At 40.7% G+C, this 208,693-nt stretch overlaps 10 protein-coding genes and 2 long non-coding RNA genes across 18 annotated transcripts in view; 9 read left to right on the top strand and 3 right to left on the bottom strand.

The window, feature by feature from the left end:
* Positions 1 to 2,461, top strand: part of LOC124113914 — a 6,460-nt gene extending 3,999 nt beyond the window's left edge. Inside the window, exon 2 of the long non-coding RNA XR_006857821.2 lies at positions 1 to 2,461. This exon is cut by the window's left edge and continues 1,433 nt beyond it. This is a non-coding gene — a long non-coding RNA (uncharacterized LOC124113914).
* A 7,097-nt stretch (positions 2,462 to 9,558) lies between these two features.
* On the bottom strand, positions 9,559 to 32,052 carry LOC124113913. The gene is made up of 8 exons (XM_048393697.1): positions 31,955 to 32,052; positions 19,467 to 19,727; positions 18,714 to 18,728; positions 17,536 to 17,771; positions 15,290 to 15,473; positions 14,345 to 14,452; positions 12,646 to 12,781; positions 9,559 to 9,685 (listed from the first exon to the last, which is right to left on the bottom strand). Exons 1-6 carry the CDS (start codon positions 32,001 to 32,003, stop codon positions 14,367 to 14,369), a joined length of 831 nt encoding a protein of 276 aa, XP_048249654.1. The 5' UTR covers positions 32,004 to 32,052; the 3' UTR covers positions 9,559 to 9,685; positions 12,646 to 12,781; positions 14,345 to 14,366.
* Positions 32,053 to 37,030: 4,978 nt separating this feature from the next.
* LOC124113915 (nuclear receptor-binding factor 2-like) lies at positions 37,031 to 40,376 on the top strand. Its single transcript, XM_046474403.2, has 3 exons — positions 37,031 to 37,125; positions 37,771 to 37,855; positions 39,645 to 40,376. Exons 1-3 carry the CDS (start codon positions 37,105 to 37,107, stop codon positions 40,271 to 40,273), a joined length of 735 nt encoding a protein of 244 aa, XP_046330359.1. The 5' UTR covers positions 37,031 to 37,104; the 3' UTR covers positions 40,274 to 40,376.
* Positions 40,377 to 45,409: 5,033 nt separating this feature from the next.
* On the bottom strand, positions 45,410 to 48,820 carry LOC125378261. The gene is made up of 2 exons (XR_007220173.1): positions 48,277 to 48,820; positions 45,410 to 48,227 (listed from the first exon to the last, which is right to left on the bottom strand). It is a non-coding gene; the product is annotated as an uncharacterized LOC125378261 (long non-coding RNA).
* A 604-nt stretch (positions 48,821 to 49,424) lies between these two features.
* Positions 49,425 to 56,896, bottom strand: LOC124113917 (E3 ubiquitin-protein ligase RNF103-like). Its single transcript, XM_046474405.2, has 3 exons — positions 56,363 to 56,896; positions 54,961 to 55,210; positions 49,425 to 52,766 (listed from the first exon to the last, which is right to left on the bottom strand). Exons 1-3 carry the CDS (start codon positions 56,589 to 56,591, stop codon positions 51,215 to 51,217), a joined length of 2,031 nt encoding a protein of 676 aa, XP_046330361.1. The 5' UTR covers positions 56,592 to 56,896; the 3' UTR covers positions 49,425 to 51,214.
* Positions 56,897 to 58,593: 1,697 nt separating this feature from the next.
* Positions 58,594 to 81,688, top strand: LOC124113918. 2 transcript variants are annotated; one of them, XM_046474410.2, is made up of 14 exons: positions 58,594 to 58,844; positions 64,091 to 64,274; positions 64,571 to 64,602; positions 65,015 to 66,076; positions 66,624 to 66,676; positions 67,298 to 67,552; positions 69,928 to 70,152; positions 70,763 to 70,823; positions 71,690 to 71,773; positions 73,533 to 73,670; positions 75,526 to 75,597; positions 77,660 to 77,839; positions 78,795 to 78,983; positions 79,668 to 81,688. In XM_046474410.2, exons 2-14 carry the CDS (start codon positions 64,108 to 64,110, stop codon positions 79,847 to 79,849), a joined length of 2,700 nt encoding a protein of 899 aa, XP_046330366.2. In that variant the 5' UTR covers positions 58,594 to 58,844; positions 64,091 to 64,107; the 3' UTR covers positions 79,850 to 81,688. The 2 variants fall into 2 exon arrangements, with proteins under 2 accessions (XP_046330366.2, XP_046330365.2); XM_046474409.2 differs by having other exon boundaries at positions 64,094 to 64,274.
* Positions 81,689 to 84,820: 3,132 nt separating this feature from the next.
* Positions 84,821 to 97,024, top strand: LOC124113922. Its single transcript, XM_048393769.1, has 13 exons — positions 84,821 to 85,009; positions 86,209 to 86,421; positions 87,108 to 87,275; positions 87,835 to 88,539; positions 89,835 to 89,911; positions 90,228 to 90,482; positions 91,065 to 91,289; positions 91,451 to 91,514; positions 93,317 to 93,388; positions 94,014 to 94,157; positions 95,384 to 95,575; positions 95,703 to 95,885; positions 95,992 to 97,024. The coding sequence occupies exons 2-13, from the start codon at positions 86,223 to 86,225 to the stop codon at positions 96,147 to 96,149; spliced, it is 2,442 nt and encodes an 813-aa protein (XP_048249726.1). The 5' UTR covers positions 84,821 to 85,009; positions 86,209 to 86,222; the 3' UTR covers positions 96,150 to 97,024.
* Positions 97,025 to 99,032: 2,008 nt separating this feature from the next.
* Positions 99,033 to 117,208, top strand: LOC124113921. 3 transcript variants are annotated; one of them, XM_048393693.1, is made up of 14 exons: positions 99,033 to 99,171; positions 101,105 to 101,305; positions 101,596 to 101,763; positions 102,047 to 102,793; positions 104,226 to 104,278; positions 104,490 to 104,744; positions 105,863 to 106,087; positions 106,711 to 106,771; positions 107,664 to 107,747; positions 109,508 to 109,645; positions 111,173 to 111,244; positions 113,264 to 113,443; positions 114,535 to 114,723; positions 115,395 to 117,208. In XM_048393693.1, the coding sequence occupies exons 2-14, from the start codon at positions 101,137 to 101,139 to the stop codon at positions 115,574 to 115,576; spliced, it is 2,523 nt and encodes an 840-aa protein (XP_048249650.1). In that variant the 5' UTR covers positions 99,033 to 99,171; positions 101,105 to 101,136; the 3' UTR covers positions 115,577 to 117,208. The 3 variants fall into 3 exon arrangements, with proteins under 3 accessions (XP_048249650.1, XP_048249652.1, XP_048249651.1); XM_048393695.1 differs by having other exon boundaries at positions 102,128 to 102,793; XM_048393694.1 differs by having other exon boundaries at positions 101,105 to 101,290.
* Positions 117,209 to 120,365: 3,157 nt separating this feature from the next.
* Positions 120,366 to 132,396, top strand: LOC124113892. The gene is made up of 13 exons (XM_048393696.1): positions 120,366 to 120,554; positions 121,754 to 121,966; positions 122,659 to 122,826; positions 123,386 to 124,090; positions 125,386 to 125,462; positions 125,791 to 126,045; positions 126,665 to 126,889; positions 127,051 to 127,114; positions 128,918 to 128,989; positions 129,441 to 129,584; positions 130,810 to 131,001; positions 131,128 to 131,310; positions 131,417 to 132,396. The coding sequence occupies exons 2-13, from the start codon at positions 121,768 to 121,770 to the stop codon at positions 131,572 to 131,574; spliced, it is 2,442 nt and encodes an 813-aa protein (XP_048249653.1). The 5' UTR covers positions 120,366 to 120,554; positions 121,754 to 121,767; the 3' UTR covers positions 131,575 to 132,396.
* A 1,789-nt stretch (positions 132,397 to 134,185) lies between these two features.
* LOC124113920 lies at positions 134,186 to 164,791 on the top strand. The gene is made up of 25 exons (XM_046474414.2): positions 134,186 to 134,328; positions 135,981 to 136,166; positions 136,472 to 136,639; positions 136,923 to 138,086; positions 139,431 to 139,483; positions 139,708 to 139,962; positions 141,197 to 141,421; positions 141,565 to 141,628; positions 142,671 to 142,742; positions 143,359 to 143,496; positions 145,158 to 145,304; positions 145,445 to 145,642; positions 145,737 to 145,887; positions 149,655 to 149,677; positions 157,076 to 157,189; positions 157,374 to 158,192; positions 158,636 to 158,688; positions 158,928 to 159,191; positions 159,966 to 160,190; positions 160,866 to 160,938; positions 161,515 to 161,658; positions 162,015 to 162,083; positions 162,569 to 162,748; positions 163,293 to 163,487; positions 164,319 to 164,791. The coding sequence occupies exons 2-25, from the start codon at positions 136,013 to 136,015 to the stop codon at positions 164,525 to 164,527; spliced, it is 5,157 nt and encodes a 1,718-aa protein (XP_046330370.2). The 5' UTR covers positions 134,186 to 134,328; positions 135,981 to 136,012; the 3' UTR covers positions 164,528 to 164,791.
* Positions 164,792 to 170,519: 5,728 nt separating this feature from the next.
* On the top strand, positions 170,520 to 188,710 carry LOC125378263. Of its 3 annotated transcripts, XR_007220175.1 has the most exons (13): positions 170,683 to 171,133; positions 172,754 to 173,551; positions 174,351 to 174,403; positions 175,094 to 175,357; positions 175,854 to 176,078; positions 176,185 to 176,257; positions 179,131 to 179,274; positions 179,442 to 179,510; positions 179,975 to 180,154; positions 180,381 to 180,575; positions 181,192 to 181,431; positions 184,453 to 184,575; positions 188,650 to 188,710. XR_007220175.1 is itself a non-coding variant. In XM_048393699.1 (12 exons), exons 2-12 carry the CDS (start codon positions 170,989 to 170,991, stop codon positions 181,404 to 181,406), a joined length of 2,361 nt encoding a protein of 786 aa, XP_048249656.1. In that variant the 5' UTR covers positions 170,520 to 170,622; positions 170,984 to 170,988; the 3' UTR covers positions 181,407 to 181,913. The 3 variants fall into 3 exon arrangements, 2 of the variants coding, with proteins under 2 accessions (XP_048249656.1, XP_048249655.1); XM_048393699.1 differs by lacking the exons at positions 184,453 to 184,575; positions 188,650 to 188,710 and adding an exon at positions 170,520 to 170,622 and having other exon boundaries at positions 170,984 to 171,133; positions 181,192 to 181,913; XM_048393698.1 differs by lacking the exons at positions 184,453 to 184,575; positions 188,650 to 188,710 and having other exon boundaries at positions 170,687 to 171,133; positions 181,192 to 181,913.
* Positions 188,650 to 203,054, top strand: LOC124113894. Of its 2 annotated transcripts, none has more exons than XM_048393701.1 (12): positions 188,650 to 188,728; positions 190,081 to 190,221; positions 190,617 to 191,423; positions 191,595 to 191,647; positions 191,863 to 192,126; positions 193,082 to 193,306; positions 193,732 to 193,804; positions 194,275 to 194,418; positions 195,053 to 195,121; positions 195,912 to 196,094; positions 196,981 to 197,175; positions 201,869 to 203,054. In XM_048393701.1, the coding sequence occupies exons 2-12, from the start codon at positions 190,089 to 190,091 to the stop codon at positions 202,066 to 202,068; spliced, it is 2,346 nt and encodes a 781-aa protein (XP_048249658.1). In that variant the 5' UTR covers positions 188,650 to 188,728; positions 190,081 to 190,088; the 3' UTR covers positions 202,069 to 203,054. The 2 variants fall into 2 exon arrangements, with proteins under 2 accessions (XP_048249658.1, XP_048249657.1); XM_048393700.1 differs by lacking the exon at positions 188,650 to 188,728 and adding an exon at positions 189,159 to 189,183.
* The last annotated feature ends 5,639 nt before the right edge of the window (positions 203,055 to 208,693 follow it).

A 208,693-nucleotide genomic window follows, 5' to 3' on the forward strand; every position in this document is an offset into this window, starting at 1 on the left:
CAAGTTTGATATATTATATGAATCAAATAGTCTTGCATCCCACAGGATGTAAAATAATTTTGTTTCCATCCAATCACAATTTGTATGTGTGTAAATTGTGTCTGGTAAAACACTAATATGCTGTGACAAACGTAACTCCTTTACTTAAACATAGGCTTATGATGTTCATAGTACTAAGACATTCTAACTCCTATACTTGAACATAGGCTTACGATATTCGTAGTACTAAGACATCCTAACTCCTTTACTTAAACATAGGCTTACGATATTCGTAGTACTAAGACATCCTAACTCCTATACTTGAACATAGGCTTACGATATTCGTATTACTAAGACATCCTAACTCCTTTACTTAAACATAGGCTTATGATTTTCATAGTACTAAGACATTCTAACTCCTATACTTGAACATAAGCTTACGATATTCGTAGTACTAAGACATTCTAACTCCTTTACTTGAACATAGGCTTATGATGTTCGTAGTACTAAGACATTCTAACTCCTATACTTAAACATAGGCTTACGATATTCGTAGTACTAAGACATTCTAACTCCTTTACTTAAACATAGGCTTATGATGTTCGTTGCACTAAGACATTCTAACTCCTTTACTTAAACATAGGCTTATGATGTTCGTTGCACTAAGACATTCTAACTCCTTTACTTAAACATAAGCTTACGATATTCGTAGTACTAAGACATTCTAACTCCTATACTATAACATAGACTTACAATATTCGTAGTGCTAAGACATTGTAACTCCTATACTATAACATAGACTTACAATATTCGTAGCACTAAGATCACTTTGAGGAATATACTGAATTCCTGAATTTGCATTTCTGTTTTATTTGCTGTTTATAGTGTAGTTCCGTCCAACTGAGTATATTCTGCTAAGTCAAACCTGAAGCTACCAATTGCCATTTTTACTTTTTGGATAGGAAAGATGTTAACATTCTTTCCTTGTTGTCTCAAAACCGATATCTTTAACAGTTTGCATTTAATGGCAACATAAAACATGCATATAATACAGTTTTTTATTGCTTATACATTCAAACACTACTACATCATCTTAAGATATGTTCTCCGTTGTGTCAAACCTCGAAGTATTTACGTAGGTCCCTTCAACTTCGACACAACGCGTATAACTGTATGTATATATTGTGACAAGACATAAAGAAACAATAGATGTTTTTGTTTCTAAGGCATAACAAAATGTAAGAGGCCTCTTTCCTTCTCTATTGATATCCTTTTTTTCATTGGGTCCTCATGAAATACAATCTCACTGAAATCAGATCTTAGTTCTTGCTGCCGCTAAACAAAGATCTGAGGACATCCCATTACGGGTCACGTCACGGGACAAAAAAATAACATGTGGAATCTAATATCACTATAATTCAAACTTTGGAAGAAATAATGACTGATTTCCTAAGTTCATAATATTTAAATATTTGAATCAGTAACAAACAAAAAACTGAAACAGAATCTGTTTGTTAAAACTATATTTGTAAATTCACCTTTGTATTTTGTTGCAGTGTTTGCTTTTAGTATTTACATATTTTTATATATCTAAAACTGTTAGAGCTTTTATTGTTAATGTATAGTTTTACACTGTTTCTTATAATCAGTTTTCATCTATGTATACTATATATCTGAATTATTATTACAATCCTAAAATAATAATAACACATCATGAAGTAATCTTAACTAGTGATGATTGTAAATAATTATTAAGAATATTTCTTGTGGAGGTCGATGCTGATGAAGTAGAATGAAAAGGGAACCATTTTGAATGTGTACAAGCTGCACGGGAACATAGACTTGTATAGACGTTTTTGTAAAATAATTTTCTATGAACATGAAAATAATATTTTTGTATAAAGCAAGCATGACATGAAATGTTTCTGTTTGATTTCTTCATTTATAGATCGTTTTTAGAAAGGATAAAACATCTATACCTGTCCCTATGCCAGAAACCTATGATTGTCGGTTCGAATCCCGGTTCGCCTCGATTATGTTTCTAGGTTTGTCAGCACCATACCTGTGCTCGTGGGTTTCACCAAAGTGGTAAACGTCTGAGACCTGCTTTCCTCCTAAATTAAGCTGACACGCCATGATATGACTGGAATACTGTTAAAAGGGGCGTTAAACCCAACTCACTCACTCTATACCTGTGCAGTATTTAAATTGATCTAGAATCCATTGGTTCCCGCAGCAGGTTAGCGGCCAGGGTTCTGTTCCACTAAGCTATCCCTGTGATGTGATAACAATACCTCCAATACTGTAACACAGGCTTACGATAGTCATAGCTCTAAGATCGCTCTGTGGAACGGGGCCCAGGCGGCGGGCCGAAAATGTACAAACTTGGGTGCGCATTCTTAACATCTTTTACGAATGTAAATAAACATGGAGAAATGTCCACATACTGGAAGTTTTTTGGTCAATAAACATTATTACAAACTGCTCTACCTATGTTATTTTTTCGATGAGCAGTTTTGCCTCATTTCAACTGTTTGTTTTCATTGTATACCAATAACCAATTAATGTTATGAATAGTGCCATAGCGTCATCCAATCACAGCCTACGACATATCAGCCACGGAAGGTGTACTCGTTCAGGTAATCAGGATCCCAGTCAACAAGGTTTGTTGTAAATAAATAATTCAACCAGAAATTGAGTCCTGTAACTGTTTCTGGATAAAAAAAACCAGGTTTCACAGTAGTGCATGGCAGTGTGATGATGTGCTTTGATAGTGATTCATGAACACATTTGGTACTTATGGAGACGTTTTCAGGAAAACAATAAAGTTATTTATAGACCGTCCCCATTGTGGCCCATACCAGTAGCCACCCCACGTCAAGACCGATGGATTCGAACCACGTACCTCGACACAGGTTCCAGCCTGCATCCCTTACAGCCCGTACCATACCTGGCAACAGAGGTGTATCTGCGAGAACAGTTTGACGACATCTTCGCGTCTACGGCATCCGTGCAAGACGCCCAGCCCGATGGACAAACCTGACGCCAGACCATCTATGTCGACGTCTCCATTTGAACAGTCAACACTTGCGATGGGGAGCACGTGAGTGGAAAAGAGTTATATTCGCAGAGCTGATGTCAGGACACGTGTGTATAGGCACACAGGTGAACGTTGCATCAAGCCATGTGTTCTGGAAGGGGATCGTTTTGGAGGTGGGGGATTGTTGTTGAGTGGAATTTGAATGCTTGTGAGGTACCGAGACGACATTTTTGCAAATGGCCGGTTTAACGTTTTTGTAACAGAAGTTACGTTTCCACACGATCACGCCAGACCACCCGTTGCTCGAGTTGTACAGCAGTATCTTAATCAGAACATTGTTAATGTGTTACCCTGGTCCGTAAGTTCCCCTGATTTGTCTCCCACTGAACACGTCTGGGGTGGAATAAAGCGACGTTTGCGACGTCATCCGAAGCATCCATAACGCTGCTGGACTCCGCCAGATCCCTTCTCGGATTTGTGGGGGCACGGGTGGCCCTGTCGTCTAAGGCGCCGCGATTCGCTATGCAGAGTTGTGTCCCTTGGCAACGCCAGAAACTTATAATTGTTGGTTCGAATCCTGGTTCGCCCCGATTATGTTTCTAGGTTTGTCAGCACCATACCTGTGCTCGTGGGTTTCACCGAAGTGGTTAACCTTTTAGGCCTGCATCACTTCGGGCTTTCCTCCCACATTAAGCTGACACGCCATGATATAACTTGAATACTGTTAAAAGCGGCGTTAAACACAACTCACTCACTCCTCGGATTTGTAATGATCTTCCCCAGAACTTTCATCGACGTTTAGCGGCCTCAATGCGGCGAAGGTGCCAAGCCTGTATCAATGCACAAGTTGGACACACTCGTTGCAGACCGTGTGAACGTTTTGTGAACCCCCTCTTGTGTTGTTCGTTTGCATATGCCATGTGCGCTGTTCTTGTGGACTGTTGATACTTGAAACATTTGTCTTTCCATGTAATAGCCTTTCATTTGCGGCAATAAATGTTTAACACTGAATCTGTGATTTGTGTACCGCAGTAACTTTTGCCTTTGAGTGTTTAAATTTATTTCGTTATTCGTGTATCACTGTTTATCAGCATTTGGTAAAATCAACATGGTACATAAGCAGATTATTTCAGGAGACTAATGCAGGTACAGCACTTTCAATCATTTTGCATCGTTGGTTTGCAGCAAAAGCAATGAGTGTATCTGCCAGAAAGTTGTAATGAAGAAATGCCACAAATTCATTCTTGCAAATATGTCAATACTAAAATCTGACTACCAATACTCCTTACTGAAATAGACCGCCTCCGTGGTCTAGTGGTAGAGCGTCCGCCCGGAGAGCGGAAGGTCCAGGGTTCGATCCCGGGCCGCGTCATACAAAAAGACGTTAAAAGATTGTACTTGTTGTTACCCTGTCTGGCGCTCGGCATTAAGGGGCTAAAACAAGGACTGGTCGGCTGGTGGGGTATTCATGTTAAACTGCGGCATGGTATCTCAGTGAGCTAGCACTATAAATCGGCATTAGTCCGGACTAGTACAAGCAGCCACACACACACATACACGTGCATGCAACCCAATTTCACCTCACCTCACCTTACTGAAATATCGGTTTAACATGTTTACATCGAGAGACCTACATCTATAGTCCATCCCCAAAACACTGTCATGATCAGTGAGCCATGAGCACGGCCAAGAGAGCAGCCAAGCCGATTAGTAACAGTGGTCATCAATTAAACAATTACCAGGTCATTAGTTTGTTATTCTTGTTTACAGTTAGCTATATATCAAAGGAAGATCAGAGTTTCAAAATTATCCTACATTGGCATGTGTTTTCTAAACCGGAAGTTGGTGTTTTATTTTGTTAAGGTAACTATACGCATTGGAATTTCTGTGTCAAAGTTGCACTGCATTTGTGCATGTGCTTTCTCAAACCGGAAGTGTTTTCCTTAACCCGGAAGTGCTCAAAGGGACCGGTCATGGTTGGGTCAGAGGTAATCAGGGTAGGGTCACAGGAAAAGGATGCTCTTGGGATATGCCATTAAAATAATACACATATTTGGGGAGGGTCATGAATATACAAAAAATAAAAATTGCTGGGTAGGTTCGTCAAAAATATGACAAGTATTAGGGGAGGGTAATTATTATAATTGACCGGTCTCTTACAGCCGCTTGCAATTGGTTTTTATATCTGTTTTTATTTACAGAACGATTACAGGACTCACTTTCTGGTTGAATTATCTATTTACAACAAACATTTTTTTCAAACCAATCTTATAATTCTCTAACTGAATAGTCAGAGGTAGACGAAGTGCAGTGCGCTCGTAATTCTCGCACCTGTTCACGTTTCATACAACCGGGGTAGATTTAACAACACATTTGTATGTAGCCAGGAGGACTTGCTCCTTCTGAAAGATGCTGGCCCTTCTCCAAACTAACTGGCCTACAACTAAATGGTGGAAGCGGCGTATCAACCTTGCAGGGCTCTAAACCCTTTAGAACTCCTCACCTCGAAAACGTTTTTTCCTGCACTTTGAGATGAAAGCTTGGCTTCCATTTGCCTTATTTCATAGAGATTTATGAACAAAAAAAGTTGTTGTTCACATTACAAAATGCGACCAGTTGTATTTCTAACGAGATGATCCAATAATAAAAAGTACACGGAGAAGGAGTGAAAATGTGACCAGCCAGATGGGCGATACTACGTTTTTGCAAGCCCTTTTTAAATTTAACTGGCCGCGGGCCAACGTGTCAGCACTTAAACCGCGCCTGCACAAATGTGCGTCAGACTGAGTTAGAGTTTGGGAGAACGTTAACATTAACGAAGCGCCAAGTTCGTTTTCAATGTAAAGAACGTGGTCTCATGTTCAGTCGATATTTGTCTGGAACTGCCGATGCGACGTTAAATTGTTACTTGCTCATGCCTCCTGTCCACAGTCATACATGAGAAATGACTTCTTGAAAATGATTTATTGAGGAAATGAAAGTACAGGTGCATTGTCTGATTATCAAGAGCAACATGTCAATTTCCGAATTTCCGTGAGTGAGTGAGTGAGTGAGTGAGTTGGGTTCAACGTCGCTTATTCGATCCTAGAAGGCGAAGGGGAAAATAACTTGGATAATGTACATTTAGATGAGGGGTCACAAAAAGCTGGGTTGTGGAAGTGTGTCTTTACACCGTTAATGAAGAAAGCAATTCAATTAAATTGATTAAAACTGTATTCAAGTATCCAATACCATACACTATTATCAAGTAACAGTTTTGGTTACTTGCAGCCTCATTCGTGACCAACTCGTGTTATTCCGGGACAAGCCGAAAAGCGACTCGTGCCCCTCTCGTGGCCATTTTTGCGACCGGGTTTCGTCTTAGCGCAAACGGGCATACCTAAAACAATTGTCAACTCGTTGCGCAATAGTTCACATATATTTCCCCATATATTATATATATTTCAGATGCAATTTAAAGCACATCGGGGCATGCGGAATTATGAAGTATGATTGAACACATTTAACTGTGTCTTGGGTATATTTTTAGATGCAAGACATATGTAAAATCAAAAATTATTTCTGAGGGATTCTTTGAGGAAGAACTTGATTTTAATCATATGCGCATTCTGATTGGTTTGTCGTATGTTCGCACATAACATTCATCGATTGGGGGACGAGTCTTCTTGCAGTGTAGCGCCAGTGCAGCATACCAGGGGAACCAGTGTAGAGTCAGCGCAGCATACCCAGGGAACCAGGCTGGGTTTACGTGTTCCTTATGATCACCAATCTCATTAAAATCAGATCTTAGTTTTCGCTACCGCTAAACAAAGATCTGAGGACATTCCATTACGGGTCACGTCAGACCGACCTTGCGCGAACTCTGACCGACCAATGGAATGACCAATCAGAAGGCAGCTTTCTCGTGCTTTACGGCACTAATTTCAAATTGGCGACTACGCTTCGAAGCATATTTTGACAAATTCTCGATTATAAATTTGAAACCTGAACAAAAGAACATTCTGGAATGGCTAACAGATGGTCTAGATTGTATGGATTCAGTCGTTGAACCCGTAACTATCTTTCGGAGTTAAAGTTTTCGAGTTTGCGTGATTAGAAATCACATTCTAACTATCACTTTCATAGTCTGGTAAGCGATGCTCTGATTTGTCGGATGAGAGGTCGTTCAGACGTGACCCCAAATGGGATGTCCTCAGATCTTTGTTCAGCGGTAGCGAGAACTAAGGTCTGATTTTAATTAGATTGTTATGATCACCAGCTAGTTTGTCAAGGTGAAGTAAGTTGCCAATACTGTCAGGACTGACATTATGACGCCGATTGGTAGTGTCTGCTTGTTTCCGGAACTGACTGGACATTGTGGGCGGTCGCTGTCCTGTCCCCAACAGACTTGGTCCATGGTTTGAAACTTGGCCACGGCGTACGCCACGTATTGGCGGTAGGTGTCGGGGATCACCCTGAGGTGTCTCATGCCGACGAGGGAGAGATTGTTGTAGCGGATGAAGTCTCCAGCCCTGAACTTGCATCTGCAGTAAACACAAATCGTTAAATGTTTGTATTATGTACAATTTTAGTAAATGTATGTACGTATATACACCGTCTTTTGAAGGCCCCACAACACGTTTGTTTTCAGGATACGTGAACTATCATTTGGGGGTAAAACCCGAGACAAAAGTAATTTCCAGTTGTGTCTTGAACACATCGTTTTCAATGTCCCTCCGAAGTATACAAACCCAGAGAAACTGTTTAAAAATTCATTCTGTAATTAAGGCAATTCAACTGCCAGGCAAAAGAGGCTATACTCATGATAAAAATTACAAACGTTATCAAAACGTTACTAGGCTGAAAACACATCTATACCCATATGAGTGAGTGAGTGAATTGGGTTCAACGCCGCTTTTAACAATATTCCAGTTATATCACGGCGTGTCAGCTTAATGTTGGAGGAAAGCCCGAAGTGATGCAGGCTTCAGACGTTTTCCACTCCGGTGAAACCCACGAGCACGAGTATGGTGCTGACAATATGGCCTGTATTAGTCTGGCACAAAGCCAGTGTTCCGTGCTGCCACTGAGATACAATGCGGAAGTTTAACAGTATGGCGACATCTTTCAACGTCTTTTGGTATGACGCGGCCAGTCCGTTCCCCGGGCAGAGGTTCTATCTACTAGCATGAGGAAGTGAGTTTAGCTTTACGCCGCTTTTAGCAATATTCCAGCAATATCACGACGGGGTAAACCAGAAATGGGTTTCATACATTTACTCATGTGGGGAATCGAACCCGCGTCTTCGGTGTGACGAGCGAACGCTTTATCCACAAGGCTACTCCACCGCTCTCCACCGACATGTACATGTAGGAAATTGGGAAGGTTTCTACCTTCTGTCTATGTATGGATGACAGTCTGTTTCCCCGAAGGATCTGTCTGCTCGAACAGGGCAAACAGGTAGAGCTGATTCAACCTAGAACTCATGGGCAGCAGCCAGCTGTACATCACGTCACCGGAAGTGATGTCAATACCCTGGATGTTTACGATCATCCAGTAGACGTAGGAGTTCTGGTCACGTGTTCCCAGCTCCAGCGTGGGGTCGTACATCAACAGTGTATACTGCTTGTCTGAAAACAGAACCATACTGAAGTAACAAAATGACACGCACCATCCTGCGTTTACTGTTACTTTTCGCTGAAAGATTGACATATAGCAATATATAGCAAAAATAAAGCAAAAAAAACCCACCAGATTCTGTGATATATTCATAATTATCAGAGAGGGTGCATCAAAGCAATATTACGTAAGTTGTTACATTTTTTAGCGCCGCCCGCCTCACATAATTTATTGTTTCCAAGTACAGTAAACTACGGTTATAACGAACACGCTTATAACGAACTGACGGATATAACGAACTTACTTTTTGGTCCCAACTACTTGCTGTAGTTATGCTGAATATGTACTTATAACGAACTACGGTTATAACGAACTAAAATTAGTAGTCCCTTTAAGTTCGTTATAACCGTAGTTTACAGTACCTGCAGACTAAGAAAATCGCTCGTGTTTTCGCTCTTGATGACATATACCTATATTTGATTAAATATACCTAGTCCAACAGAACGTTCTTGCGTCCAGTGAATCAAATCTATCTATAGCACATGGCGGTGTATGGCTTGATCAGTTTGATAAGAATACTGCCTGGACGTAATAAAATATACACCCATGTTTGTTGGTGGCAAAGAATGAAACAAACAAAAAATGGTTATTCGATGGTGATGTATTTGTACGCGCATAGTTGCGTTTTGGGCCTTGCAGTGTTTCGGCGACTGTTTTCAGCGTAGTAACGTTTTGATAACGTTTATGATTTTGAGGTTAAATCCAAAATCCAATTTTCAAGTGTATGGTTTTTGGGGGCCGGCAGGTTGTGTCAACCGAATGTTCGTTAACTTTCTTCGGTTTCATTCTTGGCTTTGCAAAACCAGACAATTATTTATTTTTAGAAAAATCCGAGACCACCTCGCCACCCTTGAATGGGTGGTGGTGTATGTTCACTTGCCTCTCAGTGTCACTGCTGGGGGTTGATCTCTGATCTCCTCTGGGACCAGGCTGACTTGGGGGGAGATCCGAGTCTCCACGGAACCTACTAGATCCCTGTTGCGATAATCTACAGTGACGTTTACTGGGCTGGAACAGAGAAATTCGTTTTCCTCACCTCAAGGCCGAAAACCTGCATGTTACTGGTATTAGAATTGCCAAAACGATAGGAATGTATACTTGTACTCATTTCAGCACTGGAAGTGTCATAGTTTAGCGTTACACATCATTCTGGTACATCATCAAACGATAGGAATGTATACTTGTACTCATTTCAGCACTGGAAGTGTCATAGTTTAGCATTACACATCATTCTGGTACATCATCAAACGATAGGAATGTATACTTGTACTCATTTCAGCACTGGAAGTGTCATAGTTTAGCGTTACACATCATTCTGGTACATCATCAAACGATAGGAATGTATACTTGTACTCATTTCAGCACTGGAAGTGTCATAGTTTAGCGTTACACATCATTCTGGTACATCATCAAACGCTAGGAATGTATACTTGTACTCATTTCAGCACTGGAAGTGTCATAGTTTAGCGTTACACATCATTCTGGTACATCATCAAACGATAGGAATGTATACTTGTACTCATTTCAGCACTGGAAGTGTCATAGTTTAGCGTTACACATCATTCTGGTACATCATCAAACGATAGGAATGTATACTTGTACTCATTTCAGCACTGGAAGTGTCATAGTTTAGCGTTACACATCATTCTGGTACATCATCAAACGATAGGAATGTATACTTGTACTCATTTCAGCACTGGAAGTGTCATAGTTTAGCGTTACACATCATTCTGGTACATCATCAAACGATAGGAATGTATACTTGTACTCATTTCAGCACTGGAAGTGTCATAGTTTAGCGTTACACATCATTCTGGTACATCATCAAACGATAGGAATGTATACTTGTACTCATTTCAGCACTGGAAGTGTCATAGTTTAGCATTACACATCATTCTGGTACATCATCAAACGATAGGAATGTATACTTGTACTCATTTCAGCACTGGAAGTGACATAGTTTAGCGTTACACATCATTCTGGTACATCATCAAACGATAGGAATGTATACTTGTACTCATTTCAGCACTGGAAGTGTCATAGTTTAGCGTTACACATCATTCTGGTACATCATCAAACGATAGGAATGTATACTTGTACTCAGTTCAGCACTGGAAGTGTCATAGTTTAGCGTTACACATCATTCTGGTACATCATCAAACGATAGGAATGTATACTTGTACTCATTTCAGCACTGGAAGTGTCATAGTTTAGCGTTACACATCATTCTGGTACATCATCAAACGATAGGAATGTATACTTGTACTCATTTCAGCACTGGAAGTGTCATAGTTTAGCGTTACACATCATTCTGGTACATCATCAAACGATAGGAATGTATACTTGTACTCATTTCAGCACTGGAAGTGTCATAGTTTAGCGTTACACATCATTCTGGTACATCATCAAACGATAGGAATGTATACTTGTACTCATTTCAGCACTGGAAGTGTCATAGTTTAGCGTTACACATCATTCTGGTACATCATCAAACGATAGGAATGTATACTTGTACTCATTTCAGCACTGGAAGTGTCATAGTTTAGCATTACACATCATTCTGGTACATCATCAAACGATAGGAATGTATACTTGTACACATTTCAGCACTGGAAGTGTCATAGTTTAGCGTTACACATCATTCTGGTACATCATCAAACGATAGGAATGTATACTTGTACACATTTCAGCACTGGAAGTGTCATAGTTTAGCGTTACACATCATTCTGGTACATCATCAAACGATAGGAATGTATACTTGTACACATTTCAGCACTGGAAGTGTCATAGTTTAGCGTTACACATCATTCTGGTACATCATCAAACGGTAGGAGCAGTAGCTATATCCTGTACATTAATGACTACAACAAAATATCATTAAAAATGATGCGTCTAACATACACCGATTTTGACATTGCGTACGTTATAGAGGGGTACCCACCTTCTGTGATACACTATTCCGCATGATGTGTTATAGAAGGGACATGACAGTGAGAGACACTATTGTTGATATCCAACTAGTTTGTTGTTTGTTTGTCTGTGTCACCCGTAAGTCGCCTCTTACGACAAGCATAGTCGCCTTTTACGGCAAGCATGGGTTGCTGAAGACCTATTCTACCCCGTATCTTCACGGGTCGATATCCAACTAGTCCACAGCTCATTTCGGACCAGTGAGTTATGTGATGTAATTATATTTTAGGATAAAACAACATGTCCCTCCAGATTATCACTAGTCTCGGAGCACTACTCTTTGAGAGTACCCACTTTCAATGATACAATTTTACGGACGATGTGTTATAGCGGGGACATGAAAGTACCAAATTTCAGTGATGCTTTATATACAACAATGTGTTATAGAGGGGAATAAGGCTGTGAGGTATTACCGGTATATCGGTAAATTAAGGTTCATTCGTTCCACGATACATATCACAATATCATTTTTTCATGCTCGGGTGATATCAAACTGGGATGTCCATCATGTATTTAATGTTATACACTTGCCAAATGCCTTCGCTGCCCCTTAGCAAGCATCCGCGGCCCCAAGATGACTGCGTATTTATTGAAGGAGTAAACATTGTTGTACCAGCACCTTGTTTTGTTCCATTTATGAACTTCAGTTCATATCCTAATGTATTAGATTGCTTCTGAATTAAAAATTTAGAATTATACAATATATCGTGATATTGCAAAATATTGTGATACACTTTAAACCTCCAATACCAATCCCTAGAGAGTACCCACTTCAGTGATAAACTATTCCGCACAATGTGTTATAGAGGGGTCACCAGACCACCCACTTTCAGTGATGCATTATATAACACAATGTGTTATAGAGGGGACACCAGACCACCCACTTTCAGTGATGCATTATACAATACAATGTGTTATAGAGCGGACATGAGAGTACCCACTTTCAGTGACGCATTATACAATACAATGTGTTATAGAGGGGACATGAGAGTACCCACCTTGTTTGATACACAATGCCGCACGATGTGTACGTTATAGCGGGGAGCGTGAAGCTAACGTCAACGGAAACACTGAGATCAAGACGAGCCGGAAGTGACGTAAGACCACCTCTCTGCTGAATGTAGTTGCTCAACCTTAATGATAAACATATTGTTATAATTCGGTAATGACATTTTTCAGTGAATTGTTTCTAAGATATGTGTGCCCATCTTTGATACAATGACTCGACTGCATACCACGTATGATTAAACGCAAAAATAGTATAAACAATTATTGTAATATTTCATCAGGAATCTTTCAAAAAGGGACTTTGCGAATTCCTAGTCTGGACATATGCTTGTCGTAAAAGGTGACTAACGGGATCGGGTGGTCAGGCTCGCTGACTTGGTTGATGCATGTCATCGGTCCCAATTGCGTGGATCGATGCTCATGATGTCAATCACTGGATTGTCTGGTCCAGACTCAATTATTTACAAACCGCCGTCATACAGCTTGAATATTGCTCAGTGCGGCGTTAAACAACAAACAAACATTTGTTGCTAGATCGATATGGGTATCGTAGTGAATGGGTACCCGGTTGGATACTATGCACATTGATCCAATGACCAAGGCACAAATAATGAAGCGCCATGAGAATTCACTTGCTGAATAGAAGCTTGAGCATTATAAATAGACAATGTGGAATTTGCTGACTTCGGACTAGGTTGGAATTTCGTGGAACCACCAGTGGCTATAACGAGTTGTGCCGCCATTTTGTTTGAAGAAAATGCAAGTGATATGAAAGATGATATGAGCTGGTATTCCGGAGTTACATTTTGGCTGAGCTTACGAGTCTATGCATAGTCCAATCAAAATCGCATAACGAACTAGACATCCGGTTCGTAAGCAACATGGATTTCAACGTGTAGATTTCGGTCGACTGCAGGATTTGCCAAGCATATGTACCGCCAACTGGGTGTCATCAGATGTTTTGCTAATTTGCGCATGTTTTAATCAAGGTGCTCAAGTGAGGTTGATGCACCTGGCGGGGTAAAACCAATTTTATTACAAAATAGATCTTGATTATCGATGAGATCGTCTTGACTGGGCACCGCCATCGTTTGAAGCAAATGCAAGTGATATGAGAGGTGGAATTTGATTGGTCAATAGGAGGGGCATAGAAGGGACATAACCCGTAATATCCACTGGTGGCGCTACGACCCAGCCACGAAATTCCAGCCTAGTTCGGCAAGGATGGAAACTGGACTTTTGTAGTTAGTTAAGGGTTAACACCCTTGTCTCTAAAGACAAAGGGCACTCCTTGTGGGTTGCAGGTTTTAGATATTTCATTCACACTGTATGTATCAATCTAATGAACCCGTGAAGATCCGTGTTAGAATTTGCCTTCATCAACGTTTGCCGTCAGGAGCGAATAACGTTAGACACGGTTGATGCATGTCATCGTATCCCAACTGTGTAGATCAATGCTCAAGATTGTAATCACTCGATTGTCTGGTCCAGACTCGATTACTTACAGACCGCCGTGATGTAGCTGGAATATTGCAGAGTTCAGCGTTGAACAATAATAAAACAAAAACTTCAACAAAAAACATTCTATAATGATTCGAAACAAGTTAACAGACTAGAATATTTACCTTTTACCACTTGTAAAGTGGCCAAACAGTTCGATATTTCATGACGGATTTTTTAACAACTTACACTGCCCATAAAAGTGTGGACATCATATAAAAATGTCAAAATCCCGGAAGACGATGGTGGTGTACTCATCCGCAACGATCTTGATCACGTTGATGCCATACGACTGCGCTGCAACCAGGGACGGAGAGCATATGTAGCCTTTAAAAAGTCAGAGTTGGTGCACATTTGCGCATTACTCCAGGGCTCCAGATATAAACACCCATGTTGTTATTCACTTTGGGTATTGCTAGTCCTCTTTTAGGCATTCAATATATTTTAACTCCGCTGGGTCCAGTCTATTAGAATATTTAAACAAATGAGATATCCCTATAACATAACCCTGCTTTAAAAACCGTTTCAGGTGACTCCTAAGTTGCACCTGTCCATCTGATGCCTCAGGTGTGTCACATATAGCACAAGCTCACAACAGTGATACATGTCAAAGTGTCTATACAGTGAGACCTAGCACTGCATTAGCAGTATCGGTCACATATTTGTGATACCTGCATTCGATCAGTAAGTAAAGTTCGGTAAAGATATACAGAAACGCATGGTGAAAAGGTTACATTGTTGTTATACTTTGTGTTTCTTATATTAAACAGTCCTGTCTACAGTACGCAAACACTGAAAGTTAATTGGGTTATGGTAATTAATTGTGCCTATTTTACGTAAATACAGATCTGAGTATCTGAACGAAAAAATAGATTTACGGACAAAAAAAATAAATATATAACTGTATCCAAACCAATTAAGTTAATTACATCTTGGTATCTTAAATTGTTTCGTTATAACCTATTTTTCGCAATATTACATTTAAATAAGTGTAAAATCCTCCATCATTGTGTACCAACGAAAGTAAAGGAGCTGTGGCACCCGTTGACATATATAGCATGGTTCGTGTTGTTAAAATGATGTTATATAATCGAAAAATAAAGAGTAGATAATCGTCTTAAATGTACTCCTTACTTGAGAGTCCTAGCGCCGACACAATGTCCTCAGGGTAGATCCTATATCGGTCGCGGGAGGTCAATGTCTTGAAAATGCTGTCGACATTGGACGCGTTTAGTGATGTCTGTTGCTTAAACACTATCCAGACGAAAGCGGTGATCCGGTACGCAGGAATTTCAGGCTCGAGGTGGGAAGCTATAGTCTGGAACGAAGGCTATATAGGTTAAAGGACGCCATCAATCGATATCCAAGACCTGACGTAACACGTGACCTGAATACGTCAGTTTAAAATTCCTTTTCAGCACACGACAAAATGGGAATTCCCCGGTGACGTGGTTAGGTCTTTCTACACATAACTTCTTATTATTAGGAAACCCCAGTGACGCTCAAAATAGCACGATGATGTCATCTTCTTTTGATGATTCAGCAGCACTAAGAATGAACGATCGATGACTACCTTTAATACCAATTACGTGTTTGTTATTGATCATAGCTAAAACGCTTTAATGTTTGGAGTTGTTACAGAAGGTGAGTATTGTATTATGCCGCATGATATCAGTTATATGGAGTGGTTGGTGGCATGAACAAGAATGAACGCTATGGGGCACGGAGAGACATTTAAATGTGTGATATTGTGACTATGATAAAATAAACAGATTATTATTGAATAGTAAATTAAATCTTTTCTGATTTTTAAATGCTCAATAAAAAACAGGCGTCAATCAACTGTCATTATGGTCAGCAGCAATGTGATGACATACAGACATATAGTACCAATGTCTTAAACGTACCTGACAAAAGTACCAGTATGAAATCAATTGAACAAATACTGCAATACTACTTGTAAGAAACAAATTCGGACTTGACAGATAATATCTATAAATGATGGTTAACGAGGTAAACAATGCTGGTCCATTTGAAGTGTAACAGATAGATATAACATGCTTTATACAATAATTGCATCGCAGTGACATATGGAATTAGAACCGGTAAAAGATATATACTGCTTGTTGAAAACATGCACAGCAGTACTGAACACACGGAAGGAAATATTACTCTATGGTTATATATCTCTAAATAATATCTAACAGAACACTGTTTTCTCTAATGTGGCATTGTGTCAACCACTGATTTGTCTGGTCCAGACCCGATTACTTACAGGATGTTTGGTATAGCTAAAGTATTGCTGTGTAAAACCAGGAACTAATATGTGGACACATGTCTACCGCCCTCAGACGGGCCTCGACTACAAAGTTTGTTTGTTTGTTGTTTAACGCCGCAATATTCTAGCTATATGACAATCCAGTGATCTCCAACCCATGACCCCACAGACTGCATTATTTCGGGTATATTTTCTCACTTCTTGGATGAATCTCATGGCTCTGTTCCGTATCTCCCCCATACGCGTTATTTTGTACGTTCCCCGTTTACCAGCACCGTATTCTATCACCGACCACACCATAGAGTCATATGACTTTGTGAACGTATTGTTTTGCACATCCTCAAAGAAGCTTGTATTTCGATATGAGGAAGCCAACCACTATACTATAATCTAGCCATCCGATTAAAGGTGAGGTGAGGTGAGGTGAGGGTTTAACGTCGCGTCCAAGATTATTGCACTTATATAGCGACGTGCATTCACGTGTGTGTGTGTGTGTGTGTTTGGCTGCTTGTACTAGTCCGGACTGATGCCGATTTATAGTGCTAGCCCACTGAGATACCATGCCGCAGTTTAACATGAATACCCCACTCAGACACAGTATACTGACTCCGAGCCGACCTTGTTTTAGCCCCTTAATGCCCAGCGCCAGACAGGGTAACAACAAGTACCATCTTTTAACGTCCTTTCGGATCGAACCCCGGACTTTCCGCTCTCGAGGCGGACGCTCTACCTCTAGACCACGGAGGCGGTCCCATCCGATTATAATCCAAGTTATCTGTTAAACGTATGCCAAGATAGTCATAACAATCCACGACCTCCAGGTTTTGGTCACCACATTTAATGATATCGTCTGTTCTTAGTTTTTGTTTCTTAGTTGCTTAACACCACACTCAGCAATATTCCAGCTATATGACGGCGGTCTGTAAATAATCGATTCTGGACCAGACATTACCGTGAATGACATCATGAACATCGATCTACACAATTGGGATACGAGTGCATCAACCAAGTCAGCGAGCAAGCGAGTGTTAAGATCAAAGTACATCTTGATGTGTTCGGGAGTTTCAGTTGAGTATATATATATATATATAAGGTCACTCACGTCTCCACCCTCCAGCCTGCCGCCGGCGACGTTGACATACAATCCATGCATGTAGCTCGAGCCGGCGGCATAATACATAACAGTGTAGAGGGCGTTCTCCTCCGCTGGCCACGTCACTTCCGGCTGGTCGCGCAAGTCGAAAGGGGTGTAAAGGGAGTTGGCGAGGGGGTCGATGGAGAAAGTTTGTGGTCCTGTCAAAGGTACCTCCACTATTCTCCCACAGCCAGGGTATGTACCTGATGTTTAACAAAAATACGGATCTACAAAATGTAATTAGGACCGAGGGCGGTGGGTAAGCGTCGTGTTCACACGGCAAGATTGACAACAGCCTTTTTTCAGGAATCCCAACATCCAGGTCATGCCATGGCCCTCCGGATCTCAAGAATAAAACCCAATCCAACATTTATGGGGTGCGCTGGATCAACGACTGCGAGCACGTCAGCAACAACCGCATGACCCCCGACAGTTGGCACAAGCACTGCAAGCAGAGTGGGTGAACATTCCCCAGGCCATAATTCGGGATCTTATTGCTTCATTGGCACAACGATGCAAATCACTTTTGGACTCTAAAGGTGGTCATACAAGGTATTGAGAACAGATGACCTACACCTTGAAAATCTACTGTTCCATGTGTGCAATATGGAACCTGGGTCAGTGACAATGACGTAAGCCAATAGTGAACAATTGACTACCATCTGTTGATTATTTATATGATATATAACAAACACATCTAAAATAACTTTTGCGCTTCTTTTTTTACAGAGTATATTATGAAATAGCTAATAAGTGAGGTGAAATGGGGTTTAACGTCGCGTCCAAGATTAATGCACTTATATAGCGACGTGCATGCATGTGTGTGTGTGTGTGGCTGCTTGTACCAGATACCATGTCGTAGTTTAACATGAATACTCCACTCAGATACAGTATACTGACTCCGAGCCGACCAGTTCTTGTTTTAGCCCCTTAATGTCCAGCGCCAGACAGGGTAACAACAAGTACAATCTTTTAACGTCTTTTTGTATGACGCGGCCTGGGATCGAACCCCGGACCTTCCGCTCTCCGGGCGGACGCCCTACCACTGGACCATGGAGGGGGCGAAATAACTAATAGATAGTATAATAGCGTCTTGTATGTTCATGAATGTGGATATAGGAGTAGGGTAGGAAGGATGTACTCACGGTCAGATCCATCAGCTGGAAATAGAATAAATCTCATGTGGGAAGAATAGATTGTTAATTTAACACTATGTTTCGTGCAGGGTATTAACGTTAACTCTAAAAAGACGTATTTTCCGTATCAGCATACATACCAGAACACAGACTGTCTTACTCGGGGCATACGGGTTGTCCCTTGGGCACGCCAGAAACCTATGATTGTGGGTTCGAATCCCAGTTCGCCCCGATTATGTTTCTAGGTTTGTCAGCACCATACCCGTGCTCGTGGGTTTCACCGAAGTGGTAAACGTCTGAGACCTGCATCACTTCGGGCTTTCCTCCCACATCAAGCTGACGCGCCGTGATATAACTGGAATACTGTTAAAAGCGGCGTTAAACCCAACTCACTCACTCACTCACTGTCTTACTCTGCCTCACACGCGTCAGCTTTTATATGCTTAAAACCATCATGTTAGAGTTACCTCCCTTTATCTAAGGCCAAGAGTAGGATTCGTTGAGGCGTAAAGTTAACTGCTGTCCTACACCACGTGTATAAACAAATCATAATTCAACTTTACTGTTCTGCAAATATGTGATGAAATCTATAAAATTAAGCTGTTTTTTTGTTTTTGAATTGGTGAAATTAGTGGGAGTGGGTGAGTATGGTTTTACGCCGCTTTTAGCAATATTCCAGCAAAATGACGGCGGGGGACACCAGAAATGGAAATTAGAGTTAAAAACGTCGTCATAGTCAATAAAAGTGACGGTTTTGCTTACCTGGGAGAGTAATAGTGTACGTGACGTTGACGACGAAGGCGAGGCCGCTGGGGTCTGTTGTGTCGTTCCCAAATATTCGAGTGAGGAGGGAGGTTCTGGATGGTCTAGGATTTGTACACTGAACACCCCCTCTGTCCGGCGGGCAGACCGTCGTGAAGCCTGTCCCAAACCAGTAGGCCGAGGTGTTGGTGTAGAGGGACCTCAACGCCGCCACACAGGCTGCGTCATGTCGGACGCTGCATGCGGTCTGGGCGTTAACATCTGCATAGGTTTTGATTAAAACGAAGAATATTAGAGGTGAGGTGAGGTGAAATTGGGTTTAACGTCGCGTCCAAGATTATTGCACTTATATAGCGACGTGCTGATGCCGATTTATAGTGCTAGCACACTGAGATACCATGCCGCAGTTTAACTTGAATACCCCACTCAGACACAGTATACTGACTCCGAGCCGACCAGTCCTTGTTTTAGCCCCTTAATGCCGAGCGCCAGACAGGGTAACAACAAGTACCATCTTTTAACGTCTTTTGGTATGACGCGGCCGGGGATCGAACCGCTCTCCGGGCGGACGCTCTACCACTAGACCACGGAGGCGGTTTGAAGAATATCATAAGTGATATTATTACTACCGTTATCATTTAATGAATACTGCTTTGGATGCACCCGTTAGCCAAAATTATATATACAGGGTAATTATGCATGCATGTCTTGATTTAATTACATACGTAAGGGTTTTGTCTTTTGAATTGTCTCTCGTGAAGATTCTGAATCGGTGTCATTAATGACATGGCTTAATGTAATTTTTTAGTCCTTTTATTTTCTATCCTTATCAGCATTCTAAATTAAGGATGAAAACACTGGTCCATCATAACTCTGATGTTAATGACGTTCTTATTGGCCTGAACCTGTTCAAGGACTTGGTATTTGCAGTTTGTTATACCTGAATATTGGTAGGATCGCCATGCGTCGGGTTAGACTTTCCAAGATATATATGTCGTGCGTAATATAAGGAACCGATCCGCGGAATAAGTAATAATATTCACTGTGTTGATATAACTTATTTGTGTGGAGACCTCAGTAGTCGATGTGGCAATTTGTGGATAATCTGCCCCAAAGACACACTACACACACAAATTCGCATGGTCGATTATTTATTGATTTTTTTATTAATACAAATTGCTGCATTTTGAACGGGCGAAGAAATGTGTGTGATGATTTTACTTTCATATCAAGCAGATGGACGTCAGTTGTTTGTTGTTTATATGTTTTGAGTCTTTAGACTATTTCAGTGATTTTTAGGTGATTAGGAAGACGACCGAAGAGACCCACTCTCATACAGAGAACTTACTCTCACCTGTGCATCTTTCAAGAATATATTGTTGTATTTTTAATAACAGGTTATCCAGGTTAGAAGACGATGTTATTTTAGAAGATACAGTAATAAAATGGCTACAGGTATGGTCGGTAAACAATCGAGCATATCGCAACTATTAATACTATAGTAGAAACACGTAAATCTATCTAGAAATCCGAATCCACAGCATCCATAGACTTCAGGAATGCGTACGACTGTATTAACCGCCGTGAGATGCCGTGAGATGCGAGCCCCAACGGGAAATCTACTTCAAGGTTTGATGTGAAATACAGACAACAGGATGTTTGCTGTCACCGATTCTTTCCAACCTGTTCATAAATGATAATTTTCTGCCATAAACCATATGCCATTCAGAGTAGTCAACGAGGCAACAATTGGTATTAAACTACCCCGATGGTATAGGGTTACTTGCAGAATCGGAAACTGACCTGAACGTTTTATTAGATTTTCTTCAAACATGGCTGGGGCGGCCGGGTAGCCTAGTGGTTAAAGTGTTCGCTCGTCACGCCGAAGACCCGGGTTCGATTCCCGACATGGGTACAGTGTGTGAAGCCCATTTCTGGTGTCCCCCGTCGTGATATTGCTGGAATATTGCTAAAAGCGGCGTAAAACCATACTCACTCACTCACTCACCCGGCCACCCGCTCACTCACTCACTCACTCACTCACTCACTCACTCACTCCACTCACCCGGCCACCCGCTCACTCACTCACTCACTCACTCACTCACTCACTCACTCACTCCACTCACTCAATCACTCACTCACTCGCTCACTCGCTCACTCGCCCACCCGCTCACTCACTCACTCACTCACTCACTCATTCACTCACTCACTCACCCAAACTCACTCACTCACTCACTCACTCACCCGGCCACCCGCTCACTCACTCACTCACTCACTCACTCACTCACTCACTCACTCACTCACTCACTCACTCACTCACTCACTCACTCACTCACTCACTCACCCGGCCACCCGCTCACTCACTCACTCACTCACTCACCCGCTCACTCACTCACTCACTCACTCACTCACTCACCCGCTCACTCACTCACTCACTCACTCACTCACTCACTCATTCACTCACTCACTCACTCACCCAAACTCACTCACTCACTCACTCACTCACTCACTCACACATGGCGTCAATCCAACTCTATGTCTGTTAATGAATCCAAGTCAAAGGTGATCCATTTCAAGAGCGTCGATACCCAAGAAGATCCAGGTTAGAATGTGTCTTGAGGAACCCATGCTTTAACGACTCTGCTTGCACTAAGAGGCGACTAACGGGATCGGGTGGTTAGGCTTGGTTGATGCATGTTATGGTTTAAAAATATTTATTTTCACAAACGTGTGAAAATGGATTGGTAAACAAGCGAAGCGCTTGTGTTAATACCGCTCGATTACACATAGGACATATTACAATGAATACATAAAAAAGGTCAGATGTAAAAATGAATTTTACATGCCAAGCTAGATGTGTATATATAATAAGTTTATTTGCAGTTTTTATTAAACAATTAATGTCATTGAAAATCTGCCATTTTTTAATATAAAGTTTTGAATAGAATCTAATATTTGTATTGGCTCTTCCTTACTTAACTGTTTGTAAAGAATAACCATGTTGGTAAAAAAACATTTTATTTCGAAGAACATAGTAATTTGTACACTCAAAAAAGAAGTGTAAAACATATCCACAGGAACAAGTTTTTGTATCCAAAATATATCTATCATATTGATCTGCGTTAAGACCGCTGCAGCCAAGCCTGTGGCGACTGTGAATAATTTGACATATTCTGTTTCCATAATTTAAATCCCACTGTATACCATTATATCTCCCTTACGTGGTGCAAGTTCTTAAATTATGCAACGGTCTCTGTCCCCGTTAGGTTTTCTGGTAACATATTCCAAAATTGTATTGTAGCTAGTATAAATGAATCTGCATAAGCTTTTGTTTTACGCTTCACTTCAACACCACTGGTGCCAGAACCACCAACCATGCAGAAAGTTGCCAGCAGCGAGAACAAACCCACACTGAAATCCCCATCACACAGATGATAAGGGGGACGAATGCCTCCTCGAAGGAGGAAATACCGACAACCAGATGTCAACATCAAGACTCCAGTGGAGTATGCAGACTCGTTATGCAGCTGAACCCGTGAAGATTCCGGGGTAGAATAGGTCTTCAGCAACCCATGCTTGCCGTAAAAAGGCGACTATGCTTGGTTTATACATGTCATCGGTCCCAATTGCGTGGATCGATGCTCATGGTATTAATCACTGGATTGTCTGGTCCAGACTCGATTATTTACAGACCGCCGTCATATAGCTAGAATATTGCTGAGTGCGGCGTTAAACAACAAACCAACCAACCAACGTTATCCCACCTCATCGGACCTTATTAAACATTGTGTAAAGTGTATTATGTGCATAACTTCTCTGAGAGGCATTTAGAAGGTGGAGTATTAAGTAAGGATAAGGCTTATGGATGAACAACTTCTTTATTACAGTTAGGAGCTCCTAATAAAGAGGTTGTTCATCCATAAATCTGATCCTTACTTTTATTATATGCAGCCTAAAGTGTTTTAAATACTTTATCCAATAATACTTGTGTAAATTGTGCAATATGTAATCATTGTAACAAATATTGTGTCAGATTTATACTGCGACAAACCGAACATTTGTCATTTTGCAGTGACTGTCATTCATGTGTTCATCTTTCGGGCATCTACATGATCAGACACTACCAAAGCAGGGTTCACTCAAACGAAAAGTTTACCTAGACATGCCCGCTTTAAATAGACAGACTATTACCACCAGAAATGCAGTGAGCGGTAGCTCTAATCCCTTCTGCCAACACACAGGGCGGTAGTGAGAATATACGTTCGAAATATGTTGATGCATTGAGAGAGCAACGATTGAGCAACACTCATGGTGTAAAGGCCGAGCTTGGGCAGGTTGCTGCCCACTCTCGGGGATTACGTAATATGTTTACTTAAGATCTGAGTGCTTTGGCACAGTGTCAGTAAACTGCTTGTTCAAACTCGCGTCGTTCATTTATGCCAGGAAATATACAGAACCCTCCCTTCACTAGCTATAGAAGCACTACAAGTAGAAACGGGAGAACTCCCAATGAAACTAAGAAGAGAGCAGGCAATAGTATCGTTCTGGGAACGAACATCACACCCTTTGGTTAAAAAGATATGGCAAGACAAAAACACTCGAGGTGAAGCCCTAGCTCGAAGAAATCCCTCACTAAAGCCATCTGGGATATTAGTACGTGAACTCATTCTAAGTCACATTTGTGATGACATTCAGCCTCCAGAAAGTTACTACAAAGGGTTACACCCTCCCTGGACTTTAAAAACTCCCAAAGTTGACACTGCTTTAACATCAGAAGTAACTAAAAAAGAAAACCCAAACCTACTACGATCAGTAGCTATCACTAAAATTCGAACTACCTGGGACAGCTGGGCCCAATATACACTAATGGATCCAAGAATCCTATCAACAACAGTGCTGGTTACGGGATCCATATCCACAGCTCCAAACCCCAAGCACATTCAGTTCGCTTGCCTGATGGTCAGTCAGTATTCACGGCTGAATTGGAGGCAATTCATCATGCACTCAAACTCATACCGGAACTTCCGGAAGCAAAGGCAGTCGTCCTATCAGACTCGCTAAGCACTTTAAGCCTTCAGTTGCAGAAACTCAAACTCCAGGCCAGTCACAGTCAACAATATTCTATACGAATATACAAAACTATCGGACCAAGGGTAACAGGTGGAGCTGTGTTGGATCCCCTCTCACATAGATATTCATGGAAATGAAAAAGCAGACTCACTAGAGATAAAAAGAAAAATCAAAGCCTCCATAGCAGAAAGATTGCAAGCCCAATGGGACGCAAGTAAGATCGGCAGATGGCTATACAAAATTCAACCCAAGGTCCAACAAAAGCCAAACTCATACCCAAATGCAAGGAAAATTGAAATTGCTGTCTCACGCCTCAGTCTCGGTCACAAAAAGCACTATGACAAGGTTTGTTCATCTTGCAATCAGGCTGAAACCATTGATCACGTGTTACTAGAATGTCAAGACCATGCCCCAGCCCGGGCTAAGTTAAAACAAGAATTGCAGTTAGATCCGCTATCTGTCATAGATCTCCTAAAGCCAAGAGATGCAATAGCGAAGGCCAAACTAACTCTATTTCTGAGAGATGGACAGCTACTCGAACGTATATAAACGGAGTAGCCAAGGATGAAAATGAAATCGTATCAATATAAGAAAATAGAAATCATATCAATACAAAAACAGAAATTATGTGAACACCAAACTCGCAATAGATATGTGTACCCTACTCACACACAGGAGTCCCAAAGAGGGACAGGTCAGCCGAAATTGCTTAGACAGAAGGCGACCTCTTTAACACTTATGCAACAACAACAGAACCCTCCCTCAACGCACAGCCCACTAGGATCGGATTGCATGAGGAAATCTCATTGGTTCAGTTTCCTGAGGTGAGGTTTTAGTTTCCTTTGACCATCACTCCGGTAATAACCATGAAGGGGTTTACGGGAAAATAACAGTTTAAAATCTATGTTAACTTTTTTTTATATAAAAGGGCATAGAAACGCCTGCTTGTGTAGTTTACACGTATAAGGCGTTTCTAGTACGTACACATATAAGATATAACTAGTATATTCACGTACAAGGTCTTACAAGTATATGCACGTGAAAGGTCTTTCTAGTATCTACATGTATATGAAATAACAAGTATATTCACGTATAAGGTCTTACTGATATATGCACGTGAAAGGCCTTACCAGTGTATATACACTGTATGTATAAGGCATAACTAGTATATTCATGTATAAGGTCTCACCAGTGTATACATGTAAAAAGGCATAATTAGTATATTCACGTATAAGGTCTTACTAGTATATACATGTATAAGGCATAACTAGTATATTCACGTATAAGGTCTTACTAGTATATGCACGTGAAAGGTATTACTAGTACATACACTTATAAGGCATAACTAGGGTACTAGTATTACTAATATATTCATGTTTAAGGTGTTACTGGAATGTACACGTTTTAAAGTACTACTGGTATATATACGTATACGATATATACTAGTATATAGAGTGAGTGAGTTAAAGCTTTACGTCACATCGGCAATATTTCAGCCATATTGTGACGAACTAGTATATAGACATATTATTAGTGTGTATACGTATACGATTTTACCAGCATAGACACGCATAAGGTATTACTAGTATGTACACGTATAATATATAACTAACATATATACGTAAAAAGTGTTACAAGCATAGAGACGCATAAGGTATTACTAGTATGTACACGTATAATGCATGAATAACATATATACGTAAAAAGCGTTACAAGCATAGACACGTATAAGGTATTACTAGTATGTACACGTATAATGCATGAATAACATATATACGTAAAAAGCGTTACAAGCATAGACACGCATAAGGTATTACTAGTATGTACACGTATAATGCATAACTAACATATATACGTAAAAAGCGTTACAAGCATAGACACACATAAGGTATTACTAGTATGTACACGTATAATACATGAATAACATATATACGTAAAAAGCGTTACAAGCATAGACACGTATAAGGTGTTCATTGTATGGACCTGTTCAAAGACATTGTAATTACAATCTATTATAACTGAAAATGAGGTCACCTTGAAGGATCTCCGTGCAGGGATTAGGCTTTTCGTGACATAAATATTTACTCACGATTTGAATGAATAGATAACTTAAACATGCGTCGTTCATTTATGCCAGTCATCATTGACACCCCCCCCCCCCCCCACCCCACCCACACACCCCCACCCACACCCCCACACCCCACCCCCACCCCCAACGCACAGCACATTGGGATCGGATTGCATGATGTCATTGGCTCAGTTTCCTGTGGTGGGGCTTTGGTCCTCAGCCATCACTCTGATTTTTATTCCAGCAAATGAATCAAATGAAAAAATAACACCATCAACAGCCCCAACAGAACCGGTCCTTTCTCGTGGTAATAACAATATGAAGGCAGTGCGGAAACAAACAACAGTTACCTTTATATAAAGTGACATTGAAAAGCCTGCTTCTGTAGTATATAATCACGTGTGGGGTATCACTAGAACATACACATATAGGGTATTACAAGGACATACACAGATAAGGTCTATCTGGTATATACACGTATAAGCTATTTCTAGCACATACATATTTTAGGTATTACTTGAATACACATGTATAAGGAATTACTACCTCATATACGTATAAGGATTTTCTATTACTACCTACACGTATAAAGTGTTACTAGTATGTAAACGTACACGGTATCAAAGCTAATAATCTTGTCTTAGAATTGTTTCATATGATTTTTGCGATACTGAAGAGACAGACAGAGTCACGTAATGCATGGTTGTTGTGTTCAGTAATCATGGTACGGTTTCTAAAATAGGTCAGTCAGTATTTGCCAGGCTTTTTATAGAACAAATGCAAAACATCCGAGTCACGATGTCTGTCGGAGGTATTGGACCCATGACCATGCGTGGTGATCGTGAGTTGTTGTTATATGAGAAATTATACTGTAAGGTATTAAGTTGATCTAAACTCTGTAACCTGTGTGCACGAAGACGCCCTCACAGATGCCTTTAATCGACCGTATCTGCGCAAAGAGAACTTTAATAAAGACATGCACCGATACTTCAAGAGTCACTTTAGCGTGACAAATCAACAACGTATACAGGAGAATATACAATAATAGCTTACTTGAGATTTAGGTATATGAAGGGCACATGTATTTTATATCTGTTGAAGTGTTCGAAAAATGTATCTTAAAACTTACTGGTATAGCTGCGATATATATATGTTTGTTTGTTTGATGCTTGTCTGTTACTAACGCCACACTCGTTATATTATATTTCAGCTACATAAGTCGGTCTGTAATAAACCGAGTTTGGACCAGATAATTTAATGAGTGATGTTGTGAGCATTGATCACCGCAGTTGGGATATGATGACAGGCATCAACCAAGTCAGCAAGCCTGACCACCTGACAGCATCAGTTATGCATTCATTAAGACGTTGCTGATGTTCTTTGAAAATAGGATACTTATTTGGTCATAAAGTGTATTATACATAACGTATATCCAATACCATGTATTCAGGATAACAGAAAACGCTAAACGACGTTAAAGATGGTAATTGTTGTTACCCTGCCTGTAATAATAATCAAGGGTGACATATCCGGATGATTTCCAGTGAAATCGCCCAACTCAACGAACCAATATTAGTGTTATCGGTGCGATAAACCAGTTCGATGATCTTCGAACATATGTGTGTGACCTTCAGAGCTGGTTGTTTTTTGTCTGGTGTTTAATGCGGATGCTGATGTCTACAGCAGTAGACCGATTGTTTAATTATTTTATCCCTCGTGTCGGATTCCTAGCCAAAGTACACCATGACCAGGGGCGCATTCATCTTCCCGAGACAAGGGAGTTAACTGACTATGAAAGTCCAGTTTCCACCCTTGGCGAACTAGGCTGGAATTATGGAGTTCTTTTTTGGCTGGACCAGCGAGTTTATACATCAAAATCGCGTGACGAAATCGACATGCGGTTCGTAAACTGCCGTGCAGATTTCGGTTGAATGCAGGATTTGCAAAGCATGTGTACTGCCAACTCGGTGTCAGTAGATATTTTTAATCAAGGTGCTCACGTGATTTGATGCACTCTACGACGTAAGACCCGTTTTATTACTAAATAGATTTTGATTATCGATCAGATAGACTTCACTGGGCGCCGCCATTTTGTTTGAAGCAAATGCAAGTGATGTGAGAGGTGGAATCTGATTGGTCAATAGGAGGGACATAGAAGGGACATAACTCGTAATAGCCTCTGGTGGCGCAACGACCGAGCCCAGAAACTCCAGCTTAGTTCGGCAAGGGTGGAAACTGGACTTTTAAAGTCAGTTATCTCCCTTGCCACGGGATGATGGGGGCACTGGAAGGACAGATTCATGTTTGAATCATAGGAAAATGACAAAAGCCCAGTTTATGTGGTAAAGCCTGAAGCCAGAGCAACCCCCTTGAGAACCCTTGGTAGTCTTCCACTTCAGTCCAAAGCTCAACAAGGAAATCGTCGTCAAAGCGCGTCGAAGGATCAGGAAAGGATAAAGCCTGACATTGGCGATGGTACATCGGACAACTTGGACGATGAATATGGATTCCTTGACGAACCTCCAGTGGAATGAATGTGGAAAATGATGAGGAATTAACCGATGCAGTGGATCATTTGGAAACAGAGACTGAACAATCCAAATGAACATGTAGAGACATCCTCTTCAGCCGAGAGATGACTCGGAAACCAGGAGCACCATGCTGATCAGGACCTGGACCCCACACAGATTGAACGAGAACTGACCTGGACCCCACACAGATTGAACGAGAACTGACCTGGACCCCACTCAAGTTGAACGAGAACTGACCTGGACCCCACACATATTGAACGAGAACTGACCTGGACCCCACACAGATTGAACGAGAACTGACCTGGACCCCATACAAATTGAACGAGAACTGACCTGGACCCCACTCAAGTTGAACGAGAACTGACCTGGACCCCACATAGATTGAACGAGAACTGACCTGGACCCCATACAGATTGAACGAGAACTGACCTGCACATTGTACCGATGTATTGAAGACTGTATGCAAGTGTGGTCATGGTAGTTTGACATTGGATGTTCTCATTGTAATGCCAAGATTCAATGGTTGTTATGATGTAAGGAAGTGGTTCTAATGTTTCAAGGCATGTGGAAGAAATGAAAAAGTGACGTCTACTGTTATTTATCATAGAATGTTTGTCAAGAACTGTGTAAATAGTGCTGCCATTATTGTGATGAAAATGTTTGTTTGTTGTTTAACGCCGCACTTAACAATATTGTATATTCCAGCTACATGACGGCGGTCTGAGAAAATAAACGAGTCTGGACCAGACAATCTAGTAATTGACATCATCGGCATCTATCCATGCGATTAAAATACGATTACTTGCATCAACCAAGTCAGCGAGCCTGACCACCCGATCCCGTTAGTTGCCTCTTACAACAAGCATAGTCGCTTCTCGCCACAAGCATGGTTGCTCAAGACCTATTCTAACCGGGTAGTAATGACAATGAATTGACCATCCTTATTATTGCAGTACAGTTAGATACTTCACAGTTGTGTTTGCTCATAATCATAATGTAGCCAGAGAGATTTGGGAAAGGGGATACCAGTGTTTCGGATGAACAAAGTCCTTATTTGCAGTGTCCAAGATTAGTGTTGGATGTTACCTGTTATACGTGACTAATTTTTATATTCTAGTTCAGTGGAGACGACATTGGTGCAATAAAAGTGTGACAGCCCTTCAGAACAGGTTGTATTTTGTCTGGTATTTAATGCTAGAATTGAAAAAGAAATTAGGTCCTCCTATTTTTAAATATTTCCCCACTGTAAGTATGTTTATCAACAGACGGTTGACAATGCAATTATAAAGTCACAACTAGCTATGACGCAAGGTTTAGCGTACATAGTCACTATGATTTCTGATGTCACAAATTTGGGGAAAACGGAATAAAACAATGACGCAGATTTGATCGTCATAACTTATACAGACACCTCTGTTGCAGGGGTGTAATATAAGTGCAAATAAGTAATTTTTCAGGAACAACTTTCAGTAAGCTTTACACATAGATCCGATGCCCATTTACTCCCAAGGCGTTGATTATAGGTGTGAGTGCTTCTGTAAACAAACATGGCTGCAAAAACATTTGGTACTTTATATATTAATAATTCTCTCGTAATACAATAGTTTTAGTCTAATGTATGGTACATGTACTTATAAATACGATACCATAACACATCCAGCTCATAATCTCTATGGCCCACAATGGGTTGTTGATGCATTTATCAGCACTGGATGTTACTTGGACTTGATGCAAGAACAGTTGGGGGCACGGATGGCCCAGTTGTCTAAGGCGCTGCCATTTGCTGTGCAGAGTTGCGCCCCTTGGGAACGCCATAAACCTATGTTTGTTGGTTTCTAGGTTTGACAGCACTATGCACGTTCCCGTGAGTCTCGCCAGTGGTAAATGTCTGAGACCTGCATTACTTAAATTGGGACTTTCTGACTCGATAGAACAATATACTTTTAAAAATCGTGTAAAATCCAACTCATTCACTCCAGGCGGTTCAGTGAGTGATTGAGTGAGTTGGGTTTAACGCCGCTTTTAACAGTATTCCAGTTATATCACGGCGTGTCAGCTTGATGTGGGAGGCAACCCGAAGTGATGCAGGTCTCAGACGTTTACCAATTTCGGTGAAACCCACGAGCACGGGTATGGTGCTGACAAACCTTGAAACATAATCGGGGCGAACCGGGATTCGGTTTCTGGTGTGCCCAAGGGACGCAACTCTGCACAGCGAATCGCGGCACCTTAGACGACTGGGCCACCCGCGCCCCCTCCAGGCGCTTCAAGATAGATATGTGTATGTGGATATGTATACACGAGGCCGTAGTTTACTTTTTTTGATCAATATTTGTACAAGTATCACTTGTCCCCAACTTGTATTTTTACGATAAAACTGTTTTCTGTGAGTTTGTCCCATAGCTGGAAAAATAGGTTGTATTGTGCGTTGTTTCGATTCCCAGATCCTTCCAGAGAATTAATCAGTAGTTACTTCTTCTCCAAGTGGAAAATCTGCGATCTGTCCTAAATAGCAGCGCCGAGTTATTGATGTAAAACAATTACGATCCAACTAAAACATTGTTGCTTTTTATACATAACATATAGATCTACAAGTGTAAGGTATTAATAGTACATGTACGTATAAGGTCTTACTGGTTTGTACATGCATAAGATATTACTATTATATACACGGATAAAGTATTACTTGTATATACACGTTTTGTTTGTTGTTAAACACAGCACTCAGCAACTAATCACTCGTCCAATTACGAAACAACTGTCATTATATTATTAATAATTAAATAGATAACACTTGTAGAACAACTGACAACACTCACAGCATGTGGCCGTCAGCAGCAAAGCCAGTAGGGTGGGTACATGCGCCATGGTCGTCTCCGTGTGTGTGAGTCAACAGACTACAGGGCGTGTAACCTACGTATACCCCACCTGACGGGTGGCATCCAGTCAGCCTGCATTGACGAGTACTGCGACCAAGAAAACCACGCCAATCAAAGAATGTCGCGTTAAAGCAGAGCGCTGTTTTTGTTTAATATAGTGTCATGCTCTGTATGTGTGCGCACGTGTGTGTGTGTTCGTGTGCCGTGTGTGCGTTCGCGCGTGCGTGTGTGACATATTGATATGTCGTTAAGAATTGTTGGTCCCCGGAAAAAGTCTGTGTAATCTTTCCGATATACAGGCAATCATATGCTTGAGTGAGTGAGTGTTTTGGGGTGTTTAACCTCTTTTGGTGTGATGTGGCTGGGGTTCGAACAACCAACCTTCTATTCTCCAGGCAGACGCTCTATCCACTAGACCACGGAGACGGTCAAATTTACAGAGGCATAATAATGTCGAACCCTGATTACGCTTTTCATCATTAAATCAATAAACGCAAACTTCTACTCCAAGGAGAGCAGACCGCCTCCGTGGTCTAGTGGTAGAGCGTCAGCCCGGAGAGCGGAAGGTCCGGGGTTCGATACCCGGCCGCGTCATACCAAAGACGTTAAAAGATGGTACTTGTTGTTACCCTGTCTGGTGCTCGGCATCCGGGGGCTAAAACAAGGACTGGTCGGCGCGGAGTCAGAATACTGTGTCTGAGTGGGGTATTCATGTTAAACTGCGGCATGGTACCTCAGCTAGCACTATAAATCGGCATCAGTCCGGACAAGTACAAGCAGCCACACGCACACACGCGACGTTAAAACCCAATTTCACCCCACTTCACCAAGGAGAGCAAGCACCTGTGCGTGATGAACATCCCTTACACCTACACGCCATTCACCAGCATCTTCCCAGGACATAAACATCTTCATCATGAGGCTGACAACACCTCTGACCTTTGTGGAATACTTATTATTACATTAATCCCCCAAACTGGCCCATTTCACCTCTCCTCAGATCTCTTCATCTCTGACCTTTCCATGTTCTGTCTATCTCTTTGTTACATGTCTCAAATATCAAGACTGACATTTCTAGACAGACACCTATGATGTCCTGTGATTTCCAAGGGTAAACTGAGTGAGTGAGTGAATGAGTGTTTTAGGGGTATCAAATATCAACTTTAAAAGTGACATGTTTATGGAAAGAAGAAAGTGTCCGACAATCAATTCAAGTGACTTCTGGCCAATGCTCTACTCATGACCACTGACCCTCGGGATCCATGGTACATCTTACAGCACAGGGGGCGGTCGGGTAACCTAGTGGTTTAAGCGTTCGCTCGTCACGCCGAAGACCCGGGTTCGATTCCCGACATGGGTACAATGTGTGAAGCCCATTTCCGGTGTCCCCCGCCGTGACATTGCTGGAATACTGCTAAAAGCGACGTAGAACCATACTCACTCACTCACTCTTACAGCATAGGCTATGTCCATGTATTACTAGTGCACACACATTAGAGCAGTAACAAGTATATACACGTACAAGGTATTTCTAGAGTACACACGTATAATATAATTTTCAGTAATACTAAAACAGATTAGAAGGAAGATAGGTAATCAGTCAAATAGAAGCTTGTTCCGCCTGTCCACTGGTCAGTGTTACATCATGGCCGGTAGGAAATTCTTCAGTGTGGTGATATTGAAAAGTTGACTCGTAACGCAATGACAGTGCTCAAGAGTCAGTATGGTTTTATGCCGCTTTTATCAATATTCCAGCAATATCACGGCAGGGGACATCAGAAATAGGCTTCACACATTGCACCCATGTCAGGAATGGAACACAGGTCTTCGGCGTGGCGAGCGAACGCTTTACCACCTAGGCTACGCGACGCCCCCAGTGCTCAAGAACCCATATACTTTACACATACCGACCATGTTTGACATCATTGAGAGGGGTCGCGTTTTAACTCATCATGCTGGTCGTGACAACATGTTGAAAGCATTGACACAATATGCTAATATCACCCGTGAGGTAGAGGAACTGTACACATATCTCTGCATTGGATGTCAGGAGAAGCGTAAACGAATCGGGGCAGAGTTACAGTATAACTAAAATGACTGAAATTGTCACTTAGGCAACATTCAAAACGACAAAATATTTCAGTCATTTCACAATAATTATTATGATTTCATTTTTTATATAATGATATCGAATTCCAAACATTTTATGCTTTATTTCATTACCAAGTGACTGATTAAAGGAAAACGAAAGTCAATGTATATTTTAAAAGGTTTTGGCTTCTATTTCCAGCAGTATTTGTCTATTGCGATGTGTTTAAGCACTTTTGAGCTTCTTAACCTTTAGGGGGCACGGGTGGCCCAGTCGTCTAAGGCGCCGCGATTCGCTGTGCAGATTTGCGTCCCTTGGGCACGCCAGAAACCTATGATTGTGGGTTCGAATTATGTTTCTAGGTTTGTCAGCACCATACCCGTGCTCGTGGGTTTCACCGAAGTGGATAACGTCTGAGACCTGCATCACTTACTGTAAAAAGCGGCGTTAAACCCAACTCTTAACCTTTAGTTAATCTGGCGGAAAAATAATTGTAAAATGACTAAAATATTGTTGCTTTTTATACATTGACTGTAACATATACACGTGTAAGGTTATACTAGTACATGCACGTATAAGGTCTCACTGGTTTATACATGCATAAGATATTTCTATTATATACACGGATAAAGTATTACTTGTATATACACGTTTTGTTTGTTGTTAAACAAAGCACTCAGCAATATTCCAGCTATATGACGGTGGTCTGTAAATAATCAAGTCTGGCCCTGACAATCAAGTGATTGACATCATGAGCATGGATCCACGCCATTGGGATGGATGACATGTATCAACCAAGTCAGCGAGTCTGACCACCCGATCCCGTTAGTCGCCTCTTACGACAAGCAAAGGTGCTTTTTAGGGGCAAGCATGGGTTGCTGAAGACCTATTCTACCCCCGATCTTCACGGGTCAGTATATACACGTGTAAGGTCTTACTAGTATATATACGTTTAAAGTATAAATGGTATATATACGTATAAAGTATAACTAATACAAACGCGTATAAGGTGTTACTGGTATGTACACGTCTTAGATAATGCAAGTATATAAACTAATAAGGTATCAAAGCGAATAATAATTTCTCTTATTTATTTCAAACTGTTGGATACTGGTGATATTTAGACATATAGAGCACGTGATGTTGTGTTCAGTAATCATGGTACGATCTCGAAAATAGGTCAACATTAGCCTAACTTTTTTTAGAACAAATGTAAAGCATCCGAGTCACGATGTCTGCCGGAGCTATTGGACCAATGCACATGTGTGTTGATCTTGAGTTGTTATTTTAAAAAAATATACTGAAAGGAATTAGGTTGATCTAAACTCTGTAACCTGAGTGCAAAAAGACACCCTCACAGGGGCCTTTCGTTCGAGTGAGTGAGTGAGTATGGTTTTACGCCGCTTTTAGCAATATTCCAGCAATATCACGGCGGAGGACACCAGAAATGGGCTTCACACATTGTACCCATGTCGGGAATCGAACCCGGGTCTTCGGCGTGACGAGCGAACGCTTTAACCACTAGGCTACCCGACCGCCCCCTTTCATTCGATAGACAAGCACTGATACTTTAAGAGTTCAGTGTCACGCGTCATTTCAACTATGTATACAGAAGAATATATGTTAACAGTTTACCTGGGATTTAGTTTTATATACAGTAAACTACGGTTATAACGAACTCAAAGGGACTACTATTTTTAGTTCGTTATAACCGTAGTTCGTTATAAGCATATATACAGCATAGCTACAGCAAATAGTCGGGACTAAAAAGTAAGTTCGTTATATCCGTCAGTTCGTTAAAAGCGTGTTCGTTATAATCGTAGTTTACTGTATGGCACATTATATATTAAGCCAATATTATGCTGGTTAACCCTGTTGAAGTACATGTATTTGAAAATATATTTTAAAACTTACTGGTATAACTGGAATGTTTGTTGTTTAACGCCCCACTCATCAATATTCCAGCTATACTACGTTATCTATAAATAATAGTTTGGGCCAGACAATCCAGTGATAGACATCATGAGCCTCGATCTACGCGATAAGGTACGATGACAAGCATCAAGTCCACCCGATCTCGTGAGTCACCTCTTACGACAAGAATGAGTTGCTGGGGATCTATTCTAACACGGATCTTAGGAGTGATACATCTATATCATCAGTCATTCATGCCTCTTGCTGATGTTCTTTGAAAATAGGATACTTATTTGCCAATAAAATATACTATACATCACGTAAATATATAATCCACACATTCTTACTCGCCTCCGTGGCCTAGTGGAAAGAGTCTCTGTCCGGCGAGCGGGAACGTCGGTAGTTAGATCTCTGGCCGCGTCACACAGTGCTGCGTTAAATATGGTGTCATACTGTGCGTTCGTGCGTGCGTGCGTGCGTGCGTGTGTGCGTGCGTGTGTGGCTGATTCTGTATGACGTTATTGATATGTTCTGCTATACATTCATGATTTTATTATATCAGTAATTCGTTATTGATGTGACAAAATGATTTTTAAAATCACAAACTCAATTTTAGATAATTATCATAAATTGAATTTGTGATATCAAAAGACCCATATTATATATTATAATACATCTAAAATTCTAAAGTATTTTTGATAATACTAATTCAATTTTGTGATATCAAGAATTCATTTTGGATATCTAATAATCGAATTTGTGATATCAACTATTTAATTTGTGTTATCATAAAATATGGTGATTTTAGATATCAATAAATTGAATTTGATATTCCTCACATTTAGAAATATAAATACATGTATTCGATTCATCACGCAAAATAAACAGAGAAATAAACATTACCAAAGATCAGGTAAAGTTTTAAACAGATAGATTTAAAACCCGTAGGTCTACAAATGACGAATCCTTGTCCATATGTTTTCCGATTCACAAATTGTAAAATTCGTCTCGCCAATGAAACTACTTCCGAGGCAGGGAACCACTTCCGGGTTGGGAATGGTTCTGATCAGTTTGTAAACATCTTGTGATGGACTCGCCACTTAATTTGGTAAGGGTTAGACGGCTACACGATAGTAAACAGTTGAATACAGGGGGCCAAATACAGATTTCGACGAAATAATATATCTTGCTCTTCATTTTGAACTGTTTATCAGCTGTTTGTTAAATCAACATGTAAAAAATCGAATTAATTCAGGGCAATGTCACTGATCAATGCAAGTTGGCACTTTCGATACCGCATTTTCAATAAATAATTCCTACTGAAATGTCGGTTTGCAACACCAAGTGAACAGTGTCGTTGTTGTCATAAGTCCCGTGTAATTATTCAAAATAGCACACACATATGGGGCTTTTAGCATAAGCCACTTCTAGTAGTCATGCAGTTAAACAGCTTGTGATTCCCTTTATCATGTTTATTCATAAGCAATAATACCAGCTTCAGCATGTTCAGCGTTGATTAGAAAATAGCCGAAAGCTGCGATGGGTCCTACACTCAAGACATGACCCTACATGATGTAGGGTCATGTCTTGACTAGGATCCCATCGCGGCTCTCGGCTATTTAGGAATATTCTGTATAAGGGACCACACTGGAATCCTGGTTGTTATTGTTGGCCAATCTGTAAACCCAATTTAGTATTTTTAGTGCGAGCAAAAATACATTTGTCACTGTTTAGTGTGTATTGTTCCCCACAGGCTCACCAGCAGGGTCGGCGAGCAGATGCCCTTGTGCGGAGTGGGAAGTTTGATGATGCAGTTGACTGTCACAAGAGAGCAGCAGGTCAGTAACAAGTAAAATAGTAATGTTCCAAGTCCTGAGCTAGCAAACCATTACTTGCAAGGTAAGGCACTCCAAACATAGTCAGATGATGAACCCTGAAATAGAAGATCACTCTGCCAGGCATAGAATGGAGAATGGAATCTGGAATTGAATGGAATTAACTTATACCTCACAAGATACTGTGACTATAATGATTAGAGATGTCATGAAAAATGGATGTAACAATGCATTTGGAATTTATTCTGACGATACGCCTACACCTGGGTAAACATGATCATGATGATCAATGCATATTCAAAAGTAACATTGACAATGTTTTGCAAATAAGCTGATAATTACCTGGCTTAGAGTTGCCTAGTCGTCTATCATGAAATAACAACATGCTGAATCTGATTACATAATACTGTTAGAACGAGCCAATTTAACCAGTCACATGATTTAAAACTAAAAAAAACCCCTCTTGATAGCTAGACCACATAGAACAAGAGGAAGTTTGCGCAAAAACATCACAAATTGAATTTTGCAGTCAGGACGAAAAACTTATATATATATGATACATGATACCCCAGAAATGAATATTATCATATTATCATATGTATCAACTATCTCATGAACCATTCCATGTTCCTGGTACCCTATGTAAGCTGAAGTAAAAAATTAGATAACATGATCAAATGTGCCATTTTCCTTTCAAGAAGTTCAGCAAAATATCAACATGAAACTATTGCTCCATCATGTACAAGAAACTGTTTGGTACCTGATATTTACCTGTTCAGTTGGAGCCTACACTAAGTGTTTCTGTAGGATATTTTGGGGAATGTGGACACGTTACACGTGTGGTGTCCCCTTAGGCAAGTGACTTTGTTCGAGATATGACTCTGTTCACCCAGCAGTGGTTATGAACCTCCCAGCACCTCATGGGCAGCTTGGGTTGTATACTCCCCAGGGAGCTGAGAATGATTGTTGAGTGCACACTGATCCAGTGACCAGGGTAATAATATCATTTTGAACCTGCCCATGTTGTGTGGGAATCACGCACGTTGAGACGCCCAACGCTAACACCGTATTCGTGCGTGCGTGATTCCCGTGCACCCTTTCGAGTTGAGTTGATTGGTTCAACTGTGTCATATGGCCCTGTGACGCAGGGGTAGCATTATCCAGATGGCTGTTTCAATGAATGCTCGTTCCAACCGTGACGAACAGGTCTGGTTGTCGATGAAATATAGTGATAGCTAAATAGACCGATTTTTTATTCATGCACCGATTGTCTTTAAATGTAATATCCAGTTATGTATGACTGTTTAATAATCTCATACCAACTTTGACTGGAGTAGGTCCAATAGTTTTTCAGATATATTGTAGTAAACGTCGGTACCGTAAATTACCTTCCAGACTATAGCTGGCACTGTGTTTATTAGCCTGCATCAGCTACCCAACAAACTGGGTTTTGGAGCTGTTGAGGTGCAAATGGGGACCGTGTTGACAGGAAGGTGTTGCCTCGTGCAGTGCAGCAAGAATAGCTTCAAACACAAGTCAGACCAGTCAAAATTATGGTCCATAATAAGCAAGTTTTCCATATTTCAATACTTTCAAACTGGGAGCAGTGTTTCTCTTTGGAGCTATCTAGCCCGTCTAGCCAGCAAAATTTTGAGATTGTTTCCCACACTGTATAGAGGGCAGGTCCCAATAACTTTTCAAGGTATTTATTGTGGTTCAAAACTATGAAGGGTTCAGTTATCTATTGTGTTGTCTGAAACCTTTTGCATTTTAACTGTTTTCATCTTTGCAGAGTACCTTCTTGAGGCGATGCAGCTGACGAGCTCGGAACATGCTCTAGAGTCACTTCGATTGCAGCATAAACACCATCTGCATCAACAAGAGCTCATCCTTGAAAAACGCATAAGAATTGAACGTGCTCATAATGCTCAAAAAAGCTCTGAGAACAGGACCAATCAGAGCTGTCAAACAGATGACCTTGACACAATTGATGGCGACCTTGACCCAAATCATTTCAGCGAGGCAAGTTTGTACCATACAATGACTCACACAGACACCCTGTTAGCATTCCTCAAAGACTCTCAGGAATCCAGCTCACCAAAGACATCAGCTCCACGAGTGACCTTCAATAAATGCCCAAGGGATGAAACTGCTGTCATTGAGGAGCTCCAGGCCCACAATGAGCATCTCCAGAAGCATGTGAAACGCCTACTAAGAGACTTGGACACTGTCAGGAGGGAAAATGAACAACTGCAGACACAACTCAGGGAGAGGGAAACATTAAAACATGTCATGTCGGAGCCAGTGTTCAGCCCGGATCATTTCACTCCATTTGACCTTCCCCCTCTTGAAATGCCGACCTTGAGCTTGGATATGCTTCAAGAGGGATTGCAGTCAGATGATGCACTGATTGAGAAATAGACTCTTTTAAGAAAAGGCAGCAGTAATATATTTTTAGATAACTTCTTTTTCGTCTTGAGTGTGATCAAGTTGATGGTTTTCAAAATAAAATTGTTTGAGATGTTGTTATATCATTGATAGAAATACCATATGCCCTCACTTACTTTTTTTAAATTGGGAGTTAAGAAACCTTTTTGCTTTAACATGTCTTATTAACCTGTAAACATCAAGATTTTTTTAAATATTAATTTTAAATCTGATTAATGATAATAATCTACAAATTGAATATAATTATTGAATGTAATAGCATAGGTTGTCCTAACAAGTCTTTAAGAGGCATTTAGAACCTTTTTCTTAGGTTGTCATGGCAATAGCCATGTAGTCAAGACGATTAAGCTTTGTCATGATGTCAAATCAGAATGTGTTCAGTAAGAATGATAGGATTGGTAATATATATACTTTAAACATGTAGATATTTGTTTTGATTTTTAGTTCTACACAAGGCGTAATCAAGTCTGAAATTGGAATCTCATATTTCTGGTTCCTGGCTCATGTTTATATGCTCAATTTCATGTAACTATTTAAGTGTTAAGGAAACAGTTTTTCATCCTAGTATTTTGTTCGTAACACCAGCCAGTGTTATTCTGCTGATCTGCCTTAACAGACAGTGGACAACTGTTGGATTCTAAGTAGAATTTGTTTGTTTTCTGTTGAACACCGCATTCAGCAATATTCCAGCTATATGATGGCGGTCTGTAATCTATCAAATCTGAATCAGACAATCCATGAGCATAGCTCTACGCAATTAGTATACGATGAAATGGATCAACAAGATCAGCAACCAAGAACCCCCGATCCCGTTAGTTGCCTCTTACAAGCATGGGTTGCTGTAATGCAGTTCTAACCTGGAGTGGTTGGGGCATACGTTGTACAGTGAGGGGTAATGCTTCCGTCATGGATCCTGCCATCTTCCCGGGGCAAGAGAGTTAACTGACTTTTAAAGTCCAGTTTCCACCCTTGCCGAACTAGGCTGGAATTACTGGGCTCAATCGTAGCACCACCAGTGGCTGTTACCAGTTATGTCCCTTCTAAGCCTCTCCTATGGACCAGTCAGATTCCACCTCTCGTATCACTTGCGTTTGCTTCACACAAAATGGTGGCACCCAGTCAGGAGGATCTGATCTATAATCAAAGATCTATATTGTGATAAAACGGGTCTTATATCGCGAAATGCATCAAATCACGTGAGCACCTTTATTAAAAACATGAAAATGTTTGGAAAATATCTGTTGACAAAGAGTTGGCGGTGCACATGCTTTGCAAATCCTGCAATCGACCGAAATCAATTTCAATTTGGGTGCGCAATTTTGATTGGACTATGCATAGACTCGTTAGTCCAGCCAAAATGTATTTCCATAATACCAGCCTAGTTCGGCAAGGGTGGAAACTGGACTTTTATAGTCTCTTGCCTCGGTAAGATGGGATCCTGCATCTCCTTGAAAGGACTATTGTTAGGTGGTAAATATCTCCAGTGTTAGAGTGTTAATAATGTTTTTAAGGTAAGATTGTAATGTTTAAGAGTCCTTGCGATCTATCAAGGGTCTCTCTTGATAAATGAATTCATGAAACATGAGGCCTGGTATCGATATATGAAAACTATGGTAATCATTTTTGGGGGATGCTGCCCTTTCTTTTTAACAAAGATGATCTGTTTGGTGACTGTTTAGCATGTTTAATTTCTCAGTGGCAGACATTTGTGTGTATAGGGGACAAGTCTTCGGTGTGCAGAGTTGTGTCCCTTAGTTTTCAGGCTGTTATGTGAGTCCCATCTGAACCTGTGTTGGCACCATACCTGTTGTGTGTCTTACCAAAGTGATAAATGTCAACACTCGGCAGAAAGCACAGGCGGCCTAGTTGCCGAGGTGCCGCAATTTGATGTGCAGAGTTGTGTCCCTTAAGTGTGCCAGAAACCTATAATCGTGGGTTCAAATCCAAGAATCACCTGGTTTGTTTTTGGTTCGTCAGCACCATACCTTTGCTTGTGGCTTTCACCAAAATGGAATACGTCTAAGTACTGCATCACTTAAGGCCTTCTTCCCACATAAAGCTAACAGGCCGTTATATAACTGAAATACTGTTCAATCTGCATCAATTTTTCTACATCTCCCTCGTCTGTGATAACTGATGGGTTCACGCAATTACATGAAACAAGGACTACATACATTCCGAAGTCAAATAAATCTAAATAAATGTATTATATTGTCGGTTATGGTTATTTGTTGTTTAACGCCGCACTAAGCAATATTCCAGCTATATGACGGCGGTCTGTAAATAATCGAGTCTGGACCAGACAATCCAGTGATTGACATCATGAGCATTGATCCACGTATTTGAGATACAATGACATGCATGAACCAAGTCAGTGAGCCTGACCACCCGATCCCGTTAGTCACCTTTTACAGGAAGAATGGGTTGCTGAAGACCTATTCTACCCCGTATCTTAACGGGTCTATTATATTGTCAAGACAAGTTTGTCATTATGTGTAAATACTAGGTTATGACAACAAGGAACCTACTTGCCTGCTGAAGTTGATTCTAGATTCACATCAAGGAGTCTTTTTAATTATATATACTACTCAAAAGAAGTTAAAGAACACCGGATTCTTTCATATTACTATAGTTAATCTGTCTTGGCATGTGAGATTAACTATAGTAATATGAAAGAATTGGGTGTTCTTTAACTTCTTTTGAGTAGTATATTTGAGTAAATATACATTTATGTTATTATTATTGATATTGTTAAGATAGCTGATCAGGAAGAACATGGCACATTTTTCTTATATAGGTGTAACCATGGTAACAGTATTACATTAAGTGTGGGGTAACCATGGTAACTGTTCTACAAGCGTTGTGTACCTAGTTCTTGCTGTACTCTTTATCTATTCATATCTTTTATTATGAAGGTTCCATTTACTGGTAATTTAATTTAGCCCCAGAATCTTTTGATGAAATGTGGTGAAATAGGGTTTTACGTCGTGTTACGTCGTGTTCAAGATTACTGAGATTATTGCATTTATATATAGTAACATGCATGTATGCATCTGCCTGTCCTAGTCTGGACTCTTGCTGGTTTTATAGTGCTGAAAATACCATGCCGCATTGATACCCCACTTGTAACACACATTATAGCTAAAATGGATAGAATTATCATTAAACCGCCCGCACGTTATCAGAAATGAGCGGGCCACTGTAACTTGATAATGCCCTCATATTGCTTGATGACAGGCCATTATCAAGCCCGTTGTTAGGTGACGTCATAGGGTAGAGAAAGTGACGTCACGTATTGTAGTGACGTCATCTGGGTTTTTTCTATGATGTTTCCCTATTTGTAAAAGTGGGTCAGTGACCATAGTGTTGATTGCAGTAAATGTTTCAAAACCAATATTGTTGTTTCTTTTAACAGATTCCATCCATTTTAGTTATAATAACGGTAACCCTCTTTTTCAGGGCATTATCATTTGCAGAAACCCTTGTTCTTTTCAACTGACCTCCTTTGTCGGGCAGTTAATGGAAGACCTCAGGCTTCTGCAAATGATAATGCCCTGAAAAATAGCGTTACTGTTATAGTATACACTGATGATCAGGTCAGTCCTTGTTTCATTCCCTTAATGCGACTATACTGTGTGTGAGAGGGGTATCTATGTTTAACTGTGGCATGGTATCTCAGTGGCCTAGCACCAGGAACCTGTCTTACCTCTGAACTTGTGGACGAGTACAAGCAGCCACACACATGCATGCACATCACTATATACAAGTGCAGTAATCTTGAAGACCCGTCAAGATCCGGGGTAGAATAGGTCTTCAGCAACCCATGCTTGCCGTAAAAGGCGACTATGCTTGTCATAAGAGGCAACTAACGGGATCGGATGGTCAGACTCGCTGACTTGGTTAAAGCATGTCATCGATCCTAATTGCGTGGATAGATGCTCATGATATCAATCACTGGATTGTCAGGTCCAGACTCAATTATTTATAGACCGCCGTCATATAAACAAGCAACAATCTAGAACACCATGTTAAACCCCATTTCACCTCACCTGATACAACTCAGCACAACGATCACAGTGTGGAATGAGACCACATGAATCGGTAGCTCAATTTAACTTTCTGGTCCGTGCCTTGTTGGCTTTTACAATTAATCATTGCTCAGCTGTCACATTCAACAGGTACATGAAGTAACAGAAAATTGATTTTCTAAAGTTTATTACTTATCTAAATCAATATTCAGATACATATTTGTCTGAAGGTAACACCAGTTGTAGACACATCTTGGAACATCTCCAAACGTATGTGTTAAGAACCCAGGAAAATTCATTTATTTAGTTACCTATTCCGGTGTTCATCATTTTGTTGATTGATTTCACATGTTTATGTTTCTTGAACAGATTCTTGTAAAATAAATGGGATTCATGCAACAATGTATATTGTTTTGCTTGCAAACTTTGCCAGTATAAAAAAAAGGATTAAAATGTGAGAGAGAAAATTCAATTAAACAGAACAAACTTCCACTGGATACAGCAGTTTCAACTGCCTTATAGTCATGTCTATTGACATTACATGGCAAAAGAATATATATATCCTTTATTGTCAAATTTGATACAACAGTAGATCATTTATCATTCTGACTGTCCAGGTTGAACTATTGACCTATCAATCACTTCACAATGTACAGGCAAGCTGTCACTGTTCACATTCAATAAGTGGCGGTCGGGTAGCCTAGTGGTTAAAGCGTTCGCTCGTCACGCCAAAGACCCGGGTTCGATACCCAACACGGGTACAATGTGTGAAGCCCATTTCTGGTGTCCCGGCCGTGATATTGCTGGAATATTGCTAAAAGTGGCGTAAAACCATACTCACTCACATTCAATAATGAATACTAAAAGACGACCGGGTGTACAGGAACTTACACGTTTCTAATATTTGGGAATTCAGATTCAAGACTTCAATTCAAATCCCACATTAAAAATATATTATGGTCTTTCAATTTCTTGACTTGTTTCTTTAATCTGTAAAGGACAACCAACTGTGAAACCCGATCAGTCCTTGGTTGTGTGGCATTGAGTCCAGCATCGTTATAAACATCAGATAAAACAGTTCAACATTTGCACAGACTTTATTATCAACAAAGTAGGTCAACATCAGGAAGAGGATCGGTGAGAGAATATGTCACTATCTGTTAAGTAGCTACTCCAAGTGAGGACTGTCCCCATCAACTTGCAACAACACACAGGAATGAGAATGTTTTCAGAAAACACTGAAAATGGACCTTTTGATTTATGCGTATACTGCAATGGCATGTATCACAAAGGCGACCCTTGATGATCCGTGGGAGATTCTCATACCTGAACACATGAAGCCCTGCATTGCACAACATATGCAGACAATGCATATACACACTGGCTCACTGCACCAACACATGAAGACAGTGCATATACACACTGGCTCACTGCACAACACATGTAGACAGTGCATATACACACTGGCTCACTGCACCAACACATGAAGACAGTGCATATACACACTGGCTCACTGCACAACACATGTAGACAGTGCATATACACACTCGCTCACTGCACCAACATATGCAGACAATGCATATACACACTGGCTCACTGCACAACACATGAAGACCATGCATATACACACTGGCTCACTGCACCAACACATGAAGACAGTGCATATACACACTGGCTCACTGCACCAACATATGCAGACAATGCATATACACACTGGCTCACTGCACAACACATGAAGACCATGCATATACACACTGGCTCACTGCAAAACACATGAAGACAATGCATATACACACTGGCTCACTGCACCAACACATGAAGACAGTGCATATACACACTGGCTCACTGCACCAACACATGAAGACAGTGCATATACACACTGGCTCACTGCACCAACACATGTAGACAATGCATATACGCACTGGCTCACTGCACCAACACATGCAGACAGTGCATATACACAATGGCTCACTGCACCAACACATGAAGACCATGCATATACACACTGGCTCACTGCACCAACACATGCAGACAGTGCATATACACAATGGCTCACTGCACCAACACATGAAGACCATGCATATACACACTGGCTCACTGCACCAACACATGCAGACAGTGCATATACACAATGGCTCACTGCACCAACACATGAAGACCATGCATATACACAATGGCTCACTGCACCAACACATGAAGACAGTGCATATACACACTGGCTCACTGCACCAACACATGAAGACAGTGCATATACACACTGGCTCACTGCACCAACACATGTAGACAGTGCATATACACACTGGCTCACTGCACCAACACATGAAGACAGTGCATATACACACTGGCTCACTGCACCAACACACAAGACAGTGCATATACACACTGGCTCACTGCACAACACATGAAGACAATGCATATACACACTGGCTCACTGCAGCAACACATGAAGACAGTGCATATACACACTGGCTCACTGCACAACACATGAAGACAGTACATATACACACTGGCTCACTGCAGCAACACATGAAGACAGTGCATATACACACTTACATTGCACCAACACACAAAGACAGTACATATACACACTGGCTCACTGCACCAACACATGAAGACAGTGCATATACACAATGGCTCATTGCACCAACACACGAAGACGGTGCATTCCATATGCACACTGTTACATTGCACCAACACACAAAGAGTGTGCATATGCACACATTACAATGTCTTGTTTTCTTGATACGAATCATCCCTATCTGAAAGAGCAGAACTGTCTTCTGCAACTATTTTATAAGTTCCCTAATTTTTTTCCATCAGCACTCATGGTCTCAACTGTCGGAAAGGTTTCTCTCTTCATGGCTGGCAAACCAAATAGTGAGCATATTCTCTTGCACATGGATATGGAAAGCAAACACCAAAAGGGCACTGTATTATTCTCCCAACAAAACTTAAACACCTCAATCGGGTCAGTTGCTACAGAACATAGTAAGGTAGATCGTCGTCTTTGGTTAATGCAAAAAGAACAAAGAACACAAGAGGTAAATATTCTGTGATGTATGTTTGTTGTTGAACGCCTCACTCAGCAGTATTCCAGCTATAGGTGGCGGTCTGAAAATACTCGAGTCTGGACCAGGCAATCCAGTGATTGATAACATGAGCATCTCTCCATGCAATAGGGATACAATGACATGCATCAACCAAGTTCTGTGATCATGGTGGTGTGGCAATGTTTAGTGATAGTATATTTACAAAGTGTAGAATGTAATTATGAATAAAAATAAGACTTAAATGTACTTCTATGAAAGTATGCAATTCTTAGGCAAAAGGTCAGACCATTCTTTTCCTGTTTTGCAGATGAAACTACCCTACAGTTTGGAAAGGTCAACATGACAAATAACTAAAAATACTCACTGAACATTACTGTTTAAAAATTGGATTATTTTTAAAGTTTTTTCATTACATCTTTAATTTCGGGGATTCTACCTAACCACTCATCAACCATGACAATTTTTATTGGTTTCTGCAGTCTCCCCCTCTTGTCCCCCTTTTCTCAGCATATTGACCCCATAATGATAAAATAAAACATCATAAACAACCTACATGTATCTGGCGTAATGATATGTTTCCTACCACATTGCCTTTCAAAAACACTGCAACATCTGAGATTGAAGAAAACAGTGTAGTCAGGTACAAGACCGAGATCACCTCCTACTAAGACCAGCTTGTGTTTCTCAATCTACACTATGACTGATTCACTGAAAGAGAAGGTGCATGTAAGTTTGGAAGAACCTGAACTACACTGCATCACAAAGAACCTGACCTACAGCTGCATCACAAAGAACCTGACCTACAGCTGCATCACAAAGAACCTGACCTACAGCTGCATCACAAAGAACCTGACCTACAGCTGCATCACAAAGAACCAACAGCTGCATCACAAAGAACCTGCCCTACATCACAAAGAACCTGACCTACAGCTGCATAACGATGGAGGTTTGAGGGTAAGGGATATTCCTTCAAGATCTCATAAACATTACCGGTAGTTTCCAGACATTCTTTATAGATCTTGCAGTTCAAACTTGGATCTTGAAAGCCAAAAGCACCTGGTAACAGAAGTGAATTGTTACGGAATTGTCTTGCATCCTCAGACAAATCTTGAGGATTCCTTATCATGCCTATTGTTTCATTTGACTAAATGTTATGAAACTTGATTACCTTAAAATACAGAAATCCTTAATCCCAATACATGTATTTTTTTCAGCTGCGTAATAATTTACTGATTGAAAAAGGTTCAAGGATACAAATGACCAAATTGATCTTGAATCCACGTTGAACTCTGGCCATTTGTGTTCCTAGTCAACTGTTTAAAGGGGAAGTGTACATGCAAAAATCACTTTTTATCTTTTTCTAAACAAAACGCAATTTTAGAATTAATTAGTATCTGTGTTTGAAAATATACACTCATTTTTTTCACAGTGAAAGTAGAAAGCTCACAATAGTGTGAAAATGATATGCCGTTATGAGGCCTTCGTTTTTCGAGCTAAACAGGCCTGAGTTATCCCCCTTAGATTATGACGTAATAGGTGCCAATTCAACTGGGTCCCTGTCTATTCTCAACGCAAAAGATATCAAGTACCAGTTTGCGGTAAAACAACATGGCCTACGACACATTCCGGCGCAGTGGTGACTCAGCATAACACTATGCTGGCTGGCATCTGAGACGCTAGAATCACACACCTGTACCTACATCACGTGAGGCGGCTCTAAACAAAGCATGATGACGTCATAATGTTTATCAATTGGCAGCAATGACGTCATATTGCAAGGGGCATAAGCCATGGTGTTTTTGTTGTGGAAATAGAACACTTGGTTAATGTGAAAAATATAAATCGATTTAATGTGAAAAATATGTTAATTAATTGTGATATTTTTATATTTTTGTCTTTGACACTTCTAGGTTAACACTTTTAATGTGGAAAAAGTACAAGAAAAATAGGTTCATTTCCGTGTGAACTTGCCCTTTAAACTCATATTGTTGCATTTAGTCAGACCTGTTACACCCAAGTCATGAAACAAATATATCACAATCACAATTCTTTTTCACAACAAATCTATTTTGTGTAGCAATTCACAAAATGAAAACAAGGCTCATATATTACTTTATCCTCATGATCACATTTAAGTAACCATGGTAACGAATTTCCATGCATGTCCATGACGTGATAGGAAAGAACACTGGGCTTGACACATCATGTATCCAGACTGCCAGTCAGTGCTAGCTTGTAGATCATCGGATGAGAAAGAATATTGCAACAAATTCAAAGCATAAATGTACTAAATAAACTTAGTGCATGATTTTATGATATAGGTGGGTCTAAATACAGTGAAACCCTGCTAATCTGGGTGCCATTGTACAAAACAACTTTAGCGCTACGGATGTCGTAAGTCTATTTAAGGTATGGGAGTAGTCTGTCATACAGACCCTGAAACAAATATATCCAATACAGCCCATGCAAGTCAATAATGTTTGGCAAGTCTAGATTACTGCAGTATCTGAAAATGAAGAAAGTCTCTGGACTCCTTATTAATTATAAATTATAATTTATAACCATAATTTAACAACTTTGACAAGATCACTTTGTACAACGTTACCCTGGTCTGTCGCCTTCACACTGAAATCGCCTTGATCAACAAATTTCTAGATTAAGGAATCACTGGAATATCCCACTGTAAGCATTTCCTGCAGCAATCTCCACAATGTGTGGTTTCTGGATTAACAGGGTCCAGACTAGCGAGGTTTCAGTGTTACATTTTGGTGTATCGGTGAATCTCTAAATCCTTTTCAGTCTTACCACACTACTTATCGCTTGACTCCGGGTTGGATTAATAACAATTAATAACATCTGTCCAACTGGAGCAAGCAGCACCAGTGGTGACCTGACCGACAGTAAGCAGCACTAAGCAGGATACTTGCTAACAAGGTGCAGTGTTAATGATGATAAACCCAAAACATAAAATCATAAAAAACAGTATTTGTGAACATTAAATTCTGGATTTTGTTCCAATACTTCAAATAAAAATGTGCTGTGATCTATAGACTGATGGAACAGGAAAATGTGACTATAAAAATTGGAATGGAAAATAAAGCGGCCCAACAAAGATGTATTTTGACTCTTGACTACCATAGGTAGGCATTGAGTAGCTCTGAGATCAACAATCTCAGGTCTCATACCATGGGTATCAAATGAATGCTCTTAAGTTTTGTATATTCTACATTCTGAACTACTAATTGATGGAAATATGCCTACAATAAAACCCAGAAAAGTCATGATAATGTGAGATAAGGTGATCTTGGTTTTGAAAAAAAGGGACAATTTATTGGGTCACGTCTCTGCATAATTAATAAGTATGTTGGCAAAAGAAACATTTATTATCATGATCATTATGTAAAGAATATTGCTGTTTCTTGTATTAGTCCATGTTGTCTGCATCCCACAACCACCCTCTATATAGACAGGACAAACATGGGATATGTGTAATGGAATTTCTGCAACAGGAATATTTAGCACTAACAATTTGTTATTTTCTACATATCATTTCAGTTGCATTATAGAAAATATTGCCAGTCATTAATGCTAATGTCAAATGAATCATTGCAAATGTGATAGTCAACACAGTTCCAATAGAATATGAGGCAAGTTGATATCCTAATCCAACTTAAACTTACCTGCATTTGCCATACGCATATATTTGTATAATACATATAAAAAAAACACCCCAAACACTGCCACTACACATATGTATGCATTGATATATATGCAATAATTCGTCAGCCTGAATATGAACCTTTAAATGAAATCATAACAAAAGCCACACAATTTGATCACTCTGAGAGAAGGTGCATTTCAGCCTTGAGTTTATAGGCCGGCCAGCGACACATGGGGCAGTAGTGGTGCCCCTTGTTCAGCCAGCGGACGATGCAGTCTTCATGGAAGGTGTGGAGGCAAGGCAGTCCACACAGCATCACACCGAACCTGTAGTCGTCCAGGCAGATCACGCACTGGGTCGCTGGGAGGAAGCCTTCAGGATAGTACGGATCGATCAGAGACTTGTCAGGACCGCTTAATTTACACGAACAGGTTAGTGTCTTTTCTGGATGGGGAGGATGTTGATTTGTTAGACTGTCGAGACTAGGTGGTGAAGAGACGTTCGGGGCGACTGTGTAATTGTCTAGTGTACCTTCAGAACAATTTTTAGCCACACTGTCGTTCTGGGTTGCTTTCTCGATTTCTTTATCGGGGCAGTCTATTGGTTTGCAGCAATCGCACACTTTACATGTGTCATCAATGGATGAAGGAAGCTTGCAGCGCCATCTTGGAAGATCAGGAATATATGTAAGGGAGATAACTGGCCGAACTGGATTGAATAAACGGCCCCCGAAAAAATTCATGCCAAGCTCTGAGGGTTGTAAACGGCCACTGAATGGATCCACAGGACGAATGAGATGTTCCAGTGTCCTCATTTCAGCAAAATTCCAGAAATTTTCATCCTCTTGTTCAGCTTCATCTTCTCCACCCTTCCGTTTATACTCGATAAATCCAACCAAAATCGTGTAGGCAATAAACACAGATGTGAGCACAGTTGAATGGAAAGTGTAAAACGACAGATCTTTTCTCATATGGGCAGCCATGTTGGTGGTGGAAAACATCCGCAGACATTTCAACAACCACAGAGGAACCTTATCGAGATGGGGCAACTGAAATATTCCTACAATGGGTAGCCACAACATAATGAGAATAACGTTACACTTAACGAAATACCACAAAAACCTTTTCAAGCGTTTATATATCGTTCCTTGCACGAGACATAATTCGAAAATCGACAATACATTGGTCATAATGAAACTAACAATGAATATGTCATTTAAGCAAGGGTATAATGTCTTGAAATAATTTTCCATGGCTGGGAACGAAAGATTTTCGCCATTCTTGGTGCCATACAGAACATTTTTTTCGGCTGTAATGATCATATAGGATGGTATAGCAGCTTTTGTTCTATTTCTCATGACCATGTATTTCATGACCTCTTTCCCACCTGATGATCCGGTGTCAACCATACCAAACTTTACCCTGCCCGGAAACTTCACACTGAGTGCGGAATAAAACATTGGTATGTTTTTCTGATTTGTAAAATAGACTGTCCGAATTTCGGGATTCAATAATGGATCTTTAAATTGGTACCATTCCTCAGCAAATTGTTTGGTGTGAGTAATTTTTTCAACTTTGCCGTCCAACTTTTCCCGGATCCAATTATACAGGAGGTTTGTCTTTGTGGGCCCTCCGTAGGTGTGAATGTGGACATTGGACTTGGCCTCAAACTCTCCTGGGAGTGCCAGCAGTAGTCGTGGGGTGTGCCAACCTTTGCTTTGACAGTATCTACAACATGAGAGCATACAACAATATATGTATCAGATAGCTACTCGATCAATCGCAAAGAACAATGAAGAACGAGGTGTGGTTTATTTCAGGATAAAACATTGTTCTATCACGGTGTCATTTCTGGAGATTCGAATATGCGCTTGTAACTTGATGTCGTCATGTATTAGATGACATTGTTTTTTAGAGGGAAGTGTCTAGTAAGTTGTTTAATGCGCCCCCGTGTTTTATTCCCCTTGCAGTGTTTGATGCGAACCCTCATGGTTTATTCTCAATGCAGTGTTTGATGCTCCCCGAGTGGTTTTGGCTAGCAATTTTTCAGGTAAATTTGCATTGCCATGGTTGACAGCAGGAAAACATTGATACGGTTGAACAACACTGTTCACAATAAAACTGGGTGCTGGGGTCCTTGAGGCCGGCTGCTATAGTACTTGAATCGAGGGACAGCTGAAGTACTTGAATCAAGGGATGCCTTGAGGCCGGCTGCTATAGTACTTGAATCAAGGGATGCCTTGAGGCCGGCTGCTATAGTACTTGAATCAAGGGATGCCTTGAGGCCGGCTGCTATAGTACTTGAATCAAGGGATACCTTGAGGCCGGCTGCTATAGTACTTGAATCAAGGGATACCTTGAGGCCGGCTCCCATAGTACTTGAATCAAGGGATGCCTTGAGGCCGGCTGCTATAGTACTTGAATCAAGGGATACCTTGAGGCCGGCTGCTATAGTACTTGAATCAAGGGATGCCTTGAGGCCGGCTGCTATAGTACTTGAATCAAGGGATACCTTGAGGCCGGCTGCTATAGTACTTGAATCAAGGGATACCTTGAGGCCGGCTGCTATAGTACTTGAATCAAGGGATGCCTTGAGGCCGGCTACTATAGTACTTGAATCAAGGGACAGCTAAAGTACTTGAATCAAGGGATGCCTTGAGGCCGGCTGCTATAGTACTTGAATCAAGGGATGCCTTGAGGCCAGCTGCTATAGTACTTGAATCAAGGGATGCCTTGAGGCCGGCTGCTATAGTACTTGAATCAAGGGATGCCTTGAGGCCGGCTGCTATAGTACTTGAATCAAGGGATGCCTTGAGGCCGGCTGCTATAGTACTTGAATCAAGGGATGCCTTGAGGCCAGCTGCTATAGTACTTGAATCAAGGGATACCTTGAGGCCGGCTGCTATAGTACTTGAATCAAGGGATGCCTTGAGGCCGGCTGCTATAGTACTTGAATCAAGGGACAGCTAAAGTACTTGAATCAAGGGATGCCTTGAGGCCGGCTGCTATAGTACTTGAATCAAGGGATACCTTGAGGCCGGCTGCTATAGTACTTGAATCAAGGGATGCCTTGAGGCCGGCTGCTATAGTACTTGAATCAAGGGATGCCTTGAGGCATGCTGCTATAGTACTTGAATCAAGGGATGCCTTGAGGCCGGCTGCTATAGTACTTGAATCAAGGGATGCCTTGAGGCCAGCTGCTATAGTACTTGAAACAAGGGATGCCTTGAGGCATGCTGCTGGAGTACTTGAATCAAGGGATGCCCTGATTCTTATACTCTTGATATTGGGGTTATGACAAGAAGCCCCTGACTTTCATGTTTAGTTTTAACCCTAGGCATTTTCACCATGTTCACAAGCCTGGCCTGACAGTATAGCATTGGTGCCATATGCTGCCAGTATGTTTCTAGGTTTGTCAGCACCATAGCCATGCTTGTGGGTTTCACCAAAGTGAGAAATGTCCAAGACCTGCATCCATTCCTCCCACATAACATGACATAACTAGAATACTGTTAAAAGTGGTGTCAAACCCAACTCAATCACAGGAACAGTATATATCAGTTAATCCTTGAAGATGTATCAGAGAAGCTCCCCAGGATGCTAGCATGGTTAGTGAGAGATGAGCGAGAGAGTCTTGTGTTAATGACACTTTCAACAGTGTTTCAGTTATATCAGGGATTATCAGCTTGATGTGTGGGGCCAAAGTGATCCAAGTCTTGGCCATTTATCACTCTAGTGAAGTCCATGAGAGGGGGTAAGGGAACTGACATATTTAGAAACATGATCGGAACAAACCAGGGTTCATACCCAAGATTACAGGTTTCTGGCCCAACGGATGCAACTCTGCACAGCAAATTGCATTGTTTTACACTGGGCCATCTGTTTTTATCTTATCAGTGAGAGATGACAATAAGTTGGATACCTTATGTCAAGTGAGCAGTCAAGTATTCCAGCGCGGACTCCGAATCGCGACACCTTTTTTCTGATGCTCTTCCAGCGTGAATCTCCGAGCAGGACTGGCGTTCCATGCTGATTGTGAACCTGGATCAACCAAACACTGTCCTTGGCATCCTCCACCTGCTCGAAGAAATGAGCTCCAGATGTGAAGTTGGTGACAGAGGACGAGTCCTCCTCACGAGCAGCGCTCACCACCTCCTCGTCTGTTACTGGACCTGAAAGTTAATTAAAATTGGTCAGGAACCATGGTTATGCCACAGCAGTCATGAAAATCATGACTGTTTTATTAAAAAGTTTATTATTGTTGGTCTACTGTCAAGTGAGTGAGGGAATGTCAACCTTTTTCCCGATTAGTAACTATTTTACCGGACCCCTGACAAAAAATATTTAGGTACATCAATAACACGATCTGGTCATGCATACACTTGACTGAAGTTTAATCTCTACTCAAACATATAAAAATCAAAAGTCAGAAAGATATGTATGTATATCGACTCGTAGGTAACCATGGAGTCATAGCAGGGAATTTTTCTCATTTAACAATATAACTTGACTAACCACGGGCCCGGGTAGTCCTGTGGGGCCCTGTGTCATGCTCAGTACCCACCAACCTCAGTTAGCCGTCCCAGCCCTAATTTTATCCATTATATATTTCAGAACAAGGGTCAGTTTACTTATCATTTCGGGTAAATATTTTACCATTCTAAACAAGCGGGCAAAGAGGGTGTTGGCATATTAATTAGTCCCCGGCGATATGTAGTTGCCAGTCAGCAGGCCTATGACAGTCACAGTGATAACACTGCATAGGGGAATTGGTCTTCAGCAACCCATGCTTGCCGTGAAAGGCGACTATGCTTGTCGTAAGAGGCGGCTAACAGGATCCATTGGCCAGGCTCAGTGACTGGGTTGTTGGTACTTCATCTACAATCTCATGGATATGGTCCATAAGACTGATCATTAATTTTCTGATCCTGACTTGATTATTTACACACTGCAAGCCCGTGAAGATCCGAGGTAGAATAGGTCTTCAGAAACCCATGCTTGCCCTAAAAGGTGACTATGCTTGTCGTAAGAGGCGACTAACGGAATCGGGTGGTCAGGCTCACTGACTTGGTTGATGCATGTCGTTGTATCCCAGTTGCGTGGATTGATGCTCATGATGTCAATCACTGAATTGTCTGGTCCAGATTATTTACAGACCGTAGTCATATAGCTGGAATATTGCTGAGTGTGATGTAAACGACATACAAACAAAGCATAGAGTAAATAAATATACAAACAACTTAGAAAATCATATTTTTTTGCAAACAGATCCGACATGATATATATAGGTGCTCACTGGCAAACACAGACGCTGCAACACATACCTGACCCCTCAACGAGCTCCGTGAGGTCGGATTTCTCAAGAACAACCCCTTCAAAGCCGACACCGCGCTGTTCCAACAACGCCTTTAGCTTCATCACTGACAAAGTCATGGGGTCCAACAACCGCTTTGATAGTGATCCGGTCTCATACCAGCTGATTGCTTCCAACATGCGAGCCAAGATGAACAGCACGACGATGTAGATTAACAGGAGACAAAGTTTCAGCCACATCTCGCCGTTTTGGTGTGGCTCTTCCACTTGCTCTCGACAAAACTAAATTTTGTTACGTCAGACAACTTTGACAGATCAGTGACACGTCAACCACAGCGATATAGGCTTGAATATCATGCTTGTCGGCGTTTACATCATTGTAAAAGTAGCATTTGGGGTTCCTGGTCTGTTCTGCTGTCTTATTGAACGGTTGTTAAAGTTCTCTTGAGACTTTTTGCCGTCTTATTCGTGTTTCTCCACCCGCTTCGCCCCAGAAGCTGTCGACCCCTGACCCTACCCAAGATGGCGGATGTAAATAATGCAATCACGTGACACAGGTGCTATACCATATACACCGACTATATTGTTTATATACCCCTGTTTGAAAAACAATATATTTACACATTTACGGAAATTAATACGCTACGCTATTAAAATTCAAACGTAGTGATGACCATAACGTTTGTGTATTTATCAAGCTCCACACAGCGATAGCCCGTTCCGGGTTGGGGGCCTTTTATGGTCAAAGGGAAATAACTCTTCAAAACTTGGATAAATTCCTATTTCGTTTGCGATATGAGTACCTAATGAATTAACGGTTCTATTCGCCGATCTAGACAAAAAAAGAAAACAATCTTTTTTTGTGAACGCACATATTTATTTTAATTGTGAATGTTTCAGAGTGTGCGAGATCGGTCAACACACCTTTCTAATTTTTTAGAAAATATATTTCTCGTTACTAATTTATATTTTAGAAGCCCCTTGCTGCTGTGCTCTTTTCAACTCGTTTTGTGAATTTATTTTTTATTATTCGTAAAAGGCTTTGGTTTGGTTAGTTGGTTTGTTGTTGAACGCCGCACTCAGCAATATTACAGCTATATGACGGCGGTCTGTAAATAATCGAGTCTGGACCAGACAATCCAGTGATTAATATCATGAGCATCGGTAATCCACGCAATTGGGATCGATGACATGCATCAACCAAGTCAGCGAGCCTGACCACCCGATCCCGTTAGTTGCCTTTTACGACAAGCATAGTCACCTTTTACGGCAAGCATGGGTTGCTGAAGACCTATTCTAACCCGGAATCGTAAAAGGCGACTATGGTTGTCGTAAGAGGCGACTAACGGGATCGGGTGGTCAGTCTTGCTTACTTCCTTGATACATGTCATCGTATCCCAATTCCGTGGATTACCGATACCAATTACCAATATGCATTTCTGGTGCGGAATATGTATCCGCAGTTTGCAAAATCCGTTGCAGACGACGCAAACGAGCCGAGTTACTTCCCTTTACCCAGTGCATGCGTATAAACATTGGTTTATTTTAGGTGGCTAACGGGATCGGGTGTCCAGGCTCGCTGACTTGATCGATGCATGTCATCATATCCCAATTGCGAAGATCAATGTTCATGACCTCAATCATTGGATTGTCTGGTCCAGGTCGACTCGATTATTTACAGGCAGACGTTATATAACTGGAATATTGCCGAGTGCGGCAGCTTGACTCCTGAGAGTTTCTAGGGCTTCGGTCCTGTAACACACTGAAGCACATGTTCCACATGTGGTGTCTCCTTTGGCATGTGACTTTGTTCGAAATGTGCCTCTGTTCACCCAGCAATGAGCGGGTACCCGGTAGGATGAGATGGTGGCTGTTAACCTTCTAGCGCCTCACAGGCAGCTTGGGTTGTATACTCCCCAGGGAGCTGAGAATGAAAATCGAGTGCTCACTGTAAGCGCCATGAGCACGCGAGCTGGTATGGAGTTTGGCGCCATACAAATGGACTCATTATTATTATTATTATTATTATTATTATTATTATTATTAATAGTCTGACGAAATACATGTTGTTAATCATGCGACAATATCGTTAATAGTTTTGGAAACATTTCTTTCAGTATCTGATATCATTTCGTATCCTATGCACACCCGCCTGCTGGATCTAACGCTCACAAACCATAGATATGACTGTATTGCCCAACACGTATGGCCTATTTATAGACACTCCACTCAAACACTTGCATACACCCACAGACAGCCCAAATGCCGTCATTGATGGGTAAATCCAAGTGAACTTTCGGTTTGCCAAATCAAAGCAAAGGCGCGTTATCTACTGTCTGCCATCCAGCCTTCTCGCTCTGCAATTCCTGTATATGTAAACTGTGTCAATCGATGCTTGACACTACAGCGAAATGGCCCATCTCTTGATGAGTTAGAGAGGGAGTGAATTGGGTTTGACCCTACTTTGAACAGTATCCATTGTCAGCCGACAAGGTGAGTATGTCACTGGAGTTTCCATAATTTCTATTGGGGCTGGGAAGGGTAACTCGGGTACTCGGGTACTCGGGTAGGTGGGTACCGGGTAGGACCCAGGTACCCACACATCTACCTGGACCCGTGGATAGTCCAGTGATGTATATACGTACTGTTTAATGGCATTTACAATAAATCTCCATGGTTACACTACAAGTATAGCTAATGCTCACATATCTTTCTGACTATGACAAGCATTCGTTGTGGTTGTTTGGTTGGTTGGTTTGTTGTTGAACGTGATTTTTATATGTTTGAGTAAGGATAAAACGTCTATCAACTTCCGCGTATCCATGATGAGATCATTTTATACATGAATCTAAATAGCTTTTGTCAGGGCTGCGATAAAACATTTCGTACCCAACTCGGGTAGGACCGGGTAACAGGGTGTTGGGTACACGTGTAGTAAATTTGCCCCCCCCCCCCCCCCCCCCCCCCCCCCCCCCTCCCTCTCTCTCTATATATATACACTTTTGAGTGTTAACGTTTGAACGTTGGCCTGTCACGATATGCAGTGTTATTGTTGACAGACATATTTATTTCCTGAATGCACGCAGGGCTTCTAAAGCGTTTTGAACCTTGATTTGACCTAGATAACGGAAACACACGAGTGTTCACGAATGCGAGCTCCCCCGAAATGCTGAATTCCGGGAAAGCTGCTTGTCGACACGCCAAACAAACCCAAGCTAAAGGACATTGTATCTCTCGTCGCCTGGTGTGTGCGATTATGTCTCGCGACACTGTCACGCCCTACTGCTCTGCATGACCCGGTGTTTTGTTTGTTTGTTGTTTAACGCCGCACTCAGCAATATTCAAGCTATATGACGGCGGTCCGATTAGCATACACGTGTGTGTGGCTGCTTGTACTAGTCCGGACTGATGCCGATTTATAGTGCTAGCTCACTGAGATACCATGCCGCAGTTTAACATGAATACCCCACTCAGATACAGTATACTGACTCCGAGCCGACCAGTCCTTGTTTTAGCCCCTTAATGCCCAGCGCCAGACAGGGTAACAACAAGTACCATCTTTTAACGTCTTTTGGTATGACGCGGCCAGGGATCGAACACCGGACCTTCCGCTCTCCGGGCGGACGCTCTACCACTAGACCACGGAGGCAGTCCACTTACCCGATAGGATCATACACACACGTGGGAGAGGGTGACATATCTTTCAGCGCAGCATTCTCGGGGAAACTAGGCTGTATCCTTCGGAGAGATGTGGCACGCCCTTGGTTATGTTATGCTCTCGGGAGAATTGGTTTCCATATCAGTGATCAGACTTTGTCACCGTGACCCCTAAACACAGCTTTTCATAAATCATATATGCAACCGAAGTACTCTCGTTACCTGTTGTGTGCGACTATCTTTCGTAATACTGCCACGCACAGCTCAGTGTTCGTATACGGTAAGTCCTGTTAAACCGCTCTGCATAACCCGTGTGTTGTTTGTTGTTAAACGCCGCACTCAGCAATATTCCAGCTATTTGCGGGGCGGTCGGGTAGCCTAGTGGTTAAAGCGTTCGCTTGTCACGCCGAAGACCCGGGTTCGATTCATGACATGGGTACAATGTGTGAAGCCCGTTTCTGGTGTGCCCCGCCGTGATATTGCTGGAATATTGCTAAAAGCGGCGTAAAACCATACTCACTCACTCCAGCTATTTGACGGCGGCCTGCAAATAATGACCCCCAAATCCTTCTTTCCCATGCAACCCGCGAAAATCCATCCAAATAGATTTCATTGAATAAATACACGAAGCCATTTTGAGTTAAAGAATCAATCAGGTGGCAGATACACATTTTTGAAACGTTCATATTTCTTATTGAAATTAATAATTCATCACTCTTATCGTTCCCTATTGATCAATAGCTGTATGCAAATTTGCAAAGCAATCTGTTTCCTTACATCTGCAACTAGGTGAAGTGAAATGGGGTTTAACATCGCGTCCAAGATTATTGCACTTATATAGCGACGCCCATGCACGTGTATGTGTGTGTGTGGCTGCTTGTATTAGTCCGGACTGAAGCCAATTTATAGTGCTAGCTCACTGAGGTACCATGCCGCAGTTTAACATGAATACCCCACTCAGACATAGTATACTGACTCCGAGCCGACCAGTCCTTGTTTTAGCCCCTTATGCCCAGCGCCAGACAAGGTAACAACAAGTACCATCTTTTAACGTCTTTTGGTATGACGCGGCTGGGGATCGAACCCCGGACCTTCCGCTCCCCGGGCGGACGCTCTACCATTAGACCACTGAGGCGGTTACTTCTGCAACTAAATATACTCAGTCTGTTAGAAAGAGGAACGCGTATCACATAAACAAAAGGGAAGGAAAACAAATATACAGCACATCTATGAGTAATACATTTTGCATATCTTCCGTGAACACCATAATCGTCAAGTGTTTTCTGACACCTCGTGTCCAAATCTTCCCGATTATAACAATGTAAAATAAATATATGTTAATTTTTATCTTTTTTTCCCTGCCCTGTTATGGATTTATGAACGTGTTTTTCGTTTGATTGTTCGTGTTCTAATAACAAAACATGGCTGTCAAATATTAATCTATTCCATTATGCTATTTACATTAAAATCATAATGTTTTGTGAAACCTTGCATTGTGCAAACTGTCGCTTGGTTGCATTGATCTTCATACACGTTCGCTGTTATTTGTTTATCGCATTGTGTCATTGTTTAGCAATATTGGTGTGTGGCATTCAATAAACATGATAAAAGCCCTTGTAATGGATTGTTTGTTATGGAACAATCTTCACTTTTGACTGAACTCTAATTGCCAAAAGGCCAGATACAATTAAGGAAGAGAATATATAGATGCATCTTCCCGCGGCAAGAGAGTTAACTGACTATGACTGTCCAGTTTCCACCCTTGCCGAACTAGGCTGGAATTTTGGAGTTACATTTTGGCTAGATTAACGAGTCTATGCATAGTCCAATCAAAATCGCATAACGCATCCGGTTCGTAAACTGCCGTGCAGATTTGGGTCGATTGCAGGATTTCCAGAGCATGCGCACCGTCAATATGCCGTTAACAGACATTTTTCCAAATCGTGTCATGTTTTTAATCAAGATGCTCACGTGATTTGATGCACTTCGCAAAAGAGACAAGTTTTATAACACTATAGATATTGATTTTCGATCAGATTGTCTTCACTGGGAACCGTTGCACACGTTTGGGAATCGACTTCCGGTATAGTGCAAGCTGGTGCAGCAGCTGTGTCAGTAATTCAGGACGCTAGAGTCTCCCCACATCATTACGCTGCCACCGCCACAACTGTCGACCTTTTGTATGCAGTTGGCGGTGAAGTGTTCAATGCGACGTCAGAACACAATGTCAGCAACCTATGTTGGACGTAAAGGCGACCAGTGGATCTGATGCCCATACTTGGTTGAAAGCGTGTCACTGTGCCCAGTGTAGTAATTTTAACTGGATTGGTTCTGACTCGCATATTCACAACCCGTCAACTTCGTCATATAGCTGGAATATTGCTGAGTGCGTAAAACAACAAACACACAAACACAAAACAAAATACATTGACTCGTTGCTGAACCAAATTGCTCCCCATACCCGGTTTGGCCATAGTCTGCGTGCCTGACATAGTCAAAACAACACATCTGACATGCCGTTATGAAGGCGGTTCCACTCTGTCTGGTCAGAATTCCTTTGCAATCCTGGAATTGGTGCTGTTGTACACCTATTCTGAAAATGACGTTGCCGTATGAAACCGTCACGGACAGCTTTTGTACACGGGCCTCACCTAAATCGGCCACAAGTAAATATGGTTTTACGCCGCTTTCAGCAATATTACAGCAATATCACTCCTGGGGACACCAAAAATGGGTTCGACACACTTTACCCACATGGGGAATCGAACGCTTCAACCACTAGTCCACCCCACCGCCCCTCGATCGGTCACGTGACGTAGCGTTGGGACTTTTACCCTAAAGGTCCTACACTATGATTCTGCATGCTCAAAACTCTAAAAAAAAGTGTGAATCTTGCTGATTCAAATCTTGAAGGTTACATCAGAATTATAACCAAAATTGCAGGAATCGTATCTGTATTTTTCATATTATTATGTAATAACGGCAACATCACCACAATTTACATAATAAAAATCCCATGCAGCAATATCTAAATCAAGATATTGGTCGGACTGACGAGCCCACACGTCGCCATTATCTTTTCCCCTTTGCATCTGCGGTAGACGGTGCCAGCCATATCCATAGTCATAAGAAATCTCTGCTAAAAGCAGAGTCCTTTGGTACAAGTGGAAATAGGGTATTGCATCGGACATCATTGTGGTCACTGATACGCCAAATTTAGAAATGTCCTCCATATGTGTACCATAATTTAAAAAAAGCCTCACTAAGGCCTTGCAGGATTTAACCCTGATCAAACAGCGTTTGAGCATTAATCATATGACGCTCTTTGAAATCTTCGTTGAAAGAGCATGGTCGATTGTACCTAAAAAATTGAGGAATGTAGACACCTTTGGCTGGAGTGGCAGGAATAGTGCTCGACATGAAGGGAAAGTTGGCTATTGGAAAATTGAAGTAAACCCTCTTGAGTATAGGAAATAGATGAGGCGTTTCATTGGTCTCCTATTTCTATGTCAGATCGGTAAATCAGTTGAATGGAATTTGCCATTTGACTATTCATATCAGATCATTGGTATACCTGAACCTTATAAGTTAAACGTCTTGGCCAAATGCCATGTTTTGATTTTGCCAGTCCGAGCGGGTATTCCTCTTCTTATGCATAAAGTAACAGATCAGCAAGAAGTGGAGCACATTCTTTCCTCTGTAAACTTCAGATGATATCAGAAAGATGTAACTATATCTATGGGCAGCTCATTTTGAGCCGCAGTTTTTCTTTTATTTTGTCATGTGGGATCGTAACGTACGACGTTGTAAAAGCAATTGTTTTGAAATGAATGAAGTTGGTTCTTTTCTCAGATTCCAAATATTCAGCAATATATCGGCAATATATCTCTTCCTTTTTAATGGACTTTGGATGCCAGTACAGAATAAGAATGGGTATGTCTTCAGGTTTTAGAGTTTTTAAGATACGGTTAGTTTGTCCAAAATAAATTGTTCCACTCCTTTCCGAGGACAAAATCTTTCTTGAAGCTGTGACTGAAAGAATATTCAGTCTGTATACAAATCTAACTGTATTTTTGAACCAGCAGGTGTTGTGGCCACAATGTCTGACAACATGAGTGCCTCTGTAGCAAGCTACCTCAGCCTTGGGAGAGACCCGCTATCCCAGCTCAGTTCTTTGGTGACGCGTACAGTGGAGGGGGGATTTGAATTGACCAGCCTATCTCATGATGAGCAGTTTAGCTCGCTCACATCAGATGATGACCTCATTATTCTTGATGAGTGAGTGAGTGAGTGAGTTTGGTTTAACGCCGCTTTTAACATTATTCCAGTTATATCACGGCGTGTCAGCTTAATGTGGGAGGAAAGCCCGAAGTGATGCAGGTCTCGGACGTTTACCACTTCGGTGAAACCCACGAGCACGGGTATGGTGCTGACAAACCTAGAAACATAATCAGGGCGAACCGGGATTCGAACCCACGATCATAGGTTTCTGGCGTGCCCAAGGGACGCAACTCTGCACAGCGAATCGCGGCGCCTTAGACGACTGGGCCACCCGTGCCCCCTATTCTTGATGAAGAGGATGACCTGGATGATCGTCAGTACTATCTAATGATGCCAGATTACCACAAATGCACTGTTTAATTTCATGGTAAGCCAAATGTAGTACAGTGTCAGGAATATAGTCTATGTACGTGTAGACAAGAGGGAGAATAGTCCACCGTATGATATGCCTTTGTTAAATTTTTTCTAAACCAATGCTTAGAAACATACAAACATCTCAGGGTGGTGGGGTATCCTAGAGTTTAAGCTCGTCACGCCGAAGACCCGGGTTCAATTCCCCACATTGGTATAATGTGTGAAGCCCATTTCTGGTGTCCCCCACCGTGATATTGCTGGAATATTGCTAAAAGCAGCGTAAAACCATACTCACTATAAACATCCCAAACTGACATGATCATTTATTCTGTTTCACTCAAAGACTGTGGAAGCCTCAAATATTCTTTCAGAGCAACAGCTGACGATTGAAAGGGCGTCGATAAACGCCTCAGTTTGCACAGACTCGGTACAACCATTGTTGTCTTCTGTAACTGCATCTGTCAGAAATGTGGGCAACAAAAACGACACAGTACAAACCAGTCATCCGATACCTCTTTCACCAATACAACAGCAATATCTCCAAGACAGAGACACAGCCAGGCAAACTCTGTGTTATCAACTGGAAACGAAAGGGTTCAAGGCAACATTTCGTTTTCAACAACGTGAGGTTGACATTGAGTCCCGAAGAGAAAAGAAACACAAAGAAGCTCTGGATGTCATTGCCAGCTCGGTCGTAGAGATGGAACTAAATTTCAGCAGTGGTGAATTGGAACAGATGTCTCAAGTGGCTGGTATCCCGGATGGGGAGGTCATTCTGCCACAGTTGTCCAGTGATCAGGACGTGCTTGCCGTAATTGATAAGACCAACGGAAGTATGAAGCTTGTTGGTATGGCAGACACCATCAAGGCACTGAAAGAAACCATTAATAAATCACAGGAACTGTTGGACACCAGACACAAGAACCAAGAAGAACAAGGTTCACAAAGCACATCTGCATCAATCCCAGGAGATACTGAACAACGCGGCGCATCTGCTCAAGTACAGGCATCGCTGTACCCAAGTATATCCAACCATCCATGGGAAGAAAACCCAGCTATTGACATTGCTCCGATTACTAACTTCGTGCGCGTTGATGACGACAGTCTGGATTATTTATGCCAGTACAAGGGGAATGAGATGCGGATGATTGGAGAGGAGGAGGGTGTGGCCATCTGTGAAACCGCACACGGGTACGAGGTTAAAGGTCCTGCTGCAGCCAATCAAAGAGCCGTCATCAAATTGCGTAATCATGTTGAAGGAGTGAAATGCAACAAGTTTACTTTTGAAACTGCAGTCAACATGGGGAATTTTGCTGAAGCCACTGGGAACGCCAGCAAGAACCATAACTGTATTATTGGGTACAAACAGACGATTGGTACAACCAGAGGCAGGGCGAGACAACAGCCCCCAGTACTGGAATCTTCCACCACAGGTCAGAGCACTGAATGTTGTCCTCAGAACTACATGAAATTTGAAAAGTCAACGCCAAAGACTAATCTTGAGCCAAAAAATAATGTGCCGAAACAGATTGAAAGGCAAAATAGTAGTGAAAAGTATATAAATGGATAACTTCTTTGAGAGGCATTTAGTTGGAGTACTAAGTAAGGATAAGATTTATGGATCACTTGCTTGATAACGGTGTTAGAACCTACTCGGAAACGTCGCTCCTAATTGTAATAAGAAAGTTGTCCATCTATAAATATTATCCTTACTTCTATATGAATGGGTGACTGAAAATTTGCAAGAAGTTACAATATTTATATGCATCAATAGTTGTATACCATGCACTCTACTCGTTCATCATAGTGACGCATTTGACCTTGGGTTAGGAAGAAGGGTTGGAAAGATTCAATGACAACAATCATACAATTGAAAGGATTCATTGCTTCGATTAAATACATGAAGTGTGTGAACGTTGAAATCTTTTCTTACTGAGGTATGATAAAACATAATGAATCTTGTGTTATGTATGCTTTCAGGAAAACAAAAAGCCAAAGTTACCGTGGTCCTGAATAGGATAGAGAATCAGAATGTAAGCATTTTTCAGCCTTATACGTATCAATTTCCTTCACGATTACCCCCACTTCATCAACATTAAACAAGTACAGTATCAACCACATATACCAAATATCATAATAATATTGCCAGAGATAAGTGAATCTTCAACTCTACAAAGGATTAAAATGAAGAAGTATAGTAGAGAGGACTGTCTATGTATTGATACCTATGATGGTATTACTGTCTGTCCGCCTGTCATGGAATACGGAGGAAAAGTAAGTATTATTTAAATGCATTTATATCAACCAGATTTATGAAAGGCCGGAACGTTTTCGATTTTAATATTTTGTTGAACATTTACAAAAGTTAACTGCTCATGATATTCAATGTTGATAAAGTAGTTCAGGCTGGACGTATAATGTGTTCCCTAGTTAGACTTCACGTGAACAATTTACTTGTCTTTGCATGTGTTTGTGATCAGTGGGACAGGATACGTTCACCTTTTCCCAAAACACCTGGTGTCATCACAATTTTATAGTAATAAATAAACACATGCTATGGTAGTGTCGGAAATATGCAATCACCTCTGCTTTAAGGAACGATTTATGATGAATATGTCGCTTCCATTTATCAGCATCATGCTTATTTTGTACAGGCGAATGTGATTGTGAATACCACAAACAAGGAGCTGAAGTTAAGTGAAGGACGGGGTGTGTCCTATAGCCTGGTACAGGAGGCAGGGGAGGACATCCAGCAGGTTCTGACGGACATCTACCCTCACGGAATGACCTATGGTGACCTGGCAGTGAGCCACTGTGGACGTCTCACAAATTGTGAGAAGATCTACCATGGCGCCCTTCCATATCACACCGGAAACACTGAGACTATGGCCCTCTTCAAGTGTTACGAGGTAAGTGAAAGTACGAAGTCTAGGCTTCAGCATATAACGCCAGTCTTGCTTAGGCAAAGATTTCTGTTGAATAAGGAGAATATGTTATAGCTGAACGTCACTTTATCACTGTGACAGCAAACAGTAATGTGACAGGCAACAAACACTTACTCATTTATGCAAAAGGTTGGCTTAACGGGTGCGCCTGGTAGGGCAGGACATGCGTACACCTTTCGCGAACACCTGGGCCCACTTGCACAAAGCGATCTTAGCGCTAAGACTATTGTAAGCCTATGTTAAAGTATGGGAGTTACGATCATCTTAGCGCTAAGATCGCTTTGTGCAAGTGGGCCCTGGTGTCATCACTGATTTTCAGTGATCCATTCATATCATTTTCACTGCAACTTTGCGATTTACGCCAATGGAATCTGTTACGGACGCTGGTTATTCTCTGGCGTTGAATAATCTTATATTAATTATACTTAATGAAAACTGCAAGGGTTGCATTTTATGAAAGCTCAGACTGTCATCACTACCGATCCAATCTTAAAACACTTCTTGTAAAGCTTACCCATGTCTATTATTTTAGGTAACTCGTGACATAATTATAGTAAAATAAGGAAATGTAAATATATGCTGAGATAAATGAAAGTTAAGTAGAAGACAATATAGAACATAATGCACATTGTAAGTTGTCCAATGGTCTCAAGGAGGACATGGGTTGATGCCCCCTCTATGCTAGTTTATGTTCTGCAGACATAGAGGGGTTCATCAACCCAGGTCACACGAGGGACTGGTGGACAACGAATATATCAAAATGCTTTGTTGAAATTTCAAGATACATTAGTTGAAATTTCAAGATAATAAGTTAACATTTCAAGATAATAACTTGAAATTTCAACTTATCATGAAATCTCAAGATCATTATGTGAAATTTAAACTTTGTACCTTGATAATTCTAGTTAGAATCTTGAAATTTCATCTTAGTATCTTGAAATTTCAAGAAAAAAATAAATTAAAAAACGGCTTCCGTCAGCTCATGATCCTTCGACCTTCGGGCTTGGGATTCGAGAAACATAAAATAACACAGAGGGTACATCAGCCCTTGTCACCCGAGACACCAGATGACAACACATTTATCTCACCGCACACCCAGTTGTATTGCAGGTATGTCTTATGCAGGCATGCTGTGGTCAGAATCGGTAAGAATACCACAGTTAGGCATGAATCCACTTCGTTCACATTCATCGACAAAAAGCAGACGATAGAAAACAAACTTAGAGTTATTTCCATCGTATCTATTTCATGATCATTCGGAAAATATCGTAAATATCCGGACAATGGCGCCTTTAATTATCAATTCGAGATATAAAATTTCGGTTAGGTAGCGGGGAACATAAGAAAAATACCTTGCCTTAGTGGGGGCCATTGAAAATTATAGACTGGGTTTCAGCCAATCAGTATCCGACATTCATGTTTGTTCGCTATCAATGTATGTGCAAGAAAATATTAAACTTGGTTATGGCCCCTGTGCAGAGCTGCGCCCCTTAGGTATGCGCAAAACTTGTAATTGTGGGTTCAAATACAGATTCGCCAAGATTATGATTGTTGCTTTGACAGCACCCTACCACACTCGTGGTAACTGTCTGCGCCACCTCGAGCCGTCCTCCCCTGCTAGGCTGATGGGTAGTGATAAAGGACATATTGTTCAAAGCGACTCAAAAACCCAAATCAAACTCAGTGGCGATGGTCGAATTGTCTTTTTTAGAACAGAATCTGTGTCGTCGGTAGGGCTGGGACAGGTCAAAATTTACTACCCGGGTACCTGGCCCCCTATTAACCGACCCTACCCGGGTACCAACTGCAGGTCTCGAGAGGAACAAAATGTCTGATTGGAAAATGTTTTACCGCAGCCCTGGCCAGAACTATTTAGATACATGTATCAAACAATCAGATAATGCGTTGACTGAAGTTGACTGAAGGTATATCTGTACTTAAAAAATATACAAGTCAAAAGGAATGTGTGCATCGTCAGAAAGAAATGCGAACATTAGCGACTTGTAGTGTAACCACTGAGCTATAGTAGTCCTGTGGGTCCCCGATTCCTACTCAGTACCCACCCGACCCGAGTACCCGAGCTACCCGTCCCAGCCCTAGTCGTCGGGTGATTGGGGATGGTTGTGGGTGTTTCATATTTAAGTCATTGAGGCGACCATGTGGCCCAGTCGTCCTTGGCGCCGCAATTCTCTGAGTAGAGTTGTTCCTCTTGGGCAAACCAGAAGCCTATGATCGTAGGTTCTAATCCTGGTTGGCCCTGCTTATATTTCTTGGTTTGTCACCACTTTGACCCAGATGATAAAAATACTTTTTGTTTATATGGATATGTTCCTCCCCAGTGGCTGGTGTCTCTGGTGTTCCGATGTCTCATCCAGGCCTGCAAGGATGGATTTCAGACAATTGCTCTGCCAGCATTCGGCACAGGAGCCCTACAGTATCCTACCAAGAACGTTGTACAACTCATGTATCATGCCATTGATCTGTTCACCCAAGACGAAAGAGCGGGATCTCTGAAAGAGATTTTCATAGTTATCTCCCGTGAATCAAGACTGGAAGTGAAACAGGTAAGTGCTATTTGTAAATGCAGTCCAGAAGACAGCCGTCAATGAAACAACACCCTCCTACTTGGGGGCTCACCATTCATATTCTGAGAATTAATTATGTTGTTGAAAAACAACAACATATGAACCGTTCACTGGACATGTTGGATCCTTTTGAAAATAATGTTTTGTTGGGTCAAAACAGATATGTTGGCTCACCCTTTCAGAGATAATGATTGTTTGTCTTGAGGCTCTGAGTGAAAAATGTCTCAATGTTTCAAAGACATCCCCCATTGGCACATAGTATAATCATTAACTATGAGACACTAACATTATTAAAAGCTGTGTTGTTCAAATGAAATATCAAAGTCAAAGGAATAACTATTTCCTCCCTGGCATCACATTATGTTATTATAGAAGCGACATGTCCATATTCCAAAGAAATCTCTACTCAAAGTCGCTATACGATTCCGATCATACCATGAGCATGTGTTTATGAATCAAATGTTCTTTGCTAGAATGTGTCTTTATGAATGTGATACAATGAAATTCCATACTCTGGTAGAAAGTCACCTTTTGGATATGTAGCGTCTGCGAAGGCTAACTTTGCATGTATTTTCACCTCTCATTGCAGCTGTTTCTTGCGCATCGTCTCTCCCATAAGCTCAAGACAAGGCACTTGGCTAACCCCAGAGGTGAGGTGGCAGTATTTGCCAGTGTGTGGTGTGAGGTATAGACATAGGGGAGACATCCCTACGGTATCAATAATAGGTATTCCACACTCTCAGTGGTTTTGTTTCCGCCAATCGGACATCTCTCTGAGTCGATGTTCCTCCCAAACCAAGGAACGACGGGGGTAGCCAAGTGGATAAAGCGTTGACTAATCACGCCGAAGACCCGTGTTCGAGTCCCTGCATGAGTACAATTTAAACCCATTCCGAGTCATATATGATCCTGAATAACGTTCCGCTAGCACCACAAAGGTACAATATACCTTGACGATCAGGTGCAATGGTATTAATGGTATGTTAGATTTAAACATTAAATTGCAATATCTGACTTAAACGTGGAATCACTGTAAGATTTCGACCTCATTTCACCTTTCATTGTCAACCAAATTTAACGTCATTTCAACGTTGAAAAGCGACGTTATTTCAATGTTGATACAACGTGGCCGTGCCTGCTGGGGTATTTCTTTTGTACTGCGAAATGCAATGACGACAAGCCTCGGACTTACATGACTTTAATACACTTTTTTTTTATAAATTTGATAGCACAGGCTCTTGAATCTCAGCCGTGTTATGACACTTATTGTTGGTTCGTTTGTTGTTTAACGCCGCACTCAGCAATATTCCAGCTTTTTGACGGCGGTCTGTAAATAATCGAGTCTGGCCCAGACAATCCAGGCTGTTGGGATACGATGACATGCATGAACCAAGTCAGCGAGCCTGACCAACTGATCCCGTTAGTCGCCTTTCCCGACAAGCATAGTCACCTTTTACGGCAAGCATGGGTTTCTGAAGACCTATTCTACCCCGAATATTCGTTAACTCTGTTTCAGGACAAACATCTTACTTATCACACATGTTTCGATTGTGGTTTGGCACGGGACAGGATTTCGGTTTACCTGCCTATTTATCACAAGGTACGATTTTATATTAAACATTAATCATCACTGTCATCTGTTTTATTTTCATTTCAACAGTTATACCTACGAGGGGCGTTCAATAAGTTTTGCAACTTCAACATGAGACCAAATCGCAGAATATCTTTTGCACTTTTACTTTTTCAATACACCTCAATACACTTATTCCATTTGTCCTTCGGGCTCTTACTACTTTTATAGAAATCCGCAGATTGGCCCTCTAACCACGCCTCTATGGCAGCCTTTATGTCCTCGTCATCCTAGAAGCGTCTTCCACGTAGGGCAGATTTCATTTGCCGGAACAGGAAATAGTCACTGGGGGCTAAGCCTGGGCTGTAGGATGGGTGATTTAACTGTTCGAATCCTCATTCAAATATGGCGGCCTGTGCAATTCTCGACTTGTCATGCAAAAGTAGAATACCACGTGTTGACATCCAACGGCGTTTCTAGAGAATAGATTTCGCAATTCTTTCATTACATTAGCATAATACTGTCCATTGATTGTAGTTTTGGGTGGCATGTGATCAATCACTAATATGCCTCTTGCATCCCAAAATATGGTGGCCATTACCTTGCCAGCCGATGGCTGAGTGCGAAACCTCCTCGGAGGCGGAGAATTGGGGTGCTTCCATTGCATGGATTCCAATTTAGTTTCTAGGTTCATGTGGTGGATCCATGTTTTATTACCTGTCACCAGACGAGAAAGAAATCCGGCTTCATCTGCAGTATAGAGATCCGGGAGGTCTTGCAGATACCTTGGACATACCAAGATGCTCATGAATAATGGTTACAACAGTTCATACTGTTATTTGGAATCCCCGAAAAAAGTTTAGGATACTTTCACTCGTCGGTCAGACAAAATTCTTCTTCTATAGCAGCAATGGTTTCCGGCTGGGTGGCATCTGAAGGCCTGCCTGACCTTGGGTCATCGTCTATGGACTCCCTACCCCTTTTAAACTGTAGAGACCAACGGCAAAATGTGGAATAGTCAGGAGTATCCTTACCCATCTCTTTACACTTGCGATCATAGACTTTTTTTGCTTTGCATCCCTCCTTGGTAAGGAACTTTATTACAGCGCGTTGTTCATGTTTGGGAGAATTCATGATTGTGACCACCCTTAGGTGAATGAAGGCATCACATCTAACGTATTGTTGTGCCTGGAACTTGTTATGACACGTGTCAACCTAATGTTATGACTAGTGTCACACCTGCCTCAAGTTGACATTGTTTGTGTAAACACAAATGTCCAAGTTGCAAAACTTATTGAACGCCCCTCGTATATCTAAATTGAAATGTGTGTATATTGCTAGAAGCGCTGTAAATCCATTATAAATGACATATCCACTCACTCAAATGTGCATCTATCACTACAAAATATACATCTATCGTAATTATCGTAAATATACGCAGCTATTCACAATCTCATCTGTTGCAAACAAATTGATCATATCTACAATGAGACCTTGTTAATCGGGAAACCCCTTCTTCCAAACGAGCACTGCAGGGAACGTATATACACATACACAGAACTACTACTTTGAACCCTTGATTCAGTTATCCAGAAATTTATAAATCCGGACGATTTTAAAAGGAATGATTCTGAGGTTACAATATTTCTACATTTGACCACAACATCTGTACGCAATGACGACATGTCATCGCCTAATAGTATTTGTATTATGAAATGTAAGTTAATATGTTTGTGCGTCTTATATAATAAGATACTTGATTAACCATATGTGTTGCTGTGTGATGCAGAGATACAGAACTCGCCCAAATGTGAGGTTAGGATCATGGTCGCCGACACGCTTGTCCAGGCCATCAACGGAGGTGTTGTGGAGGCGTGTGATGTCACAGGCGCAGTGCTCTTGATCTGGAGAATGGAAGATATTACGAGTATGTGAATTAAGTGCAATATTAATGTACAATTTATTTTTCCGGAGAATGTGAAGACTCCCCAACACTGCAGTCCTCTGCATTACCCAGATTGTCAAAAGGGCTGCATTCCTGGTAGCTAACCCGAGTACTCTCCCAATGTCAGTCAACAGATTGGGAGGTACCAAACCTAAGGCATCAAGAACAATGGGACAACTTGGTGCTTGAGATGCAAGCGTGACATTTCGAAAGCGAGGTCCGCATATTTGCCATGTTTTTCCTGAATTTTCTCAATCACATTAGTGTCAAAAGGGACAGAAATTTCAATACTATAAATGATTTAATTGGATTTATCAAAAGGGACAAGATCAGGTTTGTTGGCCTGGATACGTCTGAGGCTGTATACGGGCGTATTTCAAAGCATTTTGTATTTATCATTGAGGCGTGTCAAGCATGGCGATAACAGTAATAAAAGGATCGAGCCATTCGATCATGTCTCTTAAGATACTGTATTTGTGCCAAAGCTGGGCATCCACTGACAATGTGTTGACAGTCTCATTAAATTCATTGTAAAATCTTCATTTAATAGTTACATTTTGAGGCAAAATCACACATTGACGCTTTCGAGTGGGAAGTGACTGGTCCTGAGACGCACACTAAAGCAGTGGTCGTTCAGATAGCCTCTCCTAGAAAAATGGAACTGATTTGATATGGCACTTCGCTTGATTGACTCTCATTTCTGTACCGTCCAGCAGAACATATTTCCCACATCCTCAGCTCGTTTAAGAAAACTGTGAAATACCTTGTTTTCCTCATGAGACTTGACATGCTTCACAAGCGGATCATCAGACAAAAATATATGTGCAAAAGTAAACAATGCAATTCTATCACGAAGGGCCTCCACGTTAATCAAACCAGGCCCTCCCTTTATAACTGGTAAATATTAGCGATTGAGGGAAGAGCGAGGGTGGTGGGATCTATTGTCTGACATGTTTCTTTGTGTGAGGTTGTCAATACCCTGAATTTCTTGTTTTGTCCCATAAACAACAGGTAAAGAATACGAAAGGACGGCCACAGTATAAATGAACATAGTAACATATTAAATATAAACACTTCTTTCTTCTCTTTAAAGAATTAAGTGTACATGTACCAGATTGTTCTGACGAGGGATCCCTACAGGTTTTCTAACTTACAGGATTCAGCGTTTTCAAAATGAAAATTTAAGAATATTAATTTTTATTACACCTCACAATATTTACTGCACAAGTTTTGATTAAATCACATGTATTTAAGTTTCATTTACCGTTAAAGATAAACAACACTTTGAAATCGGGAAGGAAAGTGTAGATTTTACCTTTTCACCCAACTACACATTAAAACGGCACCACGCCTCCTGGCATGTCTTTGACAAGTATTTCTTGTGTTTACAGTTTGGGTTTGATCATTGGAATAAAGGGGGCACAGGTAGCCCAGTCGTGAAAGGCGCCGGAATTCGCTGTGCAGAGTTGTGTCCCTTGGGCACGCCAGAAACCAATGATTGTGGGTTCGAATCCTGGTTCGGTGCCCGTGGGTTTCACCGAAGTGGTAAACGTCTGAGACCTGCATCACTTCGGCTCTTTCTACCACATTAAGCTGACACGCCATGATATAACTGGAATAATGTTAAAATCGACGTTAAACCTCACTCACTCTCTCACTCATTGGTATAAAGATAATATGCCATCATAATTGTTATATATTTTCAGTTATTCATCAGTAAATAGGATCCAAGTTAAGTTTACGTGTACTTTATCAGGTTTGTCAACGTAACCATTCTCTTCTGCTTTATATCACAGACTGTACATGACTATAAAAGTGTTTCTACTTTTCCTTTCAGATCCAAACGACCATGCAGGCCTTACATGTATAAACCGTGACAGACACGACTGGGACTGCTGTAGAGAACACGGTGAGTTATGCCTTTGGTCAAAGTCAAGACAAAAGGTCTCCGGCCCATATACAAGAGAGAGTTCATCTTCCCGAGGCAAGAGAGTTAACTGACCCTTGCCGAACTAGGCTGGTATTATGGAGTTACATTTTGGCTGTACTGTCGAGCCTATACGGAACGAAATCTATTACCGGTTCGTAAACTGGCATGCAGATTTCGGTCGATTGCAGGATTTGCAAAGCATGTGCACCGCCAACTCGTTGTCAACATATATTTTCTCAATCTTTTCATGTTATTAATCAAGGTGCTAAAGTGATTTGATGACTTCGCGATGTAAGACCCGTTTTATCACGAGATAGATCTTGATGATTTTGATCAGATACTCTTACTGGGCGCCACCATTTCGTTTGAAACAAATACATGTGATACGAGAGGTGGAATCTGATTGGTCCATAGGAGAGGTTTAGAAGGGACATAACTCGTAATAACCACTGGTGGCGCTACGATCGAGACCAGGAATTCCAACCTAGTTCGGCAAGGGGGGTTGGGGAACTGGACTCTTAAAGTCAGTTATCTCCCTTGCCTCGGGAAGATAGAGAGAGTTACGCATGAAATTACAATCATACATGTTACACATTGGGATATATACGTCGTTTGATGAGACCATTTCGTTTGGCTAATGCATGCTTAATATATAGAGAAAGACGTAAATAAATTAGATTCGTTCTTTTTCGTCAGAATAACTACAAAGGCGTTTATCGGTGACATTGCTATTAAATATGCTTTGATATATTTCTTTCGAAGATTATCGCAAAATGGACAGACAAACACAAATTGAATTTCATTTTATATATCTATATTGCATGTAACGAGCTTCCAGTTCCTCCAAGTATAAACTGATACTGATAGACACCACAGTTACTGTTTTAGAGAACATTTTGTCAAAAAGCTATTTATATATGAGTATTCATTTCTTACAAGTAAATACCTTGACAGAACCAACTGGGTCTGTTTCCGAGAACACTGTGTCGATAAAAGACAGACAGACAGACAGACAGTTTATTCAGTATGCAAGGCCATATGGTCCATAGTACAGTTCAGTTTGAACAGATACATACAAAGCAATTGTGTCAATAACTTAATTTATGAATGAGCATTCCGTTCGCACAAGTAAAGGCCGTGGTAGGCACGAATGGGACTATTAGCGCGAACAAGATGAGCTGTAATTGCAGTAAGGTAGCTTACGAAGGAGAAAATGTTCCATTGTGAGCCTTTTTAGGAGACTAAAACTATCGTGTTAGAACGTTGTAGCTTCTTAACTTTGTTTTGTATGCTTGTTTTTGTTTTTATTTGATTGTTTAACACTGCACTAAGCAATACTCCAGCTATATTACAGTAAGAAATAGGGGCACACCAATGATTAACATCATGAACATCGAACAAACGATGACATGCATTCAACCAAGTCATCGAGCCTGATCACCGATCCATTTATTCACATCGACATAGATTCTGGGGACCTATATTTTTTCCCGGAATCGCAACGGGCGTTGTATACTTGTAGATCTAAATACGAGTGTTTTGAAGAGGTGAAATGGCGTTTAACATCGCGTCCTTGATTATTGCACCTTTTTGTGGTTTGTGTATGTGGCTGCTGGTACAAGTCCGGACTGATGCCGATTTATAGTGCTAGCCCACTGAGATACCATGCCACAGTTGAACATCGATACCCCACTCAGACACAGTATACTGACACCGAACCGACCAGTCCTTGTTTTAGCCCCTTTATGCCAAGCGCCAGACAGGGTAACAACAAGTACCATCTTTTAATGTCTAGAATGACGCGGCGGGGATCGAACCCCGGACCTTCCGCTCTCCGGGCGGGCGCTCTACCAGTAGACCACCGAGGCGTTTAAGGGACCCATGACACTTATAAATATATGACCATTCGTTGTGTTTCAAGGCTCAGCCAGACGATCCCCTGGCAATACTGAGGAATCTTTACAAACATATATACAACCGGAGTCAATTGTATCTGTGCACAGCTGTGTTTGGTTTGACAATGTGTTCTTATCTTCAACAGTAGCGGATTTAAAGAGGACTAGTTGTGTGGCTGACACGACCACCGTGCCGGGGACGACCCTCATCCACACCTACAGTCGCAGCGTCAGCGAGGCCAGTGTGAGTGAGGCATTGCAGAGAGGGTTGCGTCTTGCTGCCAAGGAAGGGTGTTACCATGTCACCGTACCGCTGCCTTCTGAAGGTAATAGTTCATCTTGGATACACCATTCGCAGAGCATGGCGAAATGTTGACGTTCAATATGACGTTGTGTTGTCCTTAAGTCTTACAATTCGTGACTTACTGAATACGTTTTGACCTACATATATCCTGATTATTGTGTCTTGACCTATATCTATCCCGATTACTGTGTTTTGACCTATAGCTATCCTGATAACTGTGTTTTGACCTACAGATATCCTGATTACTGTGTTTTGACCTACAAATATCCTGATTACTGTATTTTGACCTACATCTATCCTGATTACTGTTTTGACCTACTTATATCCTGATTACTGTGTTTTGACCTACGTCTATCCTGATTACTGTGTTTTGACCTACATATATCCCGATTACTGTGTTTTGACCTATGTCTATCCTGATTACTGTGTTTTGACCTACATCTATCCTGATTACTGTGTTTTGACCACGTCTATCCTGATTACTGTGTTTTAACCTACATATATCCCGATTACTGTGTTTTGACCTACGTCTATCCTGATTACTGTGTTTTGACCTACATCTATCCTGATTACTGTGTTTTGACCTACGTCTATCCTGATTACTGTGTTTTGACCTACATATATCCCGATTAATGTGTTTTGACCTACATCTATCCTGGTTATTGTGTTTTGACCTACATATATCCTGATTACTGTGTTTTGACCTACATATATATCCTGATTACTGTGTTTTGACCTAACTTTCCCGATAACTGTGTTTTGACCTACATATATCCCGATTATTGTGTTTTGATCTACATACATCCTGATGCTTGTGTGTAGACCTACATATTTCCCGATTTCTGTATTTTGATCTACTGTTATTACTTTATTACTTTTTCATTTATCCCAAAAAGATGGTATTAGCTTTTAGTGTTAGTGTTTCCGGAGAAACATTCAAAACTAAGATAAGCATTTTGCTGTTTGTCATAATCCAGGCAGCCTCGCGGCAAGACCGGATCAGTCAGCTTCCGCCATTGCTTCTGCCATAAACCGGCGTCCCTGTGGGGTGTATGTCGTAACAGTCATCATCCCCGATAACGACATCTATGTCGGAATAGTAACCAGAATCGCCAGCTGTGGAATAGTTCAGGAGCCCCCGGATGTCGACAAGGTTTCCCTAGTTGGTAAGTTCACGTAAAAGGGAGCTATAGGGTAGCCCAGTGGTTCGATTCCCCATGTGAGATAGTGTTTGAAGGCCATGTCTGGTGTTCTCCGCCGTGATATTGCTGGAATATTGCTGGAGTATTAGGAGCGCCCATCCTTCGGGGTACAATGACCTACCAGTCACCGAGCCTGACCACCCGACCTGTTACTTCGCCTCGTACGACCAACATAGGTTGCTTGACACATATTCTTACCAGGACTCCCTACGGGGAGGATCACTATAAGATAGTAACACATTCAGACTGGATGTTAATTGCAATAGTCGGAGGTACAGTAAACTACGGTTATAACAAACTCAAATGGACCACTAATTTTAGTTCGTTATAACCGTAGTTCGTTATAACCACATATACGACATCCATACAACAAATGGCCGGGACCAAACATTAATTTCGTAATATCCGTCAGTTCGTTATAAGTGTGTTCGTTATAAACGTACTTTACTGTATATGTAATACCATCAGTGGACGCTGAATGCATTAATGTCCTCTTACATTGACATTATTTCAATATATTTTGGCAGATTTTTAATCGCTTTATTGTTAATTGGGCCCATGGTATTATGTTGCTTTCAACATTCTAAGTTTATTCCCAACTATTTAAGTTTTTTAAGTATCTTATGATTTAGCATTTAACTGTTTCAGATTCCTTGTGGAAAGTTACGTTCTCCCGTCAGCAGAACCTTGCAGCGATGCTTAACACAGCGGTGGATGCCGTCATGGTTGTCACGTCAGATTCGGAGGAGACAAACAGGAACGCCGCCAGGGATGTGGAGAGGGAGCTGCACGTGCATCTGAATGATGTCGTGTACTCTCGCAGACAGTAGGGTAACCTGACTGTCTTCAGTTTACTCTCTCAGAAAATAGGGCAACCTGACGCTCTTCAGTTTACTCTCGCAGACAGTAGGGCAACCTGATGCTCTTCAGTTTACTATTGCAGACAGTAGGGCAACCTGACGCTCTTCAGTTTACTCTCGCAGACAGTAGGGCAACCTGACGGACTTCAGTTTTACTGACCTTTCCAGACAATAGGGCACCATGCCTGTCCTCGGATGACGCCTGAGATTACTTTCGCAGACAGTTGGGCAACCTGACTGTTTTCAGTTTACCCTAAGAATAACATACCCGTTTTCGGATGACATTGCACCAATGCATTCATGGCATCATTTAATAATAGCGAGGAAATCATGGATGAGAATTGATGCTACACTATGACTGTTTGCAGGTCGTACAGAGCATCACTTTGTAGTATTTGACGATGCATTCACGTGATTTAAGTTAAGGCTGATGCATTGTGTTTCACACTCATATCTATCTATATAAATATTGGTAAGTTAACATTGTACAGCTACTGCTTGATTGTGCCAAAATTCCACACCCTGTCTTTCACACATGGACGATTTTCGACAATTCTGTCATAAAACAGTATTATTTTTATATGCTTGTTATACACATATTATGCGGAGTGTTATCCAATATTTGTACTCTAAAGTATTTTGGAGCAAGGAATCTGAAGAGACACATTCCGGAAATAAGTTTCAGAAAACTTAATTCCACTTTTTGATGCTTCCTGGTCACAATGTCTGCCACTTATATCTACTTGTCATATACATGTACATACCGTACATTATGCCTACCTTCATAGAACATATGTGAGGAACGGAAATAAACTATTATATGCATTATATATATCATTATTATCAAGTAATGTCTTTCCCAGTAAGCTTCTATAGGCGTTGAGGGGACACAGGTGGCCCAGTTGTCTAAGGCGCCGCGATTCGCTGTGCAGAGTTGCGTCCCTTGATTGTGGGTTCGAATCCCGGTTCGCCCCAAATATGTTTCTAAGTTTGCAAGCACCATATCCGTGCTCGTGGGTTTCACCGAAGTGGTAAACGTCCGAGACCTGCATCACTTCGGGCTTTCCTCCCAAATTAAGCTGACACATCGTGATATAACTGCAATAATGTTAAAAGCGATATTAATTAAACCCAACTCACTCACTCACTCAATAGACGTTGAACGCAGTTATTTTCTTAAGGTTAGATAAGGGGTACAAGTTTTTAGATCAATGGTCATAAAGTCTGTGGAATCTTACAGACCTTTTCCAAATTGGAAAATGTTTAGTTTAGTCTGTTCGGTGTTGTCACCGTTTGACACGACCCCTCGTTCCTCGTCGGACTCTTTACACCATATGGAAGATTTACAAACATTTACAAACATTTACAAACATTTAATGTACCATGCTATACCTTTTAACATTTTAAGTGTATTTCAAAGAATTTTATGTGGATATACAGATTGCAGTCCATCATATTATGGAATAATATGCATTTCATTAATCGTACAAATGTTAATTTTGCAAGAACATCTGAGAGATATGCAGTTACTTCATGGTATGCCTTTACCTTTGTTTTGAAGTGTTTTAGATCACTTGACATCCCGTCAACGCATATCTGTACGGTTATATTTTAATTCTATTTGTTACGATTTACCCATGCAGAGATAGGGCAAGACGAAACAACTGGTCGACCATTGACCATGTCCACTCAGACGTGTACATGCTTGAATGCTTTGATTCCTGTTGTATCAAGTCAGAATGATCTATCAGTCTATAGTACTGCAGCTTTGTAGAAGTTAGTAGATAAATAAATGTTATTGTGAATCTTGTCTATTGTTCTCAAAATTAACTCTAGTGATAAAGTCTTTATTGCCTTACACAGTCAGTTTGTCATGACCCTTGTCCAGTTCTGGTATGTAGGAGGAGCATTCAATAAGTTTTAGAACTTCAATATAAGACCAAGTCGCCGAGTATCTTTTGCACTTCTATTTTTCGATGTAATCTGCATTCACCTCAATACACTTATTCAATTTGTCCTTCAAGCTTTAAATACCACTTTTATAGAAATCCGCAAATTGGCCCTCTAACCACGCCTCTGTGGCAGCCTTTATGTCCTCGTCATCCTGGAAGCGTCTTCCGCATTTGCCGGAACAAGAAATAGTCACTGGGAGCAAAGTCTGGGCTGTAGGGTGGGTCATTTAACTGTTCGAATCCACATTCACATATGGCGGCCTGTGCAATTCTCGACTTGTGAACCGGAGCATGTGAGGAACTTTATTACAGCGCGTTGTTCATGTTTAAGACAATCCATGATTGTGACCACCCTTAGGTGAATGAAGCCATTACATCTAACTTATTATTGTGTCTGGAACTTGTTATGACATGTGTCAACCTGATGTTATGACTAGTGTCACACCTGCCACAAGTTGACATTGTTTGTGTAAACACAAATGCCCAAGTTGAACGTCCCTCGTATTTACAATAAATTAAAATTATTTCAATTGACATTCAGCAGGGTATTGACTTTACACTATTCAGCTTTCCCTTCATGTCGAGCAATATCCAAGCAGATCCAGCCTTGGTGTCTACATATCTCAACTTTTGAAGTACAATCACGCATGCTCCTTCAGCGAAGATTTCAAAGAACGTTATACGACTCGTGCTCATAAGTTGTTGGACATTTTGAAGCATCAGTGACCAAAATGATGTCTGACGTACTTCATCATTCTGACTTGTACCACATGCTTCCGTGTTATTTCAGGTGAACAATTGACTTCCCTTTGCATGTGTTTGTGACGGATGCCACCGATGGGGCAGGATACGCTGCCGTTTTCGCAAACACTTGGTATCATCACTATTTGACACTAATTCATAAACACATGCATATAATGTTGTCGGAATCTTACAGATGTCAAAGGGAGTTATTCATGATTGTAGTAATACTGTTTCACAACTTCCTACACACTGTTTCAGTATTAAAAGCGCCTTCAACCAATGCCCTCTAAAATCAAATAGCTGCTTTAGGACCTCAAACATGCATGTGTAATTTATTCTCTTAAGTCCATTTAATTATGGTAAACTGACAAAAAATACAATATTATTTTGGAAGGACAGCAACGAAACATCCTACAACAGAATGATGTTTCAGGCCACACTTACATGTACATGTTGTTTTGTTCGATTAGCATATCGTCCTTCGCAGTGATAGAGTCACTTTTAACTGTGATATGATTGAATACTTATACTTTACCAACAGTTTGAAGTAGGGATGTAACATGGTCACTTTTTGACGTACAAGCAGAAAAGTTAAAAAAGTGCTCGCTATATGTAAATCAAGAGGGGAAATTTTCTAGTGTACAGTAGCAAATATATAACCTAGCAAAATAATAACCCGAAGGTAATTGCTCTCCTAGATGTTTCAGTATTATCTTCAGGGAGAAGTGATTATGTATAAATAAAAATATAAAAAAACCCAAAACAACCGCAAATCCAAAAACATATTATTTGTATTATTTTGGATTATTTGTAGGAGATAGTAAGTCCTACGTAGGAGATAGTAAGTCCTACGTAGGAGATAGTAAGTCCTACGTAGGACATAGTAAGTCCTACGTAGGAGATACTTAGACAAAAACAATTTCACCGTGGCCCTACTACGCTTCCGTAGACATTAATGTCGGAATGCTGAAAGAATCTGTGTTGATCGACAAGTTTGTATTACCGTCGATGTGTTGATGAAGCCGGTCATGCTGTACAGAGATCTTGTATCAATCCCCAGATAGCGTTGAAACGATGGAGGAAGCTTGTCGACTTGACTACCTTCAGTATAGATACCCCAGCATATCACAAACACATAAACTACAGGACAAAAGAAATGCATAGCTGAATTCAAAAGACACTTTTATATCAGGAATTAATCATTTGGTTACAAAGATATGTAAAGATATGAATAGAAAATGCCATTTAGAAAGTGGTAAAATGTAACAACTGTTATATTTGGGATAACATGTTCTTAGTAAAGTATAGATTCTCGTACTTTTTTGGGGTTGAGTCCCGTCCGGGATTCGAACACACACTTGCCAGAGTGAGGCACCTAATCGCCAGCACACAAAGTCAGCGATCTAACCAACTCAGCCACCGAGGCGTTCAAAAAACTGAAAGTCCGACAACTGGTAGTCTAGATCACGTACTTTGAGTACCCCTCTGACAAGTGTAAATTGGCACGGCTCCAATGGCCGAAAGCTATGTTAGATTAGGTGATCAATTTCACTGTGTTACAAGGGACAAGGACACAACACAATATCGTGGAATCATACCGCTGGAATCAAAGATATCCTAACACCGCCGACCTATGGAATCAACAAGATTCCACATGATGCCTGGGAATGTTTATCTTGTTTCAAAGCCAACAAAAGCTCAGCGTTACGTCGTCGTACACGCTTATTACGTTCGTCCCACACATGTTCAGTGGGGTTGAGATCTGGTGATCTGGATGGCCACTGATGAACAGGAATGTTGTTTTGTGTTAGGAAATTAGTTGTGCATCGAGTGTGGTCGGGCAATGTTATGTTGAAAACGACGTACGTTGGTTCATGAATGGAGTGAGTGAGTGAGTTTAACGCCGCTTTTAACAGTATTCCAGTCATATCACGGCGTGTCAGCTTAATGTGGGAGGAAAGCCCGAAGTGATGCAGGTCTCAGACGCTTACCACTTCGATGAAACCCACGAGCACGGGTATGGTGCTGACAAACCTAGAAACATAATCGGGGCGAACCGGGATTCGATCTCACAATCATAGGTTTCTGGCGTGCCCAAGGGACTCTGCACAGCTTATTAGAGCGACCGAGGTGACATGCTTTAATGTCTGGTGTACTTGCGTAGGCTTTGTCTTTCACGATACGCTTTGTTATCACGGTGTACAAAAGTAGGCCAAATGTTATCACCACTTGCATACATGTCGCTGTGTGACGTGACCTACAACATGGCAAAGGAACTGGCTGAAAACAGCTCCGTGACCATCACGAGTTAGCTAATTCTACATTCCTAGAAGCCCGTTTAGGATCGATACAAGATCACGTACCTGGTACCTGGAGATCCGGGAGACTGAAAATCTGCATCAACTAACGACTTGGAAGGATACAGTTATCCCAAGTAAGAAATGGAGTTAATGAAACCTCGTTATTCTGACTGATTGGTCCTCAAAATCATCCTCCAAAATGTTTTTTCAAGAAAACGCTACACATAAAAAAAAGATCTTTGCATCTCTTCCTGTGTGTAGATGTATGACAGTGTGGAGACTGATTGTTGATAAATAATTGTACTATGACTGTCTACAGACTGTGTGGAGTTCTCTGGCTGTGTCTCGATACCTAATTGTGTGGAGGCAACTGGCCGTGAGTAGATGACTGTATGTTTGGGGACCAATGACTGCGAGACGTGTATCTAGCGTGTGTAGATCCCTGCCTGTGTGTATATTACTACATATTATATAGTGTGTTGAGATCTCTGATTGGAGATTACTGACTTTCTACATCACTGATGTGTATAGGTCTGTCACCGATATGCAAAGCTCCTATTGTGCGGATCCTGTGACTGTGTGTATATCTGTGAAGGTGTGGAAATTTCTGACTGTGTCGATATCACTGACTGTATGTAGATCTCTGTCTGTTAGGAGATCTTTTGTCGAGTTGAGAGCCCAGATGCGTCCCTTAGCGTCACCGTTTTTCTGTACAAGTGAATATATATTTAACAGTGTTTTGTTAATATTGTGGAGCTCGACCCGACTGTGTGTACCCAGTGGGAAGATCTGGGAAAGAAGCTATCCGAGTGAGTGTCTACTGAGTATTAACGGTATCCGCCGTAGGTTCATCAACACATCTGAGTCAATACAATGGGTTTAATACTCACCCGTGAAGAGACAAGACACCTTTATTACACAAAGCGAATGGGCACGTCGGTAGCACTATACATCTGTATTATGCAACGTATTCTGTACAATAAGGGCCCCGCTCGAAATTAAGGGGCTAAATCAAGGACTGGTCGGCTCGGAGTCAGTATAATGTGACTGAGTGGGGTATTCATGTTAAACTGTGGCATGGTATCTCAGTGGGCTAGCACTTTAAATAGGCATCAGTCCGGACTAGTACAAGCAGCCACACACATACATACACATGTGCAAAAATCTTGGACGCGACGTTAAACCCCATTTCACCTCACCTCACCACTCTTTGTAAGAAAAACGGTATCTAACGGGTTTAGTTTAGTAGTCCATATATATGAATTAGAAAGCTATTCTCTTCACAGTAACTGTTGTGAGTCATAGAGATACTAGGATATCAATACATCGACAGGTCCTGGGATCACCATGACTGACAACGTAGCTTTATGTAGCTCAATAGGACGCTACCTAGACCCCAGTAGACCATGGCTGACCCAGCTTAGTGCCCTGGCGACGCAAGCAAAGGAGGGAGCATCCGCCATCCTGAAAAGTGATGCCCAGTCTGGCACGATGAAGTCGACAAGTTACTTCATCATAAGTGATGAAGGAGAGATGTGTGATATTCGTAAGTATGTTAACGATAACTCTACTTGCATGTAGACCATAGACTAAGTGTAGATCTATGACTTTGAGTAGATAAGTGTCAGTATGATGATAACTGACTATGCACAGATCTATGACTGTGTACATCACTGACTATTTGAAGATCCTGGACAGTTTATAGATCTCTGTATGTGTGGAGCTCTGTGTGGAAATCGCTGTCTGTCTAAAAAGATCAGACTGTAGATCTGGGAATTTGATTTACTGAACCTCCCGACGGTGCAATATATCTCATTGCGCAGTATATGACTGATAGGTAAATAAAATCAGATCATAATACTGTAGCTGGGCGTGGAGTCATCTCACAGTTGACATCCTTATCGTGCCAGCCTCGTTATAATTAATCTCTTTACTTCCCCATCAACAGAAGGCAGGACTCGGGCCGCATGGTAGGTTATTGAGACTTATTTTGCTCAAATTTAATATTTGAACGCCAATGAAGCAGCCATAACATTTCCGAGTCCTGTGATTAGATTCGAACCACGGACCTTCTGATCCGAGGTCGGACGCCATGTGCACATGACCAAAGAGGTTAACCCTGTCAGCAAGATGACAAGGTAAGGTTGTCATCTGTGGGATGACTCCACGCCCTGCTTCCTAAACATGACAGTCGTGTGTTGTACAGATACTTAATTATTTATATCAATACAGGTGCTGGGATGCCCAGGTCGGACACCATAGCTATGAGCAGGTCCACGCTGGTCAAAGTCAGTTCTCTGGCGATGCATTCAGAGGAAGAGGGTACACTCTGTCAGTATGGCTCACTGAAGTCGGAAGATGACTTCATTATGATAGATATAGGCGACCAAATTGAGAATCGTAAGTACATCAATATATGATATAAAACGCCAACGCCAGAGAATAATCAGTCACAATTATCTTTCTTAACAGATTCCATAGGGCGTAAACGACAGATGATGAGCTTCTTACGACGAGTTGCTCTAATCTTCCTCTGACGTGATTTCACCTCGTATTCTGTTTCATGTAATGACTACAAAGTGAGGCCCAGGCAATATTAGCTTACAGCAACATGATACACTGGTATCGATAACCAGATCAGATTTAATATACTCTGTCCAACATTTAACATCCCCAAAAGTCACCTTATTGACCTCACTCACTATAATAAATTAATTAATAATCACGATATTTCGTATTTCTATTTCGTGTTGAGAGGACTATTGTGAGTTCTATAAAGTTCGGGCGCTGTCACTATGTCTTTTAGGCCTAGAAAAATAATAATTCAATTTCAAAACGTTAGTTTAAAAACTAACATTTTCTCTCGACCAATGATTTGACAAATACTAACATTTCAAGCTAACGTACTAATTTATTGTGTTGCAATCAAAGACTGTGAAAGCCTTAAATACTATTTCAGAGCAACCGTTAACTGTTGAAAGGGCTTCGATAAACACATCAATGTGCATAGATTCAGTACAGCCGCTAACATCATCTGTAGAAGCTCAGGACAAGAGAAACGACACAGGACAAAGCAGTCATCCGATACCTCTTTCACCAATACAACAGCTACTTCTCCAAGATAGAGACACAGCCAGGCAAACTCTGTGTAATCAACTGGAAACGAAAGGGTTCAAGGCAACATTTCGATTTCAACAACGAGAGGTTGACATTGAGGTTGAGTCCAAGGAAGCAAAGAAACAAGTAGAAGCTCTGGATGTCATCACCAGCTCGGTCGTGGAGATGGAACTCACCTTCAGCAGTGATGAACTGGAACAGATGGCTCAAGTGGCTGATATCCAGCATGTTCTTGTGCCACTGTTGTCGAGGGATCAGGACGTGCTTGTCGTCATTGATAAGACCAACGGAGGTATGAAGCTTGTTGGCATGGCAGACACTATCAATCTACTGAAGGAAACCCTTAATAAGTTACAAGAACTTTCGGACTGCAGACACAAGAAGAACCAAGAAAAACAAGGATCACCAAAGACATCTACATCAATATCAATATGGCCACGAGAATCATCTCAAGAACAGGCTTTACTCTACCAAAGTAGCAATCTGTTGGAGAGTCGAACAGTGAAAAGTCGACGTAGAGCACAATCTGCGCTTCCTAAAACACAAGGTCAGTCCTGTCAATGAAGATGCTGACATAACCTTTACAGCAAATTGGTTGTGTCAAACACGCCCTTATTGCACACCACCAACAACAATACGAAAACTAAATTGTAGATGTATTCAGACAGGCTTCCGATAATCGAACCTTTGACCCGTTTCCTCAGAGTCGCTGGTGGATATCCAGGCAAAAGTGAGTTGTCACTTTGAACAGGGTAATTTAAGTTACATCACTGCAGGTCTGTTTAATGTGAGAGACAAGTCCAAAGTAACTCAGGTCGTAGACCTTTACCACTTGAAAGTACAGCGACAAAACCCTTTCCATATCCAATAGAAATCGCTACATGAAGCAGAGTCGATGGTACAATTCCGACTATATCATGAGCCTGTGTTGATGAATCACTATCAAATAGTAATGATACAGGGCGATTGCGAAAAAGGGAGCGTATCCCGCCTGAGAATAAATGGGGATATATGGTACAATTCAAAATATAGAATTGCATTAGACATAATTTTCGTCACTGCGTCAAATTTGGAAATGTCCTCCCCATGTCTACCATAAAACTGTTTGAAAGCTTTAATGAGGCCTTGGATGTTGTAACCTTGATCAAACAACTTCTGAGCAAGAGTCGTATGACGCTCTTGGAATTCTTGGTAGAAAGAGCATGCTCGAGTGTATCTCAAAAGTTGTGAAATGTAAACACCAAAGGCTGGAGCTGCTCTACTATTGCTCGAGATGAAGGGACAGTTGACTATTGGAAAGTTGAAGTTATCCCTCTTGTCATACAGTCTTGTGGAGAGTCTTTTATCACTCGGAAACGAAGCCAAACAAGATCAAGCCTAACATGGACGATGCAATTAGTCCAAGACGACCTAGATTATTTATTTGGAGTATTTTTATAGAAGCTGATTTTCTATCTATCTCTATAGATGTACCTAAAGGTGTTTATTCCGATTTTATGTACAACAATGGAACAGCCTCACACACTGCCACCTCCTGCTGAGGGAAAAGACACGAAGTCATCACTTTGTAATTTTGCGTTCAAAGTGTCGTCGAAATGCACTGGTCGCGACCTTTAGTTTGCTTTTGTCTGCTGTTTGTCTTTAGTATACATATGTGTGTTAAATATTAATATTTATTTGCCTTTAATAATTCGGAACGACATATTATTCATCAGGTATTATAGCTAAAATAGTTTTGATTATATATACATGTATTGCGTTTTTTATTACATTATCGTAACGATATTAAATATCTAATGTACAAAATATATAGAATGTGCTTCCGTTCGTGTATGTTGCCAGACGATCGTTCGTGTGGGTTTCCAGAAGATCAAGATGTTAAAGTGACCGTTGTCTTCAACAGGATAGAAAAACAAAACGTAAGTAGCGGTGTTTTTACCTTGGAAAATAATGTTTGGTACCGCCAAATTAATATGCTGTTCCCTGTGTCTGTGCGTGCGTGCATGCGTGTGTACGTGCGTGCGTGCGTGCGTGCGTGCGTGTATACGTGCAATTCAATGAGATACGATGACATGCATCAACCAAGTCAGCGAGTCTAACCACCCGATCCCGTTGGTCGCCCCGTACGAAGACCAACGATACCCGAAATTTCACGGGTGTATGTGAGTGGCAGAGGTGTGTATTTTGTCTAAGATTTGTCAAAAACAAATATACAAGTATTTTCTGCTTTTCCAGGCTGATGTGATTGTAAATACAACCAACAGACAACTGAACCTGAGTTCCGGGTTTGGTGTGTCCTACAGCCTGCTGAAGGCGGCTGGTTCCGACATACAGACATGCTTAAGACACACCTATCCTAACGGGATAGATCACGGTGATTTGGCGGTGGGTCGTTCTGGAAATCTTGACACTTGTAAAAAGATCTACCACGGATGTCTTCCATTCTATAAAGGGTTCAGGAAAACATCAACCCTTTCAAAGTGTTACGAGGTAATGAGTAAGAATAACAAGATATGTGACTATTAATCATGTAAAATGTCTCCTTTTCCCTGTTAACTTATAACATGTTTTGTACTCTCCTATGTATATATGGAAAGGCAAGGCAATTGTTCACCTACAAAAACGGACCTTCTAGCAAGAGTCGTAAACTGTTATATTATCGTATTATTGTTTCATGTCTGAGGCGCCGCAATTCGATGTGCCGAGTTGCGTCACTTTAGCACGCTAGAAAGCTATGGTCGTGGGATCGAATCCCGGTTTGCCCCGATCATGTTTCTAGGTTTGTCGGCACCATACCCGTGCTCGTGGGTTTCACCAAAGTGATAAACGTCTACGACCTGCATCATTTCGGGCTTTCCTCCCACATTAAGATGACACGCAGTGAAATAACTGGAATACTGTGGAAAAGCAGCATTAAACCCAGCTCACTAACCGACTCATTTCTGTGTTCATTGTAGTGCTAGGGTATTTATCAAGAGTTCAGAGATATACATTATCTCAACGAACACATATAGGAATGTTTTATGACTAAGACTAGTGACCTTTTGTTTATATGGATATGTTCCTCCTCAGAGGCTGGTGTCTCTGGTGTTCCGATGTCTCATCCAGGCCTGCAAGGATGGATTTCAGACAATTGCTCTGCCAGCATTCGGCACAGGAGCCCTACAGTATCCTAACAAGAACGTTGTACAACTCATGTATCATACCATTGATCTGGTCACCCAAGAAAACAGACAGAAATCGCTGAAGGAAATATTCATAGTTACCTCCCTTGAGTCAAGGTTAGATGTCAAACAGGTACATAGAGCGTTAAGATAATACAGTTCTTCTAAAGGTTCTTGATATCAGACAGTGTACATTTTTCACACATATACATACTCAACAAAATGTGTAGGTTTGTGGGAAAACTGTGGTGTGCTTGAAATTGCTTAATTGTTGGTATTTTATTCTTCACGTAGCTGTTTCTCGCTCATCGTATCACTCACAAGCTCAAGACAAGATGGCTGGAAGCACCCCCGGAAGGTGGGTAGCACGCCGAAACTAGATCTTCTGTGTTAAAAGAGGACGCTGCTGGCTCAGTAGTCTAATAAGAGCGACTATACATTATTAAAAATTCGATTTTACGATTCCGATCATGAGTTTGTGTTTATGTATCAATATCAAATAATTATGACACCAGGTGTTCGTGAAAAGGTTAGCGAACATTCTACCCCACCGGTGATACCCGCACAAACACATGCAAAGGCAAATAAATCGTTCACTTTAAAAAAACATGGCAACGTATGGTACAAGTCAAAATAGGGAATTGTACGACACCATGTTTGTCACTGATGCGTCAGATGTTTGAAATGTCCTACCATGTCTACCATAAATCTTTTTGAAAGCTTCACTGAGACCTTTCTGTGTCGTATGACGCTTGGCTCGATTGACCCTAAACATTTGTAAAATGTAGATATCAAAGGATGAAGCTGTAGGTATATTGCTCAGCCTTGCCCCTCTTGTCATACAGTCAAAGGTTTTATCACTCAGATCATTGTTATGCAAATATCTAAACAGATTAGGCGGTCTCACTTTTCTCCTTCATTTCTAGTTCAGGTGGATAAATTAGTGAAAGGCATTGGCTATTTGATGGTTATTGAACGATATCAGATCATGGATATATTAAAGCTTAAGTTAAACTTCTTGGCCAAATTATCTTGTTTTGACTTTTCTAATCTGAGAAAATGTTCAGATTCATATACACAATGGACTATTTTAGCGAGAAGGTGGGCACAATTGATGACCAAGTTTTACGTAGATGTTATGAATGAAGTCCAGCTTTTCACATATTCTGTTCTCGGTAAACTTCAGAATGCATTTGCTTTCATTTTTAACAAACTGACCCGAAGATAGATGTGTAGCTGTATCTGTGGCCACCACGTTTTGTAACAAAAGCCCCATGGATCAAGGAATGAAGTTTTCTAAATTTTGTCATGTTGGATAGTTGTGTACAAAGTTGAAAAATCAAATGTTTTGACAGAAGTGAACCTGGTCTTTGAGAATACATGTAGAGCAGCCACACTTTGGATGACAGTTGGCTGGGACGGAATGGGTTTCCTCTTTTTTAGTTTGGGTGCTCTTCTAATGACAAAAACCCACCCACTCCTTTGTCTCTGAAAGCAGTCACTAGCATAGGTTGTACGTGAGGTGCCGCAATTCGCTGTGTAGAGTTGTATCAGTGTCCTCTGGACGTGGCTTCGAGTTTCAGCATTTCTCGTTGTATTATCCTTGGTTTGTCAGCGAAATATCACGTCACAGCATCCACCTTACGTTACGCAAAGGCTATTTAACACCCTAGATTTGTCATTTGTTTACAATACGTGAAGATCCAGGTTAGAAAAGGTCTTCAGCAACCCATGCTTGTCGTAAGAGACGACGAACGTGATCGGGTGATCAGGATCGCTGACTTGGTTGATGCACGTCATCGTATCCCAATTGCGTCGATCGATGCTCATGAAATCAAAATCTGAAGTGTCTGGTCCAGACTCGATTATTTACGGACCGCCGTAATATAGCTGGAATATTGCTGAGTGCGGAGTTAAACAACAAATAAACAAATCATTTTTGTGCTTTTATGTCTGCCTGTGTAAGATCCTTGCTCACTTTCCAACTACCTCTTTGGTTTTCGTCACACATTAATCAACCCTGCTGTAATAAAACTGTCAGTGATACATTCATATAAATTTCACCTCTATTTTGCCCTTTGCACCAAATGGTATCTGCTTCGGCAGTTAATCGAGATGAATTATTCTCTGCTCTTGACGATTTGAATTTACTATCTTCAGACCGACATGGATTCTTTTACAACCTCTTTAGGCCGAGAACAGATAGCAGTTTGCCTGTATTCTTGGAAAGGGGTATGACTTGTTTGATATTATAACGAATACTTTTCCACACTTATTTTGATATTCTGTCACATTTGTATACATGTTTGCACTGTTGTTTAACAGTTTTGTTGTTTGCAATTGATTAACACATTTATCTACCTTTATACTTCAATCCTTAATGCGGAGACCTCAAATACAACCACATGCAGAATATATTCACAATAATTTAAATGTAGTTCCTTGTTTTCTATGTACCAAGTATTGTAATCCCATGTGTTATATTGTAAATACCATGGATGATTGTATTTGGTTGACTCAACATTACCTGCTTACATGGTGCTATACTTTAAGTTACATATTTGTGTTTGTGCCAAACAAAAACATGACTTTTGTGTTTGTGTGAATATGAAAACACATAGGATTTCCCATGGACCATTCTATTCCGATCGGTAACTCCTGGACATCCATTGTTAAGTATTTCAGTTTACAAATTATTTGTCTTAATTTTGTTCTGCTCTCCATGTGTAGCTTTCAACTTCCATGTCCAAATTGTATCATTCACCAAGAGACTGATCACAGCGCAGAGGGTCTCTGGACAAAATGAGTTCCCAGAAATAAAACGGGTTATGTAACTATATTTTTTAATTGCATTTAGAGGTGCGAAGACCGGTCCAGACCAAGTGCGAGTTGAGAATCATGATTGCAGACACACTAGTCCAGATTATTAATGGGGGCATCAGCGAGGTGTGTGACGTCACACAGACTTCACTCCTGCTGTGGAGAGAGAGGGATACACGGAGTATGTAACTTTGTTTTCTCTACCATAATGAGCGTAACACACAAACTTCGCCTTGTTGTTGGACATGCTACCCTAAAGTGGGGCTAAGGGTGAAAGACAAACATAAAGAAACATGTAAGATAGCCTATTAACTATAAAGAAAGGAAATACTGTAGTAAACTCCTATTGAATATCCTTTGATTTACACATCAATAGAATTTTTCTAATGTGTTCACATCCTTCCTCAAAATTATGTCATTTACTGAGCTAACAAAATTACACGACATGGCAACGTATTTCTAATTATAACTGTCATTCTCTTTAAGAAATTAATTGTATTGGTTTATATTCAATTAGTAAACATTTCGAAATCGAGCATATGTCCCATGTGTTCCCTGAATCTTGGCAATCACATTAGTGTCAAGTGTCAAGGGAAAAAACATTTAGTAATATAATTGATTTCATTGGATTTATCAAAACGGACAAGAGCATGTTTGTTCGCTTGGATAGGTCTGAGGTCGAACCATGGATGGACGTCTGTCGAAAGCACAAGCATGGTGAAGACAGTAATAAAAGGATCGACCCACACCATCATGTCGCTTACAATACTGTGTTTGTGCCAAAGCGGGGCATCCACTGACAATCTGTTGGACAGTCTCATTAAATTCATTGCTTAATCTACATTTCATATTTACATTTTAAAACAAAATCACACACTGACAGGTAGAAACAAATAGAAAGCCTTCCGTTTCACTTTTCAGGCCTGCGAGGCTGCTTTTCTCCTCAATATATACGTTGCACATAAACTCGATGCAGTAGTCGTTCAGAGAGCCTGAGCCTGTGCCGATTATATATGGTTCTTTGCTTGGTTGACATTCATTACTGTCCCGTCTAGCAGTTCAGAACCATCAACAAAATCATCATTGACATTGAGATAATGTCCCACATCCTTGGCTTGTTTAGCAAAATGCCTTGTTTCCATCAAGTTCTGATGAACAGTCCTGATATACTTCACAAGAGGATCATCAGACAGAAAATAAGTGCACATTCTGTCATGAAGAGCCTCCAAATTAATCAAACAAGCCCCTCCCATTATAATGGGGGCGGGATCTATGATAAGGTCGTGTTTTTTTCCAAAGTAGTAAACGTCATCACCTCAGCTTTTTCTCCCACATTAAGCTGGCATGCAGCGACATTCTGCACAAAGAAACGTTAAAGGAAACACACTGACTGTCTCTTATTTCCAGCAAGGACGAGCGGTGTGGTTGATCCTTCCACCAGTGTTCCCGGAAGAATCATCCGTGCCTACGATGAGGACGACAGCGAGGACAACAACGAGGACAACAACGAGGCCAAAGTGAGGGAGTCAATGCTGATAGGGCTACGTCTAGCTGCCGAGAAGGAGTGGTACCATGTGACCATACCACTGTCAGCTGAAGGTAACGTGATGTAATGTGTTTTGATCAGATCGGCTCAAATCAGACGCAAATTGTATTTCTTGATGCAGTTTGAAAATATCTTCTGCTTTTACAAATGTTATTTTTTACCGTTTGTTATTTTTTTCAGACGTTCTCTCACCTGATCAAATAACCGCCGCTATTGTTGCTGCCATAAAACGTCGTTCATGTGGTGTATATGTCCTGACACTCGCGGTTCCCGATACCAACATCTACATCGATGTAGCAACTCGGATAGCGAGACATGGAATAGTTCAGGAGCCTCCTGATGTGAGCAACGTTTCCCTCGTTGGTAAGTCCTCGTTGCTGAACAGTTCCCCAATCTCCACTGGCAATGTTTCGTATACGCCACAATACCTCAACCCCACTTTATCTTTCATATCATCCGACTGTTTCAGATTCCTTGTGGAAAGCAAAGTTCTCACGTCAACGCTTTGAGAGCCTTGGAGAAACGTGTACCACAGAGGTGGTCGTCACGTCAGATTCGGAGGAGACGAACACGAACGCCGCCAGGGACGTTGAGAGAGAGCTGCATGTGGAGCTGGATGTTGTGTAGTTCTTGGCCAAACCACTTTCTTTTAATTGAGCTATAAAGAGTACATATCAATTGAAATGGCACACAAAGAGGTTAATTTTTTTGATATGTATTACGCCTTCAGCTTTGTCACAATATCAAACACAGGTATTTTTTAACTATGGCCATCAGCAGATGGGAAATGTAGGCCAATTTGAAATCCAACATGGACTCCACAAACGATCGTGGAAAGAAGACAACATCAGTGTTCGTATTCAGTGACATATGTTGATGATTTTAAACCTTTCTGCGAAGCTTCTTCCATTTCTTCCATTATCCCATACACTGGTATCCTGTCTATCCCCAAACACTCATGTCTCCTGTCATTTCTGACAATGAGTGAGTGAGTAACAATTTAACGTCGCATCGGCACTATTTCAGCCATATAGTGACTTGTGACAATAAATACATTTACAATATATATCTCAGAACTAATGCTCAGATTGCATTTTACCTTAAACTATTTTGGAATGGTCCATCCTTTTCATGATATTATTACTTGTGATTCTTTAAGAACATTAGCGAAGGTAGTGACTGAAGAAGACTCATAGTGACTCTTGCAGCACCTTCATTTAAGGCATGTTCAGCCATATAGAGTCACTGAGGAAATTACGCGTTGAAAGACTGACTAAAATCTGACTGTATGTGCCAATGTGTGATGCCAACGTATGTTCCCCTCTCACCAGTAAACATTAAAACATTGTTGCATTGTTTTCTTTATGCCTTAGTAAGTTTTAATACCATATGATAAGGAATATTATGAATAACAACTTCTTTATCATTATCAGGTGGTGAAGGGTCCAGGAGTAGCCCTAAAACTTTGTGTATAATAATATAATAAAGCTTGTTATATATTATGCCATGTCATATTTATATGTTCACCATAACTCTCATCTGTACTTAGTTAGGTCATGTCCGATTTAACAAATTTTCAGTGGTTCCAGTAAATGAATGCATTCTACTAAAGAGTACACATACAGTTTACAAATACAGTTTAATATGGTGATATGTTAGTTTTACGTCTCTTTGACGATGAGTGGGTGAGTGAGTAAGGTTTTACGCCGATGTTACTCATATCAGAGACGCCAGCTATATTCAGCGCAGTACACACTGTGTAGCCGGCTATGACGCTGTAGGCAAAGACTATCGTCTCTCCGCCATTGCTGTAGTGGAACACACCTGTATTCACCTGTGATTACTTCCCCCAGTCAACACTGTGGGGCAGGATACGCTGACGTTTTCGCAAATACTTGGCATCATCATCACTATTTGACACTAATTCATAAACATATGCTTATGATGTTGATGAAATCTTACGGATATCTGAGGGAAAAGGTTTTGTCCCTTTTACTGATACACAATTGTGCTTAGGTAGGTTGTGCGAGAGTTATTCATGATTGTAGTAATACCGTTTGACAGCTTCCTACACACTGTTTCAGTATGAAAAGCGCCTTCAACCAATGCCCTCTAAAAATAGCTACTTTAGGACTTCAAACATGCATGTGTAATTTATTCTAGTAAGTCATTAAATTATGGTGAACAGACAAAAAACAACAATATTTCTTTAGGAAAAACAGAATGATGTTTCAGGCCACACTTTCATGTTGTTTTGTTCGAGCTTCATCGTCCTTCGTTTGTTCCAGTGACAGAGTCATATGATATAATGAATGCGATATTAATGTCGGAATGCCTGTTGAATCTGTGTTGATCGAACTGTCCATAACCATTACGTTTATAAGATAATGAGACTGTTCATGCTGTACAGAGATGTAAGGTCAATCCCCAGATAACGTTATAGCGAAGGAGGAAGCTTGCCCACATGTCTACATGACAGTTTGATATAAAGAGCTGTTCAATTGGTTACAAAGATATAGCAAAGTGTGATTGTCAGTGTTTGAATAATTCATTTAACAATGATCAATTTCACTGGGGTACAAAGATCAAGGACATATCACTTCAATATCGTGTATGATCACCACTGGAATTAATTACATCATGAAACCGTCGACCCATCGAGCCAACACGTTTCCGCATGAACTGCCTGGGGATCTTAGTGCCTTCTCGTTGCAAGGCCAAAACAAGTCCTGAAATGCCTGAAGCTCAGGGTTACGTCGTCGTTACATGTCTATCAAGTTCGAATCAAACATGTTGAGTTTGGTTCCGATCTGGTGATCTGGATGGCCACTGAAGAACTGGAATCGAGCGAGGTCGGGCAATGCTATGTTGGAAAACGACGTTATCTTTATTCATGAATGGAATGACGTGGGTCCGAATGGTCTAAGTACAGTAAATAACAGATTTTAAGTTGCCTGGGAGGTGCACAAGGGATGTCCTTCCAGTGTAGGAATGAACGCCCACTCCACAACACTGCCACCACAAAATATGTCCACTCGTTGAATGCAGTGCGATGCTAAACGTTCAGGGCAGGGCAGGGCGGGGCGTGGCAGGACCGGGCAGGGGAGGACGGGGCAGGGCAGAGCAGGGCAGAGCGGGGCAGGGCGGGGCAGGGCGGGGCAGGACCTGGCAGGGGAGGACGGGGCAGGAAAAAGCAGGGCAAACACCTATTGTTAGACCAGTTTGGGCTAATTACATTTGTTGTCAAGGTAATGACGTCAACTCTAAAGTAATGACCTGTGGCTGTCTACTTTACAGATTACGGGGTAACATACCGCAATATGTACAACCTTATAGCCACGTGAACACTGGACACCCACTGCACTGAAACAGACATTTAGCCCAGCCCGGGCCATCTCGTCAACACTTTAATCACAACACTCATATCAGAGACTGATGACCAATGTAGGTGTTGTCAGTTATTGGTTTCAACAAGATAACACAACATCGTATTACTCCCTGTCCAGGATATCCACGACTGGTCCATTTTCATTACATTTGGTCACATGCACAGAGCTGAATCAGATACAACTGGCGGGGCATCGGGGTTTTCAACACTGGATTCTGTGATGTTCTTTCATACTACAACGTGAGGTCACGGTCACATATTGTAAGTACATTACAGTGGGTACACCACCACGCATTGATCACTGCACCTGCCTCAAGTTTGTGCAATTTCTATAGGTCACAGTCATCTGCATTTTTACTGATGTGTGATAGCGAAACAATTTGTTCAACTGACTCACGTTTTTGTGGACATACCCCATACATCATGTAATGCCCACAGCAAAAGATTCCACTGTCACGCAATTCTGTGTGAGACTCAGAACTTATAACTCAACCCTCGTACATGTCTTCCTTCATACAGTATGGTATGTTCAAGCTTGAACAATTCGTTTCTCACTTTCTCGCCAGAGACCTCGAACCAATCGGTGTATTCATGTCATATGTCCCTTCTCATGTGTACGTTAATTATGTTGGATCGTGTACCACATGTCCGCCTTGTTGTGAATTACACAGATTTCAGTTATATCACGGCATGCCAGTCTGAAGTGATGTAGTTCTTGGATGTTTTCCACTTTGCTGAAACTATGGGCTTCGAACCCACGATCACGTAAAACTGTCGTGTCTTAGACAAACTTCCCCGAAATATTCTTCACGATACTTCATCTGCTTTTAATTTAAATGCAGAGATTTAGATGTCCACGTAAACATTTAGACTTTCCTAACGAGGTTTGAAAAGTGAAAAAAAAGTTCAATCTGTTCATGTATTTTGATGACAGAATAAAAACTTTGTCGAACGCTTTGGCTTAATAACATGTTTTAAATTGGAGGCGAAAAGTTATGTTAATTAAGTTTTAGAACACTTCAGATTTGTAGAATCATATTGACGAATAAATAATCAATTTGTTGATCTCTCAAAGTCAGTCGTTTCAAACGCACTGCTGTTTTACATCAACCAAAAGTATCATACATGTATGTGAATGTCATAGCAGTGTAGACTTTGGCTTTACATGATACGCATTGTTGTTAAGGTCGACAAAAAAAGGCCACATGTTATCATCACTTGCATGTTCAGAGTGACGTGACCTACAAAATGATATAAGCTCTGACTGAAAACAGCTAAAAACTATAAAGAGCGAGCTCGCATGAAATTCTGCATTGCTAGAAACCCTTTCCTGATCGATACAAAATCATGTTCTTGGTATCTGGAGATCTGGGCGGCTGGAAACCTACATCATCCTGATGACACGGAAAGGCTCAGTTATCTCAAATAAGAAATGGGGTTAATGAAACCGCTTTATTCTGGGAAATTGGTTCTCAAAATCATCCTCCAAAATGACTTTCCAGAAACCACGACACACAACATTAAAGGGAACATCTCAGCATCTCTGCCTTTGTGTAGACCAGTGTCTGTGTGGAGACACCTGATTTACTCTAGATTACTAATTGTGTGGAGACCCATGACCGGGAGACAGGTACTGATCATGATTGGTATATCACCTGAATATGTCAGTCCTTGCAGGAGCTTATGATCCATCAGGGGCGGTCGGGTAGCCTGGTGGTTAAAGCGTTCGCTCGTCACGCCGAAGACCCGGGTTCGATTCCCGACATGGGTACAATGTGTGAAGCCCATTTCTGGTGTCCCCCGCCGTGATATTGCTGGAATATTCCTAAAAGAGGCCTAAAACCATACTCGCTCACTCACTTATGATCATAGAAAACGCAAACAAATACGTTTTACATTGAGTATACACCTTGTACTTGCGCAAACGTCGTGGCATTATGAAGGTGAAGAGCATCGCTGATAAACAAAATATTAAGTCGACTGGTGACGTTTGTGTATATAATTGCCATTATGAACATGATTTTAGAATAGGCATCTTATCGTTTCTTACAATCGATATAGGAAAAGGTTACGCACCTTGCTGTAATGTTGTATTCATACGTCACCCGTATATCATTATGGTCTTATTTCAGTGTTGAATTTTGAGAAAGTGCAAAGAGTTGTAGAGACACTTATGATATCAGTGCATCGACAGATCCTGGAATCCCCGTGTCTGACAGCGCAGCTATGAGTGGCGCCGGAGGAAGCTACCTAGTCTCCAGGGGGCCCCTGCTAGCCCAACTCAGTGCCCTGGCGACGCAACCAAAGGAAGGGACATCCGCTATCCTCACCAAAGATGCCCAGTCTGGCCAGAAGTCGAAAGAATTCTTTTACATCAGAGGTGAAGACAATATATGTGAGACTCGTATGTTACAACATCTCGAATTGTATGTAGATCATAAAGTTAGTGTAAATCTAGACAATCCGTAGATAACTGACTGGGTGAAGACAGTTTGTAGATCTCTGTGTGCAGATTGCTGTCTGTGTAAAGTTCTCAGACTGTGTAGATCTGGGAATGTAATTTGCTGTGTCTGCCGAAGGTGCAATATATCTGACTGCGCTAATTGGGTATATGGCTGATCATGATATGTAAATATTATGACAGTCGTGTGTTGTAGAGATACTAAATCATTTATATCAATACAGGCGCTGGGATGCCCAGATCGGACAACATAGCTATGAGCAGGTCCACGCTGGTCAAAGTCAGTTCTCTGGCGATGCATTCAGAGGAAGAGGGTACACTCTGTCAGTATGGCTCACTGAAGTCGGAAGATGACTTCATTATGATAGATAAAGGGGACAAAGATGAGAATGGTAAGTACATCAACATATAATATAAAACGCCAAAGCCAGAGAATAATCAGTCTCGATTATCTGCCGTAACAGATTTCATTGTCACTATGTGTGTTTAGATTAGTAAATAAATACTTCAATTTCAAACGATATTATCAAATGATAACCTGGTTTAACACTATCACTGTACGAAATTAACTATTTTCTCTCGACCTATGATATGACAAATACCAAGATCTCAAACATGAGTAGGCCATTATTTTGTTGTATTCAAAAACTGTGAAAGCATTATATATTTTTTCAGAGCAACCGTTAACAGTTGAAAGGGCTTCGATAAACACATCTATACGCATAGATTCAGTACAGCCGCTAACATCATCTGTAGAAGCTCAAGACAAGAGAAACGACACAGGACAATGCTCAAAGGACAAAGAGTCCCAAAGAGTAAAGAGACACGGTATCGCCAGCTGGATGGAACTCACCTTCAGCAGTGATGAACTGGAACAGATGGCTCAAGTGGCTGATAAGCAGGTTGTTGTGCCACAGTTGTCCATCGACCAGGAGGTGCTTGTCGTCATTGATAAGACCAACCGTCACGAAACTATGAAGCTTGTTGGCATGGCAGACACTATCAATGTGCTGAAGGAAACGCTTAATAATTTACGAGAAATGTGGGACACCAGTCACAAGAAGAACCAAGATAAACAGAGATCACCAAGGATATCTACATCAATCCTTAGAGGTAATCGGCCACGAGAAACATCTGCTCAAAAACAGGCTTCCATCTACCAAAGTATGACCAGCGTTCCAAAGGAAGAAAACCCAGCTCCAATTAGCACTCTGTTGGACAACGCGACATCAATCCAAAGAGATAAAAAAACACAGGGAACATTAACACAAGAACAGCCATCACTGCACTCAAACGTTGATGATGTTCTAAAGAAAGAAGAGTCAGCTATTCGTGTTGCCATTGAAGTTTTGAAGTATAAGCCGAATGTAAAAACAGTTGACAGTCGACCTAGCGCACAATCTGCAGTTCCATTTACACAAGGTCAGTCCCATCAAAGGAAGATATTGACATAATGTTTGCTGCAAATTGTGTAAACAGGTAGGCATAAGACAAGCAATTAAACATATGACCTATTTCCTTAGATTCTTGAAGCAGTTTGGTACGAGGGCTGGTCCAAAAGTTTTAACCATAACAAACAAAACCAACAATTGTGAAAGTGTTTGTAATTTTATTTTTCAACATAATCTACCTGCTTTTCAACTCACTTCTTATATTGATAGTGAAACTTTTCAATTGAAGTCATGAAGATTTGGTATTCCCGAATACAGTGGTCATAACTTTCTTCACTGATCTTGGTGCTGGAGAAGTGGAATGGTGTGCCATTCCAAGGCTAACAGTGACAATGCCATTTGTCTGAAGCCTCCAAAATGATGTATTTGGGGCATTCTTACAGAAGCTGATTTTCTATCGATAAAAAGCTGTGAACTACGGGACAATGTATATTCTGATTTTATGTTTAACTCCTCAACAGCAGCCTCACGCACTGCCACTAGTCTATTTTTGAATTTGACGAAATTCTCCTTAAATAGCTCTAAATTGTCTCTGGCAATGTCAGTTCATTTCACAGAATATGGAAACTGTTGCGCCGCACGAGCAGATATCTTATTCCTCTGTAAATGTTCATGAATAATAGTCTCAATGGATCGATGGCTTTGACCTGTGTCGTCCTCAAGTTTAGCAATGGTAATGCGTCTATCTGACAGTATCTGACAGATGGAAGTTGAGGGACGTCCAGACCTCGAGTCATCATCAAGGCTTGTTCTCCGAGCCTTAAACACAGCTGCCAACGTTTAACAGTGGAATAGCTGGGGCATGTATTCCCATACACGTGTGACATGCGGTCATTAATGTCTTGAGGAGTATTTTTCTCTGAAGTAAAACACTTCACGACTGCTTGGTACTCATTCTTTTCCATTTCTGTGTCCGTTTGGACCCATATCACGTTCAACTGGCTGGATCGATACTCATTATATCAATCACTGGATTGTCTGGTCCAGACTCGATTATTTACAGACCGTCGTCATATAGCTGGAATATTGCGGCGTAAAACGACAAACCAGACTGAATGCTATAGTTCAATACTTGAACACACTGCACTCTGTACACACGGATACAGATTTAGTGATTATGTACTTTTGCGTTCAAAATGTGGTCTTTTCGAAATGCATTGGCGGGTTATGCTTTTGTCTGCAATTTGTGTGTAGTATACACAAAAGTGTGTTTAATATTTTATTTTTGCAATTAATAATTCGAAACATTTTATTCTTCAGGTATTAAAACTAAAAATAGTTCTGTTTATATTAAAATGCATTCCGTTTCTATATTACTTACATCATCAGGATATTAAATATTCTATGTAAAAGTTATGATATATGAAATGTGCATCAGTTTATGTTTATGTGTATGCTTCCAGAAAATCAAGGACTTAAAGTGACCGTTGGCTTCAATAGGATAGAAAAACAAAACGTAAGTTGTTCATGAGAATGTTGATAATTTGAGTTTGATATGTTGTTCTCATGTATATGCGTGTGTGCGTGCGTGCTTGCTTGCGTGTGTGTCTATTTTTATTTCCGAGCACCCCTGGGTTGCTTGTAACCTGGATCTTCACGATAGGGTGTGAGTTGGGGGAAGGCGGTTTACTTGTCGTAATATATATGATCATTTTCTGCTTTTCCAGGCTGATGTCATAGTAAATACAACCAACAGACAGCTGAGCCTGAGTTGCGGGTTTGGTGTGTCCTACAGCCTGCTGAAGGCGGCTGGTTCCGACATTCAGACATGTCTAAGACACACCTATCCTAACGGGATAGATCACGGTGATTTGGCGGTGGGTCGTTCTGGAAATCTTGACACTTGTAAAAAGATCTACCACGGATGTCTTCCATTCTATAAAGGGTTCAGCGACACAGCACCCCCTTCAAAGTGTTACGAGGTGATGAGTTCGAAAAAGAAGTGATGTCAGCCGTTTAAATGGCACATTATTTTAGATAAGTTAAAAACTTTCAAATTTTCAAATTAAGCTCATATGCTTAATATAGATCTTATACTTTTCAAAATTGAATCAATCTGCAAACCTCTATAGTCAATATTCTCACAATTAATAATATTTTTACGCTATGATAATAATAATTAAAACTGAAGACAGTTAACCTTTTCGATACTCATCTCTGAAATTTCTGCTTAATTCAGAGCCCATTGTATGATTCAGACTATATCATGTGTTTATGAATCACTATCAAAGAGTGATGATACAAGTTGTTCGCGGGGCGGTCGGGTAGCCTAGTGGTTAAAGCGTTCGCTCGTCACGCCGAAGACCCGGGTTCGACTCCTGACATGGGTACAATGTGTGAAGCCCATTTCTGGTGTCCTCCGCCGGGATATTGCTGGAATATTGCAAAAAGCGGCGTAAAACCATACTCACTCACTCGCGAAAGGTTAGTGCAAGCTCCTACCCCAACGCTGGCACCTGTCACAAACACTTGGAAAGGCAAGTAAATATTTCACCTGAAAATATGACACAAAAACGTTATAGTATAAACACAGTGAAGACAGCCCTCACTTGGCCATGAATGATGCAACCTTTAAGCTAGAATCGTATAGTTTTTTATTATCACAATTTTTTCTTTTGAGTAGTCTTGGGCACGGGTGGCGCTGTCGTCTAAGGCGCCGCAATTCGATGTGCACATTTGCGTCCCTTGGGCACACCAGGAACTTATGATCGTGGGTTCGTATCCCGGTTCGCCCCGATTATGTTTCTAGGTTTGTCAGCACCATACCCGTGCTCGTGGGTTTCACGGAAGTGGTAAACGTCTGAGACCTGCATCACTTCGGGCTTTCCTCCCACAATAAGCAGACACGCCGCGATATAACTGGAATACTGTTAAAAACGGCGTTAAACCCAACTCACTCACTCACTCATTCGTGTAGTTTATGGGGTGTTCTTGTAATGCTTTTATCAAGAGTTCTGAGATATTAATCATCTCGACGAACATAAATAAGAATTTTTTATTATTAAGACCGTTTTGTTTATATGGAGATTTTCCCCCACAGTTGCTGGTGTCTCTGGTGTTCCGATGTCTCATCCAGGCCTGCAAGGATGGATTTCAGACAATTGCTCTGCCAGCATTCGGCACAGGAGCCCTACAGTATCCTACCAAGAATGTTGTACAGCTCATGTATCATGCCATTGATGTGTTCACCCAAGACGAAAGAGCGGGATCTCTGAAAGAGATTTTCATAGTTATCTCCCGTGAATCAAGACTGGGAGTGAAACAGGTAAGTGCTATTTGTAAATGCAGTCCAGAAGACAGCCGTCAATGAAACAACACCCTCCTACTTGGGGGCTCACCATTCATATTCTGGGAATTAATTTTTGTTGTTGAAAAACAACAACATATAAACCGTTCACTGGACATGTTGGATGCTTTTGAAAATAATGTGTTGTTGGGTCAAAACAGATATTTCAGAGATAATAACTGTTTGTATTGAGGCTCTGAGTGAAAAATGTCTCAATGTTTCAAAGACATCCCCCATTGGCACATAGTATAATCATTAACTATGAGATACTAACATTATTAAAAGCTGTGTTGTTCAAATGAAATATCAAAGTCAAAGGAATAACTATTTCCTCCCTGGCATCACATTATGTTATTATCACATTATGTTATTATAGAAGCGACAAACCCTGTCCATATTCCAAAGAAATCTCTACTCAAAGTCGCTATACGATTCCGATCATATGCTGAGCATGTGTTTATGAATCAAATGTTCTTTACCAGAATGTGACAGTCTTTATGAATGTAATACAATGAAATTACATACTCTGGTAGAAATTCACCTTTTGGATATGTAGCGTCTGCGAAGGCTAACTTTGCATGTATTTTCACCTCTCATTGCAGCTGTTTCTTGCTCATCGTCTCTCCCATAAGCTCAAGACAAGGCACTTGGCTAACCCCAGAGGTGAGGTGGCAGTGTTTGCCAGTGTGTGGTGTGAGGTATAGACATAGGGGAGACATCCCTACGGTATCCATAATAGGAATTCCACACTCTCAGTGGTTTTGTATCCGCCCATCGGCCATCTCTCTGAGTCAATGTTCCTCCCAAACTAAGGAACGACGGGGGTAGCCAAGTGGATAAAGCTTTGACTAATCACGCCAAAGACCCGTGTTCGATTCCCTGCATGAGTACAATTTGAACCCATTCCAAGTCATATATGATCCAGAATAGCGTTCAGCTAGCTCCACAAAGGTACATTATACCTTGACGATCAGGTGCAATGGTATTAATGGTATGTTAGAATTTAACATTAGATTGCAATATCTGACTTCAACGTGGAATCACTGTCAGATTTCGACCTCATTTCACCTTTCATTGTCAACCAAATTTAACGTCATTTCAACGTTGAAAAGCGACGTTATTTCAACGTTGATACAATGTGGTCGTGCCTGCTGGTGTATTTCCTTTTTGTTGCGAAATGCAATGACGACAAGCCTCGGAGTTACATGACTTCAATACACTTTTTTATAAATTTGATATCACAGGCTCTTGAATCTCAGCCGTATTATGACACTTGTTGTTGGTTCGTTTGTTGTTTAACGCCGCACTCAGCAATATTCCAGCTTTTTGACGGCGGTCTGTAAATAATCGAGTCTGGCCCAGACAATCCAGTGATTAATATCATGAGCATCGATCCACGCTATTGGGATGCGATGACATGCATCAACCAAGTCAGCGAGCCTGACCACCCGATCCCGTTAGTCGCCTTTCACGACAAGCGTAGTCACTTTTACGGCAAGCATGGGTTGCTGAAGACCTATATTCTACCCCGGAATCTTCGTTAACTCTGTTTCAGGACGAACATCTTACTTATCACAAATGTTTCGATTGTGGTTTGGCACGGGACAGGATTTCGGTTTATCTGACTATTTATCACAAGGTACGATGTTATAGTAAACGTTAATCATTACTGTCATCTGTTTTATATTCATTTCAACAGTTATGCCTACGAGGGGCATTCAGTAAGTTTTGCAACTTCAATATGAGACCAAATCGCAGAATATCTTTTGCACTTTTACTTTTTCAATACACCTCAATACACTTATTCCATTTGTCCTTCGGGCTCTTAATACCACTTTTATAGAAATCCGCAGATTGGCCCTCTAACCACGCCTCTATGGCAGCCTTTATGTCCTCGTCATCCTAGAAGCGTCTTCCACGTAGGGCAGATTTCATTTGCCGGAACAGGAAATAGTCACTTGGGGCTAAGCCTGGGCTGTAGGATGGGTGGTTTAACTGTTCGAATCCTCATTCAAATATGGCGGCCTGTGCAATTCTCGACTTGTCATGCAAAAGTAGAATACCACGTGTTGACATCTAACGGCGTTTCTAGAGAATAGATTTCGCAATTCTTTCATTACATTAGCATAATACTGTCCATTGATTGTAGTTTTGGGTGGCATGTGATCAATCAGTAATATGCCTCTTGCATCCCAAAATATGGTGGCCATTACCTTGCCAGCCGATGGCTGAGTGCGAAACTTCCTCGGAGGCGGAGAATTAGGGTGCTTCCATTGCATGGATTCCAATTTAGTTTCTGGGTCAATGTGGTGGATCCATGTTTTATTACCTGTCACCAGATGAGAAAGAAATCCGGCTTCATCTGCAGTATAGAGATCCGGGAGGTCTTGCAGATACCTTGGACATGCCAAGATGCTCATGAATAATGGTTACAACAGTTCCAACTGTTATTTGGAATCCCCGAAAAAAGTTCAGATACTTTCACTCGTCGGTCAGACAAAATTCTTCTTTCTATAGCAGCAATGGTTTCCGGCTGGGTGGCATCTGAAGGCCTGCCGACCTTGGGTCATCGTCTATGGACTCCCTACCCCTTTTAAACTGTAGAGACCAACGGCAAAATGTGGAATAGCCAGGAGCATCCTTACCCATCTCTTTACACTTGCGATCATAGACTTTTTTTGCTTTGCATCCCTCCTTGGTAAGGAACTTTATTACAGCGCGTTGTTCATGTTTGGGAGAATTCATGATTGTGACCACGCTTGGATGAATGAAGCCATCACATCTAACTTATTGTTGTGCCTGGAACTTGTTATGACACGTTTCAACCTAATGTTATGACTAGTGTTACACCTGCCTCAAGTTGACATTATTGTGTAAACACAAATGTCCAAGTTGCAAAACTTATTGAACGCCCCTCGTACATCTAAATTGAAATGTGTGTATATTGCTAGAAGCGCTGTAAATCCATTATAAATGACATATCCACTCACTCAAATGTGCATCTTTCACTACAAAATATATATCTATCGTAATGATCGTAAATATACGCAGCTATTCACAATCTCATCTGTTGCAAACAAATTGATCATATCTACAATGAGACCTTGTTAATCGGGAAACCCCTTCTTCCAAACGAGCACTGCAGGGAACGTATATACACATACACAGAACTACTACTTTGAACCCTTGATTCAGTTATCCAGAAATTTATAAATCCGGACGATTTTAAAAGGAATGATTCTGAGGTTACAATATTTCTACATTTGACCACAACATCTGTACGCAATGACGACATGTCATTACCTAATAGTATTTGTATTATGAAATGTAAGTTAATATGTTTGTGCGTCTTATATAATAAGATACTTGATTAACCATATGTGTTGCTGTGTGATACAGAGATACAGAACTCGCCCAAATGTGAGGTTAGGATCATGGTCGCCGACACGCTTGTCCAGGCCATCAACGTAGGTGTTGTGGAGGCGTGTGATATCACAGGCGCAGTGCTCTTGATCTGGAGAATGGAAGATATTACGAGTATGTGAATTAAGTGCAATATTAATGTACAATTTATTTTTCCGGAGAATGTGAAGACTCCCCAACACTGCAGTCCTCTGCATTACCCAGATTGTCAAAAGGGCTGCATTCCTGGTAGCTAACCCGAGTACTCTCCCAATGTCAGTCAACAGATTGGGAGGTACCAAACCTAAGGCATCAAGAACAATGGGACAACTTGGTGCTTGAGATGCAAGCGTGACATTTCGAAAGCGAGGTCCGCATATTTGCCATGTTTTTCCTGAATTTTCTCAATCACATTAGTGTCAAAAGGGACAGAAATTTCAATACTATAAATGATTTAATTGGATTTATTAAAAGGGACAAGATCAGGTTTGTTGGCCTGGATACGTCTGAGGCTGTATACGGGCGTATTTCAAAGCATTTTGTATTTATCATTGAGGCGTGTCAAGCATGGCGATAACAGTAATAAAAGAATCGAGCCATTCGATCATGTCTCTTAAGATACTGTATTTGTGCCAAAGCTGGGCATCCACTGACAATGTGTTGACAGTCTCATTAAATTTATTGTAAAATCTACGTTAAATAGTTACATTTTGAGGCAAAATCCCACATTGACAGTTTCGAGTGGGAAGTGACTGGTCCTGAGACGCACACTAAAGCAGTGGTCGTTCAGATAGTCTCTCCTTGAAAAACGGAACTGGGCTGATTTGATATGGCACTTCGCTTGATTGACTCTCATTTCTGTACCGTCCAGCAGAACATATTTCCCACATCCTCAGCTCGTTTTAGAAAACTGTGAAATACCTTGTTTTCCTCATGAGACTTGACATGCTTCACAAGCGGATCATCAGACAAAAATATATGTGCAAAAGTAAACAATGCAATTCTATCACGAAGGGCCTCCACGTTAATCAAACCAGGCCCTCCCTTTATAACTGGTAAATATTAGCGATTGAGGGAAGAGCGAGGGTGGTGGGATCTATTGTCTGACATGTTTCTTCGTGTGAGGTTGTCAATACCCTGAATTTCTTGTTTTGTCCCATAAACAACACGTAAAGAATACGAAAGGACGGCCACAGTATAAATGAACATAGTAACATATTAAATATAAACACTTCTTTCTTCTCTTTAAAGAATTAAGTGTACATGTACCAGATTGTTCTGACGAGGGATCCCTACAGGTTTTCTAACTTACAGGATTCAGCGTTTTCAAAATGAAAATTTAAGAAATTTCAAAAGGAATATTAATTTTTATTACACCTCACAATATTTACTGCACAAGTTTTGATTAAATGATATACATGTATTTAAGTTTCATTCACCGTTAAAGATAAACAACACTTTGAAATCGGGAAGGAAAGTGTAGATTTTACCTTTTCACCCAACTACACATTAAAACGGCACCACGCCTCCTGGCATGTCTTTGACAAGTATTTCTTGTGTTTACAGTTTGGGTTTGATCATTGGAATAAAGGGGGCACAGGTAGCCCAGTCGTCAAAGGCGCCGGAATTCGCTGTGCAGAGTGTTTCTACTTTTCCTTTCAGATCCAAACGACCATGCAGGCCTTACATGTATAAACCGTGACAGACACGACTGGGACTGCTGTAGAGAACACGGTGAGTTATACCTTTGGTCAAAGTCAAGACAAAAGGTCTCCGGCCCATATACAAGAGAGAGTTCATCTTCCCGAGGCAAGAGAGTTAACTGACCCTTGCCGAACTAGGCTGGTATTATGGAGTTACATTTTGGCTGTACTAACGAGTCTATACGGAACGAAATCTATTACCGGTTCGTAAACTGTCATGCAGATTTCGGTCGATTGCAGGATTTGCAAAGCATGTGCACCGCCAACTCGTTGTCAACATATATTTTCTCAATCTTTTCATGTTTTTAATCAAGGTGCTAAAGTGATTTGATGCACTTCGCGATGTAAGACCCGTTTTATCACGAGATAGATCTTGATGATTATCGATCAGATCCTCTTACTGGGCGCCACCATTTTATTTGAAACAAATACATGTGATACGAGAGGTGGAATCTGATTGGTCCATAGGAGAGGTTTAGAAGGGACATAACTCGTAATAACCACTGGAGGCGCTACGATCGAGACCAGGAATTCCAACCTTAGTTTGGCAAGGGGGGTTGGGGAACTGGACTCTGAAAGTCAGTTAACTCCCTTGCCTCGGGAAGATAGAGAGAGTTACGCATGAAATTACAATCATACATGTTACACATTGGGATATATACGTTGTTTGATGAGACCATTTCGTTTGGCTAATGCATGCTTAATATATAGAGAAAGACTTAAATAAATTAGATTCGTTCTTTTTCGTCAGAATAACTACAAAGGCGTTTATCGGTGACATTGCTATTAAATATGCTTTGATATATTTCTTTCGAAGATTATCGCAAAATGGACAGACAAACACAAATTGAATTTCATTTTCTATATCTATACTGCATGTAACGAGCTTCCAGTTCCTCCAAGTATAAACTGATACTGATAGACACCACAGTTACTGTTTTAGAGAACATTTTGTCAAAAAGCTATTTATTTATATTAGTATTCTTACAAGTAAATACCTTGACAGAACCAACTGGGACTGTTTCCGAGAACACTGTGTCGATAAAAGACAGACAGACAGACAGACAGTTTATTCAGTATGCAAGGCCATATGGTCCATAGTACAGTTCAGTTTGAACAGATACATACAAAGCAATTGTGTCAATAACTTAATTTATGAATGAGCATTCTGTTCGCACAAGTAAAGGCCGTGGTAGGCACGAATGGGACTATTAGCGCGAACAAGATGAGCTGTAATTGCAGTAAGGTAGCTTATGAAGGAGAAAATGTTCCATTGTGAGCCTTTTTAGGAGACTAAAACTATCGTGTTAGAACGTTGTAGCTTCTTAACTTTGTTTTGTATGCTTGTTTTTGTTTTTATTTGATTCTAAGCAATACTCCAGCTATATTACAGTAAGAAATAGGGGCACACCAATGATTAACATCATGAACATCGAACAAACGATGACATGCATTCAACGAAGTCATCGAGCCTGATCACCGATCCATTTATTCACATCGACATAGATTCTGGGGACCTATATTTTTTCCCGGAATCGCAACGGGCTTTGTATTCTTGTAGATCTAAATACGAGTGTTGTGAAGAGGTGAAATGGCGTTTAACATCGCGTCCTTGATTATTGCACCTTTTTGTGGTGTGTGTGGCTGCTTGTACTAGTCCGGACTGATGCCGATTTAAAGTGCTAGCCCACTGAGATACCATGCCACAGTTGAACATCCATACCCGACTCAGACACAGTATACTGACACCGAACCGACCAGTCCTTGTTTTAGCCCCTTTATGCCGAGCGCCAGACAGGGTAACAACAAGTACCATCTTTTAATGTCTAGAATGACGCGGCGGGGATCGAACCCCGGTACCAGTAGACCACCGAGGCGTTTAAGGGACCCATGACACTTATAAATATGTGACCATTCGTTGTGTTTCAAGGCTCAGCCAGACGATCCCCTGGCAATACTGAGGCATCTTTACAAACATATATACAACCGGAGTCAATTGTATCTGTGCACAGCTGTGTTTGGTTTGACGATGTGTTCTTATCTTCAACAGTAGCGGATTTAAAGAGGACTAGTTGTGTGGCTGACACGACCACCGTGCCGGGGACGACCCTCATCCACACCTACAGTCGCAGCGTCAGCGAGGCCAGTGTGAGTGAGGCATTGCAGAGAGGGTTGCGTCTTGCTGCCAAGGAAGGGTGTTACCATGTCACCGTACCGCTGCCTTCTGAAGGTAAGGATACACCATTCGCAGAGCATGGCGAAATGTTGACGTTCAATATGACGTTGTGTTGTCCTTAAGTCTTACAATTCGTGACTTACTGAATACGTTTTGACCTACATATATCCTGATTATTGTGTCTTGACCTATATCTATCCTGATTACTGTGTTTTGACCTATAGCTATCCTGATAACTGTGTTTTGACCTACAGATATCCTGATTACTGTGTTTTGACCTACAAATATCCTGATTACTGTGTTTTGACCTACGTCTATCCTGATTACTGTGTTTTGACCTACATATATCCTGGTTACTGTGTTTTGACCTACATATATCCCGATTACTGTGTTTTGACCTACGTCTATCCCGATTACTGTGTTTTGACCTACATATATCCCGATTACTGTGTTTTGACCTACGTCTATCCTGGTTATTGTGTTTTGACCTACAGATATCCTGATTACTGTGTTTTGACCTACAAATATCCTGATTACTGTATTTTGACCTACATCTATCCTGATTACTGTTTTGACCTACTTATATCCTGATTACTGTGTTTTGACCTACATCTATCCTGATTACTGTGTTTTGACCACGTCTATCCTGATTACTGTGTTTAACCTACATCTATCCCGATTACTGTGTTTTGACCTACGTCTATCCTGATTACTGTGTTTTGACCTACATCTATCCTGTTTACTGTGTTTTGACCTACGTCTATCCTGATTACTGTGTTTTGACCTACATATATCCCGATTACTGTGTTTTGACCTACATCTATCCTGGTTATTGTGTTTTGACCTACATATATCCTGATTACTGTGTTTTGACCTACATATATCCTGATTACTGTGTTTTGACCTAACTTTCACGATAACTGTGTTTTGACCTACATATATCCTGATTATTGTGTTTTGATCTACATATATCCTGATGCTTGTGTGTACACCTACATATTTCCCGATTTCTGTATTTTGATCTACTGTTATTACTTTATTACTTTTTCATTTATCCCAAAAAGATGGTATTAGCTTTTAGTGTTAGTGTTTTCGGAGAAACATTCAAAACTAAGATAAGCATTTTGCTGTTTGTCATAATCCAGGCAGCCTCGCGGCAAGACCGGATCAGTCAGCTTCCGCCATTGCTTCTGCCATAAACCGGCGTCCCTGTGGGGTGTATGTCGTAACAGTCATCATCCCCGATAACGACATCTATGTCGGAATAGTAACCAGAATCGCCAGCCGTGGAATAGTTCAGGAGCCCCCGGATGTCGACAAGGTTTCCCTAGTTGGTAAGTTCACGTAAAAGGGAGCTATAGGGTAGCCCAGTGGTTCGATTCCCCATGTGAGATAGTGTTTGAAGGCCATGTCTGGTGTTCTCCGCCGTGATATTGCTGGAATATTGCTGGAATATTAGGAGCGCCCATCCTTCGGGGTACAATGACCAACCAGTCACCGAGCCTGACCACCCGACCTGTTACTTCGCCTCGTACGACCAACATAGGTTGCTTGACATATATTCTTACCAGGACTCCCTACGGGGAGGATCACTATAAGATAGTAACACATTCAGACTGGATGTTAATTGCAATAGTCGGAGGTACAGTAAACTACGGTTATAACGAACTCAAATGGACCACTAATTTTAGTAGTTCGTTATAACCACATATACGACATCCATACAACAAATGGCCGGGACCAAACATTAATTTCGTAATATCCGTCAGTTCGTTATAAGTGTGTTCGTTATAAACGTACTTTACTGTATATGTAATACCATCAGTGGACGCTGAATGCATTAATGTCCTCTTACATTGACATTATTTCAATATATTTTGGCAGATTTTTAATCGCTTTATTGTTAATTGGGCACATGGTATTATGTTGCTTTCAACATTCTAAGTTTATTCCCAACTATTTAAGTTTTTTAAGTATCTTATGATTTAGCATTTAACTGTTTCAGATTCCTTGTGGAAAGTTACGTTCTCCCGTCAGCAGAACCTTGCAGCGATGCTTAACACAGCGGTGGATGCCGTCATGGTTGTCACGTCAGATTCGGAGGAGACAAACAGGAACGCCGCCAGGGATGTGGAGAGGGAGCTGCACGTGCATCTGAATGATGTCGTGTACTCTCGCAGACAGTAGGGTAACCTGACTGTCTTCAGTTTACTCTCTCAGAAAATAGGGCAACCTGACGCTCTTCAGTTTACTCTCGCAGACAGTAGGGCAACCTGATGCTCTTCAGTTTACTATTGCAGACAGTAGGGCAACCTGACGCTCTTCAGTTTACTCTCGCAGACAGTAGGGCAACCTGACGGACTTCAGTTTTACTGACCTTTCCAGACAATAGGGCACCATGCCTGTCCTCGGATGACGCCTGAGATTACTTTCGCAGACAGTTGGGCAACCTGACTGTTTTCAGTTTACCCTAAGAACAACATACCCGTTTTCGGATGACATTGCACCAATGCATTCATGGCATCATTTAATAATAGCGAGGAAATCATGGATGAGAATTGATGCTACACTTTGACTGTTTGCAGGTCGTACAGAGCATCACTTTGTAGTATTTGACGATGCATTCACGTGATTTAAGTTAAGGCTGATGCATTGTGTTTCACACTCATATCTATCTATATAAATATTGGTAAGTTAACATTGTACAGCTACTGCTTGATTGTGCCAAAATTCCACACCCTGTCTTTCACACATGGTCATATACATGTACATACCGTACATTATGCCTACCTTCATAGAACATATGTGAGGAACGGAAATAAACTATTATATGCATTATATATATCATTATTATCAAGTAATGTCTTTCCCAGTAAGCTTCTATAGGCGTTGAGGGGACACAGGTGGCCCAGTTGTCTAAGGCGCCGCGATTCGCTGTGCAGAGTTGCGTCCCTTGATTGTGGGTTCGAATCCCGGTTCGCCCCAAATATGTTTCTAAGTTTGCAAGCACCATATCCGTGCTCGTGGGTTTCACCGAAGTGGTAAACGTCCGAGACCTGCATCACTTCGGGCTTTCCTCCCAAATTAAGCTGACACATCGTGATATAACTGCAATAATGTTAAAAGCGATATTAATTAAACCCAACTCACTCACTCACTCAATAGACGTTGAACGCAGTTATTTTCTTAAGGTTAGATAAGGGGTACAAGTTTTTAGATCAATGGTCATAAAGTCTGTGGAATCTTACAGACCTTTTCCAAATTGGAAAATGTTTAGTTTAGTCTGTTCGGTGTTGTCACCGTTTGACACGACCCCTCGTTCCTCGTCGGACTCTTTACACCATATGGAAGATTTACAAACATTTACAAACATTTACAAACATTTAATGTACCATGCTATACGTTTTAACATTTTAAGTGTATTTCAAAGAATTTTATGTGGATATACAGATTGCAGTCCATCATATTATGGAATAATATGCATTTCATTAATCGTACAAATGTTAATTTTGCAAGAACATCTGAGAGATATGCAGTTACTTCATGGTATGCCTTTACCTTTGTTTTGAAGTGTTTTAGATCACTTGACATCCCGTCAACGCATATCTGTACGGTTATATTTTAATTCTATTTGTATCGATTTACCCATGCAGAGATAGGGCAAGACGAAACAACTGGTCGACCATTGACCATGTCCACTCAGACGTGTACATGCTTGAATGCTTTGATTCCTGTTGTATCAAGTCAGAATGATCTATCAGTCTATAGTACTGCAGCTTTGTAGAAGTTAGTAGATAAATAAATGTTATTGTGAATCTTGTCTATTGTTCTCAAAATTAACTCTAGTGATAAAGTCTTTATTGCCTTACACAGTCAGTTTGTCATGACCCTTGTCCAGTTCTGGTATGTAGGAGGAGCATTCAATAAGTTTTAGAACTTCAATATAAGACCAAGTCGCCGAGTATCTTTTGCACTTCTATTTTTCGATGTAATCTGCATTCACCTCAATACACTTATTCAATTTGTCCTTCAAGCTTTAAATACCACTTTTATAGAAATCCGCAAATTGGCCCTCTAACCACGCCTCTGTGGCAGCCTTTATGTCCTCGTCATCCTGGAAGCGTCTTCCGCATTTGCCGGAACAAGAAATAGTCACTGGGAGCAAAGTCTGGGCTGTAGGGTGGGTCATTTAACTGTTCGAATCCACATTCACATATGGCGGCCTGTGCAATTCTCGACTTGTGAACCGGAGCATGTGAGGAACTTTATTACAGCGCGTTGTTCATGTTTAAGACAATCCATGATTGTGACCACCCTTAGGTGAATGAAGCCATTACATCTAACTTATTATTGTGTCTGGAACTTGTTATGACATGTGTCAACCTGATGTTATGACTAGTGTCACACCTGCCACAAGTTGACATTGTTTGTGTAAACACAAATGCCCAAGTTGAACGTCCCTCGTATTTACAATAAATAAAAAAATTATTTCAATTGACATTCAGCAGGGTATTGACTTTACACTATTCAGCTTTCCCTTCATGTCGAGCAATATCCAAGCAGATCCAGCCTTGGTGTCTACATATCTCAACTTTTGAAGTACAATCACGCATGCTCCTTCAGCGAAGATTTCAAAGAACGTTATACGACTCGTGCTCATAAGTTGTTGGACATTTTGAAGCATCAGTGACCAAAATGATGTCTGACGTACTTCATCATTCTGACTTGTACCACATGCTTCCGTGTTATTTCAGGTGAACAATTGACTTCCCTTTGCATGTGTTTGTGACGGATGCCACCGATGGGGCAGGATACGCTGCCGTTTTCGCAAACACTTGGTATCATCACTATTTGACACTAATTCATAAACACATGCATATAATGTTGTCGGAATCTTACAGATGTCAAAGGGAGTTATTCATGATTGTAGTAATACTGTTTCACAACTTCCTACACACTGTTTCAGTATTAAAAGCGCCTTCAACCAATGCCCTCTAAAATCAAATAGCTGCTTTAGGACCTCAAACATGCATGTGTAATTTATTCTCTTAAGTCCATTTAATTATGGTAAACTGACAAAAAATACAATATTATTTTGGAAGGACAGCAACGAAACATCCTACAACAGAATGATGTTTCAGGCCACACTTACATGTACATGTTGTCTTGTTCGATTAGCATATCGTCCTTCGCAGTGATAGAGTCACTTTTAACTGTGATATGATTGAATACTTATACTTTACCAACAGTTTGAAGTAGGGATGTAACATGGTCACTTTTTGACGTACAAGCAGAAAAGTTAAAAAAGTGCTCGCTATATGTAAATCAAGAGGGGAAATTTTCTAGTGTACAGTAGCACATATATAACCTAGCAAAATAATAACCCGAAGGTAATTGCTCTCCTAGATGTTTCAGTATTATCTTCAGGGAGAAGTGATTATGTATAAATAAAAATAAAAAAAAACCCAAAACAACCGCAAATCCAAAAACATATTATTTGTATTATTTTGGATTATTTGTAGGAGATAGTAAGTCCTACGTAGGAGATAGTAAGTCCTACGTAGGAGATAGTAAGTCCTACGTAGGACATAGTAAGTCCTACGTAGGAGATTCTTAGACAAAAACAATTTCACCGTGGCCCTACTACGCTTCCGTAGACATTAATGTCGGAATGCTGAAAGAATCTGTGTTGATCGACAAGTTTGTATTACCGTCGATGTGTTGATGAAGCCGGTCATGCTGTACAGAGATCTTGTATCAATCCCCAGATAGCGTTGAAACGATGGAGGAAGCTTGTCGACTTGACTACCTTCAGTATAGATACCCCAGCATATCACAAACACATAAACTACAGGACAAAAGAAATGCATAGCTGAATTCAAAAGACACTTTTATATCAGGAATTAATCATTTGGTTACAAAGATATGTAAAGATATGAATAGAAAATGCCATTTAGAAAGTGGTAAAATGTAACAACTGTTATATTTGGGATAACATGTTCTTAGTAAAGTATAGATTCTCGTACTTTTTGGGGGTTGAGTCCCGTCCGGGATTCGAACACACACTTGCCAGAGTGAGGCACCTAATCGCCAGCACACAAAGTCAGCGATCTAACCAACTCAGCCACCGAGGCGTTCAAAAAACTGAAAGTCCGACAACTGGTAGTCTAGATCACGTACTTTGAGTACCCCTCTGACAAGTGTAAATTGGCACGGCTCCAATGGCCGAAAGCTATGTTAGATCGCTGACTTTGTGTGCTGGCGATTAGGTGATCAATTTCACTGTGTTACAAGGGACAAGGACACAACACAATATCGTGGAATCATACCGCTGGAATCAAAGATATCCTAACACCGCCGACCTATGGAATCAACAAGATTCCACATGATGCCTGGGAATGTTTATCTTGTTTCAAAGCCAACAAAAGCTCAGCGTTACGTCGTCGTACACGCTTATTACGTTCGTCCCACACATGTTCAGTTGGGTTGAGATCTGGTGATCTGGATGGCCACTGATGAACAGGAATGTTGTTTTGTGTTAGGAAATTAGTTGTGCATCGAGTGTGGTCGGGCAATGTTATGTTGAAAACGACGTACGTTGGTTCATGAATGGAGTGAGTGAGTGAGTTTAACGCCGCTTTTAACAGTATTCCAGTCATATCACGGCGTGTCAGCTTAATGTGGGAGGAAAGCCCGAAGTGATGCAGGTCTCAGACGCTTACCACTTCGATGAAACCCACGAGCACGGGTATGGTGCTGACAAACCTAGAAACATAATCGGGGCGAACCGGGATTCGATCTCACAATCATAGGTTTCTGGCGTGCCCAAGGGACTCTGCACAGCTTATTAGAGCGACCGAGGTGACATGCTTTAATGTCTGGTGTACTTGCGTAGGCTTTGTCTTTCACGATACGCTTTGTTATCACGGTGTACAAAAGTAGGCCAAATGTTATCACCACTTGCATACATGTCGCTGTGTGACGTGACCTACAACATGGCAAAGGAACTGGCTGAAAACAGCTCCGTGACCATCACGAGTTAGCTAATTCTACATTCCTAGAAGCCCGTTTAGGATCGATACAAGATCACGTACCTGGTACCTGGAGAGCCGGGAGACTGAAAATCTGCATCAACTAACGACTTGGAAGGATACAGTTATCCCAAGTAAGAAATGGAGTTAATGAAACCTCGTTATTCTGACTGATTGGTCCTCAAAATCATCCTCCAAAATGTTTTTTCAAGAAAACGCTACACATTAAAAAAAGATCTTTGCATCTCTTCCTGTGTGTAGATGTATGACAGTGTGGAGACTGATTGTTGATAAATAATTGTACTATGACTGTCTACAGACTGTGTGGAGTTCTCTGGCTGTGTCTCGATACCTAATTGTGTGGAGGCAACTGGCCGTGAGTAGATGACTGTATGTTTGGGGACCAATGACTGCGAGACGTGTATCTAGCGTGTGTAGATCCCTGCCTGTGTGTATATTACTACATATTATATAGTGTGTTGAGATCTCTGATTGGAGATTACTGACTTTGTACATCACTGATGTGTATAGGTCTGTCACCGATATGCAAAGCTCCTATTGTGCGGATCCTGTGACTGTGTGTATATCTGTGAAGGTGTGGAAATTTCTGACTGTGTCGATATCACTGACTGTATGTAGATCTCTGTCTGTTAGGAGATCTTTGGTCGAGTTGAGAGCCCAGATGCGTCCCTTAGCGTCAACGTTTTTCTGTACAAGTGAATATATATTTAACAGTGTTTTTTTAATATTGTGGAGCTCGACCCGACTGTGTGTACCCAGTGGGAAGATCTGGGAAAGAAGCTCTCCGAGTGAGTGTCTACGGAGTATTTATGGTATCCGCCGTAGGTTCATCAACACATCTGAGTCAATACAATGGGTTTAATACTCACCTGTGAAGAGACAAGACACCTTTATTACACATAGCGAATGGGCACGTCGGTAGCACTATACATCTGTATTATGCAACGTATTCTGTACAATAAGGGCCCCGCTCGAAATTAAGGGGCTAAATCAAGGACTGGTCGGCTCGGAGTCAGTATAATGTGACTGAGTGGGGTATTCATGTTAAACTGTGGCATGGTATCTCAGTGGGCTAGCACTTTAAATAGGCATCAGTCCGGACTAGTACAAGCAGCCACACACATACATACACATGTGCAAAAATCTTGGACGCGACGTTAAACCCCATCTCACCTCACCTCATCACTCTTTGTAAGAAAAACGGTATCTAACGGGTTTAGTTTAGTAGTCCATATATATGAATTAGAAAGCTATTCTCTTCACAGTAACTGTTGTGAGTCATAGAGATACTAGGATATCAATACATCGACAGGTCCTGGGATCACCATGACTGACAACGTAGCTTTATGTAGCTCAATAGGACGCTACCTAGACCCCAGTAGACCATGGCTGACCCAGCTTAGAGCCCTGGCGACGCAAGCAAAGGAGGGAGCATCCGCCATCCTGAAAAGTGATGCCCAGTCTGGCACGATGAAGTCGACAAGTTACTTCATCATAAGTGATGAAGGAGAGATGTGTGATACTCGTAAGTGTGTTAACGATAACTCTACTTGCATGTAGACCATAGACTTAGGAGATATATGACTTTGAGTAGATAAGTGTCAGTATGATGATAACTGACTATGCACAGATCTATGACTGTGTACATCACTGACTATGTGAAGATCCTTGACAGTTTATAGATCTCTGTATGTGTGGAGATCTCTGACAGTTTGTGGAAATCGCTGTCTGTCTAAAAAGATCAGACTGTAGATCTGGGAATTTGATTTACTGAACCTCCCGACGGTGCAATATATCTCATTGCGCAGTATATGACTGAAAGGTAAATAAAATCAGATCATAATACTGTAGCTGGGCGTGGAGTCATCCCACAGATGACATCCTTATCGTGCCAGCCTCGTTATAATTAATCTCTTTACTTCCCCATCAACAGAAGGCAGGACTCGGGCCGCATAGTAGGTTACTGAGACTTATTTTGCTCAAATTTAATATTTGAACGCCAATGTAGCAGCCATAACATTTCCGAGTCCTGTGATTAGATTCGAACCACGGACCTTCTGATCCAAAGTCGGACGCCATGTGCACATGACCAAAGAGGTTAACCCTGTCAGCAAGATGACAAGGTAAGGTTGTCATCTGTGGGATGACTCCACGCCCTGCTTCCTAACCATGACAGTCGTGTGTTGTACAGATACTAAATCATTTATATCAATACAGGTGCTGGGATGCCCAGGTCGGACAACGTAGCTATGAGCAGGTCCACGCTGGTCAAAGTCAGTTCTCTGGCGATGCCTGCAAAGGAAGAGGGTACACTCTGTCAGTATGGCTCACTGAAGTCGGAAGATGACTTCATAATGATAGATATAGGCGACCAAATTGAGAATCGTAAGTACATCAATATATGATATAAAACGCCAACGCCAGAGAATAATCAGTCACAATTATCTTTCTTAACAGATTCCATAGGGCGTAAACGACAGATGATGGGCTTCTTACGACGAGTTCCTCTAATCTTCCTCTGACGTGATTTCACCTCGTATTCTGTTTCATGTAATGACTACAAAGTGAGGCCCAGGCAATATTATCTTACAGCAACATGATACACTGGTATCGATAACCAGATCAGATTTAATATACTCTGTCCAACATTTAACATCCCCTAAAGTCACCTTATTGACCTCACTCACTATAATAAATTAATTAATAATCACGATATTTCGTATTTCTATTTCGTGTTGCGAGGACTATTGTGAGTTCTATAAAGTTCGGGCGCTGTCACTATGTCTTTTAGGCCTAGAAAAATAATAATTCAATTTCAAAACGTCAGTTTAAAAACTAATATTTTCTCTCGACCAATGATTTGACAAATACTAACATTTCAAGCTAACGTACTAATTTATTGTGTTGCAATCAAAGACTGTGAAAGCCTTAAATACTATTTCAGAGCAACCGTTAACTGTCGAAAGGGCTTCGATAAACACATCAATGTGCATAGATTCAGTACAGCCGCTAACATCATCTGTAGAAGCTCAGGACAAGAGAAACGACACAGGACAAAGCAGTCATCCGATACCTCTTTCACCAATACAACAGCTACTTCTCCAAGATAGAGACACAGCCAGGCAAACTCTGTGTAATCAACTGGAAAAGAAAGGGTTCAAGGCAACATTTCGATTTCAACAACGAGAGGTTGACATTGAGGTTGAGTCCAAGGAAGCAAAGAAACAAGTAGAAGCTCTGGATGTCATCACCAGCTCGGTCGTAGAGATGGAACTCACCTTCAGCAGTGATGAACTGGAACAGATGGCTCAAGTGGCTGATATCCAGCATGTTCTTGTGCCACTGTTGTCGAGGGATCAGGACGTGCTTGTCGTCATTGATCAGACCAACGGAGGTATGAAGCTTGTTGGCATGGCAGACACTATCAATCTACTGAAGGAAACCCTTAATAAGTTACAAGAACTTTCGGACTGCAGACACAAGAAGAACCAAGAAAAACAAGGATCACCAAAGACATCTACATCAATACAAAGATGGCCACGAGAAACATCTAAAGAACAGGCTTCACTCTACCAAAGTAGCAATGTGTTGGAGAGTCGAACAGTGAAAAGTCGACGTAGAGCACAATCTGCGGTTCCTAATACCCAAGGTCAGTCCTGTCAATGAAGATGCTGACATAACCTTTACAGCAAATTGGTTGTGTCAAACACGCCCTTACTGCACACCACCAACAACAATACGAAAACTAAATTGTAGATGTATTCAGACAGGCTTGCGATAATCGAACCTTTGACCCGTTTCCTTAGAGTTGCTGGTGGATATCCGGGCAAAAGTGAGTTGTCACTTTGAACAGTGTAATTTAAGTTACATCACTGCAGATCTGTTTAATGTGAGAGACAAGTCCAAAGTAACTCAGGTCGTAGACCTTTACCACTTGAAAGTACAGCGACAAAACCCTTTCCATATCCAATAGAAATCGCTACATGAAGCAGAGTCGATGGTACAATTCCGACTATATCATGAGCCTGTGTTGATGAATCACTATCAAATAGTAATGATACAGGGTGTTTGCGAAAGAGGGAGCGTATCCCGCCTGAGAATAAATGGGGATATATGGTACAATTCAAAATATAGAATTGCATTAGACATAATTTTTGTCACTGCGTCAAATTTGGAAATGTCCTCCCCATGTCTACCATAAAACTGTTTGAAAGCTTTAATGAGGCCTTGGATGTTGTAACCTTGATCAAACAACTTCTGAGCAAGAGTCGTATGACGCTCTTGGAATTCTTGGTAGAAAGAGCATGCTCGAGTGTATCTCAAAAGTTGTGAAATGTAAACACCAAAGGCTGGAGCTGCTCTACTATTGCTCGAGATGAAGGGACAGTTGACTATTGGAAAGTTGAAGTCATCCCTCTTGTCATACAGTCTTGTGGAGAGTCTTTTATCACTCGGAAACGAAGCCAAACAAGATCAAGCCTAACATGGACGATGTAATTTGTCCAAGACGACCTAGATTATTTATTTGGAGTATTTTTATAGAAGCTGATTTTCTATCTATCTCTATAGATGTACCTAAAGGTGTTTATTCCGATTTTATGTACAACAATGGAACAGCCTCACACACTGCCACCTACTGCTGAGGGAAAAGACACGAAGTCATCACTTTGTAATTTTGCGTTCAAAGTGTCGTCGAAATGCACTGGTCGCAACCTTTAGTTTGCTTTTGTCTGCTGTTTGTGTTTAGTATACATATGTGTGTTAAATATTAATATTTATTTGCCTTTAATAATTCGGAACGACATATTATTCATCAGGTATTATAGCTAGAATAGTTTTGTTTATATATAAATGTACTGCGTTTTTTATTACATTATCATAACGATATTAAATATCTAATGTACAAAATATATAGAATATGCTTCCGTTCGTGTATGTTGCCAGACGATCGTTCGTGTGGGTTTCCAGAAGATCAAGATGTTAAAGTGACCATTGTCTTCAACAGGATAGAAAAACAAAACGTAAGTAGCTGTGTTTTTACCTCTGAAAATAATGTTTGGTACCGCCAAATTAATATGCTGTTCCCAGTGTCTGTGCGTGCGTGCATGCGTGTGTACGTGCGTGCGTGCGTGCGTGCGTTCGTGCGTTCGTGCGTGCGTGTATACGTGCAATTCAATGAGATACGATGACATCAACCAAGTCAGCGAGTCTAACCACCCGATCCCGTTGGTCGCCTCGTACGAAGACCAAAGATACCCGAAATTTCACGGGTGTATGTGAGTGGCAGAGGTGTGTATTTTGTCTAAGATTTGTCCAAAACCAATATACAAGTATTTTCTGCTTTTCCAGGCTGATGTTATAGTAAATACAACCAACAGACAACTGAACCTGAGTTCCGGGTTTGGTGTGTCCTACAGCCTGCTGAAGGCGGCTGGTTCCGACATACAGACATGCTTAAGACACACCTATCCTAACGGGATTGATCACGGTGATTTGGCGGTGGGTCACTCTGGAAATCTTGACACTTGTAAAAAGATCTACCACGGATGTCTTCCATTCTATAAAGGGTTCAGGAAAACATCCACCTTTTCAAAGTGTTACGAGGTAATGAATAAGAATAACAAGATGTGTGACTATTAATCATGTAAAATGTCTCCTTTTTACCTGTTAACTTATAACATGTTTTGTACTCTCCTATGGAGGTAAAAAAAGCATATGTATATATGGAAAGGCAAGTCAATTGTTCACCTACAAAAACAGACCTTCTAGCAAGAGTCGTAAACTGTTATATTATCGCATTTATTGTTCCATTTCAGTAGTTGGGAGCACGGGTCGCCTGAGGCGCCCAATTCGATGTGCCGAGTTGCGTCACTTTAGCACGCCAGAAAGCTATGGTCGTGGGATCGAATCCCGGTTTGTCCCGATCATGTTTCTAGGTTTGTCACCACCGTGCTCGTGGGTTTCACCAAAGTGGTAAACGTCTACGACCTGCATCATTTCGGGCTTTCCTCCCACATTAAGATGACACGCAGTGAAACAACTGGAATACTGTGGAAAAGCAGCATTAAACCCAACTCACTAACCGACTCATTTCTGTGTTCATTGTAGTGCTAGGGTATTTATCAAGAGTTCAGAGATATACATTATCTCAACGAACACATACAGGAATGTTTTATGACTAAGACTAGTGACCTTTTGTTTATATGGATATGTTCCTCCTCAGAGGCTGGTGTCTCTGGTGTTCCGATGTCTCATCCAGGCCTGCAAGGATGGATTTCAGACAATTGCTCTGCCAGCATTCGGCACAGGAGCCCTACAGTATCCTACCAAGAACGTTGTACAGCTCATGTATCATACCATTGATCTGGTCACCCAAGAAAACAGACAGAAATCGCTGAAGGAAATATTCATAGTTACCTCCCTTGAGTCAAGGTTAGATGTCAAACAGGTACATAGAGTGTTAAGATAATACAGTTCTTCTAAAGGTTCTTGATATCAGACAGATTACATTTTTCACACATATACATACTCAACAAAATGTGTAGGTTTGTGGGAAAACTGTGGTGTGCTTGAAATTGCTTAATTGTTGGTATTTTATTCTTCACGTAGCTGTTTCTCGCTCATCGTATCACTCACAAGCTCAAGACAAGATGGCTGGAAGCACCCCCAGAAGGTGGGTAGCACGCCGAAACTAGATCTTCTGTGTTAAAAGAGGACGCTGCTGGCTCAGTAGTCTAATAAGAGCGACTATACATTATTCAAAATTCGATTTTACGATTCCGATCATGAGTTTGTGTTTATGTATCAATATCAAATAATTATGACACCAGGTGTTCGTGAAAAGGTTAGCGAACATTTTACCCCACCGGTGATACCCGCACAAACACATGCAAAGGCAAATAAATCGTTCACTTTAAAAAAACATGGCAACGTATGGTACAAGTCAAAATAGGGAATTGCACGACACCATGTTTGTCACTGATGCGTCAGATGTTTGAAATGTCCTACCATGTCTACCATAAATCTTTTTGAAAGCTTCACTGAGACCTTTCTGTGTCGTATGACGCTTGGCTCGATTGACCCTAAACATTTGTAAAATGTAGATATCAAAGGATGAAGCTGTAGGTATATTGCTCAGCCTTGCCCCTCTTGTCATACAGTCAAAGGTTTTATCACTCAGATCATTGTTATGCAAATATCTAAACAGATGAGGCGGTCTCACTTTTCTCCTTCATTTCTAGTTCAGGTGGATAAATTAGTGAAAGGCATTGGCTATTTGATGGTTATTGAACGATATCAGATCATGGATATATTAAAGCTTAAGTTAAACTTCTTGGCCAAATTATCTTATTTTGACTTTGCTAATCTGAGAAAATGTTCAGATTCATATACACAATGGACTATTTCAGCGAGAAGGTGGGCACAATTGATGACCAAGTTTTACGTAGATGTTATGAATGAAGTCCAGCTTTTCACATATTCTGTTCTCGGTAAACTTCAGAATGCATTTGCTTTCATTTTTAACAAACTGACCCGAAGATAGATGTGTAGCTGTATCTGTGGCCACCACGTTTTGTAACAAAAGTCCCATGGATCAAGGAATGAAGTTTTTCTAAATTTTGTCATGTTGGATAGTTGTGTACAAAGTTGAAAAATCAAATGTTTTGACAGAAGTGAACCTGGTCTTTGAGAATACATGTAGAGCAGCCACACTTTGGATGACAGTTGGCTGGGACGGAATGGGTTTCCTCTTTTTTAGTTTGTGTGCTCTTCTAATGACAAAAACCCACCCACTCCTTTGTCTCTGAAAGCAGTCAATAGCATAGGTTGTACGTGAGGTGACGCAATTCGCTGTGTAGAGTTGTATCAGTGTCCTCTGGACGTGGCTTCGAGTTTCAGCATTTCTCTTGGTATTATCCTTGGTTTGTCAGCGAAATATCACGTCACAGCATCCACCTTACGTAACGCAAAGGCTATTTAACACCCTAGATTTGTCATTTGTTAACAATACGTGAAGATCCAGGTTAGTAAAGGTCTTCAGCAACCCATGCTTGTCGTAAGAGACGACGAACGGGATCGGGTGATCAGGATCGCTGACTTGGTTGATGCACGTCATCGTATCCCAATTGCGTCGATCGATGCTCATGAAATCAAAATCTGAAATATCTGGTCCAGACTCGATTATTTACGGACCGCCGCAATATAGCTGGAATATTGCTGAGTGCGGAGTTAAACAACAAATAAACAAATAATTTTTGTGCTTTTATTTCTGCCTGTGTAAGATCCTTGCTCACTTTCCAACTACCTCTTTGGTTTTCGTCACACATTAATCAACCCTGCTGTAATAAAACTGTCAGTGATACATTCATATAAATTTCACCTCTATTTTGCTCTTTGCACCAAATGGTATCTGCTTCGGCAGTTATTCGAGATGAATTATTCTCTGCTCTTGACGATTTGAATTTACTATCTTCAGACCGACATGGATTCTTTTACCACCTCTTTAGGCCGAGAACAGATAGCAGTTTGCCTGTATTCTTGGAAAGGGGTATGACTTGTTTGATATTATAACGAATACTTTTCCACACTTACATTGATATTCTGTCACATTTGTATACATTTTTGCACTGTTGTTTAACAGTTTTGTTGTTTGCAATTGATTGACACATGTATCTACCTTTATACTACAATCCTTAATGCAGAGACTTCAAATACAACACATGCAGAATATATTCACAAGAATTTTAAATGTAGTTCCTTGTTTTCTATGTACCAAGTATTGTAATCCCATGTGTTATATTTGTAAATACCATGGATGATTGTATTTGGTTGACTCAACATTACCTGCTTACATGGTGCTATCCATGTGTAGCTTTCAACTTCCATGTCCAAATTGTATCATTCACCAAGAGACTGATCACAGCGCAGAGGGTCTCTGGACAAAATGAGTTCCCAGAAATAAAACGGGTTATGTAACTCTATTTTTTAATTGCATTTAGAGGTGCGGAGACCGGTCAAGACCAAGTGCGAGTTGAGAATCATCATTGCAGACACACTAGTCCAGATTATTAATGGGGGCATCAGCGAGGTGTGTGACGTCACACAGACTTCACTCCTGCTGTGGAGAGAGAGGGATACACGGAGTATTTAACTTTGTTTTCTTTTCATAATGAGCGTAACACACAAACTTCGCCTTGTTGTTGGACATGCCACCCTAAAGTGGGGTTAAGGGTGAAAGACAAACATAAAGAAACATGTAAGATAGCATATTAACTATAAAGAAAGGAAATACTGTAGTAAACTCCTATTGAATTTCCTTTGATTTACACATCAATAGAATTTTTCTATTGTGTTCACATCCTTCCCCAATATTATGTCATTTACAGAGCTAACAAAATTACACGACATGGCAACGTATTTCTAATTATAACTGTCATTCTCTTTTAGAAATTAATTGTATTGGTTTATATTCAATTAGTAAACATTTCGAAATCGAGCATATGTCCCATGTGTTCCCTGAATCTTGGCAATCACATTAGTGTCAAGTGTCAAGGGAAAAAACATTTAGTAATATAATTGATTTCATTGGATTTATCAAAACGGACAAGAGCATGTTTGTTCGCTTGGATAGGTCTGAGGTCGAACCATGGATGGACGTCTGTCGAAAGCACAAGCATGGTGAAGACAGTAATAAAAGGATCGACCCACATCATCATGTCGCTTACAATACTGTGTTTGTGCCAAAGCGGGGCATCCACTGACAATCTGTTGGACAGTCTCATTAAATTCATTGCTTAATCTACATTTCATATTTACATCTTAAAACAAAATCACACACTGACAGGTAGAAACAAATAGAAAGCCTTCCGTTTCACTTTTCAGGCCTGCGAGGCTGCTTTTCTCCTCAATATATACGTTGCACATAAACTCGATGCAGTAGTCGTTCAGAGAGCCTGAGCCTGTGCCGATTATATATGGTTCTTTGCTTGGTTGACATTCATTACTGTCCCGTCTAGCAGTTCAGAACCATCAACAAAATCATCATTGACATTGAGATAATGTCCCACATCCTTGGCTCGTTTAGCAAAATGCCTTGTTTCCATCAAGTTCTGATGAACAGTCCTGATATACTTCACAAGAGGATCATCAGACAGAAAATAAGGGCACATTCTGTCATGAAGAGCCTCCAAATTAATCAAACAAGCCCCTCCCATTATAATGGTGGCGGGATCTATGATAGGGTCGTGTTTTTTTCCAAAGTAGTAAACGTCATCACCTCGGCTTTTTCTCCCACATTAAGCTGGCATGCAGCGACATTCTGCACAAAGAAACGTTAAAGGAAACACACTGACTGTCTCTTATTTCCAGCAAGGACGAGCGGTGTGGTTGATCCTTCCACCAGTGTTCCCGGAAGAATCATCCGTGCCTACGATGAGGACGACAGCGAGGACAACAACGAGGACAACAGCGAGGCCAAAGTGAGAGAGTCAATGCTGTTAGGGCTACGTCTAGCTGCCGAGAAGGAGTGGTACCATGTGACCATACCACTGTCAGCTGAAGGTAACGTGATGTAATGTGTCTTGATCTGGAAGGCTACATTCAGACGCAAATTGTATTTCTTGATGCAGTTTGAAAATATCTTCTGCTTTTACAAATGTTATTTTTCACCGTTGTTATTTTTTTCAGACGTTCTCTCACCTGATCAAATAGCCGCCGCCATTGTTGCTGCCATAAAACGTCGTTTATGTGGTGTATATGTCCTGACACTCGCGGTTCCCGATACCAACATCTACATCGATGTAGCAACTCGGATAGCGAGACATGGAATAGTTCAGGAGCCTCCTGATGTGAGCAACGTTTCCCTCGTTGGTAAGTCCTCGTTGCTGAACAGTTCCCCAATCTCCACTGGCCATGTTTCGTATTCGCCACAATACCTCAACCCCACTTTATCTTTCATATCATCCGACTGTTTCAGATTCCTTGTGGAAAGCAAAGTTCTCACGTCAACGCTCTGAGAGCCTTGGAGAAACGTGTACCACAGAGGTGGTCGTCACGTCAGATTCGGAGGAGACGAACACGAACGCCGCCAGGGACGTTGAGAGAGAGCTGCATGTGGAGCTGGATGTTGTGTAGTTCCTGGCCAAACCACTTTCTTTTAATTGAGCTATAACGAGTACATATCAATTGAAAGGGTACACAAAGAGGTTAATTTTTTTGATATGTATTACGCCTTCAGCTTTGTCACAATATCAAACACAGGTATTTTCTAAATATGGCCATCAGCAGATGAGAAATGTAGGCCAGTTTGAAATCCAACATGGACTCCAAAAACGACCATGGAAAGAAGACAACATCAGTGTTCATATTCAGTGACATATGTTGATGATTTTAAACCTTTCTGCGAAGCTTCTTCCATTTCTTCCATTAGCCAATACACTGGTAACCTGTCTATCCCCAAACACTCATGTCTCCTGTCATTTCTGACAATGAGTGAGTGAGTTAAAATTTAACGTCGCATCGGCACTATTTCAGCCATATAGTGACTTGTGACAATAAATACATTTACAATATATATCTCAGAATGAATGCTCAGATTGCATATTACCTTAAACTATTTTGGAATGGTCCATCCTTTTCATGATATTATTACTTGTGATTCTTTAAGAACATTAACGAAGGTAGTGACTGAAGAAGACTCATAGTGACTCTTGCAGCACCTTCGTTTAAGGCATGTTCAGCCATATAGAGTCACTGAGGAAATTACGCGTTGAAAGACTAACAAAAATCTGACTTTATGTGCCAATGTGTGATGCCAACGCATGTTCCCCTCTCACTAGTAAACATTAAAACATTGTAGCATTGTTTTCCTTATGCCTTGGCAAGTTTTAATACCATATGATAAGGAATATTATGAACAACAACTTCTTTATCATTATCAGTTGAAGGGGCCAGGAGTAGCCCTAAAACGTTGTGTATAATAATATAATAAAGCTTGTTATATATTATGCCATGTCATATTTATATGTTCATCATAACTCTCATCGCAGTACTCACTATGTAGCCGGCTATGACGCTGTAGGTAAGACTATCGTCTCTCCGCCATTGCTGTAGTGGATCATACCTGTATTCACCTGTGATTACTTCCCCCAGTCAACACTGTGGGGCAGGATACGCTGACGTTTTCGCAAACACTTGGTATCATCATCACTATTTGACACTAATTCATGAACATATGCATATAATGTTGCCGGAATCTTACAAATGTCTACGGGAAAAGGTTTTGCCCCTTTTACTGATACACAATTGTGCTTAGGTATGCTGTGCGAGAGTCATTCATGATTGTAGTAATACCGTTTGACAGCTTCCTACACACTGGTTCAGTATTAAAAGCGCATTCAACCAATACCCTCTAAAAATAGCTACTTTAGGACTTCAAACATGCATGTGTAATTTATTCTAGTAAGTTATTAAATTATGGTGAACAGACAAAAAACAACAATATTTCTTTAGGAAAAACAGAATGATGTTTCAGGCCACACTTTCATGTTGTTTGGTTCGAGGTTCATCGTCCTTCGTTTGTTCCAGTGACAGAGTCATATGATATAATGAATGCGATATTAATGTCGGAATGCCTGTTGAATCTGTGTTGATCGAACTGTCCATAACCATTACGTTTATAAGATAATGAGACTGTTCATGCTGTACAGAGATGTAAGGTCAATCCACAGATAACGTTATAGCGAAGGAGGAAGCTTGCCTTCATGTCTACATGCATATAGTTTCCCCACCATATTGCAAACACTGTCCTCGTTGGTGGATAGTATACTCCTAGAACAGAAACGCATAGCTGAATCCAATGACAGTTTTAATATAAAGAGCTGCTCATTTGGTTACAATGATATAGCAAAGTGTGATTGTCAGTGTTTGAATAATTCATTTAACAATGATCAAAGATCAAGGACATACCACTTCAATATCGTGTATGATCACCACTGGAATTAATGACATCATGAAACTGTCGACCCATCGAGACAACACGTTTCCGCACGAACTGCCTGGTGATGTTATTGCACTCTTGTCGCAAGGCCAAAACAAGTCCTGAAATGTCTGAAGCTCAGGGTTACGTCGTCGTTACATGGCTATGAAGTTCTTTTTAAACATGTTCAGTTGGGTTCCGATCTGGTGATCTGGATGGCCACTGAAGAACTGGAATCGAGTGAGGTCGGGCAATGCTATGTTGGAAAACAACGTTATCTTTATTCATGAATGGAATGACATGGGTCCGAATGGTCTTAGTACAGTAAATAACAGATTTTAAGTTGCCTGGGAAATGCACAAGGGATGTCCTTCCAGTGTAGGAATGAACGCCCACTCCACAACACTGCCACCACAAAATATGTCCACTCGTTGAATGCAGTGCGACGCTAAACGTTCAGGGCAGGGCAGGGCAGGGCAGGGCAGGGCAAACACCTATTGTTAGACCAGTTTGGGCTACTAACATGGTTGTCAAGGTAATGACGTCAACTCTAACTTAATGACCTCTGGCTGTCTACTTTACAGATCACGGGGTGTTGAAAACTGGACACCCACTGCACTGAACCAGACATTTAGCCCAGCCCGGGCCATCTTGTCAACACTGGAATCACAACACTCATATCAGAGACTTATGACGAATGTAGGTGTTTGTCAGTTATTGGTTTCATCAAGATAACACAACATCGTATCACTCCCTGTCAAGGATATCCACGACTGGTCCATTTTCATTACATTTGGTCACATTCACCGAGCTGAATCAGATACAAATGGCGATGGAGGGGCATCGGGGTTCTCAACACTGGATTCAGTGACGTTCTTTCGTACTACAGCGTGAGGTCACGGTCACATATTGTAAGTACATTACAGTGGGTACACCACCACGCATTGATCACTGCACCTGCCTCAAGTTTGTGCAACTTCTATAGGTCACAGTCCTCTGCATTTTTACTGATGTGTGATAGCGAAACAATTTGTTCAACTGACTCACGTTTTTGTGGACATACCTCAATGACATCATGTAATGCGCACAGCTTCAAGCTTGAACAATTCGTTTCTCACTTTCTCGCCAGAGATCTCGAACCAATCATGTATTCAAGTCATATGGCCCTTCTCATGTGTACGTTTATTATGTTGGATCGTATACCAAATGTCCGCCTTGTTGTGAGTTACACAGATTTCAACAATATTTCAGTTATATCACGGCATGTGAAGTGATGTAGTTCTTGGACGTTTTCCAGTTTGCTAAAACTATGGAATTCGAACCCGTGATCACGTAAAAGTGTCGTGTCTTAGCCAAACTTCCCCGAAATATTCTTCACGATACTTCATCTGCTTTTAATTTAAATGCAGAGATTTAGATGTCCACGTAAACACGTAGACTTTCCTTACTAGGTTTGAAAAGTGAAAAAAAAGTTCAATCTCTTCATGAATTTTGATGACAGAATAAAAACTTTGTCGAACGCTATGGCTTAATAAAATGTTTTAAATTTGAGTTGAAAAGTTATTTTAATTCATTTTTAGAACACTTTAGATTTGTAGAATCATATTGACGAATAAATAATCAAGTTGTTGATCTCTCAAAGTCAGTCGTTTCAAACGCACTGCTGTTTTACATCAAGTACCAAAAGTATCATACATGTATGTGAATGTCATAGCAGTGTAGACTTTGGCTTTACACCATACGCATTGTTGTTAAGGTCGACAAAAATAGGCCACATGTTATCATCACTTGCATGTTCAGAGTGACGTGACCTACACAATGATATAAGCTCTGGCTGAAAACAGCTCAGTGACTATTACGAGCGAGCTCGCATGAAATTCTGCATTGCTAGAAACCATTTCCTGATCGATACAAAATCATGTTCTTGGTACCTGGAGATCTGGGCGACTGGAAACCTACATCAACTGATGACTCGGAAAGGCTCAGCTATCTCAAATAAGAAATTTGGTTAATGAAACTTCTTTATTCTGGGAAATTGGTTCTCAATATCATCCCCCAAAATGACTTTCCAGAAAACACGACACCCAACATTAAAGGGAACATCTCAGTATCCCTGCCTTTGTGTAGATCAGTGTCTGTGTGGACACACCTGATTTAGTCTAGATTACCAATTGTGTGGAGACCTATGACTGGGGGACAGGTACTGATCATGAGTGGTATATCACCTGAATATGTCAGTCCTTGCAGTTGCTTATGATCCATCACAGAACACACGAACAAATACGTTTTACTTTGAGTACACACCTTGTAGTTGCGCGAACGTCGTGGCATTATGAAGGTGAAGAGCATCACTGATAAACAAAATATTACGTCGACGGGTGACGTTTGTGTATATAATTGCCATTATGAACATGATTTTAGAATAGACATTTTATCGTTTCCTACAATCGATCTAGGAAAAGGTGACGCATCTTGCTGTAATGTTGTATTCATTATTTCAATGTTGAATTTTGAGAAAGTGCAATGAGTTGTAGAGACACTAATGATATCAGTGCATCGACAGATCCTGGAATCCCCGTGTCTGACAACGCAGCTATGAGTGGCGCCGGAGGAAGCTACCAAGTCTCCTGGCAGCCCCTGCTAGCCCAACTCAGTGCCCTGGCGACGCGAGCAAAGGAAGGGACATCCGCTATCCCCACCAAAGATGCCCAGTCTGGCCAGAAGTCGAAAGAATACTTTTACATAAGAGGTGAAGGCAATATATGTGCGACTCGTATGTTACAACATCTCGAATTGTATGTAGATCATAAAGTTAGTGTAAATCTAGACTATCCGTAGATAACTGACTGGGTGAAGACAGTTTGTAGATCTCTGTGTGCAGATTGCTGTCTGTGTAAAGTTCTCAGACTGTGTAGATCTTGGAATGTAATTTGCTGTACCTGCCGAAGATGCAATATATCTGACTGCGCTAATTGGGTATATGGCTGATCATGATATGTAAATATTATGACAGTCGTGTGTTGTAGAGATACTTAATTATTTATATCAATACAGGTGCTGGGATGCCCAGATCGGACAACATAGCTATGAGCAGGTCCACGCTGGTCCAAGTCAGTTCTCGGGCAATGCATTCAGAGGAAGAGGGTACACTCTCTCAGTATGGCTCACTGAAGTCGGAAGATGACTTCATAACGATAGATAAAGGGGACAAAAATGAGAATGGTAAGTACATCAACATATAATATAAAACACCAACGCCAGAGAATAATCAGCCTCGATTATCTGCCGTAAAACATTCCATTGTCACTATGTGTGTTCAGATTAGTAAATAAATAGTTCAGTTTCAAACGATATTATCAAATGATAACCTGGTTTAACACTATCACTGTACGAAATTAACTATTTTCTCTCGACCTATGATATGACAAATACCAAGATCTCAAACATGAGTAGGCCATTATTTTGTTGTATTCAAAAACTGTGAAAGCATTATATATTTTTTCAGAGCAACCGTTAACAGTTGAAAGGGCTTCGATAAACACATCTATACGCATAGATTCAGTACAGCCGCTAACATCATCTGTAGAAGCTCAGGACAAGAGAAACGACACAAGACAAAGCTCTTATCTAATACCCCTTTCGACAATTCAACAGCTATTTCTCCAAGATAGAGACACAGCCAGACACACTCTGTGTAGTAAACTGGAAACGAAAGGGTTTAAGGCAACATTTCGATTTCAACAAGGAGAGGTTGACATTAAGTCCCAAGGAGTAAAGGGGCACGGTAAAGCTCTGGATGTCATCGCCAGCTCGGTCTTAGAGATGGAACTCACCTTCAGCAGTGATGAACTGGAACAGATGGCTCAAGTGGCTGATATCCATCAGGTTGGTGTGCCACAGTTGTCCATCGACCAGGACGTGCTTGTCGTCATTGATAAGACCAACGGAAGTTTGAAGCTTGTTGGCATGGCAGACACTATCAATGTGCTGAAGGAAACGCTTAATAATTTACGAGAAATGTGGGACACCAGTCACAAGAAGAACCAAGAAAAACAGAGATCACCAAGGATATCTACATCCATCCTTAGAGGTAATCGGCCACGAAAAACATCTGCTCAAAAACAGGCTTCCCTCTACCAAAGTAGGACCAGCGTTCCAGAGGAAGAAAACCCAGCTCCAATTAGCCATCTGTTGGACAACGCGACATCAATCCAAAGAGATCAAGAACCACAGAGAACATTAACACAAGAACAGCCATCACTGCACCCAAAAGTTGATGATGTTCCAAAGAAAGAAGATTCAGCTAGTCGTGTTGCTACTGAATTGTTGCCCGTTGATGAAGGACACCTGAGATATCTATGTTTACACAAACGGGATGAGATCCAGAAAATAGAAAAGGAAGAAGATGTGACCATCTCTGACAGTGAACGTGGATACGAGGTTAAAGGTCACGCGGTTGAAGTTATGTGGGCTACTGTAAAAATGCGTGATCTCGTTGATAAAGTGAAATGCTCCACATTCAGTTTTGAGACTGGGGTCGATGTAAGGAAATTTGCTGAAACTGTTGTAACCATTGGCAAAAAACATAAATGTCTTATTGCGTATAAGCCGAATGTAAAAACAGTGGACAGTCGACCTAGAGCACAATCTGCAGTTCCATTTACACAAGGTCAGTCCCATCAAATGAAGATATTGACATAATGTTTGCTGCAAATTGGTCGTTTCAAACATGTCATTATTGCACAGCACCAACGCTAACAATATGGAAATTAAATTGTACTTATATGTAAACAGGTAGGCATAAGACAAGCAATTAAACAAATGACCTATTTTCTTAGATTCTTGAAGCAGTTTGGTACGAGGGCTGGTCCAAAAGTTTTAACCATAACAAACAATCCAACACTTGTGAAAGTGTTTGTAATTGTATTTTTCAACATAATCTACCTGCTTTTCAACTCACTTCTTATATTGATAGTGAAACTTTTCAATTGAAGTCAGGAAGATTTGGTATTCCCGAATACAGTGGCCATAACTTTCTTCACTGATCTTGGTGCTGGAGAAGTGGAATGGTGTGCCATTCCAAGGCTAACAGTGACAATGCCATTTGTCTGAAGCCTCCAAAATGATGTATTTGGGGCATTCTTACAGAAGCAGATTTTCTATCAATAAAAAGCTGTGAACTACGGGACAATGTATATTCTGATTTTATGATTAACTCCTCAACAACAGCCTCGCGCACTGCCACACCCCTGTGACCTGTGTCGTCCTCAAGTTTAGCAATGGTAATGCGTCTATCTGACAGTATCTGACAGATAGAAGTTGAGGGACGTCCAGACCTCGAGTCATCATCAAGGCTTGTTCCCCGAGCCTTAAACATAGCTGCCAACGTTTAACATTGGAATAGCTGGGGCACCTAATCCCATACACGTGTGACATGCGGTCATGAATTTCTTGAGGAGTATTTTTCTCTGAAGTAAAAAACTTGACGACTGCTTGGTAATCATTCTTTTCCATTTTTGTGTCCGTTTGGACCCATATCACGTTCAACTGGCTGGATCGATACTCATTATATCAATCACTGGATTGTCTGGTCCAGACTCGATTATTTACAGACCGTCGTCATATAGCTGGAATATATCGGCGTAAAACGACAAACCAGACTAAATGCTATAGTTCAATACTTGAACACACTGCACTCTGTACACACGGATACAGACTTACATGATTATGTACTTTTGCGTTCAAAATGTGGTCTTTTCGAAATGCATTGGCGGGTTATGCTTTTGTCTGCAATTTGTGTGTACTATACACATATGTATGTTTAATATTTTATGTTTGCAATTAATAATTCGAAACATTTTATTCTTCAGGTATTAAAACTAAAAATAGTTCTGTTTATATTAAAATGCATTCCGTTTCTTTATTACTTACATCATTAGGATATTAAATATTCTATGTAAAAGTTATGATATATGAAATGTGAATAAGTTTATGTTTATGTGTATGTTTCCAGAAAATCAAGGACTTAAAGTGACCGTTGTCTTCAATAGGATAGAAAAACAAAACGTAAGTTGTTCAAGAGAATGTTGATAATTTGAGTTTGATATGTTGTTCTCAGTATGTGCGTGCGTGCTTGCTTGCGTGTGTGTCTATGTTTATCGAGCATCAAACAAGTCAGCGATTCTGAGCACCCCTGGGTTGCTTGTAACCTGGATCTTCACGATAGGGTGTGAGTGGGGGGAAGGCGGTTTACTTGTCGTAATATATATGATCATTTTCTGCTTTTCCAGGCTGATGTCATAGTAAATACAACCAACAGACAACTGAACCTGAGTTCCGGGTTTGGTGTGTCCTACAGCCTGCTGAAGGCGGCTGGTTCCGACATACAGACATGCTTAAGCCACACCTATCCTAACGGGATAGATCACGGTGATTTGGCGGTGGGTCGTTCTGGAAATCTTGAAACTTGTAAAAAGATCTACCACGGATGTCTTCCATTCTATAAAGGGTTCAACGACACAGCACCCCCTTTAAAGTGTTACAAGGTAATGAGTTCGAAAAAGAAGTGATGTCAGCCGTTTAAATGGCACATTATTTGAGATACGTTTTAAAAACTTTCAAATTTTAAAATTAAGCTCAAGATGTACCTCATATGCTTAATATAGATCTTATACTTTTCAAAATTAAAAAGTTCAACTCATATTGATCAATCTGCAAACCGCTATAGTCAATATTGTCACAATTAAATGCTTAATATAGATCTTATACTTTTCAAAATTAAAAAGTTCAACTCATATTGATCAATCTGCAAAACGCTATAGTCAATATTCTCACAATTAATAATATTTGTACGCTATGATAATAATAATTAAAACGGAAGACAGTTAATCTTTTCGATACTCATCTCTGAAATTTCTGCTTAATTCAGAGCCCATTGTATGATTCAGACTATATCATGTGTTTGTGAATCACTATCAAAGAGTGATGATGCAAGTTGTTCGCGGGGCGGTCGGGTAGCCTCGTGGTTAAAGCGTTCGCTCGTCACGCCGAAGACCCGGGTTCGATTCCCGACATGGGTACAATGTGTGAAGCCCATTTCTGGTGTCCCCCGCCGTGATATTGCTGGAATATTGCTAAAAGCGGCGTAAAACCATACTCACTCACTCGCAAAAGGTTAGTGCAAGCTTCTGCCCCACCGCTTGCACCCGTCACAAACACAGGGAAAGGCAAGTAAATATTTCATCTGAAAATATGACACAAAAACGTTATGGTATAAACACAGTGATGACAGTCCTCACTTGGCGTTGAATGATGCAAACTTTAAGCTAGAATCGTATAGTTTTTTATTATCAGATTTTTTTCTTTTGAGTAGTCTGGGGCACGGGTGGCGCTGTCGTCAAAGGCGCCACACTTCGATGTGCACATTTGCGTCCCTTGGGCACACCAGGAACTTATGATCGTGGGTTCGTTTCCCGGTTCGCCCCGATTATGTTTCTAGGTTTGTCAGCACCATACCCGTGCTCGTGGGTTTCACCGAAGTGGTAAACGTCAGAGACCTGCATCACTTCGTGCTTTCCTCCCACAATAAGCAGACACGCCGTGATATAACTGGAATACTGTTAAAAACGGCGTTACACCCAACTCACTGACTCACTCATTCGTGTAGTTCATGGGGTGTTCATTGTAATGCTTTTCTGAGATATTAATCATCTCGATGAACATAAATAAGAATGTTTTATTATCAGACCGTTTTGTTTATATGGAGATTTTCCCCCACAGTTGCTGTGGTCTCTGGTGTTCCGATGTCTCATCCAGGCCTGCAAGGATGGATTTCAGACAATTGCTCTGCCAGCATTCGGCACAGGAGCCCTACAGTATCCTACCAAGAATGTTGTACAGCTCATGTATCATGCCATTGATGTGTTCACCCAAGACAGAAGACAGAAATCGCTGAAGGAAATATTCATAGTTATCAGCCTTGAGTCAACGCAAGATGTCAAGCAGGTATAGAGACCGGTAACCTATTTAGTAGTTATTGTGAAGGTTCTTGATATTTTTGTTTTGTGGGACAAGCGTGGTGGCGCAACTACGCAATTAGTTTCTTTGCTTGAAATTATTGAATTGTTGGTATTTCATTCTTCTCCTAGCTGTTTCTCGCTCATCGTATCACTCACAAGCTCAAGACAAGATGGCTGGAAGCACCCCCAGAAGGTGGGTAGTACACCGAGACGTTCTTTGTTAAATTGGGGCATGGGTGGCCCAGTGGTCTAAGACGCTTTAATTCGCAGTGGAGAACTGTACCAGAGTTTCAGATTTTCTGTGATTATGATCCTTGGTTTGTCAGCGAAATGTCACGTCACAGTGTGAAATGTCGCGTTACACTGTGAAATGTCACGTCACTGTGTGAAAATGTCACGTCACAGTGTGAAATGTCACGTCACAGTGTGAAATGTCACGTCACAGCATGCACGTCAGGTAAAGCTGTAGACTTGCCATTTGCGTGCTTTTATGTTGGCCTGGTAAGGTTTATTGGTCCGTCAGCAACATTCTCACTCTCCGACGACCTGCACGCACCTTGGTTTTGGTCACACGTTAATCAGCCATGTCGTAATGAAACTGACTAACTGTTCAAAGAAGCGTGAAATTATAAGTCAGGAGTTTTGTTTACGAGGGTGTATACAATACGCAATAATCGCATGATACAGGTCATAGTTTATATATTTCTTTTCGAGACAAAACATTAAATCGACAAAACAGAATAAAGAAATTGTCAGAAGAAACCATTGCTTATCAATGCAGTATGGGAGTCAACGGGATTTGTTCTCTTCATGTAATGAAAATTGACAGTGTTGACAAAATTTAGTTAACATACGTCAAAAACAAAATGTTGCTCAATGCAATCAGATCTGAAAATCTGACAACTACACTGCCTATTTATTGGGTTACCACCGGTTATGGGGGCAGAGTTGCGTCCCTTGGACACGCCAGAAACCTATGATTGTGGGTTCGAATCCCGGTTCGCCCCGATTATGTTTCTAGGTTTGTCAGCACCATACCCGTGCTCGTGGGTTTCACCGAAGTGGTAAACGTCTGAGATCTGCATCACTTCGGGCTTTCCTCCCACATTAAGCTGACACGCCGTGATATAACTGGAATACTGTTAAAAGCGGCGTTAAACCCAACTCACTCACTCACTCACTCACTCCATCACACAAGTCTTAGCTTTTAGTCACTGGATTGCTACTTTTTTCAGACCGACTTGGATTCTTCTATAACCTCTTCAGGCCGAGAAGAAATAGCAATTTACCTGGCTTCTTGGAAAGAGGTATGACTATTTGATATTTTAAGGAAAACATTTCCACACTTATTCTGATAGTAGGATTTCAACCAATATTTTAAAATGTAACAACTCCTATTGGATCAGTCATGTATATGCTTGCAATGTTGTTACATCGATCAACAGCTGCATCTACATTAATAATAAAATCTGCATCGCAATAACCTCATGTAAAACATGTACAACATATCGACATAAATATGTACTAGTATATAGGTTCTTGTCTTTTCTTGCTCTAAAGCATATACAGTTTGAAATACCATGGTGTTATTTGAAAATGATGGGGTAATTGTTTCAAGTTAACTGAAGGTGACCTCAATTACATAGTGCTATACTTTAAGTTACATCTTTGTGTTTGTGCAAAACAGTAATATGAGTGAGTGAGTGAGTTTGGTTTTACGCCGCTTTTATCAATATTCCAGCAATATCACGGCGGGGTACACCAGAAATGGGCTTCACACATTGTACCCATGTCGGGAATCGAACCCGGGTCTTCGGCGTGACGAAACAGTAATATAACTTGTGTTGATATGAATATGAAAACACATTCCACTTCTCTTCCGATTGGTAATTCCGGGACATCCAATTTTTTAATTGGATTTAGAGGTACGGAAACCGGTCGGGACCAAGTGCGAGTTGAGAGTCATGATTGCAGACACACTAGTCCAGATTATTAATGGGGGCATCAGAGAGGTGTCTAACGCCACGCAGACTGCGCTCTTGGTGCTTAGAGAGGACACAGGTAACTATGTTATCTTTACCATATTCAGAGTAACACAAAAACATCGCATTGATGTTAGTCATGTCACCATTAATATGTTGTCCCACAGGTAAATACTAGAAACATGTGAGAATGCATAAATTCTGCAAAATCTGTGAAAGGAGATACTGTAGTAAATTCCACTTCCTTCTTGAATGTCTCATGTATTTATCCTTCAAGGGAATTTTACATTCCTAATGTGTTCCCCAAAACGAGAGCAACTTACATTTGTTTGTTTGTTTGTTTGTTTATTTGTTGTTAAACGCCGCACACAGCAACATTCCAGCCATATGACGACTGTCTGTAAATCGGGTCTGGAGCAGACAATCCAGTAAATGACATCATGAGCATCGATCCACGTATTTGGGATAGGAAGCAAATGACATTAAACGACATATTGATAATACGTTTAGCTAACTTTCTTTTTAAGAAATGTATTATCATACGTATATGTTTGTATAATGATATTTACACATAATTGATCATGTATGTGAATTGTTACATTTTAATGGCATGGACTAGTGGGAATTATCAGCCGATGGTCTCTCTTTATTGAACACACATCTTCAAAAGAAAGCGGCGTAAACTACAAGGCCTTAGGTTTTCGGCCATTGACTTCTTTTAACTTTGTTTTTGTTTACTTGTTTGTTGTTTAACACCTCACGCAGCAATATGCCAGCTATATGACGTCTGTCTGAAAATGATTAAGTCTGGACCAGAAAATCTAGTGATTATCATCATGAGCATCGATCAACATCGAATTGGGATTGATGACATACATCAACCAAGTTATCGAGCCTGATAACCCTGTCCTGCCAGTCGCCTCTACGGACAAGCATTGTTTATGAAGATCAATACGATCCCGGATCTTCATGAGTGATTTTAAGTAAAAGCCATGGCAGGTCTGGTCGGGCCGGGGTGACCATGACAATAAACAACAAAAGAACGATTTACGAGCTTGGCATTGTTACACGTTCAGATTGTAAAAGAACGGAGCTTTGATAATTGAAACATGTTAAAGAAAGAATTATTATTAGAAAGTGAAATGTTTCTGTCAGGCATTAATCCCAGCAACAATGATTTTCAACCAGATCAACTCTTTATATGGTGTGTAATAATGACTCGATACTTCAGTTCACACTTGAAGATTAGCGTAAAGAATAACGTTGGCTGTCATTGTGAATGTTTCGTTTTATCCGATTTCTTGTCATCCAAAGTTGATGATATTGTATTTAAAGTCATGACGCTGATATCACTTGTTCGATATTCACTTAATTTCAGGACCGCCTCCGCTCTAATGGTAGAGCGTCCGCCCGGAGAGCGGAAGGCCCGAGGTTCGCGTCATACCAAAACACGTTAAAAGATGGTACTTGTTGTTACCCTGTCTGGCGCTAGGCATTAAGGGGCTAAAACAAGGACTGGTCGGCTCTGAGTCAGTATACTGTGTCTGAGTGGGATATTCATGTTAAACTGCGGCATGGTACCTCAGTGTGCTAGCGCTAAAAACGGCATCAGTCCGGACTAGTACAAGCATGAAATGATATACAACTGTCACGAGTAACACTACATTTCTTATTTCCAATTGTGCTCGTGTTTTCACCAAAGTTTTAAACGATCTGCCTCACGTCGACATTTATTTCAAGACGGCGTTAACGACGGCGTTAAGCCCGGACGAATCATTCGCATCTATGGCGACAGCGAGGCCGGTATGGGAGAGGCATTAGCGACAGGGCTACGTGTAGCTACCGAGAAGAAGTGGTACCATGTGGTCATACCACTCCCACCTGAAGGTAACGTGGCACAACCTGTACACCTTAGATATAATGAGTTCCGATCCGTCAATATATCCTGTGCTCACTAAATATCCAGAATATTATAATTATATGACCGGTCCCCAAATGTTTTTTTTTACCGTCTTCTTATTATTCAGGCATTAGCTCACCTGAGGAAACAGCCGCCGTCATTGTTGCTGTCATAAAACGTCATTCCTGTGTCCTGACAATTGCTGTTCCCAATATGAAGTGCTACATCGATATAGCAACTCGGATAGCGAGACATGGACAAGTGCAGAAGCCCCATGACGTTGTCCTTGTTGATCAACCGAGTTCCCATACTCCATTTGGTCACGGTTCGTACTCCAATCACCACTCCAATCCTCTCCTTATCTATATAAATCAGTACCTCAATCCCAATATATATTATATATCATCAAACTATTTCAGAAAGGTTCAACCGTCAACGCTCTGACAGCTTTGGAGCGACGCTTACCACAGCGTTGGATGCCGGCATGGTCGTCACGTCAGATTCGGAGGAGACGAACAGGAACGCCGTCAGGGACGTGGAGAGGGAGCTGCACGTGGAGCTGAATATTGTGTAGCTCTTGACCTATAAGTCCCCATGGTACCTAGTATGGTGACCTACCTTAGGCTATTGGTGATCCATAGCCCATTTGTATTGTGTACTGTTGTGAATTGTTACGAATGTTATTATGATATACTAGTTTTAAAATCTACACCTGTGATAGTCTAGTGTTTTTAGTGTCCTTTGTCGACAGATTTTAATGTCTATATTTATGTATTATTAATGTACAACTTGATTTAGTCACTATATGGCTGAAATATTGCCGATGTGACCATAAATCCTAACTCACTTACTCCTTTGACCTATAAGCTTTGTTTTCATTGTGATATAATAAGTATATTTCAATTGAAAGGTCACACAAAGAGCTTTCATTTGATATGTATCACGCCTGTAGCTATGTGTCACAATATAAAGGAAAAATATATTTCCAAATGTGGCCAATAGTGGATGTTGAAATCCAAAATGGACACTACAAAAGATCGTGGAAAAAAGCCAACATGAGTTCGTATTCAGCTATATGTTTTGACGATTTTAAACCTTGCTGCCATGTTCTTTCCAAAACATTATGAATGCATTTACAATATATGTTTCGGAATGTATGCTCAGTTTGCATATTTCCTTAACGTATTTTGAAACCTTTTGGAATTGTCCGTCCTGAATGTTGTGTAGCCCTTGACCAAACCGCTTTGTTATAATTGAGCTATAACGAATACATACCAATTGAAAGGGCACACAAAGAGGTTTTATTCTATATGTATCATGCCTATAGCTATGTCACAATATCAGTGAGTGAGTGAGTTGGGTTTAACGCCGCTTTTAACAATGTCACAATATCAAGGCCAGAAATAAGGACAATAGCAGACAGGAAATGTAGGCCAGTTTGAAATCCAACATGACCTCCACAAAAACATTGTGGAAAGAAGACAACATCAGTGTTCGTATTCAGTGACATATGTTGATGATTTTAAACCTCTCTCACAAAGGTCTTCCAAAACATGTTTTCTTACTTTAGCCCATACACTAGTTACCTGTCTGTCCCCAAACACCGATGTCTTCTGTTATTTCAGACAATGAATACCTTTACAATAGATATTTAAGAATGAATGCTCATTTTGCATATTTCCTTAAAATATTTTGAAACGTTATGGAAGTGTGGGTCCTTTTTAATATCAAATGATTGATATTATTATTTGTGATTCTTTAAGATATATTCACGAAGGCAGTGACTGAAGAAGACTTATAGTGACTTTTGCAGCAACTTCATGATCAGCCTTTCATATAGAGACACATAGGAAATAACAGGTGGAACGAATGACTAAAATCTTACTTTCTGTTCCAATGTATAATGCCAACACATGTTCCGCTCTCACTAGTAAAAATTCAAACATATCTCGCATTGTTTTCATTATGTCTGGATAGTCTTTAATACCATATGATAAGGAATATTATGAATAAGAACTTCTTTATCATTACCAAGGGACCAGGGCCCCCTTGCACAAAGCGATCTTAGCGCTAAGATGATCGTAACTCCCATACTTTAACATAGGCTCAGATCGCTTTGTGCAAGTAGGCTTAGGAGTCGCCCTAACGTTGTCTGTGCAAGAAAGAAGTTGTTATCAATATTCTGCCATCCTCGGGTGATGAAGGGGCAAGGTGTAGCCCTGCATTAAACGTCGTGTATAATTACATAATAAAGACTTGTTATATATCATTCCTTGTCATATGTATTTTCAAATTTTAAATGCTTACGAAAACCAATTCTGTCATGGCTATGTCGTCTATGAGCAATTATTATTAATTATATGTTTTATGTTATAAGTTTTATGTTCATTATAATACTCAAATGTACTTTCTTTCCGTTTATTAACGACATTTGTATGCCAATTATTGGTAGTACCAACGTTCAAAAGAATCAAATGTGGTCCCATTTTAACCATACTTACAGTGTTCTTTCTAATGATTGTACATTTACTTGATGTTTACAGATGAATAAATGTCCTGTGAGTTACTTCGTTGGGTAGTTCTCATTAATCCTCATAATTTCTAATTAATATATATATTTACGAATTGTGATCCTCACGTTTTGTATATACAGTTACCCATAACATGCTCGGCAGTATTGTATAAGTGAAGACAAAGTATGTGCCGACAAAAGAGTTCTTGGACAAAGCATGGTGTTGACGTGAACGACTTTCGCATACAGGGACATTTGTCTTCTATATAATGATGCCATGTTACAGAGTAGGGATGTCGTAAGTGAAAGGCTTCGAGTCGTAACCAGTAATCACGTTCTTCTTGAGAAAGAAGCAATGTGACATGTAGTCATGATCACAATGCATGCACCCGTTAAACATTCAGTATGTACAACAAATAATTAAGTCATGTCCAATATAACAGTGTGAGTGAGTTGGGTTTAACGCCGATTTTAACAGTATTCCAGTTATATCGCGGCGTGTCAGCTTAATGTGGGAGGAAACGTTTACCACTTCGGTGAAACCCACGATCACGGGCATGGTGCTGACAAACCCAGAAACATAATCGCGGCGAAACGGGATTCGAACCCACCATCATAGGTTTCTGGCGTGCCCAAGGGACGCAACTCTGCACAGCGAATCGCGGCGCCTTATCGCTATGCCTCCTCCATAATAACAATATTCAGTGGTTGCAATAAGTCAATGCATGACTTATGCCTCTTTTACGATGAGTGGGTAAGATTTTACGCCTAGAAACCACAAGGCAACCAACTAAACACCCTTGCTTATGGTACATGCACACCACAAGCCTATACTCGTGCAAACAATCAGTAATTTATCGACATCCAAACATAACTGTCCACATCAAGCTTCATTTGACTTAACACTCTTAATGGGACGTTTCCAAGAGCTAAACACCTCTATAAATCATATTAAACCTTTCACTCATTCACCCAGCATAGATGAATTGAACTCTTAACAAACTTTTAACAGTATTTTATTCACCACGTCCAAGGGATTATACCTTCGTTTCAGACGCCAGCTATATTAAGCGTAAATTGTCTAGGCCGCAATGCGCTGTGCAGAGTTGTGTCTCTTGGCCAATAACCTATGATTGTGAGTTCGAATCCCCTGATTATGTTTCTAGGCTAGTCAGCATCATCCCCGTGCTCGTGGCTTCCACCAAAGTGGAAAACGTCTGAGTTCTACATCACTTCAGGCTTCCCTCCCACATTAAGCTGACAATACTGTTCAAAGCGGTGTAACACCCAACTCACTCATTCACTCACTTAAGCATTTAAGCAAAGAATAAAGGCTTAATGATCAATAAGATTTAAATGTATTAGAATATGTGCATACTTGGCCACTGAAGTTGCAGGTAGAGAGGGGATGTTATCGCAGTACAAAAGAAAAGCAAACTATTACAAAAATGATAGAATTGGCCTGGCAAAAGGAGTTTTACACATCCCTGGTAAACCATTGAAGTCCTCGATATAGTGGTATTTTAGTGATTGACAAAAAGTCAATGAAACTGACTATATTGTGCAGATCACCGAAAACACGGTTGCGTGTACCTGTGCACCTGTTCGTACCGACTTGGTTAATTATGACATATATAGGTGATGCATTGCCTGTGAGACACACGACTCTCTCAAGTTGGAGTATGTTGGGTAAGTGACAGTAAGTGGAATTCACTGTGCATCCTGGTACCCAAGCCTGACACCTACAAATATTTTACAGACCTGAAACGGGTGAATCGCTATCCAAATCTGACCACATACCAAGAATTGATGACTGTATTGGCAGAACTGATCAAGCTACTTTTGTCAGTAAGTTTGACCTTTTGAAGGGTCTCATCAGATCCCAGTAAGTGAGCATGCACATAACATTTCTGCTTTGACTGCAACAGATGGACTTTATCAATACATGGTTGTACCCTTTTGGATAAACAAAAGCACCGGTTTCTTTTCAATTGGCCACATTCACAATAAATTTGCAAGATTTATAGTCATTTGAGCCTGTAAAAGCACTGGTTGTCTTTCAATGTCTGATCACTGACGTCGCTTCAGCCTACGCAAAGAGACTGACATTATCAGCCAATCAGTTGAACGGGACGGGATGATCTATGCCTTCCTTTGGGACACCGATAATGTCTTCCTTTGGGACTTCGATAATGTCTTCCTTTGGGACACCGATAATGTCTTCCTTTGGGACACCGATAGTGTCTTCCTTTGAGAGACCGATAATGTCTTCCTTTGGGACACAGATAATGTCTTCCTTTGGGAGACCAATAATGTCTTCCTTTGGGACACCGATAATGTCTTCCTTTGGGAGACCGACAATGTCTTCCTTTGAGAGACCGATAATGTCTTCCTTTAAGAGACCGATAATGTCTTCCTTTGAGAGACCGATAATGCCTTCCTTTAAGAGACCGATAATGTCTTCCTTTGAGAGACCGATAATGCCTTCCTTTGGGAGACCGACAATGTCTTCCTTTGAGAGACCGATAATGCCTTCCTTTGGGAGACCGACAATGTCATCCTTTGAGAGACCGATAATGTCTTCCTTTGGGAGACCGACAATGTCTTCCTTTGGGACACCGAAAATGTCTTCCTTTGGGAGACCGACAATGTCATCCTTTGAGAGACCGATAATACCTTCCTTTGGAAGACCGATAATGTCTTCCTTTAAGAGACCGATAATGTCTTCCTTTGGGAGACCGACAATGTCTCCCTTTGAGAGACCGATAATGCCTTCCTTTGGGAGACCAAGAATGTCTTCCCTTGGGAGACCGATAATGTCTTCTTTTGGGAGACCGACAATGTCTTCCTTTGAGAGACCGATAATGTCTCCCTTTGAGAGACCGATAATGTCTGCCTTTGGGAGACCGATAATGCCTTCCTTTTGGAGACCGACAATGTCATCCTTTGAGAGACCGATAATGCCTTCCTTTGGGACACCGATAATGTCTTCCTTTGGGAGACCGACAATGTCTCCCTTTGAGAGACCGATAATGTCTTCCTTTAAGAGACTGATAATGTCTTCCTTTGAGAGACCGATAATGCCTTCCTTTGGGAGATCGATAATACCTTCCTTTGAGAGACCGATAATGGCCTCTTTTAGGAGACCAATACTGTCTTCCTTTGAGAGACCGATAATGTCTTCCTTTGGGAGACCGATACTGTCTTTCATTTGGAGACTGATAATGCCTTCCTTCGGGAGACCGATTATGTCTTCCTTTAAGAGACCGATAATGTCTTCCTTTGAGAGACCGATAATGTCTCCCTTTGGAGACCAATGATGTCAGTCTTTTTGCGTAGGCTGAAGCAAAGTCACTGACGTTGAAAGACAACCGGTGCCTGTAAGGCTCAGATGACTATAAATCTTGCAAATTTATTGTGAATGTGGCCAGGCACGTGTTGTGAGACGTTTAGTGACTATGTGTAAATTACTGAAATTGCGGATATCTTTTATTGAAGATTACCAACACTGTTTATTTGGTGACTGGAACCTTGTGCTAGATCCTTAAATGGATACGTATAACTACAAACATATCAATAACGACAAAGCAAGAAAAATAGTCACGGAATTAATAGTAGAGTTGGATCTGAAAGATCCATTGCTAGAACAGCGTTACACTTGGCGGCAACAACTGGTGACGAGGTGAAAAAAAAAGGATGGATATATGATTCGATGGTACATGCGCTTCGTATTTTTAATTTCGATCCAAGTATTATACAATGGAGTCAAGTGTATCAGTAAACGGCTCTGACTCTCCTTTTTGGGGTAACTCTCGGCTGTCGTCAAGGAGATCCCTTAGCACCGTATATTTTGATATTTTGCGTTGAAATTAGGTTTGATTATGAGAACAAATAAAAATATAAGAGTATTAAATCTAGATATTATTGAATTTATTTTGTCACAATTCGCAGGTGACAGTAGAAAAATTACCAAAAAATGTCGCTATGCCGTATGAATGTATGGCAGGTTTAAACGCTCACAGCCTTTTGGAAGAAATACAGTATTTATATGCCTATTGTTACCTAAAATATACCATCCTTTTTCATCATTGCCAAAACCAGGAACTGACTCTATTGTAAAATCGACAAATATTATGCTTTAGATTAGAAAGTACCCAAAATTAAAGAAACAATCGCTGTCGAAAAAGTTAGATAAATTAATAGGTTAATATTTCATAATCAAAAGAGAGCTGTCTGTAAAAGAAATGTTTGCTAAAAGTACTCTTTTGGCATGGGGATAGTCCTAGTGTTGATAAAAAAAAAAATACCAAGAATAGATGTTTTTTTAAGGACTTTCGACACTCCTGGTCATGACCAATGTCACTGTGCAAGGACTGAATTGGTAGAATCGGAAATCAATGTGGAATAATTGCGATATAAACCTTGTCAGTGTTGAAATACATGAATGTGTAGATATTTTCAGTCTTGACGAACCTGAACCTCAAATCCACCACACACTGCATGCATGTATAATGCCTAACATACATTACCTACTATAACGAATCCCGGTTCGCCCCGATTATGTTTCTGGGTTTGCCAGCACCATACCCGTGCTCGTGGGTTTCACCGATGTGCTAAACGTCTGAGACCCGCATCACTTCGGGCTTTCCTCCCACATTAAGCTGACACGCCGCGATATACTTGTCAGTTTATATTCGTCTTGACAGATATGTCATTGAGGGTCTTATTTGTGTGTCAGGGGTCTGAACTGATTGTTTACAGGATGTAGTGTTGGGTCCTTCTCTCTCAAGCTGCCTGGACACAGTTTGTCAGTGATATCACACTGAACAGTCATTTACGCTTAAATAGATCAGAACTGAAATATCAAATATGTATTGGTTTTGTTTAAACCCGTCACAACACCGGAAGTAGTCAATATTTTGAGTTACGTGACCTCAATCAATAAATTAATTGGCTCGAACCTATCGTCTGCTGTAGCATGATACTATTGTAACTGTTGTGGGTTAGTTCTTTTTGGATTAAACCTTATTGGGCATGCCAGAAACCTATGATTGTGGGTCGAATCCCGGTTCGCCCCGATTATGTTCCTAGGTTTGTCAGCACCATACCCGTGCTCGTGGTTTTACATTTGTAATGAACTAGTTTTATTTTCCGGTAGACAACTGCACAAAAAATATATAATAAATAAGATAGTCAATGTGTGTCGTGAAATATCATGTTTCTCTCATCTCGCGACGGGGGAAAATGTGATATACTACTCGTGGGTACGATTGTGGGTTCGAATGTTCGAATCCCATACCCTTGCTCTTGGGTTTTACCGAAGTGGTAAACGTCGGAGACCTACATCACTTCGGGCTTTCCTCCCACATTAAGCGGACATGCCGCGATATAACTGTAATATTGTTAAAATCGGCGTTAAACCCAACTCACTCACTAACTCATACAGTTGGGTAAATGTACCAAAGATGGTCCTAATAATGAAATGAATAAACCTTATGATCAAGGACCAAAAGCTTTCATATTTAGTGAATATATTACGTCACATGGAAAACTAATAAAACTGACAAAAAGGCAGGTATTGTATGTTTTAAATCGAGGCTTAGCTAGCACACTGTAAACTGAAACAAGTTGGTGAACAATTCGTTTTGTGTTACTGTTACACGGATAGCTCTATATACGTGCAAATGTACACTTGTGAATCTCATATCATATAAAATAATAAAGTCCACGATAGTCCAACATCTTCTTAATATCAATTAAAACTAACAAAACACAGGTATTTATTTTTTAAATTGAGGCTTAGCTTGCACACTGAAAACTGAATATAACAGATGTTGGACTTATATATTACATGTACACCGAGTGAACAACATCTTCTTTATATCAGCTAAAAATAACAAAACACAGGTAATTTAGTTTTAAATTTAGCCTTAGCTAGCACACTGAAAACTGAATATAACAGATGTTGGACTTATATATTACATGTACACCGAGTGAACAACATCTTCTTTATATCAGCTAAAACTAACAAAACATAGGTATTTATTTTTTAAATTGAGGCTCGGCTAGCACACTGAAAACAGAATATAACAGATGTTGGACTTATATATTATATGTACACCGAGTAAACATTTGCCTTATTTTTGTGTATATATATAGAGGTTAGATCAGGCGAGTGTGTTTGGGGAATATCCTGTATTAGGAATAAACAATGTATTTAGCGAGCGAGGGACACCAGAAAAAGGCTTCACACATGGTATCCATGTGGGCAATCGAACCCGGGTCTTCGGTGTGAAGAGCGAACCCTTAACCACAAGGTTACATCACCGCCTTTATTCATAAAGCGACACGTAAAGATCCGGGGTAGAATAGGTCTTCAGCAACCCATGCTTGCCGTAAAAGGCGACTATGCTTGTCGTAAGAGGCGACTAACGGGATCGGGTGGTCAGGCTCGCTGACTTGGTTGATGCATGTCATCGATTCAAATTGCGTGGATCGATGCTCATGATATCAATCACTGGATTGTCTGGTCCAGACTCGATTGTTTACAGACCGACGTCATATAGCTGGAATATTTCTGATTGCGGCGTTAAACAACAAATCAAGCAAGTATTTATAAAGCCTTCCCGAACATGACCAGCAGTCTTCAAATAGATTGTTTACGCCTGAAAATAGATTTGGTTTTCCCAGTTGTCTTTACAAAGAATTGTACTTTCGTTTCAGACGCCAGCTATATTCAGCGCAGTACACAGTGTTGTCGGTAATGACGCTGTGGGCAAAGGCTATCGACTCTCCGCCATTGCTGTAGTGGAAAATACCTGTATTCAAGTGTTATTACTGCCTCCTGTCAATACTGTGAGTAGATAGGATATACATGCCTACCTTATTTCTGTCTTGAAGCAATAACGTGTCTCCTGAGCGTGTATCTTTTTTATTTCACCTGACATGTACTGCTTACAAAACAGCTATAGTAATGACATATTTAAGAAGGCTAAATATCGATCGGCAGTCTCTCAACGTAAGCACTTTCGGCCTACTTTTGCAATTTTTCAACAATGTTTATTAATACTACCATATATTTAAAGCGATGGATTCCAAAATATGCCGAGGAGAGTTGTTATGTAATAGAGAGGGTTTGGTGATCCTTTAAACACTCGTTATAACGCTGTTAGTGTTTGAATAACTTACTGTCGTTCAGTGTGCTGGGTTGGGATACGTTATACTAGACCCTTGAAGATCCGGGTTAGAATAGGTCTTCAGCAACCCATGCTTGCCGTAAAAGGCGATTATGCCTGTCGTATAAGAGGCGACAAACGGGATCGGGTGTTCAGGCTCGCTGACTTGGTTGATGAATGTCATCGTATCCAAATTGCGAGGATCGATGCTCATTATATCAATCACTGGATTGTCTGGTCCAGTGATTATTTTCAGACCGCCGTCATACAGCTGGAATATTGCCGAGTGCAGCGTTAAAGAACGAACAAACGAACGAACGTTATACTACGTTATGTTTTAAAATATATATAGAGCTAGTTTTAATCCGTTAAACTACCTCTAATTTCAAAATACAGTACGTTTATGTCCTAAATATACGTGCTTTGGATAGTTTGTTTGTTTGTTTGTTTGTACCATGACCTGTATGTTCAATCAAGATTCTCCCATTTCCTTTCAAATTTGACTCCCAACGGAGTTACTATTAACCAAACATACGACTGTCAATACTAGTCTTCGTGAAAGAGGGGCGGTCGGGTAGCCTAGTGGTTAAAGCGATCCCTCGTCACGCCGAACACCCGGGTTCGATTCCCGACATGGGTACAATGTGTGAAGCCCATTTCTGGTGTCCCCCGCCGTGATATTGCTGGAATAATGCAAAAAGCGGGGTAAAACAGTACTCACTCACTCACTTCGTGTAAGAGCCTGTACATGAACCACAAACTAGACGTAGAATGACAATCAAGCATATTTTTCTTGACTGTATAGACTTGTCTCTCACAAGGGCTATTTACTATCATCCAACGTCTTTAAATGAACGGCGTGATATGACTGGAATACTGTTAAAAGCGGCGTTAAACCAGACTCACTCACTCAGTCTTTAAAGGATCTTTTTATTAGGAGTGACTATTCGTCTGGAAATCACTATTAATATTAAAGAAACTATTGGGATAACTGTTGATATTGCAAGCAACTATTGCGATATAACTGAAATCGATCTAATGAGCGGAATCTGATTTAACAATCGATATATTGACTTTAAGTGCTTACCAATAGCAATATATCGATATTTCGATTTATCGTGACGCCCTACTTTTTATCAATGTCAATGCTCGATTAAATCTCGATTTTTTAAAACACATAGAGTTATTAGATAAATTTAGAATTTAGAATTGTTTTAAATAAGTGTAATGTTATTCATAACTGAGTTAATATTGAAGGCTGTGCCACTCAGGGGGTTAAAGGAGTGTAAAATTATTGTCCCCCTGACAGTGGCAGAGTCCATCTATATTGAAGTGTATAATATCAACTAGTGTGTTAATGTATTGATGGTTAAATCCTGCCGGGAATCATGCAGGATGCAAGTTACCATGATTCCCAGTTAGGTGGCCTAGCTTTGGTTGCCAGTGGTCTATTGCCTGCTTTTCATTTATGTGAACTAATTGACTGAAAACAATCTTTTTTTTAAATATTGCTTAGGTTTGTTTTATATCTAAACTGTGATATTTACGTTACTGTTTTACTGTCTTTCGTCGACAAGTCTTTAATAATAGTAACTACCTTGTTCTCATCGCGATATGGCTGCGATAGGGATGCGATGTACATTTTTAACTCACTCACTCACTCACTCACTTACATACTAGACGTACTTCATTCTTAGTGAACAAACACCAGTCGGGATTCCGGGTTTTATGAGGTCCCAAGCAACTTATGCTGGTCGTAAGAGGTGATGTAATGGTTGGTTGGTTGGTTGTTTAATGCCGCACTCAACAATATTCCAGCTATATGACGGCGGTCTGTAAATAATCGAGTCTACGCTTGTAGTAAGAGGGGGGCTAACGGGGTCGGGTTGTAACGGGATCGTATCTTAATTGCGTAGATCGATGCTCATGATGTCAATCACTAGAATATCTGGTCCATTCTCGATTATTAGCAGACCGCCGTCATAGCTTGGTTATTGAACACTAAACAAACAAACGTATGTACCACTACCACTTGTTTCATTCGTGAATAACATACATGTTTCTATTGCAGAGGCTACAATGTCTTCAGGGCGCTTTCTGAGCTTGGGCAGAAGTCCTGTCTTACAGATGCAAGCCTTTCTCGAAGATGACAGTGAAAGCTTCGTGATAATCACAGAGGAAGGAGGTAAGGTGCATTTTAGATAAGGCCGTGTACTGTGAGATTCATAAGAGTTATTAATTCTTTTTATAATTCATCTAATTTAACTATTATTCACGCCCACAGATGACATATCACGCCTACATTTCTATGTCCTTTTGTGATAAATGGATTCAGCCGATTGCAAATGAAACGGGTTTTATCTCAACAGAAACGGGTGACCCCTCCAGCCTCAGCGATCCACATACACATCGTATACCACTGTCCCCTGTCCAGCTGCAGTACTTGAAGAGCAAGCCAGCAGCGACACAAATTGTGTCCCAAAAGTTGAATAATGAAGGCTTCAGATGCAAGTTTGACTTCAATGAATCTACTGTTACCATCTCGACAAGCGGGTCCAAGAGCGATGACCAGGCCCTACAAATGATCAAGGAAAGCATAGTGGAGATGGACTTCTCCACTGAAGAGATTCCCTTGTTGAAGGAGGGTGGGGTGGAAGCCCTACCAGCAGAAGGACCAGGGAATCTGGAAGTTCTTATTGTCAGAATGGGATCTGTGGTGAAGGTTGTTGCCTTGGCTGATGCGGCGATAAAGTTGGGACACAGTTTGCAACGGTCGCGGGATATGCTACAATCCATTCAACCAGCACCTGCTCGAGACAATGGAAGCGAAACGATTCTAATGTCCGAGGATTGTGCCAACTATCTCACCCAATACAAATGGACAGAGATGAAAGTATTGATGAAAGGGTTTCCTAGTGTTGTGTTGACAAGAGCAGGCAATTCAATGGAGGTTAAAGGGCCACGAATGCAAGTCAGGGGAGCAGTACAAGTCGTCAACGATGAAGTGGAACGTGTCAACAGCTTCCCCATAACTCTAGGTCCTGGAATAAGCATCCTAGCTGTGGCAAATGTATCCCAGCGAGTTGGCGTGAAGCACCAATGCATCATAGCTCCTCAACAACAAATTGGCTTCATGGAACAAACTCAGTCCCTAACACTAGACTCCCTTCGGATGAGTATGTCATCAGGTATGTGTACTCGAGAATAATGTAAACTAGTCTTTGTTTGTTTGTTTGTTTGTTTGTTGTTTAACGACGGCAAATATTCCATCCATATGACGGCGGTCAGTAAATAATCTAGTCTGGACCAGACATGCCAGTGATTGACATCATGAGCATCGATCCACGCAATTGGGAAACGATGACATGCATCAACCAAGTCATCGAGCCGGACCACCCGATTCTTACGATAAGCATAGTCGCGTTTTACGCCTTTTCTGCCCCGGATGAAAAACTCGTCTGTATCGGTTTCTGTTTCATATTTGAATTAATCTATTGTCTAAAATGTATCATACACGTTTTATTATTATCCCACAAACTGTATATATGATAATGTTCCATTAAAACATAGGCAGTGCAATTTCAATTATAGAAATACATTTTACGGAATATTTTCAAAAAATGTTTTGCAGCCCCGAGGAAAACAAAGGTCAAAGTTGTCATGAATGCACTTGAACGACAAAAGGTAAATATGGATGTTTAATTAAGGATAATATTCACACAATGATGTGAAGTAATCTTACGTGATCGATAAGGGACCATGTTGGAATCATCCTGTGGAAATAACATCCGCACAAGATTATAATTATTCTGTTTATCAATATCATCCAGAAATATACGTTTGCCGACAACATTGAGTATTGATACCTGATCGTATTTATCTACTCGTCTACTAAATAATAACTAAGTGTTTATTATTTCTAGGCTGATGTTATTGTCAATACAACCAACGAGGCGTTGAAGTTGGGTGTGGGACACGGCGTGTCCTGGTGCATCCTTCAGGCTGCTGGGGAACGCATCCAGGAACAGCTGACGAGAGAAAATCCCAAGGGGATCGGCCACGGTGAAGTAGCTGAATCTGGCCCTGGGAACATCAAGACGTGTAAGGCCATCTATCACGGATCTCTGCCAGGTTTTCCGGTGCCAGAAAGTCCGAACTACCAACAAGAGGAGGACGATTGTTTTAAGGTAGGTATATTCATGGTAAATGCCGGAAATTGGATGTTCCTACTCTTGCTGTTTCTACAATGATTTGAAAGAGTTGTTTGATCGGGGTTTTTGGCCTCAGAGGGATAAATATATGGAGGATAGTTCTAAATTTGACCAAAAATGATAACTGATTCGATTCTATAATTGGACTTGCGCCACATGTCCCGTCTTTGTTCAAGTAAAATCTTGACTTGACTTGATGTGTTTGTGACGAGTGTCACCAGTGGGACAGGATACGTTCACTATTTCACAAATGCCTTGTATCTTCACTATTTGAGAGTAACATGCTTTTGAAATAATCTGAATTGTACCATGGACACTGCTTTTAGCAGAAATGTCTTATGGTTTTGGAAACGGTTAGTGAGTGAGTTAGTGAGTGAGTGAGTATGGTTTTACGCCGCTTTTAGCAATATTCCAGCAATATCACGGCGGGGGGCACCAGAAATGGGCTTCACACATTGTACCCATGTCGGGAATCGAACCCGGGTCTTCGGCGTGACGAGCGAACGCTTTAACCACTAGGCTACCCGACCGCCCCGGAAACGGTTAGTTGTTGATTTTACGTCAGAGAAGCAGACCTAATATAAAAGGCAGTTGTGCGTGGAATATGATCCGAGGCCATACGCCAATGCAACTGTTGGGTTTATTTTGTACTTAACCCCGCTTATTCTGTATTTGATATATATACATTTGTATGTTCTCCCCAAACCCGAATTCGATTCGAGTGTCAATTTTTCATTTCTGTCAATGCAGTGGATGGTATCCCTGGTTTTCAACTGCCTGATCAAAGCATCGGCGAAGGGCTGCAAGACCATTGCCTTCCCAGCTCTTGGCACCGGGTTCCTGAAGTATCCTGTCCAGCATGTTGTCCAGCTGATGTACAAGGCAATACGGCTATTCAATGACGACAAGAGATCTGGAGCCATCAGAGAGATCTTCATAGTGATCCTCCCGGAAACGCAGCTCTCAGTCAAACAGGTACGCAAAGTTTACCACACAAAATGTATCACAGGTAATAAGTGTCACACTAGAAGTAGGCGATGTATCTGAAACAATTGTGGTGATGAACGCAATCTATTTGACACCACCGCCTCCGTGGTCTTGTGGTAGAGCGTCCGCCTGGAGAGTGAAGGTCCGGGTTCGATCCCCGGTCGCGTCATACCAAAAGACGTTAAAAGGTGGTACTTGTTGTCTGGCGCTCCGTATTATGGGGCTAAAACAAGGACTGGTCGGCTCGGAGTCAGTGTACTATGTCTGAGTGGGGTATTCATGTTAAACTGCGGCATGGTATCTCAGTGGGCTAGCACTATATATCGGCATCAGTCCGGACTAGTACAAGCAGCCACACAGGGGCACGTCGCTATACAAGTGCCATAATCTTGGACGCGACGTTAAACCCCATTCCAGCTCACCTATTTCACACCATTTGGTAAAATATATCTGATTGTTGTGATTAATAGACTTTGTAATTATACAAGTGGTGCTCAAATATCTTACATATCTTTTTGATGACCTAAATTATTGTTTCTCTATGTGTTTTCTTCTGAGATACATGTACCGTTGTCTGAAAATGGTCCGAACTATTATATAAGCTTTGAACATTTTCAAGAGGAGGTTGGTTGTGTTTATGTTGGAATCAATGTTATGTGACAGTTGTTCCTGGCGCACCGTCATACCTACAAACTGAAGACAAAACACCTTGCAGCTGTGGAACAGTTTCACGAGGGTTTGTGGTTTATTTTCCCAAAGGTACAATGTTATGAAAACGAAATAAATATGTTGTTAAACAACCACATAATTGTGATTCAGAAACAAAAACACCCAGATAAATAAAGACAATTGAAACCGTGTGCTCACTGAAATTATTTCAATGTTTTCTGGTCAATATATCATGAAGCCAAGATGTCATGACACAAATTGTATACACACGCTCAAAATGAACAGAAATAGCTTAATAGATATAGTTCTGTTTCTAAGACAGGGCAAAAGGGTCTGCAGTTAGCACATTTCTGATTTACCTAATCCTTGTTGCTGAATAGGTCTTCAGAAACCCATGCTTGCCGTAAAAGGCGACTATGCTTGTCGGAAAAGGCGACTAACGGGATCAGGTGGTCAGGCTCGTTGACTTGGTTGATGCATGTCATCGTATCCCAATTGCGTGGATCGATGCTCATGATGTCAATCACTGGATTGTCTGGTCGAGACTCAATTATTTACAGACCGCCGTCCCATAGCTGGAATATTGCTGAGTTCGGCGTTACACAACATACAACCAACCTTATTTTTTATGATTCATTTATAGTGAAGAGATCGGAACAAAACCGCAAATGCGAGATCCGTGTACAAATTGGAAACACCTTGCTTCAAGTTGTACAAGGCAGTGTAGGCGAAGCAAGAGAAGTGACAGAAGCTGTCCTCGTTCTGTGGAATGATACGCAAATAGAAAGTAAGAATGTGATTATAAACATATTAACCAAGTTACGTTCCATAACAACGAATGTATTTTCACTCGCCCTGAAGATTGTTAGATATATTATCATAGTGTTCAATTTAGTCCGTTTCAGAAAAAAGACTGTGATATTATTGTAAAATATTCTTAACATTTGTATCTTAATTGCATAACAGAGAAAGAGAGAGAGAGAGAGAGAGAGAGGGGAAACTCTATGGTATGCTGTATGCCCGTGACTACCCACTCGTATGTATATACGTATTTATATAAATGAGAGAGAGAGAGAGAGAGAGAGAGAGAGAGAGAGAGAGAGAGAATATCCCTAAATCTTTATTTTGCCATTCTCTTTCAAGATGTAGCTGCCAATCCAGGACTTACCTGCACAGATGCTGACAAGACTGACTGGCAGTGTTCATCCTACGGTTCGTAAAGGTTACCTACGCACCACCATTGTCTGCATCAGGATCTCTATGTCATAAACTGTTAACACCCGTTAGTTCCTGCATCACACATTACACACGTTACTGTTGGCATATGGATTACTCCTGGGCCCACTTGCACAAAGCGATCTTAGCGCTAAGACTATCGTAAGCCTATGTTAAAAAATGGGAGTTACGATAATCTTAGCGCAAAGATCGCTTTGTGCAAGTGGGCCCTGCACTCTAATCATGTCCCAACCCGGACGATTTCACTGACAATTTCACTTAGTATGGCGGGGTTTCAGTATTAAAAACACCAACACAATATTGAATGTTTCTTTTTTTCTTTTTTCTCCATAGCGTTTTTAGTTTCAACCTAATCACGTTGTTTCATTTTTAGGTACCAGCAAATTTTAGTGTATACTTTCTTTTGCCCTGCAGTTTATATAAAAAGACTTTTTGTGACAATAGTTTATGTGTCTTTTCAGTCTCTGAACTTAATGAGAGAATATGTGCCCACGACAGCACCAGCCTGCCATTTGCAACTCTGTTACATTCCTACTGCCCAAACAACCAAGAAAGCACCGTCGTCGACGCCATAGCAGAAGGGATCAGAAACGCTGCCAAAATAAAATGCAACACCATCACGGTACCAATAGCACCTTCTGGTGAGGTTTGATAAGCACTGCTGCCGATATGCAGACATTAAGCATCGTATCCACACGTTGGAACCCATTTGACATTTTGATATATCCTAACGATATTTTTTAACAATATTGCCAAGTTTGCGCTTGCTCAGTAATAGAAACCATTGTCAGGACACACGTGAGCACAGGCGATAGCAAGGTTCCCTGACTGTAAACCGAATATTCTAGAGAAAAAATCTGTATTTAAACTTTGGAATCGGTTCGTGAACATTTTTTAACTATGTTTACTAGTTTGCGCGAGCTGAATAATAGAAAACATATTACATATTACTAAAATACTGCGACCAATTGCACTCGAATCAACTTGTCAGGAGATCTGATTTAAATGACGAAGGTTGGATATTTTATTGATGTGGCTCCCAATCACATTGCTCTATTTGTGCAAACTGATAACTCCAAAGCTATATTCGAATGTAAGACATGGCTAGGATTACAATAGTACACATCAACAAAATGATTTCCTTACAGTTCAAATGTGAAGAATGTGTGTGTTGATTCTTTTCAGGTGAAATTGCTAAAAGACCGAACACCGCTGCCCAAATGGTCTTTAAAGGTGTGAAGAAGGCGAGCGACACTGTCTGTGTGGTCACCGTCATTATACCCGATGAACACGTGTTCCAACCATTCAGCAACAGAATCGCAGAACTGACTCTGAAACAGATGCAGGTTCCGGCGGACATTGACAAGTCTCCCGTAGCAGGTATATGTCACATTTTGGATGACTTTTGTTTTGAAAGCTTCCTCAAAATATATGACTAAACATATTATGATTGGTATGGAAAGGCTTCTATTAGAACGTTTTAAATTGTTGATGTTGCCTTATTGGACTTATTGGACACAAATATTATTTCCATAGAAATATTGAGAGTAATCCCTCACGGAGAGAAGCCCTGATAAATAGCCAAGCTTTGAGGATGTAAGAGGTCACTCTCATGACATGGATCTGAGGCCCTTTCAATTAAGATATGAAATATTTTGTTGTAATGATGTTCCCGAACTACTTCTTGTCCCGTCGTCAAGTGTACGATGAATGGCAGAGAGTCAAAAAGTCCGAAACGTCTATAGAAAGCTAATATCTGTGACATGTATAATGTCTTCCTGTTCAGAAATGCCAATCACAAACTTCAGTTCATATGATTAGCGTGTCGCGTTAAATTCAAATTCTACAACCAGCCCATTGACCTGGATAATTTTTTGTTGAATTATTTCGCAGTCAGGACATAAGTGAGCAGAGGCGATAGCAATGTTTCCTGACTATAAACTAAACAGTCCAAATATTCTTGATAAATAATCAATATTTAAACATGTTGAATCAGTTGGTAAAGATTTAAATTATTAACACTTGTATTGTTTGGTAGCCAACTTAAGCTCTGAATCATGTAACGCTTCACTGGTTTCAAGATCATTAACTTTCATTAATAAGGAAAACTTCATATTGTAGAAAGGTCACCTGTCAATAATTAAGTGAGTTGAATTGACATGAAAATTGCTACAACATATTTCTGTTTAAAGCCCTATTTTGTCCCTTCAGTTGATCTATGGGAGAAGACATATGCCGACATGGCCTCCCAGACGCAGACCAGCAGACTGACAGCAATGGTCGTAACAATTGCCGACTCGAAGTACTTTGTTACGTCAGACTCAGAGGACAAAAATAAGATGGCGGCCGATGACTTTAAGAAGGAGCTGATCAAGGAGCTGCCGCGTAACACCAGTCACAGTTACATCCGACTCGGGTGAACAACGCACGGAAGAAGCCACAGACAGTATGTGATTTGGAGGACCTTCGGTATATTTGTGAATGTCTTTTAACATTTTTCTATATCACTGTAGGTTAACTCAAGTCCATTCATGTTACGTATTAATGCAATCTATCCAATTTGTAATTTGTTTGTGATTGTGATTGTGTTTGCTTGTTGTTTAACGTTGTTGTTTGTTGTTAAACGTCGCACTCAGCAATATTCGAATTATATGACGGCGGTCTGTAAATAATTGAATCTGGACCAGGCAATCCAATGATTGACATAAGCATCGATCCACGCAACTGGGACAGGATGACATGGATCAACCAAGTCAGCGAGCCTGACCACCCGATCCCGTTAGTCGCCTCTTATGACAAGCATAGTCGTCTCTTACGGCAAACATGGGTTGCTGAAGACCTATTCTCTTCCTGATCTTCACGGGTCAATTTGCTTGTGAAGGAAGGTCGAGTTGATAGGAAGGACATATACTACTCAAAATAATTTAAATACAACTTGACTCTTTCATATGACTACAGTTGACCTGTCATGCCTTGGTGTTCTTTAACTTCTTTTGAGTAGTATAGCTATGAATATACACTCTGAGATAATAAGCATTATACCCTGAGATTTACACAAGTGTGGTGTACTGCTGACAGTGGCTGCGCTATACATTCACTCAAGTACCATTGACAGCAGACACATGGACAATGAAAGTACTAACACGACATGGTGCGTGGACTTAATGCATCTGTGTATCACTTGACAAGCGGAGGACTACTTATGTTAATCAAACTGTTGATTTTTTTGTATCAGTTTCATATGGCATGCACAATCAGTGTGATATGAGCCTCACTAAAAGACGTTATCTGCATTATCTCAATTTGTTATATTTTATCTTTGGTTTAGAAAAAGGAATGCCAAATTAATACAACCAAGCAGAGGTATTTTCAGAAACATGCCCTTATAACCATAACCCATACCCAAGCATATACCTTAGTATTAACCTGACATATATTAATTACCACGGCAGACATCGCATATAATATTTCAGAGATGACCCATTTTCCGTGATTATTCCGAATTCCTGTAATGTGTATGACAATCTGACCCTGTGGACATTTGACTACTTTTATCGTAACGTGTTACCTTGAATACTCTTTATTGGGATAGTATTTCAAACAACATGTATCATTTCCTTCTGTAACGTACACAGCGTTATAATAAAATGAATTCATTTTAGTCACGCGTTCTGATTTATTCTATGTAACATCCTTACATTTTAACATTGTCAAGCATCGAAATATATTAATTACAGTAAACTAAGTTTATAACGAACACGCTTATAACGAACTGACGGATATAACGAACCCACCTTTTTTATCCCGACTATTTGCTATTGTTATGCTGTATATATGCTTATAACGAACTATGGTTATAACGAACTAAAATAAGTGGTCCCGTTGGGTTCGTTATAACCGTAGTTTACTGTATTCCATAGCATGTCTTACCGACAATTGTTTTTTTATCTCGTCGTTATAACCTCCATATGTAAAAAAAAGCATGTATCCTCGATCATATGTCAATCAAGATGTTTTTTTCAGAACTGGCATAGGCTATCGGCCCATGGTACAGCCTGCATCACCAGCCAAAGTAGTTTGTAGACTACACTGAGACAAAAATACTTTTCCTACATTGCACAGCTTTGCACATACACATTCTTAACATATCTTAACATATCAGGATGGCCATGTCATCAACAGATTGAAATATGCTGAGTGGGAAGAGCAAATATTTCATTCGAAATACAGTAAACCACGGTTATAACGAACTCAAAGGGACCGCTTATTTTAGTTCGTTAAAACCGCAGTTCGTTTTATGCATATATAGAGCACATATACAGCAAATGGCCGGGACCAAAAACTGAGTTCGTGATATCTGTCAGTTCGTTATAAACGTGTTCGTTATAAACGTAGTTTACTGTATACAAATTTTTCTCAATCAAACATAGGCTTTGGAAAAGAACAAAATGACACCCCTCTTCTGCAAAACCAGTAGATTTACCGGTCCCCCCCCCCCCCCCCCCCCCCAGGCAGTTTGGCTGGGGTATAAGTTTTAAAAGGGATTTTATTTATGATTGTATATCTATTGGGTTAAATAAATTAAATGTAACTAAATGATGCCATTGTAGTCAATACAAATCAGATAACAGCTGTTTGACAAATATTCCAATGACCAACAGCACAGAGTCATGTATGTGTCAGCAGCCTATAATTAAAGTCAGACAAAGCCCCCCCCCCCCCCCCCCCCCCCCCCCACCCACCCACCCCCACCCCCCACCCCAAACACACACACACACACACACACACACACACACACACACACACACACACACACACACACACTTAAACTCAACCCATCACCCAACCCTTTACCCACCCAGTTTTAAACCCCAATATTTGTTTTCTTTAACATTTACACATTCCCGCAACAAACACGTAACTTATGTGACTTGCTTTAATCATTGTATATAACGCGAGTGAGTGAGTGAGTTGGGTTTAACGTCGCTTTTAACAGTATTCCAGTTATATCACAGCGTGTCAGCTTCTTAATGCGAGAGGAAAGCCCGAAGTGAAGCAGGTGACGTTTACCACTTCGGTGAAACTCACGAGCACGAGTGTGGTGCTGACAAAGATATGCCAATGTTGATACGACCAACTATATGAACCAACTCTATCAGGTACCTAACTGTAGTTGCATTGTATTGACACTACTCTTTAAACTTGTACGCACGGGATGTAAATAAAATGTGATCAACTCTAACGTTTGTGATTCAATTGCTCGCACTGGACAACGTGCAGAGAGTCGCTATCGGCTCACTGAACAGCATCTTGAGTTATGCTTGGCTTGACGTGCCTGTCGATCGAATTCACTCAATAAATGTTCTATTGGGTTAAGATCTGGTAATTTGGAAGCCCATGGTAGAACTGTAATGTTCTCATTCTGTAAAATCAAATTTGTCAGTCGGGTTTTGACCTATATAGAAAATACAATGCCAATAATACTATGTGATCCCAATACGATGGCGCTGTGATAAATGAAGCTTGTGATGTGTCGCAATAATAGTTATATTGATAGAATCGCTAACGATGGGGTTGAAGTATAATCGTCACACCTAAAACCGTGCAGTATTTCCAAATCATAAATAAATGGTTCTCTCTGAAATCCAAAACATGTATAAATATTTATTTACATTGTTGCATTCTAATATTCTCATAACCATGTTGAAGATGAAATCCATGTTCTTATGATTTGTGACCAGTATTCCAGAGCCAGAAGAAACTCTTTTCCAAAGCATCTCGTTACCCCTCCCTCTATTGAAAATTTTATAAGGCTTATGTCACCTGAAAACGAACAAATTATAAAAAGCTTAGGTAAATATCTCTTCCAAGTCATGAACATTCGAACGGAAACACAGTGTTGAATGGTGAATCATTATTAAATCTACTCAGCATACAAAATATATATGTTTCCATTGTTTTATGGGCCGGTGGCCTGACGTACCGAATAAATTTGTCTGTCTGTCTGTCTGTCAAATGATTGAATGGAGTGTGGATGCCAAAAGGTGATGAAGGAGATGTGATCAGAATGATTGAATGAAGTGTGGATGCCAAAAGGTGATGATGGAGATGTGTTAAGAATGATTGAATGGAGTGTGGATGCCAAAAGGTGATGAAGGAGATGTGATCAGAATGATTGAATGGCGTGTGGATGCCAAAAGGTGATGAAGGAGATGTGATCAGAATGATTGAATGAAGTGTGGAAGCCAAAAGGTGATGATGGAGATGTGATCAGAACGACTGAATGAAGTGTGGATGCCAAAAGGTGACGAAGGAGATGTGATCAGAATGATTGAATGAAGTGTGGATGCCAAAAGGTGATGATGGAGATGTGATCAGAACGGTTGAATGAAGTGTGGATGCCAAAAGGTGACGAAGGAGATGTGATCAGAATGATTGAATGAAGTGTGGATGCCAAAAGGTGATGATGGAGATGTGATCAGAATCATTAAATGAAGTGTGGATGCCAAAAGGTGACGAAGGAGATGTGATCAGAATGATTGAATGAAGTGTGGATGCCAAAAGGTGACGAAGGAGATGTGATCAGAATGATTGAATGAAGTGTGGATGCCAAAAGGTGATGAAGGAGATGTGATCAGAATGATTGAATGAAGTGTGGATGCCAAAAGGTGATGAAGGAGATGTGATCAGAATGATTGAATGAAGTGTGGAAGCCAAAAGGTGATGATGGAGATGTGATCAGAACGACTGAATGAAGTGTGGATGCCAAAAGGTGACGAAGGAGATGTGATCAGAATGATTGAATGAAGTGTGGATGCCAAAAGGTGATGATGGAGATGTGATCAGAATGATTGAATGAAGTGTGGATGCCAAAAGGTGACGAAGGAGATGTGATCAGAATGATTGAATGAAGTGTGGATGCCAAAAGGTGATGATGGAGATGTGATCAGAATGATTGAATGAAGTGTGGATGCCAAAAGGTGACGAAGGAGATGTGATCAGAATGATTGAATGAAGTGTGGATGCCAAAAGGTGATGATGGAGATGTGATCAGAATGATTGAATGAAGTGTGGATGCCAAAAGGTGACGAAGGAGATGTGATCAGAATGATTGAATGAAGTGTGGATGCCAAAAGGTGATGATGGAGATGTGATCAGAATGAAGGGCATATCTGAATGTCTTCTCTGGGTGGAACATGTTACTGGCCATGTCCAAAATTATCCAGACCTTCATGGCAAGGTTGGGAATTTGAAATTGCCTTTCTCTTTTGTCGAAACATGCAACAGGTTAGCGGAAATGTTTATAAACATGGAGTGGATTGTCCAAAAGACACTGTCTTCTCATATGAAATATATACTTGCAGCTCAAACGTTCATTCTTGAAAACAAAACAACTGCTTCATCTCGTGAATCAATGGTCGTATCTACATAAATGATCTACCTCCAAGTTATGGATAAGTGATCTAAATCTCATTAGGCTTGAAACAGTGGCAAGTACATGCAGATGTTTGTTAAAGGGGAGTAATGTTGAATACACGCCATGCACACGTTTTACAATAATACAGTACCGCATTCGTAATGCATCCTGCAGGTTCTACTACACCAAATTAGAATCAGAATGATTTTGTCTAAGATTTTTATGTTTTTGAAATTACACCCATCAAGTAATTACAACTCACCATGTTTTACTGTATGTAGTCTTTTTTAGCATGATGACTTATGCTGAATGTGACTACAGATATTTTGAAGCAAATGATGCCATTTGGTGCGGAACTGGGGTTGGTGTGTTTAGCTTCCTGTACTCGGAAATGGAGCTGGCTAAGCTTGTCATTGCTTTGTATATATTGCTGCCTTAAGGCGAGACAGTGCACACATGTACATGCAACATATGTGGAATGCCTAGTTATTAATTTTGTAACAAAATATATAACTTTACTATAGAAAAACATTTGGTTGTTTGTAACCAGTAGGGGAATTCTAAATGACTCGGGTGAGGTGAGATGGGGTTTAACGTCGCGTCCAAGATTATTGCACTTATATAGCGACGTGCATGTACGTGTGTGTGTTTGTGTGGCTGCTTGTACTAGTCCGGACTGATGCCGATTTATAGTGCTAGCTCACTGAGATACCATGCCGCAGTTTAACATGAATACCCCACTCAGACACAGTATACTGACTCCGAGCCGACCAGTCCTTGTTTAAGCCCCTTAATGCCGAGCGCAAGACAGGGTTACAACAAGTACCATCTTTTAACGTCTTTTCGTATGACGCGGTCGGGGATCGAACCCCGGACCTTCCGCTCTCCGGGCGGACGCTCTACCACTAGACCACGGAGCCGGTCTAAATGACTCAGTAAAAACGTGACGTGTGTGAATAAATAGAAATGATTTCTCATCCTATCCTACTTTCGCTATCAAAACAACAGCCCAGGCAGAACCAACTGTATATTTTACATTTCACTATCAACAGAGCTGACATTCAATCAATTCAAAGCTGTCATTGTGACAGCGAGCAGGTAAGCTCGTGTTGTTGAAGTATTGTTCAAGACGTGTACATATGTACGATATATTTTTGTATTTATCAATATTAGATGAATCAAGTTATATATAAAAAGATACTTTTCATCCCTTAGCAGCAGTACTGTGTTATAATGGGATGAAAGCCTCGCTATAAAGGGGAACATGATTTGCTTGAATAGACTTCCCTCTATTTAGCTGGAGTGGTGAGGTAAATCACGCTCGGACGTTATGCAGGAAGTACGTGCTGGGGTGTAATAGAATTAGTATTCCGCAAACTCGCTATATTGACGGCCAACTCACACTGTTGATATGTGGTATCCGATGCACGTGGAATAATGAATATTGATATCGCGACAGGAGACATGTCTTCAATGGAGTATCTTCAGCTGTCTGAGAGACCGATAGAGAAGATAAAGACCTTTTTATCCCAGTCGGCGACAGAGGATCAAGTGCAAATCTTGTCAGGCCAAAATGTGGTTATTGATATGAACGAACCCATTGAAGAAGGTATGCATACTTCTTTCTATGATAGATAATGCATTGTTATACCTTAGGGACAACTACGGCCATATTGTTTACAAGTATATCATGCAGTATTGTTGCTTCATAAGAAATGTCATGTGCTATAACACATATATCACAAGTTGAAATATCATAAGCTAGAATTTGTCCTCTGTATCTCATGCCTGACGTTTACACGTCATGCTGGTAACTTTACTGCACTTGACCATCATGGTGTCCCATTGGGATGGCGTAGATCGTTACTATGGCTTCAGTCTCTGCTGAGTCCGACCCAGACTCGACTATTTACAGGCCGCCGTGATATGCCTCAAATATTGCTGACTGCGGCGTAAACTAACATTCACTCGTTACTAAAAAGTACATTTGATATACAGTAAACTATGGTTATAACGAACTCAAAGGGACCACTTATTTTAATTCGTTATAACCGTAGTTCGTTATAAACATATGTACAGCATACATTTAGCAAATGGACGGGACCAAGACATAGTTCGTTATATCCATCAGTTCGTTGTAAGCGTCCTCGTTATAAACGTAGTTTACTGTATTCATATTGTCAATCTATTAATAGGAAATGGGTCTATTGCACTTGGATGATATTAAGCAATATTTTACATTACACTCTTGTATGAGTTGGGGGGTTTAACGCCGCTTTCAACAGTATTACATTTATATCAACTACGGCCATATTGTTTACAAGTATATCATGCAGTATTGTTGCTACATATGAGTGAGTGAGTTGGATTTAACTCCACTTTTAACATTATTCCAGTTATATCACGGCGTGTCAGTTTAATGTGGGAGGAAATCCCTAAGTGATTCAGGTCTAAGATGTTTACCACTTCGGTGAAACCCACGAGCACGGGTATGGTGCTGACAAACCTAGAAACATAATCGGGGCGAACCGGGATTCGAACCCACAATCATAGTTTTCTGGCGTGCCCAAGGGACGCAACTCTGCACAGCGTCGCCGTAGACGACTGGGCCACCCGTGTCCTCCACGACACTCTTGACACGTGACAGTATGTTCTTCTGAATGATGCATATTTACACAAGCATGGCACTGTTATTTATATGGTGCGATTTGAATTTCACTGTCGGCTAAAGCAACAAAAACAGAACTTCAGTATCTCTGGTTTATTCACTTCTGTGTTTTTTAATTCGATCAAAAGCAGTGTTCGAAAGATACCCAGATTGAAGTTAGTTGTCTCTCAGTGTGAACAGGTATCTAAATATACCTCTAATCATGGAATAACCTCCGCTTCACTTATACCTTATTCAGGGTTCCAAGATATATCATATCTCTGCTCCAAATATCTAATACTGTGTATAGGCGGATCCAGGGGGTCCGGAGCCCCCCACCCTCAACGCCACCCCCACCCCCACCACCACCACCCACTCCCATACACACCCCACCCCCACTCCCCCCTTTGAAACCCAAATGTAGTATGTTGTAGGCTGTGATAGTATTTTGATATTTTGGATCCCTCCCGTTGCTGTGCATGCATTTATCATCCCCATTCAATATTACGCACTCGTGAAATTTGGAAACTGAGCTCTAATACCTTGCTGTTGACTATTGACTGCTTATGTTTATTGATAAAGGGACCAGTGACACCTCACCAAGACACAACGCACCACATTCACACAGCATACCGTTATCGCCTGTACAGCTACAGTTCCTGAAGGACATGCGTGCTGCTTTACAAACTTTACGTGAACACTTGGCGAAGGAGGGCTTCAATTGCATGTTCAACTTCGAGGAATCTACAGTTACCATTGGTTCAAGTGGATCAAAGAGTGACCATGTAGCCCTTCAGATAATCAAGGACAGTATTGTTGAGATGGACTTCCCTGCTGATCTGATCCCTTTTATGGACGATGGAATGAATGCCTTGCCAACAGGAGATGATCTTGAAATTTTAGTCGTCAAAGAAGGTCCTTTGGTGAAGTTAATTGGAATGGCAAATGCTGTAATGGTCGTTGGTGATCATTTGCAAAGATCTCAAGAACTACTTAAATCTCGCTCGTTAGTAATAAGATGTGTAACGATAAACCTGTCTGAACACTGCGCCAGTTACTTACGTCAGCACAAAGAACATCACCTAAAAGCTTGTACAAGCCATCTAGAAGGGGTGCAGTTGGAAATAACACAAAGAACAATTGAGATCAAAGGCCCAACTCAAGCATCGGAAGAAGCAGCGAGGATTGTAAATGAGGAAATCAAAGGCGTCTCTAGTTACCCTATTACCCTGGGTTGTGTGATAAGTATCATAACTGTCGGCGAGGTGTCACAGACAGTGGGGGAGAAGTATAAATGCAACATAACACCCCAGCAACATATTGGCTTCATGGATCAGGTAGTGTCTAAGGGACTTGATGATCTCACACTGAAAATAGCGCGTAAGTCTACATTGTACTTTTTACGATCAATGTACTAATAAGTACCTATGCAGAGAATATATGGTCACATGTTCACCACGGCGTATACAGTCCCGTGCAGATCCAGGGTAGAATAGGTCTTCAGCAACCCATGCTTGTCATAAGAGGCGACTATGCTTGTCGTGAGAGACGACTTACGGGATCAGGTGGTCAGGCTCGATGACTTGGTGGATGCATGTCATCGATCCCAATTGCGTGAATCGATACTCATTATATCAATCACTGGAGTGACTGGTCCAGACTCGATTACTTACAAACCACCGTCATATAGCTCGAATATTGCTGACAGCGGTGCTAAACAACAAACAAACAAAACAAACACAATACATACATTTCTACAAAATTTCAATTCCAATATTCTTGCAACATCAGGATGAAGGACACCAGAAATGGGTTTCACACATTGTATGGCACAAAGACAAAACTCTTTTACGACAGTTAAAGTAAAAAAAGTCTAAAGTCTAAATACAAAAGATAAATGTGTTGATAGCAATGGTTGTTGTATTGTCAATGACATCTTGGTGATAGTTCATGCCTAAACGCCCTGATATAACATTGAAATATTGTAAGTGGCGTAAAACACAAATCACTAATAGTGCGATAACATTGTCACAACACATGTTGGTACGGATAACCGCATATATGTCTTTATTTACACATGTTATTTGTTTATCTTTTTATACACCAACAATAATACCAACATCTCATAATTACTTAATTTATTGGTACTTTTATTTTCTCCAATGCTTGTTTGTTTCAGGCCGGAAGAATACTCGGATAATACCGGTCATCAATGCCATTGAGAAGCAAGAGGTAGGATCTAATTTTTAAGTGAATGTTTGGGTTTAGTCATGCCGCTTTGAACAGTATTTAATTTACTAGAAAATCACGGCGTGTGAGCTTGGTGTGGGCGAAAAGCCCCAAAAGAAGTGATGTGTGTGTTAGACCTAACCACTTTGGTCAAACCAGCGAGCACGGGTATGGCGTAGAATCGTAGAAAGATAATCATGGTGAATCTGGGATTCGAACCCAGGATCATAGGTTTCAGGCACGCGAATTGCGAATTGCGGCGCCTCAGATTACTCTTCCATCAATGTTCCCTTAATCTTATTTGAGTGGGTGAGTGATTGAGTTGGGTTTAACGTCGCTTTTAACATTATTCACGGCGTGTGGTAATGTGGTATGAAAGCCCGAAGTGATGCAGGTCTCAGACGTTTACCCCTTCGGTGAAACCCACGAGCACGGGTATGGTGCTGACAAACCTAGAAACATAATCGGGGCGAACCGGGATTCGAACCGACAATCATTGGTCTCTGGCGTGCAAGACTCTGTACAGCGAATCCCGGCGCCTTTGACGACTGGGCCACCCGTGCCCCCTAATCTATTTGACGTCAACAATGTACACTTATGATTATTCATAGTTTTTAAACGGTAATCATTGGACGTGAGCTCTGAAATTCTGATCACTACTTTTTTATATAACAAATATTTGTGTACATTTAGGCAGATGTGATAGTGAATACAACAAATATCAACTTGGATCTGAATCAAGGTGAGGGTGTATCGTCCTGCATTCTGAAGGCTGCTGGCCAGACTATTCAGAAACAACTGAGAGAGAAGTATCCAAATGGCTTAAAACATGATGAAGTCGCCGAAACTGGCCCTGGGAATCTTAAGACATGCAAGACCATCTACCATGGCGCATTGCCATATTTCCCAAAGAGAAACAGTCCAAACTATCAACAGAAAGAGAATGATTGTTTCAAAGTAGGTGATTTCCTTTAGGACCTATGAAGATTCAGGGGTAGAATAGGTCTTCAGCAACCCATACTTGGCGTAAAAGGCGACTATGCTTGTCGTATAATGCGACTAACGGGATCGGGTGGTCTGGCTCGTTGACTTGGTTGATGCATGTCATCGATCCCAATTGCATGGATCGATGCTCATGATATCAATCACTGGATTGTCTGGTCCAGACTCGATTATTTACAGACCGCCGTCATATAGCTGGAATATTGCTGAGTGCGGCGTTAAACAACAAACCAACCAAAGTCAATAGATATATGCTAAGACAATGCTTCATGCTGTACTTATAAAATTGAAGCACACTTAACTTAGAAAATGGTTACTTGGAAAGCTATCGCAAGTCATAACAGTATCGACAAACAATGCAAAACATTAAATTGCTCTTCTATTTTGAGATTTATAAATCCTGGCAATTCCTTGAAGTACTCCATATTTGTCCCACACATTCTATTCTCAGTGGATGATTTCTTTGGTGTTCAACTGTCTCATCAGGGCATCTGAAAAAGGATATCAGACCATTGCTTTCCCAGCCATTGGAACTGGAGCTCTGAAGTACCCAGTCGAATATGTTGTCCAGCTGATGTACAAAGCGATTGGACTTTTCAAAGACGACATAAGATCAGGATCGATCAGAGAGATCATCTTTGTGATATTCCCAGAAACGCAGCTCCCTGTGAAGCAGGTATGTATACTTGTGCTCATTAGAATATGCATAATTAATTATGACGTATGACAGTGTATTTCTTAATGCACAAAATTCTCACGTGGAAACACCATTTTCTTCCCAGCTATTCCTCGCACATGGCCATACAAACAAGCTGATGACAAGACAACTTGCAGCAGTTGATGAGTTCCACAAAGGTATTGATTACTTCTAGGTTATAGTATCATGCAGACATTGTTAAATGTAATGTGACCCACGAAGATCCGGGGTAGAATACGTCTCCCCAACCCATGCTTGTCATAAGAGGTGACTGACGGGATCGGATGGTCAGGCTCGCTGACTTGCTTGGTGCATATCATCGTATCCCACTTGCGTAGATAGATGCTCTTGATATCAATCACTAGATTATATGGTCCAGATTCGATTATTTATTGACCGCCGTCATATAGCTGGAATACTGCTGAGTGCGGCGTTAATCAACAAACAAACATATCATGTGACGTGGCCTAAAAATATCACTAAGACCTACCTGACGTGATCTTAGACTACATCCAAGAGCATACTGGTCAAATTATCACAGGTGACTTCTCTATTGTTGACAACAAAAACCTTCGTTGGTTATTCAAATATGGACCAAAATATTGTGAGCAGCCTCCTTCCAATTGGCACCCGTGAAGATTCCGGGGTAGAATAGGTCTTCAGCAACCCATGCTTGCCGTAAAAGGTGACTATGCTCGTCGTGAAAGACGACTAACGGGATCGGGTGGTCAGGCTCGCTGACTTGGTTGATGCAAGGTCATCAATCCCAATTGCGTGGGTTGATGCTCATGAGATTAATCACTGGATTGTCTGGTCCAGGCTCGATTATTTACAGACCGCCGTCATATAGCTGGAATATTGCTGAGTGCGGCGTTAAACAACAAACCAACCAACCAACCTTCCAACTGGGATCACAACTTTAAAACCATTATGGATTCCATGGAAGCATATGCCAATTAATGGACTAAGAGGACAGAGGAACATGTGAATGTCTTTGAGAGTGGTTTAAGTCAGTTCATGATGTTGTCATTGGTAGAATGCACAAACTGAAAAGGAGGAAACAGATTTGAAATATGCCCATTCTGCCCCAGCCAGCTGAACCTGAAGACATGGCCATTCCTCTTTTGCATTGGATTCCAAAGCTCCGTACAACAAAATCCGTACAAACAAAGAGATAAATTGCTTGGTCAAGCAAATGTACCAGCAAATCTCTGTCTCAAAGATTCACTATAAACCACAATACAATCAATATTTATATGCACCGAAAGTATTTGAGAGACTTAATGCCAAATGGATTCTCAAAAACACAAAAAAAAGGATTTGCTTTACGTTTTTACAATCATTGAAAAGGAACAGGTTCAATTCTGCCAAAACATTTGATTTTTCAACTTTGTCCACAATTATCCCACATGACAAACGTAAGGTAAAACTTCATTCCTTGCATCCATGGGGCTTTTGTTGCAAAACGTATTGACCACAGATATAGTTTCACATCTGTCTTCAGAGTTTCAGGTAAAAAAAATGAAAGCAAATGCAACCTGAAGTTTACTGAGAAAATCAAATATAAAAAATGTATCTATGTAAAATTTGAGGGTAAGACATTTCGGCAAGAAGTGCTGATCTATTTATCCATGCATATGAATCGGAATTTCTGCTCGTAATGGCAATGTCAAAACAAGGACATTTGGCCAAAAAGTTAAGCTTTAGCTTCAGGTATATCGATGATCTGATATCGTTCAATTACCAACAAATAGGCCATTCCCTTCCACTGATTTACTCATCTGAACAAGAAATAAAGGAGACCAGTGAGACCGCCTTATCTGTTTCATATTCAGATCTATGCATAAAGATTCAGAGTGACAAAACACTCTCCACAAGACTGTGTGACAAGAGGGATGACTTCAACTTTCCAATTGTCAGCTTTCCCTTTATGTCGAGTAATGATCCTGTACCTCCAGCGCTGAGGTACAATCGAACATGTTATTTCTACCAAGAGCGTCACACGACTCTTGCTCAGAAGCTGTTTGATCAAGGTCATAACATTCATTAGACGCATCAGTGACAAGAATTATGTCCGATGCAATTCCCTATTATGACTTGTACCAAATGTTCCCGTGTCTGATCAGGTGAACAAATGACTTGCCTTTGCATGTGTTTGTGACGGGTGCAACAGGTGGGCAGGATACGCTCTTCTTTTCACAAACACCTGGTTTCATCACTATTTGATAATGATTCATAACAAATGCTCATTATATAGTCGGAATCGTACCATTGACAGATATTTCTCTAACCTTTTTTGGTTTTGTCGCTTTTGTTAACATACAGTATGGGGTACATTCTTTTTTCCATACAGGCATGATTTCAAATTAATTTTCCGGTACACTATTTTAGTTACCATTTATGAGTCATTATGGTAATAATAGGATGAACATGCAGACCTGCGGTAACATTGTTTGTTTGTTTGTTTGTTGACACGTTTAATGCTGCACTCAGCAATATTCCAGCTATATGACGGCGGTCTGTAAATAATCGAGTCTGGATCATATAACCCAGTGGTTGTCATCATGGGCATCGATCCATACAATTGGGATACGATGACATGCATCGACCAAGTCAGCGAACCTGACCACCCGATCATGTAAGTCGCCTCTTACGACAAGCATAGTCGTCTTTACGGCAAGCATGGGTTGCTGAAGAACTTCATCACGGCTCTGAACTGTAGCAAGTGCCTGGGGGGGGGGGGGGGGGGGGGGGGGGGGGGGGGTCAGTGCGTGAGGCTGTTGTTGTAGTGTTATACATTGAATCAGAATATGAATTGTCAGGTAGTTAACAGCTTTTTATCGATAGAATATTAGCTTCCAAAAGAATACCCCTTGGTGACCTCAGACAAATGGCATTGTCAATGTTATCACATTGAACATGATATTCGTGTTGCTTTGTTTCCAATTTCCATCATTCTACCCCGGATCTTCACGCGTCACAAGCGGTAACAGGAACTTTTAGCCCTTCTTATTTTCATACGCTCCTTCAGAGAAGAGAAAGAAACAAACCCCGAGATGGGAAGCTCGTGTCCACGTCGGTAATACTCTGCTACAGGTCGTACACGCTGGTGTACATGAGGCATCGGACGTTACTGAGGCTGTCCTCGTCCTCTGGACCGATGAGCAGATACGAGGTAAATGTATTACTTCCATCCTGAACAGGAAAACGTTTCACGGATCCTTTTGTATAAAATGTTATTTAAATTAGAACGTATCAGGAATAGGGTATTAGGATTTTAAGAAACATGGTTGTAGTACTTGAAGGCAACAAATCTATGAAAATCTGTTGTCTTCTTTCCAGATCCAAAACAGAACCAAGGGCTCAAGTCCACAGCTCCTGATAAGACAGACTGGATGTGCACTTCATATGGTATGGATTTCCAATCACAATCTCCCTGTTCTACAAATATGAACTTTTGTTTACATTATTTGTTCGAGCTTTGATATTACTCCTCTGGCAAAAGGCCCGTGAAGACGCCGGGGTAGAATAGGTCTTCAGCAACCCATGCTTGCCGTAAAAGGTGACTATGCTTGTCGTAAGAGGCGACTAACGGGATCAGGTGGTCAGGCTCGCTGACTTGGTTGATGCATGTCATCGATCCCAATTGCGTGGATCGATGCTCATGATATTAATCACTGGATTGTCTGGTCCAGACTCGATTATTTACAGACCGTCGTCATATAGCTGGAATATTGCTGAGTGCGGCGTTAAACAACAAACCAACTAACCAACTAACCTCTGGCAAAAACGTCTGGTAACATCACAGAATGGATATAGTGCTCTCAGTGTGGTTCTCTCCAACAATTTGATCACAAACTGCTTTGTGTCAACAGTATGTGAGCTTCCTGAGGCCAAATGCACAGCTGACAGTACAAACCTGCCCTCAATGACGTTGCTTCACTCGTACTGGGACGGCAACAGCAACACTTCCGCCGTTAAAGCCATTGCAGAGGGCATCAAAACCGCCGCCAAAACGAAATGCAACACTATCACCATACCCATAGATGTTTTAGGTGAAGACTGTTAATTAACTGTTATTTCTTCTCTGAAATAATTATGAATTCTTCAAATGTACTCATCAACATCTAACATAGAAAGCATTAAAAATATTTATTTTAAGATAATTCAATCCGAAAATCAGTTTTTTCATTGTATTTCGAATCCTGGCAAAAAAGTTCAAAACTTAAAATTTTGTAGTATTGGGGGACACTTGTGGAAAAATGCTCTTGTGTTTATCAGGACCGAAGGCGAACACACCTCTGGCTGCAGCAGGGGTAGTCTTTAATGGGCTGACCAAGGCCAGTGACTGTGTCTTTGTTGTCACTGTCATGATCCCCGATGTGCACTTCTTCCCAACATTTGCCACGAAGGTAATAGAGCTGTGCAACAACCAGCTGCAAGCCCCTGTGGATATTGACAAGTCTCCAGTTGCAGGTGAGTGAGTGAGTGAGTGAGTGTGGCTTTACGCCGCTTTAAGCAATATTCCAGCCATATCACGGCGGGGGACACCAGAAATGGACTTCACATATCGGGAATCGAACCCGGGTCTTCGGCGTGACGCTTTGACCACTAGGCTACCCGACTGCCTCCAGTTGCAGGTTTTCCCACATTAGACTTAATACCCCTTTGACTTTGTCGTGTTAATTTACGTTCCTTTTCGTTCCATCTTTTTTATAGACCAAACAAAGCATATATATTCATGCCTTGGTTACCATAGATACTGAAATCCGGTAATGGACAGAAACACAATAATATGTTATATGGATATAGAGTTATTGTTGAATATGACTTTTGCCTTCGCTAATACTTTGCATGAAATGGTAACGGTAGATGTAAATGCGAGTGTCATTTGGTACCACTGTTCAGAATAGGAAACTTTACATAATATTATCATTATCAAGACTAAAGACTAAAGACTCTTAATGTTTCTTAAGTTTGCAGTCATTTAGTAAGTGTCATTCAGTGTGCAACATATCACTGTGGTAAGTTACCTGATGCAGTCAAATGTGAAAAATAAAATAATCAGTAAGGTGTGTGTGTTATTTCGCAGTTGAGTTATGGACGAAGAGCTATGCTGACAAAGCGTCCCAATCTCAGAGGAATCAATTGGCTAACATGTTGATGACCATTCCTGGATCAGTGTACCTGGTCACATCAGACTCACAGGAAAGGAATAAGATGGCTGCTGAAGACTTTAAGAAAGAGGTGCTCAAAAGGCTGCAAACTGATCCCAGTCATACAAGCAGCACAATTAAGCTCGGATGAGAACCCCCCGGATATATAATGTGAGGTTGTTGCCTTTTGTCATATATCATTAACAGCTTCATGACAAAGTGCCCATATGGACTGATATAAGCTTAGACTACTTGTGCTATTGTGGATACGCAACAATAGTTATACACAAATGTAGATTGTTGTGCTGTTCATTTCTGGAAAAAGAACCACTCGAGTTTTCACCTTTGCGCATGCGCGAAACGATAAAACATCCGCATGCTTGTGAAACATTGTTCCTTGCTGAAACATTTGTTATGCGTTAATGTATGATAATGATACACATTACAAGGTTACAAATAGCATTTCAAAAGCAACTTACTGACACAACTAGTCACATGACCTCTGTTGAGTGTGCACTACAACTACCCTAGGGGGAACGAGTGCACTAGAGTAACGTGATGTTGAGCAGTATGACAAATTATGTAATGATTTGGTTTGTTGTTTAACGCCGCACTCAGCAATATTGAAGCTATATGACGGCGGTCTGTAAATAATCGAGTCTGGACCAGACAATCCAGTGATTGATATCATGAGCATCGATCCACGCAATTTGGATCGATGACATGCATCAACCAAGTCAGCGAGCCTGACCACCTGATCCCGTTAGTCGCCTTTTACGACAAGCATGGTCACCTTTTACGGCAAGCATGGGTTGCTGAAGCTTGCCGTAAATGAACTGTTAACATATTGTGAAAGGATACTTGGACATTGATGCCAAATTTTAACCTATTACGAGGAAGTTTTTGTAGCTGAGGGGTGAGACTCTGCTCACCAAAACAGGACAACCCTGATTAATGACTCGTTCTTTCAAATACAAAGTGCATGCATTGAGGGCTTGAACTAGTTACTGTTGTATAATTGACCAGGTTAATCAAGGTCTTTCCTGAACGTGCATTGCGTGGATCGATGAGCATGATATTAATCACTGGATTGTCTGGTCCAGACTCGATTATTTACAGACCGCCGTCATATAGCTTCAATATTGCTGAGTGCGGCGTTAAACAACAAATCAACCAACCATGAACGTGTCATATAGTTTTGATTATCTTTCAGTACATGTCACTGTTAGTGATTTTATCTGTCTTTGCAATAAATATTGCGACTAAACCCGTTCCATGCTCACAAGAAATCACTGCTAGAAGCCGAGTCGATGGCACTGTTTAAGAACCACTATGAACTAGTGATGATGCTAGATGTTCGCGAAATGGTAAATGCAAAGAAATTATTCATCTTAAAAAACACTGGAAAACATGGTACAAGTCAAAATAGGGAATTGCGTCGGACATAATTCTTTACCGATGCGTCAGATTTGGAAATTGTCCAGCACAAAACGTTGTGAAAGCTTTTCTGAGGCCTTGAATATTGTTAACTCACACAAGTTTAAGCAAGAGTCGTTTTATCTCTTCGTAGAAAGGACATGCTCCATTGTACTACATCCAAATTTGTGAAATGGAGACACCAAAGGCTGGAGCTCTGGAATTTGTTCAACATAAAGGGAAAGTTGACTATTGGAAGTTGAAGTCATCCCTCTTGTGATACAGTCTTGTGGGGAGTGTTTTGCTACTCTGAATCTTTATGCATACAAGCTTGAAGTTATGTTGATGTAGGACTACTGACTAATGATATCACGGTGCATACGACCTGACTGTTGTAGTGACATCATGACCCGATGGCCTTGATCAAAGTATATACAACATGTACATGTAGCTGATGAGTATGAGAGAGAGGGGGGGGGTGAAGGGAGGGGTGGGGAGAGAGAGATGGAGTGAGAGAGAGAGGGAGAGAGATGGAGGGAGGGAGATAGATGGAGGGAGAGAGATAGAGAGAGAGGGAGAGCGATAGAGATAGAGTCAGAGATAAGGGGAGAGCGAGAGAGATGGAGGGAGAGAGAGAGATGTATGCTGAATGCCCCTGACTCCCCCCTTCAATCAGGCACTGACTGATCCACATTCCAGTGTCTACGTTTCACTACTGTCCACACAACCGTCATCAATATATAGGACTACGTTGTACTTCTCCCTCTATTGTCACTGTCACATCATAGGCATTATGACGCCACAAGTACTACTGTTTTGCGTCGCCTAGCACTACAATGTAAGTTAAAGTTTTCATTACACTCGAGGAGCCGTTGAACGGCGAAAGATCTTGTGTGGATAAAGGAATTTTGACAAGCACGAATTTCTGGACTCTGTTTTTTTTATATTTAATACTTATACACCTGATGAAATCATTTGATTATATATTGTCTGTATTGTCTGGTCCAGATTCGATTATTTCCAGACCACTGTCACAGAGCTGGCATATTGCCGAGTGTTTAATTAATAACAAACAAACTGACAAACCTACTATTTAAAATTGTAAATGATTAACTATGTCAAAATGGCAGTATGATTATCAACACAACGAGCTTATCACTAAGTAAGATGCTTATAGGTCAGACGGGACCGTTATTGTGATATGAATATTTCCTTGCTGTTGTAAACAAAAGGTTGAGCGCCATAGTGGGGCGGTTAAGGCTAAAATTATGCACTTTGGGTTAAGAGCAACAAACTTGGCACACATTGAACCATTTTGAACATTTCTGGATATGGATCCACCTCAGCAGAGCCACCTGGTGGTAGAAAATCCAAGATGGCCGCCAACATGGCCGAAACTCTCTAATGGTTTCTTTGATAGGCATTTAGAAGTTGTAGTACTAAGTAAAGATACGAATTTATGGATGAACAACTTCTTTATTACAATTAAGAGCGACGTTTCGGTGTCGGTTCTAACACCGTTATTCGTCGTCTTCATGGAGACGTGGCAATCTCAACCATCAACCGACTTGCTTGATAACGGCGTTGGAACCTACATCGAAACGTCGCTCTTAATTGTAATAAAGAAGTTGTTCATCCATAAATTCTTATCCTTACTCTCTAATGGTATCAATATATACTCAATATATCATACTTATCTGATCCATTTATAAATATATCCAGAGGAATGCATGCGGAATGGATTTCAGCAAAGCTGTATATAATTCAAATATAGTTTGCAGCGCCCCCTAGTGGTAGAAAATCCAAGATGGCCGCCAGCATAGCTGAAATCTCAGCATCACACCTAGCTAGTGTCCCATACACTGACACTTCCTGTTTTAAAGAGGTTATCGGACAACGCAAAGGTTCGTAATACTCGCATTATACTTTCTTGTGGACTGAAATGTCTTTCTACAAATACACTATATCATGTACATTGTATTTTTGTAATGTATCGCTGCTGAATTAAGTAAATACTATCAGAGTGAGTGAGTATGATTTTACGCCGCTTTTAGCAATATTCCAGCAAAATCACGACCAGGGACTCCAGAAATGGGCTGCAGATATTGTACCCAGGTGGGAATCGAACCCGGGTCGTCGACGAACCGACCGCCTAAAATACTACTACTATCAGACCGCCAATACAACTGATATTACAATAGACAAATTCATAATAATTAATTACCAGTAAATCGTAAGAGGCGACTAACGGGATCGGGTGGTCAGGCTCGCTGACTTGGTTAATGCATGTCATCAATCTCAATTACGTGGATCGATGCTCATGATGTCAATCACTGGATTGTCTAGTCCAGACTCGATTATTGTACAGACCGCCGTCATATACCTGAAATAATGCTGAGTGCGGCGTTAAACAATTAACAAACAAACAAAAACAATTACCAGGTAAACAAACATGCCATCGTCAAACTGCATCAGTGAAATGTTTTTGTTTTCGAATTAAGCTGAAAGAAGTATCAGGCAATAACCAAAGGGGATAAGCGATCTGATCAATCGTCAACTGCAGATTACTGCAAACCACTGCCGATTCATGTGCAAGAACGCCATATATTTCATCAGAGCAGAGACCCGTGAAGATTCCGGGGTAGAATAGGTCTTCAGCAACCCTTGCTTGCCCGTAAAAGGTGACTATGCTTGTCGTAAAAGGCGACTAACGGGATCGGGTGGTCAGGCTTGCTGACTTGGTTGATGCATGTCATCGATACCAATTGGGTGGATCGATACTCATGGTATTAATCACTGGATTGTCTGGTCCTGACTCGATTATTTACAGACCGCCGTCATATAGCTTCAATATTGCTGAGTGCGGCGTTAAACAACAAACCAACGAACGAAATCATCAGAGCAGACTCGGGAGGTCAGGGCTGTAACCTTAGCTGGCGGCATGTCATCGTATCACAACTGTTACACAGACCTTCAGTCACGTGTTTGCCTGATCAGAACTCGATTATTTACTGGCTGCTATAAGATTCCTTTAATGTTGCTGACTGAAGAATTAAACACAATTCACTCACTCCCAGTGTAAACACCACAACTGCAGGAATAATGCACCATCTAACTAGTTAATACTGATTCATTTTCACAGACACAATTAATGAATTAATTAGGACATAAGTGTGACTTCAACTACCCATGCTCCAGCTCATGTACTCTACTCCTCCAGAAATGAAATAAGTTGTAGGGATCAGAATGCGGATCGATGTGTTACTTCTCTTTTCTTAACTGCCAATCCGAAATGTGTCTGTTGCTGCATTGCTTGTCTGGCATGATTCTCGACAGAACAGCAATTATTGCTATAGGAGCTAAAGGAATTATAGACATTATTTAATAAACTTATACATTTTCTATCATTGTAGGTAGCAACATGTCTTAGGGCTCTATTTGAACCTAGGTCGAAACCCCATTCGAGAAATTAGGTCTTTCTTATCTCTTGCTGAGGAGGCGGCGGAGGACTGATTAGTTGCAGAATAGCACTAATTGTTGACACATTTAGTAATGAATTTTGAAAGCCGATTTGCAACAGATAGTTGTTTTGTTCTGGATATATCACAATAAAGATCTCTTCGATGGATCCAGATCTGCTGTTCCCTCTTAGGAGTCTTATTACCGTACATTTATTTTATTGATTGGTTTGTAGATTCCGGGTTAGAATAGGTCTTCAGCAACCAATGCTTGCCGTAAAAGGCGACTAACGGGATCGGGTGGTCAGGCTCGCTGACTTGGTTGATGCATGTCATAATAATCGAATCTGGACCAGACAATCCAGTGATTGACATCATGAGCTTCGATCTACGCAATTGGGATACGATGACATGCATCAACCAAGTCAGCGAGTCAGTTACATCAGACTTGAAAACAGAACTAAAGACACGACCGTTGGAAATATAGTTTGTGGACATTTATGGACATTTGTGGAAATTAATGGACATTTATGGACAATAGGCAATATTTATTTCTATAAATGCAACCGTTGCATATCAGATGATCGAATGTATTCATATGGAATTGTGTTTTGTATCTTTGATCATTTATTGTATGGCTGCACATGGCATGTGTTAAATCATATGTACTACCACAACGTGATATCAATCTAACATAAATGGACTCTGATTTATGATAACGATATCACCAGGTTGGAAAATAGTCACATCTCTGTTATACCTGATAACCCGCCTGTGGAGGTACATGCTCTATATTAGGTAAGCAAAGAAAGTATTTCTAAGCACGTTAGTTGGAGTGTATCATTCTATTGGCATTAGCTGTTTATATATTCTTTGGGTAATGCATAATCTTATAATCCAGGATGTGTTATGTATGCTATTCTTGCATTTACATGTACAGTAAACTACGTTTATAACGAAAACGCTTATAACGAACTGACCGATATAACGAACTTATATTTTAGTCCCGGTCATTTGTTGTATATATGTTGTACATATGCTTATAACGAACTACGGTTATTACGAACTTAAATTAGTGGTCCCTTTGAGTTTTGTTATAACCGTAGATTACTGTAGTTACTGTAGTAATTGGTGTCTGTAACTAATCGGATTAAATTATTATTTTAAGTATTATTAGTATTGCAAAATGTGTGTAAAATGAGGATTTGTTGTAGGCTACCTGTTCTACAATACATTGGTCTTAACACTTTATCAAAGGAAATGCCAAATTTTATGTCAAGCATATTAATCAAATTGATATACACACAGCTATATACTGACACACTTATACACTGGTTGGTTGGTTGGTTTGTTGTTTTCCACCGCACTCAGCAATATTCCAGCTATATGACGGCGGTCTGTAAAAAAATCGAGTCTGGACCAGACAATCCAGTGATTGATATCATGAGCATCGACCCACGTAATTGGGATCGATGACATGCATCAACCAAGTCAGCAAGCCTGACCATGCGATCCCGTCAGTCGCCTTTTACGACAAGCATAGTCACCTTTTACAGCAAGCATGGGTTGCTGAAGACCTATTCTACCCCGGAATCTTCACGGGTCACTTACCCACTGATGTGTTTGGGTATTTGTATGTATCTACCTGCAGTACCTTGCATGTGCACCTAATCAAAGATGTTTTGTTTTGGTTGGGTTTCATGCATACAGTGTTGTCCAATAATCAGCTATATTACATGCAGTGCACATACATAGTGGTATATGTCGTTATCAGAACTCCCTGTAAGATGGAATATGACTGTTTGTTTGTTTGTTTGTTGTTTAACGCCGCACTCAGCAATCTTCCAGCTATATGACGGTGGTCTGTAAATAATCGAGTCTGGACCAGACAATCCAGTGATTAATATCATGAGCATTGATCCACGTATTTGGGATCGATTACATGCATCAACCAAGTCAGCGAGCCTGACCACCCGATCCCGTTAGTCGCCTTTTACGAGAAGCATAGTCGCCTTTTTATGGCAAACATGGGTTGCTGAAGACCTTTTCTACCCCGGAATCTTCACGGGTCGGAATATGACTGAATTCCGCTATTACTCCTTTACCACTCAGTAGTTCTCATGTGTTATTGTAAATGTATTTAAAATGCATTGACGCAAACAAAATGACGACAGATTGTAAACAAAACAAGTGGTTGACATCGTGACATACAGTAAACTACGGTTATAACGAACACGCTTATAACGAACTGACGGATAAAACGAACTTACTTTTTGGTCCCGACTACTTGCTGTAGTTATGCTGTGTATATGCTTATAACGAACTACGGTTATAACGAACTAAAATTAGTAGTCCCTTTGAGTTCGTTATAACCGTACTTTACTGTATATGATTAAGTAGAGCATTTAGGCGACAGAAATAGACTTTTTGATCGGAATACGAATATTCCTTTGTGTACTTTCGTAATAAAGATATGCGAGAGCTTTTGTATTCAAAAGTGTGATACAACATTACAACTAGGTTACGCTGCACGGTTATTCAGTCCGCCCGCCATTGTTGTTGTGGTGACTACAGCAGTGACAAGCATAGGTTTCTCGCAGTAAGTAAATAAACAAATCTTATATCACCTATCTGCTTACTAGGTCAGCTTTGAAATTTCCCAATGCAATCAGTACTATATGTGGCAATACATATAATGTAGAAATCACAGCCATAATCTAGTTCATGCCTATACATTGATATTGATTGTACATGCCCAGTGTCAGACAATATCTTGAGGTCGCATGATTTTCTTGGTGCCATCACTGATTTTCAGTGATCAATTCATATTTCTTCATGACTTTTCTACCTTTTATACCTAATGGAAACTGTTTCGGCAGGTAATTGAGAAATTATTGTGTTCACATGACGTGCCATCTTATAAAGAGGTAATCTGACAACTAAAACGCTCGTAATAACGAAACCGAAAGTTAACATCGCTCTATGAATGTCATCGCATATTTATCAAAGGATTGCATGTGAATGTATGTCATTCCGCACAGGCAATGCTTCCAGGTACTTCCAGTTATCTAGAGGAATATTGAAGGATATATTTGTACAAAACTAGTTTACGGCTTTGTCGATAAATTAAACCTCACATTTTATCATAACAAAATGCATATGTCAATCCACAATTGCAGCTGCCATGGATTTTGAGTATCATATTCATCACAAACAAAACACACATACATCATTATCATCACATTTTCAATTGAACACCCATTCATATCTGTAAAGAAACAATATTGTTTTTAAAGCAGGAAGTCAGAAAATCACAACAGTAATCAAAGGGAGATAACTCATCTATGCCGCAACCTATAGCAGACCACTATTCTATGTCGGCGACGCACGTTCCTATATTCTCAATGTAAATAGGGGGGCACGGGTGGCCCAGTCGTCTAAGGGCGATTCGCTGTGCAGAGTTGCGTCCCTTCGGCACGCCAGAAACCTATCATTGTGGGTTCGAATCCCGGTTCGCCCCGATTATGTTTCTAGGTTTGTCAGCACCATACCCGTGCTCGTGGGTTTCACCGAAGTGGTCAACGTCTGAGACCTGCATCACTTCGGGCTTTCCTCCCACATTAAGCTGACACGCCGTGATATAACTGGAATACTGTTAAAAGCGGCGTTAAACCCAACTCACTCACTCAATGTAAATACATGGGGTCCAGTACGGCGGAATTTATACACCTTTTTTATATCAATCGTATTAATATACGTTTTATTTCAATTTTCGGGATAGATTGATAGAGGGATAGAAAGACAGATAGATCGTGATGAAATTTACAATATAATCCATATACAATGTACTTACATTTAAGTTTATCCTAAAACAAAATCGGCATATTTATTCTGTCCAAGGTGGACTTAAATATTCTATAATATATAAAAGTATCTATTCTGTATCATTAGGTAGCATCATGTCTTTGGGTCGCTACCTGAATGTGAGTCGGAACCCCATACAACAAGTTCGTTCCTTCCTGTCTGAGGCTGGGGAGGCGGAGGAGCTAGGAGTCAACAGTAGCAGTTTTCTTTTCATCCATGACGCGAAAGGTACTATTTGTTTGTTTGTTGTTTAATGGCCAGCTCAGCAATATTCCAGCTATTTAAAGGCGATCGGTAAATAATCGAGTGTGAACCAGGCAATCCAGTGATTGATTTCATGAGCATGGATCTACGCAATTGTGACACGGTGACATACATGAACCAAGTCAGTCTGACCATTCGATCCGGTCAGCACATTTGTGGAAGAACATTCAAACCCTGATCTTCACGGGGCCGAAGAGTGCTAACTTCGTGTGTTTTCATAGGGTAACCTTTTGCTCCCGTTTTACTTTTGAGGTAATGTTAAATAGTCATTAATTGTTAACACATATTTAACGTTAATTTGAGGTATATCTCGTGTATTCACGTGAATATCGTGCAAAATAAAATATATTGTGTTCCAGAAAATGTTCTTCTCCCAGCACATACCTATCAAATACCGCTGTCCCCAGCCCAGATACAGTATCTCAAAGACAAGTCAGCAACACGACGAAGCATCAAACGAAATCTGAAGGATAAAGGTTATAGCTGCGATTTTGATTTTGCCAAATCTACAGTCACTATCTCCAAACCAGTGGAGAAGACGGACCAAGATGCTCTTCAGATTATCAAGGACAGTATATGTGAGGTGGACATTCCGTCAGATGAAATCAAGGATATGGAGGATTGCATGGAGACGTCACCTGTAGAAGGTTCAAGAGATGAAGACGTACAAGTACTGGCTGTCAAGTATGACACGATGGTGACGGTAGTCGGCCCTGCTGGTGCCATACGTCATTTAGATCACTGTGTACAACGGTCAAAACAGAGGCATGAATCTACCGAACCATTAGTGACTGCAAATATGAAAGAAGAATGCGTTCAAATGTCTGAAGACTGTCTCAAATATATTTGCCAGTATAAATGGACACAGTTTGATGCCCTCAAGGAACGTCTCACCGGAGTACAGTTGACAACACAGAGAAATGAAATAAGGGTTAGGGGACCTCAAAAGGAGATTGATGAAGTAGTGAAAAGCATTAAAAGTGAAGTTGAGCGTGTCACAAGCTTCACCCTAACTATCGGTCCTGACATAAGTATCACAGCTGTCGCAGGTGTCTCGAAACGCGTTGGTGAGAAGTATAAATGCATCATTTCTACCCAGGAACATTTCGGTCACATGCAATCCATTCCTTCACGAACGTTAGACTCACTCAGTCTAAGTATATCAGGTATGTCAAACCATCTAAAAAGACCGCAAAAAATGTTTTCCTATTAATATCAATTTGTTGGCATTGTTAACTATTCCAACCAAAAGTATAATTTTCAAGAACTTACTAGTTTGAAAAAATGATTTATATTTTTCATTCATTGAAATCATTCATTAAGTATTTTCTTTACAGAACAAAAGACAAGGAAAGTAATGGTTGTTATGAATGCTCTTGAAAAACAACAGGTATTATTGATTCATATTATTTCTTTCAACAGTCATATGGTGAAGACAATGGAATAATGTTTTCTGCTCTATATAATATTATATTTCCATCATATATTTCAATAATCATATAATTACAATATATGTATTTATTAATTATATCTTATGGTTGGACAACTCTTAAATACCAGACTATGCGTGTGGCTTCCATTCATTTCTATATTCTCAATTTTCAGGCTGATGTCATTGTAAACACCACAAACGGGGAGTTGGTCCTAGACAGAGGGCAGGGAGTGTCCCGGTGTATTTCCCAGGCCGCTGGAAGCGCCATCCATGATCAACTGAAGCGAGATTATCCAAATGGCATCAAACATGGAGAGGTGGCAGAATCCGGACCTGGCAATATCAAAACCTGTAAGACCATTTATCATGGCGCACTTCCTTCATTCCCAGAGAAAGGTAGTCCAAACTATGAGAAGGAAGAAGAAGAATGTTTTAAGGTGGGTAGCAATGCCAAGAACAATGCCTGTTTGATAGCCTTCTTTGGTATTGTAATTATTACAAGCTGAAAAACTGTTGGGGCGTGTGGTAGCCGAGTTGTTAAAGCTTGTGCTCTTCACGCCGAAGGCCCGAGTTCGCTCCCCCACAAGGTACACTGTGCGAAGCCAGTTTCTGGTGTCCCCTGCCTTGATTTTGCTGGACTTTTGCTAAGAGTGGTGTAAAACCTTACTCACTCACTCACTAAAATAAGTCTTGGCATTTCTGCGGATAATCCTGAAGAGAACAACCAGTGATTTCATGTGATACATTGGTAAACTTAAATATGCAACAGTGATTCTGTTGTAGAATTATAATTGCTGATGTTTTGTGAATAAATGAAACTGCAAATAGAACCATTTTCATCTGAATACTGTCCGCCTCCTTGGTCTAGTGGTAGAGCGTCCGCCCGGAGAGCGGAAGGTCCGGGGAGCGATCCCCGGCCGCGTCCTACCAAAAGATGTTAAAATATGGTACTCGTTGTTACCCTGCTTGTTGGCGCTCGACATTAAGGGCCTAAAACAGGGACTGGTCGGCTCGGAGTCAGTATACTGTGTCTGAGAGGGGTATTCATGTTAAACTGCGGCATGGTGTCTCACTGGGCTAGCACTATAAAATCGGCTTCAATCTGCACTAGTACAAGCACACACACTCTTGAAAGAGCATCTTGACTACCATCAACTTGGTTGTGACAATTTCATGTGTTACATCAACAGACTTGTTTAGATGTTTAGATCCTCCGTGAATACAGTTGGTAAGAAAACATCCAACATCTCAATGCTCTGGTAGACTGGGTTCTACATGACACAGAGCAATAATATACATTAATATATATCATAAATCTGCAACACTGAATTTCGCAACATCATTCAATTGAAATATTCCCAAAGGGTAGTTCAGATCTGTTTCCTTGTGCAGTGGATGGTGTCCTTGGTATTCAACTGTCTCATCAAGGCATCAGAGAAACGGTACACCTCTATTGCCTTCCCTGCCCTTGGAACTGGAGTCCTGAAGTACCCAGTCCAACACGTGGTCCAGCTGATGTACAAAGCTATCCGTCTCTTCAACGAGGACAAGGGAACTGGGTCTATCAGTGAGATCATTATCGTGATCTACCCCGAAACAAAGCTCTCGGTGAAACAGGTATTGTTTAGTTTTCTGAAGTTATTATTCTTGTGTGGGCCGCACTTGCGATCATGTCGTCCACTTTGGCGCAATATCGTGGCGCAGGGTTACGTCCCTCGGGCGTGCCAGACACCTATGAGCGTTGGTTCGAATCCTGATTATGTTTGTTGGTTAGTCAGCACCAGGCACATGCATGTGGGGTTTACCAAAGATGTAAACGTCAAATACATGAGACATAAAGGGCGCGCTGTGATATAACTGAAATATTGTTCAAATTTGTGTTAAAACCACGCTCACTCGATGATTTGTGATCTTTAAACTACATTTTCAGCAAGTTATAACAAGTTTATGCTACCAATGTTAATTATTGTTTTTTTGGTTGAAAAGAGGGTCTAATGTATGTAGTTCCTGAGCATTTAAAACTGTTTTTTGTTGTTTTTTAGCTGTTTCTAGCTCATCGCCATACATACAAGCTGAAGACAAGGCATCTCACGGGAATACAGGAGTTTCACGAAGGTGCGAAGTCGAAATGGCGTTGATAGAAGATCTAAATACTATCGTTATATACATTAGATGAATGTTAGATAGTACCCTACTAAACAGTAAGGGGCGGTGGGGTAGCCTAGTGGTTGAAGCGTTCGCTCATCACATGGGTACAATGTGTGAAGCCTATTCTGGTGTACTGCTGGAATATTGCCAAAAGCGGCGTAAAACTATACTCACTCACTCACGTAACAGTAAATACAAACTTTCCCATGGTAATCCGCGAAATAACAATGGATAGATAGAACAGTTTTGCCTTGAGGGTAAATATAATGCTCCTGACATCTACGGAATAAAGAGTTGCTAGGCAACATGGATAATGTTACATGACACTTGTGTGATCAAATGACTTTCCTCAACACGTTATCTTTTGTGACTTTCTATTTTCGTGGATGTATATTTATTGTCTGCGGTAAATGTTTCTATTTCGCATCTATGTATAGAGATGAAAAAGGACCACAAGCGGAAGTGCGAGGTTCGAGTCCACGTGGGTAACACCCTTCTGCAGGTTGTAAACGGCGAGGTGCATGATGCCAAGGAAGTCACGGAGGTTCTCCTTGTTCTGTGGAATGATAAGGAGATAGAGAGTAAGTTGTTTGTTTGTACGTTTGTTTGTTTGTTTGTTTGTTGTTTTAACACTCAGCAATATTCCGGCTATATGACGGCCGTTTGTAAATAACCGAGTCAGACAAGACAATCCTGCGATTGACATCATGAGCATCGATCCACGCAATTGGGATACAATGACATGCATCAACCAAGTCAACGAGCCTGACCACCCGATCCCGTTAGTCGCCTTTCGCGACAAGCATACTTACCTTTAACGGCAAGCATGGGTTGCTGAAGACCTATTCTACCCCGGATCTTCACGGGTTAGATAAAGTAAAGTAAAATCATGAATTAAATCGTATGAGGTATGTAATGTTTAGGTGGTGAATAAAGTCTCTCGTAACCTTTGGTTGTCACAGTAAATGGATTGGGTGGACAGGCAATATCACTTTGCTCATAATATCAATCACTGGTTTGTCTGGTACCGACGCGATTATTTTGGTGAAGCCGTAAAGCCGTGATACTGCTGACAGTGGCGTGAAACAACAAACAAATTTGTGAACCAAAACATGAAATTCGTGGAAAATGTTCAAACATTTTTTTTCTACAAAGTACCACAAGATGAACGTTCCGAGAGAAATAGTCATAACCTATGTATACCTTGTATTACAGATCCGGCAGAGAATCCAGGGCTTATGAGCATATATCCACAAAGAATAGAATGGCAAGGCGCCGCTTATGGTTTGTGTTTAATAGCATATGGGGGTTGCCTAGTTGGTTAAAGCGCTCGATCATCACGCCGAGACCCGGGTTCGATTCCCGACATGGGTACAATGTGTTAAGCCCATTTCTGGTGTCCCCCGCCCTGATAACGCTGGAATATTGCTAAAAGCGGCGTAAAACCATACTCACTCACTAATATCATATGGATTATCGATGCAGAAAACATAGATCATCGATAAAGATCGTTCAATCTCTCATTCATTCATTCATTCACCGCCTCCGTGGTTGACTGGTAGAGAATCTGCGGAAGGTCCTGGGATCGATCCCCGGTTGTGTCATACCAAAAGATGTTAAAAGAAGGTACTTGTTAACTGCCTGGCGCACGGCAATAAGGGGCGAAAAGAGGACTGGTCGGCTTGGGGTCAGTATACTGTGTCTGAGAAGGGTATTCATGTTAAACTGTGACATGGTATCTCAGTGGGTTAGCACTATAAAATGGGCATAGACCCGGACTAGTACACGCAGCCACACTCACGTGCATTGCTAGTCGCCATATAAGTGCAATAATCTTGAACGCGACGTTAATCCCCATTTCACCGAACCTCATTCATTAATTTAGGATCGATGTATGTCCACGGAGCATGCCTTTCTTAGCTTTGGCTCATCAGTATATATCTACCAGCTCTGAAGTCAACACGATTTGAGGTATCAAGCCATAGCAGTAATAAATTGCGAAATGTCACACAATAGTGTCATATCTGTCTTTGTTATCTGTTTATTTTTCTCATAAAAATACCCGTTGTTACAGTGTCTGAACTAAGCGAGACCATGTGTGCTCTGGACAGTACAACCCTGGCTACGGGGACGCTGATACACTCTTACTGCCCTGAGAACAAGCTAGAACTCGCGAGTCAAGCTATTGCAGAAGGGATAAGAAACGCTGGTGACAAACTACAGCGCAACACCATCACCATCCCCATCGCTCCTTCAGGTGAGAGCTGCTGGCACGATGACTGCATCCATAAAGGCATTTAGTTATGTATCCAAAGTGCATATACTTACTCCTTCATCCTGCATTATATTGGGTCCTGAAAGTGAGGCTAGAACTTAAATGGTAAGTAATGTCTTTCAGTTTGTTACCATTCTAGTCAAGGCATGGTATCTTATACAGCTTAGATACATCTGGTCAGCGGGTCAGCTTGGGGGATGTTTTGGTGATATTATGTTTCATGCAATAACAATCTGATCATTCCCCTGTCGAAACAATGGACAGGTTTTTAGAAATTTTCCCAGGAAGAATCTGCGGTTGTCTTTACTCTCGATATAACTGAATATATCAGTTCATCACCTCGAACCCTGGTTCCATAACAATAATGTACAAACGTCAATTTGCATTGAGTAGCACTGACACTTTCAAACATCTACAGTAAACTACGGTTATAACGAACACGCTTATAACGAACTGGCGGATATAACGAACTTACTTTTTGGTCCCGACTACTTGCTGTAGTCATGCTGTATATGTATTTATAACGAACTACGGTTATAACGAACTAAAATTAGTAGTCCCTTTGAGGTCGTTATAACCGTAGTTTACTGTATCTTGTTTTGTGTGTCTGATTGTCTGGTGTGTTACATGTCACCGTTGCGTCGGGAAACATTTTCATGCACATTCTATAAGTGGAGGGTGCTACCGTTAGAGAACGACATGCTTACCCTCTGCTTGAACACCTGTTCCAGCACTGATTTTCAGTGATCCATTCATATAATTTTCACCGCTTTTTTTCCTTTTCCGCCCAATGGAATCTGTTTCGGCGGATATCTGAGAGTGTTTATTCTCGGATGTTGATGTTTTATATGTATGTATGCTTTTACAGGCACAATGGCGAAAAAACCAAATGCTGCTGCTCGGTTGGTGCACGCTGGAGTGACGAAAGCCAGCGGCTGTGTGCATGTTGTCACAGTCATCATCCCTGAAATCCACACATTTTCACCATTTGTCACCAAACTAGCAGAGTTGTGCAAGGGTGAGCTGCAAGTTCGTGCTAACATCGACAGGTCGCCGGTTGCAGGTATGGATGTTTTTTTGAAAAGTTAGATTTAGAATTGATGTTGCATATTTGACAGTTTGCGAGTGGGCAAGACATGGCCGCTTCATTGGACGATTAAAGGGAGATAACACCGTTGTGGAGCAATCGATCTGGGAACCTGTGAAATTTTAAGTCTTTGAAAGGCATTTAGAAGTGACACACATAAGGCAGAGAATGTACGAATATCAACTTCTTTATTATGAGGAACACAACGTGTCGGCGTATATACTTACTCCTTCATCATGATATCGTTCACCAGGATGAAGGAGTAAGTACATAGTCCGTCATCATGATATCATTCACCAGGATGAAGTAGTAAGTATACACTCGGTCATCATGATATCGTTCACCAGGATGAAGGAGTTAGTATATACTCTGTCATCATGATATCATTCACCAGGATGAAGTAGTAAGTATACACTCGGTCATGATATCGTTCACCAGGATGAAGGAGTTAGTATATACTCTGTCATCATGATATCGTTCACCAGGATGAAAGAGTAAGTATACACTACGTCATCATGATATCGTTCATCAGGATGAAGGAGTAAGTATATACTCCGTCATCATGAGATCGTTCCCTAGGATGAAGGAGTAAGTATACACTACGTCATCATGATATCGTTCACCAGGATGAAAGAGTAAGTATACACTACGTCATCATGATATCGTTCTCCAGGATGAAGGAGTAAGTATATACTCCGTCATCATGAGATCGTTCACCAGGATGAAGGAGTAAGTATATACTCTGTCATCATAATATCGTTCATCAGGATGAATGAGTAAGTATACACTACGTCATCATGATATCGTTCATCAGGATGAAGGAGTAAGTATATACTCCGTCATCATGAGATCGTTCACCAGGATGAAGGAGTAAGTATCGACTCCTTCATCATGATATCGTTCATCAGGATGAAGGAGTAAGTATATACTCCGTCATCATGAGATCGTTCACCAGGATGAAGTAGTAAGTATATACTCCGTCATCATGAGATCGTTCACCAGGATGAAGTAGTAAGTATATACTCTGTCATCATAATATCGTTCATCAGGATGAAGGAGTAAGTATATACTCCGTCATCATGATATCGTTCATCAGGATGAAGGAGTAAGTATATACTCTGTCATCATGATATCGTTCATCAGGATGAAGGAGTAAGTATATACTCCGTCATCATGAGATCGTTCACCAGGATGAAGGAGTCAGTGTATACTCCGTCTTCATGATATCGTTCACCAGGATAAAGTAGTAAGTATACACTTCGTCATCATGAGATCGTTCACCAGGATGAAGGAGTAAGTATATACTACGTCATCATGATATCGTTCATCGGGATGAAGGAGTAAGTATATACTCCGTCATCATGATATCGTTCACCAGGATGAAGGTGTAAGTATATACTACGTCATCATGAGATCGTTCACCAGGATAAAGGAGTAAGTATATACTACGTCATCATGATATCGTTCATCGGGATGAAGGAATCAGTATACACAACGTCATCCTGATATCGTTCACCAGGATGAAGGAGTAAGTATATACTATGTCATCATGAGATCGTTCACCAGGATAAAGGAGTAAGTATACACTACGTCATCATGATATCGTTCATCAGGATGAAGGAGTAAGTATATACTCCGTCATCATGAGATCGTGCATCAGGATGAAGGAGTAAGTATATACTCCGTCATCATGAGATCGTGCATCAAGATGAAGGAGTAAGTATATACTCCGTCATCATGATATCGTTCACCAGGATGAAGGAGTAAGTATATACTACGTCATCATGATATCGTTCACCGGGATGAAGGAGTCAGTGTATACTCCGTCATCATGATATCGTTCACCAGGATGAAGGAGTAAGTATATGCTCCATCATCATGATATCGTTCACCAGGATGAAGGAGTAAGTATATGCTCCATCATCATGATATCGTTCACCAGGATGAAGGAGTAAGTATATACTCCGTCATCATGAGATCGTGCATCAGGATGAAGGAGTAAGTATATACTACGTCATCATGAGATCGTTCACCAGGATGAAGGAGTAAGTATGTACTCCGTCATCATGATATCGTTCTCCAGGATGAAGGAGTAAGTATACACTACCTCATCATGATATCGTTCATCGGGATGAAGGAATCAGTATACACAACGTCATCATGATATCGTTCATCAGGATGAAGGAGTAAGTATACACTACGTCATCATGATATCGTTCATCAGGATGAAGGTGTAAGTATACACTATGTCATCATGATATCAGTCATCAGGATGAAGGAGTAAGTATACACTCCGTCATCATGATATCGTTCACCAGGATGAAGGAGTAAGTATACACTACGTCATCATGATATCGTTCACCAGGATGAAGGAGTAAGTATACACTCCGTCATCATGAGATCGTTCACCAGGATGAAGGAGTAAGTATATACTCCGTCATCATGAGATCGTGCATCAGGATGAAGGAGTAAGTATACACTACGTCATCATGATATCGTTCACCAGGATGAAGGAGTAAGTATACACTCCGTCATCATGAGATCGTTCACCAGGATGAAGGAGTAAGTATATACTCCGTCATCATGATATCGTTCATCAGGATGAAGGAGTAAGTATATACTCCGTCATCATGAGATCGTTCACCAGGATGAAGGAGTAAGTATATACTCCGTCATCATGAGATCGTTCACCAGGATGAAGGAGTAAGTATATACTCCGTCATCATGATATCGTTCACCAGGATGAAGGAGTAAGTATATACTCCGTCATCATGATATCGTTCATCAGGATGAAGGAGTAAGTATACACTCCGTCATCATGAGATCGTTCACCAGGATGAAGGAGTAAGTATACACTACGTCATCATGAGATCGTTCACCAGGATGAAGTAGTAAGTATATACTCCGTCATCATGAGATCGTTCACCAGGATGAAGGAGTAAGTATATACTCCGTCATCATGATATCGTTCACCAGGATGAAGGAGTAAGTATATACTCCGTCATCATGATATCGTTCATCAGGATGAAGGAGTAAGTATACACTACGTCATCATGAGATCGTTCACCAGGATGAAGGAGTAAGTATACACTACGTCATCATGAGATCGTTCACCAGGATGAAGTAGTAAGTATATACTCCGTCATCATGAGATCGTTCACCAGGATGAAGGAGTAAGTATATACTCCGTCATCATGATATCGTTCATCAGGATGAAGGAGTAAGTATACACTACGTCATCATGAGATCGTTCACCAGGATGAAGGAGTAAGTATATACTCCGTCATCATGATATCGTTCACCAGGATGAAGGAGTAAGTATACACTCCGAAACGTTGTGTTCCTCATAATAGAGAAGTTGACATCCATAAATTTTCTTCCTTACAAGAAATATTAGTAAATCGTTTCTCACGACACAGAAATGAAACCGTTTTCAAGCGATTTGCATATGGATATCTTGATCAAATATCGTTCCTCATATATTTTTAAGCTATGTTTTCTGGTTATTTTAACATAATTTGCCTTTTGCACATTTCCTTCTTTCTTAATCTCCTCATGTTATGTCTTTGGTTTCAAGATTTAACATTTAATTATTTATATTTATATCTAAACTTTAGTTTATCTCACGTTTCGTCCGCAAATATACGTTGTACATATCTCGCAAATATTGATATTTTTTTAAAAAGTAATTAAAGCACACGTTCATAAACAAAACTATGGTGGTACCAATTATTACGAGGTGATATTAAAGTTGGACCACAATGATTCACCAATAAATAAGACCGACAGAAAGTACTAATTTATAAATTTGCAAAATCAGTACATGACGACACAGTATAAGAAAATAATCAATAAATTATATTGAAACACATAGTTTAGGTCTAATAGGTGGGAGTGGCATAAGTACCGTGCTCAAGAATGAATATTGTGAAATGCACTCATGAATGTACAGAATTGTGGCACTGTCGAATGTCTTAAAACAGCATTTCTCCGTACTCAGAATACAGAATTGTTTTGGAAGTGGGCAGGACGTCGGCGTTTACAATTAGGTGTCCAATTCGTCCAATTCGTGTTTGTTTGCCGTACTAAATATATAGCAATATTCCAGCTATATGACGGCGGTCTGTAAATAATCGAGTCTGGACCAGGCAATCCAGTAATTGATATCATGAGCATCAATCCTCACAAATTGGATTGATGACATGTATCAACCAAGTCAGCGAGCCTGACCACCCTATCCCGTTAGTCGCCTCTTACAAGCATAGTCGCCTTTTACGGCAAACATGGGTTGCTGAAGATTGAAGACCTATTGAAACCCGGATCTTCACGGGTGTAGACAAGTAAATAAGAAACGAGCAAGGGCTTCTGTATAGGCCCCACTAGCCGCCTTCAGACTCCCCCTTCCCGAACTTCCCGAATGACAAGGGTTTTGTTGCTTTTATTTTCTTCAACCATTTGCTACACTACTTTCACTACTAAAACATTTACAAAAGTAAAATCTTGATGTCTGTTGAATATTAAAGAATTACTGATAACGAGAACGCATCATACCATTCTATTGTTTAGTTATTGTAGTTTTGACTGAAATGTCCAAAATTGAACATCTTCCTAAATATTTGAAATATGTCGTTAATGTCCAAATCACAAATGCCTTTATCGTTCCTCCCAGAGGACCTATGGAAGGGGACGTACGCGGAGAAAGCGCACCTGTCCCAGGTTAGTCGTCTGTCCACAAGGGTTGTGACGATTGCTGGATGTCAATATATCATAACTTCGGACTCGGAAGACACGAACCGGAACGCTGCCGAGGAATTTAAGATGGAGCTTACCAAAGAGATACCTCCTCACAGTTACATCAATTTCGAATGAGAAGTCATGTCGCAATAACAAGCAGGAGAAAAGCGTACCAAGATCTTGTAAACATTATGTTGGTTGGTTGGTTTGTTGTTTAACGCCGCACTCAGCAATATTCCAACTTTATGACGGCGATCTGTAAATAATCGAGTCTGGACCAGACAATCCAGTGATTAATATCATGAGCATCAACCCACGCAATTGGGATACGATGACATGCATCAACCAAGTCAGCGAGCCTGACCACCCGATCCCGTTAGTCGTCTTTTACGACAAGCATAGTCACCTTTTACGACAGGCAAGGGTTGCTGAAGACCTATTCAACCCCGGAATCTTCACAGGTTTAAACATTATGTAACCACCTTATGTAATCACCATAGTACAGAAATGTATTCAGATTATTTTACATTATCGTTTGTTCATGTATACGCTAGCCAGGTCTTCATTAATCTTTACTTATGAAGAATATGCTACCAATATAAACTGAGGGGCAAAAGAAAGTAAACCGAGGATTTTTTTAACTATCATAGTATCATTCCTATTATATTACTATTTGATAGTTTTTGTGTGTTTGTTTATTTGTTGTTTAATACGCCGCACTCAGCAATATTCAAGCTATATGACGGCGGTCTGTAAATGATCGAGGCTGGACCAGACAATCCAGTGATTAATATCATGCAAGACATATATGCGATTATCCGTACATTTGTTGTGACAATGTTATCGCACTATAAGTGATTTGTGTTTTACGCCACTTACAATATTTCAATGTTATATCAGGGCGTTTAGGTATGAACTATCACCAAGATGTCATTGACAATACAACAACCATAGGATTGCTATCCACACATTTATCTTTTGTATTTAGACTTTAGACTTTTTTTACTTTAACTGTCGTAAAAGAGTTTTGTCTTTGTGCCATACAATGTGTGAAACCCATTTCCGGTGTCCTTCATCCTGATGTTGCAAGAATATTGGAATTGAAATTTTGTAGAAATGTATGTATTGTGTTTGTTTTGTTTGTTTGTTGTTTAGCACCGCTGTCAGCAATATTCGAGCTATATGACCGTGGTTTGTAAGTAATCGAGTCTGGACCAGACACTCCAGTGATTGATATCATGTGTATCGATCCATGCAATTGGGATACGATGACATGCATCAACCAAGTCAGCGAGCCTGAACACCCGGTTCCCTGCTTGTGATATAGTCGGAATCGTTCAATCGACTCTGCTTCATGCAGAGATTTCTATTGGATATGGTTTTGTCGCTTTATTTATATAATTGAAATGACTGTTATCCATCAGTCACCAACGGTTTGCAGCACTAATCTGTGGCTGATTATTTTGATTTTCAAGGAAAATTCTAATTTACCGTATTCGACGTAATAAGCGCCCAGGGCGCTCTCAAAAATAGAAATAGGGGGATCTTATTAGAATATTATTTTGGTGAAAAAAACGGAGTTGAAAGATAAATTTCGTGGTTTATGCTGACGGTCTGAACTGTTTATATACGGTAGATATATTTTTCCTGAAATTAATAGCCCATAATTTAGGGACCGGTGTATATAACACAAGCGCTTATTAGAGCGGGGCGCTCATTACGTCGAATACGGTACCCATCAGCACTTGTGTATTATGCGAAAACAAATGTTTATGATAATAATTATTAAATCAAATTAAAATATACAAAATAAAAAACATTTAGAAGTACTCTTTGAAAACTCACTAAGCGCCAGTACAGTTCATTATTTTATATGATAATAAGATAATTTCAACTGAAAATCAAACATATGATACAATCAACTGAGATGTATAGTTGTTTTTGCTCCTCAGTTTAGGTGTATATGCATCGCAATTCTACGACCTAAAACCCCCATGTCACAGCAAGGAATATAAGTGAGGAAAAGGAGAACATTTAGGACTTTAGGTACCCGTCGTCATGATCGAGACATCAATGTTTTCAATATTTCTATGAGGCATTTTAAGGGGCACCTTGCCGAGGCTGGAGAGTTAACTGACTGCGAAAGTCCAGTTTCCACCCTTGCCGAACTAGGTTGGAATTCCTGGGCTCGATCGTAGCCCAGTCATCTGATCGATAATCAAGATCTATATTGTGATAAAACGGGTCTTACATCGCGAGGTGCATCAAATCACGCTAGCACCTTGATTAAAAACATGCAAAGGTTTGGAAAATATCTGTTGACAACGAGTTGGCGATGCACATGTTTTGCAAATCCTTCAGTCGACCGAAATCTGCACGGCAGTTTACGAACCGGATTTCGTTTTCGTTGCGAGATTTTGATTGGACTATGGATAAACTCGTTAGTCCAGCCAAACTGTAACTCCATAATACCAGCCTAGATCGGCAAGGGTGGAAACAGGACTTTTAAAGTCAGTTAACTCTCTTGCCTCGGGAAGATGTGTAAGGGGAGAAGTGTTTGTTGTCATTGGTTAGATGCTTCACTGTTAACTTTCCCTTGGGAAAGGCATGATTGTTCTGAGTTAGGGACCTGGTACAAGTTTCATCTTTGGATAAATAATTTTGTATGATTTTGTATGGAGACAAAAAAGTTAAAACAAGTGCTGCAATACCACATATTTATTTCATTAATACTATGAGCCTTAATTAAAAACATAAATACACCATGCAACAATGTGCTTTTGTGGCAAACAATTTCTTGTCTTCAACAGCATGAAGCATAATTATGGTTTCAAACATTATCTTGGACAATTTATTTTGATCGATAAAATCACACATACACACAATATATTAGTCCTGCACGATGACCGTGGAATATATTTATTTTTTGAAAAAACATAATCTAGAAATGCATACAAAAGCAAGTCTAGCCAGCATAGGGATTTTTAAAATATTTTTAGAGTCAAGAAGGATATTGTGTAATATAAGATTTCAGAGACTTATATAAATAGAGGATATGTGTTGAGTGAAATATCATGTTTCTCTCATCTCGTGACGGGGGAAGGAGATATTTTAACGAGTGGCTTAATATAACACACAATTTTGCTTTCATATGAAGCATTATGAGAACTGGGGAGCCAATATGCAAGTATTACACGCATTCACACACGGAAGAAATTTATAGTTAATATTGTATATTTTTCAATCAGTCTGAACACATGTATATCAAAAAAGCAAATAAACAAGTCCATGGAAAATGCTTTGTTGCACTTTAATGTTTTTTTGCCTTCACTTAGACATTCATAACAGTAAGAGAAGGTTTGGGATTCCTCTTGAAAGTACTAAAATAACAACTGTTGTTTACTGAACAGAGAGTTTTTATGATAAAAACGTTGACAATAAATTTCTTCTCTCATTTTCCAATGTAGTTCACTTCAAAAAAATTCTCTTTTGCTAAACTGTTAAGAACAATGTTAACACGATCCGACGGTAATGAGCCTGTTGAATGTTACCCTGTGAGATCTGTCAAATCCTTCACGGATTCTACACTATCTACAGGTTCAGCCATATCCAATTTCCTCCACTAGTTATTGGAAACGTTCATGAAAATATTTCCTTTCTCCCTTAATCCCATCTTTTATGCATATAAAACATATACTCAGTGAGAGCTTTTTATAATCCATACAATAAACTAATGTTCATTCATTATGATATTGATGGGTGTAGGGAACAGTCCCTTTGAATTTTATGATTTAACACACACACATTTATGTACAGTTTGGCAGATTATAACGATATGAATATAAAAAGTCATCAAAACTTCCCAAGTTCACTACAATGTCACCAGTGGGAAGTTGTCGGAGATAAACACGGATTCTAACCAAGTCTGATCTTTTTTTACTATGGAATGCATGAACTGGTTGAGTGACTTCTTTCCATCAGAATTACACACAGAGAAAGAAAGGGCTGAATATATCTTGTATAGATGGTAAGTTTTCACTACCAAATTTATCTAATAATAAAATGTTCCATTTGACATCACTAAGCACCAATACTCAGCAGGATCATTTGGGCAGTTGTAAAAATCACCTCTAATGTGAAACCCCCAGTGATTGTTAAGATACCAATTCCTATCTGAAGTCAGACAACATGACAGTCTATATTCATTTCCAATATCCTCCAGTAAATAGTGGGTAATGCCAGAATAACACCATCTGAAATGTTACCTCTAGTCCCCCACCAAACCTCTTATTAACTTTTACAATAAACAAACAAAAAGTGGGGTGTTGGGAAATGTCCAGTATTGAATTATCAAGATAGTATTTTTTCATAACGAAATACGAAATACTCTTATGGACCTTCTATTATAAGAAATACATCTTCTTGAAGACCTTTTAATTTCAAAGGTTATATGCTACTTACGTTTAAATGTATCTAATTTTACCGTTAAAAAGGTGTAAAAATAGGTTAATGTGTCAAACGTATTCAATATATCTTCACACGCACCGCTTGTTGCATTAACATTCATATATTATCATCATCATTATATGCTACTTACGTTTAAATGTATCTAATTTTACCGTTAAAAAGGTGTAGAAATAGGTTAATGTGTCAAACGTATTCAATATATCTTCACACGCACCGCTTGTTGCATTAACATTCATATATTATCATCATCATCAAGTTTTAGGTTTTACGTCAACTTCACAGTCCTGTATTTCATCGACGGGGTAGGTCGGGTTGAATAATAAATAATATGCTAAATAGATATAAACCACCAAACTTAATTGTAGGGGGGGGGGCGGGGGGGGGGGGGGGGGGAGTTTAATGTATTACATTACGTTACATTATTGAGTAGAGTAAAGATTTATAGGTATATATGTTGACTATTAATTATAAATGATGTGTATATATGTAAATACGGATATATCAAATATAATACTAGAACATATGGATTTGGTTACAGGGGGAGAAAGTTTGCAATATAGATAAAATTAAGCCCATATATATTAGTAATGTATAGCTTTGATAGGTGTAAAGCACAGAAGGATATAGTAATATAAACAGTTACGCTGTTTTTCAGTATGAGGGGCCTGCTAAATAAAGGAAAACTGAAGTGAAGCCTAACTTCAACATTGATATATTTGTATGTTAACATGTTTGATAGCGCTTGTACAAGAAACATATTCTCCAGCAAAGTAATTAAGCATTAAGAAACCTGACAGACACTTTTAACGTTCAATCCGTAATCTGAAGGTTTGTTCATTGGGACAGGACGTCGTTCCTTCTGAAGTATTGTTTTCACACAGCAGCCGATAATCCCTAAGCCTACTCTGGTCCATTCGCCTTATTCAAAAAGTTTGAGAGAAGTTTCAGCTCTAGTGACCAACTCCGAGAGTTGGCTTCTTTCCCGGGAATACCTCTGCCTTCTGGCTTCAAACGACCTAAGCATTTATTTTGAATCTAGGCTTACATACATTTACATTCATACATAATTTACATACATTTAATCATACATACAGCCATACATACCATGCGTACACACAGCCATGTAATCATACGTACATACTGAATAGGAAGCGTGTGTATTGATCTGTTGTCTTAATCACTGACCCATCAAGAGTGTCAGTCGGCAGGTATAAAATCTTTTTATTGTGATAACTGTCACACCTGACTTATTTGCCTGAATGAGACGCCTGAAAACAAGGGGTGAACCTTTACACAGTAACTCGGGGAAACGATTTTCTGTGCTATAGAATCAAAGTACCGTTGTGCTCATGTGTATGGAGTACATATATCTCACGATGATGTGTCATTCCTTAACCAGTACGATGTATGGCATAAGTAAATACACTTAAAACTATACACATGTTAACGATAATAATGACAGAGAGATAAATAAACGCAGGTCGGTTAAGTATTATTACCTTGGTTAATTATAAGTTGCCATTTTTTAAACAGTATTTCATAAGATGAAAGAAATGATGGTGCAGAAAACAGACTAGCAATTAACACTATAGCCGTGATGCAAATGCGTTACTTAATACAGTCCAGAAAGAACAATATATAGGGCGCCTTTTTACTATTTATTCGTTATATGATATCAATAATTCATATATGGATACTAAAGAATGAATTTATATCACACATTTGATTTTGTTTTATCATGAAATGTTTATTAATATGGCAAATCGGTTTTTATCAATTACTGAATTTATTATCAAATGATGTACTTTAACATCTAAAAAATCAAATGTGGTATTGTATCTATAGCCTTCGTCTCCGTGAGCTTTATGCCCATTTTTTAATAATTCGTGAAGATAGATACAGTATCGTAACATTTGCATATATAGTCATATTCAGATGATGTCTCTACATATATACTGAGTCATATTAAAAACTTCACATTTTTAAAAGTAATCCCATATATGATATACAACGGACAAATGTATCAGAGAAGGTAATGTTTAATCATTAATGTCGAAAGAAGGATTTTAATTAACGGTGGTGACCATAATTTGTTCCAAGCACCTACGGTATTCGGTAATAACATCAACAGTTTAAATCATAAGTCCCAAGCACGAGAATCTGATGGCACACAAGTTCAGTAGCGTGTATGGCCACCATGTTCGTTGACAACTGCCACACAACGCCTCCGCATGGACCTTATTGTGATGCTTGTGAACACATGATTGGGAAGACGACGCCATTGTTGCTGCAA

This window comes from Haliotis rufescens, unplaced genomic scaffold (genome assembly GCF_023055435.1).
Source record: "Haliotis rufescens isolate VD_foot unplaced genomic scaffold, xgHalRufe1.0.p SCAF_12, whole genome shotgun sequence".
Lineage (NCBI taxonomy): Eukaryota > Metazoa > Mollusca > Gastropoda > Lepetellida > Haliotidae > Haliotis > Haliotis rufescens.

What these genes read in the sequence shown, in the direction of transcription:
- LOC124113913 (XM_048393697.1), bottom strand. Translation starts at nt 32,003, where the DNA reads ATGGCGCATGTACCCACCCTACTGGCTTTGCTGCTGACGGCCACATGC. An exon ending in GCTGCTGACGGCCACATGCT is followed by an intron (nt 19,728 to 31,954) that starts GTGAGTGTTGTC and finishes AAACCTATGCAG; the next exon opens with ATGTTAACGCCCAGACCGCA. An exon ending in GCAGGCTGGAGGGTGGAGAC is followed by an intron (nt 15,474 to 17,535) that starts GTGAGTGACCTT and finishes CCTTCGTTCCAG; the next exon opens with ACTATAGCTTCCCACCTCGA.
- LOC124113921 (XM_048393693.1), top strand. Translation starts at nt 101,137, where the DNA reads ATGAGTGGCGCCGGAGGAAGCTACCTAGTCTCCAGGGGGCCCCTGCTA. An exon ending in TGCAGTTCCATTTACACAAG is followed by an intron (nt 102,794 to 104,225) that starts GTCAGTCCCATC and finishes GTATGCTTCCAG; the next exon opens with AAAATCAAGGACTTAAAGTG. An exon ending in GAGAATGGAAGATATTACGA is followed by an intron (nt 109,646 to 111,172) that starts GTATGTGAATTA and finishes TTTTCCTTTCAG; the next exon opens with ATCCAAACGACCATGCAGGC.
- LOC125378263 (XM_048393698.1), top strand. Translation starts at nt 170,962, where the DNA reads ATGAATATTGATATCGCGACAGGAGACATGTCTTCAATGGAGTATCTT. An exon ending in CGCAGCTCCCTGTGAAGCAG is followed by an intron (nt 176,079 to 176,184) that starts GTATGTATACTT and finishes TTTTCTTCCCAG; the next exon opens with CTATTCCTCGCACATGGCCA. An exon ending in GACCGATGAGCAGATACGAG is followed by an intron (nt 179,275 to 179,441) that starts GTAAATGTATTA and finishes TCTTCTTTCCAG; the next exon opens with ATCCAAAACAGAACCAAGGG.
- LOC124113892 (XM_048393696.1), top strand. Translation starts at nt 121,768, where the DNA reads ATGACTGACAACGTAGCTTTATGTAGCTCAATAGGACGCTACCTAGAC. An exon ending in CAAGGTTAGATGTCAAACAG is followed by an intron (nt 126,890 to 127,050) that starts GTACATAGAGTG and finishes TTCTTCACGTAG; the next exon opens with CTGTTTCTCGCTCATCGTAT. An exon ending in GAGCAACGTTTCCCTCGTTG is followed by an intron (nt 131,311 to 131,416) that starts GTAAGTCCTCGT and finishes CGACTGTTTCAG; the next exon opens with ATTCCTTGTGGAAAGCAAAG.
- LOC124113920 (XM_046474414.2), top strand. Translation starts at nt 136,013, where the DNA reads ATGAGTGGCGCCGGAGGAAGCTACCAAGTCTCCTGGCAGCCCCTGCTA. An exon ending in TGATCAAGCTACTTTTGTCA is followed by an intron (nt 149,678 to 157,075) that starts GTAAGTTTGACC and finishes TTTCTATTGCAG; the next exon opens with AGGCTACAATGTCTTCAGGG. An exon ending in GATAATCACAGAGGAAGGAG is followed by an intron (nt 157,190 to 157,373) that starts GTAAGGTGCATT and finishes TTATCTCAACAG; the next exon opens with AAACGGGTGACCCCTCCAGC.
- LOC124113918 (XM_046474410.2), top strand. Translation starts at nt 64,108, where the DNA reads ATGTCTGACAACATGAGTGCCTCTGTAGCAAGCTACCTCAGCCTTGGG. An exon ending in ATAGGATAGAGAATCAGAAT is followed by an intron (nt 66,677 to 67,297) that starts GTAAGCATTTTT and finishes TATTTTGTACAG; the next exon opens with GCGAATGTGATTGTGAATAC. An exon ending in GGACTGCTGTAGAGAACACG is followed by an intron (nt 75,598 to 77,659) that starts GTGAGTTATGCC and finishes TATCTTCAACAG; the next exon opens with TAGCGGATTTAAAGAGGACT.
- LOC124113894 (XM_048393700.1), top strand. An exon ending in AAGAAGAAGAATGTTTTAAG is followed by an intron (nt 192,127 to 193,081) that starts GTGGGTAGCAAT and finishes TTCCTTGTGCAG; the next exon opens with TGGATGGTGTCCTTGGTATT. An exon ending in ATGGCAAGGCGCCGCTTATG is followed by an intron (nt 195,122 to 195,911) that starts GTTTGTGTTTAA and finishes CCGTTGTTACAG; the next exon opens with TGTCTGAACTAAGCGAGACC.
- LOC124113917 (XM_046474405.2), bottom strand. Translation starts at nt 56,591, where the DNA reads ATGTGGCTGAAACTTTGTCTCCTGTTAATCTACATCGTCGTGCTGTTC. An exon ending in GGAGCTCGTTGAGGGGTCAG is followed by an intron (nt 55,211 to 56,362) that starts GTATGTGTTGCA and finishes ATTAACTTTCAG; the next exon opens with GTCCAGTAACAGACGAGGAG. An exon ending in GACTGCTCACTTGACATAAG is followed by an intron (nt 52,767 to 54,960) that starts GTATCCAACTTA and finishes CTCATGTTGTAG; the next exon opens with ATACTGTCAAAGCAAAGGTT.
- LOC124113915 (XM_046474403.2), top strand. Translation starts at nt 37,105, where the DNA reads ATGGACTCGCCACTTAATTTG. An exon ending in TGGACTCGCCACTTAATTTG is followed by an intron (nt 37,126 to 37,770) that starts GTAAGGGTTAGA and finishes TGTTCCCCACAG; the next exon opens with GCTCACCAGCAGGGTCGGCG. An exon ending in CTGTCACAAGAGAGCAGCAG is followed by an intron (nt 37,856 to 39,644) that starts GTCAGTAACAAG and finishes TCATCTTTGCAG; the next exon opens with AGTACCTTCTTGAGGCGATG.
- LOC124113922 (XM_048393769.1), top strand. Translation starts at nt 86,223, where the DNA reads ATGACTGACAACGTAGCTTTATGTAGCTCAATAGGACGCTACCTAGAC. An exon ending in GCTGGAAGCACCCCCGGAAG is followed by an intron (nt 91,515 to 93,316) that starts GTGGGTAGCACG and finishes TACTATCTTCAG; the next exon opens with ACCGACATGGATTCTTTTAC. An exon ending in CATACCACTGTCAGCTGAAG is followed by an intron (nt 95,576 to 95,702) that starts GTAACGTGATGT and finishes TATTTTTTTCAG; the next exon opens with ACGTTCTCTCACCTGATCAA.